At 47.1% G+C, this 288358-nt stretch overlaps 1 protein-coding gene across 4 annotated transcripts; it reads right to left on the reverse strand.

The window, feature by feature from the left end:
- Positions 1 to 9752: 9752 nt before the first annotated feature.
- Positions 9753 to 181670, reverse strand: RALGAPB (Ral GTPase activating protein non-catalytic subunit beta). Of its 4 annotated transcripts, none has more exons than XM_073555376.1 (30): positions 181485 to 181670; positions 161848 to 162059; positions 161389 to 161591; positions 128156 to 128319; positions 126494 to 126680; positions 122139 to 122270; positions 121457 to 121638; positions 109034 to 109182; positions 75543 to 75759; positions 56221 to 56422; positions 53557 to 53724; positions 51945 to 52059; positions 51697 to 51841; positions 51190 to 51254; positions 50617 to 50743; positions 47569 to 47702; positions 45693 to 45875; positions 42956 to 43110; positions 42528 to 42715; positions 42282 to 42388; positions 33374 to 33526; positions 32406 to 32615; positions 32136 to 32294; positions 31856 to 32018; positions 30973 to 31095; positions 30729 to 30859; positions 15644 to 15752; positions 15289 to 15355; positions 15057 to 15205; positions 9753 to 12971 (listed from the first exon to the last, which is right to left on the reverse strand). In XM_073555376.1, the coding sequence occupies exons 2-30, from the start codon at positions 162031 to 162033 to the stop codon at positions 12778 to 12780; spliced, it is 4467 nt and encodes a 1488-aa protein (XP_073411477.1). In that variant the 5' UTR covers positions 162034 to 162059; positions 181485 to 181670; the 3' UTR covers positions 9753 to 12777. The 4 variants fall into 4 exon arrangements, with proteins under 4 accessions (XP_073411477.1, XP_073411478.1, XP_073411475.1 ...); XM_073555377.1 differs by having other exon boundaries at positions 30729 to 30862; positions 47569 to 47690; positions 181485 to 181669; XM_073555374.1 differs by having other exon boundaries at positions 30729 to 30862; positions 181485 to 181669.
- Between the last annotated feature and the right edge of the window lie 106688 nt (positions 181671 to 288358).

The raw sequence follows: 288358 nt of genomic DNA on the forward strand, positions 1-288358 counted from the left end.
GTCGGAGGATCCTGATATGATATAAGGGAGCCTGTAGGGATAGAAGGAGCCTTCTTATAGCTAGCTCCACCATCAGTTCCTTCAGGCTAAATGAGTTAACTGCTCTCCTCTCTAATTTCCCTTAACCATGTTCTCACCCAGATGAGCCCCCCCAACATTAGGGCTAGCATTTGTAGTGACTACTTGAGATATCCACTGTGATGACTGACTGGGTCATCTTGGCCCATCCGAGAATATGTTCCACCTCGCGCATTTCCACCCTGCTGCGGGTGGCCCCCCTGAAGGTTGATAAAAGCAACAGCCTTGGCGTTGTCCGACTGTATTTGGATGGAACGACCCACCAGGAGGTGATGGAACCACCGCAGGGTCAACCAAATCGCCCAGATTTCCAGGACGTTGATCGGAAGCGACTCCTGAGGCAACCAGCACCCCTGGGCAGTGAGATGACAAAAGAGACTCTCACCCGAGAAGACTGGCGGTGGTGATCGCCAGCCATTGAACAGAGGGGAAGACCGTAACGTCCACCAACTGAGCACCCGCTTGACCTGCGGAGACAAGTGGCATAGATGGTCAAGTGAGAACGGGTTCCTGTCCCAGGCCAATAGAAGCGCAAGCTGCAGAGGACAGAGGTGGAGCTGGGCAAAGGGAACAACTTCCATCGCTGCCACTATCTTGCCTAGGACCCCCATGCCAAATTGGATAGAGTGAGGAAATGGGTACAAAGTACCCGAGCTCCCTGTTGAAGGGCTATGACCTTGTTTCGAGGGAGAATCACCAACCCTCGGGAGGTGTCCAGGATATCTGCTGAGCCGGGACTGGGGAAGATTTAAGTTTATCAGCCAGCCCAGGTGAGAAAGTGTATCCAAGGTAATAGAGACGCACAGGCTTGGAAAGATGGCTCCTTATCAGGAGATCATCTAGGTATGGCAGAACGACCACGCCCTGATAGTGCAGAATGGACATGACAGCCGCCATAACCTTTGTGAACACTCTGTGAGCGGTGGCGAGGCCGAAGGGCAAAGCCATAAACAGGAAATGTTCCTCTTGGATGGCGAAGCGCAGGAACCTTTGGTGAGGTGGAAAAAATCGGGATATGAAGATAAACATCCCGGATGTCTTGGATGCTATGAACTCCCCTTCTCCATCGATGTGATGACAGAGCGGAGGGATTCCAAACTTGTTTAGGAACTTCAGATCTAGGATGGACCGTACCGTTCCATCCTTCTTCGGAACCACAAATAAGTTCGAGTAGAAACCTTTGAACCTCTCGTTTTCTGGGACCGGAATGACCCTGTCTTGGTGTAACGGCTCGGACTGCGTGACTGTTTTGGGGGTGGCGAGAGGGGAAGAGCCGTCCCAGAGGACTGGAAGAAAACCATCTTGTATCCGAAAGACACCAGGTCTTTGACCCATTCGTCGTGGATGACAGAGCCAGATATGACGAAATAGGAGTAGACGACCGCCTACTCTGCTGGTGTCTACCGGATAATACTATGAGTCATTAGGCCGAGAATCTATTGGACCTAAGTACCTTAGGTCTAGATTGCTTGGGTCGGCACTTCCATGACTGGTTGGTCTTGAGGATCCCTGTCCCCACGAGGGGAACACCCCGATCTGGAAGAGGAGGTCGCATTGGACCAACCGGGATTGCTACGAAAGGGCCGGAAGTGCGTCTGTTGCTGACGATGAATAGGTCACCTAGTCTTCTGCTGGGGAAGGAATTTACTCTCTCCTCCTGTGGCATCCGAGATAAGGTGATCCAGCTTCTCTCCAAATAAACGACCGCTCTGGTAGGGCAGAGCCGTGAGGGACTTTTTGGACGCAGAGTCCGCACGCAATTCCCTGAGACACAGTGCTCGTCGAATGGTGATGGCGTTTGAGGATGCAAGCGCAGCACAGATAGCCAAGTCTAGGGATGCGTGCAACAAATATTCCCTGGCCAAGGAGATGACATTGGCCAGGTCTGCTGCTTCTGGTGGAAGGTCACTATCCTGAATGGTTCTGGTCCGAGTATCTGCCCAAGAGACCATAGCTTTAGCTACCCACGCCCTGGCAAAAGAGGGAGAGAGTGCCGAGCCTAAGGCTTCAAAAACCGAATGGGCAAGGATCTCTGACAGTCCGTGGGGTCTTTAATCGGGGACCCATCTGGTAAGGACAGGAGGGTTTTGGTGGCCAGGTAGGAGACAGGTGGATAAACTAGAGGGGTTTAGGCCCATTCCTTCCGCAGATCCGAGGAAAATGGGTATCTCGCCTCAATTGGCTTCTGACCTACAAAGCGTTTGTCCGGTCACTCTCCCTGCCGTCAAACTATGTCCTGGAACTTGGGATGGTTGGAGAAAACCCTATGAGGACACTTGGTCCTCTTGAAGGACACCGTGTGATCTGGGACTGAATTAGGGTCCTAGTCAACCATTAAAGTCTGAATGATGGCCTCAATGAGACTGTCCACCATCATCTGAGAATCCGGTGAGTCTAGATCAAGGGGCATCTCAGAATCGGACCACTGCAAGCCTTGGGCAAGGGGGAACGGGAGACGGAGCCCACAGGTGCCGAGGCGAGAGGTAGAGGAACCCTCCAAGACAGGCAGGTGAAGACCCTGATAGGTAGAGGAGGGATCTTGGAGGGACTCTATTGCTTTAGCTAGTGACGCCATGGAATGCGGCAGTGACGAAGCCCACTCGGGAGGACTAGGTACACTGGGTTCGGTAGGGGCGTAGGGCTCCTGAACGCATTCGTGATCATAGGCTTTACAGAGTGGCGTCCTCTGTCCCCATGGTAACGAAGTCTGGCAGGTGATACATGAGGTGAAAAACCAGGATTTTTGGGTTGCTTACCGTAAAATCTGTTTCTCGGAGCCTTCATTGGGGGACACAGAGACCATGGGTGTATGCTGCTGCCACTAGGAGGCTGACACTATGCACAAAAAAAGGTTAGCTCCTCCTCCGCACTGTACACCCCACCGACCGGCAGGGAATTCCTCAGTTAGTGAGAAAGCAGTAGGAGAAGTAACAGAATAGATTGAAAACAGAACACCTCAACTGTAACCAAATCAACCAAAGAACAGGAGTTGTAGAACATGGGAGGGTGCTGTGTCCCCCAATGAAGGCTCTGAGAAACAGATTTTACGGTAAGCAACCCAAAAATCCTGTTTTCTCGTTCGCCTTATTGGGGGACACAGAGACCATGGGACGTCCCAAAGCAGTCCCTGGGGTGGGAAACAAACTTCCATCAGGCCAGTGGACTCACCACCGCTGCCTGCAGAATCCTTCTACCTAGGCTGGCGTCCGCCGAAGCGTAGGTGTGGACCCTGTAGAATTTCACAAACGTGTGAACCGAAGACCAGGTTGCCGCTTTGCAAAGCTGCAGCGCGGAGGCTCTGTGACGTACCGCCCAGGAAGCACCCACTGCCCGGGTAGAGTGCGCTCTGATCCCCGGAGGGGCCACTCGATGCTTAACCCGGTAGGCCTCCAAAATTGCCAATCTGATCCAGCGAGCAATAGTAGCTTTGGAAGCCGGGTGACCTTTCCGCGCCCCATCTGGAATGATGAAAAGAGAGTCTGTCTTTCGCAAGGAAGACGTCCTAGACAGATAGACTCTCATCGCCCTGACCAGATCCAGCTTGTTCAGGGACCGCTCCCGAGGAGGAGTTGGACTCAGACAGAAGGACGGCAGAACAATATCCTCATTGAGGTGAAAGGAGGACACCACCTTCGGAAGAAAAGAGGGCGGAGGTCGCAGCACTACCTTGTCCTGGTGAAGTACCAGAAAAGGAGAGCGGCAAGAAAGAGCCGCCAATTCCGACACGCGCCGGATGGAGGTGATGGCCACCAGGAAAGGCTACCTTCCAGGAGAGAAGGGAAAGGGAGACTTCTCTGAGCGGTTCAAAGGGAGAACCTTGCAGAACCTCAAGAACCAGATTAAGATCCCATGGATCCACGGGCGCTCGATACGGAGGAGCCGTGTGAGCCACGCCCTGAAGAAAGGTTTTGACCTGAGGGCGGGAGGCCAAAGTCTTCTGAAATAAAATGGACAGCGCCGAAACTTGACCCTTCAAGGAACTGAGAGCAAGCCCCGCATCCAGCCCTGCTTGAAGAAACGCCAGAACGGAAGGGAGCAAAACGCACATAGGCGCGATGTTATTGGCCTCACACCAAGTGAAATAGGCCTTCCAAGTACGGTAGTAAATTTTGGAAGATGATGTCTTCCTGGCTCGGATCATGGTATGAATTACACGACCGGAGAATCCGGCTTGTTTCAAAACCTCGGTCTCGTTTCAAAACCTCGGCCGAGAATTGGGGTGGCAAATCGGACCTTGAGACAGCAGATCTGCCCTGTCTGGAAGCTTCCAGGGGGAGTCCACGAGAAGGTTGACAATGTCCGCGAACCAAGACCTTCTGGGCGATGAGAATGACTGGAATTCCTTTTGCTTTGATCTTCAACAGCTTGGGAAGAAGAGGCAGGGGAGGAAACAGGTAGGGGAGCTCGAACTGTGACCAAGGAATGCCCAGAGCGTCGGCGCCCACTGCGAGAGGATCTCGAGCTCTGGATACAAACTGTGGGACCTTCCTGTTGAGGCGAGAAGCTAGCAGATCTACGTCCGGGGTTCCCCAACGACTGCAGAGCTGAAGAAAGACCTCCGGATGTAAGGACCACTCTCCTGCCGCGAGACCCTCGCGGCTGAGAAAGTCGGCGGCCCAGATGTCTACGCCGGGAATCTGTACCGCGGAGATTGTCGGTACCGAAATCTCTGCCCACTGAAGGATCTTGGACACTTCTGCCAGGGCTGAGACACTCCGTGTCCCTCCTTGGCGGTTGACATATGCCACCGCTGTGGCATTGTCTGTCTGAATCCGGACTGGCAGGCCCCTGAGGAGCCTCTCCCAGTGGACGAGAGCCAGATGGATTGCTCGTATCTCTAGGACGTTGATCGGCAGGGCTGATTCCTGAGTCGACCAACGACCCTGAACAGTGTGATGGCGGAACACTGCACCCCAGCCGAGGAGGCTGGCATCCGTTGTTACAATCTGCCAGTGAATGGGAAGAAAAGACCGACCCAAGTGGATAAGAGGTGACGTCAACCACCAGTTGAGTGACCGCTTGACCCGGCATGAAAGACGTACAGGGCGATCCAGGGACAGAGCCGACCTGTTCCACCTCGACAGAATGGCGTGCTGGAGAGGTCTGGCGTGAAATTGGGCAAAGGGAACTGCCTCTATCGCCGCCACCATCTTTCCCAGGACCCTCACAGCTGTTCGGAGGGACGGAAATCGTGTGGTCTGCAGCGATCGTACATCCTGCTGCAGGGAAAGAATCTTCTCTCGTGGAAGAAAGACCCTTGACCGACGCGTGTCGAACAGTAGGCCCAGAAACACAAGACGTTGAGAAGGAATCAGACAAGACTTTTTCCTGTTGACGATCCACCCGAAATTGGAAAGGGTGTCTAGGACAATCGTCAAACTTAGGCGAGCCTGTTGAAAAGAGGAAGCTTTGATCAGAATATCGTCGAGGTACAGAAAAAGAACGAGACCTCTGATCCTCAACAAGGCCATCAGCGCAGCCATGATCTTCGTGAAGACTCTGGGTGCGGTGGCGAGACCGAAGGGCAGCGCGACGAACTGGTAATGTTCCAGGCGAATCGCAAACCGCAGGAACTTCTGATGTCCGGAGAATATGGGAACATGTAGATAGGCGTCTTGGATGTCTATTGAACACATGAATTCCTGCTCCTCCATGGAAGCGATTACCGAACGAACCGACTCCATCCGGAAGTGGCGAAGGCGTACTCTTGTTGAGAAGCTTGAGATCCAAGATGGGTCGGACCGCCCCGCCTTTTTTCGGCACCACAAAAAGGTTCGACTAAAATCCTGTGAACCGCTCCGAGACGGGAACGGGCACAATCACCCCGGAACTGAGGAGAGAGGTGATGCCCGTAAAGAACCCCGGAATCAAGGCTGGATCCTTTAGAGGACGGGATTCGAAGAAACGATTCGTGGAAGAGAAACAAACTATCTTGTATCCTGACGATACAACCTCCCTGACCCAAGCGTCCTCTACTGAGGCCAGCCAAACGTCCCTGAAGAGAAGTCGACCTCCCAATCGGAAGGGACCCTCTGGAGTCTGACGATAGTCATGCAGATGTAGACCGTCCAGACCTGGATCTGGATGGTCTGCCCTGGGAAGAGTGGGATCGCCAGGAAGGAGTGGGTCTGAAGGAAACTTTCTATCTTGGCGCGCCTGCGGTCTTTGTTGGTTGGATGGGTTCTCTGCCGTATTGAAACGGCGGAAAGCCCGAAACTGACGCATTAGTGGAGGTCTGCGAGGCTTAGACTGAGGGAGAAGGGAACTCGTGCCTCCGGTGGCGTCCTTAATAATCTGGTCCAATTGGGATCCAAAGAGGCGTACTCCCTGAAAAGGCAGATTAGTAAGAGACTTCTTAGAAGACAAGTCCGCCTGCCAGGCCTTGAGCCAAATTGTACGTCGGATTGCCACAACGTTGCTTGCCGCCTGAACCGCGCAGGATGCAGCATCCAAAGAAGCAGAAAGCAGATAATCCCCCGCATGGGAAATCTGATTGGCGAGATCAGCCAATCGCTCTGGTTGTGCTTTATCTAGGATGCCCTGACGAAGATCCTCTGCCCAAGTCGCTATGGCTTTTGCTGCCCAAGACGAAGCAAAGCTTGGACATACCGCCGCTGAAGCCGCTTCGAAGGCGGACTTAGCTAGGGATTCTATAATCCTATCATTAGAATCCTTTAGAGCCGCCACGCCTGAAAGCGGGAGAACCGTGTTATTATAAAGTCTGGACATGGGCGGGTCCACCGAGGGAGAAGCAGCCCAGTTGTCCGTGAGCTCTTTAGCAAACGGGTACAGTACGCCGAGACGCTTTCCTCTTTGAAAGCGTCTGGTCGGATCTTGTCTTTCCCTGGCAAAAATCTTTCCAAACTCAGAATGGATAGGAACTACCCTGGAGGGTGTTTCCGCCCGTCTGAACGAAACCTCCTGATCTGAGGATTTCGCAGGGGGGGTCAGCAATCTCGAAGGTCTGGTGAATCGCTGCAATGAGGTTCTGCACCGTAACCTTCATGTTCGCATCCTGGTCCGAATCCAGCTCTAAAATCCCCTCAGAAGACCTGTCCGAGAACGCTTCACCTGACTCGGGAGAGGAGGCCCGGGAAGGAGGCTGCTGAGACGGACTATGCGGTGAGATGGGACGAGGGGAGGATTCCGGCTGGAGATCCTGCCTGGGTCTTTTGCGTCTAACGCTGGCTGACTCAGACGGAATCTCTTGAGGCCTGCTGGACCCTGCAGAAGTGTCCAGGGGCAACTTATCCAGTGCAGCTACCAGGGACTGAGACACCCTGGTGAGGTCTGCCACTGATTGAGAAAGAGATGAAGCCCAGCCAGGAATGGGGGGTTCACTCTCACATGGGGCCATAGATGGCTCATGGGCGGCGTCAGGCTGAATTGGATTGCTACAGTACAGGCAGAGGGGAGTGGACTGACCTGAGGGAAGTTTGCGATTGCAAGAAGAGCACGCAAAGTACTTGACTAGAGTGCAGGGGGGAGCCGTAAAGCGGGCACGATCAGATTTAGAGTTAGACATAGTGATAACTGAGGTAGTGCCGGAAGGTTGGGGGACAGAAGGCAGAGGAGGGTGTCAGTCTGCAGATGCAGAGCTACTCACAGTCCGGTGTCCCCAGAGACAATGCTATCCGGCTTGTCTGCAGGTCAGAGCGAAATCTGGCTGACGGGCCCAGAGAGCGATATCCTGCTGACAGAACTGCGTCCGGCTGACAGGCTGGGAAGATGGCGAACGCCTGAGAGGAATGGGAGAACACGCGCTTCCAGGGGAAGAAGGGCGGCTTTAACTGCCTGGCTGAAGGAGGCACCGCCCGCTGGCCAAGAATAGGCTGGGGTGCAAGAAGGAGGCGGTGGGAGGCCCTGGGACGGGCGGGAGAGAAGCCCGCTTAGAAGAAAGGGGTGGGGGGCGTGGCCGCGACGCAGAAGGCCCGAAATGAAGCCGGGGCCTAAATTAATAGCGGCGGCCGCCTGTCAGCGCGGGGCGGCGCTGAGGTCCCGCAGCGCTGCTGCGGCAACCGCTCTGCAGAGCGCCGTTGCCATCTACTGGGCCCAGGACTGAAGGCGGGGGGGAAAACGCCGGGCAAGGCCCCTTCTGACGCCAGGGCCAGGAGTAATTGCGGCGGCCGCAGTGGCCGCTTTGAATAAGATTGGAGCCGCCGAGATGCCCATCTAGGGATGAGGAGGACGTGACTCAGCCCCCATACTTACCTCCGTCTGGCAATCAATAAAGGTACCTCAATATCCCACGCTGTCTGTCTTCTGTAGTGTCCGCGTCTCATCCAGACCGACAGGCTCTGGTGGGCGGGAGACGGGGAGCGAGGACCATCTGGATCGCTGGCACGCATCTGTGCTGAGCTCTTGGTCCCGCCGTAGAGACCTATGAGGATACGGGGCGGCAGTACACGCCGTACTCATAGTCTCTTTGTGGGAGTACAGCTGTGACTCTTCACACTGTATCCCTCCGGAACCTGAAAAGGAACGACGCACATCAAGGTAGATATGGGTCTAATGAAAGACCCGTGTCCACCTCCTACTGACACTAAGCTAAACTGAGGAATTCCCTGCCGGTCGGTGGGGTGTACACTGCGGAGGAGGAGCTAACCTTTTTTTGTGCATAGTGTCAGCCTCCTAGTGGCAGCAGCATACACCCATGGTCTCTGTGTCCCCCAATAAGGCGAACGAGAAACACTATGTTCCTTGTTAGCCTTCTTGGATGTCTTAGGGAGTGACATGATGTACCACCGTATGTCCCAGATTCTGCCGATATACTATAAGTGCAGTAGTTTGTAAGCCCCAGTGAATACTGCAGAGAAGGGCCAATGAGTATCTGCTCAAGGCTCAGAGATGAGAGCGGTTCCCCTGGTCCACTGTGCCCCTCTGAAGTGCTGACTGCCCCACCAGCATGTGTAAAAACCCGGCAAGGTGAAAAAAGATGGCCACCGGGAATTGCAGAGGGGGCGTGATATGCACCTGTTGTATAGGGTGAGAAGTCTTGCAGTGTGCGAGAAGCACCACTTTGTGGGCACAATTGGGCGGAGCTACCGCCAAGACATATGAAGTGGGCGGAGCTTTGGGATTGCAGCCGAGAAAAAACCCCAAGCTTGGGGCTAGATTTTTACAGCCGGCCGGAGCGGTACCCGGATGGAGAGGGTACGCCACGGGGAATAGCACTCAGAGCGCGTTTGTAGGAGCCCTCCGCATAGGTCTCTGACTAACGGTGTGCGTCCTGGCATGGAGCCGCCACATATGAATGATGAAGCACAGGACCCAGGCTGCCACTGCTTCTAGGTCAGCTGCTTCAGAGTAGATGGTGCAGGGAACCTCCATCCACACACTCCATGGTCAGAGAGGGACCGTCCACCTTCCTTCCATCGCCGCTGTTCATAAGGTTGAACTGGTTCGGCGGGAGTGCATACTGCAGAGGAGGAGCTAATCTTTTTGTATTTACTTAGTGGCAGCCTCCTAGTGGCAGCAGCATACAGCCATAGTCCTGTGTCACCCAATGAGGCAAAGGAGAAATATATTTTTTCTGTCTCATGTCGAATGTGTTCCTAGCCTTTTTAGAAGAATCGGTCATCTGTTTCATGCAGTAAAACATACATGGTCAATTGCTACCTACTGTTAGTCTAGATATTCCGGCATAAAATAAAACACACACTGACTTTGTTAAATAATAATAATTGCCTTTAAAATTTATTTGACTAAATGTGTTACATTCAATATCAGATGTGTATTCCTTTCAGAGAAAGGCGACTGGCATGAACAAAAATCATGTTTCGTGGCTCAACAGGAAAAAGGTTACTGGAAATCTGCTAAACAGAGTCATACCTTTCTATTTACAGCTCGGTGCCATCGCCCTATATACAGAATAAAATAACAGTAACTGGGAAGAAATCCACAGTGTCCATGACTTACAACTATCATAAAACTGTGCACGCACTTTGCATCGGCAAATGCAAGCCAAGTGACTACATGTGTTCCCAAATAAAGTTATATTTTATTTTAAAAAAACAAAACAAAAAAAAAAAAACAGTGAATACAAATATGAGCTTCAGAGTGCAAACGGGGAGCTGTCTAATCTGCTACATGGAAGCCAGATTAACAATTAGATCAGTGGAGTTCAGACATAGAAGAGGAATCTGTACAAGTCATACCATGACAGTACACCCCACACAAAGGCAAAAGTTCAAGTGGTAATACAGATCAAAAACAATATTTGCAAGATATAACAGAAATACATATATGTACACTTAAAAGATGCCCTAATTGTAGACTATCGGAGAGGAACCAGCCCCTCTGACATGCAAAGTTGCAATTCTACTTGGACTTTTCAAAGTCCTCGGTAAAGTGAAAATTATTTGGGTAACTGTCGGGATTAGTTACCACGTTACGGAGCTTGCACGTTACAGATGGCAGTGGAGAGGAGTTTATGGCATAGGAGATAGCGCAGTGCTGTGGGACGGATGATGACTCAGACTATAGTCACAATTCTTATTGCCATCAACAGGATCCCCAAAAAGTAGATTTCTTTACAGTGAAAATAACAAAAGTAAAATTCTCTTTTAGATACTCCATAATTTCTAAACTGTGAGTAAAGCTCCAGACATATTGGGGGAAAAAAAAAAAAAAAAATATATAATCCCTTCATATAATGCTGGGCATTGCTGATCTGTGGACGGTAGATATGCCACGGACTGAAAATGTTTCTCATGCAAGCAAAGCCATTTACTGGAACTCTGCTCCCACCCCAAAAAAAAAAAATCTGTGGTGATAATTTAATATATCTTTAGCCCCATTGTAGCCAACTACAGGCAGATTACAGAATACGGTCATATATATCATGGAGCTCAAACTATATGCTCCACCATACTACACATCACAAACTATGTACATTAAGAAGTACATATTCGATCTAACGAACTTGCTTTAAAAATCAAGTGTCATAATGCTGAATTGTAAAGAGCTGGGCTCTTATTAATATTAAGGAAAAGTTTTGAAGGGATTCTGTCACTAGGTTTTTGCTCGCCCATCTGAGAGCAGCATAATATGGAGAAAGAGACCCTGATTCAAATGATGCATCACTTACTTTACTGGGTGCAGCAGTTTTGATAAATGGTTTTATCTGTTGCAGATTCTAGCACTTCTATAAATGCTGAGCTGTTTAACCCCACCCACACCACTGATTGGCAGCTTTCTGCTTATGCAGTGTACACACAAAGCTGCCAATCAGTGGTTGGGACAGGGCTGAACTACTTGCCAGCAGTAGTCTTCTAGTGATAATCTGATGCTGATAAACAGTCATTTTATGAAAACTACACAAAAGAAACCTATTAAGTGATACATTGCTGGAATCAGGGTCTCTGCCGCTACAGTATGCTGCTCTCAGATTAGGTAGCAGAAAGCTGGTGACAGACACCCTTTAATGGGATTATGCAGACATTCTGACATTGATTTCAAACAACAACAGTGTCATCGGGTCTGGGCCACCAATTTATGTATGCAGTTTGCCTTGTGAAATTTCGACACAGATCAACTTTAAGTCTGTATTTATGTAAAGGATGTAGAGTGCGGTTTCAGAAAAATAGCTCTCCGACTGAGCGCCAAAACATACTAAGATGCATATAGGCCCACAGTTTAGTTTTTAATTTAGTTTCAGTGCTGTTAAGGGGTGAACATTTACCCACTACACAAATATAATTTTGGATCCCCATAGTAAAAACAGCTATGGCTCCAATATCACTGCTTCCATTGTCATTATCAGTCTGTCCGAAACACAGAAAAGTCTTCACAGAGGACAAATGCCTTCATGTGAGCAAATATAGTTTTAGTATAAAATCATGCTACCAAGGCTACATTATAGAGGACATTGCTATCCTTAACAAAAAGGAAGAAACAGGGGCTGTTTGGAATTATTATCAATGATTTAAATGGGAATCCAAAATATAAAACCATACAGATACAGCAAACTTGTGTTTGAACCTGTAGATCAGGCCATATTTGACATGGCCATCTTCTGTAGTTGCAGCCTAGCAAAATGAGCGAATGGCTAAACTGATGAAAACCTCAATGTAATGGTCATCTTTGCCCACATATTTCAATGGTTTTACAAGGGAATGAAATGAGTCAACAAATGTGAATACATTTGTTATTTTGGACTAAAGGAGACTTATTTGGGTGCCAACTGTCAGCGCACACCTCACACCTCAATGCTTTTGGTGGAGTAACATAAAACAAACCAGACAGGAGGATTAACGTTTGCATACATAATGAGGCTCTCTTCTGACCTCAACAAGTCTTCTTACTGAATGGCCACGTTACTAGCCCGCAAGTAATTTTACACAAGATGGTGGCCCTGTTTGTAGGATGTATAAATGTATATGGCTCATCCCTTCGCCTGCCTGCCCACAGCCTTCTCATGTCCTTCAGCTCACACCAGAGCCCGATTTCTGACATGCTGGCGATTACTTGCATTGAGGATTCATTTAATAAAATAAATCTACTACAGGCGGCCAGTGACAATCATTTGCCTGCATCGCCCTTGAATATAATCCTATGGATATCCCTCATGCCATGGATCCTCCTCACATACACATTCAGTGAACCAGCTCTTATTTTTTGGTTTCCAAACCCTGCCACGTTGGCCCTTTTACACACAGTCATTGGCCCCTAGGCCCCACAGAGTGGGTGAATTTTGGTTTAAGGAGTGCAGCTCTGCTGGCCAACTTCATGGAAGAGAGAGGTGTAGAACTCGGGCTCCAGCTGTCTGTTTCTGTACTTGTTCACTATTTCTGTGATTTTCTGCTTTCGTCGCACATGAGGTGTATTGTAGGAGTCACTTTCCAATCTTTTTCTCCTGCAGATGTTGATCACTGTTTGTCTTACTAAAAAGCCTAAAAAGATGGAGAAACAAAAAGAAAAAAAATACAAAAATAAAAGAAGAATGCTTATCAATGGCTAGAAATTATGAAACTCTTTTACTATTTGTCTCCTGCTCCTATGCAGTCACATGTGTCTCCATGGTAATAGATAAACCCTTTTTAGCTTAATCCTACACTCATACTCCTATCGCTTCCCTTTTCTCCAACATTAAGGTAGGACAGCAAGATGCGGAGTATAAATGCAAGTCAGTACAACTCGATCAGAATGCTACAATTTGTCGGTTACCATGGAGACACACAACTCTGCTTAGCAGCTGTGAACACAAAACATTAAGAAGTTTTTAATGAACACTATTTGCAAAAGTCACTAGCAAATTTTTTTTTAAACCTTTTTTAAAACTTTAGACTTTAAATAGGAGGTCAAAAAAAAGTCCAGAAAAAAAATTCTCTCTCCAAGATCCGATCTCAATATGAAGTAGGTGTAATAACATTAGCAAAATACCTCCAATCAGAAATGTAGGGTAGTTCTTCTGATTTTCTATGTGTCACTTACCTCATGTAAGGCATTACAGTAGCTTATTTTTCCATGGTTATGACCAATAAGTGCTGTCTAACCAACTGTCACTATGTGAGTGGTCTTAACCATGGATACATAAGCTACTGCACATGAGGTAGGCGACATAGGGAATCAGGAGAACCATGCTAAATTTCTTATTGGGGGTATTTGCTAATATTATTAATATTACACCTACTACATATTGGGATAGGATGTTGGAGATGGGAATACCCCTTTAACCCCTTGACGACATGCGCTGTACTAGTACGGCGCATGTCATGTCCCTCCCTTTGGCGTGGGCTCCGGTGTTGAGCCCTCATCTTTCCCGGCACATGACAGCTATTTTGAACAGCTGACATGTGCCCTAACAGCTGTGGGTGAAATCGCAATCCACCGCGGCTGTTAACCCGATAAACGCCGCTGTCAATCGGTGACATCGGCACTTACTGTGATTGCGCCGGAAGTGCTTCAGTAATCCCGCCCATTGGTGACCCCGTCATATGATCGCGGGTCACCGATGGGTCAGCATGACAACTAGGTCTCCAGCAGACCTCTATGGTTGTCATTGCCGGATTGCTTTGAGTGCTGCCCGATTGTTGGCGCCCATAGCAAGTGAGCCTTTCTGCTACATTCAGGTGACCTGATCATCACCTGTGTGTAGCAGAGGAGATCAGAAAATTGCAGCTTCTAGTCTCCCATGGAGACTCTTGAAGCATGCAAAAAGTAAAAAAAAGTTTTTAAAAATATATATATAAAAAAATATATAAAAGTTCAAATCACCACCCTTTCAAAATAAAACAAAAAATAAAACACATTTGGCATTCAGAATTGCCCAATCCTACAAGCTATAAAAAATAATCTGATCAGTAAACGTGCGTAGCGAAAAAAAAAGTCAAAAAGCCAGAATTATGATTTTTTTTGGCTGTGCAACACTGCATGAAAATGCAATAACGGGCGATCAAAAGGTTGTATCCACACCAAAATGGTATTAAAAACGTCAGCTTGGCACACAAAAAAATAAGCCCTCACCCAACCTGAGATCATGAAAAACGGAGACGCTACAGGTCTCGGAAAATTACGCAAATTTTTTTTTTTTTTTAAACAAAATTTGAATTATTTTTCACCATTTAAATAAAAAACAACCTATACAAGTTTGGTATCTACGAACTCATAATGACATGGAGAATCATAACTAGCAGGTCAGTTTTAGCATTTGGTGAATATGGTAAAAAAAATAAATAAAACAGTTGTGGAATTGCACTTTTTTTGCAGTTTCACTGCACTTGGAATTTTTTCCCCCCATTTTCGAGTACACGACATAGAAAAACCAATGTTGTCGTTCCAAAGTATACCTCGTCCTGCAAAAAGCAAGCCACATGGCCATATTGACGAAAAAATAAAAAAGTTATGAATCTGGGAATAAAAGGAGCGAAAAACAGAAATGCAAAAACAAAAACGGGCTGCAGTGTGAAGGGGTTAATTCTACTTCACCATATTTCCTTTGCTGTGAATTTAGATAAAACCTCAGACCTTGCACTTACCGAGTGCTCTCCTGCTCACCACCATTCCATCCACCAAAGGGATCACCATATTGAATTTTCCAGAAGACCCATGTACTTTGACACGGAACAAGCCTGTATATAGGGGGTGAATGAATATTACAGGAACCTCCTTCTCGGGTGGGTTGTTCCTAAGGAAGGATGAAGAAATACATAAGACATTCAAAATGATTCTGACACAGAACACAAAGCTGACACTAGGTGAACGTCATACCTCATGTTCGTAGTAGTCTCGATACCAGTGCTGGTCTCTGCCGTTAGGTCTGACAATGGGAAGTTTTCTGGAAGGTACATAGGACACCATTTTTGTCATTTGGAAGTAGCTGATATTTTCTGTCGCTGTGACAAAGGCTTTTACAATAGGAAAGCAAGTGGAGTAATATCCCACTGAAGGTGGGAGGAAAATCAATTAATGTGATTAGACAATACTTAACGAAAGAAGGGCAAATCAAAAAGCCAAGATTGTTACAATCAGCTAAAAAGGAATGAGCAAAACTGATTAAAAAGGTGCAGAGAGGAATGTCACTTAAAAAAAAAAAGAAAAAAACACACTAAAAACAATACTATACCCAAGTCATCATACTGCTCCAGCCACACAACAGCCACCTTCGTCTCTGGCCCTAGAGGGGGAAGTGTTCGCCCGGGTGGAGCCTTCTTTGTCCTAGATGTGGGACTGAGCTAGAGAATAAAAAAAATCATCATCGGTTTACAAATCTGTTTCAAAAATCTATCTCCCCTAATATTAATACAGGTTGTCAGTGAAAAAAAAACCTAAGTACTTCACTGTATTCCCTAGTCCTCTTTCTCCAGCCCAAGCTAGCAGCAACCATCATGCTCAGATCAATACATTATTTTGAGGACTGCATACAGACTTATTAGTTCTGGAGTGTCCCTTAACATTGTAGTCTTGCACAAATTAGAAGTGTCACTGTCAAGCATGCCATATAAAACATTTTGATTAACTGTATTCTGGACAATCATCCAAGCATAGGGATTGTTTGTAGAAACCATGCCACTAGCAACAGAACAAACAAGAGGGATTTTTGGTACTCAACGTAAAAACTCTTGCTTGGAGCCTTCATTGGAGGACACAAGTAACCATGGAGTGTATGCTGCTGTCGCTAGAAGGCTGACACTTGGCAAAAAAAGAAAATATCTCCTCCCCAGCAGTATACACCCACCGAGTGGCACAAAGCACCTCAGTTAGTGCTGAAGCAGTAGAAGCAACCAAAACTCAACATATGTACCAACCCAAAAAAAAGGCACATAAGCCCAACAGAGGTACAAACAGAGAGGGTGCTGTGTTCCCCCTATGAAGCCCCAAGAAAGATTTTACGGTTAGTACCAAAAATCCCTCTTTCTTAATTGCTTCATTGGGGGACACAAGTAACCATGGGACGTCCCAAAGCAGTCCCAAGGGTGGGAACAGAAAAAATGCAAAGAAAAACAGACTTAGGTTGGCCAATGCGAAATCGCCACCTGTAGCACCTTCCTTCCCAGGCCTGCATCAGACGAGGCATGAGTATGAACCCTGTAAAACCTTGCAAAGGTGTGCAGAGATGACCAGTTCGTGGCCTTACAAATCTGTAAAGCCGAGGCCTGGTGACGAACTGCCCAGGAAGCCCCCACGGCCCAAGTGGAGTGAGCCTTCACCCCCGGAGGAGGCTGTTTGCCCTGAACGTGGTTTGCCTCCAATATTGCTGAACGAATCCAACGGGCAATAGTGGGCTTAGAAACTGGGAGCCACTTACATCGACCTTCAGAGATGACAAACAAGGCATCAGAATGGCGAAAGGAAGCAGTCAGGCTGATAGCTCTCCCCAGATCCAACTTGTGGTGGGACTTCTCCAGGGCATGGACCAGAGAGGCCTAGAGACGAAATGACAATGTCTTCATTAATGTGAAATGAAGATACCACCTTAAGCAGGAAGAAAGGAACAGGTCTGAGAACTACCTTGCCCTGATGTAGAATCAGGAACGTAGAATGGCAGGATAATGCCGCTAGCTCAAACTCTCCGGATGGACATAAAGGCAACTAAGAAGGCAACTTTCCAAGACAGGAGTTAAAACAGAATGTCTTGAATGGGCTCAAAAGGAGCATGCTGGAGTACGCCAAGCACAAGGTTAAGATCTCGTGGATATATAGGGGGACGATAAGGAGGTGCCAGGTGGGCGACTCCTTGAAGAAAAGTCTTTACCTGGGAATGAGACACCAGATTTCGTTGGAAAATATCTTGCCCCTAAAGAGTACTGAGTGATAGACCAGAGTCAAGACCCGCTTGAAGAAAACCAAAGATGGAGGAGGGGGCCTTGTGAGAGAAGATCTGGATGGTCTGGAAGCCTCCAGGGAGTGTCCATGAGCATGTTCACCAGCTCCGAGTACCAGGCCCGTCTTGGCCAGTCTGGAGCTATCAGGATTACGGGAATCCCTTCTGCGTTTATCTTTTTCACGTCTCTCAGAATCAAAGGGAGAGGCAGAAAAAGACAAGTCAGTTAAAATTGGGACCACGGTATTACTACAGCATTGCAACCAACGACTAGTGGATCCAGGGATCTGGCTACGTACTGAGAAACCTTGTGGCATATCTGGTTGAAAAATGGCAGGCCTGAGAGACTACTCGCCCAATGCGAGCCCGTGATGGCTTAAGATAAAAAAAAAATAAATAAATCGGTTGCCCAATTTTCTACCCCCGGAATGTGCACGGCTGATATGGCAGGAACAAGACATTCCGCCTATCGCAGAATCCTTGCTTCCTCTGCCACCACCTGTTTGCTGCAAATTCTGCCATTATGGTCTCTGTAGGCCACGGCAGTGACGTTGTCTGACTGTATGCGGACCGGCTGGCCTGGAGAGGAGCTGCTAGCAGCAAAAAAAATTTCCCTCATCTCCAGGAGATTGATGGGGAGAGTGAATACTTGGGCGCTCTAGTGACACTGCGCTGTGTGATGTAGAAAGACCGCTCCCCAAGCAAGGAGACTGGTGTCGGTGGTCATGACCTGCCCCAGGAGAGGAAGGAAGGACTTCCCTCGTAGGACCTGATGCTTATAACGTCCACCAGGTAAGGGACTGCCTCACCTTGAGAGGAAGAAGCACGGGTCGCTCCAGGGAGAAAGTCCTCTTGTCCCAAGTCGACAAGAGGGTCAGCTGGAGAGGACAGGTATGGAACTGGGAAAAAGGTACGGCTTCCGAGGCGGCAATCATCTTCCCCAAAACTCTCATGCAGGACCGCAGGGGAAGAGGAGCTTGTCGCTTTTGAGTGCGGATCCCCTGGCAGAGAGATGAAAAACCCTCCTTTGCAAGGAAAACACGGGCTTGGGCCGTATCAAACCTCATACCCAGAAACATCAGATGCTGAGCTGGAGTCAGGGAGGACTTCTCTCTGTTGACAATCCAGTTGAGACGGACCATAGTGTCCAGAGAGATCTGAAGACACTGGTCACATTCAAGACGGGATGGCCCCTTGATCAGAAGATCGTCCAAGTAAGAAAATATGAGAATCCCCTTGGAGCAAAAGATGGCAATGTCTGCTGCTATGACCTTCGTGAACACTCTGGGTGCAGAGGCCAGGCCGAAGGGCCAGGCTGTGAACTGATAGTCATCCTCCCGGATGGCAAACCGTAGGAATCTCTGATGCTGAACACAAACAGGAAAATATGAAGATAAGCATCCTGAATGTTTATACAACAAAGAAATTCTCCAGGTTCCATGGAGGCGATTACCGAACATAGGGACTCCATCCTGAAATGAAGGATCTGAACATGATGGTTCAATCGCTTGAGGCCCAAAGAAGTACAATGACTCCTGTGCGTAGTAGGGAATAGACGGCCTGAAGAACCCCTGGAGACGTGACTATCTCTCTGACCCAGGCATCGTCGACCTCCAACAACCATACTTCCCAGAAGAGAAGAAGCGGCCTCCCAACCCTGGAGAGAATCCCGGGTGGGGGTGACCAGTCACGCCGAGGAGAATCTGTTGGCACAGATGGCTTGGAAGAGAGACCCTTTGGTCGCCAGTGAGGGGCAGGTTTGAGAGACGGCTTCTTCCTTTCCTTTTTGGTAGAAAAGCAATCCTGTTAGGAGGGAATCCCTGAAGAAAAGGGCCGAAAGGAACGAAATTGAAGCTACCCTTTACTATTGAAAAAGACGTTTAGGCCTGGACTGGGGAAGAGAGATACGTAACAAAGGAAATTATTTGATCCAGTTTGGAGCCGAAATGTATAGAATCTTGGAAAGCAAGGCTAGTTAGGGGCTTTTTTGATGGTTGATCTGCATTCCAAGCTTTCAACCAGAGGATGCGGCACATAGCAACGATATTGCTGGTAACTCTGGCAGTACAGCCGGCCACATCCAAAGAAGCGGTCAAAAGATATTTGCCGGCATGGTCAATCTGGTCTGCCAAATCAGCCATTTTATCCGGGGGAGCCGCTGCTAGAATACCTTGTTAAAGCATTGTTGCCCAGGCAGACATGGACTTTGCCACCCAAGTGGAGGCAAAAACGGGACAGAGGGAGACGCCAGTTGCTTCAAAAGCTGACTTAGCCAAGGATTCTCTCTATCCGTGGAATCCTTAAGGGATGCACCATCCGGCAGAGACAAGACTGCCTTAGAAGACAGGCGAAAAACTGGCGGATCCACATTAGGGGATTCTTCCCATCTATCAAAGAGGTCTAGGCTAAAGGGATAAAGAATATCTAGCTGCTTCCTTCCTGGGAAGTCCTTTTCAGGGTGTTCCCAGTGCTTGAACATAATTGCTTCAAATTCCTTGTGATTAGAGAAATTCCGGGAGGGACGTTTTACCCGTTTGAAGGAGACGGAGTGCTCCTGGACAGGTGCCTTGTCCTCCTTTAGCTTCAGAGTTCCGGTAATTGCCAGGATAAGGCTATTGACCATATCCTGCAATTTTTGAGAACTGGTCCGTATCAGTCTCAGACTGGGGATCCACATCCGACCCAAAAGCTGCCACGGAGGAGGAGGCATGGGAAGAGGAGGGCAACCTAGAGGATACAGAGGGACACGGGGAACTGGAAAGAGCCCGCTTTTTTTATTTTGTTCCAAATCTGCCCCTGTGAAGGTCGCGGTCACGTGCGTGCGAATCACCGTGAGAGGCGTTTGGAGCACTGTTGGCAGTGAACAAATGTGGAAGTCGTTCCAGGATTTGGACCAGGGACTTTGAAATTTTCATCAGGTCGGGAACCGAGTGACATGGCAACAGCCCACTCCGGATGAGGGGAGTGCTCTCATCCTGGACGTTACGTTAGAGGGTTCTGTGGGGCAGACAAGGTGGAGGGACTGCAGGACAGGCAGAAAAGGCAAGGACTGGCCTGAAGACCACTTTCTTTTGCAAAGGGCAAATCACAGTGGGCTAAGAGGGGCATGAAGAAGCCTCTCTAGAGTTGAGCACAAGCTGAGCCTTGAGGATACTTCTGAGGAGGAGACAAGATAAAAAAGGAATAGAGCCTACCCGATGCCAGCAACGACCAGCAGAAAGAACTGTGGAAGCTGTGTCCCCCTTTGTGCAGAGCATCCGCAGGTCTGCAGAGAGCGCAGAATATAGCTGTGTCCCCCGTGTGCAGAGCACCAGCAGGTCTACAGAGCGGTGCAGGGGTAAGCAGAGTCTCCTTGGCTGGTTCCACAGCGCTGCAATCTGACGGCCGGCAAAAGAGAAAGCAAGCGTCCTATGGGCTGACACGCTGGGGCCTGAACAGCCAGGACAATCTGCCTACCGGCGAAAACTAAGTTTCCCCTCCAATTGGCTGACACGCCGAGGCATGAACAGCCAGGAAGGAGGCGCTCCGTGATAGGAGTGGAAAAAGCGTGCGATGCGTGGGAAGTGCCCAGCTCAGAAGAAGGAGAGGAGGAAGACACCTCCTCTTGGATAAAAGTGTGTGATTTAAACACATGCCGGTGACTGGCCAAAGGAAAACAGGGAAGGGATGCAGCAAACAAAGGGAGTGGGGGAGTGTCTGCAAGTGCTGAGCCCGACAATGAGAAACATGACCGCGCTGCCCTGTCCCCTTGACACCTGCTGCTGCGGACGGAGACCTACGGGGAGTAACAGTCCTTCTGCAGCGATGAGGATCGCATCAGGATTCCTCGAATGGGTGAGGGTCGCTGGGATCTGGGATCCTCCTTCCCGCACCGTCACCAGATGGTGCAGAAGATGGCGTCAACCCCTTACAAGGGGGGAGGGGAAAAGGCTAGGACCCGCAACTGGGAATCAAACTGAAGCACCCGTAAAGGTGACAGGGGACTAGGTCCTGCCTGCGGGCCTGAGAGTGGGCAATGTGGGTGACACCACACTGCTCTCTGTCGCATAAGCACAGTAAAAAGGTGAGAAATTACACCCCGTTACCCTAAGCAGAACCTGAAAGACAGAGAAAAGATTAATAAAACACACAAGATACCTAAAAAGGAGATTTGTGTGTACTCACCGTAAAATCTCTCTCTTAGCCTCTAATTTGGGGACACAGAACCATGGGTGTTATGCTGCTGTCCACTAGGAGGCGACACTAGGCATAATCTGAAAAGATTAACTATGGCTCCTCCTCTGCAGTATACACCCCTGGACGGCGTCAGCCTTCTCCAGTTTTGTGCAAAAGCATTAGGGGGAAGTTAACAGAAATAACATAACCATGCCTGTAATAAGGCCACCATGTTCGAGCTCAAAGAACAATATGAGAACTCAACCGTAACAACGGCCCGTAAGGGCAACAGGGTGGGAGCTGTGTCCCCCAATTAGAGGCTAAGAGAAAGAGATTTTACTGTGAGTACACAAAAATCTCCTTTACTCTGTCGCCTCACTGGGGAACACAGAACCATGGGACGTCCCAAAGCAGTCCCTGGGTGGGAAGCAATGGACGAATATTGTGCAGACAGGTCCCTAAACTTGGGGCACTGCCGCCTGCAGAACCAGTCTACCCAGGCTCGTATCCGCTGAGGACTGGGTATGAACTCTGTAGTGTTTCGTAAACGTGTGTAAGCTAGTCCAAGTGGCCGCCTTACACACCTGTTGTGCCGAAGCCTGGTGCCGAATGGCCCAGGAGGCCCCTACCGCACGCGTAGAGTGTGCTGTGATACCGGCCGGAAGAGGAGAATTGTTAAGGCGGTAAGCCTCTTGTATGGTGGACTTGATCCACCTGGCAAGGGTAGCTTTGGAAGCCGGCAGACCCTTGCGAACGCCTTCCGGAAGAAGGAAAAGGGAATCAGACATCCGGAAGGGTGCAGTCCTAGACACGTCTATACGCAATGCCCTGACGAGGTCAAGCGTATGCAGAGCCTTCTCCACTCTGTGAACCGGAACCGGGCAAAGGGATGGCAGTGAAATTTCCTCATTGAGGTGGAAGTTGGACGCAACCTTCGGAAGGAAGGATGGGACTGTACGGAGAACCACCTTGTCCTGGTGAAAGGCTAGGAAGGGCCGTCTGCAGGAGAGTGCTGACAATTCAGACACCCTGCGAAGCGAGGTGATTGCCACCAGAAAAACCACCTTCTGTGATAGAATGCGGAGTGGGACTTCCTTAAGGGGTTCGAAAGGTGGTGCCTGCAATGCTGTCAGGACCAGGTTGAGGTCCCACGTTTCCAGTGGACGTCTGTAGGGGGGAACCAATCGGGAAATCCCCTGGAGAAAGGTCCTTACTTGCGGCTTGTTAGCGATGAGCCTCTGAAAAAGCACTGAGAGCGCTGACACCTGGCTCTTAAGCGAGCCCAGGGATAGCCTGGCGTCCAGGCCCGATTGGAGAAAGCCAAGGACTTTTGGGAGGGTATAAGGGAGTGGAATCTGGCCACGAGATTCGCACCAGGTGAAGAAAGCTCTCCAGGTACGGTAATAAATCTTGGCGGAGGCTGGCTTCCGTGCCCTGATCATGGTTCTAATGACGTCCGTTGAGAGTCCTGCCTGGGTTAGAACTCAGGTCTCAAGGGCCACGCTGTCAAATTGAGAGCCCCTGAGTTCTGGTGGTAGAACGGGCCTCGTGACAGAAGATCGGGACGGTCGGGGAGACGCCAGGGGACGTCTGCTGTAAGTTGTATGACGTCGGCGTACCATGTACGTCTGGGCCAGTCTGGCGCGATCAGGATGGTTGGAACTCCCTCGTGTTTGATCTTCCTCACGACTCTGGATATCAGAGAGGTGGAAAGATGTACAGAAGCAGGAACTGGGTCCAGTCCTGAACCAGGGCATCTGCTCCGAGCGACCGCGGATCGCGTGTCCTGGCCATGAAGTTGGGAGACCTTGGCATTGAGATGGGATGCCATTAGGTCCACGTCCGGGGTCCCCCAGCGACGGCAGATCTGTCGAAAGATTTTGGGATGGAGAGACCACTCTCCCGAGTCCATTCCTTGTCTGCTTAGGAAGTCGGCTTCCCAGTTGTCCACACCCGGACTGTGGACCGCAGAGAGTACCGATCTCGTGTCTACCGCCCAATGGAGGATATGTGCCACTTCTCTCATTGCCTGGGTACTGCGGGTCCCGCCTTGGTGGTTCACATATGCCACTGCCGTGGCATTGTCTGACTGTACTCTGATATGAGAGGCTGCCAGTAAGTGACGAAAGGCTCTCAATGCCAGAAAGATGGCCTGAATTTCCAAGACGCTGATGGGCATGTTCGCTTCCACTGGTGACCACTTGCCCTGTGCCCTGTGATGTAGGTGCACCGCACCCCAACCTGTCAGGCTCGCGTCGGTGGTCAGGACCTTCCATTGGCCTGAGAAAGGATTTTCCCGTTGCCAGTGAGGTTGGCTTGAGCCACCAGTGCAGGGACCTCCTGGTTGCCGATGTTAGCTGGAACTCCCTGTCGAGGGAGAAAGGATTCCTGTCCCAGGACTTGAGGATGCCTAGTTGAAGTGGCCTGAGGTGAAACTGGGCAAATGGTACCGCCTCCATTGCTGCTGCCATCCTGCCAAGGACTCTCATGGCAAACCGGAGAGATTGGGGGGGATTGCGGAGGAGTATGCGGAGGAGTATGCAAACTCCTAGACGGAGAGCCAGTGCCTTGTCTCTGGGAAGGAGCACCAGACCCCTGGAGGTGTCGAATAGCATCCCCAGGAAGGTCAGAGACTGACTCTGGGTAGTCGATGACTTTTGTAAGTTGACTAACCAGCCCAGTGTCGATTGTGATTGAGACGCTGACCTCGCAGTCCTTGAAGATGGAAGCCTTGATGAGAAGGTCGTCCAGGTATGGAACGACTACTATGCCTCTGGAGTGTAGAACGTCCATGCTGGCAGCCATGACCTTGGTAAATGTTCTGGGAGCCGTGGCTAGTCCGAACGGGAGAGCCACGAACTGGTAGTGGTCCTGGTCGATTGCGAACCTGAGATATCTCTGATGGGCGGGAGCAATCGGTATATGCAGGCATGAGTCCTGTATGTCTATGGAGGCGAGATATTGTCCTTGCTCCATGGACGCAATGATGCACCGAAGGGACTCCATGTGAAAATGACGAACTCGTACATACTTGTTGAGTTGTTTTAGGTCTAGTATGGGCCGGACGCTGCCTCCTTTCTTGGGGACTACGAATAGATTGAAGTAGAACCCTCGGAAACGTTCGGACGCGGGAACCGGTACTACGACTCCTGCTTGAAGGAGAGAGGAAACCGCTTGGTGGAAAGCACGAGCCTTTTCTGGCGGTTTTGGTGGAACAGAGAGGAAGAGCCGGTTCGGTGGACTGGAAGTGAACTCTATCTTGTATCCGGAAGACACTATTTCCCTGACCCAACTGTCTTCTGTAATAGGCAGCCAGACTTGCTGAAAGAGTAGAAGTCGTCCGCCTACGGGTGGGGTGTCTTCCGGAGTTCGTGAGTCATGATGAGGAGAAATTCTGAGGTTTTCCTCCTTTGGGCTTCGCCTGGCCTGTTTTCGACTGCCAGTTCCTGTCTGGCCTCTGCGCTGCCCGTGGGTTGTCCCTGCGTGGAGACCGGTTACGATTTTGTGCTGGACGCGATGCGGACCAGCCCGAAGAATTCCGAAAGGATCGGAATCGTGTTTGGTTACGTCGTTTGAACGTGCGTTTAGGTTTTAGTTGAGGGAGAGAGGTACTCTTACCCTCACTGGCATTGGATATCATTGTGTCCAACTTTTCACCGAAAAGCCGTCCACTGAGGTACGGGAGATGCGTGAGGGTCTTTGAGGCCGCATCCGCTTTCCATTCTCGCAGCCAGAGGATACGCCGAATCGTGATGGCGTTTGATGCTATCCCCGCTACACCTCTTGCGGAATTCAGGGCTGCATGAAGCATGTAATCTGCTACCACTGCTATTTGAACAGCTTGGTCCGACAGCACAGGGCTTGGAGGCCAGTTTGCTATTTTTTGGCCCAAGCCAGAATGGTCTTGGCCGCCCATACTGAAGCGAACGCGGGAGCCAGGGAGGCCCGTGCCGCTTCGAAAACTGAACAAGTCATGCGTTCTACCTGCCGGTCTGCAGCGTCCCTGAGGGTTGAGCTATCTGGCAGTGATAGGAGGGTCTGTGCTGCTAGCCTAGAGACTGGGGGGTCCACTTCGGGTGGATCTGTCCACTCCTTGGTGTCCTTTTGTGGGAAGGGGTACCTAGCCTCCAAATATTTGCGATTGGTGAATTTCTTCTCAGGCTGCGAAAACTGCTTAGTAAGGATCGCCTGAAATTCCGGGTGGTTAGAGAAGACCTTAGGTGGTTTCAGAACACCTTCAAAGCAAATCTTGTGTTCTGGGGCTTCCGGGATTGGATCGGAAATGTCCAGCACCCGATAGATGGAAGAGATTATGTCCTCAACTAGCGGTGTATTGCTAGGGGGACAAGGGACCAGAGACAGCTCCGTTTCGTTGTCTGAGTCGGAGTCACAGATGCCTTCCGAATCCTGCATATCGCTGAGGCGTTCCCTGGTGGGCGAGCTGGGGCGAAGACCTTCTGTCGTCGGGGATCACAGTGGAGATCTGCGTTGTCTGTCTCTGGTAGGGGACGGTCTAGGTGACCTGGAACTACGGTGTCTGTCCCTAGAGGGGGATGACCGTGTGCTATGGGATGACGCAGAGGAACTCGACATGTGGGTGCGGTAACGTCTGGGAGAGCCAGAAACAGCCTGTCCCTGAGTGGAGCTGTCCCTTTGCTGGGTAATGCTCACAGCCGAGACATGACCCTGCAGAGCCTGGAGCAATGTGGAGGTTAGGTTATCTATGGACTGCATCATAGACTGCGACATCTGGGTAGCCCATTCCGGCGTGGTAGCAGCCGCTGAAGCATTGGTAGGAGCCTCTTGGGGTTCTGACCGAGTATTCTGGATACAGTCCCGACAGTGCGGGTACGTGCTGCCACTGGGGAGAGTGGTTTTGCAGGCTGTGCAGAATGCATAAAAGCAGTCCTGCCTGGTTCTCTTGGACCTTGAGCCCGGCATAGTGCACTGAGTGCGGAAGGGCTGGCTATGAGAGGGCCTTACAGGGGTGCCTATGCATGGAAAAACCTATAGGAGAGCCTTACAGGAAATCCGGATACACAGCCGAGTAAAAAACCCGAGCTGTGATCTTACTCCAGCAGCGTGCCCCTAGGTCCAGCGCCGAAGATCCACAGTCCTGTGCCCTCCGGAGACTGGCTGGCGTGGTGCTGCTGATGCCTGCAGCAGAAATGGTCTCAGAGAGGATGAGGAGGGAGAAGAAGGGGGCGGAGAGCTGAGAAAGAGCACGCAGAGATGTGTAAAAACGCGCCCTTTCTGTCTCGATCTGCCCCTTCTATGACACTGTAGAGTGTCATATTTGTCATCCGGGGGGCGGGCGGAGAGGAGGCAGTGACCTCAGCTAGGCCGAAGCAGCGGCCTAAATTAGTTACCGATGCCCAGAAAGGGCTCCAGCCCGGCGCGGAAGTCCGGGAGGGGGGGTCAGATCTGAACCGGACCCCCCCCCCCCGGATTGAAAGGCAGGATAGCAATGGGGCCACAATTGGAAGCGGGGCCCTGTGATGGGTCCCCCTGAGGCGCTATGGAGCTGGTGCTGCCGCAGAGACAGGGGCGCAGGGATCCCTGTCTGTATGTGCCATGCCTGCCCGCACTCCCCCCGGCCCCTACAGGAGCCCGCAGCTGGGCTGGGGTCCCTGGATACTGTGAGCTGCAGATTGCCGTGGTAGACCCTACTTGAGGCGTCTCAACCTTATTCCCCCAGAGGGGGATTAGGGAGGGTGCTGCTGTCACCATCAGGGGGCTTTCTCCTTGCCTCGACCTCAACCCAAGACCAAAAGGAATTGGGGAAGGAGGGGGGTCTCGACTTCGAACCAGCACCCGCAGGACTGGGGAAGGAGCGACATGGGGAACAACCATCTCAACTTCAACCGGGCACCCCATAATAGGGGGCCGAGGAAGGAGCCATGCCGGGAGTCTCACAGGAGACCCACTTTTCTTCATCTGTCATCCAGGAAGAAAAAAAAAAAAAAAAAACGGAGTGAAAAAGAGAAAAAATTCTTTAGGTGTGCCTCCTATGCGACACTAAGCAAAAACTGGAGGAGGCCGACGCCGTCCAGGGGTGTATACTGCAGAGGAGGAGCCATAGTTAATCTTTTCAGATTATGCATAGTGTCGCCTCCTAGTGGACAGCAGCATAACACCCATGGTTCTGTGTCCCCCAATGATGCGACAGAGTAAAGAAAAATGCGGATCTGGGATCCGATCCAGGTCCGCCTCCTACAGATACTAAGCTTAAACTGAGGTGCTTTGTGCCACTCGATGGGCGTATACTGTTGGGGAGGAGCCATTATCCTTTATTGCCGAGTGTCAGCTTCCTAGCAACAGCAGCATACACCCATGGTAAGCTGTGTCCCCCAATAAAGAAATCCAAACCCCCTTCCCAAAAACAGTATGCTTGCCACAGTGGCCAATAATAGGCTCAATTCAGCTGATTATGCCTTAAACTCTTATTTTTGACTAACCACAAATTTTCACTTGGACAGATGACATTTTGGGTTTAGTGAGGTTTATAATTTTCAAGTGATTGTTGTCAGATATGTAATTTTGGTTAATATTTAAAGGGAAGGTGCCATCCAAATTTTTTTTTTCAGCAATTGAAAAAATGTAAAGAATTAATGTTTACATTTTCTTTAAAAATATTATAATTTGTTTTTAATTTTGCAAAATATGGAAAATAATTTTAAAAAGTTTGGCATTTCCACTTGTTAACACTAGGGGGAGCAGCTACTGAAATTAGGCACAAAAACCTAGTGTACAACTAGCTCACATTACTGCCCTGCAGTAATTATGGGTGGAATCTGCTGACATGGGTGTGATGTTACTCCTCTCCTCCCCTTCTGGGTGTTTGCTAAGGGATAAGAGAGGATGACATCTAGGAACACAGTGAGCAGCCATTTTGATGGGGCCTACAAAGTTACTGACTGTCTTTGCATGCAAAGTCTGGATCAGAAGAGGTCATCAATCAGCAGAAATGTTTCCTGGATTTCTGAGGAGCAGACAAGAAGACGGTCCATCCATGTGTATAAAACACAGCGCTCTATGTACAATCCCTGGCACCGAACAGGGTGCCCCCCCATAGAGCAGCACACTGCTCTCCTGAAATACTCTGTGCTGCTGTCACCCTGCTCCTTCCACCATACATCAGGCCCCTGTCGCCTCGTTTTCACACATCGCCAGGACAGGATCTGAGGAGAGGAATGGGGTCTTCGGTCACTGAGGATGGCAGGCAGCAAGGATTCTGTGAGCAGGGTGACAGCAGCATAGAGTATTTCAGGAGAGCAGTGTGCTGGTCTATGGGGGGCACAGAGTGAGATATATGGGGGAGGAGCAGGGTGACAGCACCACAGAAATCCAGGAAATATTTCTGCTGATTGATGGCCTGTTCTGATCCAGACTTTGCACGCAAAGACCCCATTCCCCTCCTCAGATCCTGTCCTGTCGATGTGTGAAAGCGAGGCGACAGGCGCAGTCCGGGGTGACTCTGGGAAGCAGGATGGGGGAAATGGAGCCATACAGTAACGATAAAAATAAGACCCCTCTCTTCAGCTGCCTCACAAGCCCTCCCCTGACTGCACCTAACTATTACCCCTGACCCGTGTGCAGGTGCTCAGCCAGAACCACCCTAGAATGGGTCCCTTTTTCCCCTTTTAGCAGATAATACTGCCATAGTGTTCTCACATAATACCGCCATATACTTCACACATAATACCACCATATACTTCACACAATGCCGCCATATAGATCATACACAATACCACCATGTAGATCACACATAAAACCAGCAGGGTGACAGCAGCACAGAGTATTTCAGGAGAGCAGTATTACACGGGATAGGATTAGATACACGGCTCAGCAGTCAGTATCACACGGGATAGGATTAGATACATGGCTCAGCAGTCAGCATCACACAGGATAGGATTAGATACACGGCTCAGCTGTCAGTATCACACGGGATAGGATTAGATACACAGCTCAGCAGACAGTATCACACGGGATAGGATTAGATACACGGCTCAGCAGACTATCACAGGATAGGATTAGATACACGGCTATGCAGACAGTATCACACAGGATAGGATTAGATACACGGCTCAGCAGACAGTATCACACAGTATAGGATTAGATACATGGCTCAGCAGACTATCACACAGGATAGGATTAGATACACGGCTCAGCAGACAGTATCACACAAGAGAGGATTAGATACACAGCTCAGCAGTCAGCATCACACAGGATGGGATAAGATACACGGCTCAGCAGTCAGTATCACACAGGAGAGGATTAGATACACGGCTCAGCTGTCAGTATCACACGGGATAGGATTAGATACACAGCTCAGCAGACAGTATCACACGGGATAGGATTAGATACACGGGTCAGCAGACTATCACAGGATAGGTTTAGATACACGGCTCAGCAGACAGTATCACACAGGATAGGATTAGATACACGGCTCAGCAGACAGTATCACACAAGAGAGGATTAGATACACAGCTCAGCAGTCAGCATCACACAGGATAGGATTAGATACAGGCTCAGCACAGTATCACACAGGAGAGGATTACATGTCCAGCAGATGGTCAAGTGTTTTGAAACAGCATGGAACAGCTCCTCCTATCTTTTGCAAGAGCAGGGGCTGCAGCTGGTCGGGTGTTTTGGAAAGAGCAGCTCGGTCTCCAGCAGCTCGTCCTGATACCTCTCCTGCAGCTGGTATGTGCAGAGTGAACATCCAAGCCGTTATGCTGGAACAGTACAGCATCTATGGCTTGCAATAGAGTGTAGTTGGAGCTAAAAGGAAAGCACTGGGATCTAATAAAATGGCGCCTGGCCACACCTACAGCTGTGAAGTGAGCTGCCCACAGAGGCGTGCCCAGTTCACTCCTGATGCTGCTGCAATGAAAGAGATGGGGTCGGGAGCCGACTGTTATGTCTTATGCCCAGGGACTGCCGTAAATGAGTATGGAAAGTGTCGTTCAGCAGCCAGAAAGGTAAGATGGCAGCTCCCAGCGGCTGCATTAATACAGTAAAAAAACCAAACCATGCACACCACTGAGTCAAGCTTAGGGGACATTATCTTTTTATACTATTTTCTTTTTTACATTAAATTATGAAAAAACACGGCACCTTCCCTTTAAGTTAACTGTGCAAACTGCTTAGCAGGCATTCTCTAGGAGTTGATTTCATTGAATAGGTGAGTTTGTGATTCCTCCGACATTGATCTGAAATAAGATCTCACCCTTTGTGTAGAATTCAAACTTTCTGTATGGTTCGGAAACAGTTCCAATGTCAATGGTTGCTTAAATATTCCTGGCAGAAGATCCATGTTGGAGTCCCCTTCCTGATCAGGTACATTACTTTCTGAAGGGTCTGCTGTTAGACAAAGAGAAATGGTACATCAGACTAGTTAATACGTCACTGAGAAAAGTTGTGGGAAAGTTAATCTGTTGAATCATGACCAAATACAACAGATCAGAACTTACGCTGGGACTCCACCGCTGATGGTACAACAAAAGCGATTTCTGTCAGGGCATCGGCATAATAAAGGACCTTCTTCTCCCCATTAAATATGCTACCTCCAGTATCCTCAGCTATCGCAGTTTCCTCTAGAGGAAGAGAAGTGGAAATCATGCTTCATTCAGATGACCGAAACACACTTTTCAGTGGGGTCTTTATGTTGGTTCAAGACATAGCATTGTTTCTTGTTAGAGCAACAAAGAACCACCCAAAAATTATCTTTCATTCTCCAGACGGAATACAACCCAAGGTTTGAAGATGCTGGATTGTCCCTGCATGGTGATCTACGCCCTACTGATTCCTCATCAGACTAACTGAAGAACTCAACCTTCTCTATTAAGGGTCAGTAGCGTCAAGCAAGGGTCGATTTTATGCCACTGGTAGGGGCTGAGGGAACAAGCAGCTCTAACTGGTTGTGAGATCTACACATATTGTCCATGTGATTTTAGGAGTAGGATGTGCACTCAATGCTTATTACAATAATTTTTTTTTACTGTACTTAAAACATACAGCATATCTACAGTGGTAGGAGAATAATGGAGATTAACGCCAATTCCACTACTTTTGCATTGATGTCCTATCCTCAGGTTGTAGTGCGGCTCCCAGCACAGTCATATACTACCATTGCTAGCAATGGCCAGAAGTTCACGGATCAATCAACAAAAAAGTAGTGGCCAACCCCTTGAAGTGTGAATTGACACAATATCCAAACTAGATAAGTAGACATAATCTGCACATATGAATATGCATCTTATAAAGGGTTACTGACTTTAGTGGATAGAGGAAATTCATGGACAGTTGGACTATCAATACAATAAATCTGATGTCATTAAGTGATTACAAACATACCATGACCTTGATCATTTTCTCCTATGCAATTAATCGACCAGCTTGTGGACACATGTCCTGTCCAACCTGGATGAGTTCCAACATCAACAGGCCAGCCCAGGGAAAGTAGAAACTCCAAGAAGTGGGGCTGAACATTACTAGAAGACTCTATATTCTTCAAGATCTGCAAAATAAGTCACCAATGGTTAAAAATACAACAAAATCCTTCACAGTGCCAAGCAAGAACCAAGCTATTGTCCTATAGGACGGACTGCTAGAAGAAAAACCTTTATTCTCTTACCTCCTGAATTGTTTTTTGGCCAGCCTTCATGTAGAAAATAAAAACTGTATCAAAGGGACGACAAGGAAGCAAATCCAAGTATCCAATATCATCAAAGAAACCAGTGATGTGCGAATCAAGTGCAATAAGGTGAGGAGGTAGACGGCTATTTACTGTCTCCTGAAGAAGAACAAAGGTTACAATGTATTCATAATGACCTAGACAGGTCCGAATGTTAAGAGTAAATTCGAAAGGTCCTCATTTCAATATCAGAATTTTTTTCTCACTTACTTTCAGTGCTTCAAGTGAGAGGAACCCAAAATGTGACAGGAGCAGGCGAGCGGTCTGGAACTCCTGTGCTGGAGGGGGAGGCTTACACTCTGTTACAGAATCAGGGTAACTTTTCTTCTTGAATTCCTCTTCCTTCATATGATCCAGCCCAGTCTCATATGCAATCTGTTTGGCCATTCCAAGTTTCAGCTTCTCATGCCTCAGCTCCAACTTGGAAAATAAATCAGAATGCAAATCATTAACCAATTATTAATATTGTCCATCAATGCAAAATTAGAGTATCAAAAGCTCTGCCAATTCTGTGAAAAGGTTTTTTTTAATCTTGGTGAACCAGATCGCACTAAACTCCAGCCTCCTGCTTGTCGGAGGTGCACTATTGATTGAGCAAGAGTTCTGACCAGTGGTATCGTTAGGCCAATGGATACGCTCTTCCATGCTGCAATCAGGGGCAGATCTGTCCCTGCAGCATTGGTGGTGCGCAGGAGCAATGAAGCTGGTCCATTCCAGCCAGCTTCAGAGAAGCACTTAGAAACTCTATAGAAAAGAGCTTGTAAGCACTGTTCTCCTTGTCCATGATGTGGCCATTAATCTAATCTAGACATCGACGCCTAAACAATCTAATTAAAAATCAAATCGCAAAATTTAAGCTTTAACCATTTATCATGCAGGTACATGGATGTAGTCTTATAGAAGGGAGCTGCAGGAATGCAGTATGCCACCATATGATGCCCTAGTAGCACCTTATTGCAGGGTTATTTTGCTACAGAACAATTCTTTAACACATGCATATTTTTCCGTTAGATTTCCAAAGTAATTGGAAAGAAAAAATAAACTTAAAGCAGGTTGATACAACCCAGAGTCATAGTACAGGCATGTGCATGAGGCATACGGTAAGTAGTCTCCAATCTTGTTAAACAGAAAACATCTTAGAATAAAAAAAAAAAAAAAAAAAAAAAAAAGCTGCTTACCTCCTCAGTAACAATTTCATGCAGGTCGGGAATACTAAGATCTGCCTTAACAAAGGGGATCTTATCCACCTCTTCAGGAAATGGCCGATGCTTTACACTGTGCTTGATGCCAACATCATTCTTAGGTTCTGGCCTGGTTTCAGGGATGAACATCTGTAAACAGATTGCAGAGCTTATTAACTGGTTTCCAACATAGTCATTTACACTGGGTGCAGAATTATTAGGCAAATGAGTATTTTGATCACATCATCCTTTTTACATATGTTGTCCTACTCCAAGTTGTATAGGCTTGAAAGCCAACTGCCAATTATGTAAATCAGGTGATTTGCATCTCTGTAATGAGGAGGGGTGTGGTCTAATGACATCAACACCCTATATAAGGTGTGCTTAATTATTAGGCAACTTCCTTTCCTTTGGCAAAATGGGTCAGAAGAGAGATCTGACTAACTCTGAAAAGTCAAAAATTGTAAGATGTCTTGCAGAGGGGGATGCAGCAGTCTTGAAATTGCCAAACTTTTGAAGCGTGATCACCGAACAATTAAGCGTTTCATGACAAATAGCCAACAGAATCATAGAATCGTAGAGTTGGAAGGGACCTCCTGGGCCATCTGGTCCAACCCCCTGCTCAAAGCAGGATTCGCTAAATCATCCCAGTCAGATGTCTGTCCAGCCTCTGTTTGAAGACTTCCATTGAAGGAGAACTCACCACTTCTCGTGGCAGCTTGTTCCACTCATTGATCACTCTGTCAAAAAGTTTTTTCTAATATCTAATCTGTGTCTCCTCCCATTCAGTTTCATCCCATTGCTTCTAGTCTTTCCTTGTGCAAATGAGAATAAAGTTGATCCTTCTACAATGTGACAGCCCTTTAGATATTTGTAGACAGCTATTAAGTCTCCTCTCAGCCATCTCTTTTGCAAACTAAACATTCCCAAATCCTGCAACCTTTCCTCATAAGACAGGGTTTGCAGACCGGTCACCATTCTGGTCGCTCTTTTCTGAACTTGCTCCAGTTTGTTGATGTCTTTTTTAAAATGTGGTGCCCAAAACTGGACACAATATTCCAGATGAGGTCTGACCAAAGAGGAGTAGAGGGAAATAATGACTTCACGTGATCTAGACTGTTTGCTTCTGTTAATACATCCTAGAATTGCATTTGCCTTTTTTGCTGCTGCATCACACTGTTGACTCATTCAGTCTGTCATCTATTAGTATACCCAAGTCTTTTTCACATGTGCTGTTGCTTAGCCCTATTCCTCCCATTCTGTATATGCTTTTTTTCATTTTTATTGCCCAGATGTAGTACTTTGCATTTTTCCCTGGGTCGCAAGAAGCGTGTTGATAAAAAAAGGCTCAAAATAACTGCCCACGAATTGAGGAAAATCAAGCGTGAAGCTGCCAAGATGCCATTTGCAACCAGTTTTGCCATATTTCAGAGCTGCAACGTTACTGAAGTATAAAAAAAAGCTCAAGGTGTGCCATACTCAGGGACACGGCCAAGGTAAGGAAGGCTGGAAAACGACCACCTTTCAACAAGAAACATAAGATAAAACGTCAAGACTGGGCCAAGAAATATGTTAAGACTGATTTTTCTAAGGTTTTATGGACTGATGAAATGAGAGCGACTCTTGATTGGCCAGCTGGATGGGCCAAAGGCTGGATCAGTAAAGGGCAGAGAGCTCCACTCCGACTCAGACGCCAGCAAGGTGGAGGTGGGGTACTGGTATGGGCTGGTATCAAAGATGAACTTGTGGGACCTTTTCGGGTTGAGGATGGAGTGAAGCTCAACTCCCAGACCTACTGCCAGTTTCTGGAAGACACCTTCTTCAAGCAGTGGTACAGGAAGAAGTCGGTATCGTTCAAGAAAAACATGATTTTCATGCAGGACAATGCTCCATCGCATGCATCCAAATAGTCCACAGCGTGGCTGGCCAATAAAGGTCTAAAAGAAGAAAAACATGGATTTTTGTGAGTACTCACCGTAAAATCCTTTTCTCCGAGACGCTCATTGGGGGACACAGAGACTGTGGGGTGTGTGCTTCTGCCGCCTGGAGGCCGACACTAAGTGTACAAAAAAAGAGTTAGCTCCTCCTCCGCCGCATACACCCTCGCCCCTAGGCCGGGCGTAACTCAGTTTAGTGCATAAGCAGTAGGAGAACGCGCCTTAAACTCAGGCAAGAAACTATATGTCTGAAAAAGGGGCCACCCTAAACCTTGTACAAGGAATTTGTAAAACTCAAAATAAGTAAATGCCAACTGGCTGATAGGGTGGGTGCTGTGTCCCCCAATGAGCGTCTCGGAGAAAAGGATTTTACGGTGAGTACTCACAAAAATCCATGTTTCTCCTTCGTCTCATTGGGGGACACAGAGACTGTGGGACGTCCTAAAGCAGTCCTCTGGGCGGGATCTTAGCTCACCCAATCCATGCTAATTTGCGCCCCTGACTAGAGGTGCGCAACTGCTGCCTGGAGAATCTTTCTTCCCAGGCTTGCATCCGAGGATGCCTGGGTATGTACGTTATAATGTTTGACAAACGTATGTAAACTGGACCAGGTAGCTGCTTTGCATACCTGCTCCGCTGAAGCCTGGTGTCGTAGTGCCCATGAGGCACCCACTGCCCGTGCCGAGTGAGCCTTGATCCCTGCCGGAACCGGCGTGCCACTGATTTGATAAGCTTCTTGGACCGTCAGGCGAACCCATCTGGCCAAAGTCGCTCTGGACGCAGCGAGCCCCTTCCGCCGTCCCTCTGGAACCACGAATAGAGAATCTGTCTGGCGGAATGGCGCCGTCCTTGTCACATACCTCCTAAGAGCTCTTACCAGATCCAGGGTGTGCAAAGCCTTCTCTACCCTGTGCACCGGTGCCGGGCAAAATGAAGGTAAGACGATGTCCTCGTTGATATGAAATGCAGACACAACCTTCGGCAAGAAGGGGGGAGCTGGCCTTAAAACTACCTTATCCTTATAAAAGGTTAGGAACGGTGGTTTACAAGATAAGGCCGCCAATTCCGAAACCCGCCTAATAGACGTTATGGCTACTAGAAAAACGACCTTTCTGGACAGGTAAGGCAAGGATACCTCTTGCAATGGTTCGAAAGGGGCCTCCTGAAGGGCTCTGAGCACCAAGTTCAGGTCCCATGATTCCGTCGGCGCCTTATAGGGGGGTACTAAATGTGCGACCCCTTGCATAAACGTCCTAACCTGCCAGACGGAAGCGACTTTTCGTTGGAAAAGTACCGACAGGGCCGAGATTTGCGTTCTGAGGGAACTCGGGGCCAACCCTGCGTCCAGCCCTGCCTGTAGAAAAGCCAGTACGTTGGGGATCGAAAAAACCAGAGGAGCCACTTCACGATCCCTACACCAACGGAAGAAAACTTCCCAAGTTCGATGATACACCCTCGCCGAGGAAGGCTTTCGGGCACTCACCATCGTGGCCGCCACATCGCGTCTGAATCCTGCCTGTGTTAACAGCCAAGATTCAATGGCCACGCCGTCAAACACAGGGCCCCTAAGTTCGGATGGCAGATCGGCCCCTGGGACAGTAAGTCCGGCCGATCTGGAAGACGCCAGGGTACGTCCACCACTAGTTGGACCAGATCTGCGTACCAGGCCCGCCGGGGCCAGTCCGGGGCCAGCAGAATTGCTGGAACCTTCTCTCTCCTTATTTTCCTGATAACTCTTGGAAGCAGCGGCAGCGGGGGGAACAAGTACGGGAGACGAAACTGGCTCCACGGGAGCACCAGCGCGTCTGCTGCGATTGCCTGCGGATCGAGGGATCGAGCAACGAACCTTAGTACTTTGGCATTCTCTCTGGATGCCATAAGGTCCACGTCTGGTGTCCCCCACCGTTGGCAGATCTGCTGAAAGACCTCGGGGTGCAGGGACCATTCCCCTGCCGCGACCCCCTGTCGGCTGAGAAAATCTGCCGCCCAGTTTTCGACTCCTGGGATGTGCACCGCTGAAATTACCACGCGGTTCTTCTCCGCCCAACGTAGTACCAGTCCGACCTCGCGCATGGCTGCCTGGCTGCGCGTGCCCCCTTGATGGTTGACATATGCTACTGCTGTAGCATTGTCCGTCTGGACGCGCACCGGCTGGTGTCTCAGGAAACACTGAAAATGTTGTAGGGCCAATCGTATTGCCCGTATCTCCAGAATGTTGATCGGGAGAACTATCTCCTGAACGGACCACCGCCCCTGGGCTATGTGACTCTGGAAAACTGCTCCCCAACCTTGCAGGCTTGCATCGGTCGTCACCACCAACCATTGTTCCGGGGGAAAGGGTTTCCCCTGGACCAGAGACGAGTCGCGAGTCCACCACCGGAGAGAACTCCGTACCAGCGGAGACAACTTGCACCGATGACTGAGAGACAGCAGCCTCCGGTCCCATGCTGTCAAGAGCGCATGCTGAAGCGGACGGAGATGGAACTGGGCAAACGGGATTGCTTCTATCGCCGCCACCATTCTGCCCAAAACACTCATGCCATACCGGATGGACCTGGAGCCCGGCTGTAGAAGGTTCCGTATCCCTTGCTTGATTTTTTGCGCCTTGTCCTGAGGGAGGATCACCAGCCCCCGGGAGGTGTCGAAAATCATGCCTAGGAACACAATTTTTTTGGGCTGGAACCAAGGACGACTTGCTCCAATTGATCAGCCAGCCCAGACGGGCCAGGGTATCCAGAGTAATCCTGACATTGTCCTGGCACTCCTGAAACGACGGCCCCTTTACCAAAAGGTCGTCCAGGTAAGGTAACACCGCTATGCCCCGTGCATGCAGGATGGCCATAACCACCGCCATTATCTTTGTAAAGACTCTGGGGGCAGTGGCCAGACCGAAGGGCAGAGCCACGAATTGGAAGTGACGTCCTCCGATCGCAAATCGCAGGAACCTCTGGTGTGGGGGGAATATCGGAATATGCAGATATGCATCCTGCACATCGATTGAGGCCAGGAATTCCCCTGGATCCATGGCTGCAATGACCGAGCGGAGGGATTCCATCCGGAATCGCCTGACCCTGATGAATCTGTTTAGGATCTTTAGATCCAGAACCGGCCTCACAGTCCCGTCTTTTTTGGGGACCGAAAAAAGATTGGAGTAAAACCCCTGCGACTCTTCGCTCTGCGGCACTGGGGCGATGACCCCTTTGAGCTGTAGCGACGCTACAGCCTGTAACAAACTCTTCGCCTGCGAATCTGTTATGGAAAGTCGCGAACGGAAGAATCGCTGAGGTGGCCGTCCGACAAACTCTATCTTGTACCCGGACGATACAAGTTCTGCCACCCAAGAGTCGCGTGTCACTGCGACCCAAACGTGGCTGAACCTTAGTAGGCGTCCGCCCACTCTGTCGTCCGGGTGATCTCTATGTTTCTGGACTAGCTCCTCAAACTCCGGATGCGTGGCAAATCTTCTATGTGGTCGCCTGGATTTCTTAAAAGAGACCTTGTGACCTGAGGCTGTGGGCAAATCGTCCTCGATCTCTAAAGTCTGGTTGACTGCCTCAATGAGACTGTCCACCGAATCCTGGAACCCCAGACTCTCTAGATTCCAGGCCTCTTCCTCCTCTCCTTCATCCTGATCGCTCCCAGAGCTTAGTGACGGGGAACGGGATGCCCTAATACCCGCCGCCGAAACCCCGGAGGGTCCGGCCGACGGGGAACGAACCCTCTTGATATGAGCTTGCCTGGTACTGGAGCGACCTCTAATGGTTGGAGGGTCCTGAGACGAGGACGAGCTCTCTTCCGCTGGCAGACCCCCCTCCCTGTTCCTGCCCGGGCCCTGAAGGGATTCAATTGCCCTTGTAAGGGACAGCATAGACTGCGATAAGGACACCGCCCATTCCGGGGGGTCCTGACCCCTGGGTTCAGAAACAGTGGGGGCTCCTGGGCGCGCTCCGACTCACAGGCTTCACAATATTTACCCGCCTGTGCCTTTGGCAGCCTGACCCCACAGGACACGCAAACCGCGTAAAGGAAAGAGTGAGCTTTCCCTTTGGCAGACATACTTGCACAGGCTGAAGGCAGAGTAGAAGGAGGAGGAGGGTAACCTCTTCCTTGACAAGCAGCGTGGTTCTCCACACGGAGTTACACTCACCCACCGGCTCCTGTCCGCAGTACCCCTGCGTGGATGCGAGGTGTTAGGGCGGAAGTCTCTGGGATCTGTGCGCCCGCCGTTTCTCTGACCTCCTGCCCTATATCGCACGTCTCCGCATTCGCCGCCGCCACCGCCGCGTCAGCGGGCGGGACTTCCGGCTACCACCGGAAGTCAGCGGGCGGGACTTCCGGCTACCACCGGAAGTCGGCGCGCGGCCTCGCGCGATACTCGCGGCTCCTCTTGCAGCGGGGCCGCGGCCCGCTCCGATACACGCGGCGTGCGGAGCCCGGGTGCAACGCCCTGGCTACCGCTACTCACCAGCGCCAATTTGCGGTGCGCTCCCGGAGCAGACCCATATATTAAATAGGTGAGCAGGACCATTCGCCGTGCAGGGTGGGGGGGGGGGGGGGGTCTGGCTCTGTCGGTTTTACTCGCGGCCTCTTCCCCTGTACCGGAACCCCCGCTCCTGGGCGCTCTTACCTGCGCCTCCGATTCAACCCCCTGGACTCACAACCAAGGGGTGGACGGGGCCTCCATACACTGCTGCTGTAGGAGAGGAACAACGTGGAGGCTGACCACTGGTTCTGCTCACACGCGCCTGATGAAGTTTGTGGGGAAACCGAGTCCTCTAATCAGGACGCGTTGCCCCTCTTTCGTTAAAAAATAGATGTCTGGAAAAAAGTCCCAGATGTGTCCCTCGGTGCGGGAGAGGACACGTGGAGGGTTACTCACACGTGGTCGCCCGTTGGTGATTTGGGGAGATCGGATCCTCTCTATAGGATCCGTCGCCCCTATCTTATCTTCATAGAAAAGAAGGAAGGGAAAAGAAAAAAAAAAAAAAAAAAAAGAAAATCTAGTCTGGAACTCCAGACTGCGTGTGCCTCCATCAGACACTAAGCAAAAACTGAGTTACGCCCGGCCTAGGAGCGAGGGTGTATGCGGCGGAGGAGGAGCTAACTCTTTTTTTGTACACTTAGTGTCGGCCTCCAGGCGGCAGAAGCACACACCCCACAGTCTCTGTGTCCCCCAATGAGACGAAGGAGAAAAATAATGGCATGGCCCCCTTGTTCACCTGATCTGAACCCCATAGAGAACCTGTGGTCCCTCATAAAATGTGAGATCTACAGGGAGGGAAAACAGTACACCTCTCCGAACAGTGCCTGGGAGGCTGTGGTGGCTGCTGCACGCAATGTTGATCGTAAACAGATCAAGCAACTGACAGAATCTATGGATGGAAGGCTTTTTAGTGTCATCGTAAAGAAAGGTGGCTATATTGGTCACTGATTTTTTTTGTTTTGTCTTTGAATGTCAGAAATGTTTATTTCTAAATTTTGTGTTGTTCTATTGGTTTACCTGGTGAAAACAAGTGAGATGGGTACATATTTGATTTTTATTAAGTTGCCTAATAATTCTGCACAGTAATAGTTACCTGCACAAACAGATATCCTCCTAAGATAGCCAAATCTACAAAAAAAACAAACCCACTCCAACTTCCAAAAATATTAAGCTTTGATATTTATGAGGCTTTTGGATTGATTGAGAACATAGTTGCTATTCAATAATAAAAAGAATCCTCTCAAATACAACTTGCCTAATAATTCTGCACACGGTGTACTGGTATAGATTGCTGACCCCTTTTATACTGTAGGGGTAAAACCAGCAATCACAACATGTAAAAGGTCAACTAATTCTATCCTTAAAGGGAATCTGTCGCCCCATTTTTGCCCTATCAGATGTCGGCACCGCCATCAGGGTTTATCTACAGCATTCTGACCTTAACCGGGGCCTGTGCACTGCAGTATTTTACTCTGCCCTTAACAGGGCAAAGAAAGTACGCCTGCGCAGGCGCCACTGCAAGAGGAGGACTGCATCGTATGAAGATGGGAGGCACCGGACCGTGACACCCACCGAACCCGCCCCTAACTTGTTTTTCTTATCTTTCAGGTTACATTGGGGGCTTATCTACAGCATTACAGAATGCTGTAGATAAGCCCCTGATGGCGGTGCCAGCAGCTCATAGGGCTAAAAATAGGTGACAGATTCCCTTTAAATTGTCAATGTCAATTCAATAAACTAAATAAAAAATAACCATTGTGATAGCTCTTAGAGAAATTAGCATTTAAAACCACTTATGAAGCCCATCTCCCCCAGCCTCCTGGACTCATCACAAATAAAGCCAAAATCCATCTTGGTCAGGGCAAAATGGACTGTAAGCTCATCAGGGATTAGGTTGCAGCTGCCTATTGAAGTCTATGTAGAGGAGGAAGATTCTGCGGCTTTCCAGTAAGGGTGTGCAGGGCATGAGAGACATCATAGCTGTTAGTCTCCACCCAGGGCCAACTGAAAATGCAGAATGGAAAATTGGCAACAGCAATATAGTAACCCTAATAATGTTATTAGCACATATCTAGTTAACCTGAAAAAAAAACCCTAGTTTGCTTTTGGCCCATACTCATCCAGATGTGTCACAGTTGGAATCTGACAACTATCGCATGTCTCATTATGGATTGCTATTATTAGAGCACCACACAGACCCCAAACTATACAAACAGGCAAAGTCATCCTCTGGTATTAACCAAGGACCTCTATGTGTTCTAGAACTGGGAACCATGTGCATCAAATTCTAACGTAAAGTCCAGCTGTATGCAATGGTTATGATTAACATAAATGAAACAATCAATGAATAAAGATGTCCACATATGGGTCACCATGTATTGCATTCCAATCATAATACAACACCCCAATGCAAAATATGAGCTTTATGCATAAAATGTGGTTAAAAAAAAATGAGGTCAGGTAAACGCAGTTTGCAAATACTCACTCTCTGATTGGCTCTTGCTGTTCGCGGTAAGTGGCAGAGTTGCATGGCCCAAGCATGGCGACCAGACATGCCTCTGATTAGTACAGTGATGGACGGACTCGGATTGCCTAAATAGAAGCTCAAGGTTAATAATTCTGCTAAGATTGGAGATGTTTGCTGTCTATAATAACGTAGAGTGTAAGCAATGTAATGCGAGAGTCTGGTACAGACCATCACACTGAAATAACACCAACAAATATGGCTTACTCTGCTCGTTCCCAAGCGGCTGCTCCAGCATGGCCAGTATGACGCTGTTATCCAGCACAAAGTAACGGAAACTGTACTTGCTGACAGTAGGTAGTCGGGAGTAAGTGATCAGCGTGGTCTCATTCACGAGACTGCATGGAGATGCAGGGCCACTAGGAGGTGGGAATGCTCCAAGAAGCTGCATAATACTTGACAAAATAAAAAACAGAAGTCCATGTAAGCATTTATCTAACAGTATAAACCAGTCTGTGACACCAACGTGTCTACAACAAGTGAGAAAACCACATTCATTCATGTCGATTAGCTTGATTCTGCCAAATAAGCAAATATTCCAATATCATGACGTAATACATGGGGATACGTCTGCCATAGTATATGACAGTTTAAAGAGACATTTTGACCTTCTCTACAAGAATTGAGCTCAGTACCAGGTCAATGTGGCTTCAGCCGCATCTTTTACTCTCATGGAGGCTGGGTTGTGCTCTTTGTCCCCTTTGAATCGCACTTCTTGCAGCTCAGGGTTTTTCGACTTGCTGCCAGATATCCCCAGCTCTACTATCTCCAGCACCTCTTTTAGGCAGTCCTAAGAACAATAAAAGTTTAGTTTTATAAAACATCACAAAAAAGGTCCACCATCACAGAAGTGAGCAAATCAAAGATGTACGAGAACCTCCCGACAGAGGAAATAGTAAGCAATCTATCTACAGCACAATAGTTTATGCACACACAGTTATGAGAAAAACTAACTCGCGTACACCCTACGCGAATTCTATGGTTTTACGCAAGTGGTCTTAAAATTAGGCACATACAACCTCAGATGAACAATACATGCCAAATTCATTATTAACCAAAAATTGTGAAGCAGTGTGAGAAAAATTAAATAAACCCCATGAATCAATAGCTTGCAGATCCACTTTGACTTTATCAGTCTCACAATGTTCGGGAGGTATTATAGTTCACTTTTCTTTGCAGTGTTGCTTAAAGGAGTATTCCCATCTCCAAGATCCTATCCCAATATAGAGTATGTGTAATAATAACAGTAGCAAATACCTCTATTTAGAAATGTAGTATAGTTTTTCTGATTCACCATGACTATTTCCTCATGTGCAGGCATTGCAGGACCTTAGGTATCCATGGTTACGACCACTGATATAGTGCTAGTTGCTAGTGGTTGTAACTATGGATACCCAAGGTCCTGCAAAGGCTACACATGAGGATAGACATGGTGAATCAGAAAAACTATACATTTCTAATTGGAATTATCTGCTAATATTATAATTACACCTAATACATATTGGGATTGGATCTTGGAGATGAGAATATCCCTTTAAATTCATTAGGGCCTGATGACTTTCTAATTTTAAGACCTTCTACGAACTAGATATTTTAAAAATGATGTCCCGATATATAAAACCATAGAGTTCAAATGGTGTAAGTAGTTTTTCTCATGACTGTATACATGTGATTACTTTGTTTCTCCGTTCATACTCCATCCACACACACACATTATACACCATTTGAAAGGTAAACTTGCCCTCCTTCAGCAAGAAAATAGCCAAAGAAACCACACATCCACGATTTGATCACAAAATACAGTTTAAACATTAATTTTCATAAACCTGCATTAAGGAAAAATGATCTGCAGGTGGCACCACAGTCCCCCAAAGCACACTACCACAAAGCTGCTTACAGATATCACAAACAAATCCAAACATTTGCCTTGGGGGCTTTCCTGCTTGCCCAGCCTATTTCAGCCAAATTGGAGGATTGCACACTTCACTACAGGTGAGTCACATATGGAAACACATTTGTAAACGTGCACTGCCTATTGAATTGCACACTTGCTCTGTTCATACTCCACCCACACACACAAATGATACACTATTTGAAAGGGTATAAATTACCTGCAGGTGGCAGCACACTACCCAAAAGCACACAAAACTGCTTACAGACATTCACAAACAAATCCAAAACATTTGCTTTGGGGTTTTTCATACTTGCCCAGCCGATTTCAGGCACATTGGAGAATTGCACACTTCACTGTAGGTGAGTCACATATGCAAACACATTTGTAAACATGAACTGCTTTTTCGCTGATTACCTCGCCCCACACACACAAATGATACACCATTTGAAAGGTAAACTTGCCCCCTTCAGCAAGAAAAGAGTCAAGCAAACCACACATTCACGATTTTATCATTAAATACAGTTTAAACATTAATTTTCATAAACCTGCAGAAAGAAACAATGACCTGCACGAGGCACCTCAACCGGAAGACTTTTTTTGGCCTCTACTTATCAAACCAATTTATTGTCTTACCAATCTATTTATATAAATACCTGTCTGTGTTCATCATCTCATGAAATACATTTACATTTGACGAGCTTGCTTTTTCTGAAATTGCCTGTGCCCCGACGACCAATGTGTGAAAATTTCGCACGGGCCAAACTAGTTTTTTTTAAAAGTAGAAGTACACTGTTTGCTAATAAGCAGCTTAGTTCATTATTGCAGAATAAATGCACAGCAAGATAATTTTGAATAAGCATGGTTAAATAGTCTTGTTTTGTGATTATCTTCCTGAGTGTAAACAGGCTGCCGATCACCCGATGAACGAGCCAAATGTTCATTCATTAGGTGAAATGATCTTTTATGCAGAGCAAAATATCAGTTCTTGGTGGTGTGTCATCCTGTGTAAACAGGACTCGTGCTGGCGAGAACTATGGCAGCTTATGTACACCGAGTGATCCAGTATAGATGCTTAATGCACATCCCCTACTTTGATCTGCCTGTGTAAACAGGCATTCTAGCTACTGCTGATCAGTAAAAGATACCGGCGGTCATATCATACCGTTGGTCGGTCTGTGTAAATGCATCCTTAGTAATAGACAGAAGTGCACATTAGATAGAGATAAAAAATAGAAACAATAAAACCTAAATAAGAGGTAGTGTGGGATGGGGGAGAACTATATACAGGACTTGACTGTACAGTAGTCGGCAGTACTGGATTGTGGTTTATCCAAGATTAGAAAGAAGGGTTGTTTTAATGGAACACAGTTGCAATACCAAACAACCCAAGGATAAGAGGTGTGCAAATCCAAATTAATAGTCTCAGAAAACTGCTTTAATGAAAAGTAGAAGATCCGTGCTAGAATCGGTCAGGTCACCTTTTCATTTAACATATCGGGATGCTCAGTGAGCCAGACACACAGGCACTGAAATGCCGCAACGATCATAGAGTGCAGGTCTCTGGAGTGATGTGGAGCTGGACGGGAGCACTGGTACACGATGTATGTACACACCGAGCTCACCGCTCTCTTCCGGTCAGCAGAATCAATGCTGACCTTTACCTGGGGAAAGAGAAAAGGATTAGCATGTACAACTTACCTAATGGCACTAATAGTAGACAAAGGTTCTAGGAGATCTGCATTTTAATGGCATCAGATTGGTGGCCCTAGCCACATACAACTCACAGGTCATGGAGTGGATGTCCATCACATACAAACCACTTTGCAGATTTTTATTAGTATGGAAATCTATATATTGCTGTTGTGCCATTAGTTTGAGAACAGCCAGGTAGGGATGGGGATCTGGTTCTTCAACCATGGGCCTCATGTACAAAACTAATGCTGGTGATAACCAATTACATGGGGCTGAGATAATGTGCTAGGAGCAAAGCCTCGAGGTATTCCCTTGTTAGGTTGGATACATAAGGCTCAGTAACTATCCCTGCATGTCCCAACCCATCTGGAATATATACCACTGACTCCTTTTCAATTTATTCCTACCTTCCCAGGAGGAACAACAGAGGAACTAAATAGGGCAGAGTTTAAAGAAGAGTGTCTCCTATAATTTTATGTTTTGGGAATACAAGTAATTACCAAAACATATGTCTGGAAAACTGTGATCTTCTTCAAGTCTCTAGGTTACACCAAAAGTTCACACATCAGTAAGCAGATCGGTACAGTAGTGTAATTATGTAAAATACATCCCATTTCCTATAAGTGGCTATGGCAGACCAATTATGTTCTCAAATGATCAAAAGTATAACTAAAATACAATAATGGATTGCTTAGGATGACAAGTGTCCCTCTGTTCACTAAAAGCTATTATAGTAAGGTCTGTGATACATGGACTGGCTATGGGTCTCCTGCCTCATAGGCATACATGAGGTTGCAGAGCCTGGCTCAGGAGACTTGTGGAAACTCTGTGCAAGACGATAAGAGAATGGACTGGTATGAGGAAATGTACGAGTAACCAGCTGTGCTGCGTACACCCAGGAGGGCATTTCAGAACTCGCCCTTTGTCAGGGAGTTGATGAAGAACGAATTTCGAAATGCGCGTCGGGGTGTGCTCCACACTTGCACAGCTGATCACTCAGGTAATCTACATTTCCTCTCTGTAATGCCTTATGTACACACTCTATTACCTGCATTTCATTTACATCTTCAAACCACATGTTTCGTGTGACAAATACATGTGGACTGCACAAACAAAATTGTGTGTTTCATCTGTTTTTTCTTTTTTTTTTTTAATATCCCATCTTGTGCTATTCAGTTCCACATTGATTGATGTATATCTTGGCGTATATCCTTTTTTATCTTGCCCCATATATATTTTTTGTGACTGTTCCAGCATGTATATGGATCCACATTGGTGGTGTATACTATTGACTCCACAGTTTTTGACAATATTGCTGGACTTCTTATCTGCACTACTTTGGCAACCTGTCATGCCATTATTAATCCAGTGTACCATATACTGCTGCTAACATACCTTTTGGACCTTGAAGCTTCCTTTACAATGTATTCCTGTGTATTTATTATTAATTGTAAGTGCAGTTACTATTGTATGTAAGTGTGGGCTCTCTCTGTAGTTATGCCACCATTCACCAAGTTTGTTCTAATAAAGGTGTTTTATCTTCTCTATTTTTGCCTTGGAATATTCTTTGACCACATATTTGTTTTTTCTCTCTCTTGGTTTCGCCACACATCACACTCGCCTAGATTATACTGTACACAAGAAGAAAATGTAGCTACTGACCTTGGCGAGACCAGACAGTAGCTCCAGGGCCGCTAATGAGATGCTCATGTCTGGCCTCCACTGCGAGTTGAGTCTCTGAGTCACCAAGTGGATGCTGCGCATGAGCAGACCGGCAGCTGTATCTGTATGAAGAGCTAGGATGTAACCGCAGAACCAATGCAAAGCAGGGGAGGGAAAACAACCGCTCATTAGTAACGGGAAGCGGACAGCCCAGGAGCAGGGCACAGCCACAGGGCACAAAGACATGTAAAACTGGCCTCCATTAATAGCTCCACTCCCTTATGATCATTACGTGGCACACATACAGGTGTTAATAAGATTCAGTCCACAATCAATGGACATGTTAATTCACAGCAGATTCACAAGTACGATCTCTACATGCCACTTGTATATGTGGGTCTTTTACCAAAACTGAAAGGTCTGCACTCAAGTGAGTGAGACTGATGACAATTCCCAGCACAATAGCCAGGCTGGCTTATATTCTCCCTATAGCAGCTCGCTTCCAGTCATCGGGCCGATGCAGGGGGCTATTGCAGTCACCACTCACTACACAGTGAGCATTCCCTCTGCACGGTAACAAACTGCCTACGCTGCACACACTGAACACAAATGCTGCACACATACGCTGCAGAGCGGGCTGTCAGTCAAGATGCAGGGGAGTGATTACCGTGCAATCACTGTATAGACGAGTAGAGTTGAACGAATTTGTTCAGGTCCCTGCTTATTTGGCAATCTATAAGGGTTTACCGAATAAGCTACAGCGGGAACTCGGATACCTGGAGGGCGCCGGCTGATTAGCTGATCGGCACCGCAGCTGCATGAATCACAGTACATGCATGGAGAGCCCAACACACAGGCTCTCCATGCATGTGCTGTGACACAGCCGCGACACATGCAGCTGCGGCGCCGATCAGACGGCGCACTCCATGTATTCGGGTCCCCACTGTATCTTATTCGGTAAGCACTATAGCTTGCCGAATAAGCAGGGACCTGAACAAATTCGCTCAACTCTAAGGGTAGGTTTCCACTGTCCGGATTACATCAGGATTTGCACAGCCGCAGCGTCCAATCGTTACAGCAATAGTGGAGGGCATTTTATGAAATCACGTCTCCACTATGCGTGCAGGGCCGCATCCGGCGGCCCTGCGTCTCCGGACATGTGGTGCATCTTTCCAGACTGCAACATGTCTCTTTATCTTGCGATGTTTCCGCTTCGTCCAAAGCGCTGCCAGTGCGCAGCGTGGACACACACCCTAATAGAGAGCAGTTTTTGTAACCACTCCCATAACTGGAAGAGAAAGGCTGCAGGGAGAACAAAATGTTATCTTCTCCCTTACTTCACTCTCAGTAAGGCAGCCAAGCATGATTTAAAAGACAATTACCAGTAGTGCTCCCTTTAACCACTTTCCTTTCTACTAAGCCTATTAATAAGCTAATTTATGTGCAAATACATATATAGTTGACATCCTTCATGCTAATGTAATAGCAATATAATCATCAGCATCAACCTTTAAACTGCTGTGAATTAACATCGGCACATTCAATGACAGATATCCATGCAGCATAAATTTTGATAACATATAGGAAAAGTATGGATTACACAGTGTTGTACATTGTCGGCCCGTGATGGTTAGTGGTGGATTTTAATCTAAGTATTGTGCAGATTTGAGTGTAATGAAGAGAGAATTAAATGATTTACAATTAAGATAGCGGGCTGGATGGGTACCTGGATATCCTATGGTAAAAACAGCAAAGAGAGCCAAGGTTATTTACTCCTTTCAGAGTTACACCAATGTAATTAATGACTGATAATCGTCGTGTAAAGCAATTATATAGGAAGGATCAGGCCTCCTGAGACGGGGGAACTTCAAACTGAGGCATCTAGAAGGTGCAAACGAGGCCTAATCCAAGTACACCAGATCTGCCCAGAGGGACGAGTCATGGTAAATTAGCACATAGTCCAGGATTTGTTACACTCTCCTCCCACCCAAAACGGCATAGCTCGTGCATGAGGATGAATGTCTATTTCAGCTATGTGGACAAAAAAAATACATACAGACTTATAATTCTGATTTTGTTTCTTCTTCAAGCTAATGTTGGGAAACCCATTTATGCCGTCCAAACATATTGGGTTAATGTCAGCATCATCCATTATTGAATAAGTTGGCAGGCCTCCCTAGTGTCCTTCAATGAAAAGCATCAAGAAAAACAAGGGTCAGACATGTTGGATTTTAACATGCCTGATCCTACTCAAGTGTCTTTCCAGTGAAAGAAAATCAGGACATCAGGGATATTGTGTGACAGCCATCATAGATGATAAAGACGAATTCTCTCAAGCTGCACCTCAGTCATGTAGATGGCTGCAGAATGCAGCAGCTAAAACTTTGGGGGAGTGGGCAAGGATCCCACATACTCATTTGGCAGGTATATATATGGCTATCCTCTCGATGCTTGTGTTGTTGTTCACAATATTATGCATTAAATTACAAAAGAAGCCACCCCCCCCACCCGTGGACAAAAAAGGAAATTATTTTCCTAGACATTTACGCTGGAGCCAAGGATTCATTTATAGACAGGACATCAAACAAAGCATACTCAGTACATGACAATACATACATGACAATTCTTGTAAATAAATGCATAAGATCATGCAAAAATTCAAATTTCCCACAATGCTGTGTGATCTTATGTGTATCAGGCAACTATAATAATAAATGTAAGAAAAGGGGAGACATGGCACTTAATTGGGGGGGGCTATATGAGATCATAAAAACATGGCTTTCTTCCACAAACAGCACCACATGCACCAGTCCATAAGCTCCAATGAATGATTACCCCACACAACCCATGCACAGGAGTTCGTAGAAGCAAGCAGCCATGTTTTTACTATCCTGTGCAGCCCTTTAAGCCCTTTTCTTGCTATAAAGAGCAACCTCATTTTTTCAATAAAGAAAAAAAAGTTCCAAAATGCAAGTCATGTGATTTATCATCTATTGAAGCTGTGCAGCTGTACTGAATGACTAAGGATAAAAAAAAGTCTGTTCTTACCATAGTCCCGCAGCAGTGCGTGGGCAGGCCTATCACTGTCCGGGGTAGTGGGCTCAGTGCTGCCTCCGCTGGCTGAGCTGATGCCGCTGTTTGTTCGGCTATGACTTTTCATCACGTTATTCTCAATCTGCGTCACACAGTTGCATACAGTTATTCATAACTGCACACAATTAAATGAATATGTCTATACGTAATTACACGCGGAATACAATTGTATAGGAGCTTGGATCTGATCCCATAGTAGCATAACCCATAGGAACGCCAGATACCTCATACTCTTAACACATTCTGGTTGTTTCTATCAAACTGTCCCAAATATCTACAAAAGGAAGTTTGGTTTTGTGCTCCACTGGGGAGAGGGACAGATGGGAGTAATGTGAGTGATGATGTGTACAGTACTATGGACTATGCGGGTGCTATACAAGCATTAGGAAATAAATAAGATGCAATCTAGTTTTGTTCATACATTAAGAACAGCAGAAGAGGATTGGGGACCATAAAATCACACCTACATGTGTAGCCTGTAGCACAATGTATCTACAAAGTGCCATGATATGGCCAAAGCAACCTTACCGTCTCCACCTGGTTTCCTGTAGCTTCCAGAAAGGCAGAGTCTTGGACAATGTTCAGCATCGCACCTAAAAAGTGAAAGATATGGGACTGAGGCCAAACGCCACACCTAATCTTTCTGACAAATGTGCTCGACAAGTGGCCAAAGTATCAAAATATGTTCCCACATTGCAAAATCACTGTAAAACGCAGCATTTTGCTGCAAAGTGCTTCGGCCTGGATTTCAGAACATCAAGGTGAGAGCACAGAGCTTTTGCAGCAATTCTGCGACATGGCAAATTTGCACTTTCAAAGCATCACTTGCTGGTTGCCTAATGAAAGGGTTTTGTACTGCCCAAGTTGAAGCTCAGAAGTAAAGGAAAAAGGTGCAACATGGGGGGGAGGGGGGGGAGAATAATTTAGAGAGTGCAACGAGTATGTTTTTAATAGAAAGATGTGTGGGATACAATGAAAAAGAGAGCGAGAAAGACCTTTTAAATAAAATCTGTGTCTTGACCTAACATACTCTACCTAGGATCATCTGAGTGTTGTTGGGATCAGTCTCGGTCTGTAAGGCCCCAATCAGGATATTAACAAGCCTCAGTTTCAGTGACAGGAAGGTAACCGGTTTGTCACTGCCAGTGTCATCATTGCTGAACTTTCCTTCCAACAAGACCTGCAGAAGGAAGACAAGTCGTTAAAGTAACAGGAGGAGGAGACACCAGAATAAAGCAGGAAAAAAGCCAGCACTGAGGTCTGCATTGCTGCATGTACGTTACCTCCGACTTCACAATCCCAAAATGGTGTGGCAATGGCAGTAGTGACAGCAGTATGTGGATGCTGGACCGTCTAAGCTCGGTGGGATTTACATAGCTCTTGAACTTTGACAGCTCCCTACAATAAAAAGCAAACAGTCAGAAAGCATGCAACAGAGAAATGTCCGACAACTGCCTGATTTGACCACTACGGGGGGAGTAGCTTGTATTGTCTGTACTACAAATCAGACCTTCATAAGATACACAGTCCTGTGGGATCTGCTGGACATAATCATCTGCTTGATAATGAACTCATCAATAGAGCGGTGGCTGCCCCAGCCCTGTGCATTATAATTAGGAGAATAGTTAAAACTATTCAGAATCCTTGGTGGATACACACAGTTGATCCATCACTTGTCATTGGATGCTTTATTAAGGAAAAACTCTGGCTGAAAACTCCGTGGTTAATGAAAAAAATCTCCAGAAACCTTTATGTGATTTGACAGTTTTTATGGAGGCGGCGTTTACCGCTTCAACTGATTCTCTAGTAAAATTTGGTGCATTTTTTGGAGCAGAAATGAAGAACTGACATGCTGACATTTCCATGCACTATTTCCCATTGAACTAAATAGGAAGCTTATTCTAAAAGTATATGAAGTGGTGTTTCATTTGGGTTTTGGAGTAGAAACTGCTCTACAAGCTACATGAAAAAACTGTTTGATCATATCAGGGACTTAATGTGCTTTTTTTGATAAACCTTTATCACCTATCCACAGGATATGCGATAATTTGCTGAATGATGGGGTCTGACCACAAGGACATGCAGAGGCCCCTAGAACGGGGGCCTTGAAACTCTGAAGCCTTGACATACATGGGGCAGGGGAGAGTAAGCTCGGCCTCCACTCCATTCACTGTGGAGTGCTGTCCTGGGCTTCTTCCAGGAATCCCATTGACAAGAATAGAGCAGGATGTCGAGCATCCGTGCAAGACAGGGGTGCAGAGTCCCAAAAAGAGGCCAACGGGAGAAAATGCAATAAAATAAGCATTATCTATCTGTTTAAACCACCTCGGCTTCAATGCTGCTGCTGCCCAGTGCTTTTTACTTGGCTGCATCAATGACAACTTGCTGATTCACCGCTGCAGCCAGTCACTGGCCTCAACCGTGTGACTACTGTGGCTAGCGATCAACTGTAGGGTTCAGCTGGGTAAAGGGGACCACATTGTCGCACAAGTAAATTCAGGCTGGCAGGGAGCACAGTGCTGTAGCACTGGAGTGGAGGTGGCTTAAACAGGTGAGTAATGTTTCTTAATTTTTTTTTTTTGCATTCCTCTTAATGATAGTTTTTCTGAATCATGGACCTTCAATGGTCAAGAAGAAAGGACTCCGCGTGAAGAGGCTGCTGGCAGTTTGTCCTTGGAGATGTATTCACCTTCCCTTTTCCCTAAGCAATCTGCAGGCTGAAAACATTTTGGGCAAGTACTGCAGAAGTTTCCATATTTTTTTGCAGCCATTACAAGTAGATAACAGACAAGTTGCCCAGTATTGCACGTCACATAATGGAACCTGGACACACTGACATGCATAATGTGGGGGACATTATCAGCACCTTCTTGATTTCAGGTGAAGAATACAAACCTGTCTGGTAAAATAATTTCCAAGGCAGAAATAAAATATGGAACCACCACATTTATCCCTTTCAGGTCGCAGCAGAACAGGGGAGGAGAGTTCAGGATTATGCTGGCCAGAACGGGATGGCAGATAAATTCTCCAATCTGAAGACCTTGGACGAGCACCATGTAAAACCTAAGAGACAAGAAAAAAATCATCAAGAAGATGAAAACCTGGGGTCGGGAACCCAAGTCTTCCCATTCCGTAGCGGGAATCGCAAATCGGGCCTGTAATGTCTTAGGGTTTACAGCGACAAACAACGGAAATGAAAAAAATCTGCAGTAAATGCCAGAAGCTCTACTGAATACCAATACCTTTCCTTCAAACATTGTCATTTCTTAGGCCTGTTTCACATTTCCGTTTCTTGATGGAAGGCCAAAATCCGCCAGAGCTGTTAAAAACGGATCCGCTGCCGTTGTGGGCGAAACGGTCATCACTGGATCCGTGTTGTGTCCGGAAGAGAGAGCTAGCGAGAGAGAGAGAGCGAGAGAGCTAGCGAGAGAGAGAGAGCGAGAGAGCTAGCGAGAGAGAGAGAGCGAGAGAGCTAGCGAGAGAGAGAGAGCGAGAGAGCTAGCGAGAGAGAGAGAGCGAGAGAGCTAGCGAGAGAGAGAGAGCGAGAGAGCTAGCGAGAGAGAGAGCGAGAGAGAGCGAGAGCGAGAGAGAGCGAGAGCGAGAGAGAGCGAGAGAGATAGAGAGCGAGAGAGATAGAGAGCGAGAGAGATAGAGAGCGAGAGAGATAGAGAGCGAGAGCGAGAGAGAGCGAGAGAGATAGAGAGCGAGAGCGAGAGAGAGCGAGAGCGAGAGAGATAGAGAGCGAGAGAGATAGAGAGCGAGAGAGAGCGAGAGCGAGAGAGAGCGAGAGCGAGAGAGAGCGAGAGCGAGAGAGAGCGAGAGCGAGAGAGAGCGAGAGCGAGAGAGAGCGAGAGCGAGAGAGAGCGAGAGCGAGAGAGAGCGAGAGCGAGAGAGAGCGAGAGAGAGCGAGAGAGAGCGAGAGCGAGAGAGAGCGAGAGCGAGAGAGAGCGAGAGCGAGAGAGAGCGAGAGCGAGAGCGAGCGAGAGCGAGAGCGAGAGAGAGCGAGAGAGATAGAGAGCGAGAGAGATAGAGAGCGAGAGAGATAGAGAGCGAGAGAGATAGAGAGCGAGAGAGATAGAGAGCGAGAGAGATAGAGAGCGAGAGAGATAGAGAGCGAGAGAGATAGAGAGCGAGAGAGATAGAGAGCGAGAGAGATAGAGAGCGAGAGAGATAGAGAGCGAGAGAGATAGAGAGCGAGAGAGATAGAGAGCGAGAGAGATAGAGAGCGAGAGAGATAGAGAGCGAGAGAGATAGAGAGCGAGAGAGATAGAGAGCGAGAGAGATAGAGAGCGAGAGAGATAGAGAGCGAGAGAGATAGAGAGCGAGAGAGATAGAGAGCGAGAGAGATAGAGAGCGAGAGAGAGATAGATAGAAAGCAAGAGAGAGCGAGAGAGCGAGATAGAGAGAGAGCGAGAGAGAGAGAGCGGGAGAGAGAGAGATAGATAGAAAGAGAGAGAGAAAGAGAGAGATAGAGAGAGATAGATGGGGAGAGAGATAGAGAGAGAGAGCGATAGAGAGAAAGAAAGAGACAGAGATAGAAAGATAGAGAGAAAGAGATAGAGAGATTTTTTTTCGCCGCTTCCAGAATGGTATTTAGGGTTAATATGCTCGGGAGGGGAAATCTGCCGGGCATGCACACTATAAAATAACGGACCGTCGCTGCAAAAAAAACGTTGCATCGTCCGTCTCTTCTGCCCGGGAGACGCTAAAATTTTCACGGATCCGTCAAAAAACGGATCTGATGGACGAACATTAGTCAAAATCAGCGGGTAATGCAAGTCTATGGGGGGAAAAACGGATCCGCCAAAAAATGGGCGGATCCGTTTTTCTAAAATTGGCGGATTTTGACTGACGTCAAAAAACTGAAGTGTGAAACAGGTCTTAGTCATTCCTCCTGGATGCGGTAACAGGATGTCACCACTAGCCTTGCCAATAGGACACGTACCCACACACTGACTGGCACCGCTATTCACAAGGAAACAGCAACACTCAATTTCCAATTCAGTCTTACATTTCCAGGAGGTATAACAGAGGAATGGAATAATTCAAAATATAAGACACTTCAGAATATTTTTTATAGAGCATTTTCTAGAACTTACAAGAGTTTACTCTTTAAGAAAAAAAAAAAAAATCTGCTCCCTTCATGTATGACACTGGCTGGCCTGTACTGTACGTATAGTACAAGGTAACCAAACAATCACCAAAATCAGGGGCTTCGGTTTCTATGGGTGTTCCCACTAGCCCAACTTTTTGATTATGCACAGAACTCCCTCTGAGTAAGAGAACTGGGGTCTCGTGTCCTCCATTTGGATAGAGCAGGGGACAAGCCATTTTTTTGGCACTGGTGGAGATTGAGTGCTGTACTTGACTATCCTCATCAGTCCCGAAGGCTTTGAACGGCGGTGCTCCTCACTTATGCAAGATAGTTGGTATGTTTTCATTCTGGTTACTTCCAATTAAAAGCCCAAACATTGACAGATTATTCCCCCGATGATTCAATCAGCCACCTTCCACTATTGCTTAGGGGAGAGGGGCGACAGTCCGTGGTACACACATTACCTGGAAAGATAGGCCGATAAGATCTCCTCCCCAGTCTTCTTGCTGCAGAAGATCCTACATAAAGTGCCGCACGCTTCTGCCCGTCCTGCCTCGTAATTTTCAGGGAATTCATTTGCATCAAACACTGTGCTCGACGCCATAGTGTCTGTGGACAACTGGGAACCTTTGCGGCGTAACTCCACAGTGGCCTGGGTAGCTATTGCTGCAGAGAACGAGGAGAGAGGGTTTGAGGAACTGTTACCATATACAATTCACGCTCAGGCTCATGGGAAATAAGGACACAAAGATTTAACAGAACGACACAAAGCCGCTAGGAAAGCACTATGCTCCTGACTAATATAAGCCAACAGACCCACCATATATAGCCACATACATATCGCATCTGCCCAAACAGCAAGACCGGGGATCCAAGTATACAGCATGTAACCCACGTGGCCCATTGTCTACATAGACAAACACTCCTGGCCAAAGTGATGACGACCCTAGCTCCACCAGAACCACTGGACCTTAGTCTGCAAGGCTTGGATGTAGTATGCAATCTGACCATGTCTCTCCACAACAGAATAAGTTAAAAAGTGACTCATTTGTGGCCTGGCCCCGTACAATGCAGGACATGATCAGAGCCACCACCTCTACGACCATGGGGAAGACTGCTAACAATCAGTGGTGCTGGTAAAATCACGCTGCCCGTCTATTAATGGATTTTCGGAAACTTTAAGGCAAATCTGACCTCATATACGTCACAAGAAAGCCCCCAGATACATGATGCTTTTTTATGTTGATTGCGAGTCCTATGTCCATAAACTACATATTTCAGACTTTAACCCCTTCACCCACAAGGGTGGTTTGCATGATAATGACCGGGCCAATTTTTACAATTCTGACAACTGTCCCTTTATGAGGTAATAACTCTGGAACGCTTCCATGGATCCCGGTGATTCTGACATTGTTTTCTTGTGTCATATTGTACTTCATGTTAGTGGTAAAATTTCATTGATATAACTTGCGTTTATTTGTGAAAAAAACAGAAATTTGGAGAAAATTTTGAAAATTTCACAATTTTCCAACTTTGAATTTTTATGCCCTTAAATCACAGAGATATGGCACACAAAAAACTTAATAAATAACATTTTCCACATGTTTACTTTACATCAGCACAATTTGGGAACCAAAATTTTTTTTTTTTTTTTAGGAAGATATAAGGGTAAAAAGTTGACCAGCGATTTCTCATTTTTACAACACCATTTTATTTTTAGGGACCACATCACATTTGAAGTCACTTTGAGGGGTCTATGATAGAATGGTATTACTTTTGGGTATTTTCTAAAAACTGCACCCCTCAAGGTGCTCAAAACCACATTCAAGAAGTTTATTAACCCTTCAGGTGCTTCACAGGAATTTTTTGAATGCTTAAAAAAATGAACATTTAACTTTTTTTCACAAAAAAATTACTTCAGGTCCAATTTTTTTTTTATTTTACCAGTGTAACAGGAGAAATTGGACTGCAAAAGTTATTGTGCAATTTGTCCTGAGTACACTGATGCCTGATATGTGGGGGAACCACTGTTTCGGCACATGGCAGAGCTCAGAAGGGAAGAAGCGCAGTTTGACTTTTTGGCTGGAATTCAGATCGGACGCCATATCACATTTGGAGAGCCCCTGATATGCCTAAACACTGGAAACCCCCCACAAGTGACCCCCATTTTGGAAACTAGACCCCCCAAGGAACTTCTCTAGATGTGTGATGATAACTTTGAACCCCCAAGGGCTTCACAGAAGTTTATAACCTACAGCCATAAAATTGAAAAATCATATACTTCCATTTTTCCATTAGGGTTAGGGCTGAGATTAGGGTTGGGGGTGTGTTGGGGTTAGGGTTGGAGTTAGAATTGGTGGGTTTCCACTGTTAAGGCACATCAGGGCTCTCCAAAGGCAACATGACACCCGCAGACTATTCCATCAAAGTCTGCATTCCAAAACGTCACTACTTCCCTTCCGAGCCCCGACGTGTGCCCATACAGTAGTTTTCTCCCACATATGGGGTATCAGGGTACTCAGGACAAATTGGACAACAACTTTTGGGGACCAATTTCTCCTCATACCCTTGGGAAAATAAAAAATTGGGGGCTAAAAGATCATGTTTGTGGAAAAAATATGATTTTTTTTTATTTTCACGCACGGTCTTTATAAACTTCTGTGAAGCACTTGGGGGTTCAAAGTGCTCACCACATATCTAGGTAAGTTCCTTGGGGGGTATAGTTTCCAAAATGGTGTCATTTGAGGGGGGTTTCCACTATTTAGGCACATTAGGGGCTTTCCAAACGCGGCATGGCATCTGACCTAAATTCCAGCAAAAAAAGTCAAATGTTGCTGCTTCCCTTCTGAGCTCTGCCATGCGCCCAAATAGTTGTTTACCCCCACATGTGGGGTATCGGCGTACTCAGGACAAATTGCACAATAACTTTTGGGGTCCTGTTACCCTTGGGGAAAATAAACATTGGGGGTGAAAAGATCATTTTTGTGGGAAAAAAAAAACACTTTTTAATTTTATTATTTTTCCCTAATTAAGGGGGTGATGAAGGGGGGTTTGATTTACTATTTATGGCGGGTTTTTCTGTTTGGCAGCTGTCACACACTAAATGACGCTTTTTATTGTAAAATAGTTTTTGCATCACCACTTTTTGAGAGCTATAATTTTTCCATATTTTGACCAACTGAGTCATGTGAGGTCTTATTTTTTGCGGGACGAGTTGACGTTTTTATTGGTTTCATTTTCAGGCACGTGACTTTTTTGATCGCTTTTTATTCTGATTTTTGGGACGCAGAATGAACAAAAACCAGCATTTCATGAATTTCTTTTGGGGGATGCGTTTACACCATTCCGCGTGCAGTAAAATTGATAAAGCGGTTTTATTCTTCGGGTCAGTACGATTACAGCGATACCTCATTTATGTCTTGTCTATGTCTTGTTTATGTCTTATGTCTTGTCTATGTTTTGGCGCTTTTATGCAATAAAAACAATTTTATATAAAAATAATTAATTATTTTTGCATTGCTTTATTCTGCGAGCTATAACTTATTTTTTCTCTGATGATGCTGTGTGGCGGCTCATTTTTTGCGGGACAAGATGACGTTTTCAGTGGTACCGTGTTTATTTATATCCATCTTTTTGATTGCGCGTTATTGCACTTTTTGTTCGGCGTTATGATAAAGCATTGTTTTTTGCTTTTTTTTTATTTTTTAATGAGTTCACTAAAGGGGTTAACTAGTGGGACAGTTTTATAGGGCAGGTCGTTACAGACGTGGAGATACTAAATATGTGTACTTTTATTTATTGATTTTTTTTTCTAAATTTAGTGATTTTTTATAAATTATTTTTATACTTTTTTTTTTACTTTATTTTATTGTCCCAGGAGGGGACATTACTGTAATGTGTCAGATTACTGATATGACAGATTGGACAGCACTGTCAGATAAGCGATCTGACAGGCGCTGCACAGGCTTCCTCGTGCCTGCTCTCAGCAGGCACTGAGGAAGCCGCCTCCCTGCAGGCCCCCGTGGCCATATTGGAGAACCTCCGAGCAGCGCAGCACATCGCGCTGCTCAGGGGGGGTCTCAGGGAAGCACGGAGGGAGCCCCCTCACTGCCGATGCTTCCCTAATCCCCCGGTACACTGCGATCATGTTTGATCGCAGTATGCCAGGGGTTAACGTGCCGGGGGCGGTGCGTGACCGCTCCTGACACATAGTGCCGGGTGTCAGCTGTGATAATCAGCTGACACCCGGCTGCGATCAGCCGCTAATCGCGATGACGTAATATCCCAACCCTGGTCATAGGGGCCCGGGTACCGTGGACGGGATAGTACGTCAGATGTCAGAAAGGGGTTCAAGGCAGAAAGAAACATTTTGCATGCAGTGGAAGCAAGGCATGGAGTAGCGACCTATGTACATGGCATCAGTTATGAAGCAGGGGAACAGCACAAACCAAAATATCCTGGGACCGACCTCAAGGAACCTATGACGTGATCTGGCAAGCAATACAGTGTCAGAGTGGGAAAACTGCAAAGTTGCATATCTGGGCCCTTTAAAGGGAATCTGTGAGCAGGTTTTTGCTACGTAATCTGAGGACATCATGATGTAGGGTTTAAGCACTGAATACACAGATGTGTCACTTATCAGGCTGTATCATTGCCAGGACTAGGTCTCTCACACCTATTAGACCGACCACGTACCCTTCTGTGATAAGCAGCTCACTGTTGTAGACTCACTCACAATTTTACCTAAGAACACAGACATGAAGAAACACCGTATCCAATGATCTTCCAACTTCTCTCACCTCTCCAGGAGCAATTTGTTGAGGAACAATGCTTATACAGGATGATGGAGCACCATGTCACAAGGCAAAAGTGACAACTAAGTGGCTCAGAGAACAAAATATTGAAATTTTGGGTCCATTGCTGGGAAACTCCCAAAATCTCAATCCCATTGAGAAGGTGGGCTCAATCCTCAAAAAGCTGGTGGAGAAACAAAACCATCTAAATTGTGATAAATATCGAGCACTAGTAAGACAAGAATGGGCTGCCATCAGTCAGTATTTTGCCCAGAAGCTGATATCTGGCTGTCATAGAGAATTGCAGAAGTCTTCAAAAATAAGGTCAACACTATAAATATTAAGGCTTTGCATTTATTTTTTATTAGTTTAAAAACTTATAAAAAGCTTATAACGGTACTTCACTGACTGTAGAAACATCTGTTTAAAAGATCTAAAGACACTGAAGCAGCAAAGTTTGTGAAATCTAAAATTTGCATCGGTTTCAAAACTTTTGGCCATGACTATACACAAAAACGGCACACTCACCATAGTTATCTTCATAGGGTCAGTTTTGCCAAGATTAAATATTGCAGAAAATAGGTTTAAGTCAAAGAAACCGTACTGGAATCCTCCTACACAATATATGACTATAAATGTCAGAAAAAGACCTCCAAATTTGTACTGACCGTTCACAGGGGATTTCTTGAAGGTCAGTATATACGGTAATTAAGGGTTATGAACAATATCACTCAAAGGGCATTAAATCTGGCGTAATTATTTGAAATCCGGATTAAAAACGGGTAAATGTTGATACATTAATATATTGAAGTGCGTGAACCATACGGCGGAGACTTGGGCTTATTAAGATGGCTTCTAATGTCAATCTTCAACATGGTTATAGGACAGCAGAATCTATTGCTGAGGGAACTACCACTAAAACGACCGGTCTTCTCTAAAGGTTATTCCGGTAAGAAGTTATTACCTATCCAGTCAGACTGCAGACACCCCCACTGATTGTCAGAATAGAGTACTTTTATTACTTCTAAATGGAACAGCAATGCACTTGGCTATCTCTGGCAGACCAGTAAAAGTAGCATGCGCACTGCCGCTCCATTCAATAGGGCTGACTCACACTGGCGTATAATACGGTTGAGTGCTATCTGATGTTTTATCGGACAGAAGTCGGCCCAATGTTATACAATGGGGTAGTGCAGATCTAGGATTTTTTTTTTCTCATGCCGATTTAGAGCAAGAAAACAATCGCAGCATGCTGTGAGTGCATCTGATGTCATCCGAGAGGAGTACAATTTACACTCACAGACTATGGGGAAGATGGAGAAATTAAGTTCTCCATCTTCGCCACTCCTGTGCTGCAATTCCCTCATGCAAGAGAATTGTATCACATTCGGCTCACACTGACAGCGTTTGAGCTGAGCCTCACATGAGAGAATATATGGCAGTGTGAGCAAACCCTAAGGGACAGGAATGCAAAGTTCTGGTGATCAACAGAGGAAGTGATTAATTCTAGATCCGTGGGGGTCTAACTATCAAAAACTACATTGATTTAGCGGTTGCTCCCTACTAAAACTGCACTTGGGGTATTCGCTCTGGTCAAGATGTGCAAATATAACAGAAAAACTTCAGATAAACAGATATTATTGGGTTATCACGACGTAATGTTATAGACTTTTACTAAGATATGCCAAGATTAAGACTAATTTCTACACAGAAAACAACCCCCTATACAGATCTAACATGATCTATTTCCAATCTCTGTGAGAAACTCCACACAGGAAGCATCTGATAGGGACATTCTGCTATTATTTAGGACATGAGTCCAAAACGCGTTTGCCATGAACTTTCAAATATATTTTTTTGTGCTGGTGGTTTTCTTTCTCCTTCTGATAATGACCATATTCTATATAATACAATTTTGGATGTTTATGGAAGGCCCTAACGTTTAATATTTTTCTCTCACCACTGTCTGCCCAAATTAATACAGTCATCATGATCCTGACAGCTGGAGATTTGGCTTTTGAGACGCCAGGTGGACTACCGCCAGTTCCAAATTCATTGAGGGGGTCTTAAGAAAAGTTACTCTCACTACAATATCCATTTGCCCAAATGGCATTCTGAACAGGATTGTCCTAAAAGGAAATTTATGAAATTTTAATTAAAGGGTTTTCCTAAAATCAAAAAAGTTATCCTTAATTTGTAGAATAAGAAAAATCATGCCTATTGCTGGTGGTCAATCACCTTCAGGATTCTGCAGAAACCTGGTTGAAAGTAACAGAGGTGCAAAGGACTAACATAGGCTACATTAGCCCCTTCATGATTGGGGCTTTTTTCAGTTTTGCGTTTTCATTGTTTTGCTCCCCTTGCAAAAAAAAGCGCAATCTCACACTTGTTTTTTGTTTGGCTTTTTTCCTAGGTTCACTAAATGCTAAAACTGACCTGACATTATGATTTTCCAGGTCATTATGAGTTCACAGACACCAAATATGTCTAGGTTCTTTTTTATTTAAGTGGTGAAAAAAAATTCCAAACTTTGCTAAAAAAAAAAAAAGAAAAATAATTGCGCCATCTTCCGAGACCCGTAGCGTCTCTATAATTCATGATCTTGGGTTGGGTGTGGGCTTATTTTGTGCACACCGAGCTGACATTTTTAATAACACCATTTTGGTGCAGATATGCTTTTTTGATCGCTCGTTATTGCATTTTAATGCAATGTAGCAGCGACCAAAAAAACGCAATTCTGGCGTTTTGAATTTTTTTCTTGTTACGCTGTCTAGCGATCGGGTTAATCCATTTTTTATTGATAAATCGGGCGAGTCTGAACACGGCGATACCTAATATGTGTATGTGTGATCTTTTTATTTCTTCATTTAGAATGGGGCGAAGGGGGGGGGGATTTAAACTTTTATATTTTTTTAATATTTTTAAACACTTTTTTAACTTTTGCCATGCTTTAATAGTCTCCAAGACTAGAAGCTGGCACAACTCGATCAGAGGTGATGAGCAGATTGCCTCTATGTAGCAGAATTACTGACTTGTTATGAGCGCCGACCACCGGCACTGACAACTATAGAGGTCTCCATGAGACCTCAGGTTGTCATGCTGACGCACCGGTGACCCGCAATCACATGACGCGGGTCACCGGTGAGCGCATTTCTGGCCGGAAGCGCCATTTAAGGCTAGGTTCACATTGCGCCAGGGGCATCCGTTTAACGCATCCGTTAAAAGGATGCTCTAAAGCAGATGTAATTTTTTACATGATTTTTGCCCATAGCGCTAACTTATGCGCTAACGCATGGTAGCAGTTTGTTACCAAGCGCTACCATGCGTTAGCCATACAGGTCTATGCACAGCGAACGCGTCCATTCGCTGAGCGCTAGACCCGACGCACCCGAAAACGTGGTAGACCGCGTTCGAGGGTGCATTATAAAGTAACGCATTATCGCCAACGCATGCAGATTTTGGCATGCGTTAGGATGCGTTACTCTAATTGCGGCCAATGGGTGTGTTAGCGCATCGGTTACATAGCGTTAGTGCCGCTATGTAACGGATGCGCTCAACGCATGGCCCCTAACGCAAAGTGAACCACTCCTAAATGCCGCTGTCAGAGTTTGACAGCGGCATTTTACCAGTTAATAGTCGTGGGTGGATCACAATTCCACCTGTGACTATTGGGGGTGGATCACGATTCCACCCGAGACTATTGCGGGCACATGCCAGCTGTTCAAAACAGCTGACATGTCCCAGAAAAGATGTAGGCTCACCGCTGGAGCCCACATCAAAGCGGGGAATACCGACATCGGTGTAACAGTACGTCCAATGTCGGTAATGGGTTATCTACGGAAATGCCCCAAAGTAGAAAAGTGTACTCTGCTTTCTCCGAAAGTCCCACAGACAATGAATGGAGTAGAAGTGGAGCAAGGGCACCACTCCATTTTGTCTGATCTCTGTCAGACACCTGGCAATCAAAAAGTTATCCCCTATCCTTCCCGAGACGTGTGATTTTGGGAAAAAAAATAACAAAAGGCAGTAATGGAAGAGGTTTACTTTATGAGAGGATTGTTCAAGAGAGCAGAAGAAACACAATCACTGTTAAGATGACTTAGTATACAAAGCTGAAATCAGGCAGAGATTTTTCTGAACATTCCCCTATAAATACAGCAGGTCATGCAGGTTATAAATTATCAGAGGACATGCTTCCTGGGACCATGGAGAAAATCTTTATGCATTTTTTTTCCCATGAGCCTCTGCGGCTTTAGATGCAAGTTACACCAACAAACTACGCTGAAAATATCTAATGAAAAAGAGAAAAAAAAAAATCTACATGCACAAATATCAAAAAACAGTACATTCAGAAAGAATAAACCAAAGGAATGCAAAATGAAAACCTCGGTTAGTGCAAAATCCTCGACTTAATTGAGATGAACGAAATGGGAAAGATTGAAAAACAGGTTCCTCTGTAGTAACAATCGTTCCCATTCAGGCTGACAGGACGGAGGGAATGACATTTCTCCCCACAGTGCAACATAGAAGATGAGGAAAACCAAAAGGAAGGGTACAGAAGGAGAAATGAAAAGCAACAAGACCACAAGTATGTTAGGAAGAGACGGAGGGAAGGCGAGCCGTTAGGAGGAAACTGAAGAGAAGTCAGATGATTGCAATTGAGGAGAAGCTACAGATTCCTACTTACAAGATTTATAAGAAAGGAGAATTTGGATAAAAGATGCTGCAAGATAACAGAAATAAAATGGAAAGAAATCAAAGGACAGAAGTAGTTACAAGAAAGTACTTTAAAATATGGCAAAAAGTTCAATTGAAAAAAATTGATATTTTTTTGTCTAAAAAGAAAAACAAAAAGGGGAAATAGGAAAATCAGATGAGAGGATTGTGTAACAGTGAGGTGTGAGTCTGGAAAACATTGTGTACAACAATGGGGAAATAATTACGGAACGGATGATGGTGTGTCACTTATAGGGTAGAACCGATCCAATGAAATGAATCTCACCTGGCCCAGCCATATCCACACACTAAGGTCTCCCCTCCTGCACCCCCCGTTATATCGGTTATCTGCCCACCTACAGTCTAACACCTCGGGAGTGGCATTTATAAACTTATGTGGTTTGTAGAAATAAAGAGGTGCGCTGTTTTTCCCCCTTTACATAAATATGCTTATACTGTGGATTATGATACAGAGTAGTGATGGGAGGGAGTCTGCAGCTCGGAGAGGTGCCGTTGGCAAGAAGATGGGCCCAGAGAAAGTCTTAAAAGTGTAGGTACCTATTTAAAGTTGCTACAATTTCAGCATAGGCAAAGTTATAGTAGACCATTCTGGCAGCCTGCAACCACCACTAAAGGGCTTATGTTATGCCATTTTATTATAGAGTTACAGTGAATCCTTCAGCAGGTTTTTGCTATGCAATCTGACAGTAGCATGATGTAGAGACAGAGATCCTGATTTCAACGAAGTGTCGCTTAGTTTACTGAGTGCAGCAAGAGTGAACGCTCAGATATTGAGTTCTGTATAACCCCCCCCCCCCCCCCCCAATGCCACAGATGGGCAATTTTCTGGGTACAATATATAGCAATTAGTGATGAGCAAACGAGCTGGGATAACAGGATTTGTGGCTGCTTACCGTAAAATCTGTTTCTCGGAGCCTTCATTGGGGGATACAGGAGCTATGGGTGTATGCTGCTGTCACTAGGAGGCTGACACTATGCACAAAAAAGGTTGTCTCCTCCTTTGCAGTATACACCCCACCAACTGGCACTAGGTTAATCAGTTAGTGAGAAAGCAGTAGGAGAAGCAACAAGATAAAGAGAAAAACAACTCAAACAATAGAACACAGAAAAAAGAGCTGATAAACATGGGAAGGTAGGTATGGACCTTATAGAATTTGGCGAACGTGTGGATGGAAGACCAGGTTGCCGCTTTGCAAAGTTGTAGGGCGGATGCCCAATGGTGTACTGCCCAGGAGGCGCCCACCGCCTGGGTCGAGTGAGCCTTAATTCCAGGGGGAGGCACTCTGTTCTTAACCCGGCAAGCCTCCAAAATTGCAGTTCTGATCCAGTGTGCAATCGTAGCCTTAGAGGCCGGCAGGCCTCTTCTCACAGAATCTGGAATGACGAAAAGAGAGTCCGTTTTCCTAAAGGGGGCGTTCCTAGCCAAATAGACCCTTACCGCCCTGACCAGGTCTAGTCTGTTCAGTGAACGATCCAGATGATGAGTCGGAGCAGTACAAAAGGAGTGGAGGACAATATCCTCATTTAGGTGAAAGTCTGACACCACCTTGGGAAGAAAGGAAGGCGGAGGCTGCAAAACCACCTTGTCCTGGTGAAGAACCAAGAAAGGAGGGCGACAGGAAAGAGCCGTCAACTCGGAGACACGCCAAATGGAAGTGATGGCCGCAAGAAACGCCACTTTTCAAGACAAAGGACAGGGAAACCTCTTGGAGAACACCTCACGGCCTCCAGAACTAGATTGAGATCCCAGGGGTCCACAGGTGTCCAGTACGGAGGAGCCGCATGCGCTACCCCTTGAAGAAAAGTTCTGACCTGAGAACGGGAGAATAAATTCTTCTGGAAAAGAATCGAAAGTGCCAACACCTGGCTCTTTAGCGAACTAAGAGCAAGATCAGCGTCAATTCCCTCCAGGAGAAACGCCAAAATGGAAGGGAAAGAAAAGGACATAGGCGGGATGTGATTAGACTCGCACCAGCTGAAATAGGCTTTCCAGGTCCGATAATAGACCCTGGAAGACGACTGCTTTCTAGCCTGGATCATGGTGTGAATAACCCGATCTCAAAATCCAGACGCTCTCAGCACCACGGTTTCAACAGCCACGCCGTTAAATTGAGCGACCGAGAATTCTGGTGGCAGATCAATCCTTGGGACAGAAGATCCGGTCTGTCTGGGAACCTTCAGGGGGCATCCGTGAGAAGATTGACGATCTTTGCGAACCACGACCTTCTGGGCCAATCCGGTGCAATCAGAATGACCGGCACCCCTTCCACCTTGATCCTCTCCAGCAGCCTGGAAAGAAGGGAAAGGGGAGGAAACAGATAGGGAAGAACAAACTGCGAAAAGAGAATGGCCAGAGCGAATCGTGGAACCTTCCTATTCAGCCGGTACGCCATGAGATCCACGTCCGGAGTTCCCCATCGAAGGCAAATCTGATGGAAGACTTCCTGATGCAGGGACCACTCTCCCGACGTAAGACCCTCGCGGCTGAGAAAGTCGGCGGCCCAGTTGTCCACGCCGGGGATATGCACTGTGGATATCGACAGAACCGTTGCCTCGGCCTAGTGGAGAATCTTTGATACCTCGGCCATCGCCAAGGGGTTCTGAGTCATGGCATTGTCCATCTGAATTCAGATTGGCAGACCCCTGAGAAGCCTTTCCCAGTGACAAAGGGACAGAAGAATGGCCATTATCTTGAGGATGTTGATCGTCAGAGAGGATTCCTCTGTCAACCAACGTCCCTGGTCAGATGGCGAAAGACCGCACCCCAGCTGAGAAAGCTGTCGTCTGTCGTCACCACCTGCCAATGAACGGGAAGGAAGGACCGGTCCTGGAAGATGAGAGGCGATGACAGTCACCAATTGAGAGACCGTTTGACTCGGGAAGAGCCGAATCAGACGATCCAGAGAGAGAACCGACCTGTCCCACTGTGAAAGGATGGCCTGCTGAAGTGGTCTTGAACGAAACTGCGCAAATGGGATCGCTTCTGATGCTGCCACCATTGTTCCCAGGACCTTCATGGCTGAGCGGAAGGAAGGAAGTCGAGGGCCTTGAAGAGCGCGATCTCCCTGCTGGAGGATTGCTCTCTTCTCTTCGGGAAGAAAAACCCTTGTCTGACGGGTGTTGAACAGCATGCCTAGAAAAAAAATCAGGCGCTGAGTCGGAACAAGGCAAAACTTTGACCTGTTGACTAGCCAAACGAAATGGGACAGCCAGACTTTCCTGGGCCTGAGAAAAAGACAAAGCCTTGATGAGGATATCGTCAAGGTACGGGATGAGCACTAGGTCTCTGATCCTCAAAATGGCCATCAACGCTATCATTTTTGTGAAAACCCTGGGAGCGGTTGCGAGCCCGAACGGCAGAGTGACAAATTGAAAATAGTCCTGCTGTACCGCAAAACGCAGGAATCTTTGATGCCCTGAGAAAATAAGGACATGGAGATAGGCGTCTTCGAGATCTATGGAGCACAAGAATTCCTGCGCCTTCATGGAAGCAATTACTGAACGACAGGACTCCATCCTGAAATATCACAGGCGGACCCTTTTGTTCAGTAACTTTAGATCCAGGATGGGTCAAACCGCAGCGTCTTTCTTTTGCACCACAAACAGGTTTGAATAGAAACCTGTGAAACGTTCCCGGCCTGAGACGGGATCGATGACCCCTCAACTGAGAAGGGAGGCAATGAATGCAAAGAAACCCGGAACCAGAGAAGCATCTCTTGGTGGACGGGATTCGAAGAATCGATCTCGGGGCCGCGAAACAAAATCTATTTTGTATTTTGAGAAAACAGCCTTCCCGACCCATGCGTCCTCCACCAAGGCGAGCAAAACGTCTCTGAAGAAAACGGAGACGACCGCCCAGCCTGAGAGATACACTGGGATCTCAAGATGAGTCATGCCGAGGAAGATCTGCCAGGTCTAGGCCTGGTGGATCTACCTTGGGCATTAAGGGAACGCTAGAAAGGGGTGGGTTAAAAGGAAGCCTTTTTCCTATCCTGGTGAGCCTGCGGCCTCTGCTGGTGGGAAAAACCTCTGTCGCCGCAATGCGGTGAAAGGACCGTAACTGGCGCTTCAGAGGAAGTCAGCAAAGTTTGGACTGGGGAAGGAGGGAACTTGTGCCCCCGGTGGCCTCCTTAATAATTTGGACCAACCTGGAGCCAAACAGTCGGGAACCCTGGAAAGGCAGGCTGGTAAGGGACTTCTTTGATGATAAGGACGCCTGCCAGGCCATAAGCCAAATAGTCCGTCGGCTGGACGCCTGATCTGGATCTCTTGCAAACTATGTTCGAGGACCCAGACGGTGAGTCCTGTGACACACTAGCAACTGAGGAAGCCAGAAGGGGAAACCTGTCAAGCACGGACACCAGGGTCTGTGACACCTTGGTGAGGTCTGCCACGGACTGTGACAGAGAGGAAGCCCATACTGGGATAGGTGCCTCACGCTCACCTGGGGCAGAAGGGGACTCATGGATGATGTGCACAGTGGGGTTGCGGCAGTCCTGACATAGGGAAGAGGACTGACCTGAAGCAAGCTTGCATTTACATGAAGCGCATAGAAAGTGTCTGACAAGAGCAGAGGAAGAAGAGGAGGAGGCGGGAACACTCTCCTTTGGGATTAGATATGATGAGCAGACCCACTACCTGATGCCAGAAGACGGGGACAGGATGAAATGCAGAGGAGACTGTCAGGCAGAGTAGAGCTACTCACAGTAAGTCCAGTTGTCCTGTAGTCTGCTTCCAATCTGTACGGCTGCTGTGCACTGAGAAGATTCAGGTCCCACAGGGAAAGAGTCACCATCCGGATCCACAAGACGGAAAACGGCGACCGCAAGAGGATGCCAGGGTTCAGGAGGATAAAAGCACGCACTGCAAGGGGGGGTGGGCGAACGCTGAAAAGCCTGCTCTGAGAGGGGGTGGAGCCAAACGACGGGTCCTAGAGGAGAAAGATGGAGCCGGCTCTGAGCTGAGTGAAGCCGAGGAGGGAGGGGCTAGCCGCAGGCTGGAAAAGGAAATGAGCACGCAACGGGTGGGAGAAAAGCCCACCTAAAGTGCTGGGAAGAGGGCGGAGCCAACGCCGAGACTAGGCCCGAGAGAAGACGGACCTAGATTAAAGCCTGTGACCGTCGGAGCATGGGGGAGTGGTGCGGAGGTCCTAAAAACAGCCCGGTGCCCCAAGCCCCATATTGATCCTAGAAGGACCATTACACAAAAGCCCTAAAAATAAAAGGGATTGGGAAATTGCTCATTTTCTCTTTCTTCCCTTAATTTTCATATCTTCTTCTTTACTTGGAGCTTCTCCTCGTCGCCTCTGGAAGGAACCTGGGGAAGAGAGACCAGGTAGAGGCAAAGGCCAGGCATAAAGTAGAAGCGGCCGCTTCAAAGCCTGTCCAGTTAGCGGTGAGTTCAGGAGAGAAGGGATATAGGATGCCGAGGCGCTTCCCACTTGAAAGTGTCTGGTTGGGCTCTCCCTTTCCCTGGCAAGTACCTTCTCAAATACTCCATGTGGAGCAAAATGCACACTGAGGTAGATATGGGTCTAATGAAAGACCCGTGTCCACCTCCTACTGACACCAAGCTAAAATTGATTAACCTAGTGCAAGTCGGTGGGGTGTACACTGTAGAGGAGGAGCCAACTTTTTTTTTTTGTATAGTGTCAGCCCATGGTTTCTGTGTCCCCCAATGAAGCAATAAGAGAAAAGGTGTTATCCGGGAATGCTCGGGTGCTAACCAAGTGTCTTCCGAGTGCTCGAATAATATGTTCGAGTCCCTGCGGCTGCATGTCTCGCAGCTGTTCTACAGCCACGACACATACAGGGATTGCCTAACAAACAGGAAATATGGATTTTTGTGGTACTCTCCGTAAAATCCTTTTCTCCGAGATGCTCATTGAGGGACACAGAACTGTGGGTGTATGCTACTGCCGCCAGGAGATTGACACTAAGTGAACAAAAAAGATTAGCTCCTCCTCCACAGTATACACCCTCACGCTGGCTGAAGGCGAAACCAGTTCGATGCAAAAAGCAGGAGAACAAAAAACAAAATCAACCTTAACACAGGTACAACATGTCCAGAAAATTCGCCTATCAAAAAATAAAAACAAAAAGAGCCATCTGGCTAACAGGGTGGGCGATGTGTCCCCCAATAAGCGTCTTGGAGAAAAGGATTTTACAGTCAGTACCACAAAAATCCATATTTCTCCTTCGCCTCATTGGGGGACACAGGGCTGTGGGATGACCTAAAGCAGCCCCCTGGGTGGGAAACTAACTGAACGGTATAAGCGACAAGCACCTACTGTCTATAGGTGCGCTACCACTGCCTGGAGAATCCTTCTGCCCAGACTTGCATTTGCTGAAGCCTGAGTATGGCTATTGTAGTGTTTGGAGAATGTGTGTAGACTGGACCAGGTTGCCGCCTTGCAAACCTATTCCGCTGATGCCTGGTGCCGAAGTGCCCAAGAGGCGCCCACTACCCGAATGGAGTGTATCTGATCCCTTTTGGGACAGATGGGCCTCTGATGTGGTAAGGGTATGTGCACACGTGCGGATTCTGCCGCGGATTTTGGCTGGTGAGATCGCATCCTCCCCAACGGGTTTGGTTCTGTATGAGATCTGATGATCTCTGTCCTGATTGGGTCAACCTGAACTGGCGGGGTTGGCCACCGCGACCCACCCGGGGTTGCGAAAGGACCGAAAACCTGCCTGAAGCTGGTGACGGAATGGCTGCTTCTCCCTCAGCAAAGGGTTAAAGTTGCTTTTCCCCCTGTGGTGTCGGAGATCAGCTCATCTCGCTTCTCACCGAATAATCTGCCACTCTGATAGGGCAAAAAAGTTAGGGATTTCTTGGAAGTGGAGTCTGCTCGCCATGTCCTCAACCACAGGGCTCTCCTGATAGAAATTACATTTACGGCAGCCAGTGCTGCGCAATTAGCTGCATCCAAGGATGCGTTGATCAAATAGTCTCATGCCAGGGCGATCCGATTTGTGATTTCAGCTACCTCTGATGGCAGGTCCATGCCCTGCAGGGCTCTATTTAATGATTCTGACCAGGAAATCATGGCCTTGGCTACCCAAGTTGCCGCGAAGGAGGGAGAGAGGGCTGATCCTGAGGCCTCAAATACCAGGTGAACCAGGCTCTCTATGAGACGGTCAGTGGGATCCTTAATAAAAGAACCGTTAGGTAGGGATAACAGAGTTTTAGATGCCAAACGCAACACAGGTGGATCTACCGTAGGGGATTCAGCCAACTTTTTACGGAGCTCAGAAGCAAACGGATATCTTGCATCCAGTGCCTTCTGTCCTGAGAAACGCTTGTCTGGCCGTTCCCTGTGTCATTGCAGGATGTCCTCAAACTCCGGGTGAGTGCAAAAGACTATGAGGTCGCTTGGCCCGTTTGGATGCCACCTTGTGACCGGAGGTCAAGGTAGATTCGTCGTCAATTCCCATGGTTTGGTTGATGGCCTCACTGAGACTGTCAACTGCTTCCTGGTAATCAGGTGCATCTAAATCGAGGGGTCCATCGGAATCCGAGTTATGTTCGCTGTCACCCACTGGTGAAGGGGAGCGACAGATGGAGCTCATGGATGCCGAGGCACCAGACGGGCCGGGCGACGCGCTGTGGGTTAGTTTTCCTCGTGTCTGCCTAGCGTGAGAGCGGCCCCTGCAGGCCGGAGGCTCCTGTGAGGTGGAGTAACCCTCCAAGACAGACGAGCCACTGTCCCTGCCCCTATCTGGGGCCTGAAGGGACTCCATTGCTCTCGTTAGTGATGCCATAGACTGCAACAGACAGAGCCCATTCCGGGGACTCGGTACACTGGGCTTGGTCGCAGGGGAGCGCTCCTGGGCACATTCGGAATCACAGGCTTCACATAACTGATTGCTCTGTGCCTGCGGAAAAGCGGACTAACAGGCGGTACATGAAGCATATAGTACCGTATGAGGCCTGGTCCTTCTAGACATGCTGGACCTGCTGACTGATATGGCCTACGGCAGCGAGTGTAAGAGTAGCTTTTAGTGCAGCTGCCGAAAAAGAACGGTGTTGCAAAGCCGGGGGCAACTCCGGGTGAGTGTGGGGGGGGGTAGCACTTACCCCAGTCCTGTGCCCGTGAGGTGCAGCAGAAGGGGTCTGAGCTGTTCCTAACTTCAAAATCTGCGCCTCGGCGAGTGGGCGGACCCGCCGGAAGTGGACGTGTCAGGGGGCGGGACTTCCGCCCGTGGCTTAGAGCGAACAGAAGCCGGGGAGTTAAGTTCCGGCGTCGGCCGGACGATGCAGGGGCAGCGCTGTGCTGCACGCGCCGGGGAGCAGCCGTTGGCGCTAATCTTGCGGCGGAAGCTGCGTCGCGCAGTGAGGACGACAGGCCCTCATACCAACTGGAGCCCTCTCAGCCCGCTCTCATTCCGTGCCCTCTGTACTGACCGCATGGAGCGCTTCAGCTACCAGCCTCACCAGGTGTGTGTGTGGGCTGTATAAAGAACGGTGCAGGCACCTTAGCTCCATCTTCCCTATGGGGGATGAGGAGAGGGACTATCCGCCTCCTTCCATCACCGCAGACCTCGCATTGGTGATGCAGTGAGGGCCACGGACTGTCATATGCCTCTGTACAGCCTAGGGTTTCTGTACCTTAGAGTGGTCAGGGCTGAGTCTGGCATCGTGTCCCACGTTGCAGGAGAGGATACGTGGAGGAGACACTCCACGTGCTTGCCTGTTGTTGGTTTGGGGAGATCGGACCCTTTCAATAGGGTCTGTCGCCCCAGTCTCATCTACATGGTATAAAAAAAAAAAAAATAAAATAAAAAAAAAAAAAAAAAAAAAAGGTAAAACTGTCTGGGAAACACCAGACATGTGAGCCTCCTAAGGACACTGAGCATGAACTGGTTTCGCCTTCAGCCAGCGTGAGGGTGAATACTGCAGAGGAGGAGCTAACCTTTTTTTTTGTTCACTTAGTGTCAGCCTCCTGGCGGCAGTAGCATACACCCAAAATGAGGTGAAGGAGAAATCCCTGCATGTGTTGCGAGACATGCAGGCACGGGGACTCAAACATATTATTTGAGCATGCGAAGAAAGTCCGATAACACCTTATCCGAGCACGTTCGCTCATCACTAATAGTGATAAAAAAACTGCTCATCAGTGATGGTGGCATGGTTGGACTAGAAGACACAAGGCCAGTTGTCCTGTAGTGATCATTTCCTGCTGATACAGAACTAATTTTATTGAAACAGCATAACATAGCCCAGTAAGCACCATCACTGGGATCAGGGTCTCTGCACCTTCATCAAGCTGCTCTAGCATAAACGTGCTGACAGATTCCCTTTAAATAAATAAAATTAAGCAGTATGCTCCCTCCAGTGGCCACAGCTGTCAGCCAAAAATATAGAGAAGGTGTACAAAGATTAACAATTATGCAGTATGTATTAGATAGGAGATAATTTACCGATTTGTGGATCTAGCTGCTGGGATCTCCATCAATCCTGAGAATGGGACTCTGCACATCCCCATCTGAATGAAGTGGGGTGGGTCTACCATTCACACCTCTGCTCCATCCACCGTCTTTGGGATACTGCTTAGCTACATCCTTATAAGTCTCACAGACAATAATAGTAGAGCTGCTCATGCTCCACCTTATGCTCCCCCATTCATACAGGGCTGCGCAGAGCCGCTTTTTCAGGATCGGTAGAGGTCCTAGTGGTCAGACCCTACACTACGACACGTAAGAACATCGTAAGTATAACATTTTTGGCAGGGGATTTAGGGCACTATATCAGTTGAAAAAAAAAAAAACACTCTGCCTGGCACAACAATACATTGAAAAATGAATCAGCCCTGATGGTTGACTTTTAAACTTTACTTTAAATATGCCCTATTTTCACCAGGGTTCTGCTCATCATAAAAACAAACCCCCACCACCCCTACCCCTAGAAAACACATGCTTATTCTGTAATTAGGAGTACCCCACTTTGTTTCTCTTAAAAATTTCATTGTCGGCTGCCTTTGCTCCCATAGTGAGGCCGCATCATTGAGCTCTGAGAACAGACGTTGTGCGAGGCCTTGTGAGACATAAACCTTCCCTTTAAGTTGTGGTGCATGGATATAGCAGAGAAAGGTTAAATAGGATTCATTTCATTTCTGCAAGTAAGATGAATAAATTCACTGATGCATCTTCAACCCACCCATCCCACACCTGCCCATCGAGTTTAATCTTGCAGGTAGGAATAATGGAAATTCTCAGGTGATATTAAGTGGTGAGAACGGTTGGCGCACTTACCCGTCATACTGCTGTCACGGTTAACTCCGTTCTGCAGTTTGCAGTGGACAAGGGCGGCATCAAACAGCCATGACCCAAACAGATTCAAGATGCTGTTGACTTTGGGTCTGGTGGGGGCTGGTAATGGACGAGGCTCGGCGTTCGTTTGGTTTGGACTGGACAGCGGGGAGGTGGAAGACGACTGCTGCTGAACTTTTGTGCTGTGTGTTGTGTTCACCTGAAGCAGAAACAAGGAAAAGTTGTTAAATTCTACGGTCAAATATCGTCTCCACAAAGATTGACACACATCACCTAATATACATGCAATCCTTATGTCATCGCTGTGGGAGTCGGAGTCAGTGTTGCTAAAAGTGCAACAACTCTGGCTAAATTATTTAAGCACCACTCCAGCCGTTTTTATTTCACTACCAGAGCGGTAGCACTAACCTAACTTCCCTCCCCGTAGGTTTATACTCACCAGCCACCGTCTTCTTCGGTTATTGGCACCACTCTGGTCATCTTCTGCTGTTTGTGACCAAACAGATCGCTCCAGTGTTTTCTGGGTGATCCGGAAGTCACTACGCAATGCAAGTCTGAGAGCCAGAGTGAGGCCCATACACTTACACCAAGAACTTGTGACTGTTACCTGTGACTGCCGGTCAGTTAGAAGTTGCGGTCACAAAAAGTTCGATTGGGACTCCAGTGGCGCAGGGAGGAGCAGAAGACAGGGGCTGCTGGTAAGTGTAATACTATTAAGGGCTTGGAACATGGATTCATACCACTCCAGCTGTGAAATAAAAAAAAACACTGGAGAGGTGGTTTAACATTGCATGAGCATTTTTTAGATGCATGGCCGTCGAATGTTTGGCTAATTGAGTCAACAGTCCTTCTTTCAGGGGTGTTGGGGTCAAGATGAACCCATGACTTATCACTTTTTCACAGATGACACCGGAGAGATCACACGGCTGCTACCAGTTGTCAAGAAAACGCAACTCCTCTGCCTCCAATCGCCAGGACAATTAAGGAATTGGCTGATGTGTAGTGGTCGAGGATGCTTCCACTGCTAGGCCAGTTATTGGAGAACTGGGAGCGTAGGGTCCTCCACGCTAGAAGCAGTCACCCAAAGCATATTCTTAAATCAATACTAGAGGGTGCTTGTACACGTTTAAAAAGGAATTTTTGCCGAGAGGACGACATGATTTCTGAGTTTGAGATGCCGCAGAAAAATTGAAAAAACGCAGCTATCCTATATGGGGCATTAAAGAGAGCGCGGGATATAGTAAGCAACAATGACAGAGATGATTTACTTTATCCAAAAAATAATTAACATCTGAATAGAGCAAGTAGAAAAAATAAACTATACATTTGTTTGAGGTATAGTCCACAATTTAATGAAATAAGGAAAACTATTTTTAAATGCTTGACTATTTTAAATGATGAAATATTGGCTGGTATTTTAGATTCTGGTGACAATGTGGTAGCTAGGCGTGCCCCTATTTAAGGAAATACTATTTCACCGGGTATTTTTAACTCTAAAATGAGCAAAAACAATTGGTTGCAATGTAAAGGTTTTTTCAGGTGCGGTAATACGAAATGTGCAATGTGTAAATATGTGCAAACGGGTAAGATTTTTAATAATCAGGATGGCACCCAAACGCATAATATTAATAATTTCAAAAATTGCAATTCAAAAAAATATTGTTTACAAAATTGAATGAACTGAATGCAATTTAATGTACATAGGGTGCACCACTAGGAAATTAAAAACGTGTTTCTCCGAACATGTCAGAGACATAATTTACAATAATATTAGTAACCGCAAAATTTCCATGGACTCTAAGCATTTTATTTTACAGCATAATAAAAATATTTCCTCATTTAGGAAATCCTAAACGGGGAGGTGATATTAGGAGATGCCTCCTTACTCGGGAGGCGTTTTGGATTTATAGTCTGGAAACATGGATTTTTCTGAGTACTCACCGTAAAATCCTTTTCTCCGAGACGCTCATTGGGGGACACAGGTACTGTGGGTGTATGCTACTGCCGTCTGGAGGCTGACACTAAGTACACAAAAAAAAGTTAGCTCCTCCTCCGCCGCATACACCCTCGCCCCGATTGCGGGCGGAAACCAGTTTAGTGCAACAGCAGTAGGAGAACACAAAACAAATTAGCCTTAACGCAGAATACATATGTCTGAAAAAGGACCACCCTACCTTTTAAAAAAGGAATTCTACTAATTAAATAAACAAGAGCCAACTGGCTGTCAGGGTGGGTGCTGTGTCCCCCAATGAGCGTCTCGGAGAAAAGGATTTTACGGTGAGTACTCACAAAAATCCATGTTTCTCCTTCGTCTCATTGGGGGACACAGGTACTGTGGGACGTCCTAAAGCAGTCCCTAGGTGGGAAGTCAACTCACCGATCCAAGCCGCATGCCCCCCTGTTTAAAGGTGCGCCACTGCCGCTTGGAGAATTTTTCTACCCAGGCTCGCATCTGACGAAGCCAGAGTATGCACATTGTAATGCTTAGAAAAAGTGTGCAGGCTGGACCAGGTTGCTGCTTTGCATACCTGCTCTGCCGAAGCCTGGTGCCGAAGCGCCCAAGAGGCACCCACTGCCCGAGTAGAGTGCGCCCCTATCCCTGTAGGAATCGGTGTGCCTCTAATACGGTAAGCCTCTTGAATAGTTAGACGAATCCATCTGGCTATGGTCGACCTCGAGGCTGCGAGCCCCTTCCTGCACGCTTCGGGGATCACAAACAGCGAGTCTGTCTGGCGAAAAGGTGCTGTCCTTGACACGTACCTCCTGAGTGCTCTCACTAGGTCCAACATGTGGAGTGCCCTTTCCACCCTATGTACTGACGCTGGACACAATGAAGGCAGAACAATGTCCTCATTAATGTGGAAAGAGGACACGACCTTCAGCAGAAAGGGGGGAGCTGGTCTAAGGACTACCTTATCCTTGTAAAAAGTCAGAAATGGTGCTTTACAAGATAGGGCTGCCAATTCCGAAACCAGCCTAATGGAAGTTATGGCTACCAAGAATACGACCTTCCTGGAAAGATATGATAATGAAACTTCTTGTAACGGCTCAAAAGGAGCTTCCTGCAGGACATCCAGGACCAGGTTAAGATCCCAGGAGTCTATGGGCGCTCTATAGGGAGGCACCAAATGGGAGAACCCTTGGGTGAACGTCTTGACCTGCATATTAGTAGCGATCCTTTGCTGGAACAGGACAGACAAGGCCGATATCTGTCTCTTAAGGGAGCTCGGGGCCAATCCTGCGTTTAGGCCTGACTGAAGAAAAGCCAGGATTTTGGGAACCGAAAAAGACAGTGGAGCAACCCCGTGCTCTCGACATCAATGAAAGAAAACCTTCCAAGTGTGATGGTAAATTCTCGCCGAGGAAGGCTTCCGGGCGCTAACCATTGTAGCAACCACTTCACACCCAAACCCCGCCTGGGTCAGAACCCAAAATTCAACGGCCATGCCGTCAAACACAGGGCCCCTGAGTTCGGGTGGCAGATCGGCCCCTGAGACAGTAAGTCTGGCCGTTCCGGCAGACGCCAAGGCACATCTGCGAGGAGCTGCACCAGATCTGCGTACCATGCCCGACGGGGCCAGTCTGGGGCCAGCAGAATTGCCGGAACCCCCTCTGCCTTGATTTTTCTGATGACCCTCTGAAGCAGTGGCAGCGGGGGAAACAGGTATGGGAGCCGAAACTGGCTCCACGGTAGGACCAACGCATCCACTGCGATTGCTCGTGGGTCTTGGGACCGGGCGACAAACACGGCCACTTTTGCGTTTTCCCTGGAGGCCATCAGATCCACGTCCGGAGTCCCCCACCGTTGGCATATCTGCTGGAAGACCTCAGGGTGCGGGGACCATTCCCCGGCCGCGACACCCTGCCGGCTTAGAAAATCTGCTGTCCGATTTTCCACGCCTGGTATGTGGACTGCTGAGATTACAGAGTGGTTCCCCTTGGCCCAGCGTAATACATGCTCTATCTCGCGCATGGCTGCCCTGCCTCCCTGGTGATTTACGTATGCCACCGCCGTGGCGTTGTCCGATTGAATCCGGACCGGACGCCCTGCTAGAAAGTGCTGGAAATGCTGCAGTGCCAGCAGCACCGCTCGAATCTCTAACAAGTTGATCGGGAGGCGCGCCTTCTGATGCGACCATTGCCCCTGAGCCGTGTGATGGCGAAAAACTGCTCCCCAACCGAGAAGACTCGCATCGGTTGTGATCACCAACCACTGATCTGGGGGGAAAAGGGCTTCCCCTGAAGAAGAGAGGAGTCGCGCGTCCACCACCGAAGTGACCGTCTGACTCGAGGGGACAACCTGCACTGATGATCGAGCGTGAATCGACTCTTGTCCCAAGGTGTCAAGAGAGCGTGCTGCAGGGGACGAAGATGAAATTGGGCAAACGGAATCGCTTCCATTGCCGCCACCATCCTCCCTAGGACCCTCATCCCGAATCGAATGGTGTGAGGGCTTGGTCGTTGAAGATTCCGAACTCCATGACGGAGAGCTCGAGCCTTGTCCCGAGGGAGAATTACCAACCCTCGGGAGGTGTCGAAAATCATCCCTAGAAATGAGATCCTCTGAGCTGGGACAAGGGATGACTTCTTCCCGTTGACCAACCATCCTAGGCGAGACAGGGTATCCAGCGTGTTGCTGACATTCTCTTCACATGCCCGAAAAGATGGACCCTTCACTAAGAGGTCGTCTAAGTACGGTAAAACCACTATGCCCCGAGAATGTAGAATGGCCATGACGACCACCATTACCTTCGTGAACACTCTGGGGGCAGTGGCCAACCCGAAGGGCAGAGCCACAAATTGGAAATGCCGACCATTGATTGCAAAACGTAGGAACCTTTGATGCGGGGGAAAAATAGGGTCGTGCAGGTAAGCATCCTGGACATTGATCGAGGCCAAGTATTCTCCCTGCTCCATGGACGATACGGCTGAACGGAGAGATTCCATTCGAAAGTGCCTGATTCTGATGAACCTGTTCAGGAGCTTTAAGTCCAGAACCGGCCTTACTGTCCCGTCCTTCTTGGGGACCGCGAACAGGTTGGAATAAAAACCTTGCGTTTTCTCGCACTCTGGTACAGGGGCAACGACCCCGTTGCGCTGCAGCACCTTGATGGCCCCTAGCAATGCCTCTGCCCGGGATTCTGCTTTAGGCAGCCGGGAGAGAAAAAAAATCGTCTTGGAGGATCTCTGACAAATTCTATTTTGTACCCCGACGACACTAGTTCCGCCACCCATTCGTCGCGTGCCACTGTGACCCAAACGTGGCAGAACCTGAGTAGACGTCCGCCCACTCTGCACTCTTCGGGTACCGAATGCCCCGAGTCATTTCGCTGAGGGCCTCTGTGATCTGGCTCCCCTTGACCTGGGCGGGCGGCCTCGCATCCTACCCAGCGGGTTGGCCCTATTCGTGACCTGACGCTCCCTGTCCTGGTTGTAGCGAGCTGAGGCGGACAAATTGGGCGCTGCCATCCACCCAGGGCTGCAAAATGCTCGAAAGCGCGCCTGAGGCTGACGAAAAGGCAGTTTAATCTTCTGTTGTGGGAGAAAGCTGCTTTTTCCCCCTGTAGCATCTGAGATGAGCTTGTCTAATTTTTCCCCAAATAGGCGGCTACCCTGATAAGGCAGGGAAGTCAAGGATTTCTTGGAAATCAAATCAGCCCGCCATAGCCTTAACCACAAGGCTCTCCTAATGTCGATTGCATTCGCCGCCGCTAGTGCTGCGCAATTCGCCGCCTCCAAGGATGCATTGATTAAATAGTCACCTGCCATCGCGACCTGACCTGCTATCTCAGACACTTCCGTCGGCAGGTCTCTATCCTGTAGGACCTTATTTAAAGAATCTGACCATGACATCATGGCGTTGGCTACCCATGTTGCCGCAAATGAAGGAGAGAGTGCTGATCCTGATGCCTCATACACCGAGCGGGCTAAACTTTCTATGAGCCGGTCCGTGGGGTCTTTAATAGAAGAACCACTAGGCACCGACAACAAAGATCTCGAGGCCAGACATGACACTGGGGAATCCACAACCGGAGATTCCGCCCATTTCTTACAGAGCTCTGGTGCAAACGGATATCTTGTTTCTAGCGTTTTTTGGCCCGAAAAACGCTTGTCTGGACGTTCCCTGTGTCGCTGCACTATGTCCTCGAACTCTGGATGAGTGCTAAATACCCTATGCGGTCTCCTGGCCTTCTTAAAAGGATACCTTATGACCTGCAGTTAGAGAGATGTCCTCCTCAATACCCAAAGTCTGATTGTCCGCTTCAATGAGACTGTCTACAGTCTCCCGACACCCCGGGGTATCCAGATCCAAGGATTCCTCCCCGTCATAACCTGAACTCTGCTCGCTCCCGGAAAATGGTGATGGTGAGCGAGACGCCGCACTCACTGATGCCGAAGCACTGGAGGGGCCCGGAGACGCAGTGTGGGCTCTCTTCATATGCGTCTGCCTAGAGAGTGTGCGGCCCCTGCAGGCCGGAGGCTCTTGTGAGGTGGATGACCCCTCCCCAACAGGCGAGCCGTCGTCTCTACCCCTATCCGGGGCCTGAAGGGTCTCAATCGCCTTCGTAAGCGAAACCATGGACCGAGAAAGTGATAACGCCCATTCCGGGGGATCCAGACCCCTGGGCTCCGTCACAGGGGAGGGCTCCTGGGCGCGTTCTGAATCACAGGCTTCACATAATTTAATAGTCTGCACTCGTGGGAACATCCCCCCACAGGAAACGCATGCGGCATAAAGGAACGTGTGCGTTTTTCCTTTCCCAGACATATTGCTGCTTAGGCCAACACCCATGAGAGTTCGAGGGGAAGGAGGAGGGTAACCCTTAAATGCACCTAGCGTAGCTCCGGGACGGGGGTCGCACTTACCCTGCTCCTGTGTGTCCCCCCGCGCTCCTGGTCTGCCTCCGATGTGCTCCTTCACCTCTGGGTAGGCTGCGAGTGCCTCCTCTGATCGCAGCCTACCCTGCTCTGAACCCGCTCTGAAGCCGGGGCCTCAATTTTATCCGGCGCCGGATGACGTCGCAGCGGGACTTCCACCCACGGCCTAGGCCGAAGCCGTGGGCTAAATTAGACCTGTCCGCCCACTCGAGCGCAGGCGCCCCCGCTGGCCCGGCGATCTGGATCCCCCACACTGCTCCCCTCCGCTGGCGGTGTCGGCCCTCGGGTGAGCCTCCCAGACCCAGCCGCGCACAGGCACCCGGAGGGAGGAGGGGAGACGAGGAGGTGAGGAGAAGAGGAGGAACACAGGGACCCTGAGAGAGAGACGGGGGGAGGGTGGGGGAATGCCCACTATCCTGAGGAGCTGCATGGCCGTTGCAATCGCAGCTGCCCTGATTAATATTGGCCTCTATAGGGGGGACCACCTTACAAAAAAACGCTGCCCAGATCCCTCCCCAGCTCCATACCTACATCATGGCATGCACTCGGTAGCGGCACCTGGGGTATTTGATTTTAGGACGGTGCAGGCACCCTAGCTCCGTCTGCCCTGCATGGGCGAGGAGAGGGACCGTCCGCCGCCATGCAGCACCGCCGTCCAGCATTGGTGGAGCAGTGGGGGCCGCACAGACTAGTCTTGTGCCTCTGTGCAAGCCCATGGTTTCAATACCTAGGGGTGGACAGGGCTAAGTCTGGCATAATGTCCCACGGTGCGGGAAAGGACACGTGGAGGGACACTCGCACACGCTTGCCCGTTGATGGTTTGGGGAAATCGGATCCTTTCAATAGGATGCGTTGCCCGTCTCATTTTCGAAAAATAAAGAAAAATAGATGTCCGGGGAAAAGTCCCAGAGATGTCCCTCTGTGCGGGAAAGGATACGCGGAGGCGATACTCAACGCGTGCTCGCCTGTTGATGGTTTGGGGAGATCGGACCCTTTCAATAGGATCCATCGCCCGTCTCCTCTTCATAGCAAGAAAACAAAAAACAAAAAAAAATAGTCTGGAGAGATCCAGACTGCGTGTGCCTCCATAGGACACTAAACAAAAAACTGGTTTCCGCCCGCAATCGGGGCGAGGGTGTATGCGGAGGAGGAGGACCTAACTTTTTTCTTGTATACTTAGTGTCAGCCTCCAGACGGCAGTAGCATACACCCACAGTACCTGTGTCCCCCAATGAGACGAAGGAGAAACATTATATCCATCGGGAAACGAAATCATGTTCCATTACTGACCATTATATATGTTTTTAATGCTTTTCTAATTTATTTTATTTTTTTTTAATTGTAATCAGTATAGTCTGTGCAATGTTGTATTCTAAGGGTTAAAGGACCTGAATATTTGAATCATGTGATTTGGCCCTAAGATCCTATTGGTTAGTTTGGACTATATAATTATGTATGGAATAGGATTTAGTCAGCTGTGATAAAGATCCTAGTGATCGAAACGCATCGCTGCATTCCTGTAAGCTTCATGTGCACTGTCACTGCTGAGGAGTAGCCATTTGTCAATTATTTTTAATGGATTTGTACTAAAGAATTTTTTCAAGTTTTAAGCAGCTGAGATGCCTCCCTTTTTTTCCTTTCTTGGATTATATACATCAGTCCAGACGGAATCCTGGGTACCTTCAGGCTGTCAGTGAGCTGGCTTGGGCGTATAAGCCCACTTTTTTTTTTATGTATATTCCACTACTAGGCCAGCTATTGGAGAACAGTGAGAGTATGGTCTATACACCTCCAATTCTAACGAATGGAATATATACAAATATGAGAACAAAGCAATACAATATATACAATTACAGAACATGAAAAGTAATAACTATAGAGATACTAAACCTTGTCATGGAAATAGCACAGAGCACAAAAACACTCCGACTGGGAAAACGAAGAGAGCCAAAGCAAACCATGTCTTCCAAGGACTGACAAATTGACCTAGACCCAACTACTGCTTTTTTATTAGCTCAATGTTACACCCACACACCTCCCTTCGAGGTCACGTGGGGATGGATTGTGGGATTTGCTGGGTCTGTTAAAATTGTATGACATCCAAAACTTATAGGATATCTTTGCCCCTGATGGTTCCAGGCAGTAGATGTTGACATCATATTTCTTATGATTTTACAGTTTCATAGAGATCAAACACCGCCTGTGAGGGATCTCACAGGGGAAAGGGGGCGTAGACTTCACTCAACTCAGGCGAGGGGAGAGAAGAACTCACAGGGATTGGCTTTCTGGCGCCACCACTTGCTCTAGGTCAATCAGGGAACTGCACAGAGGGCAAATAGTCACCGGAAAGGCTTCCCTTATAGGTACGAGTTAGTGAGGCGCTCCCAGCGAGGGGGGATATACATCACCAGTCCAAGCAAGGGATATACATTTAAACCTCCCGGCCGTCACTGCCAGAGTTCCTCACTAAAACAATACAATATTCTGCCACCAGTTCCTTGTTGGACATAAGCCCTGTCCGACAACAGGCTTATATCGGGTCAGAAACCAACCCGGGTAGCGTACAATTGACCAACCAAGCGTGCGGACCTGGGGATTTGTGCATCGAGATAAGGGTAGCCCAAGATTAATTTTTTATTTAATCGCCAAAAAGGCGCACTAGAAATATACAAGTATATATTTACAAGAACAATGTACAGGTGTATACAGTTACAAGTGTAGTACAAGGATAGGGAACAGGTTGCAATTACTGTTTTATGTAGCATGTGACCACAGGGAAGCGCTGATGGATCACAGGTCCAAATCTTAGTTTCAGGCTTTCTTGGCTGCGTCAGCTAACGTATGCTCCGGCCATTAGAAAACTAAGTCCAAAATGAAGGTCTGCCTTATATCTCCCAGGCTGTTCCCTCCAACACTCGGCTGCCTCCCCTGGGCTAGGCTGCCTCCCCCATGTTGGAGAATATGATTTTCTGCCCAGAATCGTGGCTGGCCCATAACTTTCCGCCCGAAGCTCTGAATGGGTCGGTGGTGCCGCCAATCAGTTCGGCTGGATTTTATCTGCGCATAGAGACTAAATATGCCTACCGTATGTACTCCCTGTTAGCTATGCTTTATAACTCCATAATGCAGGGTTCTGAAGGTGGCTAAATAATATGGGCACGTGGGGAAAGGAATGCCAATTTTCGATAATGTGCTTGGCTAAGCTCGGAGATATTGCATTCTATTATAGGTCATTTTCCAGATTCAATACCTCAGAGCCTGCTGTGACTTGTTGTACGACGGTGTCTTCATGTCCTTCAGTTAGTTTGCCTGTAGCTGCAGGAGCTCACACCTTGGTGCTAATTGGTGGGGACCAAGCTTCAAAGAAAATATTCCTCGGCTCTTAATTAAAGATAAACATTGCATTGCTTTTAATGGCCTGAGGGGATGCCATGGTGGGGGCACATCCCAGAAGAGACATCTCGTTCGTCCCTCACACCGCCTGATTTGCATTATGCATCAGACCGCTATTTTATTGAAGGGGTTCTAGTGGCCCCATGATGATGAGAGTAAATGCGTTCTGTTTGTCCCTTTGGTGTGACGCTGAAATTCTATATCCCATAAATATCGGATCAATATAAAACCCAAATATTCATATCTGGATAATGAAGAGACTAAGTCTGGACCACTCTCAGAAAAATCCTTTGAACAGAGGATGCTTCTTCCTTGGAACAAAGGCAGCCTCTGCACTACTCCTCCCCTGTGTAAACAGATCTCACAGCTTACTGTGCTTTCCCCAGCAGAAATCGTGTTTTAATCACCTGTCCAAGGCAGGAGGTCTCTGCTTCAAACGTTTAATTAGTTTCTCTCTCCCTAGAATTAATCTCACTTCAAAAGGAAGGCTGGAGTGTCAGATCTTCTTAGGTATACGTAATTTTTACTTTTCCCCATATGTTCAATGTAAAGTGGGGCGGGGGGCATGTCCATTCCCCGGAAATGTTTTAGGGATCTTAATTTCCCTCTATGACGCATACAAAATCTTTAACACCGGGCAAAGGACAAGTTACCAGTCTGGGAATATACTTTGACAAAAATTGCTCATGGAGAATCAACTATCGGATGCAAGATTACAATGGTCTGTCATAAAGCATCTGAAAATGATCACTCTGCTACATTTCACCTGACAAATTATCCTTTAGGATGAAATCATCCATTTTGGTCAACTTTATTATGGTGTACATATGTTTAATGAGTTGGCCATCAACTATCAATCATACATTGCAGTACCCTTTTGAATGAAGTTACTGCACATATAAGTAATTTATGAGATGTACTGACCAACTTCATACTTCTATTTAGTGTATTCACAGTTAGTACTACACCCTGATACCTCTCAGATCATACAATGGGAAGTTGCACATGTCAGGGCTGGGATTACAAACGACTTCAATATACCGTATTTTTTGGACTTTAAGACGCACCTAGGTTTTAAAGGAGGAAATTAGGAAAAAAAAACTGAAGCAAAAAATGTGGTCAATTCTGTACTTAACCCCTTAATGACCGTCAATACGTCTTTTAACTGACCTGAGATATAAGAGACTAGCATCCCCATACAAGTAACAATCCAGCAGCTGTCGGTTGTACACTATAGCTTACAACTTGCTGCATCAGTCACGATCAGTGTTGTCACCGTCCATATCTGTTTAACCCCTTAGATGCTGCTGCCAATACTGACTACTTCATATAAATGTTTAAAAGAGTGGGCCTTCTCCCTCTTTATCCCTATTGGCACACTGAGATCATGATTGTGTGGTCCTGATGTTGCCATGGAAATTAAATAGCTTCCTTAGAGTCTGCTGGCTATAGTAACATGTTCAAAAGTCAGTGACAATTAGGTGGTGAAAAGATGGATTTTTGGTTCTTACCGTAAAATCTCTTTCTTGGAGCCTTCATTGGGGGACACAGAATACCATGGGTGTATGCTGCTGCTGCTAGGAGGCTGACACTATGCAAAACAAGAACATTAGCTCCTCCCCGGCAGTATACACCCTCCGACAGGCACTAGGCACCTCAGTTGGTGAAAAAGCAGCAGGAGAAGCAACGGAAACTCTCTAAACATATGTACCAACCCAACAGGGGACTCAAAGACCCAACACGGTACAAAGTAAACAGGGAGGGTGCTGTGTCCCCCAATGAAGGCTCCAAGAAAGAGATTTTACGGTAAGAACCAAAAATCCATCTTTCTTTATCGCCTTATTGGGGGACACAGAATACCATGGGACGTTCCAAAGCAGTCCCAAGGGCGGGAACAGCAATAAGGAACGAAAGAACAGGAAAGGCTTAGGTCGGCCGGTGCACCACCGCCGCCTGCAGAACCTTCCTACCAACAACTGCATCAGACGAGGCCTGGGTATGAACCCTGTAGAACCTCGCAAATGTGTGCAAGGACGACCAGGTCGCGGCCCTGCAAAGTTGCAGAGCCGAAGCCTGGTGTCGAACGGCCCACGAAGCTGCCACAGCCCGGGTGGAGTGAGCTCTCACTCCCGGAGGGGGCCGTTTTTCCTGAAGTCGGTATGCTTCCTGAATGGTAGAACGAATCCAGCGAGCAATCGTGGATTTGGATGCCGGAAGCCCTTTCCTGTGACCTTCAGAGATGACCAGCAATGAATCGGATTGACGAAGTGAAGCGGTCCTAGCGAGGTAGACATGCAAGGCTCTAACAACATCCAGCTTGTGGAGTGACCTCTCAAGAGGGTGAGAAGGAGCCGGACAAAACGATGGAAGAACGATATCCTCGTTGATGTGAAAGGAGGAAACCACCTTTGGCAGGAAGGAAGGAACGGGCCTGAGGACGACTTTATCCTGATGGAGCACCAGATAAGGAGAACGGCATGACAAGGCCGCTAACTCAGAAACTCTTCTGATGGATGTAATGGCGATCAAAAAGGTCACCTTCCATGACAAAAGTGACAAAGGAATGTCCTGGATGGGCTCAAACGGCGCCTTTTGGAGAGCGCCAAGAACGAGATTGAGATCCCACGGTTCTATTGGTGAATGATGAGGAGGAGCCACATGAGCGACTCCTTGGAGGAACGTCTTAACCTGCGGTAAGGAAGCGAGCTCTCTTTGAAAGAGGATAGACAAGGCAGAAACCTGGCCTTTCAGGGTACTGAGAGACAGACCCGAATCTAAGCCAGACTGGAGAAAACCCAGTATGGACGGGATGGAAAAAGCCATTGGAAAAACTTTTTTATCGTCGCACCAACTGAAAAAAGCCTTCCAACACCTGTGGTAAATGCGGGAAAAGGCTGGTTTTCTGGCTTTGATCATCGTCTGATTCACCTGGCTGGAAAAACCTGATTCTCTTAGAATTGCGGCCTCAACGGCCATGCAGTTAAATTCAGAGACCGAGAATTCTCGTGGTAAAGGGGGCCTTGCGAGAGAAGATCCGGACGGACTGGAAGTCTCCAGGGAACGTCCGCGAGCATGTTCACCAGTTCCGCATACCAAGGCCGTCTCGGCCAGTCTGGAGCCACAAGAATTACTGGAACGCCTTTCGATTTTATCTTCTTGACCACTCTTGGGATCAAGGCAAGAGGTGGAAAAAGATAAGGGAGTTGGAACTGGGACCACGGAATTACTAGGGCATCGCAAGCGACGGCTAGAGTATCCTTGGACCAGGCTACGAAGCGCGGAACTTTGTGGTTCATCCGAGATGCCATGAGGTCGACGTCCGGAGAACCCCAGCGCTTGCATATCTGATCGAAGACTGAGTGATGGAGAGACCATTCGCCTGACGCTAGGCCTTGACGACTCAGAAAGTCGGCTGCCCAGTTTTCCACCCCTGGAATGTGCACGGCGGAGATTGCTGGGACGAAACGTTCCGCCCAGCGCAGAATCCTGGCCACTTCTGACATGACTTGGTGGCTGCGTGTGCCGCCCTGATGGTTTATATACGCCACAGCCGTGGCGTTGTCCGACTGAATGCGGATCGGCTTGCCGACGAGAAGGGGTTGCCAGCGAAGAAGGGCCAGAAAGATTGCTCTGATCTCGAGCAGATTGATAGGAAGAAGAGCTTCCTGAGGGTTCCAGTGTCCTTGAGCCGTCCTCTGATGAAAAACCGCTCCCCAACCCAGGAGGCTGGCATCGGTGGTGATGACTTGCCACCGAAGCGGGAGGAAGGACCTCCCTTGGAGGACTGATGTAGACATCGTCCACCAAGTGAGGGACTGCCTCACTTTGAGGGGGAGAAGGATTGGTCGGTCTAAGGACCTCGTCGTCTTGTCCCAGGCTGAAAGGAGGGACAGCTGAAGAGGACGAAGGTGGAACTGTGCAAAGGGCACTGCTTCCAAGGAAGCTACCATCTTCCCCAGAATTTTCATGCAGAATCGAAGGGGAATGGGCGTTGGCCGTTTGAGGGCTCGAATCCCTTTGAACAGAGCCGCAAATTTCTCCCTCGGAAGAAACACCCGGGCCAGGTTCGTGTCGAACTCCATGCCTAAAAAGGTCAGACGCTGAGTGGGGCTGAGGACGGACTTTTCTTTGTTGACTAACCATCCGAGACGGTCGAGAGTATCCAGAGTTATCTGAAGACTTAGGAGACAGTCTTGACGGGACGAGCCCTTGATTAAGAGATCGTCCAGATAAGGAATGATGAGAATCCCTCTGGCTCGAAGGATGGCCATGACCGTCGCCATCACTTTCGTGAAAACACGGGGAGCGGAGGCTAGGCCGAAAGGGAGAGCCGTGAACTGGTAATGATCGTCCTGAATCGCAAACCTGAGATATTTCTGATGTTGCAAGCAAACAGGGATGTGAAGATAGGCATCCCGTATGTCCACAGAGCAGAGGAATTCTCCGGGTTCCATTGAGGCTATCACCGATCGAAGAGACTCCATCTTGAAGTGAAGAATCTTCACGTGGCGATTGAGCAATTTGAGGTCCAGGATTGGCCGCAGGGAACCGTCTTTCTTCGGGACTACGAAGAGATTTGAGTAGAACCGTGAAAACCGTTCGTCTGAGGGAACGGGAACAATCACTCCGGCGGAAAGAAGGGAGGAGACGGCCTGAAAGAATCCTGGAATGTGGGACCGTTGTCTTGGAGGACGAGACAGGAAAAACCGCCTGTCTGGCGGGGAAGAAAATTCGATCTTGTAACCGGATGCGATGATTTCCCTGACCCAAGCGTCGTCGACAACCGACAGCCAAGCGTCCACGAAAAAGGAAAGTCTGCCTCCCACCCTGGAAAAATTTCCAGGTAGGGGTGCCCCGTCACTAGAAGGCAAACCTACCGGAACGGCCACCTGAGGACCTGGAGTATTGTCCTCTAGATCTCCAGCGGGGAGCGGGCTTGTAAGAAGGTGGTTTCTGCTCTCGCTCCCTAGAAGCGGAAGGACGCTCTTGCTGGACAGAGCTCTCTGTGGACGAGAATGGAGGAAAGGGCCTAAAGGGCCGAAAACCCTTTCTATTAAAGAAGCGTCTTGGTCGAGACTGGGGAAGAGAAGTACTTTTACCCCCAGTGGCATCGGAAATTATTTGATCCAGTTTGGCCCCAAAGAGCCTAGAACCATGGAAGGGCAGATTGGTGAGTGACTTTTTTGAGGTGGTATCCGCATTCCATGACTTTAGCCAAAGAACTCGGCGTACGGCTACTATATTGCTGTTAGCCCTAGCTACACAACCGGCCGCATCTAAGGAGGCGGCTAAAAGGTATTTACCCGCGTGATTAATTTGATCTGCCAGATCTGCCAGCTCGTCCTGGGGAGCTGCTGCTAAGATGCCCCTGCGAAGAATTTTTGCCCAAGCCGAAATGACTTTAGCTACCCAGGAGGAGGCGAAAATAGGGCAGAGGGAGGCACCGGAGGCCTCAAAGATAGACTTCGCCAAGGATTCTAATTGCCTGTCCGTCGGATCCTTAACCCCTTACCTACAATTGACGTAATATTCCGTCCATGTGACCATGGACCTAATTACCATGGACGGAATATTACGTGATCGCGATCAGCGGCGCCCACGTGGTGAGCGCCGCTGATCGCGGCCGAGTGTCAGCTAATTATCATAGCTGACACCCGGCACAATGTGTCAGGGGCGGTCACGGACCGCCCCCGACACGTTAACCCCTTGCACACCGCAATCAAACACGATCGCGGTGTACCGGGGGTTAAAGGGAAGCATCGGCAGGGAGGGGGCTCCCTCCGTGCTTCCCTGAGCCCCCCACGGCAGCGCAATGTGCAGCGCTGCTGCGGGGGACTCCTTTCCTGCAGGTCCCCGGATCCAATATGGCGACGGGGACCTCCGGGGGCCTGCAGGAAGCTGGCTTCCTCAGTGCCTGCAAAGCGCAGGCATGAGGAAGCCTGTGCAGTGCCTGTGACAGATCGCTGATCTGTCACAGTGATCTGTGATGTGACAGATCAGCGATCTGTCACAGGACAGTGATGTCCCCCATGGGACATTGTAATAAAGTAAAAAAAAAAAAAAAAAAAAAAAAAAAGTGTAAAAATAATTAAAAAAAAAAAAAAAAAAAAAAAAAAATCGCCAAATAAATTAAAAAAAAAAAAAAATAAAAAAAAAATATTCCCCAATAAATTCATTTTTTGGAAATAAAAAAAACAAAAAACAATAAAAGTACACATATTTGGTATCGCCGCGTCCGTAACGACCCGCCCTATAAAACTGTCCCAATAGTTAACCCCTTAAGCGAACCCCTTAAAAAATAAAAATAAAAAACGAAGCAAAAAATAATGATTTATTATCATACCGCCGAACAAAAAGTGCAATAACGCGCGATCAAAAAGACGCATATAAATATCCATGGTACCGCTGAAAACGTCATCTTGTCCCGCAAAAAATGAGCCACCATACAGCATCATCAGCGAAAAAATAAAAAAGTTATAGCTCGCAGAATAAAGTGATGCAAAAATAATTATTTTTTATATAAAATTGTTTTCATTGCATAAAAGCGCCAAAACATAAAAAAACGACCTAAATGAGGTATCGCTGTAACCGTACTGACCCGAAGAATAAAACCGCCTTATAAATTTTACCGCACCCGGAACGGCGTAAACGCACCACCCAAAAGAAATTCATGAAACGCTGTTTTTTGTAAATTCTGCGTCCCAAAAAACGAAATAAAAAGCGATCAAAAAATGTCACATGCCCGAACATGATACCAATAAAAGCGTCAACTCGTCCCGCAAAAAATAAGACCTCACATGACTCGGTGGGTCAAAATATGGAAAAATTATAGCTCTCAATATGTGGTGATGCAAAAACTATTTTTACAATAAAAAGCGTCTTTTAGCGTGCGACAGCTGTCAAACATAAAAACCGCCATAAATAGTAAATCAAACCCCCCGTTATCACCCCCTTAGTTAGGGAAAAATAATAAAATTAAAAAAATGTATTTATTTCCATTTTCCCATTAGGGTTAGGGCTAGGGCTAGAATTGGGGGTTTCCACTATTTGCGCACATCAGGTGCTCTCCAAACGCAACATGGCATCTGATCTCAATTCCAGCCAATTCTGCGTTGAAAAAGTCAAATGGTGCTCCTTCCCTTCCAAGCCCTGCCATGCACCCAAACAGTGTTTTACCCCCTCATATGGGGTATCAGCCTAATCAGGACAATTTGCAAAACAACTTTTGGGGTCCTATTTCTCCTGTTGCCCTTAGGAAAATAAAAATTTTGGGGCAAAAATATCATTTTTGTGGAAAAATGTATTTTTGGTTATTTTCACGCCTGGGCGTTATAAACTTCTGTGAAGCACTTGGGGGTTCAAAGTTCTCACCACACATCTAGATAAGTTCCTTGGGGGGTCTAGTTTCCAAAATGGGGTCATTTGTGGGGGGTTTCCACTGTTTTGGTACATCAGGGGCTTTCCAAACGCGACATGGTGTCTGATCTCAATTCCAACCAAAAAAGTCAAATGGCGCTGCTTGCCTTCCGAGCTCTGCCATGTGCCCAAATAGTCATTTACACCCACATATGGGGTATCAGCGTACTCAGGACAAATTGCACAATAACTTTTAGCGTCCTGTTACCCTTGGGAAAATAAAAATTGGGGGTGAAAAGATCATTTTGTGGAAAAAATATGATTTTTTAATTGTACCGCTGTGCATTATAAACTTCTGTGAAGCCCTTGTGGGTTCAAAGTTCTCACCACATATCTAGATAAGTTCCTTAGGGGGTCTAGTTTCAAAAATGGGGTCACTTGTGGGGGGTTTCCACTGTTTAGGTACATCAGGGGCTCTCCAAACGCGACATGGCGTCCGATCAGAATTCCAGCCAATTTTGCATTGAAAAAGTCAAACGGCGCTCCTTCCCTTCTGAGCTCTGCCATGCGCCGAAACAGTGGTTCCCCCCCACATATCAGGTATCAGCGTGCTCAGGACAAATTGCACAATAATTTTTGCAGTCCAATTTCTCCTGTTACACTTGGTAAAATAAAAAAAATTGAACCTGAAATAATTTTTTTTGTGAAAAAAAGTTAAATGTTAATTTTTTTTAAATATTCAAAAAATTCCTGTGACGCACCTGAAGGGTTAATAAACTCCTTGAATGTGGTTTTAAGCACCTTAAGGGGTGCAGTTTTTAGAATGGTGTCACTTTTGGGTATTTTCTATCATATAGACCCCTCAAAGTGGCTTCAAATGTGATGTGGTCCGTAAAAATAAAATGGTGTTGCAAAAATGAGAGATCGCTGGTCAACTTTTAACCCTTATATCTTGCTAACAAATAAAAATTTTGGTTCCAAAATTGTGCTGATGTAAAGTAAACATGTGGCAAATGTTACTTATTAACTTTTTTGTGTGCCATATCTCTGTGATTTAAGGGCATAAAAATTCAAAGTTGGAAAATTGCGGAATTTTCAAAATTTTCGCCAAATTTCCGTTTTTCTCATAAATAAACGCAAGTTATATGAATGAAATTTTACCACTAACATGAAGTACAATATGTCACGAGAAAACAATGTCAGAATCACCGGGATCCACGGAAGCGTTTCAGAGTTATGACCTCATAAAGGGACAGTGGTCAGAATTGTAAAAATTGGCCCGGTAGTTAACGTGCAAACCACCCTTGGTAGTGAAGGGGTTAAGCGATGCACCGTCTGGAAGAGACAGAACTGTCTTAGAGGCTATGCGAGAAACGGGAGGGTCCACTTCAGGGGCTTTGGTCCATTTAGAAAGCAAATCAGCCTCAAATGGGTACAGAACATCGAAATACCTGCGGCCCGAAAAGCGTTGCTCAGGGTGCTCCCAATATTTGGCTAGAGTAGTATCAAACTTGTAGTGGTTTGGAAAAGTTTTAGGCAGAGGTTTTGAACGTTTAAATGGGACAGAACATTCCTGAGGAAGGGGCTTGTCCTGCTTAATCTCCAGGGTTTCGAAAATAGCTGAAAGAAGACTATCGACCATACTTCGTGTTTTAGACATGTCATCTGCTTCTGAACTAGATCCTGATTGTGGATCGTCGTCTGACCCAAGGTCGTCCACTGAAGGAGACGGACACCTGGGTGAAGCAGACGGGCCTAGCGAACTGGAAGACGAGCCCGATAGGAGACGCTTCCTGGACATCCTATTCGGCCTGTCCCTCTGAAGGTCGCGGTCAGGAGAGGACGACTCACCCTGAGAGGCGGTCGGAGCAGCGGTGGCTGAAGATAGCTGAGGCAAACGTTCTAGGACCTGGACCAGGGACTGAGAGAATTTGGTCAGATCGGATACCGACTGAGACATAGCTACGGCCCATTCTGGGAGAGGAGAAGTGCCCCCATCACGGGGATCTGTGTGCTCCTGAGAGGCCGACATAGCTGAAGGACTGCAGGACGGGCAGAAAGGAGATGGCTGACCCGAAGCCCACTTCCTTTTACAACGCGCACAGGCGTAATGAGTAGCGGTGGGCCTGAAACAGAGCTCCCCTGCAGGGTTGGGCATAAGGAAAAAACTGCGCTGAATGTCCGCGGAAATTGGGGAAAGAACTGCGGAGGAGGGCTAATATCTCTGCATAGAGCAGAGCCTACCTAGTTCCGGCGAGCAGCAGAAACGCTGAAGTGTCCCCCAAGCAGCGCAGAAAGGCAGGACCGAAGAGACAGGAAATGCCTGATGAGGTGAGCGGAGCTTAGCGGCTGAGCTGCAATTGGAGCTGAGATGAAGGAAGGGGATGAGGAGCCCTGTGATGGGCTAAAAAAGGCGCGAGGACAGCGCGCTCAGAAAGAGGAGGAGGCGCCCTGAGAGCGGGAGCAAAGTGAAAGTGAAAGTAAAAACCAGCGCCGCAGCCCCGTGATTAAATCGCCCAGGAGGATAAAGTCCCTGTAATGGAGGTACTGACGCGCAGGAGAGCTGTGGAAAACCATGGCCACCTATGAAAACAGGGAGAGAAAAAACCCTGTATTCAGCCCTGTAATATGAGTGGAGAGGCGCGCGGCTGTGAGAGCGGCGCCCGACAGGCAGGGAGAGGGGCGGGAAATTCAAATCCTGGTGATGTCCAGTGACCCACCAATGTGCCTCTTGGGGATGCTGCGGCTGGAGGGATCGTTCAGGCACCTACCAGAAGTCCCTGAAGAGGATGACCACAGGGGCCTTTCACTAGGGTAGTGGCCGCTGTCCTCTCTACCCGCTTTCTGTAGAAGACGGCATTAACCTCTTGATGACGAGGGGAATCTTGCGATCGCCGTCTTCCTCTCAGCCCTGTCCCGGGAGAGGGGTGAGGAGGGGGATTTTGGCAAGGACCAGCCACCTGTCCGCATCCCATAGCACCCGGAGGTGATATGGGACAAAGTCCTGCCAGCGCACTGAGAGTTGCGATGTGGGATCACCACACTGCTCGCTCAGCCGCCTGATATGGGAAAGCAGAGTGAATTTTCACCCTGTTTCCCGACTTGAATTTGCAAAATAAAAGACAAGAGAATTAAAAAGTTCACACTAGAACACCTAAGGAAAGAAAAGGTTAATTGCGGATCTGGGAAGATCCCGGTCCGCCTCCTACAGACACTAAGTACAAACTGAGGTGCCTAGTGCCTGTCGGAGGGTGTATACTGCCGGGGAGGAGCTAATGTTCTTGTTTTGCATAGTGTCAGCCTCCTAGCAGCAGCAGCATACACCCATGGTATTCTGTGTCCCCCAATAAGGCGATAAAGAAATCAACTTTTTCATTCCTATCACACCACTTTGTATTAATTCCTGAAAAGCACCTTAAGGGTTAATAAACTGTCTGAAAGCAGTTTTCAGTATGTCACGAGGTGTTGTTTTTAAAATGGTATAACTTTGGGGGCGTTTCCCAATATATAGGACCCCTAAAGTCACTTCAAACCTGGATAGGTCCCTAAAAAAATAATTTTGTAAATTTCCTTGACAAAATGAAAAATTGCTGCTACTTCCTGCCATCCGACGTACTATCCCGTCCACGGTACCCGGGCCCGTATGACCGGGGACGGGATAGTACGTCGGCGCGATCAGCGGCGCCCACGTGATGAGCGCCGCTGATCGCGGCCGGATGTCAGCTGATTATCACAGCTGACACCCGGCACAATGTGTCAGGGGCGGTCACGGACCGCCCCCGACACGTTAACCCCTTGCACACCACGATCAAACACGATCGCGGTGTACCGGGGATTAAAGGGAAGCATCGGCAGGGAGGGGGCTCCCTCCGTGCTTCCCTGAGCCCCCCACGGCAGCGCAATGTGCAGCGCTGCTGCGGGGGACTCCCTTCCTCCAGGCCCCCGAATCCAAGATGGCGACGGGGGCCTGCGGAAGCTGGCTTCCTCAGTGCCTGCAAAGCGCAGGCATGAGGAAGCCTTCTGCAGTGCCTGTGTCAGATCGCTGATCTGTCACAGTGATCTGTGATGTGACAGATCAGCGATCTGTCACAGGACAGTGATGTCCCACCTGGGACTATTTAATAAAGTAAAAAAAAAAATAAAAAAAAGTGTAAAAATAATTTAAAAAAAAAAAATCGCCAAATAAATTAGAAAAAAAAAATATTCCCCCAATAAATCCATTTTTTGGAAATAATAAAAAAAAACAAAACAATAAAAGTACACATATTAGGTATCGCCGCGTCCGTAACGACCCGCCCTATAAAACTGTCCCATTAGTTAACCCCTTTAGCGAACCCCTTAAAAAATAAAAATAAAAAACGAAGCAAAAAATAATGATTTATTATCATACCGCCAAACAAAAAGTGTAATAACGCGCGATCAAAAAGACGCATATAAATAGCCAAGGTACCGCTGAAAACGTCATCTTGTCCCGCAAAAAACGAGCCGCCACACAGCATAATCAGCGAAAAAATAAAAAAGTTATAGCTCGCTGAATAAAGCGATGCAAAAATAATTATTTTTTATATAAAGTAGTTTTCATTGCATAAAACCGACAAAAATATAAAAAACGACCTAAATGAGGTATCGCTGTAACCGTACTGACCCGAAGAATAAAACCGCTTTATCAATTTTACCGCACGCGGAACGGTGTAAACGCACCCCCCCAAAAGAAATTCATGAAACGCTGGTTTTTGTTCATTCTGCGTCCCAAAAATCGGAATAAAAAGCGATCAAAAAATTTCACGTGCCCGAAAATGGTACCAATAAAAACGTCAACTTGTCCCGCAAAAAATAAGACCTCACATGACTCGGTGGGTCAAAATACGGAAAAATTATAGCTCTCAATATGTGGTGATGCAAAAACTATTTTTTACAATAAAAAGCGTCTTTTAGCGTGCGACAGCCGCCAAACATAAAAACCGCCATAAATAGTAAATCAAACCCCCCGTTATCACCCCCTTAGTTAGGGAAAAATAATAAAATTAAAAAAATTATTTATTTCCATTTTTCCATTAGGGCTAGGGTTAGGGCTATGGGTGTGTTGGGGTAGGGTTAGGGTAGGGTTAGGGCTAGGGTTCGGGTTAGGGCTAGGGTTCGGGTTAGGGCTAGGGTTCGGGTTAGGGCTAGGGTTCGGGTTAGGGCTAGGGTTCGGGTTGGAGTTAGAATTGGGGGTTTCCACTGTTTGGGCACATCAGGGGCTCTCCAAATGCAACATGGCGTCTGATCTCAATTCCAGCCAATTCTGAGTTGAAAAAGTCAAATGGTGCTCCTTCCCTTCCAAGCTCTGCTATGCGCCCAAACAGTGTTTTACCCCCACATGTAGGGTATCAGCCTACTCAGGACAAAATGCAAAACAATTTTTGGGGTCCAATTTCTCCTGTTACCCTTAGGAAAATAAAAAATTGGGGGCAAAAATATCATTTTTGTGGAAAAAAATGATTTTTTTATTTTCACGTCCGAGTGTTATAAACTTCTGTGAAGCACTTGGGGGTTCAAAGTGCTCACCACACATCTAGATAAGTTCCGTGGGGGGTCTAGTGTCCAAAATGGGGTCACTTGTGGGGAGTTTCAATAGTTTAGGTACATCAGGGGCTCTCCAAACGCACATGACACCCGCAGACCATTCCATCAAAGTCTGCATTCCAAAACGTCACTACTTCCCTTCCGAGCCCCGACGTGTGTCCATACAGTAGTTTTCTCCCACATATGGGGTATCAGCATACTCAGGACAAATTGGACAACAACTTTTGGGGTCCAATTTCTCCTGGTACCCTTGGGAAAATAAAAAAATGGTGATTAAAAGATCATGTTTGTGGAAAAAATACGAATTTTTTATTTTCACGCCCGGGTGTTATAAACTTCTGTGAAGCACTGGGGGGGTCAAAGTGCTCACCACACATCTAGATAAGTTCCTTAGGGGGTCTAGTTTCCAAAATGGTGTCATTTGTGGGGGGGTTCCACTGTTTTGGTACATCAGGAGTTTTCCAAACGCGACATGGTGTCCGATCTCAATTCCAGCCCAAAACGTCAAATGGCGCTGCTTCCCTTCCGAGCTCTGCCATGCGCCCAAATAGTGGTTTACCCCCACATGTGGGGTATCAGCGTACTCAGGACAAATTGCACAATAACTTTTAGGGTCCTGTTACCCTTGGAAAAATAAGAATTGAGGGTGAAAAGATCATTTTTGTGGAAAAAATATGATTTTTTAATTGTATGGCTTTATGTTATAAACTTCTGTGAAGCCCATGGGGGTTCAAAGTTCTCACCACACATCTAGATAAGTTCCTTAGGGGGTCTAGTTTCCAAAATGGTGTCATTTGTGGGGGGTTTCCACTGTTTTGGTACATCAGGGGTTTTCCAAACGCGACATCGTGTCCGATCTCAATTCCAGCCAAAAACGTCAAATGGCGCTGCTTCCCTTCCGAGCTCTGCCATGCGCCCAAATAGTGGTTTACCCCCACATGTGGGGTATCAGCGTACTCAGGACAAATTGCACAATAACTTTTAGGGTCCTGTTACCCTTGGGAAAATAAAAATTGGGGTGAAAAGATCATTTTTGTGGAAAAATATGATTTTTTTAAATGTACCGCTGTACGTTATAAACTTCTGTAAAGCCCTTGTGGGTTCAAAGTTCTCACCACATATCTATATAAGTTCCTTGGGGGGTCTAGTTTCCAAAATGGGGTCACTTGTAGGGGGTTTCCACTGTTTAGGTACATCAGGGACTCTCCAAACGTGACATGGCGTCCAATCTGAATTCCAGCCAATTTTGCATTGAAAAAGTCAAACGGCGCTCCTTCCATTCTGAGCTCTGCCATGCGCCGAAACAGTCGTTCCCCCCACATATCAGGTAGCTGCGTACTCAGGACAAATTGCACAATAACTTTTGCAGTTCAATTTCTCCTGTTACCCTTGGTAAAATAAAAAAAATTGAACCTGAAGTATTTTTTTTATGAAAAAAAGTTAGATGTTCATTTTTTTTTAAATATTCAAAAAAATTCCTGTGACGCACCTAAAGGGTTAATAAACTTCTTGAATGTGGTTTTGAGCACCTTAAGGGGTGCAGTTTTTAGAATGGTGTCACTTTTGGGTATTTTCTATCATATAGACCCCTCAAAGTGGCTTCAAATGTGATGTGGTCCTAAAAATAAAATGGTGTTGTAAAAATGAGAAATCGCTGGTCAACTTTTAACTCTTATAACTTCCTAACAAAAAAAAATTTTGGTTCCAAAATTGTGTTGATGTAAAGTAAACTTGTGGGAAATGTTGGTTATCAAGTTTTTTGTGTGCCGTATCTCTGTGATTTAAGGGCATAAAAATTCAAAGTTGGAAAATCGCGAAATTTTCAAAATTTTCGCCAAATTTCCGTTTTTCTCACAAATAAACGCAAGTTATTTGAATGAAATTTTACCACTAACATGAAGTACAATATGTCACGAGGAAACAATGTCAGAATCACCGGGATCCATGGAAGCGTTCCAGAGTTATGACCTCATAAAGGTACAGTGGTCAGAATTGTAAAAATTGGCCCGGTCATGAACGTGCAAACCACCCTTGGGGGTGAAGGGGTTAAACCTCCTAAAATGCTAACAAAATGAAGTACAATTTTACAAATGGTGCTGATGTAGAGCAGACATGTGGGATTATTTATTAATTTTTTGCTATGGTATGACTATCTGAATTAAAGGGATAATCAAAGTTTGAAAATTGCTATTTTTTTTTACATTTGTCAAATTTCTGCATATCAACCTAAATTTACCATTATCATAAAGTATAATGTGTCATGAAAAAACAATCTCAAAATCACTGGAATTTGTTGAAGCGCCCAAGAGTTATTACCACATAAAGTGACACTGGTCAAATTTTTAAAATTTGGCTCTGTCACTAAGGGGTTAATATCCACAATCATGGTAAATATGGTCCCCCTCATCCTTATCCTGGCCGAAATGATGGCCTCCATCCCTATATGCTGGTATGCCTGGCCCCATCCCGGTCCTGGTATGCCTGGCCCCATCCCGGTCCTGGTATGCCTGGCCCCATCCCGGTCCTGGTATGCCTGGCCCCATCCCGGTCCTGGTATGCCTGGCCCCATCCCGGTCCTGGTATGCCTGGCCCCATCCCAGTCCTGGTATGCCTGGCCCCATCCCAGTCCTGGTATGCCTGGCCCCATCCCAGTCCTGGTATGCCTGGCCCCATCCCAGTCCTGGTATGCCTGGCCCCATCCCAGTCCTGGTATGCCTGGCCCCATCCCAGTCCTGGTATGCCTGGCCCCATCCCAGTCCTGGTATGCCTGGCCCCATCCCAGTCCTGGTATGCCTGGCCCCATCCCAGTCCTGGTATGCCTGGCCCCATCCCAGTCCTGGTATGCCTGGCCCCATCCCAGTCCTGGTATGCCTGGCCCCATCCCAGTCCTGGTATGCCTGGCCCCATCCCAGTCCTGGTATGCCTGGCCCCATCCCAGTCCTGGTATGCCTGGCCCCATCCCAGTCCTGGTATGCCTGGCCCCATCCCAGTCCTGGTATGCCTGGCCCCATCCCAGTCCTGGTATGCCTGGCCCCATCCCAGTCCTGGTATGCCTGGCCCCATCCCAGTCCTGGTATGCCTGGCCCCATCCCAGTCCTGGTATGCCTGGCCCCATCCCAGTCCTGGTATGCCTGGCCCCATCCCAGTCCTGGTATGCCTGGCCCCATCCCAGTCCTGGTATGCCTGGCCCCATCCCAGTCCTGGTATGCCTGGCCCCATCCCAGTCCTGGTATGCCTGGCCCCATCCCAGTCCTGGTATGCCTGGCCCCATCCCAGTCCTGGTATGCCTGGCCCCATCCCAGTCCTGGTATGCCTGGCCCCATCCCAGTCCTGGTATGCCTGGCCCCATCCCAGTCCTGGTATGCCTGGCCCCATCCCAGTCCTGGTATGCCTGGCCCCATCCCAGTCCTGGTATGCCTGGCCCCATCCCAGTCCTGGTATGCCTGGCCCCATCCCAGTCCTGGTATGCCTGGCCCCATCCCAGTCCTGGTATGCCTGGCCCCATCCCAGTCCTGGTATGCCTGGCCCCATCCCAGTCCTGGTATGCCTGGCCCCATCCCAGTCCTGGTATGCCTGGCCCCATCCCAGTCCTGGTATGCCTGGCCCCATCCCAGTCCTGGTATGCCTGGCCCCATCCCAGTCCTGGTATGCCTGGCCCCATCCCAGTCCTGGTATGCCTGGCCCCATCCCAGTCCTGGTATGCCTGGCCCCATCCCAGTCCTGGTATGCCTGGCCCCATCCCAGTCCTGGTATGCCTGGCCCCATCCCAGTCCTGGTATGCCTGGCCCCATCCCAGTCCTGGTATGCCTGGCCCCATCCCAGTCCTGGTATGCCTGGCCCCATCCCAGTCCTGGTATGCCTGGCCCCATCCCAGTCCTGGTATGCCTGGCCCCATCCCAGTCCTGGTATGCCTGGCCCCATCCCAGTCCTGGTATGCCTGGCCCCATCCCAGTCCTGGTATGCCTGGCCCCATCCCAGTCCTGGTATGCCTGGCCCCATCCCAGTCCTGGTATGCCTGGCCCCATCCCAGTCCTGGTATGCCTGGCCCCATCCCAGTCCTGGTATGCCTGGCCCCATCCCAGTCCTGGTATGCCTGGCCCCATCCCAGTCCTGGTATGCCTGGCCCCATCCCAGTCCTGGTATGCCTGGCCCCATCCCAGTCCTGGTATGCCTGGCCCCATCCCAGTCCTGGTATGCCTGGCCCCATCCCAGTCCTGGTATGCCTGGCCCCATCCCAGTCCTGGTATGCCTGGCCCCATCCCAGTCCTGGTATGCCTGGCCCCATCCCAGTCCTGGTATGCCTGGCCCCATCCCAGTCCTGGTATGCCTGGCCCCATCCCAGTCCTGGTATGCCTGGCCCCATCCCAGTCCTGGTATGCCTGGCCCCATCCCAGTCCTGGTATGCCTGGCCCCATCCCAGTCCTGGTATGCCTGGCCCCATCCCAGTCCTGGTATGCCTGGCCCCATCCCAGTCCTGGTATGCCTGGCCCCATCCCAGTCCTGGTATGCCTGGCCCCATCCCAGTCCTGGTATGCCTGGCCCCATCCCAGTCCTGGTATGCCTGGCCCCATCCCAGTCCTGGTATGCCTGGCCCCATCCCAGTCCTGGTATGCCTGGCCCCATCCCAGTCCTGGTATGCCTGGCCCCATCCCAGTCCTGGTATGCCTGGCCCCATCCCAGTCCTGGTATGCCTGGCCCCATCCCAGTCCTGGTATGCCTGGCCCCATCCCAGTCCTGGTATGCCTGGCCCCATCCCAGTCCTGGTATGCCTGGCCCCATCCCAGTCCTGGTATGCCTGGCCCCATCCCAGTCCTGGTATGCCTGGCCCCATCCCAGTCCTGGTATGCCTGGCCCCATCCCAGTCCTGGTATGCCTGGCCCCATCCCAGTCCTGGTATGCCTGGCCCCATCCCAGTCCTGGTATGCCTGGCCCCATCCCAGTCCTGGTATGCCTGGCCCCATCCCAGTCCTGGTATGCCTGGCCCCATCCCAGTCCTGGTATGCCTGGCCCCATCCCAGTCCTGGTATGCCTGGCCCCATCCCAGTCCTGGTATGCCTGGCCCCATCCCAGTCCTGGTATGCCTGGCCCCATCCCAGTCCTGGTATGCCTGGCCCCATCCCAGTCCTGGTATGCCTGGCCCCATCCCAGTCCTGGTATGCCTGGCCCCATCCCAGTCCTGGTATGCCTGGCCCCATCCCAGTCCTGGTATGCCTGGCCCCATCCCAGTCCTGGTATGCCTGGCCCCATCCCAGTCCTGGTATGCCTGGCCCCATCCCAGTCCTGGTATGCCTGGCCCCATCCCAGTCCTGGTATGCCTGGCCCCATCCCAGTCCTGGTATGCCTGGCCCCATCCCAGTCCTGGTATGCCTGGCCCCATCACAGTCCTGGTATGCCTGGCCCCATCACAGTCCTGGTATGCCTGGCCCCATCACAGTCCTGGTATGCCTGGCCCCATCACAGTCCTGGTATGCCTGGCCCCATCACAGTCCTGGTATGCCTGGCCCCATCACAGTCCTGGTATGCCTGGCCCCATCACAGTCCTGGTATGCCTGGCCCCATCACAGTCCTGGTATGCCTGGCCCCATCACAGTCCTGGTATGCCTGGCCCCATCACAGTCCTGGTATGCCTGGCCCCATCACAGTCCTGGTATGCCTGGCCCCATCACAGTCCTGGTATGCCTGGCCCCATCACAGTCCTGGTATGCCTGGCCCCATCACAGTCCTGGTATGCCTGGCCCCATCACAGTCCTGGTATGCCTGGCCCCATCACAGTCCTGGTATGCCTGGCCCCATCACAGTCCTGGTATGCCTGGCCCCATCACAGTCCTGGTATGCCTGGCCCCATCACAGTCCTGGTATGCCTGGCCCCATCACAGTCCTGGTATGCCTGGCCCCATCACAGTCCTGGTATGCCTGGCCCCATCACAGTCCTGGTATGCCTGGCCCCATCACAGTCCTGGTATGCCTGGCCCCATCACAGTCCTGGTATGCCTGGCCCCATCACAGTCCTGGTATGCCTGGCCCCATCACAGTCCTGGTATGCCTGGCCCCATCACAGTCCTGGTATGCCTGGCCCCATCACAGTCCTGGTATGCCTGGCCCCATCACAGTCCTGGTATGCCTGGCCCCATCACAGTCCTGGTATGCCTGGCCCCATCACAGTCCTGGTATGCCTGGCCCCATCACAGTCCTGGTATGCCTGGCCCCATCACAGTCCTGGTATGCCTGGCCCCATCACAGTCCTGGTATGCCTGGCCCCATCACAGTCCTGGTATGCCTGGCCCCATCACAGTCCTGGTATGCCTGGCCCCATCACAGTCCTGGTATGCCTGGCCCCATCACAGTCCTGGTATGCCTGGCCCCATCACAGTCCTGGTATGCCTGGCCCCATCACAGTCCTGGTATGCCTGGCCCCATCACAGTCCTGGTATGCCTGGCCCCATCACAGTCCTGGTATGCCTGGCCCCATCACAGTCCTGGTATGCCTGGCCCCATCACAGTCCTGGTATGCCTGGCCCCATCACAGTCCTGGTATGCCTGGCCCCATCACAGTCCTGGTATGCCTGGCCCCATCACAGTCCTGGTATGACTGGCCCCATCACAGTCCTGGTATGACTGGCCCCATCACAGTCCTGGTATGACTGGCCCCATCACAGTCCTGGTATGACTGGCCCCATCACAGTCCTGGTATGACTGGCCCCATCACAGTCCTGGTATGACTGGCCCCATCACAGTCCTGGTATGACTGGCCCCATCACAGTCCTGGTATGACTGGCCCCATCACAGTCCTGGTATGACTGGCCCCATCACAGTCCTGGTATGACTGGCCCCATCACAGTCCTGGTATGACTGGCCCCATCACAGTCCTGGTATGACTGGCCCCATCACAGTCCTGGTATGACTGGCCCCATCACAGTCCTGGTATGACTGGCCCCATCACAGTCCTGGTATGACTGGCCCCATCACAGTCCTGGTATGACTGGCCCCATCACAGTCCTGGTATGACTGGCCCCATCACAGTCCTGGTATGACTGGCCCCATCACAGTCCTGGTATGACTGGCCCCATCACAGTCCTGGTATGACTGGCCCCATCACAGTCCTGGTATGACTGGCCCCATCACAGTCCTGGTATGACTGGCCCCATCACAGTCCTGGTATGACTGGCCCCATCACAGTCCTGGTATGACTGGCCCCATCACAGTCCTGGTATGACTGGCCCCATCACAGTCCTGGTATGACTGGCCCCATCACAGTCCTGGTATGACTGGCCCCATCACAGTCCTGGTATGACTGGCCCCATCACAGTCCTGGTATGACTGGCCCCATCACAGTCCTGGTATGACTGGCCCCATCACAGTCCTGGTATGACTGGCCCCATCACAGTCCTGGTATGACTGGCCCCATCACAGTCCTGGTATGACTGGCCCCATCACAGTCCTGGTATGACTGGCCCCATCACAGTCCTGGTATGACTGGCCCCATCACAGTCCTGGTATGACTGGCCCCATCACAGTCCTGGTATGACTGGCCCCATCACAGTCCTGGTATGACTGGCCCCATCACAGTCCTGGTATGACTGGCCCCATCACAGTCCTGGTATGACTGGCCCCATCACAGTCCTGGTATGACTGGCCCCATCACAGTCCTGGTATGACTGGCCCCATCACAGTCCTGGTATGACTGGCCCCATCACAGTCCTGGTATGACTGGCCCCATCACAGTCCTGGTATGACTGGCCCCATCACAGTCCTGGTATGACTGGCCCCATCACAGTCCTGGTATGACTGGCCCCATCACAGTCCTGGTATGACTGGCCCCATCACAGTCCTGGTATGACTGGCCCCATCACAGTCCTGGTATGACTGGCCCCATCACAGTCCTGGTATGACTGGCCCCATCACAGTCCTGGTATGACTGGCCCCATCACAGTCCTGGTATGACTGGCCCCATCACAGTCCTGGTATGACTGGCCCCATCACAGTCCTGGTATGACTGGCCCCATCACAGTCCTGGTATGACTGGCCCCATCACAGTCCTGGTATGACTGGCCCCATCACAGTCCTGGTATGACTGGCCCCATCACAGTCCTGGTATGACTGGCCCCATCACAGTCCTGGTATGACTGGCCCCATCACAGTCCTGGTATGACTGGCCCCATCACAGTCCTGGTATGACTGGCCCCATCACAGTCCTGGTATGACTGGCCCCATCACAGTCCTGGTATGACTGGCCCCATCACAGTCCTGGTATGACTGGCCCCATCACAGTCCTGGTATGACTGGCCCCATCACAGTCCTGGTATGACTGGCCCCATCACAGTCCTGGTATGACTGGCCCCATCACAGTCCTGGTATGACTGGCCCCATCACAGTCCTGGTATGACTGGCCCCATCACAGTCCTGGTATGACTGGCCCCATCACAGTCCTGGTATGACTGGCCCCATCACAGTCCTGGTATGACTGGCCCCATCACAGTCCTGGTATGACTGGCCCCATCACAGTCCTGGTATGACTGGCCCCATCACAGTCCTGGTATGACTGGCCCCATCACAGTCCTGGTATGACTGGCCCCATCACAGTCCTGGTATGACTGGCCCCATCACAGTCCTGGTATGACTGGCCCCATCACAGTCCTGGTATGACTGGCCCCATCACAGTCCTGGTATGACTGGCCCCATCACAGTCCTGGTATGACTGGCCCCATCACAGTCCTGGTATGACTGGCCCCATCACAGTCCTGGTATGACTGGCCCCATCACAGTCCTGGTATGACTGGCCCCATCACAGTCCTGGTATGACTGGCCCCATCACAGTCCTGGTATGACTGGCCCCATCACAGTCCTGGTATGACTGGCCCCATCACAGTCCTGGTATGACTGGCCCCATCACAGTCCTGGTATGACTGGCCCCATCACAGTCCTGGTATGACTGGCCCCATCACAGTCCTGGTATGACTGGCCCCATCACAGTCCTGGTATGACTGGCCCCATCACAGTCCTGGTATGACTGGCCCCATCACAGTCCTGGTATGACTGGCCCCATCACAGTCTTGGCATGAAAGGCCCCCATCCTTATTCTGGTAGGATTGGACCCATTCCAGTCCTGGTATGCATGGTCCCATCCTTATTCTGGTAGGATTGGCCCCATCAGAAAACATAAAAGAAAAAAAAAAATAAAAAAAAAAAAATCAAACCATTACACTTACCTTCCTCTGATCCCTCGCAGTGTCCTGCTCCATTAAAAAAAATCTAACCATTATACTTGCCTTCCTCCGCTCCCTTGCAGTTTCCTGCTCCATTGCCAGCAGCTGCTTAATGCCTGTAAGCAGCGCATGGCAGGGACGTCATGCGTTGCACACAAGTAGAGCACAGCTGCCAGAATAACAACCGGGACTGTTCATCGCAGAGAGTAGTGAGTATTCATTGCTCTTCAGTAGCGCAGTGTCAGCCGCAACCTTCCTGCTGCTACCGGCGGTCACGTGTGCAGCTACTTAAGAGAAATGAATATTCAGAATAATCATTTCTCTTAAGTATCGGCACACGTGAACGCCGGCGGCAGCAGGAAGCCAGTGGCTGACACTGCGCGCTACTGAAGAGCAATGAATACTCACTGCTCTCTGCGATGAACAGTCCCAGTGAGTATTCCGACAGCTGTCCTCTGCTTCTGAGCAACGCATGAAGTCCCTGCCATGCCCTGCTTACAGGCATTAGCAGCTGCTGGCAATGGAGCAGGAAACTGCAAGGGAGCGGAGGAAGGCAAGTATAATGGTTAGATTTTTTTTAAATCTATTCTGATGGGGTCAAGCCTACCAGTATAAGAAAGGTACCAAATCATACCAGGAACGGGATGGGGCCAATCAATACCAGGATGCCAAAAATAAAATGAATATGCATTGCCCTCCTCCCATTTTGGGAGGAAAAAGTGCGTCTTATAGTTTGAAAAATACGGTACGTGAAGTAGAAACATCATAAATACAACCATTAGTTGAAGAAACAGGGACCAGGATGACACATAGATAACATTACTAATGATGAGTGCAAAGTTCGCTACTTGAGTACGCACCAAGTATCATGGGTGAGTGAGATATTCGCGTCCCTGCAGAATTGCCTGACAAACACGGACAATACCCTCGCTTAGTGGCTAACAGCCATGAATTATGCAGCCTTGGGAACGCGAACATCTCACTCAAGCATCCGCGATACTCGGTGCATATGAGAGTACCCCCTGGGCAAACTTGAGTAACGAGCACTTCCCCTCGTCACTAAATATTAACACTTACAGAGCTGGCTTTGATGGTGGTTTTGTTCACTGTGACCGTGCGGTGCCTCCGGTTGTGTGGAGGGGTTGTGTTGCTTGCTGTTGTCTGAGGCATGCTGAGCCTGTTGACAGGAGTTGGTGGAGCGCTGTCAGCCCTGGGTCGAGAAATGCCTGGGAGAGAAAAAAGTCACTACTGGAAAATCTCAATTATACATGTGGATGTGCCAAAAGTGGCCAGTTTTTGCTCCTAGTTTATTCTCGCTGCTTTTTATGGTTTTTACTATACTAAAGACATGCTACCAGAAAAATCACACCCACTATGTAGAGACTGTAAAAGTGAGCACTAAATAAAAATGTCCAAATGTCTGGAAACACATGAATGATTAAAAATAATAATTAAAATACATATTCAGAGGAGCATTATGATATGTGTGGGTGCGACTTCTCAGACCCCCACTGATGAGAAGAGCTTCACTCTACAGTGGCACTTTGAGCCACCTATCATCCAAAGCTGCCCCATTCAAGTGAACAGAGCCATGTTGTACTTCATGCTCAATGAGTGGCCAGAAGAATCAGGAAATACCAAGATCCATGGGATTCATGGCGGTAGGACAGATCACTAGGATCAACCATTACTTATCATTATGGGAATACTTGTTCAACGCTCGGGTTCCATATTGTTAGCAAAACATATTACCTGAATCACCGGCATCAAAAGAAAACCTCCTACTTAAATCATGTTCCTACAACATTTAAAAGCCAAGTAAAATGTTGAGTAGCTGTACCTGGGTAATGTAATGCACACTTTCTATTACATCAGGCCCCACACACAATTAGTGAGTGTTAAGATGTAGCTTTCAGTTATGGGAAAGCAGTGTATTCTGGGTGCTCAGACAATAGAGTTCATGGGGTATATTTACAATTACTGGTAGTGGTGTCACAAAGATCGGGTTTACCACACCTAGAAAATCACAAGTATCACAAGCAGCTGTTAAAGGGAATCTTTCAGCAGGTTTTTGCTACCCCATTTGAGAGCAGTATGATGTAGGGGCAGAGAGTCTGATTCTAGCGATGTGTCACTTACTTTACTGGGGTCTGTAGTTTAAATAAAATTACAGTTCCATCTGCTGTAGTTTCAGCAGTTGGCTAAATGCTCAACTCGGCATAACCCGCCAACACCAATGGTTGGCTTCTTCCTGTGCATAGGCAGTAAAACTGTCAATGTTGGGGCGGGGTTATATAGCGCTCATAAATATGGAGGACTACATGACAGCAGGTTTAACTAGTCCTCTAATGATAAAATCACCTGTTTATCAACAAGAGATAAAAACTGCAGTAAGCAGCCTAGTAAGTGACATCGCTAGAATCAGGGTCTCGTCTCTACACTATACTAAGTAACATATTCCTTTCTAGATGACATTCCAAAAAGCACTTTTTTGAGCTGATGTGGTTTTCCTACTTTTACCAGATCTGTCAACAGAATGGATAACAGATTTTTTGTATGCTATGAAATAGATCTTCAGTCTGATGAGACTGGTGTACTGTCTGTGCAAAATCATGTCAAAATGGCTGCACACTTCTTTATGAAAGTTTATTTCAATTCATGCATACCTCATCTGATTGATAGCGCCTCAGTGACCCTTCTCCCTGCTGCTGAGATATCACTACAGTACAATATGCAGCTGGATGTCAGGCTCGGTGGAGGCTGAATACACTTGGACTCATGAGCTCTCCCTCTATAGCTGGACGCATCACATACTCATCTTAACATCAGGACCAGGGCTGTGGAGTCGGAGTTGGGATAAAATTGACCATCTGACTCCTAAAACATAATAAATTGGGTGCAGCAGTACAACGCAGGATGTGCTGGAAATGTTTTCATAAGAGTTTAGGAATGTTATGAAATGTCCTATAAATGTCTGTTCTGTTCGTGATCTAAGGATCTGGGCTTTTAGTGGAGATGAATCTGTGCTGCACTTTATGCACATGCTCAGTAGTGACCAGTGCTGTGGGGTCGGAGTTATGAAACGTCCTATATATGTTTGTTCTGTTCCCGGTCTAAGGATCTGGGCTTTTAGCTGAGATGAATCTGTGCTGCACTTTATGCACATGCTCAGTAGTGACCAGTGCTGTGGGGTCAGAGTTATGAATTGTCCTATAAATGTTTGTTCTGTTCCCGGTCTAAGGATCTGGGCTTTTAGCTGAGATGCATCTGTGCTGCACTTTATGCACATGCTCAGTAGTGACCAGTGCTGTGGGGTCGGAGTTATGAAACGTCCTATAAATGTGTTTTCTGTTCCTGATCTAAGGATCTGGGCTTTTAGCTGAGATGAATCTGTGCTGCACTTTATACACATGCTGAGTACTGACCAGTGCTGTGGGGTCGGAGTTATGAAATGTCCTATAAATGTCTGTTCCTGATCTAAGGATCTGGGCTTTTAGCCGAGACGAATCTGTGCTGCACTTTATACACAAGCTCAGTAGTGACCAGTGGTGTGGGATCAAAGATTTGAAATGTTCTATAAATGTCTGTTCCTGATCTAAGGATCTGGGCTTTTAGCTGAGATAACTCTGTGCTGCACTTTATGCACATGCTCAGTAGTGACCAGTACTGTGGGGTTGGAGTTATGAAATGTCCTATAAATGTCTGCTCTGTTCCTGATCTAAGGATCTGGGCTTTTAGCTGAGCTAAATCTGTGCTGCACTTTATGTACATGCTCAGTAGTGGCCAGAGCTGTGGGATCAAAGTTATGAAATGTCCTATAAATGTCTGTTCTGTTCCTGATCTAAGAATCTGGGCTTTTAGCTGAGATGAATCTGTGCTGCACTTTATGCACATGGCTCAGTAGTGACCAGTGCTGTGGGATCAAAGATTTGAAATGTTCTATAAATGTCTGTTCCTGATCTAAGGATCGGGGCTTTTAGCTGAGATGACTCTGTGCTGCACTTTATGCACATGCTCAGTAGTGACCAGTACTGTGGGGTTGGAGTTATGAAATGTCCTATAAATGTCTGCTCTGTTCCTGATCTAAGGATCTGGGCTTTTAGCTGAGCTAAATCTGTGCTGCACTTTATGTACATGCTCAGTAGTGACCAGTGCTGTGGAGTCGGAGTTATGAAATGTCCTATAAATGTCTGCTCTGTTCCTGATCTAAGGATCTGGGCTTGTAGCTGAGCTAAATCTGTGCTGCACTTTATGTACATGCTCACTAGTGACCAGTGCTGTGGAGTCGGAGTTATGAAATGTCCTATAAATGTCTGCACTGTTCCTGATCTAAGGATCTGGGCTTTTAGCCGAGATGAATCTGTGCTGTACTTTATGTACAGGCTCAGTAGTGACCAGTGCTGTGGGGTCGGAGTTATGAAATGTCCTATAAAAGGAGATTTTTGTGTACTCACCGTAAAATCTCTTTCTCTTAGCCTTTAATTGGGGGACACAGAACCTTGGGTGTTATGCTGCTGTCCACTAGGAGGCGACACTATGCATAATCTGAAAAAGATTAACTTTGGCTCCTCCTCTGCAGTATACACCCCTGGACGGCGTCAGCCTTCTCCAGTTTTGTACCAAAGCATAAGGAGGAACGTAACCAAATAACATAACCATGCCTGTAAGAAGGCTACTATGTACGAGCTCAAGAACAATATGAGAACTCAACAGGAAACAACGGCCCGTAAGGGCAACAGGGTGGGAGCTGTGTCCCCCAATTAAAGGCTAAGAGAAAGAGATTTTACGGTGAGTACACAAAAATCTCCTTTACTCTGTCGCCTAATTGGGGGACACAGAACCTTGGGACGTCCCAAAGCAGTCCCTGGGTGGGAAGCAGTGGACGAATATTGTGCTGACAGTCCCCTAGACTTGGGGTACTGCCGCCTGCAGAACCAGTCTACCCAGGCTCGCATCCGCTGAGGACTGGGTATGAACACTGTAGTGTTTCGTAAACGTGTGTAGGCTAGTCCAAGTGGCCGCCTTGCACACTTGTTGTGCCGAAGCCTGATGTCGAATGGCCCAGGAGGCCCCTACTGCCCGTGTAGAGTGTGCCGTGATACCGGCCCGGAAGAGGGGAACTGTTAAGTCGGTAGGCCTCATGTATGGTGGACTTGATCCACCTGGCAAGGGTAGCCTTGGAAGCCGGCAACCCCTTGCGACTACCTTCCGTAAGAATGAAGAGGGAATCGGATTTCCGGAAAGGTGCAGTCCTGGACACGTAAATCCGCAATGCCCTGACTAGGTCAAGCGTATGCAGAGCCTTCTCCACTCTATGGACCGGAACCGGGCAAAGGGAAGGCAGTGAAATCTCTTCGTTAAGGTGAAAGTTGGACACAACCTTCGGAAGGAAGGATGGTACCGTACGGAGAACCACCTTGTCCTGGTGAAAGGCTAGGAAAGGTCGTCTGCAGGAAAGTGCTGACAATTCCGACACTCTGCGTAACGAGGTGATAGCCACTAGAAAAACCACTTTCTGAGACAGAATGGAGAGTGGAACTTCTCTAAGAGGTTCGAAGGGTGGAGCTTGCAATGCTGTCAGGACCGGATTGAGGTCCCACGTATCCAGCGAACGTTTGTAGGGAGGAACCAATCGGGAAACTCCCTGGATGAAAGTCCTTACTTGCGGTTTAATAGCAATGCGCTTTTGAAAAAGGACTGAAAGCGCCGACACCTGACTCTTAAGCGAACTTAAGGATAGCTTGGCATCTAGGCCCGATTGAAGAAAACCTAGTACCTTCGGGAGGTAATAAGGGAGTGGGACTTGTCCATGAGATTCGCACCAAGAAAAGAAGGCTCTCCAGGTACGATAATAGAGCTTGGCGGAGGCAGGCTTCCTTGCCCTGATCATAGTTGCAATGACTGCCGGTGAAAAACCTGCCTGGGTTAGAATCCAGGTTTCAAGGGCCATGCCGTCAAATTGAGGGCCCCTGAATTCTGGTGGAAGAACGGACCTTGAGACAGAAGGTCGTGGCGGTCGGGTAGAGGCCAGGGGGCGTCTGCCGTAAGTTGGACGATGTCGGCGTACCAAGTACGTCTGGGCCAGTCTGGCGCGATGAGGATGGTCGGAACTCCCTCTTGCTTGACCTTCCTCACGACTCTGGCTATTAGGGGGAGGGGTGGAAAGATGTACAGGAGTCGGAACTGGGACCAGTCCTGGACCAGGGCATCCGCTCCGAGCGACCGCGGGTCGTGTGTCCTGGCCATGAAATTGGGAACCTTGGCATTGAGATGGGATGCCATTAGGTCCACATCCGGGGTTCCCCATCGTTGACAGATCTGGTAAAAAATCTCGGGATGGAGAGACCACTCCCCCGAGTCCATTCCTTGCCTGCTGAGGTAGTCGGCTTCCCAGTTTTCTACACCCGGAATGTGTACCGCAGAAAGTACCGACCTTGTGTCTTCCGCCCAGCGGAGGATATGAGCCACTTCTCTCATCGCCTGGGCGCTGCGGGTCCCGCCTTGGTGATTCACGTATGCCACAGCCGTGGCATTGTCCGACTGTATCCGTATGTGCGAGGCTGCAAGCAAGTGATGAAAGGCTCTCAGTGCCAAGAGAATGGCCCTGATTTCCAGAACATTGATGGGCAATGTCACTTCCCTCGGTGACCACTTGCCCTGTGCCCTGTGATGTAGGTGTACCGCCCCCCAGCCTGTCAGGCTTGCATCGGTAGTCAGGATCTTCCATTGTCCTGAGAGGAATGGCTTCCCTCGTGTAAGCGAGGTTGGTTTGAGCCACCAATGCAGGGACCTCCTGGTTGATGACGTTAACCTGAACTCCCTGTCGAGGGAGAAGGGGTTCCTGTCCCAAGATCTGAGTATGGCTAGTTGAAGGACCCTGAGGTGAAACTGGGCAAATGGCACTGCCTCTATTGCTGCTGCCATCCGGCCGAGGACTCTCATGGCAAACCGGAGAGATCGAGGAGGACTGCGAAGGAGTGTGCGAACTCCCAGACGGACGGCCAATGTCTTGTCCTTGGGAAGGAGCACCAGGCCCCTGGCGGTGTCGAATACCATTCCCAGGAATGTTAGAGTCCGAGTTGGGATGGTCGACGATTTCTGTAGGTTGACTAGCCATCCCAGGCGACTCAGAGTGTCTAAAGTGATTGAGACACTGACCTCGCAGTCTTTGAAAGTGGGAGACTTGACGAGGAGGTCGTCCAGGTACGGGACGACTAGAATGCCACTTAAGTGCAGGACGTCCATGGTGGCCGCCATGACTTTGGTGAACGTTCTTGGAGCCGTGGCGAGTCCGAACGGAAGGGCGACAAACTGGTAGTGGTTTTGGTTGACCGCGAACCTGAGAAACCTTTGGTGGGCGGGAGCAATTGGTATGTGGAGATACGCATCCTGTATGTCTATGGAGGCGAGGAATTCTCCCTGCTCCATGGATGCAATGATGGACCGGAGGGACTCCATGCGGAAATGACGGACTCGTACGTAATTGTTGAGCTGTTTTAGGTCCAGTATGGGTCGGACGCCGCCTCCTTTCTTGGGGACTACAAACAAATTTGAGTAGAATCCTCGGAATCTCTCGTTCGCGGGAACCGGCACCACAACTCCTGATTGAAGGAGAGAGGAAACCGCTTGGTGGAAGACACAAGCCTTTTCTGGTGGTGTTGGAGGAACAGAAAGGAAGAACCGGTTCGGTGGAACGGAAGTGAACTCTATCTTGTATCCGGAAGACACTATTTCCCTGACCCACCTGTCTTCTGTAATAGGCAGCCAGACTTGCTGAAAGAGTAAAAGACGGCCGCCTACTGGTGGGGTGTCTTCCGGAGGTCTCGAGTCATGATGAAGTGAAATTCTGAGGTTTTCCTCCCTTGGGTTTCGCTTGGCCTGCTTTCGACTGCCAAGCCCTGTCCGGTCGCTGCTGCGTCCGTGGGTTGTCTCTGCGTGGAGAACGGTTGCGGTTTTGCACTGGGCGCGAAACGGACCAGCCCGAGGAATTCCGAAAGGATCGGAATTGCGTCTGGTTTCTTCGTTTAAACGTGCGTTTCGGTTTCAGTTGAGGGAGAGAGGTACTCTTACCCCCGGTGGCATTGGCTATCATGGTGTCCAACTTTTCGCCGAAAAGTCTACCAGTAGAATACGGAAGTCGCGTGAGGGACTTCTTTGAGGCCGCATCCGCTTTCCATTCTCGCAGCCAGAGGATGCGTCGGATCGTGATGGCGTTTGATGCTATTCCCGCTACACCTCTGGCGGAATCCAGGGCTGCATGAATCATGTAGTCTGCTACCACTGCCATCTGGACCGCTTCGTCCGAGAGTTCAGGATTTGAAGCCTGAAGACCCTCTGTAGTCTTTTGGCCCAAGCTAGGATGGCCTTGGCTGCCCAAACTGAAGCAAACGCAGGGCCCAGAGAGGCGCCTGCCGCTTCGAAAATAGAACGAGCCATGCGTTCTACTTGCCGGTCTGCTGCGTCCCTGAGGGTTGAGCTATCCGGCAGAGAGAGTAAAGTCTGCGCTGCTAGCCTAGAAACCGGAGGGTCCACTTCAGGTGGATCTGCCCATTGTTTGGTGTCTTCCTGTGGGAAGGGGTACTTCGCTTCCAGATATTTGCGATTAGCGAATTTTTTGTCAGGCTGCGCAAACTGTTTGGTAAGTATTTTCTGAAATTCATCGTGATTAGGGAAGACCTTCGGTGGTTTTTGAACACTTTCGAAGCAAATCCTATGTTTTGGGACTTCCGGGGGCGACTCTGGGATTTTTAGCACCCGATGAATAGAAGAAATTATGTCCTCAACTAGCGCTGTATTGCTAGGGGGAGAAGGTACCACGGACCTGACCGTTTCATTATCTGAGTCGGAGTCACAGATGCCCTCCGAATCCTGTGCCTCACTAAGGTGATCCCTGGAGGGCGACCTGGGGCGGGGGTCTTCTGTGGTGGGGGATCCCTGTGGTAAATTGCACTGTCTGTCTGTGGCAGGGGACTGCCCAGGAGATCTGGAATGACGCTGTCTCTCACTAGAGGGGGACGACCTTGTGCTATAGTGCGACTCAGGTGATCGAGACCTGTGAGTCCGCTTACGTCTGTGAGAGTCGGAAGCAGCATGTTCCTGAGACAAGCTGTCCGTTTGCTGTGTACCGTCCATAGCCGGGGCCCGACTCTGCAGAGCTTGCAGCAATGTAGCAGTTAGGTTGTCTATGGACTGTGACATAGACTGAGACATCTGAGTTGCCCATTCCGGCGTGGCATGTGACACTGAAGCGTCAGTAGGGACTCCCTGGGGTTCTGACCCAGAGTTCTGGATGCAGTCCCGGCAGTGCGGATACGTGCTGCCACTAGGGAGCGTGGCTTTGCAGGCTGTGCAGAATGCATAGAAACATTCCTGCCTGGTTCTCTTCCTTGAGCCCGGCATAGTGCACAGAGGCTAGCTATTAGGGATCGTACAGGGGTGGCTACGCAGAGGGAACCCACAGAAAGCCTTATAGGAAGTATAGATTCACAGCTGAGTAATGAGAACCCAGCTGTGAGCTTACCCCACCGGTGTGCCCCTTGGTCCAGCGCCGACAGATCCAAGTTCTGTGCCCCCCGGAGACCGCTGTGATGCTTCTCTCCTGGATCTCATCCAGAAAAAATGGCCACCGGGGCTCTGAGGAGAGGGAGGAGGGGGCGGAGAGCTGAAAAGGGCGCGCTGGGCTGTGTAAAAACGCGCCCTTTCTGCCTCAATCCGCCCCTTCTATGACACTCCAGTGTGTCATTTTGGTCATCCGGGGGGCGGGCCGGGGGGCGGGGAAAAGGCGGCGGCTTCAGCTAGGCCGAAGCCGCGGTCTAAATTTGAAGCCTGATGCCCAGGAGGGCTCCAGAGCGGCGCGGTAGTCCGGGGGGGGGGGCGGATTTGTACCAGACCCCCCCAGAACGGTCGACTGGATAGCGGTGGGGGTAGCAGGGGTAGCGGTTTTTGTATGGGGGGGCCCCTGAAGGGCTATGGAGCCGCTGCTGCTGCAGAGACAGGGACGCATCAAAAGTCCTGTTTCTGCTGTGCCATCCAGTCCGCACCCTCCCCCGGCCCCCACAGGATCCCTCAGCCGGCCTGGGGTCCCTGGAAGCTGCGGAATGCTGCCTGATCTCCGACCCTACCTGAGGCGTCTCAACCTAATACCCCCTGCGGGGGATTAGGGAGGGTGCGTCTGTCACCGTCAGGGGGTCTTCATCCTCGCCTCAACCTCAACCCAGACCCCTTAAAGGGGTTGGGGAAGGAGGGGGGTCTCGACCTCGAACCAGGACCCGAGGGACTGGGGAGGGAGCGACATGGGGAAAAAACCACCTCGACCTCAACCGGGTACCCCTAATAGGGGACCGAGGAGGGAGCCATGCCGGGAGTCTCGCTGGAGACCCACTTTTCTTCATCTGTATTTCCGTGAAAAAAAGGAAAAAAAACGGAAGAAAAAAGGTGTGCCTCCTTGCGACACTAAGCAAAAACTGGAGAAGGCTGACGCCGTCCAGGGGTGTATACTGCAGAGGAGGAGCCAAAGTTAATCTTTTTCAGATTATGCATAGTGTCGCCTCCTAGTGGACAGCAGCATAACACCCAAGGTTCTGTGTCCCCCAATTAGGCGACAGAGTAATGTCAGTTCTGTTCCTGATCTAAGGATCTGGGCTTTTAGCTGAGATGAATCTGTGCTGCACTTTATGCACATGCTCAGTAGTGACCAGTGCTGTGGGGTCGGAGTTATGAACTGTCCTATAAATTTCAGTTCTGTTCCTGATCTAAGGATCTGGGCTTTTAGCTGAGCTAAATCTGTGCTGCACTTTATGTACATGCTCAGTAGTGACCAGTGCTGTGGGGTTGAAGTTATGATATGTCCTATAAATGTCTGCACTGTTCCTGATCTAAGGATCTGGGCTTTTAGCCGAGATGAATCTGTTCTGTACTTTATGTACAGGCTCAGTAGTGACCAGTGCTGTGGGGTCGGAGTTATGAAATGTCCTATAAATGTCAGTTCTGTTCCTGATCTAAGGATCTGGGCTTTTAGCTGAGCTGAATCTGTGCTGCACTTTATGCACATGCTCAGTAGTGACCAGTGCTGTAGGGTCGGAGTTATGAAATGTCCTATAAATATCTGTACTGTTCCTGATCTAAGGATCTTGACTTTTAGCGTAGATGAATCTGTGCTGCACTTCATGCACATACTCAGTAGAGACCAGTGCTATGGGGTCGGAGTCAGGGAAATTGAGGGGTCGGAGTCAGGGAAATTGAGGAGTCAGAGTCAGTGATTTGGCTTACTGACTGCACAGCCCAGATCAGGACTTTACGGCAATTCTGACAATGATTTGCAAAGTATGGACACCAGTCTCACCAGGTCTGAACGATCAATTTCATAATGTATGCAATTTTTATTGTAAAATCTGGAGACAGACCCCTTTATAAAAATCTATGCGCCCTTAATAAGAAACCAATACCCTAAATTTGCATTGTTCAGTTCAGCATTGTGTGAGTGGGATTTATGAATAACAGTAATTTTACAAGTCACGAAGCATGACTTTCATCTTGTGAGGTCTAGTACTGTTTTAATTTACCCCCTTAAAGTGCAAGGATCAGTCCCATACCATCACGCATTAAAACATACCATATAATGGCATCAAGTGCTTTAAAAGAGGTTAACTATTTTTAAAATGTTTAAAAATAGGCCTTTGCTTGTTTTTTTGCGGGGTGGAGGGGATGCTCAATGACCCTCTTTAAAAAAAAAAAAAAAAAAAAAAAAAAAAAAAAATGAGCAGACAAGTCCTATAAGTTTATTATCGCTCTTGTTCTGTGTCCCCAATGTTGGTTTACTTAGAGAGCCCATAATGAGAACTAATTAGGAACTTTTTAAAATCAGCTGAGACCTCACAGATAGGCATTTAATCGGACATTTATTGATTAATAGAGATACAAATGTCACCATCACCAAAAGGCACCAGATCATTTAGACAAAATTTAGGGCTTGTGTAATCCCAAAAGTAAACATGCTACATGATTGGGGCCCTTTGTGAAAACTGGAATTGGGCTTTTCGAAAAAGTAGCAGTACACCGTAGCCTACAAATGATCATTGTTTGTGTCAAGTCCTTATAGGATCATAGCAAAAAAATAAATCTCAGTGGCCAACAAAGCCATAGCCAGTGAGAGAAGCTCAGAGAAAAGCTACTCAAGTCAGAATTATGTTCAAACTTTGATCTACTTAAAAGGTGTTGTACAAAAATTAGAAAAACATGGCTGCGTTCATTGAAAACCAGCACTACGCCTGTCTATTGGCGGTACGTGTTCTTGCAACTCCATCCCATTCGCAACAAGGCGCGGCGCTGCACTGTCAAACACATCCCATGGACGGGTGTAGGGCTGTTTTTGGAAGAAAACCACCATTTTTATCTACACCTGCTCAAACCTTTTAGAATGAATGCCCCACGCTGCAGTATTTGTTGCAGAGATTTCTGCAACGGGAAATTTGCTCCATTCATTTGAGTGTTGTCGTTTCAGATGAATGGACAATGTACGAAGCATCACATATATAAAAGAAGATCACAAAGACCGAATCACAGAGTAAGAATAGTTTAGCGCGGGAGTCAGTGGTGGTTAATAATACCCTAATGCCCATCTAACTAAGGTCATCCAGAGTAGATATACCACCACTGTATGATATATGTGAGTCCATTCTCAATCTTGATCTGTACCCCAATCTAAGTTTTGGGCTTTTTTTTTTTTTTTTAAGGACTCCAGAAGGGTTTCTTTCAAGTGAAATGGAGAAAAGAAATGAGAGAGCTTAAAAAAGGTGGTAAACATGAAAGAACACAACCTACCCCATATTGTTATTATGAAAAAATGATGTGTGGGGTAATCGAGAAATCCCTGAAGCATCCCTTCATGCAAGCAACAGTCTAATTCTGCAAGGTCCAACCCGACAAGGCAGAATTGATACTTCATAATGCCGAGGTAGGACCTGATGCCATTCCTACTTGTCCTGACACAAACAATGCGACTTGTAGGGCTCAGGCAGTGTTCTGTCATGTGGCGATTAGTATTTCTAGCTCAAATCAGTAGTTATTAACCACCAATACCAGATTTTTTGGAACAAACTAAACACATGTAATTCATGAGGTTTGGATACCATATTTTGATAATCTTTCCAACCCAATGTTCTTAAAGACAGCAACTCCTGAAGAAGAAACATATGAGTTTACCACCATTATATACAAAGCATTTCCTAATTAAAAAACAACAATGGTTCGAACAGCCAATGGACCAGCGGATCATAATGTGGCTACGGAAATGAAATGTATTTTGTAGAGCTTATTGAGCGGTACCTGTTAGCGTGGTGTGTCCACGGTCAAAGGCAATGAAAAAACCAAGCAACTAAAGTCACACACTAGGTATTGTTTTAGAGGCGGCTAAAACGAATATTTTATGGCAAACACAATTGGCAACATACACTAAGGTTTCATGTATAAATGACTGAAATGCATTGGCGATATAAGCATTACCTAGAAAAGCATCCACTAGACAGCTGACCCCACGCATGGCCCGGAAGAAGATCTGTGGAAGCTGTTTGAGGCATAAGTACTGGTTGAGTTCCTGGTTGGACACCCCACTCACATTTAGAAACTGTTCCTGAAACTTTGGAGTTGTGCCGATAATACTTGGGTTACTTAGGTCCACAGGGTTACTAGAGACAAAAGAAGAGAAGTTAGAATATTACAAAATCAGAGGGTTTCCATGTTTTCATTTTAAATTATGTACTGGGCGTACAGCTTGTTTATGGGGTCAGTAGTAGTGATGAGATAAGGTGTTATTCCGAGAATGCTCGTGTGCTAACCTAGTGACTTTGGCGTGCTCGAATATGTTATAGTCCCCATGCCTACATGTCTCGCGGCTGTCCGACAGCCGCAACACGTGCGGTGAAAGTAGAACAAACAGCCAATTCTCGTCTGTGCTGCGATTGTCAAACAGCCGTGAGACATGCAGCCGCAGAGACTCAAACATGCCAATATCACTCGGTTAGCACACGAGCATGAATGGATATCACCTTAGCTGGGTAGGTTCGCTCTTCTCTAGTCAGTAGACCTCCCCCCGATTCTGACACCTATGAAAGGTTATTGACCTCTCATAATGAGATCTGTCTGCACAGGTATCAGGAAATAGTCACAGAATAAACTGATGGCGCACCTCAGCATGTGGAGAAAGCGGAACCAGGTTTGCGTCACACATTCATTAGCCATTTCTGTGGAGATTAAGCTGGCATCTTCCTCTGGAACTTTGAATGGGGGGAATGAAGGCCCATATGTGAACCGTAACAATCTGGAGGAAACCATGAAAATAATACACTGAATAAAACACATGCAAGTCTCCACGTTGCATTCACCTTCATTACAGCATTGATGCACTTGTTTGGAGAAATAAGAGTAATTTATAGCTAAAAAGGATGCACTGTACTTGTCGCCACAATACAGCAGCCTTTTGGCTCTGCTTGCCTTTGATACAAAATATTAAAGAACTTGCTGACAGATTTCAGTTCCCTCCTCTTGCATTTGGATTGAGAGTTAATGGTCTACAAGAGAGCTGAGTGGTTGCAGGGGACAGAAACAGTCTGTAAGCTGCCTGCTCAGCCAGTAGCTGGACCATGGTTACCTAAGCTACTGCAGTGCTTGCACATTAGGCAAGAAAAAAAGTGCATCAGAAGAACTATAGTACATTTTTAATTGGAGGTAATTGCTAATACTACTACACCTACCACATATTAGGATTTGATTTTGGACATGGAAATACCTCTTTAAGGATTTAAACTTAAAGGGGTTTTTCCAAAAACAACATTAACCCCTTTCCTACACTAAACATACTATTCCGTCTAACGGAATCAAAAACGGAATAACGCGCAATCAAAAAGACTGATATGAACAACCATAGTACCACTGAAAACGTCATCTTGTCCCGCAAAAAACTAGCCGCCACACAACGTCATCAGCGAAAAAATAAAAAAAGTTATAGCTCGCAGAATAAAGCGATGCAAAAATAATTATTTTTTATATAAAATTGTTTTCATTGCATAAAAGCGCCAAAACATAAAAAAACGACCTAAATGAGGTATCGCTGTAACTGTACTGACCCGAAGAATAAAACCGCCTTATCAATTTTACCGCACGCGGAATGGTGTAAACGCACCCCCCAAAAGAAATTCTTGAAATGCTGGTTTTTGTTCATTCTGCGTCCCAAAAATCGGAATAAAAAGCGATAAAAAAATGTCACGTGCCCGAAAATGGTACCAATAAAAACGTCAACTCGTCCCACAAAAAATACGACCTCACATGACTCGGTGGGTCAAAATATGGAAAAATTATAGCTCTCAAAATGTGGTGATGCAAAAACTATTTTTACAATAAAAAGCGTCTTTTAGCATGCGACAGCTGCCAAACATAAAAACCGCCATAAATAGTAAATCAAACCCCCCGTTATCACCCCCTTAGTTAGGGAAAAATAATAAAATTAAAAAAAAATTATGATTTTTTAATTGTACGGCTGTACGTTATAAACTTCTGTGAAGCCTTTGGGGGTTTTCAAAGTGCTCACCACATATCTAGATAATTTCCTGGGGGGGGGGGGTCTAGTTTCCAAAATGGGGTCACTTGTGGGGGGGTCTCCACTGTTTAGGTACATCAGGAGCTCTCCAAACTTGACATGGCGTCCGATCTGAATTCCAGCCAATTTTGCAGTGAAAAAGTCAAACGGCGCTCCTTCCCTTCCGAGCTCTGCCATGTGCCCAAACAGTGGTTCCCCCCCCACATATCAGGTATCGGTGTACTTAGGACAAATTGCACAATAACTTTTCCAGTCTAATTTCTCCTGTTACCCTTGGTAAAATAAAAAAATTGAACCTGAAGTAATTTTTTCTGTGGAAAAAAAAAAGTTAAATTTTTTTTTTTTTTTTAAATATTCAAAAAATTTCTGTGAAGCACTTGAAGGGTTAATAAACTTTTTGAATCTGGTTTTGAGCACCTTGAAGGGTGCAGTTTTTAGAAAGGTGTCACTTTTGGGTATTTTCTATCATATAGACCCCTCAAAGCGACTTCAAATGTGATGTAGTTAAAAATAAAATGGTGTTGTAAAAATGAGAAATCGCTTATCAACTTTTAACTTCCTAACAAAAAAAAAATTTTGGTTCCCAAATTGTGCTGATGTAAAGTAAACATGTGGGAAATGTTACTTATTAAGTTTTTTGTGTGCCGTATCTCTGTGATTTAAGAGCATAAAAATTCAAAGTTGGAAAATTGCGAAATTTTCAAAATTTTCGCCAAATTTCCGTTTTTTTCACAAATAAACACAAGATATATGAATGAAGTTTTACCACTAACATGAAGTACAATATGTCACGAGATAATGTCAGAATCACCGGGATCCATGGAAGCGTTCCAGAGTTATTACCTCAAAGTTACAGTGGTCAGAATTGTAAAAACTGGCCCGGGCATTAACATGCAAACCACCCTTTGGTGTAAAGGGGTTAAGTTTGTTTTAATCAATACATCTTGGAATAGTAATAAGTTCCACAATTGGATGTGCTTAAATAAAATGTTCCTGTGCTGAGATAATCTGATAAATGTGCCCCTGCTGTGTAATGGCTGTGTCTGACCGTACAGGGATATGGTCTGATCATACCACAGCTCCTGGGCAGGAGAAAGAGTAAGGGTACCGTTACACCTAGCGATGCACCAGCGATTCTGATTAGCGATATGACGCGGTCAGGATCGCTGGTGCATCGCTAGGTGGTCGCTAGTGAGCTGCCACACAGGCAGATCTCACCAGCGACATCGCTGGGGACGGGGATCGCTACTTACCTGTCAGACGCGGCGATCCTGCGTCCTCCCGCCCGGCTCCATGCGTCGCTCGTCGGCGCCACAGGAAGCCCAGCAGGAAGTGGCCGACGAGGAATGGTCCAGGAGCTTCTCGCGCGATCAGCGATAACCAGCGGGGGAGCCGGTCAGAGGTAAGTATCACATGTAACAATATCGCTGCAACGTCACAAAATCGGTGACTTTACAGCGATACTGCTAGCGATATCGCAGTGTGTAACGGGGGCTTAAACAGATAGAACGGCGTGGGATAAAAGCAGATACTTTCTGCCGGTTTTTGTAAACAATGTTTTCTCCCAAAGAAAGAATTATTTGTGATCCCATGTTGTACTGTCTGTATACGCACTTTTGCGTCCTCCCCTGCTCAGTAGACGTAGTATTGATCAGAACATGTTCCTGCACAGTCAGACATCCAATTGTGCAAGTTAATATTACTCCAAGATGTATTGATTAAAATGAACTTTGATCGTGGGACATCTCCGTTAATTAGGATTTAAACATGGAAACTTAAATTTGGGTGACAAGAGTGAGAAAATTAACAGTCCTTGGATGTAATACGTTTCACGCATCTTGATGATGATCCATCACAAAACACTAGTAAGATGCTCTCCTTAACCATACCTGGGCAAGGGGCGCCCCCCGGGCCGCATCTGGCCTGCCCACTGCCTGTGACCGGCCCGCGGAGGGGTCCGGTACTTCTCCGGTTCCTGCTTTCCTCATGAATCATTCATGAGGAAAGCAGAAAGCAGAGGAGTCCCGGCAGATGCGGCGGTGAGCGGAGCGGACCCCGACCTCCTGACAGCGGCACAGAAACATTGCCTCCAACGCACCGCCCACACACCAGACCTGCAGCGCTGACTGGTCGAGGCTGGAGGGGGGCGTGGTCTGAGAGAAGGCTGCGTAGATGCCGTTGGTGGCGTCTGCTTGCAGCAGTATACATCACACCACGCCTCCAACTCTGTGCTAAAACGTGCGGGCGTGGAGGCGTGGTGTGATATATACTGCTGCAAGCAGACCAGTGACACTGTGGTGCAACGTAAGGCTAGCATCAACTACTTTAGACTGGGTCTGAACTGGGTGTTTGGGTCTGGACTGGGTGTTTACGTCATGGCAGGGTCTGGGACTCTGGGTAGAGTGGTCAGCGCCTAATAAAGCCCCGGTGAGCAGCACAGGAGTAGTACACAGATACCACTTGCTTCTTCCCCTGCAGCAGCCACGTTCTTCTGAAACTTGGGCAGAGACTCCCATTGGAAGAATTAGGCAAGGTTAGCTGTTATAGCCCTTAAATATGTCGGCTAAAAAAAGAAAGATTGATGCAGAATGCAGAGTTTTTAACAAGGAATGGACTTCTAAATATTTATTTGCTGAAGCCAAAGGTAAAGCTGTGTGCTGAGTTTGTGGAGAGCACATAGCTGTGTTTAAAGATTACAATTTGAGTCACCATTACGAGACTATTTTCATTGTACTGTAAATCTTTGCATTGTTTAACATACTGTTTGTTTAGGAAAGGATAGCATATGTATACTATATATTATATACATACATAGTATTGAGTACAACTGAGTTAATTATATTAGTCCAGCCCTCTGACACCATCCCAATTTCTAATGCAGCCCCATGGCAAAATTAATTGCCCACCCCTGTCCTTAACAGTCTTCCAAATTTATCACAAATCCTCACCTAGATGTTAGGGCACAGATTGCTTTACTCCATTGTTCTACCACAGCTGGATGGTGTCTCCAGTTGGCCACCATTTCTTTGGCTGTCTTCCAGTAGGGTGGTGTTGGGAAGCAGCGAGTACAAGCTAAGAGCCAGACTTCAAACAGAACGCCAATTAACTTGTCTGCCAAATTTTCTGCAATGCCTCCTAGAAAAGAACGAACAGTTTTGAGGAGAAGAAGAAGAAGAAAAAAAAAAACAAACAAAAAAGAAACCTTTATCTATATTAGTTGATATAACATTTTTTAGGTAACAAACTGCTTAAAAATGAGCTGTCACAGAGAAAAGTGGTCATTTCTTGCTGGACGTTCTTATGTGATGTATGAATGTTCAGACATTGTAACAGACAATCTGGTGGAGGTGTAATTATAAAAAAAGAAAAAAGGGATGCTGTCAGTTCATGCCGGGAACGCAGTTATAGCTGTCACTCACTATGTACTGAGCAGTGAATGAAGCTGTGACTTAAGGCCCAAGGCTGATGGAGGAATAAAGTTAATTTCCCCCCAGTAGCAGGGCTCTCAGTGCATCGGCAGGTTCAGAACACTATTGACCTGCAGATTAACCCCATATCTGCTGGTTAATAGCATTTACTACATGGAGAGTTCCCTTTAACCCCTTACTGCCATCAGACGGCATAGTACATCCGATGGCTCCGGCAGTGAGCCAACTTCAAAGCCGGGACATGTCAGCTGTTTTGAACAATAGCCACGGGCAGAATCGCGATTTTTTTTCCCGTTTTCTGTTACACGACATGGTAAAACCAATGATATTCAAAAGTACAACTCGTCCCGCAAAAAGTAAGACCTCACACGGCCATAATGACGGAAAAATAAAAAGGTTATGGCTCTGGAAAGAAGGGGAACGAAAAACGCAAAACCGAAAAAAGCTCCGGTCATTAAGGGGTTAATCAGGTCAAAAGTGACCTGATTTTGCTTTTTCTTTATGCTGCTCTGCTGAGTATGCCATTTTTAGTTTATTTTAATACATCAAATGGACATTTCATATGGGCTTTATTTAGTGCCAATTTTCATGGCTTTTTCCAAAGGAAAGTGGCCCACAGGCTAATAATGATCAGCCTAAAGCCACACCCCCAGAGAATCCCATGATCCACGCCCCAGAGAATCCCGCATTCCACGCCCTCTTGTAAAGGTGATAAAAACTGGCACCAAATAAGGCTCATATCTCATATCAACTTAATAAGGCAACTAACAAACAGGCAAGCCCTGCATGTGCTACGGCTGTCTAACAGAGGCGAGACAGGCAGCCGCGGTAAATCTACCATCACTAGAACAGCGCCAGCAAGGGAGGGGAGTATACATGGTTTTATTTTATTGGGGCCAAATATGAGGAATGAGAAAATGTTGGTCAAGTAGTGGACAAGCTCTTTAAGCCTTTTAGTTTTAATAAATATGGCCATTTCGACAGCACTGCTCATATACATGAAAGAAATTTGGCTGACAATTTTGCCCATTTCCGACAAATATGTAAATTTGTGCAAATGTAAGGCAATTCTCCATATTTTTAGAAATATAGATAGCACTAAAACAGCTCAATAAAACCCATACAAGTGAATGCAGCCTCCAATTACTCCTTGGTAAGTAACAAGATGACGCCATGTCTAACCTGAGACAGTTGGAGCCGCAAGAAGTGTGTCATTGATTTGTAGAAGAAAAAGCAGGAGAACCTCCCAGGTTTCCCGGGCCATGTTGGTAGAGTCTCGTGCCAGCTTCTGGACAGAGCGCAAGACCTGCAGGCACAGCCGAATCTGGCTAAGTAACTGTTCCTGCCTGCAAGTAAACCAAAAGAAAGAGGGAAAAAAAAAAAAAAAAAAAAAAAAAAAACTTAGCAGTCTTAAAACAAATGTACAGATCTCAATTTTCCAGCAGATATTTCCCAGAGACACAACACAGGAGTTCACAGAAATCATTATTTATATACACTGTACAGTGAGGAAACCACAAACATATGGTAGCCACTTCAGGAGGTTGAACCGTCTCCCTTGCCCTTCCTATTCATGTGGGATGGACCAGTTCTGGTGATGATGGTGGTGCGGTGTCCACGCCGGGGCAGACAAAGACGGAGTGGGGTCAGACTTGCCACACCGCTACTCATGCCTTGGCGGTAGTCATTTTCCCTTGATGAGAAGAGACTGAAGGAGTAGGAGCAAAACCGTGGTCGCTAGAATAAGGACTATACTTTAGAAACGTATGGTCACATTTACTACGGAGGAGTGGAGGGTCACTGACTTCACTGGCTGCCATGTACCACCCTTTGATGGATGGAACTGTAACAAGACCACATTCTCCATTTCACCTTCAACATTAATAATACGGCTGATCGGTAGCACAGATCTAAACTGCCACAGAATCTTGTCCCATCACAGAAAACGTTGACTCCCATACGAAAGCCGAGAAGTCCAACAATCAGCCTCTGTAGTGGCAAGAAGTAGTCATCAGTGGTTTATTTCCCCTGCAGGGGAAACTAAGTATTACATGCACTGTATCATAAACGTCCATGAAATACATGCTGGGCCCAGTGCATTTTTTTTAATGGATCCATTTCTGAAGAGGATTCTGAGTGGATCTCCCTCCATGATCTACTTATGTCCAAAAAGGGTATATTGGAAGAGTTGAGCCAAGCCCTATTTAATAAATGTACGCCACTGCAATATATTGGCTGCTGAAGACTCTAGCACACAACCTGGACAGCATGTTTTATAGTTTGGAGACCTGTATGCTTTCCTCCCATGTTCGCAAACATACTTTATATAAAATGTATGGAATATCATGTAAACGAGGATCTTTAGTTGGGCTCACGCAGCAGCTACAGATGTAGGATTTCAAGGGCATTTAACAAGCCCTCTGGGTCTAAACTATTTACATTCGTCAGGATAATGTACAGGATGCCAGGAACGGTGCACAGTAATCCTATTCCAAACTTATTCCTGTACCAAGCAGCTACAAAGACTCAGGTTTTCCACTCATCTCTCAAGACAAAACGTCCAAGCCGCTTACAAACAGCAATATTCCACAAATTGATGAAATGCAGAAAGCCCCCTCCCCAGTAAGCCCATATTTGGCTACATTTAGGTATGGGCATCATAATTCTCCTGTATACACAGATTCTGCAACCCTGCGCTTGTGATAACGTACCGAGGAGCGACAGAAACATTAACGTATACAGAAGAGGGCAAACAATCTGCAGAAGTAAAGCAATTCACAGCTCAGAAAGATCTCTGCATATAGCACCTACCATAACACGGGCAGCTGATTGAGAACCTCTTTCAAAGCAGATTTTCCTGCCTTTTTCATGGTAGCAAAGTTCATCTTTGCTTCCACCACACAAGCATTAACAAGGCAAGGTGTTAGGCCACCAGTGTTAAGGGTCTCGTTTCACATAACGACACACCAGCGATCCCGACAACGATACGACCTGGTAGAGATCGCTGGTGCGTCACTAAATGGTCGCTAGTAAGATGTCAAACAGGCAGATCTCTTCAACGACGCACCAGTGATCCCGACAACGATACGACCTGGTAAGGATCGTTGGTGCGTTGTCACACAGCAGCTATTCTGAACGATTCCAGCCTGCGTCCCTGAGTTCTGTGTCGACAGTCGGCGTCAAACACAGCGATACATGCTGGCCAGCGGGACGCCGACGATGAAAAAATGGCCCAGGACATTCAAGCACGACCAGCGATATCCAGTGGGGGGGCTGGTCGCCGCTGTGTGTCACAAGTAGCGAGATCGCAGTTGCGTCACAAAATCGGTGACGCATTAGCGATCTCACTATGTGAGACGGGGCCTTAAGACATATGTGTAACCATAAAATATTTTTTGAAAAAAAAAAAGATTAAGGGAAATTGATCAATTTACTTGGTGGAAAAAGATTTTTGTGCCTAAAAAATAGTGACTATTCTGAACAAAAAAGTTAATGAGTCCATAAAAAATACAGAATTACAAAGTTAACAGCAGGGGGAGTTGAGTTGGTCAGTAATAGTTTACCTAAGACATTCACAGTGCATTTTGTAGGGTGAACAATGTTTACTTTCGCACATTGGTCATGGCCATTGAGTTGAGCAGGTGTTGTTCACTTTCACACATTAGCCAGACATGGAGATGCTCAGGTTTTGTTTACTTAAACTTATCACTAAGGCTGGTTTCACACTTACATGCGTTCGCATGTGGATGTGTACGCATGCGTTGTTTCGCTGTGTGCGGTGAACATATGCTGCATTTTTAGAGGCGTCAAAAATCCGTCCAATATGCGCAGGCATGCGCATGACTGCGTCAAAAACGCATTACTGTCTATGGGAACACATTGGAATGCAAGGAAATGCGTACGCATGCATGCTTCAGACTGAACAATCCTCCAATTGACTGTCACTTCCCCAACCACTCCTAGCCCATCATCATAGCCCAACACCCCTCAGGTCCACAATGTAACTCCCTCCCGCAGACCCCAAAAGTAAATCCCATCATTTTTCTTTATTTGTTAAATTTCAAATTGTTTTTATTTTTGTTATTAAAAATTCTTTTGTTTCTCCCTGCGTTTTCTTTATCTCTTCATTTAAGTAGGCAGCAAATTTATCCCTCATTTGGGCAACTTCCACTGTAGTCCTCAGAGGGTAATCTTGGTAATCCTGCAATGTGATATTAACAGGTTCATCAAGTTCTAAGTTGCGTCGCTCTTTTGCCAGGATGTAATTGTGCATAACACACTTTCACAACCTCATTGTCTCAATTTTAAGATTGATAGCTGTAGTCAAAATGCGCCATTTAGATACCAGCAATCCAAAGGCACACTCCACAGTTCTTCGTGCCCTTGTCAGTCGGTAGTTGTAAATCCTTTTGGTGTGATTCAAGTCCCGACTTGAGTATGGTTTCATGAGGTTGCCATACATTTCAAATGCCTCCTCCCCAACCACAACAAATGCCATTGGGGGTCCTTCAGTGTTCGGAAGAGGTCGTGGCTGTGGAAAATTGAAATCATTACCATACAAACGTTGGCCCATGACTGAGTTTTTGAAAGTCTGGGAGTCATTTCCTTGTCCAAATAAGCCAACGCACACGGCGACAAATCGACACTCAGCATCTATAATCGCCATTAGAACAATCGAAAAGTATTTTCGTAACAAATACTCGGATCCACTTCCAGCTGGATTGATAATCCGAATGTGCTTACCGTTCACAGGCCTCAAACATTTTGAAAAATTGCAAATGTCCAGAAATTTTGCAGCATTTTCCAGCCAGAGTTCAGTTGTGGGTTGGGAGAGGAATTCTTGACGCAGAACGTCACAAAGCACGGCAGGTGTCTTCAACAATCCCAGAAAGCATGGACACTCCAATCTGGAACTGAAAATGTAGAGATAAGGTCTCTCCGGTAGCCAGGAATATGAACAGAAAATGGGGAAAAAAATAAGCACGGTATTTTTCAGATAAGACGCAATTTTGTTCCCCAAATTTGGGGGAAAGTGGGGCGTGCGTCTTATAATGCTTATCTGTGTGCTGCTGTGCTATAGAGTGGGGGGTGGGGCGGCTCTGGTGTGGTGTCATGGGGCTGGGGTGGGCTGGCTGCGGGCTGCAGAGACAGTGGGAGGTCCTGTGCTCCCGCTCATTAGGCTAATGTAATATTCACTGCAACCGCTGTCCATCACCTCGGTGCTGAAGTAGCGCCGAGTTGGTAGACAGGGGAGCGGTGCACATTTCATGTGCCTGCACTCTCCCCCCACGCCACTATAGTCACCTACCGATGACTGCTCCTGCTCACAGCTCCCCCCGTGGCTTTCCTGTGTCTGCTGAGATCCTCCTCCTGCAGGGCGCGCAGCAGCAACTGCTCATTCAGGCAGTTCATTTTCAGGACCTTCCATGATGTGACCAATAGGACCTGCGGTCACGTGACTCCCAGTGTGCACTGCGAGTCACGTGACCGCAGGTCCTATTGGTCACATCATGGAAGGTCCTGTAGCTACAATGAGCTGCCTGAATGAGCAGGAAGATCTGAGCAGACACAGGAAAGTCACGGGGGGAGCTGGGAGCAGGGGCCATCATCAGAAGGTGAGTTAACTGTTTATTATTTTATCATGTGCTTGCCAGCAGGGGGGAAATATAGGGACGGGGGCCATGTGTGCCAGCAGGGGGGAATATAGGGATGGGGGGGGGGACGGACAATGTGTGCCAGCAAGGGGGAATATAGGGACAATGTGTGCCAGCAGGGGGAATATAGGGACGGGGGGGGGCCGTGTGAATGCCAGCAGGGGGGAATATAGGGACGGGTGTCCGTGTGCATGCCAGCAGGGGGGAATATAGGGACGCGGGGGCGATGTGCGTACCAGCAGGGGGGCATATAGAGAGGGGGGCCATGTGAGTGCCAGCAGGGGGGCATATAGTGACCAGGGGGGCCATATCCAGGATGGGTTGGGGGGCTATGTGCCAGCACAAGGGGGCAATGTGCCAGGATGGGGGTTATATAGATACCAGGATGAGGGACATATACAGTATATGATTTGAAAGACGGATACTGGCATTATAAAACACACCTCCATTTAACAAAAAAATTTTTTCTTTTACTTCACCAAATTTGGGGGTGCGTCTTATAAAGCGAAAAATACGGTACATGGCTTTTCAAACAATAATACTAACGACGTGTTCTCCACAGGAATTACTCGACGTAGTTGTGTCCTGCCTGGAGATGGATCCTCGGACACGTTGCAGCAGGGCATCGAAGCTCTGTTCCAACATCCTCGTGTAGTCAAACAACTTTTGTGGGTTTTTACGCAGCTCAGTGTACAATGAGTGGTAGGCTCCACGGCTCTCTCGGACTTCTAAGATGGAGGGTTGCCAATAGCGACGACGACATCCCGTCTTTCTCTTCTCCCCAAGCCACAGCAAAGGCAAAAGCCAATTTCAGTGAAATCAAGATTAATCATGAAGCTCTCCACGCTAACATCCATCTTGCAGCTGGACACAGCAGCAAACGACGAGGATTTAATCAGTGTAAATATATATACAGGGGTTGGACAAAATAATGGAAACACCTGGAAACATCAACAAAAGTTATTTTAATATGGTGTAGGTCCACCTTTTGCGGCGATTACAGCCTCAATTCTCCGAGGTATGGATTCATACAAGGTGTGAATTTTTTCCAAAGGAATTTTAGCCCATTCTTCAGTTAAAACACCCTCCAGTTCTTTGAGCGACGATGGCGGCGGAAATCGACGTCTAACTTGAATCTCTAAAATCGACCATAAATGCTCAATAATGTTGAGGTCTGGGGATTGTGGGGGCCAGATGAGATGCTCATCTTCATTAGAATGTTCCTCGTGCCATGCTTTAACGATTCTAGCTGTATGAATTGGTGCATTATCATCCTGAAAGATGGCGTTCCCCTCCGGGAACAGTGCTTGAACCATAGGATGCACTTGGTCACCCAAAATGCCTAAATAATCTTGGCTGTTAATTCTTCCATGAAGGGATATCATTGGCCCGGCGGATCTCCACGAAATAGCACCCCAGATCATCACAGAACCTCCGCCATGTTTTACGGTTGGGAGAAGGCAGGCTGGATGGAATGCTTCTTTCAGCTGTCTCCAATCGTATACTCGGCCGGAGGTCGGAAATAGGGTAAACGATGATTCGTCTGAGAATATCACGTTTCCACTGCTCGAGGGACCAATTCTTCTACACCACTCTAAACGCTTGGAAACATTTGTCATTGAGAGCAGCGGTTTTCGAATTGCAGCTCTTCTGTGGAATCTAGATTTGTGCAGCTCCCGACGAACAGTTTTCGTGGAAACTGGGTTCTGTAGGTGTTCATTGAGCTCAGCAGTGATTTTCTGAGCCGTGGTCTTGCGATCCTCTCTCACAATTCGCTTTAGAGTCCGACTGTCTCTCTCAGTCAACTTCGACTTTCGGCCGGACCTGTGCTTTGCTGCGGACGTTTTTCCTTCTCTTTCAAAAGTAGTCATTACTTTGGAGACAGTACCTCTTGACACGCCAAGCATTCGGGCACTTTGTTACACTAGCGCCTGCCATACGAGCACCAACAATTTGGCCTCTTTGAAAATCCGAGAGGTCTGCCATTGGCATCAGGTTCTCATCAATGCTCTTACAATTCTGCAAAACAAACAGTTAATTTACATACACATAACACAAATGATCAACTACAAAACATTACCATATGTCACAGTTTGCATGTTTATAACATGTTCGAAGATTATGATGCCAAAACTTTAGGCGCTTCCATTATATTGTCCAACCCATATCTATACTTACTAAATGGGAAACTGCTGGGGAAATCAGACATGGAAAAAGACTTAAGCAACTTAGTCAATAAGAAGCTAAATTGGAGTGCCCAGTGTCAGGCAGCTGCCACCAAAGCAAATAGGGCCATGGGATGCATTAGGAGAGGTCTGGGGACACGAGATGAAAACATAATTCTCCCTCTGCACAAATCACTCGTCAGACCACACTTGGAGTATTGTGTGCAATTTTGGACGCCGGTGCTCAAGAAAGACATTACTGAACTTGAAAGGGTTTAAAGGCGGGCTACTAAAATGATAAATGGAGTTGGTTCACTACAATACCCAGAAAGGTTATCAAAATTAGGTCTATTTACTCTAGAAAAGAGAAGACTTAAAGGGAGACTTAATATATATGTACAAGTATATCAGAGGGCAATACAGAGATCTCTCCAATGAACTGTTTGTACCAAGGACTGTGACAAGAACAAGGGGGCATTCTCTTCGTTTGGAGGAAAGACAATTTCTGCACCAGCATAGTAGAGGGTTCTTCACGGTAAGAGCAGTGAGGCTCTGGAATTCTCTTCCTGTGGAAGTGGTGATGGCCAACTCACTGAATGAATTTAAGAAAGGAATGGATGCTTTTCTTGTGAGTAACAGTATAGTATATATACGAATAACAGAATATTATAGGTAGATGGTTGACCCAGCTTAGGGGAAGGGATTTTTTTCCCTATGGAGAAAATTGGCTTCTACTCTGTGGGTTTTTTTGCCTTCCCCAGGATCAACAATGCAGAACAGCTGCACTAAAAATAGGCTGAACTAGATGGACATAAGGTCTTCCTTCAGCCTTTAAAACTATGTTACTATATATATATATATATATATATATATATATATATATATATATATATATATACACACACCATGAGACACACCCATAGGGTGTCTGGCGTCAAGGAAATTACTGGAAAGGCATTGGAAATATCGAACGCATGTGCAGAAACAACGCAAACTCATGCAAAAACGCATGAACACGCAGCATTTATTTTCCGTTATGCCTAAGATGATGCAAATAAAAACGCTGCGTAAACATGCGTTATGCACATGCGGATGATACGCTGCACTCAAATGCTAATGTGAACCTAGTCTAATTTAATCTGTACTAATCCTACCTGTCATTCTCAGGAGAGGACAGCAAGCTATTATGGTTGAGAAAAAAAATAAAAAAAATAAGTGGGTTTCACATTCTGCTGTACATGCTTTTTTTTTTTCACTAAAAAGGCAGCAAAAACTGAACTTTTTTGCAACTACTCATTGCTTTCTATAGGTGAAAAAAATGCAGAAAGTAGTGACATGCTGCAGCAATTCAGTAAGGAAAAACAACTGTGCATGAGATTTCTGAAATTTCAACTTTTGCTGGCACTGTAAGGCTTTGTGCAAATGTATGCAGAAAATTTCTGCATGAAAACCGGACTCCTTCCCAGAAAAATCGTGTTTTTGTCCGTGCGTTTTCTCCATGCGTTTATGCGTTTTTTCCCGGAGCGGTCCCAGCCTCATAGAAAATAGCTAGAAATGCGGAATTTTCCGCGAAATTAATGAGCATGCTGCGTTTTTTTTCCGCAATGCGTTTTTCGCGGGAAAAAAATCATCAATATGCACAAAAAGTGCGGAATTCATTAAAATGAATGGGATGCTTCTTTTAAGCGTTTTATTTGTTAAAACTGTGAAAAAAATGCGAAAAAAAAAAAAACCGCTTACGTGTGCACATACCCTAAAAAAGCAGCTTTTAATTTGCATTAAAAAATGCAGCAAAAATGCAACATATGAACATAGCCTAAGGCCACATTCAGTATTTTACCTCAGTATATGTAAGCAAAAACTCCTGGGTGATAAATACACAAGTGTTGATGTTTATATTACACTTTTCCTCTGACTGTTCTACTCCTCATTTTGGATTATAAATAGTGATTTAACCCCTTAGTGACAAAGCCAATTTGGTAATTAAAGAGAATCTGCCACCTGTTTTTTCGTACATAAGCTGCAGCCACCGCCATCAGGGGCTTATCTACAGCATTACAGAATGCTGTAGATAAGCCCTAGATGCAACCTGAAAAGGAAGAAAAAGTTATATTTTATACTCACCCGGGGGCGGTCCGGGTCTGGAGGGTGTCGCGGTCCGGTGCCTCCCATCTTCTAGCGACGACGTCCTCTTCTTTGCTTACCGTCAAGGCTCCAGAGCAGGCGCACTGCTCTGCCCTGCTCAGAGCAGAGCAGAGTACTGCAGTGCGCAGGCGCTGGACCTCGTCCGGCAACTGCGCACTGCAGTACTCTGCCCTCAACAGGGCAGAGCAGTGCGCCTGCGCCACGACGGGAAGCAAAGAAGAGGACGTCATCGCTAGAAGATGGAGGCGCCGGACCGCCCCGTCCCCGGGTGAGTATAATATAACTCGTTTTTTCTTCCCTTTTAGGTTACATCTAGGGCTTATCTACAGCATTCCCCAATCCTAACCCCAGCCATAACCCTAGCACCAACCCTAACCCTATCTATAACCCCAACGATAAGCCTAACCCACCCCTAACCCTAGCTATAACCCCAACCCTGTTAGAGTTAATCTGTAAGTTTATGGCGTTGTGACGTTGCCTAGTTACTGTACTGAAAGTGCAGCACCCAGGAGAAAATGAACTGTATTCTTTCCAGGAGCAACCGGTTTTCGCTCATAGAGGTGTGCCAGCATGGCTACATTCAGTCATCACACACAGCACAGAGAGCCACAGCTGTAAGTAAGCCCAGGCTCTGACCGACTGGCAGCTCATGTAGCAGTGCCTCTATGTTGAGCCGGCTGTCAAAGTGCCAGGTCGTGCTTACAGCTGCCGCTGACCGTATAGTTATTGATGACAGTAGCCGCCCTGGCACACCTGAATGACTGAAAGCTGGCAGCTCCTGGGAGAAGTTCATTTTCTCCCAGGAGCCGAACTTTCAGTAGAGCCAACAGGCACCTTCCTAAAAGCTATTAACCTGCATATTACCCCCATAACCGCAGGTTAATATAGTTACCCGACCTGACAGGTTCCCGTTATGAAAGATGTGACCTCTGAATGTGCAACTTCCATGTAGAAATGTAGTTATAAAAGAATCATACTTAACACCAAAAGTTTTTTGTTGCCATGTTTAAGTTTTAATGTAGATACTAAAAACTGGTGTAGAACTACTTACAAACAATGAGAAATTTGCGTGAGGCATTTATAAGAGTGAAGTGTCACAACAGAAATGTTGGTGCAAATGCAATGGTAAAAGCTCCCCACTAGATCTGATGGAACAAAGGTGCACCGAGCACACTAGTTAGTATAAATCATGAAAGGGGTTGTCAGGTCTTCTGAAAAAACTTTGTGACTGCTGAATCCTTACAGCTTGTGCACCATAAGCCGTTAGGCTTTTCTGGTGTTGCCGGCCACCTGATCACAAGTATATACTTTGCATACTTCTGGCTGCATTCCGACTAGACATGCTCAGCTTTGCTCAATTCACTTGCATTGAAGCAAGCACAAGTACATCTAGTTGGAATGTGGTCAGCAGTATGCAAAGTGGAGTAAAATAGTGTGACTGCAGACTTTGTCAAAAGACAAGAAAACCCCTCTAAAGCTTCAGTTTCTGCAGAGTGAGGCAGCGATTAGACCTCTAAAATGAGGTTTTTATTATTTTTTTCCGTGGCTATGTCCCCTACAAGGATATGTGCCTAGCTTATACTGTCAATTTGGGCTGACTGAGTCCCTTTAAGGTTTGAAAAAACAAATGTTCCACATTTCCCTTTTTATGCCACATAAATCACTACCAGAATAAGGCCAGTTTGGTCGGATGGTGAGACAAGCCACCAATCATTTTTAGGAGCATCTGAGTAATCTCTCTTGGAAAGTAGTGACTGCAATAAGATTATTAGTATTGAATATGGGGAGCATCTGATATGTGACCCAATAAATCATCTAGTATGACTCAACCTCTTACATAACGGCTTAATTTACTGTGTTCCCACACACATCAAATACCAATCATTCTATGCTTTGGGAGAGCTACGTATATGGTGGGCCCATAAAGGCTGTGATATCCAAATGAGACGTCCATATAACACAAACTACAAGGGTTGGCACTTTTGTTGACAAACAAAATATACAATAAAAAAACAAACAAAAAAAAAGCACAGTATTTTTAACCAAAACATCCTCCTCTCCTGTATCGAAAATATCCATGCCCTCCTGCAGGAGGGCATCTCAATACAAGACCAAGCACAATAAAGCTGCAGCTACACAGACATGCTGACCAATCAGACTGATCTTATAGATGGTGAAAGTGGAAGTTTATCAGCCTTTTCTTCATTTTTATGATCTTCCTACGGAAACCTTTGATATATTTCTTATGATGGTGTTTTCTTTATTTTTTTTTTAGATTTTATTTGTATGCTACAATCATAAAGACTGATGTATCAAATCAGATCAATTTAAATGTTTCTTTGGACAAAATAGAACACACCTTTAACCCCTTTATGACATCTGACGTACTATCCCGTCCACGGTACCCGGGCTCCTATGACCGGGGACGGGATAGTACGTCATCGCGATCAGCGGCTCCCCCGGGGGACAGCGCCTCTGATGGCGGCTGGGTGTCAGCTGATCATCACAGCTGACACCCGGCACCTATGTGTCAGGGGCGGTCACAGACCGCCCCCGGCACATTAGCCCCGGCACACTGCAATCAAACATGTTCATTCTGCGTCCCAAAAATCGGAATAAAAAGCGATCAAAAAATGTCATGTGCCCAAAAATGGTACCAATAAAAACGTCAACTCGTCCCGCAAAAAATAAGACCTCACATGACTCGGTGGGTCAAAATACGGAAAAATTAGAGCTCTGAAAATGTGGTGATGCAAAAACTATTTTTACAATAAAAAGCGTCTTTTACCGTATGACAGCTGCCAAACATAAAAACCCGCCAAAAATAGTAAATCAAATCCCCCTGTATCACCCCCTTAGTTAGGGAAAGATAATAAAATTAAAAAAAAAAGTATTTATTTCCATTTTCCCATTAGGGTTAGGGCTGAAGTTAGAATTGGGGGGGGGTTTCCACTGTTTGGGAACATCAGGTGCTCTCCAAACGCAACATGGCGTCTGATCTCAATTCCAGCCAATTCTGCGTTGAAAAAGTCAAACGGTGCTCCTTCCCTTTCAAGATCTGCCATGCGCCCAAACAGTGGTTTACCCCCACATATGGGGTATCAGCCTGCTCAGAACAAATTATTAAACTTTTGGGGTCCAATTTCTCCTGTTACCCTTGGGAAAATAAAAAATTGGGGACTAAAAGATCATGTTTGTGGGAAAAATATGATTTTTTTATTTTCACGCCCGGGCGTTATAAACTTCTGTGAAGTACTGGGGGGTTCAAAGTGCTCACCACACATCTAGATAAGTTCTTTGGGGGGTCTAGTTTCCAAAATGGTGTCATTTGTGGGGGGTTTCCACTGTTTTGGCACATCAGGGGCTTTTCAAACGCGACATGGCGTCCGATCTCAATTCCAGCCAAAAACGTCAAATGGCGCTGCTTCCCTTCCGAGCTCTGCCATGTGCCCAAATAGTGGTTTACCCCCACATGTGGGGTATCAGCGTAATCAGGAGAAATTGCACAATAACTTTTGGGGTCCTGTTACCCTTGGGAAAATAAAAATTGGGGGTGAAAAGATCATTTTTGCGGGAAAAATATGATTTTTTAATTGTACGGCTGTACGTTATAAACTTCTGTGAAGCCCTTGGGGGTTCAAGGTGCTCACCACATATCTAGATAAGTTCCTTGGGGAGGGTCTAGTTTCCAAAATGGGGTCACTTATGGGGGGTTTCCACTGTTTAGGCACATCAGGAGCTCTCCAAATGTGACATGGCGTCCGATCTGAATTCCAGCCAATTTTGCAGTGAAAAAGTCAAAAGGCGCTGCTTCCCTTCCGACCTCTGCCATGCGCCCAAATAGTAGTTTACCCCCACATGTGGGGTATCAGCGTACTCAGGACAAATTGCACAATAACTTTTGTAGTCCAATTTCTCCTGTTACCTTTGATAAAATAAAAAATTGGACCTGAAGTAATTTTTTGTGAAAAAAGTTAAATGTGAAACACCTGAAGGGTTAATAAACTTCTTGAATCTGGTTTTGAGTACCTTGAGGGGTGTAGTTTTTAGAATGGTTTAACTTTTGGGTATTTTCTATCATACAGACCCCTCAAAGTGACTTCAAATGTGATGTGGTCCCTAAAAATAAAATTGTGTTGTAAAAATGAGAAATTGCTGGTCAAATTTTAACCGTTATAACTTCCTAACAAAAGAAAATTTTGGTTCCCAAATTGTGCTGATGTAACGTAAACATGTGGGAAATGTTACTTATTAAGTTTTTTGTGTGCCATATCTCTGATTTAAGGGCATAAAAATTCAGAGTTGGAAAATTGCGAAATTGTCAATTTCTTCCAAATTTCCGTTTTTTTTCTCACAAATAAACGCAAATTATATGAATAAAATTTTACCACTACCATGAAGTACAATATGTGATGAGAAAACAATGTCAGAATCACAGGGATCTATGGAAGCGTTTCAGAGTTATTACCTCATAAAGGGACAGTGGTCAGAATTGTAAAAATTGGCCCGGTCATGAACATGCAAACCACCCTTGGAGGTAAAGGGGTTAAAGGGAATCAGTTAGTATGATCAACTCTGCTAAGCAGTCTTCATGGGCATGAAGGTTATAGAAAGATGAATACAATGATACCTTGATCTATGCAATTCGACATCTTATTCTGGGGAAAACCATGCATTTCTTTTATATAAGTGAGCTGTTAAGGTCTATGGGCTAGAAACTGATCTGCATGGGAACCTGCCTACAGAGCTTATTATACATAGAAGAGAGTTACCAGTGTGAGACACTGGAGTGGTGCTATCAATTGCCACGTCACTGCACCTAATATACTCACCACATGCTGTCTTCAGCTCTTACTGGCGTCACTCCGATCCCTCGGCGCCATCTTGTGGCAGCAACTTATGACGGACCAGACGTCAGAGATAATTGTCACAAGCTACCAGAGTAAGTGTATGAGAGCCTTGTTCTTGCTCTCACGACTTACATTAGGCTGTGCATCAAATACCGGGCACACTCAGGGATTTTTGGTGCAAAAAAATCATATTAATACATACAGTAGCCACTAGTTACAAACGTTTCGGTCGTAATAGACCTTCATCTCTTGCGGTGGATACTGTGACATAGGATACCCGGCATATACCTATTTTGGCATACCTGATTGCAGGTCACTTACCACCTATGCTCCGGGCTACACTCTTTACCTGATCTTTGGCTACTATTTGTGATTTACTCACACTAGCATCTATAAATAAACCCTAGTCCACTGACGGTATATTACGACCGAAACGTTTGTAACTAGTGGCTACTGTATGTATTAAAATTCTGATTTTTTTTGCACCAAAAATCCTTGAGTGTGCCAGGTATTTAATACTTGTCTGGGAATCTACTGTGTGGCACCTCCCTGTTTGGCTGTGCTAACATTTATTCCTTTACATTAGGCTGTGACTTCTGGATTGTTCCAGAAAACATTGGAGAAATCCAGCAGGACACAAAATGCTGGAGACCAACCAGAGCAGTGCCAACAAAAGATAAAGACAGCGGCTGGTGAGTATAACACTAGGTGTCGGAAACTTACGTTAGTAGGACCACTCCAGCGCTGAAATAAAAAAAAAACAAAAAAAAACACTGGAGTGGTGCTTTAACTCGCAAAGAACAGTAGAACTTAACTTTATCTCAAACACATTTGCTGCAGCTATCACAGCTCTGCTGTACTCTGTGTGAGCTGGAAGCTAAGAAGAACCTGCAGATGTGTCAGGTATAATCACACACAGCTCTGCAGAGAGATCAGAAGAGCAGAGAGCGGCCATTACACATGGCACAGGTAACTGATCCTTCATGTAAAACAAGCTGTGGAGGCAGATTCTCAAGCAGATCAGCGTCCAACCCATAGTTTGCAAAGCTCGTTTACATATAAGAAAAACGTGGAATTCTCTAGAATAAGACATCTGATCGCAGATATGAGTGTCAATTTAATTAGGCTCCCATGACCAACATTTCGATATGTGTTAGAAAGGAAATATGGCACTCCAGGTAAAGATTAGGTGCCCAGATAGATCCGTAATATTAAAGTAGTAAGAAAAAGCAGGCACTCAAGTGAATATGGTGAAAAAACATGAGACTTACACAGCATCTATAAGGGCAACTGCAATGAATCATAAGTGACAATATGGTCAATTGAGATCTTTATCAAACATACATGTTTATCAGGTCCACAGGGTGTGGGAGAAGATACAGAGAAGGCAGAGCTGTGTGTATGGGCAACAGCTGTCTCTGGGGCATGGAGTGCTTCAGAATGCTGGATTTTTCTTATGGAGTTCAGAGGAGTAAATCAGTGTATACAAGCATTACCAGATTTGCAGGAGGAATTCCAAGGGAGGCACGGGGTAAGAATAGATTCATTTAGCTACGCGTTTCAGGACCTTCTTTCGCAATTAAAAATATACAATTCCTACAAATTGAATACCCTTATATAGTGACAGCATCCACTGGAAGGAGTTTTTTGGGGGTTCATTAACTCTCAGCTGTCTCACCTGATCCACAGTGGAACACACCCTAGAGCAATGAAAAGCCTCCCAAATGATGAGGTTCAACAAAGAATATTGTACAAATCACCATTAAGGCTTTAACTGTATAACATATGTCTTGATTACTTTGTGTTAACGCATTCATTCAAACCCTCAGATTTGAGAGACGCCAATTTAAAAAACCAATAGGAATCTCTATTGATTAGTTTCTGCATTCTATTTGGGCTGTCAATGGAGATCTGTTCAATAATGGCGAGTTCCAGGTCCCCAAGTTCTCTAGTATACTCCATCAAATAATGTCTTGATAAGGTAAATAATGTCACAGTTTTTCTGATGATGTCAGTTTCTGCTCATGCGGTTATGTACTTCTGTGGAGTGCGGCCCACATAATTTGCAACTGCACTCCAGTCAATATATTATGAAGTCTGAGTTGCAATTAAGGGATTGTTTGATACAGAATGTTCCTTCTGTGGATCTGAAGAAAATTGGTTTATAACCAAAACCATTTTGTAGCACAAACAATTTCTGGATTAACACAGGTGGAATCCTGAGTTATTGCTAGGGATTGATTAATTGCATGGATGAGAGTCTTGTGGTTTCAATAGCCGTTATATAATTTTTTAGATTCATATTCCTCTTGACTATGATGTTGGGTTGAGATGTAATATTCCCTGATAATTTTGGATCATTTGTAAGTAACAGCCAATATTTGGACCGGACTTCTCTTATGATTTTGTGTGATTGGTTATAGGTAGTTATTAAACTGTCTTATTTTCCTCTCTTATTCAGGTTCCTTATTATTGGTGGGTCTGTCTGGAACAGTAAAGGCCCCGTCTCACATAACGAGATTGTTAGCGAGATCGCTGTGGTGTCACCGATTTTGTGACGCAACAGCGATCTCGCTACGTGTGACACATAGTGGCGACCGGGCCCCTGCTGCGATGTCGCTGATCGTGCTAGAATGTCCTGGGCCATTTTTTGATCGTTGGCGTCCCGCTGGTCAGCAGGCATCGCTGTGTTTGACGCCAACGAGCGACCTCGTTGGCGACTCAGAATAGCTGCTGTGTGACAAGGTCCCAACAATCGCCGAGGTCGTTATATGGATCGTCGGATCATTGCTACGTCTTTGAAGAGATCTGCCTATTTGACAGCTTACTAGCGACCATTTAGCGACGCACCCGCGATCCTAACCAGGTCGTATCGTTGGTGCGTCGCTTAGCGTAACGGCACCCTAACTCTTCCCAGGCAGTCCCTTTGTTCTAATCAGGAAGTTAGTTTACTAGGATATTGTTTAAACCTGTTATGGAGGATATTTGCTTCTTTTAGGAACTCTGAATTTGTAGAGCAGTTCTTCCTTATCCTTCGACAGTATATTGGCCAAAGGGATGATAGCAGCCCATTTCGGATGGTGTTAAATTTTGAATTCAAGGTAACTGGAGGTTTGGATAGTGTCCCAATCCCCCTTTATAAATGTTCAGGTACAGAAACTCAATACTGGAGTTCTCTTCTTGTGTATATCAGTGTTGTCCCTGGTTTGCACAACTTCAGACGAGTACCCGAGCCGCAGGGACTTGGTCTGATTGATCCACACGAGGTGCGCTCCCTTTTCTTTTACAGATTTGCCATACATGCCCATATAGACTGCTTAGGAAGATTGATCCTACTGACAGATTCCCTTTAAAACACTATTCTGGTTACTGTGATTAACCCCTTAACCTCCTGAAGGTGGTTGGCACATTAATGATCAGGCCAATTTTTACAATTCTGACCACTGTCACTTTATCAGGTAATAACTCTGGAATGCTTCAATGGAGCTCACTGATTCGGAGACTGTTTTTCGTGACATATTGTACAATTTGGCAACAATTTTGAAGATTTCGCAATTTTCCAACTTTGAATTTTCATGCCCTTAAATCAGAGATCGGTCACACAAAATAGTTAATAGGTAACATTTCTCATGTCTACTTTACATCAGCACAATTTTGGAACCAAAATTATTTTTGGGTAGGAAGGTATTAGGATTAAAAGTTAACCAGCGATTTCTCATTTTTACAACAAAATTTACAAAAAATAAGTAAATTGAAAGATCAAATTTTACCCACAAATATGTTTTTAGCACAAAATATTGCCTTTTCATAAGGGTAACAGGAAAAATTGCACCATATAGGTAGTTGTGCAATCTCTCCTGAGTACGTCGATACCCAATATGTGGGAGAAAACTGCAGTTTGGGTGCACGGCAGGACTCGGAAGGGAAGGAGCGCCGTTTGGCTTTCTGAAGGTAAAATTTCCTAGAATCATTAGCGGACGTCAGATCCCATTTGGAGAGCCCCAGTTGTGCCAAAACAGTGGAAAACCCCCAGAAGTGACCCCAATTTGGAAACTAGACCCCTTAAGGAATGTATTTAGATGTGTAGTGAGCACCTTCAACCGCCAGGTGCTCCACAGAAGTTTATAAAGTTGAGCCGTGAAAACAGAATCACAATTTGTCATCAAAAATGTTATTTTGGCCCCAAATTTTGCATTTTAATAAGGGTAACAGGAGAAATTGCGCAAACTTTTTTCCTGAGTACACCGATACCCCAAATGTATGTAAATAATACTTTTGATGCACAGTCCAAAGCTCTGAAGGGAAAAGGAACCATATTGGAGTTTGGACTGGTTTAAGGATGCCATGTCACATTGGCAGAGCCCCTGAGGTGCCAGAACAACAGAAACCCTCTATATGTGAACTCATTTTACAAACTATACTCACCAATAAATTCATCTAGGGATGCAGTGATCCACTGAGCGGTGAAGAACGAATCACATTTTTACCACTAAATTGTTCAACCTCAAGTTTTTAATTTTTGTAAGGGCTAATAGGAATTTTTTTTTTTTTTTTTACAAGAAACTAAGGTCCATTTTTTCCTGAGTGCGCCAATACCCTACATATAAATCGGGAAATATTTTTCAGGCACAGTGCAAAGCTCAGAAGGCAAGGATAGCCAGATTTTACCGTTATGGTTTGCAGGTGCCATGAATCACTGGGAGAGCCCATGACGTGCCAGAACAGCAGAACCCCCCATAAGGGTCATTCCATGGTAACTTATGTTACATTCACAAGCCAAAAACAGAGTTAATGGCTGCAGACTGTTCTTTGAAGGCAGGCACAAAACTGAGTGAATGTATATTGTACATTACACTATTCTCAATAGATTTCAACACAGTTTGATTTTTCAACAATACGAATTAAATACAAAATATAGTGTTATTACTTGGTAACTTACGTTACACAAAAAGGAAAGGCAATTGTCCATATCATGAGACTGCCAAATTTTCTGTTCTGGTGAACAGGGAAGAAGCACTATTTTTATTGTATTAAAACACCATAGTCCAAGTAACTTTAACAAATTTATTTTAACCTCTCAAGTTAAATGCAACAGTTTTTATCATAAGAAAAGTAGATAACTTGCGTTACAAAACAAAGAATGTGTTCAACTTTGTCAGTGTTCATATTTGAGAAGACAAACTGACTTTATTTAGACAAAGGATAGGCTGTATGTGAATTCATTGGTGTGAACTACATATGCAGAATAAAATTTAGTATAAAAATGTAATCAATCAATATTCATACTTCAGTTGTTAACATTTTTGCAGAGTGGAAATTTTGATTACAAAATATGACCGTTGATCAATTACATAATGTAGACTAAATTTTAATCTAGGCCTGCATGTGGTCCAGTCCAATGAATTCAGACACAGCTAAAGAAGAACTTCAACACGGATGGACATTTGTGCTCACTGCTCATTTAACTTCCTGGCTAATCAAAAAATTCCCAAATGTCCCTAGAACCCATTTTCAGGGGAGGATCAACCTTTCTTAAAATTTGACAGACATCATAATACATTTCATCATCTTTAGATGGGTATTTCCAGGTATTTTTATTCTTGCCATAGAGTTCCATGGTTTTCACTTTCATCTCATTGCAACTTTGTATTCAATATCAGGGTACTTGCAGTTATTAGCATTGTAATAGGCCATGTTTTTAGTGGTTCTAAAGCCAATAAATTTGCCTGCAAAATACCCTATGGCATGAAATTTGGAAATTCCTTCAACAGGCTTTGCATTGCTTACCAACTGCTTTAAATCCAGAGCCAAATTTCTGTACTCAATCTCAGTGTAGCTTATGTGTACGACCTCTACATTCTTCAGTTTGTTTGCAGCTTTGACAAACTGAGTTGCATTTTGGACAATTTCCTTCCTGGTCATGATGGATTCTCATACACTCCTTTTCACAACAGCTCCTATTCCATCTACAGGATCTTTGCCATGAGACATTGCTAGGTAATTCCAAATTATGTTCACTTTATATTTCTCATTAAACCGTTGAATAGCAGCAACAATAAATTTGTTTTTGAATTGCGATGAAGGTCCATTGAAAAGCTGATGGTAACTTACGTTACAATAAGTTTACTTGATACAGAAACTATGAAACTTTTAGCAGCAACATGAAACTTAGTGAATAGTTAATACGTTATGCAATATAAGAACTCTGCAAGTTACAACTTCATTTATGCTTAGTTCTCAATCCTACAAAAACTTTTTATCTTTTTGGTAACTTACGTTACTGAGAATAATCTTACAGAACCAAAGATATTATAGTATTTTAGTTTCCTAACAGTTCTTTTATATTTACTGAACTTAAATTTTGCATGTTGCTAGTTAATAGTAATCCACTTACCAATATAGCCTGTTACTGAATGATTCCAGTAAGAACAGTAGGTGTTCACATTCAAAACTCTGTCATCTTGGAAATATATGGAAATTGAAACAGTGTTGCCACCTTATGCCATGTGTAATGAAGCACCAACTTTCAAAAAATTAACTATTTCCAAAATATTTGAAAATTTTGAAAAATATTCCTTCTCAGCATGGACCCAGGGCTGTGGAGTCGGTAAGCCACAGTTGCGACTCCGACTCCTGGATTTTATCAGGCTCCGACTCCTTCATAAATGGCCAATTCATAACAAATTTACTGTTGTAAAATATTAAACATCGTGCTTATTCAGTTTCTCACCATCATATAAGTAATCAGACCACTTAGAGCAAAAACTACATTTATTAGAATACAATTAGAATATAGCAAATAACTTTTATAAACTTTTCTAAACTAAGTAAATATGCAATAAACACTTTTATGCAGTTAATAAGAAGAAATCTATAAATTTGTCCTCAGAAAAACTATTGCCTCTGTCAGATCCTCCTTCATGGATGCCCTCAAATCTGATCTAATTATTTTGAGAGCAGAGAACAACCTCTCTACACTAACTTGTGTTGGTGGCAAAGCAGTAACCACTCGGGCAACATCTCTGACAATGTCAGGATACAGAGGAATCGCTTGTTGCACTGTTATTTTTGATGAACGGTCAAATTTCTCAATTTCTTTTAGTGCACATGAAAAATTCTGCTGAAATGTACTGGCTGTGTTCCTTGATGGGGATGACTCTTCTTCTATGCGGGAACGCTTTGCACGGTCCTTGTGATCCAAATATTTTTCGAAATTAAATTCTTCATCAGTTGATGATGAGGGTGAAGATGTGGCAGGACGACCAAATTCTTCTTGTTCCGCCTGACTGTTCTGCAACCCTTTCATCCTTACTGCTATTTCAAACAGCGCTTCTTTTCCTTTACTTAGCTGTTGATCATCTAGAAGAATCCGATGCATTGGGTCTACATAAACAGCTGCCAAAAGAATGTTATTTTGTAATAGTAGCTCCTCTCTCCGTTTCATTGATGTAGCAATGCCACTTGCAATTAACCCTCCTCTTTGGGACAGGCGAAACATCAGGTTCTTCCACTCCTTTAAGAAAATACCTGGAGTTAAGTCCTCTGCTTGTAATTTTTTAGTCACTGTAAATGGGTGCTCTAGCAATTTTTCCAGCTCAGTCACCTGATTCCACTGACTTTCATTTAGCGTCAGTTGAGGGTTAGCCATGTCTACAAGAAAGGTTTTCAGTTCAACCAAGCGCTGAATCATCAATCATCAAGTACTGCCCCATCGTGTGGCTTGATCAATAATTGCCCCTTTTCCAGCACGTCTCTTCAAAATTGAGTCAACTTTAGGGGTTCTGGCAACAGTAGCCAATTTTCTCACCTTGCCAATCAGTGCAGCAGCATGTCCTTCTTGCAGACTGTCTCTTATAGCCAGCTGTAGCGTATGCACAACACAGCGCATGTGATGAATGAAAGAACATATTGACACAGTTTCAACAAGATCATCTAAACTATCATGTTGCTGTTCATCTGAAGCAACTTCAGTTTGCTCCTCAGTTACAATACTGTGTTCCTCTATTTCAAACATTTCTGTGTCTGTGGACCCAGAATGTTCTTCTAGCTGCTGGTCACCATCATTACTCTCATTCATTAGCTTAACCCCTTCACGACCAATGACGCCACATAGGCGTCATGAAACCTGGTTCAAATCTGACCAGTGACGCCTATGTGGCGTCATGACTTCAAAGCCCCCCTGCGGGTCGGGTGACCGGGGTCACTGAAAGGTCACCCGACCCGCAGATACAGGGGGCTTTGTAATTCACCACAGGGGGCGTGGCTTCGCCCCCACGTGGCTACGATCGCTCTGATTGGCTGTTAAAAGTGAAACAGCCAATCAGAGCGATAGTAATATTTCATCAATGAAAATTGATGAAATATTACAATCCAGCCATGTCCGACGCTGCTATAGCATCGGACATGGCTGGAGACACCGATCCCACCCCCCCCCCCCCCACCGGCGATTGCCCCCCCCGCAACTGAATGACAGCGGCGACCTGCCGCCGCTGTCATCATCTGCCCCCCTCCCATTCCGTCTGCTCCCCGCCAGCCTCCGATCCCCCCTCACCCCCCCCGGTACCTCCTGAGTCCCCCCGTCCCTCCCGGTGTCCCTCGGGTCTGGATGATGGGCGCCGCCATCTTTGAAAATGGCGGGCGCATGCGCAGTGCGCCCGCCCGAATCTGCCGGCTGCAGATTCCATTCTTTCATTTTGATCAATCTCACAGTGATCAAAATGAAAGAAAAAGTAAATAAACCCCCCGATTATCACCCCCATAGGTAGGCAGAACTAATAAAATAAAGAAAATATTTTTATTTTTATTTTTCCATTAGGGTTGAAAAGAGGGTTAGGGTTGAAAAGAGGGTTAGGGTTAGGGTTAAAAAGAGGGTCAGGGTTAAAAAGAGGGTCAGGGTTGGAAAGAGGGTCAGGGTTGGAAAGAGGGTCAGGGTTGGAAAGAGGGTCAGGGTTGGAAAGAGGGTCAGGGTTGGAAAGAGGGTCAGGGTTGGAAAGAGGGTCAGGGTTGGAAAGAGGGTCAGGGTTGGAAAGAGGGTCAGGGTTGGAAAGAGGGTCAGGGTTGGAAAGAGGGTCAGGGTTGGAAAGAGGGTCAGGGTTGGAAAGAGGGTCAGGGTTGGAAAGAGGGTCAGGGTTGGAAAGAGGGTCAGGGTTGGAAAGAGGGTCAGGGTTGGAAAGAGGGTCAGGGTTGGAAAGAGGGTCAGGGTTGGAAAGAGGGTCAGGGTTGGAAAGAGGGTCAGGGTTGGAAAGAGGGTCAGGGTTGGAAAGAGGGTCAGGGTTGGAAAGAGGGTCAGGGTTGGAAAGAGGGTCAGGGTTGGAAAGAGGGTCAGGGTTGGAAAGAGGGTCAGGGTTGGAAAGAGGGTCAGGGTTGGAAAGAGGGTCAGGGTTGGAAAGAGGGTCAGGGTTGGAAAGAGGGTCAGGGTTGGAAAGAGTGTCAGGTTTGGAAAGAGGGTCAGGGTTGGAAAGAGGGTCAGGGTTGGAAAGAGGGTCAGGGTTGGAAAGAGGGTCAGGGTTGGAAAGAGGGTCAGGGTTGGAAAGAGGGTCAGGGTTGGAAAGAGGGTCAGGGTTGGAAAGAGGGTCAGGGTTGGAAAGAGGGTCAGGGTTGGAAAGAGGGTCAGGGTTGGAAAGAGGGTCAGGGTTGGAAAGAGGGTCAGGGTTGGAAAGAGGGTCAGGGTTGGAAAGAGGGTCAGGGTTGGAAAGAGGGTCAGGGTTGGAAAGAGGGTCAGGGTTGGAAAGAGGGTCAGGGTTGGAAAGAGGGTCAGGGTTGGAAAGAGGGTCAGGGTTGGAAAGAGGGTCAGGGTTGGAAAGAGGGTCAGGGTTGGAAAGAGGGTCAGGGTTGGAAAGAGGGTCAGGGTTGGAAAGAGGGTCAGGGTTGGAAAGAGGGTCAGGGTTGGAAAGAGGGTCAGGGTTGGAAAGAGGGTCAGGGTTGGAAAGAGGGTCAGGGTTGGAAAGAGGGTCAGGGTTGGAAAGAGGGTCAGGGTTGGAAAGAGGGTCAGGGTTGGAATTAGGGTTAGGCTTGTGGTTAGGGTTATGGTTAGGGTTGGAATTAGGGTTAGGGATGTGTTGGGGTTAGGGGTGTGTTGGGGTTAGGGCTGGAGTTAGAATTGAGGGGTTTCCACTGTTTAGGCACATCAGGGGGTCACCAAACGCGACATGGTGCAACCATTGATTCCAGCCAATTTTGCGTTCAAAAAGTTAAACGGTGCTTCCTCCCTTCCAAGCCCCGACGTGTGCCCAAACAGTGGTTTACCCCAACATATGGGGTATCAGCGTACTCAGGAAAAATTGCACAACAACTTTGGGGGTCTAATTTCTCCTGGTACCCTTGGGAAAATAAAAAATTGGGGGCTAAAAAAATATTTTTGTGGAAATTTTTTTTTTTTTTTTAATTTTCACGTCTCTGCGTTATAAACTTCTGTGAAGCACTTGGGGGTCCAAAGTGCTCACCAGGCATCTAGATAAGTTACTTGGGAGGTCTAGTTTCCAAAATGGGGTCACTTGTGGGGGGTTTCTATTGTTTAGGCACATCAGGGGCTCTGCAAACGAAATGACGACCGCAGACCATTCCATCAAAGTCTGCATTTCAAAACGCCACTACTTCCATTCCGAGCCCTTACGTGTGCCCAAACAATAGTTCCTCCCCATATATGGGGCACCAGCGTACTCAGGACAAACTGTACAACAACTTTTGGGGTCCAATTTATCCTGCTACCCTTGTGAAAAAAAAAATTGCTGGCTAAAAATCATTTTTTTTGAGGAAAAAAAAATATTTTTTATTTTCACGTCTCTGCGTTATAAACTTCTGTGAAGCACTTGGGGGTTCAAGGTGCTCACCACACATCTAGATAAGTTCCTTAGGGGGTCTAGTTTCCAAAATGGGGTCACTTGTGGGGGGGTTCCACAGTTTAGGTACATCAGGGGTTCTGCAAATGTAACATGATGCCCGCAGACCATTCCATCAAAGTCAGCATTTCATAATGTCACTACTTCCCTTCCGAGCCCCGACGTGTACCCAAACAGTGGTCCCCACCCACATATGAGGTATCAGCGTACTCAGGACAAACTGGACAACAACTTTTGGGGCCAATTTATCCTGCTACCCCTGTGAAAAAAAATTGCTGGCTAAAAATCATTTTTTTTTTGTGGAAAAAAAAATATTTTTTATTTTCACGGCTCTGCGTTATAAACTTCTGTGAAGCGCTTGGGGGTTCAAGGTGCTCACCACACATCTAGATAAGTTCCTTGGGGGGTCTAGTCTCCAAAATGGGGTTACTTGTGGGGGGGTTCCACAGTTTAGGTACATCAGGGGCTCTGCAAATGTAACATGACACCCGCAGACCATTCCATCAAAGTCAGCATTTCAAAATGTCACTACTTCCCTTCCGAGCCCCGACGGGTGCCCAAACAGTGGTTCCCCCCCACATGTGGGGTACCAGCGTACTCAGGACAAACTGGACAACAAATTTTGGGGTCTAATTTATCCTGGTACCCTTGTGAAAATAAAAAATTGCGCACTAAAAAATAATTTTTTGAGGGAAAAAAATTTTTTTTATTTTCACGGCTCTGCGTCAAACTTTTGTGAAGCACTTGAGGGTTCAAGGTGCTCACTACACATCTAGATAAGTTCCTTAGGGGGTCTAGTTTCCAAAATGGGGTCATTTGTGGGGGAGCTCCAATGTTTAGGCACACAGGGGCTCTCCAAACACAACATGGTGTCTGCTAACGATTGGAAGTAATTTGCATTTCAAAAAGTCAAATGGCGCTCCTTCCCTTCTGAGCCCTGCCGTGTGCCCAAACAGTGGTTCCCCCCATATATGGGGTATCAGCGTACTCAGGACAAACTGGACAACAAGATTTGTGGTCCAATTTCTCTTGTTAGCCTTGTGAAAATTAAAAACAGTGTGCTAAAAATCATTTTTGAGGAAAAAAAATTATTTTTTATTTTCACTGCTCTGTGTTATAAACTTTGGTGAAGCACTTGGGGGTTCAAAGTGCTCCCTACATGTCTAGATAAGTTCCTTAGGGGGTCTAGTTTCCAAAATGGGGTCACTTGTGGGGGAGCTCCAATGTTTAGGTGCACAGGGGCTCTCCAAATGCGACATGGTGTCCGATAACGATTGGAGCTAATTTTCCATTCAAAAAGTCAAATGGTGCTCCTTGCCTTCCGGGCCATGCCGTGCACCCAAACAGTGGTTTATGACCACATATGAGGTATCTGTGCACTCAGGAGAAATTGCTCAACAAATTTTAGGATCCATTTTATCCTGTTGCCCATGTGAAAATGAAAAAACTGAGGCTAAAAGAAAATTTTTGTGAAAAAAAAGTATTTTTTTTTTTTTTACAGATCAATTTGTGAAGTACCTGGGGGTTCAAAGTGATCACTATGCATCTAGATAAGTTCCATGGGGGGTCTAGTTTCCAAAATGGGGTCACTTGTGGAGGAGCTCCAATGTTTATGCACACAGGGGCTCTCCAAACACGACATGGCAACCGCTAAATATTCCAGCATATTTTCCATTCAAAAAGTCAAATGGTGCTCCTTGCCTTCCGGGCCATGCCGTGCACCCAAACAGTGGTTTATGACCACATACAGTATGAGGTATCGTTGTACTCAGGAGAAATTGCCCAACAAATTTTAGGATCCATTTTATCCTGTTTCCCATGTGAAAATGAAAAAATTGATGCAAAAAGAAAATTTTTGTTGGAAAAATTAAAATGTCCATTTTTTCTTTCCACATTGCTTTAGTTCCTGTGAAACACCTGAAGGGTTAATAATCTTCTTGAATGTAGTTTTGAGTAGCTTGAGGGGTGCAGTTTTTAGAATGGTGTAACTTTTGGGTATTTTCTGCCATATAGACCCCTCAAAGTGACTTCAAATGTGAGGTGGTCCCTAAAAAAAAATGGTTTTGTAAATTTTATTGTAAAAATGAGAAATCGCTGGTCAACTTTTAACCCTTATAACTTCCTAACAAAAAAATATTTTGTTTCCAAAATTGTGCTGATGTAAAGTAGACATATGGGAAATGTTATTTATTAACTATAACTCTCTGGTTTAACAGAATAAAAATTCAAAATTTGAAAATTGCAAAATTTTCTAAATTTTCACCAAATTTCTGATTTTTTGACAAATAAACGCAAAAATTATCAACCTAAATTTACCACTAACATGAAGCCCAATATGTCACAAAAAAACAATCTCAGAATCGCTAGGATCCGTTGAAGCGTTCCTGAGTTATTACCTCATAAAGGGACACTGGTCAGAATTGCAAAAAATGGACTGGTCATTAAGGTCAAAATAGGCTTGGTCATGAAGGGGTTAATAGTACTTATCATATTTGAAGCATTGTCAGTTACGACAGAAAGAACTTGCTCTTTTTTAAGTTCATAGTCTTGCAGAACCTTTTCCACCAAGACCTGGAGAAACTCACTGGTGTGATGAGCTTTGGTGTCTTTTACTGCCAATGTCTTGGTAACTATTTCATTTTTGTCACAGACAAATCGGACATTGATGGCAAAATAGTTCACTCTGTGATGTGTGCAGGCATCCATTTTAAGAAACAGAAAGCGTCCCTTGAGAGTTTTTTTAAGTTCTTCCTTTTGTTTAAAAGCATCTTCGATTACTAATTTTCTAATACTCTCTCTCTCCAGAGAAACACCAAGCTTGCGGGCCATTTCCCCATTCAGACACATAAAAGCTGGTCGTGAAAATAATGAAATAGGCACACTATCCTTTACAACAAGCTCTATGATCTGTTTTTTAAATGTATCTACTGTCATTGTCACAGTAACTTTGTCACTGACAAAATATCTTGCTACTGATGGCTGCAAAGTTCTCTGCTCCTTTGTTTGGCTGGAAGAGCTGGGCACTGGTTCATTGGTTTGGATGCAGTCTTTCTCATCCACTGCTTTCAGTACTTCTGGATGAAAGCGCTGTAAATGTCTCTTTAGATTAGAAGCTCTGGTAGGAGCATTTTTATCTTTGTCTGAATATGCACTCATCTTGGCTTCACAGCATTTGTTTTCGTCTGGATCATTTGTCATACACTGACAGACATAATGTTTTCTATCTTGAGTGATGGTGAAATGTTCAAATACAGTTGATTTAATGTGATGCTTCTTTGACATTCTCAGGTTTTTAATTCTGCATTCACATTCCAAATGACAATTGTTTTTCCTAAAAACAATTGTACAAAATTGTCAGGTCATACAACTGATAGTGGTCAGTAATACTGTTATTATTCCTCATGTACTCACAGTTAACTGATGCAAAGTTTGTTGAAAGGATAATACTTCTTACAGTCTTCCTCTTCTGAGTAGCAGGCAGCTGTGAGATGCTTGGAAGACGCACACCTAGTATGATCTAGTCTAGAGGAGGAGCTTTACTACAAAGAATTTGCAACACATTTTCACTTTCAGTTTCATACATTGTAAGTAGGGGGGTTGGGGCAGCATGAGGTTAACCAAGTATAAGATTAGATAAGGGCAGTGGAGAACAGTGACACACAAGAAGTAAGAAATGTCTATCTCCAGCAGAACTGCTTATCACTGTTGTTCATAGTTTGATAGAACATATATATATTTGAGTAACATTTATAAAATTCATATGAAAGTTCAATTATGAAATATTAATACATTTTTTTTTTAAAGCTGGAGTCCGAGTCGGTACATTTCTACCGACTCCAACCAAAACTAACTCCGACTCCACGACTCCGACTCCACAGCCCTGCATGGACCTGCCCATAAGTGACCCAATTTTATAAACTACACATCTCAATGAATTCATCTAGGGGTGCAGTGATCATATTGACACCATGGGTGTGTCACAGAATTTTATACCATTGGGCAGTGAAAACAGAATAACTACATTTTTACCACCAAAATTTTGTTTTAGCCAAAGATTTTACATTTTCACACAAGAGCCCCTAACTGCTAGAAGAGCAGAATCCCCACTATAACCCTTGGGGAATATATCTACAGGTGTAGTGACAATGTTGACTACATGGGTATTTTCCAAAAACAAGTAGTAATGAATGTTGCAGAGTCAAAATTGCAAACTGCCGCCTCAATCACCAGTACTTTATGCCCAACTCATGCTTCTGGAGGCATGCACCCGTAAGTTAGGTGGGCTCTCATCGCTTCAGAAATGCCAAACGTGGACACAATATGTGGCTCAGGTACATCGTGGGGCTCAGAAGGGAGGGGGCATTAGTATTTTAGAGCGAAGAATTTGCTGAATTTCTTTTGGCGGGTGGGGAGTCATTTTGCTTTTCCAGAGCCTTTGTACTACCAGTAACATGGAAGCCTTTGCTTTTTTGTGGATTGAGCTGAAGCTTTTATTGGGAACATTTTACAAAACGTTTGGGATCACATTATCCAGTGCTCTACACTGAGCACTTACTTTGGAGTTTCCATCTAAATCTCTGAGTGATGAGATTCAGCTGAAACCAATAAGGGACCGATTCACTATAATGAGGCAGCAGAGTTACTCTGGACTCCGTCTGGCCTTTCTTAAGCATTGTCCATTTCAGAAGGGCATAAAACTGTGGCCGACGGCACTTTTATGCAATCTTAAAAAGGACACCGCAGGATCACAGGGCAGATGGCATCCACAGTGCCTCCATCTGCCTTATTATAGAATCTTCCATCGACGGTTCTGCCTGAATCACATATTTTAGAAATTTACACGGAAACCCCGCGCTCAGCATGGGATAAATGTGCGCCAAGCCTTACTGCGATTTCAAATCAACAGCATGTGAAGAATTGTTTTTATTTATTTTTTTACGCAGTTCCTCATGTGATTAGGCGACTATTTTTTGGGTCGCTGTAATTACAGCAATTTATTTTAGGTTTTTCTGTTTGGCAGCAGTCACACTAAGGCTAGTTTCACACTAGCGTTTGGAGACGCAGCATACACACGCCATTAAGCTCCGTCCCCTGCCGCGCCTCCTCCGGTCAGCTCTGCCTATGGGCGCATGACGCTGCATGCGACCTGCGTACCCTATCTTTAGCATTGTGTACGCAGGCCGTGCACAGGTATGCTTTTGTTGGTGCATGCATCCTTTTGCAACACGAGGCGTTTGCGCTGGTTGGCGCACCGTCAAAAGGGCGCATGCGCCGGCAAAAGCATACCTGGGCACGGCCTGCATACTCAATGCTAAAGATAGGGTACACAGGTCGCATGCAGCGTCTTGCACCCATAGGCGGAGCTGACCAGAAGAGGCGGAGCTTCATGGTGAGGCTGGCTGCGCCTCCAAACGCTAGTGTAAAACTAGCCTAAAAGACACTTTATTGCAAAATATAGTTTTTGCATCACCATATTGAGAGCTATAATTTTTCCATATTTTGGTCCCAAGTCATTTGAGGGCTTGTTTTTTGAGGGACTAATTGACGTCGTTATTGGTGCGATTTTGGGGCGTTCAATTGCAGCATTTAGGCGGTTAAAGTGTCAGGAACGGTGGCTAACCGCTCCTAGCACTTCGTGTAGGATGTCAGCTGTCAGTTAGCTGTCACCCGACGACGATCGCCTGCACACAGCCAATCTGCGCGGATGATCGCGATTACGTAATGATCTGTCCCTGGTCAGATAGACCCAGGGCACAGTGTTGTATTATTACAACATTTGTCAGAAAGGGGTTGTCCACATCATATTACTAACCTACCCACAGTATAGGTCAGTGATCCCCAACCTTCCTGACCATGAGAGCCCCCATTCAGCTCAGAGAGGGTCGCGAGCCACATCCAGGTACTGCCGCCCTCACATCAGTAGCAACAAAGCCCCCATTATGGGTGCAATGATAACCAAAGCTTTTCCACAGAAATTATCCCAAAGCAAAAGACCAAGATCCAAGGGTTCCCACAATACCCAATTCAGTTTTCTCCCAACAAAGTTACATCCAGCTTCAAGCATCTCCTCTTATAGGTAGGATCATCCTGTCTCCAGCCTACCACACTCACATTATCTATAAACCCCTAAGACGAGTGTATGTGCATCCAGATCTACTCTTCTGTGCAGGGCTACTCACAAAATTCACCTTTTTGAGATGTAGTCTTCACACTTGTTTCCTAGAACTGGAGCTAATGCACCAAGCTGGCAGATAGCCGCAAGCCACAATACATGGGACTGCAAGTCACATGTGGCTCCCGAGCTACAGGTTGGGGACCCCTGGTACAGGTCATCGATATCAGATCGGTGGGGGTTTAACACTTGGCACCTCTCACCAATCAGCTGTTATCAGCTTCTGTTGTAGCCGATGTAAACAATAAATGGAGCAAAACAGCACAGCTCTATAGTTGTGGCCAAATGTTTTGGTTGTCACAAAATTTGCTGCTTTAGTGTTTAGTCAGATGCTTCTACGATTTAGAAAGTACAATTATGAGCATTTCATATGTTTGTTTTTTTTTAAAGATTTTATTAAAAACACTTATTTTTAATTTCTATTGCAGAGATATTAGCTTGTACATTTTATAGACTTGAAAGGGAGCATTAGAAGATTATTCGCTGGAGGCGTTTACCTTTTGCTCTGTTTGACATTGTCCAATCATAAGCAGGAGAAATCAAGCTGGGGAAAAAAAGGAAATGCTCCTCCCCCACTCCCAGGAATTTGGAAGAGAAGCTTCCTGTGCAGTGTGACCTGGAAAGACTCCTGTCTAACTAGGTCAATACAGATTTAACTGCTGGAATTAACTATGCAGGGGAACAGAGCAGACTTGTGCGTCATTAAAACCACTGCTCTGCATCTATCCCTGACATTGGAGAATAATGCTCTGGAACCTGGAAATGATGCATAGCAGTGCATGTGGGGAGTCCTGATCGCATGCTACAGCTCTCATCTCACAGCACCATCATGCTGTGAGATCAGAGCTGTAGTGCTTGCCACATGCACCGGTACTTAGGATAGATGCAGACCAATATATTATATATGCAAAAAAAAGTTTGATTCAGAGCTTCATTTAACAAGCAAATGTGGTGAAAGGTCATCTTTCAACTTTTAATGACAAATTCATCAAGTTTATACAGAGGCTCGATATTTACAGTGTTGACCCTTATTTTTCGACACTTCTACAATTCGCTATGGCTGTTGGATATCAGCTTTTGAGAGAAATCCTAACTGATGACAATTATTTTTTGCCTAATCAGTGCTTGGAGTTTATTACAATTTGCATTTTTGGTGATTAAGCTTATTTTCATGACAAAGAATGACTATCATTCGTTGCAATTCATCGGATGAATCTTCAGTTAGTGTAAAAGAAAATTGCCACAATAAAAGCCGAATAAAAACATTTTTTTTTTGTAAAAACCCCAAAATAGGCCACTCTGAAAACTTCTGGCCACGACTGTATAGTGTTTATTGGCCACTTCTGGGTTCTGCAGGTCAGCTTCTGTTCATTTGAATAGAAGGATTACACATGGGGGGGTCTGTGGAAAATGTGTTAAGTTGCTGTAATACTGCTTTAAAATGCATGCTAATGTTGGGAAAAGGGGTAAAAAAGTGTGATAACTGGATTACATAATACCCAAAAGATAAATATATTAAATCAGGGAGCGATCATAATGCAGATCAATAGAGAAAAAGAAGTAGAACAGACTGACCTGCAACATACGCAACAGTGTTTTCTTTGTATTTTTTTGTGCATTAGAAGATAAACCTAAAACCTAATTTGCTTTTGTAAAATGGAAATGTACTAGTCCTAGAACAGACAGGAATTCCTGCCTGCGGGAGCAGACGTCTAAGAATGTACTGCATCCTTCATGGCGTCATCACAAGCCTCTCCAATCCAAATTAGCTGGGAAGTTAACTACAGATGGGTTTAGACTGTTCATTCCCTATCGTCTTAATCTTTTTGGCAGACTATATATATTTGTATAATGAGAAAAGAAAAAATATATACGGTATCAAGACTACGAGCCTCCTTACCTTCTTGTGCCAATATACATGTATACATTTATCATTGACCACATCAGTTTCTTGTGGACCCTTTGTGTATGTGTATATCTATAATAGGTTTAGGGGTTGCAATCGCACCAGAGCCCTGGAGCCTAAGAAGACCACACGGTCCTTTTGCCCCATTTTAGAAGGCCAGTACTATTATAGACTCGTGATAATTGGGGGCCCTGTTGGAGATTTTGAATTGGGGCCCAATAGCTTCGTGTTACGTCACTAGTTTTGAGTGAGATCTGATTTCAACAGAGCCTCATGAATTAAATGGTCACTTTTGATTCACGAAAAAATGAGCAGAACAAAACATGCTATGAGGTTAAAGGAATTAGCCACAACTGAATGGTCTGAGGGTGCCACTTTTCTGCTCTGAGCACTGTGTCCTCCATTATCAGTATAATGACAATATAATGTGATTACTGCAACCTTCACATTTCAATACAAGTGGAAGAAACACAGTTTGTCCATTCAGACGTAGTGAAAACCACGGCGAGTGAATACGTGACATTGTCTATGTCAGTAGATCGGCGTTGAACAGAGAGCTGTGAACAGAGTAATCTGAAATGGCACATCGACTGGCAAAATTACTATAATTTTTATTTGAAAAAAAATAAAACGCAAAGGGCTAGAGATTAATAGAAATGGATTGGATAAATAAAAATGTTCTCACCTTGGTACAAAGACATTCTGCAGGTGCTTGAGAATGATCTGAATGTACTTGTTTGGTTCCCGGATAACAGGCTGGGGAATGGTATCTTTAGGAGTAACCAAGGCCATGATCCAGTCGGTGTACACGTCCACGCAGTATTTCACAGTGTCGCCCTCTAGTGGTAACGTGAGGCCATAACAGATCACCTCCATGGTCCATTTCACCTGGAATGTAGAATGAATGATGACATACCGGTATATCATTTACAGATCCATAGGAATACCTTTTGTCTGAAACCCCAGAATGTCTGATAACGATCCAACATTAGTATTTCTGCCTGGGATATTCCCAAATTACATAATTAAGATTAATCACTGCTTTTCTGTAATGCCTTTTACCTACCTGAAAACATAAGTCCTTCTTCCCACACATACACCACCACTGTCCCAGCACACAGCCTGTATGAGGCGCTGTTCTTACCTGTTTATCAGTTTTCAGTATGCTTTCAGTTCCAGTAGTGGAGGGGACATTAAGTGCCTGTCCCAGCGGACGGACCACAGCGTTTGCCACATCTCGGCCAACATTTTCAGGATAGCTGTGCAATACACTTGTGTGACCCTGATCATTCTTTATAACAAGGTGCAGCGTCCGCCACTCCGAGTACATGATGAATGCGTCTCAGGTCCCACCGCCTGCGAGAGGTGAAAAGTAACGTTACATCAAGCCAAAGTGCAAGTTCAAGAACCCAAATCAACAAAAGTATAACACTTACATATTTATGGAAAATAGAAAAAGCACTTTAGGTAGCAAATATACCATCTGTGAAAACAGGCTGACCATAGGCACACACACAAACCTCCATGTGAATGAACCCAGGTCAGAAACATCCAACAGGAGGCTGAAGCCACCGCAAAAATCCAAAGTGGTGCGGCTTGAGCTGCAATGTGTCGGCACAATGCTTAGCCCCATTCCAGGTTAATCCATGTGTAGTCAGTCACCCACACAGACACACGTCACTCATTGGTGCAGCTTTCAAATCCACAACAAGACGCAAGGCCATGTGAAGAGCAATAAGGATTTCCCAGTTAAAAAACAAGAAGTGGGTGATTTTCACTGGTGATAAAGAAGAAAAAAACAAACTGGGAAGAACAGTGTGAGCAGAAACCACGACTGTTGTGAATTCGCTTTCTGGCCTACCTCTGGCTACTAGTGAAGGTAGTGAAGCTGGTTATATTGACAGAGGGGTTGCGAGTTCTCTTTCCGGGCTCCCTCTGGTGGTTACTGGAGGTAATGGAGCTGATCTAAATAACAGAGGCCTGCCACCTGATAATGAGGAGGACGATTGGAGATCTGGAGTCTCTGACTGGATTTAAGACAGCCGACTCCCTCTATCCCTGCTGGTGATTTCTTCCTGCCTCCTGTGGTCTTGGTTTCCAGCTCAGTTCCTGCATGCTCAGCTAAGTGGTTTTTTTTGCTATTGTTCACATTTGATCTAGTTTTGTCCATTTCAGTTTTGTGTGGTCAGCCAGCTCCGGCTGGAGCTGTGCTAAATTTCCATCCATATGTTACTGCTTGTGCCAGTTTGTTTTTGTCCCTTATTAGATTTGCCTCTTTTTGCTCTGCTTTCAGAATATACCAGAGTACTGATATAGTGGGCGAAGTCGAGTGACTTCAGTATTTTTCTATCAGACATGTTGGACATTTTTTGCAGGGTTTTTTTGCGTGATTGCACACAGTGTCTTTCCTGTCTAGTTAGTGTGGGCCCCATCGTTTCCTCAGTCTATTTTCCTACCTGCGTTTGTGTTTTCATCTTGTCTCACCGACAATATATGTTTGGGGGCTATCTATTCCTTTGGGGCAGTTTAGATTTCCCCTTTCTTGCTTTAGGTTTATTTAGTTCTCCGGCCATGTCGAGGCGTCTAGAATCATCGTAGGTACGCTCCACGGCTACTGCTAGTTGTGTGGATAGGATCAGGGGTCTGCAACTTAGCTACCAACCTCTCTGGTTTTCTGAGGCTTAGCTTGGTCTTACTCTCCTCCTCGGTGACCCAATCATAACACACGATGCTGTGATGGATCTGTACAAAAATACTTGGCACTCAAAAATGACTTCTTCACCAGCAAGCTAGACAAATACAAGAAATTAAAACTAATAAACTTTATTCTAAATAGATAAAAAAAAAAAAAAGGACTTAGTCCATTTTAAAAAATGCACATGTACAAAAACACAAACATAAAACCGCTGAATGCGGTAAGACCAAACTTCAGAAACTTTCCGGTTTACTCTTAGTGTCGTAGTCCAAATAGTACATAGGCACTTCTTCAGAGTATCCGCTTAGTATAAATTTGTTTGGAACAAGCACTCTCTTATAGTGCCATAAATTGTCTATATTAAATCCATTGCCTTTGAATCGATGTGTTACTACTGTGTTACATCTATCATTCACACTCACAATGATTTTTGACAATTTTTACAACAACAGCCTATATTATACACAGTGGCATGGCACACAATATGAGCTTCTTCAACTAAGAAGAGCGTCACATGGAGGAACCCATTACTGAAAAATATCTGGGTGAGATCTCTCCATGATATACGTTATTTTTTCTAAAAGAAGTCTGTGGAGGTGGTGAACTGCATAACTAGAGCAATGTATAGGTTCACACCTTAGTTGAAGAAGCTCAGATTGTGTGCCATGCCACTGTGTATAATATAGGCTGTTGTTGTAAAAATTGTCAAAAATCATTGTGAGTGTGAATGATAGATGTAACACAGTAGTAACACCGATTCAAAAGCAATGGATTTAATATAGACAATTTATGGCACTATAAGAGAGTGCTTGTTCCAAACAAATTTATACTAAGCGGATACTCTGAAGAAGTGCCTATGTACTATTTGGACTACGACACTAAGAGTAAACCGGAAAGTTTCTGAAGTTTGGTCTTACCGCATTCAGCGGTTTTATGTTTGTGTTTTTGTACATGTGCATTTTTTAAAATGAACTAAGTCCTTTTTTTTTTTTAATCTATTTAGAATAAAGTTTATTAGTTTTAATTTCTTGTATTTGTCTAGCTTGCTGGTGAAGATATTATTTCTAGCTAGTAGATCACTTGCTGAAAACCACTCAAAAATGAAGCAGTATATTCTTTATTTAGCATCCAGACAAAAATAGACTCATATCGTATGAACGTTTTCGGTCCAACAACGGACCTTCATCAGAAAGGTTTTTTGGTTTCTTTTGGTAGAAAACTGCAGTCTATGCTGCTGGTATTATATAGAGGCTGGAACACGAGTCTATCTGGTTGGAATTAGATAAATATGACTGGATAAAGCAGGGCTACAGGAATGGGTTAACAGCGCTAGGAGTGCAGGCTCTGCAAACAGATACAGCGCTTAGTGCCTGCAGGAGAAATCCAGGGTGCCGCCGATAGACTGCCGCAGATAGACTCGTGTTCCAGCCTCTATATAATACCAGCAGCATAGACTTTGCTACCACCTAAGGATATCTATTACCTTATCGGTATCTTTTGCAGTTTTCTACCAAAATGAAACCAAAAAACCTTTCTGATGAAGGTCCGTTGTTGGAACGAAAACGTTCATACGATATGAGTCTATTTTTGTCTGGATGCTAAATAAAGAATATACTGCTTCTTCATTTTTGAGTGCCAAGTATTTTTGTACATATTTACGGGTTGGAAACCTTACTTGAGCACCAACAACCTTCCTTTTTTTCTCTGGAGTGCCGTGTTTTTTTGTCTGCTGTGATGGATCTGTTGCGGTCCGGCGCCTCACATCTTCTAACGGTGACGTCCTCTTCATTGCTGCCTGTCGTGGATCCTGCACAGGCGCACTGCTCTGCTCTGTTGAGAGCAGGGCAGAATACTGCAGTGCGCAGGCGCCGGACCTCTCCCGGTTGAGGGCAGAGCAGTGTGCCTGCGCAGGAGCCACGACAGGCAACAAATAAGAGAGCGTCACCGTTAGAAGATGGGAGGCACCAGACCGGACTGCGACACCCATCGGACCAAAACCGGACCCAGACCGCCCCTGGGTGAGAGTAATCTAACTCATTCTTATCTTTCAGGTTACATCTGGGGCTTATCTACAGCATTACAGAATGCTGTAGATAAGCCCCTGATGGTGGTGCCGGCTACTGATACTCGAGAAATGGGGTTACAGATTCCCTTTAATCTGTAGGATCATAGTGTTCTAAAGCTGGGCAACTACTGCAACAACATCTTGGCTACCGAGAGGAAATTAAAAAGGGACTGTCAGCACAGACTAATCGTTCAAAGGTGCATCATGGCGAAGCCAATCAGTTACATACACCTTCCCAGCTGCTTATTTTCCATCTGTCTCCACCCTGCTGTGGCTCTATGAATCCAGAGCAGTCACAGAAGATGGTGTAGATTGAGGGAAAACAAGCAGGTGGGAACGTGTATTTAAACGATTGGCCGCTGTGAAGCACCGAGCGACGGTACTCGGTTTGAACAGTCATCTTGTACTCACTAAGTCCCATTAAAAGGATTCCTCCTGTTAGGCCGGGATCACACATGCGAGAAACTCAGATGAGTCTCGCATCTTAATACCCAGCACTACCGCCGGCACTCCCGAGCGCCGGCGGCAGTGCTGGGTATTAAGATGCAAGACTCGTCCGAGTTTCTCGCATGTGTGATCCCGGCCTTAAAGGGGAGCTGTCAGCAGGATTGTGCACAGTAACCTACAAACAGTGTCAGGTCGGCGCCTTTATACAGAGTAAAATGATACCTTGGTTGATGAAATCCATCTTGTTGTTGTGTTAATCAGCGATCGGATAGCTGCTACTGTGCAGGCGGTGCCATCTTTCTAGAGAAAAAATAATAATTGCCTGCTCTAAGATGGCGCTGCGTGCGCAATAGCAGGATCACCGAATGCTGCTACTGCGCCGGTGCCATTATGAGACACTTTTCCTTTCATGAATTTATGTATACCATCAAATAAAAGAATTACCTGTATATACTTTAGTATAAGCCGACTCGCGTATAAGCCGAGGCACCTAATTAAAACAAAAAAAAAAAAACTGGGAAAAAACTTATTGACTCGAGTATAAGCCTATGGTGGGATATGCAGCAGATGCTCCATACAAAATATGCCCCATATAATGCTCCATAAAGTTCATGATGGGCCCCATAAGATGCTTCATATACCGTATAATGCTGCAAAAAAAAAAAAAAAAAAAAAAAAAACCACACTCACCTCGTCGCTGCCCCTCAGCGTCGCCGGCTCTCTGCAGTGACTGTTCAGGCGGAGGGCGCACACTAATCACATCATCGTGCCCTCTGACCTGAACGTCACAGTCAGAGGATCCGGAAGACACAGCGCGGCGGTGGAACGGGGACAGGTGAATATTGCAAGTACCGGGGGCCTGAGCAAGCGGTGGCACAAGCACCTGGCCCCCATAGCACGCCGGTGTCCCGCTTGCTCAGGACCCCAGCACTTGCCCCAGTGTTAACGCCGACTGCCAGCAGCCACCGGAACACTCAGAGGCTGTAGGGGAGTGTGCAGATGAGCGGGAGAGACCAGGGAACACCTGCACTGCAGCGGATGCCAAGTAAGTGGGAGCGTGACTCGTGTATAAGCCGACTGGGGGGTCTTTTTCAGAAAAAATAAGTGCTGAAAATCTCGGCTTATAAACGAGTATATACAGTAGCTGCACATTACCCATATCAGGCGGCAGTGCTGCCGCCGTTACCTGTCTGCCGCAGGTGACTTTTTTTCTCAATATATATAATATTCATTATGTAAACTAGGTGGCACGTCAGTGAGGGATCATTGACCTGTCAGAAGCCATACAGATGAAAATGTAATCAGAGCACCACATGAAGCTCCCCTCCAGGCCGCCCTGGGGCACGAGCATATAATTAACTACAAACTGAAAATAAAGATTAAAGAACAACCACAAGATGGATTTCATCACCCAGGTATCATTTTGATCAGTATAACGGCGCCGACCTGACAGTGTCTGTAGGTTACTGTGCACAATCCTGCTGACAGGTTCCCTTTAACAAACTATATACAGCCCACTGGCGCTTGACACACTCCTGAGTTTCTGGTAGCTAAGTTTAGGTGACAGTAACCACCTCCTGTCAAATTTGACAGGAGGTTCCCTTTAACTTCCGGTTTTCAATCATAGAGGAGTAGCTTTAGTCAGTGCTCAACATAGAGAGACCAACGGCTATAACCACACCACAGTACTGACAGCAGGCTATATACTGATGCAATGCCGAGCCGGCTGACAGTCATTGATGGGGTGTGGTTACAGCTGCTCACTATGTACTGATATAGAACATACTAAACAAATCAATTGATATACAGTACAGACCAAAAGTTTGGACACACCTCATTCAAAGAGTTTTCAACTGAAAATATGTCTTATATTCTAGGTTTTTCAAAGTAGCCACCTTTTACTTTGATTACTGATTTGCACACTCTTGGCAATCTCTTGATGAGCTTCATGTTTTCAGGATTTCCCTTGTATTGTACAGGTGATGCAATTATCACCTGGGCAATACTAAGGAAATCCTGAAAACATGACCTGTTGGTGGGCCTTGAGGACTGGAGTTGGGGAACCATGTGTTAGACGATGGAGGTAGAGATATGATAGTCTGATGCACTCCAATGCACTGACAAGAAAATATAGGTGCCAGTAGGAAAACTAGCGCTGAAGTAGAGGTAGGCACTACCAAGATTATGCAACAGTACCTAGTGCATATACATGGAGTAAGGGAACAGCATCTACAGTTGTGATCAAAAGTTTACAAACCCCGTAAGAATGTTTGCTTCCCTGGCCTTGAAAATAGATAACATCAAAACTTTTTCTCCACTCATGGTTAGTGGTTGGGTTAAGCCATTTATTGTCAAACTACTGTGTTTTCTCTTTTTAAATCATAATGACAACCCAAAACATCCAAAAGACCCTGATCAAAAGTTCACATACCTTAGTGATTTTGGTCTGATAACATGCACAGAAGTTGACACAAATGGGTTTGACTGGCTACTAAAGGTAACATCCTCACCTGTGACCTGTTTGCTTGTAATCTGTGTGTGTATAAAAGCTGAGCGAGTTTCTGGGATCCAGACAGACCCTTGCATCTTTCATCCAGCCACTGACGTTTCTGGATTGAGAGTCATGGGGTAAGCAAAAGAATTGTCAACGGATCTATGGGAAAAGGTAGATGTATAAAACAGAAAAGGGATACAAAAAGGTATCCAAGGAATTGATAATGCCAGTCAGCATCGTTCAAACTGTGATCAACAAATGGAAAGTTAGGGGCTCTTAAAGTCCCTCTCTGCGCGAGGTACCACAGCTTGTGGTACTGTCAGCAAAAATCAGAGATTCCTCCCAAAAACACTAATTCGGCAGATGCTCAGAAGAAGTGACAGCAGATCCCAATGTAGAGACCACCTGCTGGTGGTCAAGTATAAGAGGGATGTCTTTTTCTTGACCATCATACATGGTGATGGCAGCACCCTCAGCACTGTACAAGGTACCTCTGTACAGGTCTGCAAACCGGACTGTGTACTGGGGTACAACTAAAAAAAAACATGGGTGAGGGCGTTGATCTCTCTGATCAAGTCCTCCAGCCATACAGTGCTTTGAGAAAGGCCAAGGTGTGGTACAAGAAGCTGGCCGTGCACATCGTACAGATGGTGATGTGCAGGCCAGACCACTACATCGCACCTTCAGTTCCAGGAGGTAGAGATCATGGCCTTAATCTGTGAAGATCAGGAAGGAGAATTCCCAAATACTTCCGGAACTGAAGGTGCTTGTATCGTACCAGGTCATCATTTCCCGGGGAAGTCCCTCAAATGGAAAAAAGGTAAGTCGCAAAAGAGGTGCCGAGTGTGTTACAGAAGGGGAATACGCAATTACACCATTTATCAATGGGACACCTGCCCCAATAAACCAGGTCTGTGTGTGAAAGAATGCTTCAGACCGTCTTACACATCCATGCACTACTAAGAGTGGAAGCGCCGCCAGCATTTCAAACAGAACAGCACAGATACTACAAGAAACTGAGGACAATACAGCAACGTAATGAATAAGGCCTGGACAGGTCGAAAAGTTTACGGTTGAATATAGTCGCTCAGTAACATTAACAATTTTGTCCTGTGATTGATTTGTCTTTTTCTGTTTTTCACTCACTTGAATGTTTTTCTTGCTTCACCCAAATACTAGAGAGTGCGTTGAATTTTAATTAGACGGATTAGGGGTCAACTGGCCCGTTATACCAGCACCTAGCTACCGGACAGAGTGCAGGCCAATACTCCTTTCAAGTTTTCAAATTAAAGTAAATTTTGAATTTCATTTGGAAATCAAGGTCCCAGAGTCTGGAGGAAGAGTGGAGAGGCACACAATCCAAGCTGCTTGAGGTCTAGTGTGAAGTTTGCACAATCAGTGATGGTTTGGGGAGACATGTTATCTGCTGGTGTAGGTCCACTGTGTTTTATCAAGACCAAAGTCAGCACAGTCATCTACCAGGACATTTTAAAACACTTCAGACTTCACTCTGCCGACAAGCTTTTTGGAGCTGGAAATTTCATTCTCCAGCAGGACTTGGCACCTGTCCACACTGCCAAATGTACCAATACCTGGCTAAAAACAACAGCATCACTGTGCTTGATTGGCAAACAAACTCGCTTGACCTTAACAGAGAATCTATGGGGTATTGTCAAGAGGAAGATGACACACCAGACCCAACAATGCAGACGAGCTGAAGGCTGCTATCAAAGCAACCTGGGCTTCCATGACACTTCAGCAGTGCCTCAGGCTGATTGCCTCCATGCCACACTGCACTGATGCAGTAATTGATGCAAAAGGAGCCCCGACCGAGTATTGAGTGCATTTACTGAACATACATTTCAGTAAGCCAACATTTTGGATTTTATAATCATTTTTCAAGCTGGTGTTATAAAGTATTCTGATTTACTGAGATAATGACGTTTTGGTTTCCATTGGCTGTAAGCCATAAACATTAACAGAAATAAACACTTGAAATAGATCACTGTTTGTAATGACTCTGTATAATGAGTTTCACTTTTTGTATTGAAGAACTGAAATAAACTTTTTGATGATATTCTAATTTAGAGACAAGCACTTGTAAAACCAATGGTAAGTAAATGGATGGAGAAACAAGGTGGTCAGTGCACTCCCAGACGTGCATTTTGGAGCGTGTCACTTTCACTTAAGTCCCATACTCTCTTTCACCTCAAGTTTGGTGTTCACTATGTACTGAGCAGTGACAGGAGCCGAGCCTCTAGGACTGAAAGTCGGAGGCTGCCAGGAGCAAGTAGGAATTAGTCCTACCGGTAATGGTATTTCCAGGAGTCCATCATGACAGCACCACCAGGAGGTTGTCCTTCTTATCCTTGATAGGGACAGGAACAAAGAGGTTAAATAGCCCCCCGCTAACACCCTTCAGTGATTTTCTTAGTACCACACCAGGACGGATGCAACGCGATTTTATTGAACTTCCTTCTACACATGTTACATCACATATCAGACTGGAAATTCAAGGGATAGTATATAAGGGGTGCTGTCACGATGGACTCCTGGAAATACCATAACTGTTAGGACTAATTCCTACTTTCCAGGACGTCACACCTGACAGCATCACTGGGAGAATTACCAAATTACTCCAACTAGGGTGGATTACAGCCTGAAGGACTTTCCTCCCAAAGGCCGTTTGATGATTTGCCATAACATCTAATTTGTAATGTATACAAAGGTATTAAATTTAGACCAGTTTGTGGCCCTGCAGATTTGGTCCATGGATGTTCCCCGCCCATGAGGCAGAAATGGCTCTCAGAGCTTTCCCCGCTGACACATATGCTGTGCCAATAGTTGATTTTAACCATCTGGCCAGGGTAGCTTTCGACGCCTTCTTCCCTTTGTTTTTGCCTGCCATTTGGACAAAGTGGTTAGAGTCCACTCTCCAGTTTTCTGTGAGTTTTAAATATTGAAGAACGGTTCTTTTAACGTCCAAGAGGTGGAGAGAGCGTAACTTTATCGTTGCTGTAATTCTGGCAGAAAGTAGGCAATACTATTTCCTGATTCCTGTGGAAAACGGGAACCACTTTGGGAAGAAGGCCAGATTTAATTTTAAGACTAAACAGTCATCCTGTATTTTTAAATATGGGTGTTGTCATGTAAATATGGGTGTTGTCATGATCCAGCGTGGATCTGACAGATTAAATGGATAAGTGAACTTTTTTCCCTTTGGCTAGGTGCCAAAGTGATGTGATTGCCCCCAGTGGCCATTAGAATTATTACACGTGGTGTCGTTCATTCTAAGTTGCCCCGGTGGTGGTGAGTGGTAGTGCACTTTAGTTTCTTTGGTTTAGTGCACGTAATTATAATTAAGGTGTGAGGCTCTGTAAAAGAGAACCAGGTGTGTTCAACCACTGTTGGTGATATTGTGTTCGTCATTTGGGAAGCAAGCCTAGGTGAGGAAGGAGCTGAACATGAGTCCTGTGCAGCCCAGCCAGAGGGGACGAGTGGCAGCTATGTGGTGTGCAAGAAGGGCTGGCATGGCGTGGTGGAGTCACAGTTTATGGTGTCGGCAGGAAGTGCTTGCATGGCTTAGTGGAGTGACGACTATGGAGAGAGTTGCAGTCAGCATGCGGGACTTGGTTGCTGAGAGCTGGACTCAAGGATGCTTGACTTTTTGGGCAGGAGCTGAACTCATCTTTGGGACTCTGTTACTGGACAGCTGCAACTGGTGGTGGACTCTGCTCCAAGGCTGCACTAAGGTGAAGGATCCAGTTATGGTGATGGATCCGGGTGGAGGAGAAGATGCACACAGGTGGTGGGCTCTGTTGCTAGAAGCGTACGCAACAGAGCAAAGCTAAGTGGTGTTTCCCCTGTATTGTCATTTTCCTTCATGTGTGTTTAGTGCAGTGGTGGGATTAGTTTCTGCACCGACCAATTCCCTAGTGAGGGTTTAGGGTCAGGGCGAGTTAGGGTTTTTAGGTTCCGGTGCGTTGCCCGGTGCGGAACCGGCATAGGGAACGTTAGGAGTGCAGGGACACTGGCTCAGGGGAGTACAGGAGGTCTCCACTTCCCTATTCCCTATTGCAGGGCCCACCATTGTTAATGTTACCCAGGTTCTCCTTTATTATTTAAATTCGCCTTACTGGAGGCGGGGTTTCCAGACTACCTTATGTATAACGTGTAATACCTAAATTCGCCTGTTGGAGGCGGCGTATCCAGCTGCACGTCTTATTATTTAAATTCGCCCCACTGGAGGCGGTGTATCCAGGGTCACGTGTGTCATGGGTTCGCCTTGCGGTACTCGCTGCGTCCAGACACACATGACCGCGACAGGTGTTCTATGGATAGGGTCTGGATCTCCCCTATGCGTCTCACAGTAGTTATTGCTACGAGAAAAAGAGCCTTGAACGTTACTGACTTTAAGAGGGCCTGCTCTAGTGGCTCATATGGATCCTTGCGTAGTTCATTTAGGACTAAGCTGAGATCCCAGGGTGGTATTGAGCTACGGATTGTGGGTCTCATACGCTGTGTGGCTTTTATGAACCTCACCGAGGGATGATTGGCTAGTGGATAATCGAAATATGAACCTAAGGCTGAAACCTGTACTTTTAGCGTACTAGGCCTCAGTCCCTTGTCAAAGCCAGCTGGGAGGAAGTCGAGAATGTGGGGGATATTTGGACCTTAGGTGATAGATACTTGTACTGTACATTGAGAACCAGATTTTCCGATATATGGCTAAGGTTACTGGTTTCCTACTCTTTTGCATAGTAGATATAAAAAGAGCTCTCCAAACTAGCGATTTTAGGATCTCCGCCTCAGGATCCAGGCTGATAGCTGTAGCACTTCTGGTCTCTGATGTACTAGAGGTCTCTGGGTTAGTAGGTCCGGTCTCGCTGGTAGTAGAATTGGATCTTCCAGAGTCATCCATCTTAGTAAGGAGAACCAGCTCCTTTTGGACCAGTAAGGGCCAATCAAGACTACTGATGTTGCGCTTTCTTGGATCTTCCTTAAGACTCTTGGTATAAGAGCAAGTGGTGGGAAGGCGTGAGACCCATGTTCCAGTTCTGTGCCAAAGCGTCTACCCCTGCTGGGTTGTCTCCTGGATTTAGAGAAAAAAAAAATTTCTTGTTTTTGAGTTCCTTCTTGAGGCAAATAAGTCAATCTCTGGTGTCCCCCAGTGTCGGGATAACTGTATGAAGACTTCTTCGTTTAGTGACCATTCTGAAGAGTGGACTCTCTCTCTGCTTAGAAAGTCCACCACCTGGTTCTTTGATCCTTTCAGGTGAACAGTCATAACCGATTTTATCGTCTGCTCTGCCCAAAAGATTATGTGAGATAGGTCCTGCAGGTGACGGTGTCTGTGCCCCCCTTGATGTTTAAGGAAGGCAACTGTAGTTGAATTGTTTGAGAAGATCCTGACATTCTGACCCCTCAGTTTTTTCTGGCATGTCTTTAGTGCCTCCAAGACTGCCCTGAGCTCTTTAATTTGAAGACCGGTTGCGTACTGATGGGACCCATGTTCCTTGGAGGTAACGTCCTTCCATGTGAGCCCCCCCAACCTCTGAGACTTGCGTCGGTAGTGATATTTATACACTAACGCTTTCCAAGGTCTTCCTTTCCAGAAGTTTGGTGTGTCTGTCCTCCAGGACAGAGACTACTTAACTTCTTTGGAGACTCCCATGTTTCTGTCTAGTGATGACTGTTTGCCTTCCCAAGCTGCCAAGACTTCTCGTTGCAAGATCCTTGAATGGAACTGGCTCCACTGAACACTGCAAATGCACGAAGTCATGAGACCTAGGACTCTTATGGCCTTCCTTATGGAGACATACTTCCGTCTTTGGACCTCCTGTATGACCGTCTGCTGTTTGTGCAGGGGAAGGAAGGAGCATTCTTGTTCCGAGTTCAGGATGACTCTGAGAAACACTCGCTCTTTCTGGTTTGAGACTTGATTTCTTCCAGTTTATTAACCATCCTCACCTTTGTAGGATTGACACGGTAGTTAGAAGGTCCCTCTCCATTTGTTGTGGAGAGTCTGCCACCAGCAGCAAGTCGTCCAAGTATGGAATGAGAATATTCCTTTCCCTTAGGTATGCCATGACTTCCGCCATAAGTTTTGTGAAAACTTGGGGGGGGTCTGGAGGCAAGTCCGAATGGCAACTAGAGGAACTGGCAGTGTTGTCCCTTTCCGTGGTCTTTTATTGCGAACCTGAGGATTTTCTGGTGTGATGCATGGATGGGTACGTGGTAGTAGGCACTCTTTAAATCTAAAGTGCTCATCACTGATTTCTCCTTTATTAATGGTATGACTGCTTTTAGGGATTCCATTTTCTCTCTTGTAGGTCACCCACCAATTTAGTGGCTTCAGGTTTATTATAGTTCGATATTCTCCTTCTGTTTTTTTTTTATTTATTGGAGAATAGGGTTGAATAGTGACCCTGAAGTCTTTGAGCATGGGGTACCCGGGTTATGGCCCCTACCTCCATTAGCTCTTGTATGTCTTTCTAAAGCCTTTGGTGTGTCACCTGAGACTGGGTTTGGGTTACATAGTATCTCCTGGGATAAAATTGGTAAATTTGATCTTGTACCCCTCTGTGATCCTATTCAGAACCCACAGGTTTTGGGTAATGTTCCGCCAATTCTTTTGGAGGTAAAGGAGTCTCCCTCCTACCTTTCTGGCGTCATTGTCTGCTGGGTCTTGTCCTCTGATTTTGAGGGAACTTTTCCCTTTTCCCCCTTTTGGGTAGCTCCACCTGCCGGACTTCCCTTTTCCTCTATAGTCCTGCCTGGGATGGGAGTGGGTCCTCCGAAAGGATGGCACTCTTTTAGGCCTTTCCTCCGGAAAGCCCTTTTTGTCGGAAGCTTTCTCGAGCAATTCATAAAATATGGGCCCCAATACATGAAGACCTGAGACGGGTATGGAGCACAATTTGTTCTTTGACTGGGTATCTCCTGTCCAGGACCTCAACCACAGCACTCGTCTTGCTGCGTTAAGACGGGGCATTATTCCTTGCTGCGAAGAGGACTAACTCCGCTGAGGCGTCCGCCATGAAGTCGGTTGCCATTTTCAGAAGAGGTAATGATTTTAGAATCTCTTCTCTGAGGTTTTTGTCCCTAATCTGATCCTCTAGCTCGCCCACCCATAAGCTTATGGATCTGGCTACCGCGGTGGCTGCTATGTTAGCCTTCATAATGGCTACCGACGATTCCCAGGCTCTCTTGAGGTCTTCTGATCTCTTATCCATTGTATTCTTAAGGCCAGATGAATCCTCAAAGGGAATAGCTGTCTTCTTTGATACCCTGGCCACGGGTATGTCGATCTTTGGGATTGCTTCCCTTACCTTGGTCTCTTCTGGATCAAAGGGAAGGCGGTATTTGAAGTCTCTTGGGACTATCAGCTTTTTTCCCCGCTTCTTCCCACTCTTCCAATATCATTGCCGTTGCTTTTAGCCCGCCGAACATCTCATCCTGGGTTATTCGTGGCTCCGTCGAATCTTCTACATTCATTGTGTTCCTGACTGCCTATTGGAGCGACAAGCATGTTAGTGTTGTCAGATGAAAAAAGGTATCTCTTCCTTTCTTCCGGAAAAACTGCCGAGGAACATTTTCCGGAATCTGGATCGGAGTAGTCCGACACCTCTCCTTCTTCCGAACTTTGTTCCAGCTCCCATCTAGTCCTCTTAGGATGCGGTGACAGTGGTGGTACAAGTGCTGCGACTGTAGTCTGTACCTCTTCTCAGATTATTGACTTTATATTGTCTAAAAAAGAGGATTGCTCCTGTTTGAGGAGTCCCGTTATGCAGTCTTCACAGTTTCTTTGTGTATGCCGGTGGGAATCTGGCTGAGCATAGCGGGCATTTACTAGGCTTCCTGTTATGAATGAGTCACCGGAGAAGGAAAAAACAAAAATGCAAGCTAAGTCCAGAAAACCGGAGAGGTTGGTAGCTAGCGGATTGCAGACCCCTGATCCTATTCACAACAACAGTAGCCGTGGAGCGTTCCTACGGTGGTCCTAGACGCCTCTTCACAGCCGGAGAATTAAATAAGCCTAAAGAAAGGGGAAATCTAAACTGCCCCAAAGCAGACCCCAAAGCAATAGACAGCCCCCAACATGTATTGTCAGTGAAAACAGATGAAAACACAAACACAGACAGAAAGACAGGCAGAGCAAACGATGGGGCCCAACTAACTAGATAGGAAAGGACAGAAAAGATGCTGGCTGCAATCCGCAAAAACCCTACCAAAAATGTCCCAAACGTCTGATAGGAAAAACGGCCCTGAAGTCAATAGACTTCAAAATCCCTATATCAGCACTCCGATATATTCTGAAGACAGAGCAAAAGAGATTTAACCGATCAGGGACAAAAATGGAAATTCAGCAGAGCCCCAGCCGGGGCTGGCAGGACACAAAACTAAGCAAATCAGACAAAATCTCATGGAAAAATAACAGAGCAAAACTTAGCTTTAGAAGACAGGAACTGAACTGGAGGCCAGAGCTCAGAGCAAAGAAATCACCAGCAACCCTACAGGGCGTCGGCTGCCTTATATCAACTCAGAGATTCCGGATGTCCAATCGCAATCCACCTGTTCAGGTGACAGGTTTCTCCCATCCAAATCAGTTTCACCACCTCCTTTCACCAGCAGAGGGAGTTCATCGGACATCAAAGGTGAACGAGAAAATGAGCTCACAACAGCTTCCGCTTGGTAGCCATGGGGGATTGCCTAGGTGCTTCCTTGGCCTGCAAAACATGTATAGGAAAGAGGCTCTTGTCTGTCTGCGTATGGAGACCTGCAAGTGACCCTACTACCCCTTTACTGGCTCTAAGGATTGGACGTCTGGATGGCTAACACTTTCCATCTTTACTGAGTCAAGTGTGCTGTCAGTGTGAGTCTTTTAAATAGTCTGCTTTTCCCGGCTTCAAGATATCTGATTCGTCCTCCTTCCGAGCCCAGCTGCTGTTGATCACGACTTGGCTGGCCATACTGCGCATGCTCCTCCTGGAACGCGCACCCGATCCATCTAGCTCAGCCCCCATCTGAAGCCCCGCCTCTCCCGATGCCCCCCCGAAGCATGAGGCACCGGAATCCAATCGACGCCGGCCTCTTTGAATTCCCTCTCACTGAAGGCCACATCTCCCTGGGCGCCACCATGTTTGCCTCTCTGGCCCCGCCCCTGAAAGTAGTCACCGGCGCGCCGCCTGATGACGCGGCACGCCAGACGTTCAGGACATGAAGCACCAGCTGCCTCGCAGCCAGAAGAGCAGCTGCTGCGCAGAGCCCCCTGGGTTCGGGAGCATCCAGCTCGACTGCGCGCTGAGGGACCTCTCGCTGTTTCAGCGCTTGTTGCGGGGTGGGCACCAGCTCAGGACTCCGCTGCTCAGAGCCCTCTGGAGAGGGATACAGCCTTTCCTGGGAGCTCTTGCTCAACCGGGTCCCAACGCCCCAAAGGCTGCCGGCCTAACAGGTACTTCCGTGCATCTCTGCGTCTGTCCCTGATGGGGACAGGAAAAACACTGAAGGGTGTTAGCGGGGAGCGGCTATTTAACCTCTTCTGTGTTCCTGTCCCTATCAAGGATAAGAAGGACAACCTCCTGGTGGTGCTGTCAGGACGGATGTCGTGGAAAACTTAATTTTCTCTCAGTATTTTCACATCCCCACCCCCTTACTAAGATTGACAGATCTGGCATCACAGCCAGAGAAAAGCGGGAGATAGATGCACTTGACTGTCACCACAGAATGACTGTTCAAACTAAGTCCTGCCACTAAGTGCTTCACGGCGCGGCCAATCCTTTATATACACATCTTCCCACCTGTTTGTTTCCCTTCAATCTCCACCCCCTCTTTTTTGATTAGCCCTATGAAACCAGAGTTGTCAGAGAAGTGAGGAGATACAGTGGCAATTACTGTTATTGTAAACAGTTAAGCAATATGAAAGGATTTCTAAAAGACATAGGAAAATGTGAAGATGCAAAAGTTTAGGCACCCTTGCAGATTTGTGTGCTCATAAATTTTGACCAAGGTTTCAGCGCTTAATTAGCCTGTCAGGGTTATGGCTTGTACACTACCATTTTTAGGAAAGGCCAGGTGATGCAAATTTTCCAGCTTTATAAGAAAACAGCCTCTTCTAACCATGTATAAAAAAAAAAAAAACTGCTGCCATGGGTTCTTCTAAGCAGCTGAAAATGGTGGAGGCCCACAAGGCAGAAGACTATAAGATAGCAAAGCGTTTTCAGGTTGCCCTTTCCTCAGTTCGAAATGTAATTAAGAAATGGCAGTTAACAGCAACAATGGAGGTCAAGATAAGGTCTGGAAGACCAAGTAAAATTTCAGTGAAAGTTGCTCGTAGGATTGCTAGAGAGGCAAATCAGAAACCCACGCTTGACTGCAAAAGACCTTCAGAAATAATTAGCAGACTCTGGAGTTGTGGTGCATTGTTCTACTATTCAGAGACACTTGCACAAATATGGCCTTCAAGAGTCATCATAAGAAACTTCTGCGCCTTAACCATAAAATTCAGCATCAGAAGTATGCAAAAGAATAACTAAACAAGCCTGATGCAGGTCATTTACTTATGTTTTTATCTTGGGTTTTGATTTCTGAATGAGCCATAAAGTGACACTGGCAGAGTTCTATTTACTGGGGAGTCATGACAGGATGAAAAAAATCAAAATGAAAGTGCCAATTTATCTCTATAAAAGGGTTTATGAGAAGAACCACATTTCCAGATGTCTAGTGCTGGACTTACATCGTCTTTGTAATGTGCACTTAGCATGTACCAAGGAAAGCCTGCTATCTGCATGCTTAACAGGGGTTCATGTAGCCAAGTGGAGGTCAGATCAGTGAATTTTGTCTTGGTCAGGCTAGTGTACATCAGTAAACCACACAGAAATTTTATTGTATAGTGTAGCGCAATACTTTTTTTTGTTGTTTGATAATAAAACTTTAAATTTGTATTTTAACTTTTCTCTGTGAGAACGGCGAGAGCCGGGTGCGGAGGGCGGCCCCCCGCGAGGAAAGAGAGCCGGGCTCCTGTAGGCAGTGCCAACAATACTGGTAATTTGGACAGCTATCCTTGCCAGCTAAGCACTGATTACTTGTTGCCGTCCAGCTGCCTGAGTAGCAGCTCACTGGCTGTTATTCAGACACAGCAGACTTACTAGAAGCAGCAGTCCCAGTCCAGGACTTTTAGGCTTTATATAAAATGTTATTTACATATTCTAATAAACATTTCAGCGCCATGATCACTGTTTGCTGTCAGTGAAGATAAACACTTGTTTACTCCCAGAGTAAACAAATCTAGCACAGATGTATTCCGGCTCATAGACCACCTGTGTGCCCAGTACCCAACAGCCCGAAGCACGGGCGTATCAGCCACAGACCTGGCTGTCACTGGTGGGTGCCATCATCTGTGGTATGGTCCACAATAACCAGTCACACATCCCCACCCGGGAGCCTCCGATTCACCACTACTAATGTCACAGCCGAGCCCCACTCAGGGTCACGGGGTGGGCACCCCCTCCCCCCCACTCAGGAGCACAGGATGGGCACCCCTCTCCCTCTCTCAGGGTCACAGGGTGGGCACCCCCCTCAGGAGCACAGGGTGGGCACCTCTCAGGGTCACAGGGTGGGAACCCCTCTCCCTCTCTCAGGGTGGGCACCCCCCCCCTCAGGAGCACAGGGTGGGCACCCCCCCCCTCAGGAGCACAGGGTGGGCACCCCCCCCCCTCAGGAGCACAGGGTGGGCACCCCCCCCCTCAGGAGCACAGGGTGGGCACCCCCCCCCCTCAGGAGCACAGGGTGGGCACCCCCCCCCCCCTCAGGAGCACAGGGTGGGCACCCCCCCCCCTCAGGAGCACAGGGTGGGCACCCCCCCCCCTCAGGAGCACAGGGTGGGCACCTCTCAGGGTCACAGGGTGGGAACCCCTCTCCCTCTCTCAGGAGCACAGGGTGGGCACCCCCCCCCCTCAGGAGCACAGGGTGGGCACCCCCCCCCTCAGGAGCACAGGGTGGGCACCCCCCCCCCTCAGGAGCACAGGGTGGGCACCCCCCCCCTCAGGAGCACAGGGTGGGCACCCCTCAGGAGCACAGGGTGGGCACCTCTCAGGGTCACAGGGTGGGCACCCCTCTCCCTCTCTCAGGGTGGGCACCCCCCTCTCAGGAGCACAGGGTGGGCACCCCCCCCCTCAGGAGCACAGGGTGGGAACCCCCCTCAGGAGCACAGGGTGGGAACCCCTCTCCCTCTCTCAGGGTGGGCACCCCCCCCCCTCAGGAGCACAGGGTGGGCACCCCCCCCCCCTCAGGAGCACAGGGTGGGCACCCCCCCCCCCTCAGGAGCACAGGGTGGGCACCCCCCCCCCCTCAGGAGCACAGGGTGGGCACCCCCCCCCTCAGGAGCACAGGGTGGGCACCCCCCCCCTCAGGAGCACAGGGTGGGCACCCCCCCCCTCAGGAGCACAGGGTGGGCACCCCCCCCCCTCAGGAGCACAGGGTGGGCACCCCCCCCCCTCAGGAGCACAGGGTGGGCACCCCCCCCCCTCAGGAGCACAGGGTGGGCACCCCCCCCCCCCAGGAGCACAGGGTGGGCACCCCCCCCCCCTCAGGAGCACAGGGTGGGCACCCCCCCCCCCTCAGGAGCACAGGGTGGGCACCCCCCCCTCAGGAGCACAGGGTGGGCACCCCCCCCTCAGGAGCACAGGGTGGGCACCCCCCTCTCAGGGGCACAGGGTGGGCACCCCCCTCTCAGGGGCACAGGGTGGGCACCCCCCTCTCAGGGGCACAGGGTGGGCACCCCCCTCTCAGGGGCACAGGGTGGGCACCCCCCTCTCAGGGGCACAGGGTGGGCACCTTCCATGCTGTGGGGGGCACCCATGTCTCATCTCTGAGGAAGGCTCAGGCTGTCCGGCCAGGAGGGACTAACGAGCCACAACAGAAGCGAAGTGTCTCATGGAGAGTAGCACCCACCAGGGCAAGGTCCTCAGCACCAGGACGAGCCATGGTAACAGCACACTGCTACCGATACCAGGGTACCGTACTCTCTGCCCAGCAGGTACAGTACATGCCCAGCCCGCCGGGAGCCGCCTCCTACCGTACCCAGTGCTTCTCACAGCTTCAGTATGGCATGAGTGGCGCTTTCCGTCCCCGTAGAGCAGCCACAGTCCCAGCCGGGTCACCGCTTCCGCAACCCGCAGGGCGGATCATCTACAACCGCCGCAAGATGGCCGGCTGGCCGCTCCGGTCACGTGACGCAAGACACTCTCAGCGGCCATTGGCTACCAGTTGATGTTCGCTGTCGCTCTGCCAATAGAATGCCTTGTTCCATTGACGTTTACCCCGGAAGAGGGCGGAGCTTCAGTTGTCTATGGCGAGGCGTGGAACGCATTTTGTTGACAGTGACAGGGCTAGGGAAGCTGCGCATGCTCATTGTGCTGACAGTTCTTAGCAACGGGTGCAGCAGGATCTCAAAGTCATTAGTTTGTGCGAATGCTGCTGCTGGGAGGCCGGGTCATCATAGGTCAAAGGTTACACTGAGGGGCCCAGGTTAGAGCAGATCTGCCTATAGCAGTTGCCCCAGGACAGATTATGTTCTCATGATTTGCTGTAGTCAGGTTATTGTTATGGTAATATATGTCAAATGGTTTTCTGCCTGATGAGCTGCTCTTCTTGGTGTCATTTTGGACTGATACGTCATTTGGATCCCTTTTTATTTTATTTTTTGGGGAGGTGAGGAGACGGAGCGATGTTCTGGCTTTGAACTTATGGCTTGATCATTTATCTTTTGATAGCTCAGACTAATACAGATGTATGCACGTACACACACAGCGGGTGAAAACACCTTTCTTTCTTCGTGTGTGTCATTTCTCATTATTGCACATAATTTATGGACATCTATGGTTTGACTTCTTTGCCTGGGTGGATCGGATGGGTTGTTACCGACATTTGGTGAGAATTTCACGTCAATAGCACATTTAGCCAACGCCTGCTGCTGTTAATAACAGTGAGAGCAAGACCTGCTAATGGGTTTATTCATCAGCCGGTGCCTGTGCTGTAAATATATCATTTAAAAAAAGGCATGGGTTCACCTGTATTTTTGATAACCAGCCAGGCAAAACAGACAGCTGGGGGCTGCAACCCTCAGCTTCAGCAAGGCTGGTTATCAAGAATATAGGGGTCCCCACGCCATATTTTTTATTCAAATAAATAAATTCAAAAAACGTTGTGGGGTCCCCCCTATTTTTGATAACCAACCTTGTTAAAGCAGACAGCTGGGGCTGGTATTCTCAGGCTGGCAAGAGGCCATTGATATTGGCCCCCCCAGCCTAAAATAGCAGCTCCCAGCTGCCCAGAAAAGGCGCATCTATTAGATGCACCAACTCTAGCGCTTTGCCCGGCTCTTCCCACTTGCCCTGTAGCGGTGGCAATGACAGGCAGGTGAGGGATCTTGTTGTTTTTGCCGCAGGTGCGCTGTCTGGGTGTTATGTTTGACACCAATCTCTCCTTCACATCCCATAGATTATGCCCCCATAAGATGCTCCATAGATTATGCCCCCATAAAATGCCTCATAGAATATGCCCCCAAATGCTGCTCCATAGAATATGCCCCCATATGCTGCCCCATAGACTATGTAGATTATGCCCCCTTATGCTGCTCCATGGAATTTGCCCCCATATGCTGCTCCATGGAATATGCCCCCATATGCTGCCCCATAGACTATGCCCCCATATGCTGCCCCATAGACTATGCCCCCATATTCTGCCCCATAGACTATGCCCCCATATGCTGCCCCATAGAATATGCCCCCATATGCTGCCCCATAGATTATGCCCCCATACGCTGCTCCATGGAATATGCCCCCATATGCTGCTCCATAGATTATGCCCCCATATGCTGCCCCCATAATTATGCCCCATATGCTGCTCCATAGATTATGCCCCCATATGCTGCCCCCATAATAATGCCCCCATATGCTGCTCCATAGATTATGCCCCCAAATGCTGCTCTATAGAATATGCCCCCATATGCTGCTCCATAGATTATGCCCCCATATGCTGCTCCATAGATTATGCCCCCTTATGCTGCCCCCATAATTATGCCCCATATGCTGCTCCATAGATTATGCCCCCATATGCTGCTCCATAGATTATGCCCCCATATGCTGCTCCATAGAATATGCCCCCATATGCTGCCCCATAGATTATGCCCCCATATGCTGCTCCATAGAAGCTGCCCCATATATTATGCCCCCATATGCTGCTGCGAGAAAAATACCATACTCACCTCTCCTGCTCAGGACCCGGCACCTGTAATATTCACCTGTCCGGGGTCCATCGCTGCTCACCACTGTCTGCGCGTCCTCTGTCAGTGACTGTTCAGCCAGCAGAGGGCGCGGCGCGCACTAACCACGTCACTGCGCCCCCTGCTGGCTAAACATCACGGACACAGGAAGCAGCAGACGGTGGTGAGCAGCGTGGGAGCGAGGACAGGTGAATATCACTATACTCACCCGTCCTGGAACGTCTCTGCAGCCCCCTCTCTTCTCCACTGTCTCCTTTCCTGCCTTCAGCAGTCACGTGATACTGCTCATTACCACGCATGAATATGCGCATATTCATGAGTTTATTGAGCAGTACCACGTGACCGCTGAAGGCAGGAAGGGAGACAGTGGAGAAGCGAGGGGGCTGCAGAGAGTGCCAGCACGGGTGAGTATGATCTGTGACACCCCCCGCTCCCCCTCCCCCACTGACCCCCAGGTATATGACTCGTGTATAAGCCGAGAGGGGGACTTTCAGCCCAAAAAAATGAGCTGAAAATCTCGGCTTATACACAAGTATATACGGTACTTTGGGGTTTCCATATAAATCTCTGACATGATTCAGATGAAACCCCCGAGGGATCCATTCACTATTATAATGCAGCAGAGTCCTTCTTTTCAGAACTGCACAACACTGCGGCCGACGGCACTTTTATGTAATCCTAAAAAGATGGATACCGCCGGATCACAGGTCAGACTGCATCCACAGTGCCTCTATCTGCCTCGTTATAGGGAATCTTCCGCCATTCCATCTTTCCATCTGAATCACGTATTTCATAGATTTACATGGAAACCCCAGTGCAAGCGCTTAGCGCAGAGTGCAGGATAAATGTGCACCGATGTTTACTTTGATCTTTGGGAGGCAGATTGAAAAAATCAATAGCATGTGAAGAATTGTTTTTATTTATTTTTACACAGTTCCTCCTGCGATATAAGTGATTAGGCGACTTTATTCTTTGGGTCGGTACAATTAGAGATGCCAGATTTATATAGGATTTTTATGTTTGGCAGCTGTCACACACTAAAAGACACTTTTTATTGCAAAAAATAGTTTTTACATCACCATTTTTTGAGAGCTATAATTTTTTCATATTTTGGCCCACAGAGTCATGTGAAGGCTTGTTTTTTCCAGGACGACTTGACGTTTTTATTGATACCATTTTCGGGCACATGATATTTTTTGATCGATTACTATTCCGATTTTTGGGAGACAGAATGAACAAAAACCAGCAACTCAGGAATTGCTTTTTGTTTTTTTTTTATATCATTCTGCGTGTGACGTCAGCACTGACATCAGAAAGGTAAAGTGAGTTCATTGGCTGTGAACTTGCAGGACCTGTCTGATGGCACCGCGAGCAGTAAAGCTTTCTCACGCTCGCGGTGCCCTCAGATGGGGAATAGTAGTTCACATGGAGACACTGAGCACATGCTGCTCAGTGTCTCTGCTGGATAACAGGCTGTATGGTTGCATCATGCAACCATACAGCCTGCCATCTAGATGTAGCAGAACTAGACCTGTCGTTGGACAAATAGATTATCATCATTTCTGTGGAAAGGTGAGGAATACTGTTGTTTTTATCAACTCTCTTGCAGATGACAATGATGCAGGGGAATGGATGCGGTCGTAAGTATGATTTAATTAAGAGTTATTAAAGTAGTCTGTGTCATTTTTTCAATTAAATTATTTTTTTTCTGTGTGTGTGTGTTTTTATACGATATGACTATGAGGTTAGTAATGGGAGCATCTTATTGACACCTCTCCATTACTAACCTCAGGGCTTGATATTACCTGACAGTACAAAGGTGACATCAACCCCCCAACCATCACACCACTTGCCACTGCTACAGTGCAAGTGGGAAGAGCGAGGCTAAGTGCCAGAATTAGCACATCTTAGAGATACGCCTTTTCTGGGGCAGCTAAGAGCTGATGTTTTTAGCCTGGGGGGCCAGAATCCATGTCCCTTTCTAGGCTATTAATATCAGCCAGCAGCTGTCTACATAGCCTTTGCTGATTATTAATTACTAGATGGTGGCCCGATTCTATCGCATCGGGTATTCTAGAGTCTCTGTTAAAATAAAAAATAGTGATATACTCACCTCCCGATGGCCCCCGGACTCTGTCCCTCCTCTCACCACGCTCCCAGCATCTTCCGGTCCCAGTAATGCTTAGCACGAAACACCGCTGATGACGTTGCGCTCTCGCGTCTAGTGTATTACACTCATGTTACACCCGGAGCTGCTGTCACTGTTCTGCTGTTACCTAATGTAATGTACTCCAGTTACAGCCAGAGATGCAGTCACTGTTCTGCTGTTACCTAATGTATTGTACTCCAGTTACAAACAGAGCTGCAGTCACTGTTCTGCTTTTACCTAATGTATTGAAGCCCAGTTACACCCAGAGCTGCAGTCACCGTTCTGCTCTTACCTAATGTATTATACTTCTGTTACAGCCAGAGCTGCAGTCACTGTTCAGATCTTACCAAATGTATTGTACTCGTTACACCCAGAGCTGCAGTCACTGTTCTTCTGTTATTGTTAGGAGTCGGATTTCTGCGTTTACTCATCAGGGATCCAGATCATCACATTCTGCACTCTCCTATTTTTCCACTGCAGAGGAGATTGCAGAGGAGATTGCCTTGCAGCAAATCTCTCCTGAGGCAAAGTCCTTCTGTCCTCTTACTGGGCATGCTCATGGGACGATCTCCCATTGGAGATCGGGAGTCATGTGCTCAGGTCCCACTCCAGTTCTCATTCGTCCATCTCAGAGATCTGGAAGCATGCAGAAGGTCCCGGCTACTATAAAAGGCGCGCATGGCTGTTCCACCATGTGCTAGTATAGACTATACTTGCTATGTGTGAATGGTGACGGATGTATGATTCTGGTGACTGACTCATTTGAAACCCCTTCCCTCTGATATTACGCATGGTGATAGGGAATTAGTATAGCAGTCAGCGCCAGTCAGTGGCAAGCCTTAAGCCACTGTGTTCACCGCACAGCTACGCTAGCGTCCGACATTGCACTTGCTATCTGGCTTTGTCGTCGAGCGGCAGTGTCCTACACCGCGCTGCACTTGCAGCCCTTCTTGGCGTTCACAGCAGCGACGCCGCACACACAGTAGGTCTAGAGGGACGCAGCTCCTCTGTCTTAGGTCCTGCTCCTGTGACCAGATACCGCGTGTGCATTTGTCTGAAGTCTGTGTCACTAACAGGTTCCGTGTTTTGTATGCTTTTGTTGCGGCACCTCTGTGTGTGAACAGAGCCCGCTCTGCGTACTCTGGGTGAAGTTGAACCCATGTGCATCATACCGCCATATTGCTCCTCTGTCATCACTCAGCAGCGGTTGTTACACCTACTGCACGGTGGACCCCGAGCGGCGAACGCACTTTATTGTTTATTTTTATTTAGTGCGTTCCGCCGTTCCTAACAGTTATCTAATGTATTGTACTCCAGCTACTCCCAGAGCTGCAGTCACTGTTCTGCTGTTACCTAATGTATTCCTGTTACACCCAGAGCTGCAGTCACTGTTCTGCTGTTACCTAATGTAGTGTACTCCAGTTACACCCAGATCTGCAGTCACTATTCTGCTGTTATCTAATGTATTGTACTCCAGTTACTACCAGAGCTGCAGTCACTGTTGTGCTGTTACCTAATGTAGTGTACTCCAGTTACACCCAGATCTGCAGTCACTGTTCTGCTGTTACCTAATGTATTGAACTCCAATTACACCCAGAGCTGCAGTCACCGTTCTGCTCTTACCTAATGTATTATACTCCTGTTACAGCCAGAGCTGCAGTCACCGTTCTGCTCTTACCTAATGTATTATACTCCTGTTACAGCCAGAGCTGCAGTCACTGTTCAGATCTTACCTATGTATTGTACTAAAGTTACACCCAGAGCTGCAGTCACTGTTCAGATCTTACCTAATGTATTGTACTCCAGTTACACCCAGAGCTGCATTCACTTTTCTGCTGTCACCTAATGTATTGTATGCAAGTTACACCCAGAGCTGCAGTCACTGTTCTACTGTTACCTAATTACCTAATGTATTGTACTTCAGAATATGTACAGGACTGTGCCTGTGTAATGAGCAACGCAGCAGTGATGCCTTTTACGGCTGTAATGTGCCTGTACAATAAGCAATATGGCCGTGTTGCCACGACGACTAAGCAACTGTCGCTGATTGGTTGCTGCCTAACTGCCACGACCAATCAGCGAGGTGGGATTTCCATTACAGACAGACAGACAGAATTAGACAATTATATAGTAGATAGGGTTGCCCTACACAATTTTTTTTCTAGGGTCCTCCATTTGAATAGCCAGTAAAGGCTAAGTATACATTGGTGAGCTGATATTAACCCCTTCCCGACCTTTGACGCCACATAGGCGTCATGAAAAGTCGTGCCAATACGACCCATGACGCCTATGTGGCGTCATGAATTAATTGTCCTCCTGCGGGTCGGGTGACCGGGGTCACGGAAAGGTCACCCGACCCGCACACACAGGACACTTGATAGTTAACCCCAGGGGGCGTGGCTTAGCCCCCACGTGCCTACGATCGCTCTGATTGGCTGTTAAAAGTGAATCAGAGCGATTGTAATATTCACCAATGAAATTTGGTGAAATATTACAATCCAGCCATGGCCGATGGTGAAATAGCATCGGACATGGCTTGAGACACTGAACCGACCCCCCCCCTCCACCGACTCACAGCACCGATTGGCCGCCACCACCAAATGGCGGCGCCGATCGGCAGCCGCTGTCATAATCTGCTCCCTCACCTTCCCTCCGGTCCCACCACCCTCCGATCACCCCCTCTCACCCTGCACGGTGCCTCCGAAGTCCCTCTGGCCGTCCCCGCGTCCAGCCGTCCCGGATTGTGGGCGCCGCCATCTTGGAAAATGGCAGGCACATGTGCAGTGTGCCATTTATTTTGATCACTTTCACAGTGATCAAAATAAAAAAAAAGTAAATCACCGCCCCCCCTTATCACCCCCATAGGTAGGGACAAATAATAAAATTAAAATTTTTTTTTATTTTTCCATTAGGGTTAGGGCTTGGGTTAGAATTAGAGTTAGGGTTGGAATTAGGGTTAGGGCTAGGGTTAGAATTAGGGTTGGAATTAGGGTTAGGGTTGGAATTAGGGTTGGGGTTGGAATTAGGGTTGGGGTTGGAATTAGGGCCGGAATTAGGGTTAGGGCTGGAATTAGGGTTGGGATTAGGGTTAGGGTTGTAATTAGGATTAGGGTTAGGTGTGGGTTGGGGTTGGGATTACGGTTAGGCTTGTGGTTAGGGTTAGAGTTGGGATCAGGGTTAGGGGTGTGTTGAGGTTAGGGTTGTGGTTAGGGTTGGGATTAGGGTTAGGGGTGTGTTGGGGTTAGGGTTGGAGATAGGGTTTTCACTGTTTAGGCACATCACGGGGTCTCCAAACACGACTTGGCGCCACCATTTATTTCAGCCAATTTTGCGTTCAAAAAGTTAAACAGTGCTCCCTCCATTTCGAGCCCCGACGTGTACCCAAACAGTGGTTTACCCCCACATATGGGGTATCAGCGTACTCAGGAAAAATTGCACAACAACTTTTGGGGTTCAATTTACCCTGTTACCCTTGTGAAAATAAAAAAGTGGACTAAAAATCATTTTTTGAGGAAAAAAAATATTTTTTATTTTCACGGCTCTGCTTTATAAACTTCTGTGAAGCACTTGAGGGTTCAAAGTGCTCACCACACATCTAGATTAGTTCCTTGGGTGGTCTAGTTTCCAAAATGGGGTCACTTGTGGGGGATTTCCACTGTTTAGGTACATCAGGGGCTCTGCAAACGTAACATGACACCGCAGACCATTCCATCAAGTCGGCATTTCAAAACGTCACTACTTCCCTTCCGAGCCCCAACATGTGCCCAAACGGTGGTCCCCCCCACATATATGGGGTACCAGCGTACTCAGGACAAACTGGACAACAACTTTTGGGGTCCAATTTATCCTGTTACACTTGGGAAAATAAAAAATAGAGGGCTAAAAAATAATTTTTGAGGGAAAAAAAATAATTTTTTATTTTCATGGCTCTGCGTTATAAACTTCTGTGAAGCACTTGGGGGATCAGAGTGCTCACTACACATCTAGATAAGTTCCTTAGGGGTTCTAGTTTCCAAAATGGGGTCACTTGTGAGGGGTTTCTACTGTTTAGGCACATCAGGGGCTCTGCAAACGCAACATGACACACGCAGAACATTCCATCAAAGTCTGCATTCCAAAACGGCGCTCCGTCACTTCTGAGCTCTCCCATGCTCCCAAAACAGTGGTTACCTCCCACATATGGGGTATCGGTGTACTCAGGACAAATTGCACAACAACTTTTGTGGTTCAATTTCTCCTGTTAGCCTTGTGAAAATAAAAAATAGCGGGCTAAAAAATCATTTTTGCGCAAAAAAAATGATTTTTTTATTTTCACTGCTCTGCATTATAAACTTCTGTGAAGCACTTGGGGGTTCAAAGTGCTCACCACACATCTAGATAAGTTCCTTCGGGGGTCTAGTTTCCAAAATGGGGTCACTTGTGGAGGAGTTCCAATGTTTAGGCACACAAGGGCTCTCCAAACGCGACATGGTATCCACTAATGATTGGAGCTAATTTTCCAATCAAAAAGTCAAATGGCGCTCCTTCCCTTCCGGGCCCTGCCGTGTGCCCAAACAGTGGTTTATGACCACATGTGAGGTATTGGTGTGCTCAGGAGAAATTGCCCAACACATTTTAGGATCCATTTTATCCTATTGCCCATGTGAAAATGAAAAAAACTGAGGCTAAAAAATTTTTGTGAAAAAAGTACTTTATTTTTTTTGACGGATCAATTTGTGAAGCACCTTTGGGTTCAAAGTGCTCACTATGCATCTAGATAAGTTCCCTGGAGGGTCTAGTTTCCAAAATGGGGTCATTTGTGGGGGAGCTCCAATTTTTAAGCGAACAGTGGCTCTCCAAACGCGACATGGCAACCGCTAAATATTCAAGCATATTTTCCATTCAAATGGCGCTCCTCCCTTCTGAGCCCTGCCGTGCGCCCAAACAGTGGTTTATGACCACATATGATGTATCGGTGTACTCAGGAGAAATTGCCCAACAAAAATCCTGTTACCCATGTGAAAATGAAAAAATTGATGCTAATTTTAAATTTATATTGGAAAAATTAAAATGGCCATTTTTTCCTTCCACGTTGCTTTAGTTCCTGTGAAGCACCTGAAGGGTTAATAATCGTCTTGAAAGTAGTTTTGAGCAGCTTGAGGGGTGCGGTTTTTAGAATGGTGTCACTTTTCGGTATTTTCTGCCATATAGAGCCCTGAAAGTGACTTCAAATGTGAGGTGGTCCCTAAAAAAAATGGTTTTGTAAATTTTGTTGTAAAAATGAGAAATTGCTGGTCAACTTTTAACCCTTATTAAAAGAAGACCGGAGAAGATGGAAGTATGCAGAGACGGCTGGTGATGAAAAAACTCATCATGGGGTCTGGACAAGAAGAAAAGGAGAACGACTGCAGAGACGACGTCATCTATAAGGTACCTGGATGCAAATGTTATTTGTGACACTGACTAATTCTCAAGTTTTTATTTATGTTAGGAACATTAAAGGGGTTGTCCAGGTTTGTGCTGAGTCTGCAGACATTCTATGTGACTGCAGACTTCTGAATTCTCACAGTGCTCACTGAACGCTGCTAGGATTCTCTTGTGCCGGTAATTTACATACATGCGGTCACATGCTGACTAGACATGTGTGGCCTCACTCAATGAAAATGAACAGAGTGAGGCCGGGCACGTCTAGTCGGAATGTGACCTGAAGTATACAAATCACATACTTGTGCTAACATGATTGTACATCGGCAAGGGAGAATCCTAAAAGTGTGCAGGGCATTCGTTCTGAGAATTCAGAAGCCTGCAATGTCAGGATTCAGCTCTGCAGGTTCCAGTACTCATCACACGGACACTTCACTCGTATGCGATTTTCATAGTTATGGTCTTGTGACAACGAGCTTCTCTTCCTGCTTCTCTCATTTTTTGTACTGAACATTGAGAGCATTAGGGAGAGCAGCTTGTGGGTACATGGCTAAGTGTGCAAGTCGCATATGTATCTTGGCCGGGGGGGTGGGCGCCGAACCAAATTCTTGCCACGGGTGCCAGAAAGCCTAGATATGCCTCTGGCGTCGGGTAATGGGGTTTTCTTCCAGGATGTGCACCTGCTTATGACCCCTTCTTATTATGGAGCCCCTTACTCTTGGCCCATCATTATAAAAAGCATTGAGCACTTTATATGATTGTTTTTTCAGGACAAAAGCAGCATAAATTACCTGATCCTTCTAATTTATATGTATTTCTATGTCAGTAATATGTTATATCAAGTATATGGTAAATAAAATTGTATTTTATAGTATTGGACGTGTACGCCACCTTTTTTTCTGATGTTGTACATGCAATACAGCACGAGTTTGACAGCAATACCTGGCAGGGATTCCGGCGGTGCTAGATGGCATTTTTTCTATTTTTCTTACTAAGTTTAATATACAGTACACTACTCAAAAAAAGGGAACACTTAAACAACAGAATATAACTCCAAGTAAAACAAACTTCTGTGAAATCAAACTGTCCACTTAGCAAGAAAAACTGATTGACAATCAATTTCACATGCTGTTGTGCAAATGGAATAGACAACAGATGGAAATTATTAGCAATTATCTGGTTCTGCAGGTGGGGACCACAGACCACTTCTCAGTACCAATGCTTTCTGGCTAATGTTTTGGTCACTTTTGAATGTTGGATGTGCTTTCACACTCGTAGTAGCATGAGACGGACTCTACAACCCACACAAGTGGCTCAGGTAGTGCAGCTCATCCAGGATGGCAGATCAATGTGTGCTGTGGCACGAAGGTTTGCTGTCAGCGTAGTGTCCAGAGGCTGGAGGCGCTATCAGTAGACAGGCCAGTACACCAGGAGACGTGGAGGGGGCTGTAGGAAGGCAACATCCCAGCAGCAGGACCGCTACCTCAGCCTTTGTGCAAGGAGAAACAGGAGGAGCACTGGCAGAGCCCTGCAATATGACCTCCATCAGGCCACAAATGTGCATGTGTCTGCAAAAACGGTTAGAAACCGACTCCATGAGGATGGTCTGAGTGCCCGACGTCCACAGATGGGGGTTGTGCTCACAGCCCAACACCGTGCAGGACGCTTGGCATTTGCCACAGAACACCAGGATTGGCAAATTCGCCACTGGTGCCCTGTGCTCTTCACAGATGAAAGCAGGTTCACACTGAGCACATGTGACAGAGTCTGGAGACACCGTGGAGAGCGATCTGCTGCCTGCAACATCCTTCAGCATGACCGTTTTGGCAGTCGGTCAGTAATGGTGTGGGGTGGCATTTCGTTGGAGGGCCGCACAGCCCTCCATGTGCTCACCAGAGGTAGCCTGTCTACCATTAAGTACGGAGATGAGATTCTCAGATCCCTTGCGACACCATATGCTGGTGCGGTTGGCCTTGGGTTCCTCCTAATGCAGGACAATGCCAGACCTCATGTGGCTGGAGTGTGTCAGCAGTTCCTGCAAGATGAAGGCATTGAACCTATGGACTGGCCCGCTCGTTCCCTAGACCTGAATCCGATTGCGCACATCTAGGACATCATGTCTCGCTCCATCCACCAACGTCACATTGCACCACAGACTGTCCAAGAGTTGGCGTATTCTTTAGTCCAGGTTTGGGAGGAGATCCCACAGGAGACCATCCGCCGCCTCATCAGGAGCATGCCCAAGCATTGTAGAGAGGTCATACAGGCACGTGGAGGCCACACACAATACTGAGCATCATTTTGTCATGTTTTAAGGACATTACATTCCACTTTAATTTTGTGTGACTCCAAATCCAGGCCTCCATTGGTTAATAAATTTGATTTTCATTGTTGATTTTTGTATGATTTTGTTGTCAGCACATTCAACTTTGTACAGAACAAAGTATTCAATGAGAATATTTCATTCATTCAGATCTAGGATGTGTTATTTGAGTGTTCCCTTTATTTTTTGAGCAGTGTATATACAGGGGTTGGACAAAATAATGGAAACGCCTAACGGTTTGGCATCATAATCTTCGAACATGTTATAAACATGCAAACCGTGACATATGGTAATGTTTTGTAGTTGATTATTTGTGTTATGTGATATGTGTATGTAAATTAACTGTTTGTTTTGCAGAATTGTAAGAACATTGATGAGAACCTGATACCAATGGCAGACCTCACAGATTTTCAAAGAGGCCAAATTGTTGGTGCTCGTATGGCAGGCGCTAGTGTAACAGAAAATACCCGAATGCTTGGCGTGTCAAGAGGTACTGTCTCCAAAGTAATGGCTGCGTTTGAAAGAGAAGGAAAAACGTCCGCAGCAAAGCACAGGTCCGGCTGAAAGTCGAAGTTGACTGAGAGAGACCGTCGGACTCCAAAGCGAATTGTGAGAGAGGATCGCAAGACCACGGCTCCGAAAATCACTGCTGAGCTCAATGAACACCTACAGAACCCAGTTTCCACGAAAACTGTTCGTCGAGCTGTACAAATCTGGATTCCACGGAAGAGCTGCAATTAGAAAACCGCTGCTCTCAATGATAAATGTTTCCAAGCATTTAGAGTGGTGTAGAAACCTCCAGAATTGGTCCCTTGAGCAGTGGAAACGTGATATTCTTAGACGAATCATCGTTTACCCTATTTCCGACCTCCGGCCGAGTGTATGATTGGAGACAGCCGAAAGAAGCATTCCATCCAGACTGCCTTCTCCCAACCGTAAAACATGGCAGAGGTTCTGTGATGATCTGGGGTGCTATTTCATGGAGATCCGCCGGGCCAATGATATCCCTTCGTTGAAGAATTAACAGCCGAGATTATTTAGGCATTTTGGGCGACCAAGTGCATCCATAAGGTTCAAGCACTGTTCCCGGAGGGAAACGCCATCTTTCAGGATGATAATGCACCAATTCATACAGCTAGAATCGTTAAAGCATGGCATGAGGAACATTGTAATGAAGTTGAGCATCTCATCTGGCCCCCACAATCCCCAGACCTCAAAATTATTGCGCATTTATGGTCGATATTAGAGATTCAAGTTAGACGTCGATTTCCGCCGCCATCGTCGCACAAAGAACTGGAGGGTGTTTTAACTGAAGAATGGGCCACAATTCCTTTGGAAACAATTCACACCTTGTATGAATCCATACCTCGGAGAATTGAGGCTGTAATCGCCGCAAAAGGTGGACCTACACCATATTAAACTAACTTTTGTTGATGTTTCCATTATTTTGTTCAACCCCTGTGTATATATATATATATATAGCCACACACACATACATGTACTGTATATATATATTACACAGTCTCCTTTATTATGTATATTACCGTCCCTTAATATACATTGCCCTCTCTTGTTATGTACTGTACCGTCCCTTACATATTGGATTATATAGAGCCCTGTTTTTTATTACATACTGTCCTGTCTTGTTGGCTGTATAATGCAATGATGGCTGATGGAGCGTGGGAAAGCTTCTTTTCTAATGGACGAGCTGATGGACTGGTTACCGGCTCCTCCATCAGCTGTCATTTTATATCTAAGAAGAGAGGGCACTGTGAATAACAAATTTAACAAGAATGCACTCTGTAAGAGACAGCACTGTACATAACAGCAGAGGAAGCTATATAATAAGGGACGGCACCATATATAACTAGAGAGGATGGAACGTAATAAGGGACGGTGTTATACATACAGTAATAAAAGCGGAAACTATGTAAATAAGGATGGAGTTATACATAATAAGTGAGTACACTATATACTAAGGGACTAATCATCTAATTCTGTCTGTCTGTCGCTCTGTAACGGAAATCCTGCGTCGCTGATTGGTCGCGCCCAGCCGGCCGCGACCAATCAGCGTCAGGCGCATTCCGCCCGCGAATTGGCACGGAATTCAAATGACACACGCCACCCCTACCGTCGGGAGATGTGGCGATAGCCGCTGATCTCCCGACGGTTGCCGCGGGTCATCTCCTGCCGCACGGAGGTCAGCGACGACGCAGCCGGGAGATGACCGGCGCTAGCCTGATTGGTCGCGGCCGGGCGCGACCAATCAGCGACAGGTGCAGTCCGCCCGCGAATTGCCGTGGGATTTGAACCACGCTTTTCTGATAGGTCGCACCCGACTCACAGCGCGACGTAGTTCCTCATCTTTACTGAACAAGTTCTGTCAGTCACAGTTTGATGTAGTTCAGTCAAGTTTACTGAACAAGTTCTGTCAGTCACAGTGCCACATAGTTCGGTCACGTTTATATTTTACCTGGAAAATCCTGTGTATTCATTGCATTATTCTTAAATCTTCATAAATAAACTACATACATATTCTAGAATACCCAATGCGATAGAATCGGGCCACCATCTAGTACATAATAAGTACAGACACTATATACTAAGGGACTGCTCCCCCTCTTCCTAAGTCCATTATAAGTCCCCTTCCTCCCTTCCCAATCCCCCACACCCCTCATTGTCCTCCTCCCCCTGCATCCCATTATAGTCCTCTCCCCCACCCCATGATTGCACTCTTCATCACCTCCATCATTGCTTTCTCCCCCACTACCCCATCATTGCCCATTCCACCACCTCCATCATTTCCTCCTCCCCACCATCCCCATCATTGCCTTTTCCACCACCATCATTGTCCTTTCCACCACCACCATCCTTGCCCATTCCACCACCTCCATGATTTACTCCCCCCCACCACCCCCATTGTTGCACTTTCCACCACTTCCATCATTGCCTTCTCCCCCACCACCATCATTGCCCATTCCACCCCCTCCATCATTCCCCCCCCACCATCCCCATCCTTGCTCATTCCACCACCTCTATCATTTCTTTCTCCCCCACCATCCCCATTACACCATTTCCATTATTTCCTCCTCCCCCCACCACCCCCATCATTGCCTTCTCCCCATCACCTCCACCTCCATCATTGCCCTTTTCCCCACCTATACACACACAGACAAACACAACACCATTTACCTCTCTGCACATTCCCCTGCAGCGCTACGCACTCATGCACACACACATAACCACTCATCTCTACACACACACACACACACACAACACACGTACATACAAAAACACACACACACACACACACAGCACCGCTCACCTCTCCGCACCTCTCACCTCTCCGCACGCTCTCCCATCGCCAGCAGCTTCCACTGGCCACTGAATGATGACGATATCCAGCGGTGCTGCTTTCTGTGTGAGAGAGACAGGAAGTGCATGCAGGAAGCAGGACAGATCACTGCAGCTCTGCTCCACTGCCATTTCCTCTTGTAGGCAGCGGAGCTGCATGGATCTCTCCCTGCCCGCTGCACATGAGGGCAATCTGGCCAGGGGCCCCCTGGAGCTTCAGGGACGGATAGACATGCCAGATTGCCCTCATTATTAGCTATCTTGCAGGACCCCCCCACCTCCGGGCTCTGGTGCAGCCACACAGGTTGCACAAGCGGTATGTCTGCCCATGGGCGGCACGATCACCGCATTCTCACGCTGAGCGCCGCAGTGATCGGGTGCGGGTGTCAGCTGTATGTGACAGTTGACACCCCTCAGCAATGCCCACGATTGGTGCTCGTGGGCATTTAACCTCTCTGATGCCGCTATCAGTACTGACAGCGGCATAGAGAAGCATCGCGCAGGGAGGGGGCTCCCTGCATGCTCCCACCGGAACAATGCAATGTAATCACGTTGTTTCGGTGGTCTCCATGGAGACCCCCTGCTCCAAGATGGCCGCAGGGTCTTTCAGTGAGGTGGCCTGTCAGATTGCTGATCTGACATTGTGCTGTGCAAAGTGTCAGATCAGTGATCTGACTTTATATAGTAATGTCCCATCTGGGACAATGTAATAAAGTAAAAATAAATTATAATGTGTAAACATATATAAAAAAAATATTTTACCAATAAATAAATGTATTTATGTAAATAATAAAAAAAATAAAAGTACACATATTTGGAATGGCTGCGTCCGCAACGACCCGACATATAAAACTGTCCCTCTAGTTAACCCCTTCAGTGAACACCGTAAAAAAAAAAAATAAAAAGCGAGGCAAAAAACAAAGCTTTATCATCATACCGCCGAACAAAAAGTGGAATAACATAAAAAAGATGGATATAAATAAATGTGGTACCACTGAAAATGTCATCTTCTCCCGGTAAAAAAAAGCCGCCATATAGCTCCATCACCGGAAATACAAGAAAGTTATCGCTCTCAGAATAAAGCGATGCAAAAATAATTATTTTTTCTATAAAGTAATTTTTATTGTATAAAAGCGCCAAAACAAACAAAAAAAAGATATAAATGAGGTATCGCTGTCATCGTACTGACCAGAAGAATAAAACTGCTTTATCAATTTTACCACATGTGGAACGGTAGAAACGCCCCCCCCCAAAAGAAATTCATGAATTGCTGTTTTTTGTTCATTCTGACTCTCTAAAATCAGAATAAAAAGCGATCAAAAATTGTCGTGCCCGAAAATGGTACCAAAAAAAATGTCAACTCGTCCAGCAAAAAACGATACCTCACATGACTCTGTGGGCCAAATTATGGAAAAATTATAGCTCTCAAAATGTGGTGATGCAAAAACTATTTTTTGCAATAAAAAAGCGTCTTTTAGTGTGTGACAGCTGCCAAACATAAAAATCAGCTATAAAACCCCACTATAAATAGTAAATCAAATCCCCCTTTATCACCCTCTTAGTTAGAGAAAAATAATAAAATAAAAAAATGTATTTATTTCCATTTTCCCATTAGGGTTATAGTTAGGATTGTGATTAGGGTTAGGGCTGGGTCTAAAGTTAGGGTTGGGGCTAAAGTTAGGGTTAGAGTTGGGTCTAAAGTTAGGTTTAGGGTTGGGATTAGGGTTAGGGGTGTGTTAGGGTTATGGCTATGGATGGGATTAGGGTTAGGGGTGTGTTGGGGTTAGGGTTGGAGTTAGAATTGGGGGGTTGCCACTGTTTAGGCACATCAGGGGCTCTCTAAACGCGACATGCGTCTGATCTCATTACTAGCCAATTCTGCGATGAAAAAGTCAAACTGTGCTCCTTCCTTTCTGAGCTCTGCCATGCGCCCAAACAGTGGTTTACCCCAACACATGGGGTATCAGCATACTCAGGACAAATTGCACAACAACTTCTGGGGTCCAATTTGTCCTGTTACCCTTGAGAAAATAAAAAATTGGCGGCAAAAATATCATTTTTGTGAAAAAAATAAGATTTTTAGATTTTACGGCTCTACATTATAAACTTCTGTGAAGCACTTGGGGGTTGAAAGTGCTCACCACACATATAGATAAGTTCCTTAGGGGGTCTACTTTCCAAAATGGTGTCACTTGCGGGGGTTTCCACTGTTTAGGCACATCAGGGGCTCTCCAAACATGACATGGCGTCCAATCTCAATTCCAACCAATTTTGCATTGAAAAGTCAAACAGCGCTCCTTCTCTTCTGAGCTCTGCCATGCTCCCTAACAGTGGTTTACCTTCATATATGAGTATCAGTGTACTCAGGACAAATTGTGCAACAACTTTTGGGGTCCAATTTCTCCTGTTACCCTTGGTAAAATAAAACAAATTGGATCTGAAGTAAATTTTTCATGAAAAAAAGTTAAATGTTCATTTTTTTTAAACATTCCAAAAATTCCTGTGAAGCACCTGAAGGGTTAATAAACTTTTTGAATGTGGTTTTGAGCACCTTCAGGGGTGCAGTTTTTAGAATGGTGTCACTTTTGTCTATTTTCTATCATATAGACCCCTCAAAGTGACTTCAAATGTGATGTGGTCGCCAAAAATAAAATGGTGTTGTAGAAATGAGAAATCGCTGGTCTCAACTTTTAACTTATAGCTTAATAACAAAAAAAAAAAATTGGTTCCAAAATTGTGCTGATGTAAAGTAAACATGTGAGAAAAGTTATTTATTAACTATTTTGTGCATTATGACTCTCTGATTTAAGGACATAAAAATTAAAACTTGGAAAATTGCAAAATTTTCAAAATTTCTGCCAAATTTCCGTTTTTTATCACAAATAAACGCAAGTCATATCGAAGACATTTTCCTGCTATCAAAAAGTACAATATGTCGCGAAAAAAACGTTCTCAGAATCACCTAGATCCGTTGAAGCGTTCCAGAGTTGTTATCTCATAAAGGGACAGTGGTCAGAATTGTAAAAATTGGCTGGGTCACAAAGGTGAACACAGGCTGGGTTGTGAAAGGGTTAATGACAACTTAATAACAGTCAACTCTTTTATCATTATTGAGCGCAATTGGAATGTTATGTTTTCATATCAATGTTATTAAAACCTAATAAAAATATTTAGCGTGAAAAAAAAATAGTAAAGTATAATGAAGACTGTAACATCACAACACAGGCTGGTAGGACTAGCCAACCATTATATATATATATATATATATATATATATATATATATACACATATATACATACAGGGGTGGATTAAGGGTGGCCAGGGCCCGGGGCAGTTCAGACTCTGTGGGCCCCCCTCGTCACGTGACGGGGGTCACGAATCGTAGAGCCACACTCTACATAGAGAATAATGGGGCCTCCAGCACCGACCTCCACCCGCAGAGCCGCACTCCACATAGAGAATAATGGAGCCTCCAGCACTGACCTCCACCCGCAGAGCCGCACTCCACATAGAGAATAATGGAGCCTCCAGCACCGACCTCCACCCGCAGAGCCGCACTCCACATAGAGAATAATGGAGCCTCCAGCACCGACCTCCACCCGCAGAGCCACACTCCACATAGAGAATAATGGAGCCTCCAGCACCGACCTCCACCCGCAGAGCCCCACTCCACATAGAGAATAATGGAGCCTCCAGCACCGACCTCCACCCGCAGAGCCGCACTCCACATAGAGAATAATGGAGCCTCCAGCACCGACCTCCACCCGCAGAGCCACACTCCACATAGAGAATAATGGAGCCTCCAGCACCGACCTCCACCCGCAGAGCCGCACTCCACATAGAGAATAATGGAGCCTCCAGCACCGACCTCCACCCGCAGAGCCACACTCCACATAGAGAATAATGGAGCCTCCAGCACCGACCTCCACCCGCAGAGCCCCACTCCACATAGAGAATAATGGAGCCTCCAGCACCGACCTCCACCCACAGAGCCGCACTCCACATAGAGAATAATGGAGCCTCCAGCACCGACCTCCACCCGCAGAGCCGCACTCCACATAGAGAATAATAGGGCCTCCAGCACCGACCTCCACCCGCAGAGCCGCACTCCACATAGATAATAATGGGGCCTCCAGCACCGACCTCCACCCGCAGAGCCGCACTCCACATAGAGAATAATGGAGCCTCCAGCACCGACCTCCACCTGCAGAGCCACACTCCACATAGAGAATAATGGAGCCTCCAGCACCAACCTCCACCTGCAGAGCCACACTCCACATAGAGAATGGAGCCTCCAGCACCGACCTCCACCCGCAGAGCCACACTCCACATAGAAAATAATGGAGCCTCCAGCACCGACCTCCACCCGCAGAGCCGCACTCCACATAGAGAATAATGGAGCCTCCAGCACCGACCTCCACCCGCAGAGCCCCACTCCACATAGAGAATAATGGAGCCTCCAGCACCGACCTCCACCCGCACTCCACATAGAGAATAATGGAGCCTCCAGCACCGACCTCCACCCGCAGAGCCGCACTCCACATAGAGAATAATGGGGCCTCCAGCACCGACCTCCACCCGCACTCCACATAGAGAATAATGGAGCCTCCAGCACCGACCTCCACCCGCAGAGCCGCACTCCACATAGAGAATAATGGGGCCTCCAGCACCGACCTCCATCCGCAGAGCCGCACTCCACATAGAGAATAATGGAGCCTCCAGCACCGACCTCCACCTGCAGAGCCGCACTCCACATAGAGAATAATGGAGCCTCCAGCACCGACCTCCACCCGCAGAGCCGCACTCCACATAGAGAATAATGGGGCCTCCAGCACCGACCTCCACCCGCAGAGCCGCACTCCACATAGAGAATAATGGAGCCTCCAGCACCGACCTCCATCCGCAGAGCCGCACTCGACATAGAGAATAATGGAGCCTCCGGCACCTACCTCCACCCGCAGAGCCGCACTCCACATAGAGTATAATGGGGCCTCCAGCACCGACCTCCACCCGCAGAGCCGCACTCCAGATAGAGAATAATGGAGCCTCCGGCACCGACCTCCACCCGCAGAGCCGCACTCGACATAGAGTATAATGGGGCCTCCAGCACCTACCTCCACCCGCAGAGCCGCACTCCACATAGAGAATAATGGAGCCTCCAGCACCGACCTCCACCCGCAGAGCCCCACTCCACATAGAGAATAATGGAGCCTCCAGCACCGACCTCCACCCGCACTCCACATAGAGAATAATGGAGCCTCCAGCACCGACCTCCACCCGCCGAGCCGCACTCCACATAGAGAATGGGGCCTCCAGCACCGACCTCCACCCGCAGAGCCCCACTCCACATAGAGAATAATGGAGCCTCCAGCACCGACCTCCATCCGCAGAGCCGCACTCGACATAGAGAATAATGGAGCCTCCGGCACCTACCTCCACCCGCAGAGCCGCACTCCAGATAGAGAATAATGGAGCCTCCGGCACCGACCTCCACCCGCAGAGCCGCACTCGACATAGAGTATAATGGGGCCTCCAGCACCTACCTCCACCCGCAGAGCCGCACTCCACATAGAGAATAATGGAGCCTCCAGCACCGACCTCCACCTGCAGAGCCGCACTCCACATAGAGAATAATGGAGCCTCCAGCACCTACCTCCACCCGCAGAGCCGCACTCCACATAGAGAATAATGGGGCCTCCAGCACCGACCTCCACCCGCACTCCACATAGAGAATAATGGGGCCTCCAGCACTGACCTCCACCCGCAGAGCCCCACTCCACATAGAGAATAATGGAGCCTCCAGCACCGACCTCCACCTGCAGAGCCACACTCCACATAGAGAATAATGGAGCCTCCGGCACCGACCTCCACCCGCAGAGCCGCACTCCACATAGAGAATAATGGGGCCTCCAGCACCGACCTCCATCCGCAGAGCCGCACTCCACATAGAGAATAATGGGGCCTCCAGCACCGACCTCCACCCGCACTCCACATAGAGAATAATGGAGCCTCCAGCACCGACCTCCACCCGCAGAGCCGCACTCCACATAGAGAATAATGGAGCCTCCAGCACCGACCTCCACCCGCACTCCACATAGAGAATAATGGGGCCTCCAGCACCGACCTCCACCCGCACTCCACATAGAGAATAATGGAGCCTCCAGCACCGACCTCCACCCGCAGAGCCGCACTCCACATAGAGAATAATGGGGCCTCCAGCACCGACCTCCATCCGCAGAGCCGCACTCCACATAGAGAATAATGGAGCCTCCAGCACCGACCTCCACCTGCAGAGCCGCACTCCACATAGAGAATAATGGAGCCTCCAGCACCGACCTCCACCCGCAGAGCCGCACTCCACATAGAGAATAATGGAGCCTCCAGCACCGACCTCCACCCGCAGAGCCGCACTCCACATAGAGAATAATGGAGCCTCCGGCACCGACCTCCACCCGCAGAGCCGCACTCCACATAGAGAATAATGGAGCCTCCAGCACTGACCTCCACCCGCAGAGCCGCACTCCACATAGAGAATAATGGAGCCTCCAGCACTGACCTCCACCCGCAGAGCCGCACTCCACATAGAGAATAATGGAGCCTCCAGCACCGACCTCCACCCGCAGAGCCGCACTCCACATAGAGAATAATGGAGCCTCCAGCACCGACCTCCACCCGCAGAGCCGCACTCCACATAGAGAATAATGGGGCCTCCAGCACCGACCTCCACCCGCAGAGCCGCACTCCACATAGAGAATAATGGAGCCTCCAGCACTGACCTCCACCTGCAGAGCCGCACTACACATAGAGAATAATGGAGCCTCCAGCACCGACCTCCACCCGCAGAGCCACACTCCACATAGAGAATAATGGAGCCTCTAGCACTGACCTCCACCCGCAGAGTCGCACTCCACATAGAGAATAATGGAGCCTCCAGCACCGACCTCCACCCGCAGAGCCGCACTCCACATAGAGAATAATGGGGCCTCCAGCACCGACCTCCACCCGCACTCCACATAGAGAATAATGGGGCCCCCAGCACTGACCTCCACCCGCAGAGCCGCACTCCACATACATGGCTGCTCTCAGTGCTCTGTGCTGTGCGCACAGGACCTGTGATGAGGTCACAGGAGGGGAGGAGACAGGGGTCACATGATCGGGGGCCCTGACACCTTACCTCCTGTGATCTCATCACAAGCCTTTGCACGCTACCAGCAGCTTCAGCGTTCACGCTACTTGTAGATGCTGCTGGTAGCAGAGCACATAATGCCGCCCCCACGGTCACTCACTTTTAGGTGGGGAGAAGATGGAGTGCCATTGCAGCAGCCAGCAGGAATGTGGTGGGGGCCCCCTTAGAAGCTCTTGTGGTGGGGGCCCCGAGGCTGAAGCCCCGCCTGCCCTGCCTATAATCCGGCCCTGCGCGGTGGCGGATTATAATGGGGCAATTTACTGGCCTGGGCTGTGGGCCCCTTAACCCCACTGGGCCCGGGGCAACTGCCCAAATTGACCTCATAATCCGCCACTGTATATATATATATATATATATAGCGGCTTCCTGACTCTCCTCCACCTGATCCTTTTGTTCTTAAAAGGAATCTGTCACCAGGTTTTTCCTACTCCGTCTGAGAGCAGCATGATGTAGGTGCAGAAACCCTGATTCTAGCGGTGTGTCATTTACTTTACTGGCTTCTGCAATTTTGTTTTATCTGCTGAAGATTTAGAACAAACCAAGAACAATCTAGCAGTTCTCTGAATGCTGAGCTCTGTATAACCCCGCCCTCACCACTGATTGGCAGCTTTCTGTGTACACTGTTTATAGGCAGAAGGCTTCTAATCAGTGGTGGGGGAGGGAATATGCAGAGCTCATGAATATGGAGGTCTACCTGGCAGCAGGTTTACTAGTCCTCTAGTGATAATCTTCTGCTGATAAAACAGTGATTATATCAAGCCTAAAAAGCAGCCCAGTAAATGATATTTCGCTGGAATCAGATTTTTTGCTCCTACATCAAGTTGCCAAAAATGGTAACAGATTCCCTTTAAAAGAGATAAGTCAACATTAAATACCAATGAATGCTCAAAAGAGCCAAGAGTGTATGTATATGGGGCCACCGGGAAGCATAGTTGTTGGCAGACAGCTATCTTATATGCATGGGCACCTTCGCTACCCTTTTGCACAAGCAACCAGCAGGTATTTCTTTTAAGTCTATCAGTCTCTGAAATCAAGGTTTTCGCTCTCCTCATTTTTTTTTTTTTTAAAGTTGTCCAATGTTTAGATAGTTTCTCACATTTACTGCCCATTTCAAATCCACTTGCAGCATCTCAGTGGGATTTACGTCCAGTCTTTGATCTGACTTTACAAAGGCAACCTATCTGCAGGTTTATGCTGCTGCAACCACAGGCAACATATAATTCTACCAGCCTCGCAAATTACAAGGAACCTTGTTTAAGTTGATGGACTGTTTCTTTTCAGAGGAAAGACAGAAATAAAGCAGGGCTTAGAAATAAGGGTCCTCTGCGGGGTTCTGCTCTGGCTTCTATATGTCCGACTGTACGGGGAGAAATTTGTCAGTGAGGCTTAGGGCTCATTCACACCTTAGTTCTTCTCCTACAAGCACTATCTGTGTTTTTTACTGCTAACACTGGTGCCTATGATCAGTGTCGGACTGTGGTGCCAAGGGCCCTCCAGTAACATTGACTTTGTGGGCCCACTTTTCACCTGCACACAAATATTACACTACCCTCTTTCACAAATTTACCTCTCGCTCTATATAATAATAAGCTGGGTAGTTTGGTTACTGAATGATGAGATGCTGCTTTTTTTGTACAGAGTGAATTATACCAAGTACTGCCCATACAGTGGGATGGGAGCCCAGATCTATACAGAGGCCCACCGGAGGATTCCCGTTACCCTATGGGCCAGTCTGAGCCTGACTACGATAGTCTATGGGGCTGTTCACATGTCCATTTTTTCCTTCAGAATGAGTGGTCTGTGCTAAATCGGGGAGACATGTCTGATATTGATCCGAGTGTTGGATGAAAAGTGGCAACGCAGGTCTATGGGTCCATAGAAAAATCGGGCAGCACTCAGATGTCATCCGTGGTCTGATTTTTTCCTACTGATTGATAGCAGAAGGTGGAGAAACTTTATTTTCTTTTTTTCTCATCAGTGAAACAAACTAATTAAACTCTGACGAACCCGTGCTGACAGTCTGATCATAAACCAATGCTAATAATAATTTTTATACAGCACTAACATATTCCGCATTGCATTACAGTTTGCACACATCCCCGATGGGGCTCACAATCTAAATTCCCTATCAGTATGTCTTTGGAATGTGGGAGGAAACTGGAGTACCCGGAGGAAACCCATGCAAACACGGGGAGAACATACAAACTCCTTGTAGGTGTTGTCCTTGGTGGGATTCAAACCCAGGACTGAGCCACTGTGCTGCCCTGATGCACTGCACTGATGAAACTTGGTCCGTTTTAGCCGTACGTGAAAAACGCTGACGTCTTAATGACATCTTAGTCTGATGGAGATGAGACTGGCGGGGGATTACTACTAAGACAACCCCTTCTTAAATGCAACAGGGTCCCATGTAAAATAAAACAGCATGTGCTCACTTTCCAGACTGGCACTGTTCTAGACGTGTTGGTGCTGATGGGCTACGGAGCTCACACTTCCCTTGGATGAAACAGTTCCGTATGAAGGAAGTGTGAGCGCTGCAGCCTGTCTCTTCTGCTGCAGCGCAATAACAATGTCACATAGGATCAGCAGGCACAGCGTCGTCATTGTTGGAGGTGAATGTAAGTTTTTTAATGTTTTTATTATTTTTATTTCATGATACCGTAGTTGGTGCGGCCTTTCAAAAACTTTCCATTGTCCGACTTTTCACTTTAATCACTATACTAAAATATTGTTATTAGTAGTAATAGTAACTGTATGGAATTCATCTGTACGCAGTGCTAACACTAGAGGGCAGACTTGTTAAACATTTCCCCTCTAAACAAGGAATAAGCCAAAATGCTAAGAAGCTGCCTTACAGAAAGAAGTGCAGACAACATTTCTACATGCACTGTGCTGATCCGAAAGGAGAGATGGAAGAAGATTTCTTATTAAGTCTATGTCTACACTGCACGGAGAAAAGTATCATGATTATAATGATTAAATTCAGGTTTTTGATTCAGTCCCATTGTCTTAGATGTATAAAGTCAAGGCCCTCACCATGCAGTCTGCCATTACGAATATTTGTGAAAGAATCTGTGACACCAGCATGCCCCTGGAATAGGAGGTCACTGCCGTAATAAATCAATTCATGACATTTCATATCCCCTAAATATTCCACCAACAACTGGGAGTGATATGATTGAAAAGTGGAAAGAACCACCGAAATTTGGCCACAAAGTGATCACAATAATGAGAAGGGGCGGTTGACAATACTCACTGGTATCGGCCATTATTCACAAGATCCAAAGAGAAACAAGGCCTATATTAACCCCTTCCTACAGCGGCCAATTTCCATCTTTGGGCTTCCATTTTCTCCTCTTCTTGCCAGAGCCATAACTCTTTTATCTTTCTGTCCACATTGACATGTGAGGTCACGTTTTTTTTTGAGGGACGACTTGTACTTTTGAATGACACCATTCCTTTTTATCGCACCGTGTACTGGAAAATGAGAAAAAAAATTCAAAATGTGGTGAAATTGTGAACCCCCCCCCCCCCCCCCCCGCAATTCTGACATTGTTGTTTGGGAACTGTTTTTACTGTGTACATTTTCTGGAAAAATTGACCTTTCAATAATATTCTGCTTATCAGTGCGATTTCGGCGATACCAAACTTGTTTGAGAATTTTTTTTTTTTTGGGGGGGGGTTGTCACCATTTTCCGACACCATTAACGTTTTCATTTTTCAGTCGATGGAGCTGTGATATAGTTTATTTTTTGCATCATGAGACATCATTTTTATGGATACCATTTCGGCATAGATATTAGATTTTGATAGCTTGTTACAGCTTTGTTTGTGGTATTACAACACAAATATTGAAAAAGCACATAAAAATATTCACTTTGGCTTGAGACATATTGACATCAGTCTTTCCATCAGTATTAGGAAAAGTAAAGGAAATGGGTTACCCCAATATTAGTACCTACATATGAATCCTGAGGTGTTCACTAAACCACTCACATATAATAATAATAATAATAATCTTTATTTTTATATAGCGCTAACATATTCCGCAGCGCTTTACATTTTGCACACATCATCATCACTGTCCCCGATGGGGCTCACAATCTAAATTCTCTATTACTATGTCTTTAAAACATAAAATAAATTGTATTAAACATGATTAACAAGTGCACCTCACAAATAAACAGTGCTCTAGTTCATCAATGTTGTGCTCTGTACAATGCAGTGCACTCAATTTCAGGCTGCATCCCCGTCCATTGGTCCAGGATCAGCTGCACACACATCAGGAGACACCCGATTCATTATAACAAATTCAACCTTACTGAACAGTTCAGATACTTTAACATGTAGTTTTGGGCATAGCATCCTCTGGTTACAGTTTCACGTGTACAGTACTTTTCAAGCCTCTGTTTACGTTCACAATCCGTACACTTCATCCTTCTGTCAGCCCCAGGGATTTACTGCCCTGCTACACAGCACTCCTGGCTTCCTCTGTATGGAAGGGAATAAGACACACTTCCCAGTGCCCCGAACACTACAGGAAAGTCCACAGAAATTTGGTACAACCTGATGATGCTGCCAGAATGCTATATACTCCACGTGCTTCCAGCCCACTGCCACTTGAGCCTGAACTTCACATGAACCTTACACAAAATCAGACTGACTAAACCAGGATATTATTCCCCTTTTTGCTTGACCTGTCAACCTCCTATGCTGGGCTGGTCCCAAACATTTAACTGTATCTTAACCTTTTGCTATTACTGTACATTAATAGGCCCACCAATGCCTATCTGCCTTAATGTCCATATCTATCACTAACTAAACACTAAACAATGTTCTATACTGTCCCTTCCCTTGAGCTGAGTGTACCAAGTTGCCATAGGTATTATCAGTACAGTACCCACACAGCAGAATCACTACCTATAATACTCTATGCATTTTACATTACATGTTAGGCATTTCACATTATACATGCACTAAAACCCAAGTTAATATTCACACTGCAATTCTTGTCTTCACAGGAATGTATATCGCTGTCCCTGGCACACCCTTACATAATTCCCCTCTTTAAATATGGTCGTCCTCGACTATAACGGAATCTATAGGACAACAATTTACAAACACACAAAATACACTTTCACTTTAAATGCATATAAACTTTAACGCTCCCTCTGTCCAGGGACAAAAGGTGATTTTTTTGTTGATCATCCTTGACCTTGGGCTCACTTGGTTGGGACCCTGGAACATAGAGTCCAAGACCTTTAATAACATCAGTCCTTTGGTCCTAACAACAGTAGCTGCACCCCAGTACATGAGCACAGTCCTTTTCCTCTTCAACCCGGCAGGCACATTGGGTCGTTGACTTACTTGCTGCTGCTGTTGATGCTGCAGTTGCTGCTGTTGTAGGACCTGGACCAGGTGCTTGATTACTCCTCCATGCTGTCTGTCCTCATCTCCTTACATATGGCCACCTTTACCCAGGACATGCATTTTGTCCACAGCCGCTATGTGTTCCTGGAATGTTGCCCACATTCGGAACACCATCTGTGGTAGATCGGCTCACTCAGATGTACACGGAGGTAGACACAGGAACACTTTCTCTTTAAGTCCTTCACTGGTTTATTATACATGCAGCATAAACCATGGTGAAATAAAAATAAACACGGCCCTTTGGGCAAAAACAGGTAAGCAAGAAAAAATGGTAACACAAAGCACAATCCTTGTGGTAGCAGGGATCTGCCCGCTCAGGGATATCAAAATACATGGTTCAGGTTAACATAGACATAAACACCTCTCTGGAGATAGCCTCTCCACACACACTGAACCCTGAATGCCTGAGAAGGTTGAATATTTAAATCCCAGACCACACCCTGGGATGGACAACCTCCCACCCGCTGTATGGTTGTCCACTAAAACCCAGCCCTTAAAATGACTGATTAACCCCTTTCAACACATAGTGTGCTGGAGCAAACTTCTGGGTTTCAAATCACTGAAGCTAATAGCCTCAGTGAAACCTATCTCCACTCCAGAACTTTGCCTGTGACTTTGACACACCTGGTTTTCACTTAATCAGATTATACAGGGCTGGCTAGGCAGGGAATTTGCTCATACGTAGAATGTAAGTCCGCAAGGACAGGGTCCTCTCCCCTCTGTACCAGTCTGTCATTGTAAATTAGTTTACTGTTAACAATATTTATAAATTTGTATGTAATCCCCCTTCTCATGTACAGCACCATGGAATTAATGGCGCTATATAAATAAATAATAATAATAATAATAATAATAATAATAATACATGGGTGAATGCTGCTGGGTTGAAGGGCATAGGGGACCTGACAGTTTCCCTATAAATTTCTGGATTGTATCTCACAAACCAAGAAACACAATTTCTGTGACACACAACTCTTGGATTCAGGATTTTTGTTTTCTAGCAAAATTTAGGTAGAGGGGTGTTGTGAGTTCATTTTCCCCTTCACTACTGAGGCCCGAGGAACTCCCTCTTCTGGTGAAGAAAGGTAGTGAGCCTGATTGTCAAACACCTGGGGCTGATGATGATGATTGGCTGAGTGGAGTTAATGACTGGATATAAGGCTGCCGACGCCCTTCTGGCCTGCGGGTTATTTCTCTGTGGACTTCTAGGAAACCAGTCTGATTCCTGCTCATCTAAAGCTAAGGCATAAAGTGAGACTAGGGACTTTTTTTTTTTTTAAGTGGCGGAGGAATACAGTGCGGAAGGATACCTACCTTCCGTCATTGGATTCCTGCAGCCCGTAGAGAACGGCAGCATCAGCTGATGCTGCGGTTCTCTACCCAAGATCGTCGTGGGACACACTCGTGGACTGCTTCGGATCGTGGGTGAGTATTTTTGTGGTTTGTTATGTTAATATTTATTCCGGAAAAAGACAATGGCTTCGGGGAACAATGTGACAAGTATTGGTAAGTATGTTACTCTATGCTATATGTACTGTATGTCTATGTATGTATTGTATGAATGTATTGTATGTAGTATGTATGTAGTATATATGTGGTATGTATGTAGCATGTAGTATGTATGTAGTATGTATGTAGCATGCAGTATGTATGTAGCATGCATGTAGTATATATGTAGTATGTATGTAGCATGTAGTATGTATGTAGCATGTAGTATGTATGTAGCATGCATGTAGTATATATGTAGTATGTAGCATGTAGTATGTATGTAGCATGCATGTAGTATATATGTAGTATGTAGCATGTAGTATGTATGTAGCATGCATGTAGTATGTATGTAGCATGCATGTAGTATATATGTAGTATGTAGCATGTAGTATGTATGTAGCATGCATGTAGTATATATGTAGTATGTAGCATGTAGTATGTATGTAGCATGCATGTAGTATGTATGTAGCATGCATGTAGTATATATGTAGTATGTAGCATGTAGTATGTATGTAGCATGCATGTAGTATGTATGTAGCATGCATGTAGTATATATGTAGTATGTAGCATGTAGTATGTATGTAGCATGCATGTAGTATATATGTAGTATGTAGCATGTAGTATGTATGTAGCATGCATGTAGTATATATGTAGTATGTAGCATGTAGTATGTATGTAGCATGCATGTAGTATGTATGTAGCATGTAGTATGTATGTGGTATGTATGTAGCATGCATGTAGTATGTATGTAGTATGTATGTAGTATATATGTGGTATGTATGTAGCATGTGGTATGTATGTAGCATGTAGTATGTATGTAGCATGCAGTATGTATGTAGCATGCATGTAGTATATATGTAGTATGTATGTAGTATATATGTAGTATGTATGTTGCATGTAGTATTTATGTAGTATGAATGTAGCATGTATGTAGTATGTAGTATGAATGTAGCATGTATGTAGTATGCATGTTGTATGTATGTAGCATGTAATTTTTTTTTTTTTACATTTAACACATTAGCCGGATGATGGGACTACTACTGTCCCATCATTGGCTAATGTGTCAATCACTGTCATGGTAGCAGGCATCGCCCGATGGGACTTGTAGTCCCATCGGACGATGCCTGCACAGCCCCCCGGAGCCTGCACAGCCCCCCGGCAGGCCGGCACAGCCCCCCGGCAGGCCGGCACAGACCACCGGAGCCTGCACAGACCCCCTGGCAGGCCGGCACAGCCCCCCGGCAGGCCGGCACAGCCCACCGGAGCCTGCACAGCCCCCCGGCAGGCCGGCACAGCCCCCCGGCAGGCCGGCACAGACCACCGGAGCCTGCACAGACCCCCTGGCAGGCCGGCACAGCCCCCCGAAAGGCCCGTACAGACCCCAGAGAGGCTGTACAAGGGCAGGAAAGGGTTTTTCTTATTCCGATACCGGAAGTCCCATAGACTTGAATGGGACTTCCGGTATCGGAATCGGCGATACCGATACTTTTTTTAAAGATCGGCCGATACCATCCGATACGATACTTTGAAGTATCGGACGGTATCGCTCAACTCTAATTGGTATGCGGGTGTCATGTGCGTTTGGAGAGCCCCTGATGTACCTAAACTATTGAAACTCCCCACAAGTGACCCCATTTTGGAAACTAGACCCCCCACGGAGCTTATCTAGATGTGTGGAGAGCACTTTGAACCCCCAAGTGCTTCACAGAAGTTTATAACGCCTGGGCGTGAAAATAAAAAAAACATTGTTTTCCGCAAAATTATATTTTTGCCCCCAATTTTTTATTTTCCTAAGGGTAACAGGAGAAATTGGACCCCAAAAGTTGTTTTGTAATTTGTCCTGAGTAGGCTGATACCCTACATGTGGGGGTAAAACACTGTTTGGGCACATGGCAGAGCTTGGAAGGGAAGGAGCACCATTTGACTTTTTCAACGCAGAATTGGCTGGAATTGAGATCAGACGCCATGTTGCCTTTGGAGAGCACCTGATGTGCCCAAACAGTGGAAACCCCCAATTATAACTCCAACCCTAACCTCAACACACCCCTAACCCTAATCTGAGCCCTAGCCCTAACCCTAGCCCTAACCCTAACCCTAGCCCTAACCCTAGCCCTAACCCTAACCCTAGCCCTAACCCTAGCCCTAACCCTAGCCCTAACCCTAACCCTAACCCTACCCTAACCCTAACCCTAGCGGGAAAATGGAAATAAATACATTTTCTTTTAGTTTTATTATTTTTCCCTAACTAAGGGGGTGATAATGGGGGGTTTGATTTACGATTTATGGCGGTTTTTATGTTTGGCGGCTGTCGCACGCTAAAAGACGCTTTTTATTGTAAAAATAGTTTTTGCATCACCACATATTGTGAGCTATAATTTTTCCGTATTTTGACCCACCGAGTCATGTGAGGTCTTATTTTTTGCGGGACGAGTTGACATTTTTATTGGTACCATTTTCGGGCACGTGACATTTTTTGATCGCCTTTTATTCCGATTTTTGGGACGCAGAATGAACAAAAACCAGCGTTTCATGAATTTCTTTTGGGTGGTGCGTTTACACCGTTCCGCGTGCGGTAAAATTGATAACGCGTTTTTATTCTTCGGGTCAGTACGGTTACAGCGATACCTCATTTAGGTCTTTTTTTATGTTTTGTCGGTTTTTTGCAATGAAAACAATTTTATATAAAAAATAATTATTTTTGTATCGCTTTATTCTGCGAGCTATAACTTTTTTATTTTTTTGCGGATGATGCTGTGTTGTGGCTCGTTTTTTGCAGGACAAGATGACGTTTTCAGCGGTACCATGCATATTTAATGCGTCTTTTTGATCGCGCGTTATTGCACTTTTTGTTCGGTGGTGTGATAATAAATCATTATTTTTTGCTTCGTTTTTTATTTTTATTTTTTAAGGGGTTCGCTAAAGGGGTTAACTAATGGAACAGTTTTATAGGGCAGGTCATTACGGACGCAGCGATACCAAATATGTGAAATTTTATTGTTTTTGTTTTTTTTTATTTTGAAAAAATGGATTTATTGGGGAATATTTTTTTTTTTTTTACTAATTTATTTAGCGATTTTTTTTTAAATTATTTTTAACACTTTTTTTTTTTTTTTTACTTTATTACCTTGTCCCAGGTGGGACATCACTGTCCTGTGACAGATCGCTGATCTGTCACATCACAGATCACTGTGACAGATCAGCGATCTGTCACAGGCACTGCTGCAGACTTCCTCATGCCTGCGCTTTGCAGGCAGTGAGGAAGTCAGCTCCCTGCAGGCCCCCGTCGCCATCTTGGATCCGGGGGCCTGTAGGGAAAGAGCCCCCCGCAGCAGCGCTGCACATTGCGCTGCCGTGGGGGGCTCAGGGAAGCAAGGAGGGAGCCCCCTCCCTGCCGATGCTTCCCTTTAACCCCTGGTACACCGCGATCGCGTTTGATCGCGGTGTGCAAGGGGTTAACGTGTCGGGGGCGGTCCGTGACCGCCCCTGACACATTGTGCCGGGTGTCAGCTATGATAATTAGCTGACACTCGGCCGCGATCAGCGGCGCTCACCACGTGGGCGCCGCTGATCGCGATGATGTAATATTCCGTCCATGGTAATTAGGTCCATGGTCACATGGACGGAATATTACATCAATTGTAGGTAAGGGGCTAAGCTAGCGTGGGCCCCATCTTTGCTCAGTCTATCTTTCTGTCTGTGTTAGTATTTTCATCTTGCTTCACCGTCATTATATGTGGGGGGCTGCCTTTTGCTTTGGGGTCTGCTCTGGGGCAGTTTAGATTTCCCTTTCTGTCTTTAGGCTATGTAGTCCTCCGGCTGTGATCGAGGGGCCTAGGGCATCGTAGGAGCCCCCCACGGCTACTGCTAGTTGTGTTGATAGGTTCAGGGGTCTGCAATCCGATAGCTGCCAACTTCTCTGGTTTTCTGGACTTAGCTAGCATTTCTATTTTTGCCTCCTACGGTGACTCAATCATAACAGAGGGGTATTAAACTGCCCTCCTTCTTTGTAGTATGTGAATAATATAAAAATTGGTATTATTTAGGTCGCGTTACTGCAGGATGATATCTCAGATCTGTTAGCTCACAGTCACATTGACTAGGCAGTTTCAGCACCTCCCTATTACTTAAATCTTTGGATTAATATTCCCAGGCTGAGACCACCACTTTCATTTTCAATGTTCTTTAGCATTGCGGTAGCATAACACGATCAGATAAGGCTTTTTTCTATCCCTATGTGCAGCGAGCTGTGTGCTCTGACCTTCTATCCCTTACCTTAAAGTGGCATTGCTTGGCCGGCCCTCATGTGATTGCTGCAAGGTACTACGGCGAAGCCCGCGTGGCCATACATGATGTCATCAGCTTGCTCTCTGGCTGCAGCGGTCTTGAGAAGTCTGTAAAATAGCGCTCAACATTTTTTGTGATCCTGAACTTGAGTGAATCAGTGAATTACAGGAAATTCTACTCAACGTCAATGTGCATAAGATTTGCTTATCTCTAATAGTGACATATCCAATCCAGACTCCTGTAGAGAGGCCTAATGCTCAACAAAAAAGGAGCACTCTGTGGTGCTATAGCATGCAAACATGAAATATATGAATTACTGCTCTAGAAAATTAGAAAAATTGAGAATACTTAGCGCATAAATTGGCCAATTCATGTATACCTAGCAGACAAGATAAGGTGATTTTCGCTGCTGAGCACTTGCCTAATGTGAATCCTCTCATGGGCCAAAGCCAACATTTATATGGGAAGGTAGGATACTGCAATAATTAAAAATGCCTGAGGCTGAGTGATGGAGTGCTCCGTCAAAGAGCCTATGTATACAAATATCAAAAGACTGACCAGCACATCCAAGCAGAAAACAGGTGTGAACAGGTGCTTACTAAGAGTAGCCATCTCTATATATAACCAACAAATAAAGTAGCAGGATCTTACATTCCCATGTAAATGTAGGCTTTAGTCCAATAAAGGATTCATATAGGCAGGTTCCCAGGAACAAGAATCGCCTTACTGGGGCTGCCGGGTACACATGAATTGGCCAATTTATGTGCTAAGTATTCTCAGTTTTTCAAATTTTCTAGAGCAGTAATGCAATTCAAATTTAATTTAATTTATGCTTGCATGATATAGCGGCTACAGAGTGCAACTTTATTTGTTGGTTATATATGGACATAGCTACGCTTAGTAAGCACCTGCTAGGATGTGCCGGTCAGTCTTTTTATATTTGAGAGGTCTAATGATGACAGCTTCATTATTTTACTCTAATAGTATATAACCTGAGAGCTTACTTGAAATTGTATATGAGGAAAAGATAACCGCTAAAACTGTAGTATGCACTTGTGAAATATATATTGTAGGCTCTGGTTACTGAGAATTATGCATTCATGCATATTACTTTTCTGAAATGTTTCTTCATAATTACGTTGACATATCATATTAGAAAATGGTGATTGGTTTTGTTCTCATTGCATGAAAATGAATGAACCATCAGTCTTGTATGGTTTATGTTTGGAATAAAAGCAATTTAGCACAGCTCGAGCATTGTTCCTGCTTTCCCCCAGTCATCACTTGATGGCACTGTTACCTTGCATTACAATGTCAGCCCAACGTCACATTGTCAAATAATTTCAGCAGCATTTCCAAAAGAAAGAGGAAAAAAATGAAAACAGAATCATTTCTACATATTGTTCATTTGCTGAACTTGTAATTTCACTTTCCAAGGCCATTTATCATAAAACTGCCTGTTTTCCCGTTCCATTGCTCAAGGCTGCATGTTATATTTCACTCTGCTCTGCTGAGAACCAAAGAACTAGAGTTGATTCTGTGGAAACAACTCTCAGTGTATTACCAGAGTACATTTTATTAAAGTTGCTTCTCTCGACTTGAAATTGAAGAGTGTGCCATTCCAAAGTAATTTATTACCAGACGCTGGAACAACAATCTCTCTCTTTGAAGCAGAGCTATTGAGATGGTGAAGTTAACCAAAGTATTTGGAAACTGATTTATACATTCCTCAAAGTGCATTAAAAAGTAGCTGTTCTGAACAAAAGTAGAGCCAATTGATGTTAAACACAGAAGGAAGGCTTTCTAGAGACAGCATTCTAGAAGTTCGGAGTTATTTTTTCATAATGTTAAATTTTACTTGAAAACATTATTTCCTCTTGATGGTGCAGTGCAGAGGTGTAGCTATTTGAGGTTCAAATGTAGCAGTTACTCACTAGCCCTGGTTCTTGTGTGCCACATAGGAGGAGGCTCATTTGCATTCGACCCATCGTCTTTACGTTACATGGGGAGGAATGCCACTTTGTGTTGGAAAATATACAGTAAAAGGTGATTCTACAACATCACAAGCCTTTCGACACAGGGGGTAACTTTAGTGGGTAGAGGGTTTGTGTTGGAATAATGCATATTTATCTGTATGTATTGCAACAACTACTACTGTACTGTTTTATATATTGTGCATATTGTGAGATTGTTAACAAAGTTCAGCAAAAAAACCAAAAACAGACAGGATGCCCCCTCCTTCTCTTCCCTTCTTGTTGTTGTAATGCTCCCATGCTGCAAGCCACAGCAGATACCAGACTGATCACATTTCATGCGGTATAAGCTGTTCAACCTGGATATGAATAAATCTACATTCTGTGTTGCTGACTCTGGATGTTACGCTGATTAATCCGCTGCTAACAGGATATGGGCCCAGAGTCCTAGAGTCCCAGATCCCCAGAGCACAGAGAAAAGAAAGGAAGACAGCAAAGATGGCCACCAGCAGCAGCAACTCCATGAAGTTCCAAGTACCAGTACCAAGTCTCACTAACCAGAATTATCAATCCTGGAAATTCAAAGTGAAAATGCTGCTGATAAAAGAAAGGCACAATAACTGCATTCATGTATGGCATAGGCGCCTAGCACACAGAGACCCAGACGCAATAAGGAAGTTAGTTCAAAAGCAACTAGTTGAGGACATTACAATTGATCTATGTAACCAGATAATGAAATGTACTAGCTGCATCAAAGGGAAAATGTCTAGAAAATATTTTCCTAAGAGAAGTACTACAAGAACAGAACAGACACTAGATTTAATACATACAGATGTCTGTGGTCCAATGAGCACTCAGACTCTTGGGAAGAAGAGATATTTTCTCACATTTATTGATGATCATTCAAGATATACAGTTGTCCATCTGCTTCACAGCAAGAAAGAAGTTCCAGAGAAACTTGAAGTATATCTAGCTGAGGTATATAATAAATTTGGGAGAATGCCAAAGATTCTATGTGCAGATAATGGGACTGAATACACAAGTAATGAGACACAGAGCATTTTAAAGAAAAATGGAATCCTATTTCAGACCACTGTACCAAACAATCCTGAGCAAAATGGTGTTGCGGAAAGAAGGAACCGAATACTCTGTGAAAGTGGAAGAAGTATGTTGTTTTATGCAAATCTGCCCACAGCATATTGGGGTGAAGCAATCATGACAGCTTGCTATCTTCAGAACAGGCTACCAGGTAAAGCTACAGAGAAAACTCCGTTTGAGCAATGGAACAGCAGAAAGCCAAAACTACATCATATAAGAATATTCGGAAGTAAAGCACTTGTACATGTTCCCAAAGAAAGGCGAACTAAGTGGGAATCTCACGCTAAGGAAGGGATCCTGGTAGGCTACAGTGAAACCCAGAAAGGTTATAGGATTCTACACCCAGAAACAAACAAGGTCACAATAAGTAGAGATAGAATCATAGAATCATAGAATCATAGAATCGTAGAGTTGGAAGGGACCTCCTGGGCCATCTGGTCCAACCCCCTGCTCAAAGCAGGATTCGCTAAATCATCCCAGTTAGATGTCTGTCCAGCCTCAGTTTGAAGACTTCCATTGAAGGAGAACTCACCACTTCTCGTGGCAGCCTGTTCCACTCATTGATCACTCTAACTGTCAAAAAGTTTTTTCTAATATCTAATCTGTGTCTCCTCCCATTCAGCTTCATCCCATTGCTTCTAGTCTTTCCTTGTGCAAATGAGAATAAAGTTGATCCTTCTACAATGTGACAGCCCTTTAGATATTTGTAGACAGCTATTAAGTCTCCTCTCAGTCTTCTCTTTTGCAAACTAAACATTCCCAAATCCTGCAACCTTTCCTCATAAGACAGGGTTTGCAGACCGGTCACCATTCTGGTCGCTCTTTTCTGAACTTGCTCCAGTTTGTTGATGTCTTTTTTAAAATGTGGTGCCCAAAATTGGACACAATATTCCAGATGAGGTCTGACCAAAGAGGAGTAGAGGGAAATAATGACTTCACGTGATCTAGACTGTATGCTTCTGTTAATACATCCTAGAATTGCATTTGCCTTTTTTGCTGCTGCATCACACTGTTGACTCATATTCAGTCTGTGATCTATTAGTATACCCAAGTCTTTTTCACATGTGCTGTCACTTAGCCCTATTCCTCCCATTCTATATATGCTTTTTTCATTTTTATTGCCCAGATGTAGTACTTTGCATTTCTCCCTGTTAAAAACCATTCTGTTAGTTGCTGCCCACTTCTCCAGTTTATTTAAATCTTTTTGAATCCTCTCTCTCTCTTCTCTAGTATTAGCTATCCCTCCTAGCTTTGTGTCATCAGCAAATTTAATCAGTTTACCCTCAATTCCTTCATCTAAATCGTTGATAAAGATGTTGAACAATACAGGGCCCAGGACAGAGCCCTGTGGTACCCCACTTGAGACATTCTTCCAACTGGATGTGCAGCCATTTACGACCACTCTTTGGGTCCGATCACTAAGCCAGTTATGAATCCACCTAACAGTTGCCTTGTCCATTCCATACTTAGTCATTTTTTCAATAAGGATTGTATGAGAGACTTTGTCAAATGCTTTGCTGAAGTCAAGATATACTATATCTACAGCATTTCCTTGATCCACCCAATCAGTAATACCATCATAGAAGGAAATTAAATTAGTCTGACATGACTTATTAGTTACAAACCCATGCTGACTCTGTTTAATCACTTCATTCTTATCCAGGTATTGACATACATGTTGTTTAATAATTTGTTCAAAGATCTTTCCTGGTATAGAAGTCAGACTCACCGGCCTATAGTTGCCTGGGTCCACCTTCTTCCCCTTTTTGAAGATAGGAACAACATTTGCTCTTCTCCAGTCTTCTGGCACTTCTCCTGTTCTCCAAGAATTTTCAAAGATTATGGAGAGGGGTTCAAAAATTTCTTCTGCTATCTCCTTCAGTACTCTGGGGTGTAATTCATCTGGACCTGGAGACTTGAATACATTTAGATTAGCTAAGTGTTTCCTCACTATCTTTCTGTTTATAGATATCCTGGATTCTTCTATTCCCTTAATAGGACAGTGAAGAACAGTTGATGTTACATTTCCTTTCTGAGAGAAAACAGATGCAAAATAGGAATTTAAAAGTTCAGCCTTCTCAACATCCTGTCTTACCATTTCATCATTTTCATCCTGTAAAAATCCTATAGCATCTTTGACTTTTCTTTTACTTTTGACATATCCCCAAAATCCTTTATTATTGCTTTTGACATCTCTTGCAAGCCTCAATTCATTTTCAGCTTTAGCTAATCTGATTTGTGCCTTGCAGGTTCTGCAGACAGCATTATATTCTTCTTTAGATATGCCTCCTTCTTTCCATTTTATAAACATTTTTTGCTTCCTTTTTAGCATGTGCTTAAGTTCTGTGTTCATCCATCCTGGTTTCCTTAAATGCTTCCTATTCTTCCCTCTTTTCGGAATTGTTAACAACTGTGCTTTGAGAATTTCATTTTTCAAGATTTCCCATCCTTCCTGGACATTTTTGTCTTTAAGGATATCCAGCCATTGGATCCCTCCAATTCTCTTTCTGAATCCCTTAAAATCTGCCTTTCTGAAATCTAACCTTGACGTCTGAGTCTTCACAGGTCTTCCGCCTCTAGTTATCCAAAATTCTAAAATAGCATGGTCGCTACCTCCTAGGGTCCCAGCCACTTTTACCTCCTCAACCATTTCCTCCCTGTTTATAAGGATTAGATCCAAGGTAGCAGTTCCCCTTGTTTTCTCCTTTACCTTTTGGAAGATAAAGTTGTCAGCAAGAGAGGATAAGAATTTCCTTGACCTGTTAGTTTTGCCTGAGAGAGATTCCCAACAAATGTCTGGATAGTTGAAATCTCCCATGACAACTATGTCATATTTTTTGGAGAACTTGGCCATTTGATGCATAAAGAGTTCATCCATATCTTCAGCTTGCACAGGCGGCCTGTAGTAAATGCCTACAATGGTGTCCTTTCCATTGTTCTGTCCTTGTATTCTTACCCAAACAGTTTCCACAGAACTCCCAGTCTCTGAAGCTTCAATCTCTGTGGAGATATACGCATTTCTAACATACAATGCGACACCCCCTCCTCGTTTATCAAGTCTGTTTCTTGCAAATAAGTTGTATCCTTCTAGTCTTGTATTCCAATCATGTGTATTGTCCCACCAAGTTTCAGTGATTCCAATGACATCATATTTCTTTTCCTGTGTTAGTAGTTCCAATTCTCCTTGTTTGTTGCCCATGCTTTGTGCATTAGTATAGAAACATTTTAGTTGGTGATTGGTTTCTCTTTCTCCAATATTTTTTTTAATTAGATTCTTTCGTCTTTGTTCTTCCTTTCCACTTCTAATAGCAGAGTTCTCAGTAGCATTTGTCAGGTGTATGGCTTTTTCTGGTCTTTTGCTTCCCTTCCCATGTTGTTCTAGTTTAAAGCTCTCCTTACAAGTGTAGCAAGGCGACTTCCAAATACCTGCTTTCCAGTCTTCGTAAGGTGCACCCCATCTCTAGCAAGTAGTCCATCGTATAAGTAGTTCACTCCGTGATCCAGAAATCCAAATCGTTGCTGACGGCACCATCGACGTAGCCAGTTGTTCACCTGCAGAATCTTATTCCACCTCCTTGTTCCATGGCCATCCACTGGGAGGATGGAAGAGAAGACCACCTGCACTCCCAGTTCTTTCACTTTCTTGCCTAAGTCTTCAAAGTCTCTGCAGATGGTTTCCAGGTCGTTTCTTGCGGTGTCATTTGTCCCCACATGTAGTAGCAGGAATGGGTAGTCATCTGTAGGTCTGAAGAGTCCTGATATCCTGTCAGACACATCTTTAATTTTTGCACCTGGAAGACAGCACATTTCTCTTGAAGTTATATCCGGTCTGCAGATAGCGGCCTCTGTTCCTCTCAACAGGGAATCCCCCATGACCACCACTCTCCGTTTCTTCTTCACAACATTTTTCTTTCTCCATCCAGGAGGACTCTGAAGGCGTACAAGGTTGCTGTTTGTTGGCAAAGTCTTATCCTGATGTATTTCTTCATCGTTTTCCTGCGTGAGAGCCTGGTACTGGTTTCTGAGCAGTATGGGTGCTGACTGCCTCCTGATCCTCCTGCTTCTCTGGGTCACATGTCTCCATTCCTCTGTTTCTTCAGGTGCACTTCGAATTTCTTCTCTTTCTGTAACATGAAGAGATAATTCTGCTCTGTCCAAGAACTCTTCACCTTCCTTAATGATCTTCAACGTAGCTAACCTCTCTTCGAGATTTTGCAACTTTTCCTCCAACAGGGTCACAAGCTTGCATTTGTGGCATGTGAAGTTTGGCTTTTCCACTGGTAAATCTGTGAACATGTAGCAAGAAATGCAGCTCACCAAATGGCTCCTGGCCTCTTCCATCTTGAGATTTCTTAAAAAGATGAAAGATGAGCCTCTTCCCCTGGTTTCTCCGATTTCCTCTTTTCAGCTGCAACGGCCAAAACCCAGTGATCGTTGAGCTCGCGGAGACTCTTCACTTATCCCAGATGTAGTGATTGATGAGAACTTTGTGTCCCCCAAGTTTTGTGACATCACGCCAGTAGTCCAGCTGAAGTCACAATTACAAGACAATAACAAGGAGGATGTAGAGGTCTGGCTGGATTCTTCAACCACTGAAGGAACAACAGAAAAATCAGGTGAATCTGAAATCAGGAGATCTTCAAGATCAAACAGAGGCGTACCAGCTAAACGTCTATCCTACATAGTCAAGACACTACCTGAATCAGAGCCGCAGTCATGGGATGAAATGCAAGAACTACCTGTCCATGAAAGAACAAAGTGGATCAATGCTGCTAATGAGGAAATCAAATCGCTTCATCAACTTCAAACTTGGAAACTCATCAAGCTGCCACAGGGCAAAAAGGCAATCAAGTGCAAGTAGGTCTTCAAAACCAAATATGACTCTGAAGGTAAAGTCCACAGATTTAAAGCAAGGTTGGTGGCAAAAGGATATTCTCAAAAGTATGGCGAAGATTACGATGCTACGTTTGCTCCAGTCGCTAAACAGACCATGTTCAGAGCTTTGTTAGCTGTAGCTGCTGTACAAAAGATGAATGTCAGACATTTGGATATAAAAACTGCCTTTTTAAATGGTGACATTGAGGAGGACTTATACATGACTCAACCTGAAGGTTATGTAAAAGGGGGTGAAGAGAATCTTGTTTGCAAACTACAAAAATCCCTTTATGGTCTTAAGCAATCAGCAAGAGCATGGAATACCAAGATGAATAAGGTCTTGTTAGAAGAAGGTTTTAAAAGAGGTCAAGCGGATTCATGCTTATACACAAAATGTACAGATGGAAAGTGGATGTATATTCTCTTATATGTGGACGATGTGATTGTAGTTCATCAGGAAGATGCAGAAATTGGAAAAATGGCTGCAATTCTGAACCAGCATTTTGAAACGAAAGACCTTGGAAATGTGACATTATGACAAAGCCATTGCCACGAGCCAGGTTCCAAGAATTGAGGACCACACTGGGACTGAGAGGATAAGTAGTTGTTGAGTGGGGATGTTGGAATAATGCATATTGATCTGTATGTATTGCAACAACTACTACTGTACTGTTTTACATATTGTGCATATTGTGAGATTGTTAACAAAGTTCAGCAAAAAAAACAAAAAACAGACAGGATGCCCCCTCCTTCTCTTCCCTTCTTGTTGGTGTAATGCTCCCATGCTGCAAGCCACAGCAGATACCAGACTGATCACATTTCATGCTGTAAGCTGTTCAACCTGGATATGAATAAATCTACATTCTGTGTTGCTGACTCTGGATGTTACGCTGATTAATCCACTGCTAACAGTTTGCAGCTAGAGAAGACCCAATTGATCTACAAAGATTTGAGTTTAAGTCTAATTTTCTGAAATACCAAATTCATCGTTTCATGTGAATTTGAACAGTTTTAAATTCGATTTGTGGTTTGAAAAGAGAAAAAAATTGCCCTGCACCATTTCCCATACTATTGAAGCACCAGAGAGGGGGCTAACCTCATTTTGCATGGTCGCACAGCCTTCTCCATAATGCCCTGCATCTATGACATTTTACCGATTATTGTACTTTGTACAGTGGGGTTCAGTAGTGGAGCACAGTTTGTATGGCAGAGTGGTTTTCCATCTCCAGAGTCACTGATTACATCTCTCTCTCCTGTACTGTACAGTGTAAGCTCTCGTAGTCAGCAGGGTCCTCTCTCTTTGTCTCCTGTACGGTGTACATTCTTACAATCAGAGGGGCCTTCTCTCTCTCGCCTGTAAATTGTAAGCTCTTATAGACCGCCGGATTCTCTCTCTTCTCCCCACGTGTATTTTTTGAGCAATTACAAGCTTTCCAATATCAATCAATCAATCAAATTTATTATCGCCAAGTACATATTACATATATACAAGGAATTCTTTGTGGCAAAGAGGCAACATAATATATAACAACAGATACAACAAGACAGATACAGTATATAGTCTACACATGACGATTTAATTGTTGAACAGAGAGTGGATAGAAGCTGTTCATATGGCGGTTGGTGCTGCATTTGGGGACTCTGAAGCGACGTCCTGAAGGGAGTAGTTGGAATGAGGAGTGTCCCGGGTGAGAGGGATCGGATGAAATTTTCAATGCGTGGGATCAAATACTCTTATCATAAAGATCCTGGATTTTAGGCAGGGGGGAACCTATAATTCTCTCTGCTGTTCTGAAAGTCCTTTGTAAGCGGAGTTTGTCATGCGCAGTGGCTCCCCCATACCAGACTATCAGAGAGGAACAAATCACAGATCTGATGACAGCATTAAAAAAAAGGATCAGCAGATTCTTAGACAAACCATAACTTTTCAGCTGATGCAGGAAGAACATCCTCTGTTGTGCTTTTCTTATTACAGCATCCACGTTTTTCCCCCCATTTAAGATCATGAGAGATGATAACACCAAGGAATTTGGTCTCTGTGACCCTAAGATCAAGATTTGCGCAGATTTATTCAATGTAAATCAAATTTTAGGGAAAAATTCCGCAAAGTTGACGAATCTGAATTTCAAAAGATCCACTCATCTCATTTTGTATTAGATTGAACTTTTTACAGCAATACTACATTTGTTTTTTTATTTTTTTGAATCCTTTATTTTTGAAGTATGAAAAGGAGGATGATTTAGTTATTTATTTTTTTAAATATTTTTTAAAACTTTTTTCTTTTCACTTTACTTTTTAATAGAGTAAAAATCATAATCTACAATGCATAAAACAGCCAGCATTTACCATTTGAGAAGCCGATCCAGCTCCTGAGTGCATTGTGCATATAACCTCTTTTATCACATTTTCAAATGGACAAAATAAACAAATACAGAATCCAAGACAAGACTTCCTCCAAGTACAGACTCTGAACAGGTCACACGTAAATTCAGACACTAAAAAGTGTTAGACTGAGATATATAGAGTGCACTAGAGGACATAATTCTGATGGCTCACCTTCAATCTATATACTGTAACAACAATGCTGTAATGGGGTTTCCGCGACAGAGAGGAGCCAGAAGACCACCGCGTCTGATTGCTCCTACTCCTGCACTGAAAAGAAGCACTTCACCTTCTTTTTAAACGGTGTAAATTTCTTTTGGCAGTACAGGGGTTAATCGACCATGTTGGGAGCTCTAGGGTCTGGGCTCTCAGCTGAGCACAGTTAGACACTCCTATCCCCTATATAATCTGCGTCCTGATTGACACACATCTTCAGAACTAGCTTATGCTGCATGGCTGGGAGGATTGTTGTTTGGTGGTTATATGTGTTAGGAGTCAGGTTCCTGTGTCTGCTCTGCAGGAATCCAGACCCTTACATTCTGTGGTCTCTTGCTCTTTATCTACCGCAGAGGTGATTACCTTGCAGCAAATCTCTCCAGGGGCTAATTCTCTCTGTCCTCCTACTGAGCATGCTCATGAGACGGTTTCCCATAGGAGATCGCGAGTCATGTGCTCAGGTCCTGCTCCAGATCTCATTGGTCCATCTCGGAGATCTGAAAGCTTCCGGAAGGTCCCGGCTGCTATAAAAAGCACGCATGGCCGTTCCGCCATGCCCTAGTACAGACTTTTCAAGCTAATGTGTGAATGGTGACGGATGTATGACTCTGGTGACTGACTCATTTGAAACCCCTTCCTTCTGATATTACGCATGTGGATAGGGAATTAGTGCAGCAGTCAGTGCCCGTCAGTGGCAAGCCTTAGGCCACTGTGCTCACCACACCTCTACTCTAGCGTCCGACATTGCGCCTGCTTCCTAGCTTTGTCGACTAGCGGCCATGCCCTACGCCGCGCTGCAGTTGCAGCCCTCCTTGGCGTCCGGAGTAGCGACGCCGCACACACGATAGGTCTAGACGGACGCAGCTCCTCTGCCTTGGGTCCTGCTCCTGTGACCAGATACCGTGTGTGCATTTCCCCGTGGTCTGTGACACTAACAGGCTCAGCGTTTTCGTATGTTTATGTTGCGGCGCCTCTGTGTGAACACTTTGCGCACTTCGGGTGAAGTCTAACCCATGCGCATTATACCGCCATATTGCTCGTCTGTCATTACCTAGCAGCGGTGGACCCAGAGCGGTGAACGCACTTTATTATTTATTTTTATTTAGTGCGTTCCGCCGTTCCTAACAATATGAGAAGGCATTTGGTGGGTTTCTCAGTGACTGTTGCTTGGGTTCGTAAGTGTGATAATTCCCTTTTCTTCTTCTACTTTGGTTTTTCCCCATGCTCCACTCCCCAGAGCATTGCTTTGCTATATGTGAGTAAATATTTGTATGCCTGGTATTTTCAGTTGCCCCTATTCGTGTTGCCTTTTTTGGTTGGTGTACTGCAATGCACCTCTGCTTCCCTCTTCCCTGGGTGTGGGAAGGGAGCAGATGGAGGGCGGATTCAGTAGATATGGCAAGGTGCATGGCCTTTCACCTTCAGAAGTAACCTGGGGAACAGGGTGAGCTAGGGTGCCCCCTTGCGTTAAGGCCCCGTCACACATGACGATTTACCAGCGATCCCGACAACGATATCAACATGTCAGGATCGCTGGTAAGTCGCTATGTGATCGCTGGTGAGCTGTCAAACAGACAGCTTCACCAGCGATTAGCACAGCGATGCCGAGTGCGCTGTGTTCTGTTAGTTACCAGCGCGCTGATGCAGGCAGCTGGTAACTAATGTACACATCGGGTATCCAAGAGACGTGCGTCCCTTGGATACCCGATGTGTACGTTAGTTACCAGGTACCTGCATCAGCGCGCTTGGTAACTAATGTACACATCGGGTATCCAAGGGACGCACGTCCCTTGGATACCCGATGTGTACATTACTTACCAACTGATTGCTGGGCTCCCGCCGGTCACACGCAGTGATGCATGCTGGCCAGCGGGAGCCCAGCGACCAAAGAAATGTCCTGGGCTTTCCTGCAGCGATCAGCGATACCGGCAGGGGGCCGGTCGCTGATCGCTGTCACACACAGCGATCTCGCTGGTGAGATCGCTGTTGTGTCACAAAACTTGCGACTCAGCAGCGATCTCGCTAGCGAGATCGCTATGTGTGACTGGGCCTTTAGGGACAGGGAAGGAGCCCCTGGTCCCAGGTCACCCAACATCCGAGTTGTGACAAATGAACATTCAATTTTAGGTGGAAAGTTATCATGGGAGGATTTTTTAAGATCAGTTTTGCATTTTGCTATGTTGCCATTATTTCCACTAAATTTATCAAAGTTTCACAAAATGTTTCATAAATTTAATGTATCTTTAAAGGGAATTACATAGGAAGCTTGATATCTGCTATCTGATGTCTTATTCCAGGGAAATCCACATTTTTATTCATATAAAAAATGAGCTATTAAGATCTTTGGTCCAAACCAAAGAGGGCATTACCACAGAGAGACTTGTAGGTCAGAAGAGCAGACTGTTAGTCATTACATGTCTCACACTGGTGATGCTCCCTGTCATACCACAATCTAATTAGCATCATCATACCTTTTTTTTCACTATATGGAACAGTGGTAGTTAAAGTGTTAATCTCATAATAGCAATTTTGTTTCTTTTCTTACAAACACTCAGTATTTGCATGACTATTGTCAGCATATAGTACAAACCCAATGTGAGGATATGGTCACTTACTAAAGACTATAGGACGAATGGACGTAGAGCGGAGTTCACAACTTTACGAGATAGACTTTTTCCAGCACGGATCACTGGTTGCGTTGATGTTGTTGTGTTTTATTAGATATTTTCTTGCTGTGTTTTATTAGTGATTTGCTTGCTCTTCAGTTCATCCTCAGGAATCAATGTTTACATTCAGTGACAGTAAGCAGAGAAAGAGGAGCAGGCTGGATCTTATGTAAACCTAAAGGGCCTGTCACACTAAGAGATATCGCTAGCAATATCGCTATAACTAGTGACGTTATAGCGATATTGCTAGCGATATCTCTGTGTGTGATACTTACCTACGACCGGCTCCCCCGCTGGTTATCGCTGATCGCGCCAGAACGTTCAGGACTGTTTCTCGTCGTCAGCTTCCTGCGGTGCTTCCTGCTGTGACGACGAGCGACGCGTGGAGCCGGGCGGGAGGACGCAGGATCGCCTGGTGTGACAGGTAAGTAGCGACCCCCATCCCCAGCGATGTCGCTAGTGAGATCTGCCTGTGTGGCAGCTCACTAGCGACCACTCATATCGCTGGTCGGGATCGCTGGTACATCGCTAAGTGTGACAGTACCTTAAGGCCAGACAATAGATTGCTAAAGGAAAATGTAAAGCAATCATCCTATCAATCCATGGTTTTACCAACTTAGACCCATTGTGTGGATGGAGATAGTAGACCCAAGGGAGCCATCACCACAGGGGGTCTCGCATGGAATATGCTTTGTTCTGTGAGCTAAAGAAAAATGTTAAAGGAGAGGGAGAAAAAGACACATGGGTTGAATCAGGCAGTGGTTGGAGTGACTTTGATGTGAGAGGAACCAAGCTGGGATGGATGGACTTTGGAGTTTTGGAAATTGATTATTGGCTGGAGTGGTATCCATGAGCTATGATCATGATATACATTGTTTGGAGGAACATAGGCTATGACTGCACAAGGATCTTATGAGTAAGACTCTGTCGAGTCGAAACGCGTAAATGTCTGTTTTCACCATGGTTTTTTAACCTGCATCCTGCTTTTGGATTTTTGATGAAGCTTTCTCAATAAAGATTCTATTTTCAAGTAAGAAGATGTGCTGGAATATTTGGATCCTTGTATTTATGTCAGCTTGTGACATTTCCTAGCACCTTCAGCAAAGAACTGCCTCCAAAGTGACAAATAAAAAAGGTGAGCTGAATATATTTGTTTTTGGGCTATGACTGCACACTATACCGGCTGGAGATACCAAAAGCTGTGGGCCAACCAAAAGTTGTGAGACAGTGGATATTGCCTGGTACAGAGCCAGTGAAACTGCTGATCTCAGATTGGGAACTTGTGGAATGAGGACATTGTATGTTGGCCATTAACATGGATTTGTTGTACAACCATGGATGTATGGAATAAAAATAGTTGCATCGCTAACCTGCCTAGGTCATTTTTATAACCCACAAGTGGTGGCAGCTGGTGGGATCACCTATCTCTGGACAACATACCAGGGAAAGTTACTGGGTGGTGACTTGGCAGAAGAGATGGCAGACTCCATCTACAAGAGGCTCAGGAAGGAGGAGCTGAGAGTCCTTTGCTCTGAGAGAGAGCTAGAGTGGTTGCCGGAGGACAACCCTAATACAATGCTTGGACGACTGGGACCGTGAACAACCACATGAGGAAGGAACAAAGCTTAGGGCCGACATACAGATGGCAGAGGATCGACTGACTGAGCTGAGGCAGATGCTGGATGCGATAGGACAGCGGGCCACAGAAATAGAGCGGGCTGCAGTGTTAAGCAAATATCTGGGTGTGCATGTAACAGTACCCCCACCAGCCTCCCTGCATAGAGGACATTGGATTACAGGAGAGATGGGCCCCCATCTTTAAGGTACCGGGATATACCACAGTTCACTGAGGACACCTCAGATATTGAGAATCTCTGTGAGCTACATGAGATGTCAGTCAGTGAATGGCCCAGATTTTTGAGCGTTGGCCTGACTGGAAAAGCAAGAGAAGGTTTTTTCTAACTTGTCTTCTGGGAATCAGAGATGTTACTCTACCATTTGCAGTGCATTACAAGAGAGGTATGCCGTCATGCCTGAAACCTACCGCAGGAAGTTTCAGGAGTCTGACAAGCCCTGTGCACACATGCATCGAGAGTTTGCTAACACACTACAAACGGCATGCACTCAGTGGATAGAAGGACTGGGGGCTCGGGAAGCAGAACATATCTTGAATATATTCATGCTTGAGCAATTTTTGTACAAGCTCCCAGGTGACTTAAAAGAATGGGTGGCAGACAGAAAATTACTCAGCCTGAATGAGGCTGCAAGATTGGTGGATGATTGGTCTGCTAATTGACCTGGGCTACGTGAAGGTACAGCCCCAGCGAGTCGCGAACAGGACCTTACATGAAGGCCAGCGAGACCCATGGACTGATAAGAAGATTAATGGAGGGGATTTTGGACTTCACAAAGAGGAGGAGGTTTCCCAAGCCCCCCAGTGCGGCCTACGTTGGGATGAGGAGGGTTAAGCTGCCATAACTGTGGATGCATGGGACACTTTGCAGGGAATGCCGGCAACATTCTAGCCCACATCATCCATGCCCCCAACCGTTGAACACTGTGCTACATTTGGGCTCGAATGCTGAAGGAGAGAGGATCCCAGTTACCCGACTGGAAGAAGAAGAGGCATATGTGGTACAAGGACAAGTGTCCCAGACTATATGGGACACCTCAGTGATCATGAAACAGCATCTGCAGCTCTGGGTAGAGGGTGTGAAGGCTTCAGGGCTCCATGACTCAGGAGCCTTTGTTACATTGATCAAAGAACATTTAGTACCAGACCAGTGTATTGTTCCCAGCAGTCGAATGTTAGTCAACGTAGCTATAGGAACATCTCTGAACAATCGGAAGGCCCGACTACATTTAGACTGGGGTCACAATCATGGAATGGTGGATGCAGGAGTAGTGCGGCACCTACCAGTATATGTGTTGCTGGGAAACAACCTAGGAGCAGGGTTGGTGTGCCACTGGGCCAATGTCGTAACCCAAAACAAAGGATCGGTTCAAGCTGCATTAACCGAGAGGGAACAGAGGAATCTCAACATGCTGACTACGCCGCTGTAAGTGAGTAATTCACAAAATTCAATGACTGTTACCATGAAGGAATGTGACCTGGGGAAGGTAAATGACATCAGGGAGGGGCCCCAAGGACTTCGGGACACTGGGTCTACCATCACCCTGGTCAGCCCAAAAACTGTCCCCCAACAACATTATTTAACAAGCCATCAAGTGACCATCCCTATAGTTGGTGTCAGCACTCTGGGGTTGTACGCAATGGATACAAGTTTGGTTCTCATCGGGTACGTGTGGAGTTTCCCAGGTCCAACCGTCGATCAGGTGGAGGATATGGAGGACACCACTGGAGAAACAGACCCCTGTACCAGCTAACTAAATACAGAGTCCTTGTCTCAGGGCTTTCCCCATCGGGGAGCTGGCAGGATCTGAAAGATCATATGATACAACCTGGGGATGTCTACTATGCTGATGCACACCAGGGTGGAAGGGGGACTGTGGAGTTTATTCGCAAGGACGACATGGAATATGCCTTGAGGAAACTGGATGATACAAAATTTCGTTCTCATTAGTGATGAGCGAGCACTAAAATGCTTGGGTGCTCGTTGCTTGGGTCAAGTAAATTAGAATGCTCAGGTCTTTGACCCGAGCAATGAGCCCAATGTAAGTCTATGGGAAAACCGAGCATTTTTGCCACGACCCCCCCGGGGGTCCTTTTAGGGTCTAAAAACATCTAAAATTGATGGAAGCAGTGCTCAAATGACATGTGAACATCATGGGGATCGCCCCTGGAAGCATTTCTGACTCCAAGGTCACAGTTGTGAACAATGTTGTCAGAGTCTTACGCCACTTTTACAGGCACACACTAAAACATAAAAAACTAAACCAAAATGGATTTTCCTGCGAAATGTGTTAAGGAACATCCTTTCCTGGGTAATGATTTGCATTTAAGGCAAAAGAAATACCCCCCCAAAAAAAGTACCTCCACCCCTTGGGCTCTGTTCACAGGTAGCGTTTTTGCTGCGTTTTTCAACTGTAGTGTTGCTTTCAACCAATACAAATGCATTCACTGGGCCATGTGGAGTGTGATACATCATCAGACACATCCTGTTTCATTTATGAAGGAGGAACTCTGAAAGTCACAAAGTCTATTTTTATAGGGGCATCAGGCGGCATTAATATTCTTAAAGGGCCATCAGCCGGCTATGCTTTGCTGTTCCCATTATTAAAAAGTGGGTCTCCTATACTGTTGTTGCCTATGCAGTGAGTGGCTTGGCTGTCAAGAATTAGGACGCACCCCAATACCCATTTGACGAGATGTAAAGGAGGGCCTCATGAAAAAATGTTCCCATTATAAGAAAATGGGTCTCCCATAGTGTTTGCCAATGCATTTAATGCAAGGCCTGCCTTGCCCCAAAGTTACACGCACCCCAATAACACTTGTATCAGACATCCTGGATGGCCACATGAAACCAAAGTTGCCATTTTTTTTGTTTGGTACTGCCATACTGTTAGCCTATGCATTGAATGCAAGGCCTGCCCTACCCCAAAATTACACGCAACTCAATAACACTTGTATCAGACGTCCTGGATGGCCACATGAAACCAACGTTCCCATTATTCTTTTTTTTTCTAACATACAGTTTACCTCTGCATTGAATGCAAGGCCTGCCCTGCCCCAAAGTTACACGCACCCCAATAACCCTTTGAACCGATGTACTAGATGGCCACATGTAACCAAAGTTCCCATTATTATGATTTTTGTACTCCAATAAAGTTTGCCCATAAAGTGAATGCAAGGCCTGCCCTGCACCAAAGTTACACGGATCCCAATCACAATTGGAACAGACATCCTGGATGGCCATATGAAACCAAAGTTGCCATTTTTTTCATTTGGTACTGCCATACTGTTAGCCTATGCATTGAAAGCAAGGCCTGCCCTGCCACAAAGTTACCCGCACACCAATAACACTTGTAACAGACGTCCTGGATGACCACATGAAACAAAAGTTCCCATTTTTATGAATTTTGTACTCCCATAAAGTTTGCCCATGATGTGAATGCAAGGCCGGCCCCAAATTTGCACAAACCCCTATCCCCCTTTGAAGAAATGTGGAGGAGGGCCTCATAAAAATTTTTTACCATTTAAAAGGAGCGGGTCTCCTATGCATACACTTTAGTATTGACTGACAAACCTTTCCCCCTGGGGGGTACACATCAATATAGTGTGTAAACTTTTTTTTTTTACGGGCATCATAAATACCCTTGGAAACAATAACGTGGTTTCCCACACAGTTGCTGCTGGTAAGGTGCAGGTTTTTAGCATAAATATGGCGGGCGAGATGTTGGATGAAGTGATCAGGAAAAGAGGCATGGTGACGGTAGGAAAGGGAACGTACAGGATTAATAACAGGGGAGCTATGGGAGGTATGAGATCCAGGATCCAGCCTTCAATGATTAGTTGTTTACCCACCACCAATTACCAGAATGCATTTGATGCCCATCAGAAGATAGATGTAACAGATGCGCATCTGAAGCTCGGCATAAAAGATGCCAGTGAGAAATAGGTTTCCAAAGACGCACGTGTCCATATAAAGGGTAAAGTGCAAGATGCTCATGAGATGCTTAATTTTAGAAAGCAGCAGATCAGTGTTGGAGGAAAACCAAACAAACTGATGTATGCTCGTAAAAAACTAAGGTTAAAGAGGAGTGCACCGGCCGCAACTATCAGCACACCCGTTCCACAAGATTCTTCATCTTTACCCATACATATTGCCGAAAATATCCAAATTTCACAGCCGAAAACTATTTGTTCTGGTGTAGTGAACACTGATAAAGAAATGCCAATAAACGTAGTTAATCACGACCCTGGGAAACAACAGATTTCCTCTTCACAAGATATGGACGATGATGGTATTGATGGCGACTTAGAAGTTTCCCACACCCCACCAAGAAGATGAATATCACAGCTGCCATCAATGTGCAAAAAAGGCCGTGAATGTCTGAAAATTCGTTTTCTCTTGGGCAAACTTTACCTCTTACTAAAGTGGTGCAGAATGATGCATACACAGCTCCCATGTCTACTCAGCACGAGACTTTGACACCTTTCTTGCACACAACGTGTCTGACCAACCATGTCTCTATCCAACGTGTCACGGACACTTGTCACAAAGGAGGCCAGTTCATCAGTAGGGCCCACTCCAAAAGAGTCTGTCTTTAGCCCTTTAGAAGGCAAAAAAATGACCATTAATAATTTGCATCCAAGAGTCACAGAGGAAGATATCGGGATTAAGCTTTTCTGAACGAAAAACAAAAAACCCTTGTTTGGGAGAGAAGAACAGGCAAAGCGTGGCACCCTAAGTGCGTAAACACAATATATAATAGTCTTTGATGGGTGCACAAGTTCATGCACCCACCTGATGGAGGACTAATATGGCTTTAGAATGTGTATCCTCAAAAGATTTTCCTGGGATAATTTTCAATGGACAGGGCTTGCAGCTTGCATCAGATGTATCCAAGTGAAAGAGCCAGACACAGGCTCACACAAGACAAGTAAATCAAAATGAACACATCCAGCCAATGAACAGCAGCGCTTCTCAGAACTCACATCCAAGGAAGATATTTTGAATTTTTTCTGTGTATGCGGTGCCTTGAAGCACACATGCTTGTTGAGTTCTGGAGTTGCCGAGGTTGTGTTTGTAAAAAAATTAGATGCACTTGGTGCCTACAAAAAAATACAACAACAGATACCTAGATGGACAACTAATGAAATGCAATCTTCCTTTGAATGGTAGTGTGATAACATCAGACTAGCCCATACTTCTAAGATTAAGTGACACCCCATCAAAGAAGGAAGGTGAATCTAGAAGAAACACAACCTCCTTCTCCTCCAGTGTTGCTTAAAATCCTCCAGCTGAAGTTGATCCTGATACTATCTTAAAAGCACTCTTTAAATCCTCAGGGTCATCAGCAATCATCCAACCACCTGCATTTAAGATTAAGCTATGATGACACCGACCCAAATTGGAGACTGTAATAAGAGAGATTCACAATTCATGTACGGGCCCAGAGACTCCTTTAAAAAAAAATATTCATTTTTCTTGTTGGTTTTTGTTTAGCGCTGATAATCACCAACAAGTAGTTGATGTTTGAAGGAGTCTGGCATCAGACATTGGACAATTTAGCCTGTTCCCAGCATGGTAGTACAGTTCACCTTCGTTATGGGGCAGTTGCGTTATTGCATCAAGGATTTCCATTTTCCCCTTGCTCTAGCATTGTGATACAGCATGATTATGGTTTTACTGTTATGTTAACCCCTTAGCGACAGAGCCAGTTTGCAGCTTAATGACCAGGCCAATTTTTACAATTCTGACCACTGTCCCTTTATGAGGTTATAATTTTGGAAGGCTTTAATGGATCCCGCTGATTCTAAGACTGTTTTTTCGTGACATATTGTACTTCATGTTAGTGGTAAAATTTCTTCGATAAGTCTTGTGTTTATTTATGAAAAAAATGGAAATATGGCGAAAATTTTGAAAATTTTGCAATTTTAAAACTTTAAATTTTTATGCCCTAAAATCAGAGAGATGTGTCACACAAATTTCTTAATAAATAACATTTCCCACATGTCTACTTTACATCAGCACAATTTTGGAAGCAAAATTTTTTTTTGTTAGGAAGTTATAAGGGTTAAAAGTTGACCAGCGATTTCTCATTTTTACAACAAAATTTACAAAACCATTTTTTTTAGGGACCACATCATATTTAAAGTCATTTTGAGGGGTGTACATGACAGAAAATACGCAAAAGTGGCACCATTCTAAACACTAGATTCCCGGCGGGCGCACTGCGCATGCGCCCGCCATTTTCAAGATGGCGGCGCCCATTGGAGGATGCCGGCGGGACGTGGGACCACCGGGAGGGGACGGAGGGCCACGGAGAGGTACCGGGGGGGATCAGGGACCCTATTTCTCTCTCCTCTGATGTGCGATCACATCAGAGGAGAGAGAAATTAAATGTAAAATCGCGGCTTTTTTTTTTTTTGCGGTCGCCGTTATAGGGTTAATAACGGCGATCGCAAAAGCGGGGGTCGGTAAAAACCGACCGATTCATGTTCTCTGGGGTCTCGGCTACCCCTGGCAGCCGAGACCCCGGAGAAAATCCGACACTGGGGGGCGCTATTCACTTAAATCACAGCGCCGTGAATTAACGGCGCTGTGGTTTTAGTACCCTTAATTACCGCCGTTAAAAGGCGTATCGGCGGTCGTTAAGGGGTTAAAAGATAATCTTTGTTGTTTTGTAATTTTAATATCAGGATACCTACAAATGTATATCAAGACCTTCATATTCCAGTAAATGGGATTATTAAGTGTCCACCGACTGTGTTCTAGACAAATAAATGTTTTATGCCTAAGGGTACCGTTACACTTGTCGGGATCACTGGTGCATCGCTAACGATATGGATCGCTGGTGCATCGCTAAGTGGTCGCTAGTGAGCTGCCACACAGGCAGATCTCACCAGCGACATCGCTGGGGTCGGGGATCGCTACTTACCTGTCAGACGCGGCGATCCTGACGTTCTCCCGCCCGCGTCCACGCGTCGCTTGTCGGCGCCACAGGAAGCCCAGCAGGAAGCGCCCGATGAGAAATGGTACAGCGATAATCAGCGGGGGAGCCGGTCGGAGGTAAGTATCACATGTAGCGATATCGCTAGCAACATCGCTGCTGCGTCACAAAATCAGTGACGTTACAGCGATATTGCTAGCGATATTGCTATGTGTAACGGGCCCCTAATTAATGTATTAATGTTTCACACTGTAAAAATGTCATCCAGAAATGTCGTAGGCAATACTTTTTGCCCTGCGGCTGAAGCATGTTGTGATATCTGTGATCTGAAGACAGAAAATGCTGAAGGGAAATAGATCTTGCTAATAGTGATATAAATACTGAGATGTGTGCAGAGCAATGCTGGGAGGACACAGATTTTGGTTTTCTATCAACTTCATCTGCATTTAAAAATGTTAATTCAATGATGGTAATTAAAAAAAAATTACTCTATTGTTGGCAGGGCGCAGTGCCATATCATGACTTTCTAATTGCTCTTCCTGTACAATCCTATAATTCTTTTAAAATTGATATTTATTTGGACTCCTCATAGGGGGGGGGGGACACAAGAGGAATTCTGGCAGGACACAAATTGTGGTTTCTATCAACTTCATCTGCATTTAAAAATGTTTATTTAATGCTGGTAATTAAAAATAATACTGTATTGTTGGCAGGGCGCAGTGCCATACCATGACTTTTCTAATTGCTCTTCCTGTACAACCCTATAATTTTTTTAAATTGATATTTATTTGGACTCCTCATTGGGAAGGGGGGGGAGATACAAGAAACAATAGGTGAACTCTGCTGAGACCACAAACACCGCTTTGCAAGCAATAACGTGGCTGTTGCATCCCAGAACACGTTCACCCTAGTGATCTAGTGGTGGTGTCTGAAGAGACGTGGAACATGTGTGGTATCCCTGAAAATGGCCATTTCTATGGGATACCTGATATATAGTGTGTTTCCATATAAATGGTGTGAATTTTTATGTTGACTGGGCATTTTAAATACATTGTGAGACCTGCCGACAGGCAGCACAAAAAAGAGTTCATCTTCTCCTCCCAGGCTTGATCAGGTGACCCAGCTCTGTTTTATTATTCAGAACATTTCAGGCCTCCATAGAATTGTTTTTGTTTTGTCTTAGCCTACTTATTCACACCATTTTGTTGGCACAAAAAAAGCAAGATATTTAAAAGTGGGCTATCTCCGTCAGACGCCTCATCTATCTGTGGGCTAAAAATTGGGGCATTTGAGGCCTCCATTCAACTGTTTGTCCTGTGTCTTACCCTAGTTATTGACACCAGTTTTCTGAAAAAAAAATATGTTACCTACAGGCCAGATATTTTAAACTGTGGTTTTCCCAGACACGGATCACGTATAAGTTCGCTCTAAAATCAGCCATTTGTAGTGAACTTGGAAAATATTGTAGTCAATTTAAAATGGGCAAGGCCCGTGGCAAGGGACGGGGAAGTGGACATGATGGTGATGGTGCACGCAGAGGCCGAGGCCATGGGCAAGCTGAAATTGGGCCACAATAAACAATCACACCTTCTTGCTCAACCTTCCTGTGCCAATTACTAGGGCACCGCAGCAGCACACCACTATGGAACCCAGAGCAGTGTCTAAAGGTTGTTGGTTGGATAGCGGATAATGCTTCCATTCAGCTTGCCACCATCACCACCAGCAACCTGTCTTCCACATGGTCAAGTCTGAGTTGCCGTGAACGCATATTCCTTACCCTGATCCTCCTTGCTCCCACCATGCCGAATGCACAGCGACAAATGATCCCACACTTGGACACTCTGAAGAGCTGTTCACTTTTCCATTTATAGATTCAGGCCTTTCGCCCGGTCCACTTGAAGCGGGGCAAGATGAGATCGCATGTAACGATGCCCAAATATTTGAGCAGCCACGGTAACACAAAGGTTACGGTTGAAACGTGTCACAAGAGGTGGACGATGATGAGACACAATTGCCAGGAAGTCAGGTGAAGAACCAGGGTGCGGAAGTGGAAGATGAGGTGGTGGATGATATAGTAACTGACCCAACCTGGCAGGAGGACATCCAGAGTGAGGACAGCAGCACATGGGGAGGAAGGCGTAGCACCCCAACAGGCAGAAAGAAACAGTGTGGTTGCCGCAGACAGAAGGCGGACAACCGTTCCTCGTAACACCAACATGACGGTTGGCAGTACAACTGTTAGGTCTTCCCGAGTCTGGTTGTTTTTTAAAGACTCTGCCAATAACCCCAAACAGGTCATTTGCACCACCTGCCATGCCTGCATCAGCAGGGGTAGCAAAATTACCAGCCTGACCACCACTGGCATGATCAGGCACATGGCAGCAAAGCACCCGACTTTGTGGGCTGAACACCAGGCTCCAGGAACAGTGTCTGGAGGTGACACCACTGCTTCTTCCACTGTTATGCGTGCAAGCCAATCCCCTGTCCACGGTGCATGCGAAGATGCCTCCTGCACCTGTCGTTGCCCACACTCAACTAGCAGCATTATCAAGCACGTCCATGTCCTTGTCCCAGCTCAGCCTTCAGTTGTCCATACTCCAGTCATTGGAACGCAATCATAAATATTCAGCCAATGCCCTACAGGCCACAGTACTAAATTCACACATTTCTCGTCAGCTTGCACTCGAAATGTTGCCTTTTAGGCTCATGGAGACGGAAGCTTTCCGCCACCTGATGTCAGACATATGTGCCATCCTCCAAACTTTGAGGACTCCACCAAGATGGTGAGCGGCGATGACGCCATAATTTTCCTGCTTTTCTGTGTTCTAATAATAATAATAATAATCGTTATTTATATAGCGCCAACATATTCCGCATATAAAACGACCCTGCTCATGAGAGCTTACAATCTACAATGAAGTGGGGGAGATACAAAGTACAGGTGTGTATTTGCAATGCTGAATTTACAATGATGCCCCAGCCATCTTGAGGGAGTGAGGGATAGATAGAGATAGTGAATGGGCTACACTATGAGCTTTGTGAGTGAGAACAAGTATTTTGAATTGGATCCTATAATGAATTGGCAGCCAGTGTAATGACTGGTAAAGAGTCGACGCATGCGAGTACCGATTAGACAGATTGACGACCCTGGCTATTGCACTAAGGATGGCCTAGAGAGGGGAAAGTCGAGTGAGGTGGGAGCTCAAATAATAGAGTGATAAACGCCCTCTGCTCACAATCAAAGAGGATGCATTGCTGGCGGAGCATGATGAGACAGAGCAAGAAACCATGCAGGGTAATTACACACAGCCCAGCCTCATCTCATCCCAATGTCGATTGGGTGACGATGAGGAAGAGGAGGAGGAGGAAGAACAGAAGCTAGTTTCATGCGCTATAGACGGTACTACAAGCACAACTGTCATACCATCTGTTCAGCATGCATGGCCTGAGGACATGGAGGAGGAGGAAGAAGACAGCATGGTCAGTCTTCCTCTTCATGATGACACGGAAGTCTTGCCTGTTAGCAGTCTGGCACGTATGGCTGAGTTTATGATATGCTGCCTTTCCCGTGACCCTCATTTTCTCAAAATTTTGCGTGATAGATAATACTGATTAGTGACATTTCTAGACCCATGCTACAGGTGAGCAAGACACATCTCCAATCCAGTAGAGGCAGTGGAACACTGGCAAAGTTCTGGGAGAGTTTTCTCAGACCCTCCCATTGCCCTGTCCCTGAGGCGTGGGGTACTCTCACAAGGAGTGCAAAGTTTTGGGAGATGCTGAGGGAGTACCTTGCTGACCATACCAATGTTCTCAGTGATTCCTCTGTGCCTTATAATTATTGGGTATCCAAGCTGGACACATGGCACGAACTGGCTCTCTCTCCTGCACATGTGCGCTGTACTCATGGTCTTGGAGTGCAACGTGCCTTGCTCTCTGGCAGTCACTGGGCACTGTTAGCGGCGGGAACAGTCCTTCACGGCGCAAGTGCTCTAAGGACGGATCACGCTGCTCAGCCTCCTACGCGCTACTTGTCCCTGCCAAAACTCTCTGCTGCCATGCGTGCTTTTTCTTAATGTCACCCCCTGCCTCTAGGTCACCGGGTCTGCCTGCTGCAGTCCTTTGCAGCGCTGGCGTTTTGGGTGTGTAGTGCGCTGCCCCCATTGCTGCTGATAGCGGGGGATTCACTCCTGCTTCGTGCGCTTTTTCCCTCAGCTTCCGTCCGGGTTCCCTGTCTAAACACGCCCCCTCTTCCTCGGTCATGGGGCCTGTATGGTCCCCTATTCCTTCCCCCGGGAAACAGGGAACGCAGCCTTGACAGTCCCGGACCTGGCGAAGCACAGGTACCCGCAGCCTAGTCTTCCTTCTTACATATCTGTCCAATCAGTTCTTTAATGCAAGCATCATAGAAGGCATGTGATCCAATTTTCAAGTGCAAATTGTACATTACATCTATAACAGTTTCACGGTGAAGGACTTTGTGGCTCACATCAATGCACAACATGATACTAGTCGCATACTTCAAAATTTCGGTGGTAATTTCTTGCCAAACAGATGGGTTGTGTGTTCTGACTTCTGTAACATCATTTGGGTGATAATAATTCATATCTATTTGCTTCACATTCATCATCTTCAGAAGCCTTTGGAATATAATGTTGTAAAAGTGAAAGTAAGTTGGTGAAGTTGGTGGTAACTCATTTGTGAAAGTAATTGTAATCTTTACTATTTCTTCATTGCGTGTGCGGCTAACCACCTTATTGATCTTATTTAGTTTCTTTGGCAAGAAAAGAACAGTTCCATCAAAACCATGTGCTTTTCCTATTAATTCATCATGCTGGTAAAGTAGAGGTGAGATTAGGGATCTAGATAATTTCTGTGGACTGTAGTCAACATGGCACTGTGACAAGACCCACTGGGGTCTAGCTATTAATGTGACATAGCTTGTGCACAGCTGAATAGAGTTGCCAGAAAAAAACAGGTTTTGGTTCTATGACATGTTGGATGGATTGTCTAGCGGAAACACCCATATCATGGGAGTCATATCTATGACCACCACGCTCTCCAATTGACACATCTTGAAATCCAGCCGAAATGTCAAAATCTCTAGCTTCTCTTGTAGCAACTGCATGGGCTCCTTTTTGACGTCATCGTCCAGCAAGTTCAGTATTACAGTACTAGATGATGGCTTGTCAGATTCCGGCCCAGGAACACCAGACTTGGGTGGTTGTGAGTCCTAGCCCCATGCTCTTCCTTGTGCTCTTGCTCTGGATCTTTCAATCATGAATTACTCCAGGGAGCTAGTCTGCCGTATGTGGAGTCGGGAAGGAATTTTTTTCCACAATGTGAAGCTTACTGTATGCCACATGGGTTTTTTTTTGCCTTCCTCTGGATCAACATGTTAGGGCAAGTTACGATAGGATATGGGTTGAACTAGATGGACTTAAAGTCTTCCTTCAACCTTAATAACTATGTTACTATGTTACTATGTAATCTAGAAGCTTTCGCCTTCGTAATCCGCTGACAGAGTACAACACCGACCAAGCGTTCACCCTCTGCTCCTCATACCTTCTAACTGCCTCTAGGCAGAAGATGATGATGGTGGGAGTAGTTGGTGCATTTGATCCCCAGTGATAAAGCAGAATTTGAAACAGAAGTCTTTTTATTGAAGGTAATGGGGCAAATTATTATTTACAAACTGCAGTAAACTGAGGTATGGGATTACACTCATGGTTGATGATTGCTGTGTACCTGCAGACAGGCAGATCTTAGTAACCTCTGGTTTTATTAAGTTTGAATATCTCTTCTTCAGCACTGTGGTCTGTTTCTTCCCTGAGGTAATTCTCCCTCCTAGAGGTGCAATGGTAGTCTTCCTCATATGAAAATTATTAACTCTCCTTGTCGTGCCAGTCCACTTTTTAAGCAAAGCTGGAAGGAAGCAAGTAGGTAATTCCTTCACCTACAAAATGGCGTCCTCTTACAAAGATGTCCGACCACCAACTGCCACTTCAAATTTTTTTTTTAGTTCTTTTCAAATAATTTTATTGGTTTTTAGTAATTAAACAGGGTAAGGGAAGGAAGGTAGGAAGGGAGGAAAGGGAATGGGAAGTAAAAAACTTGTACAGGTACGGAAAAAATGTAAAACTAGAGAACCCACAAATAGGCATTAAATAGCACATAGCGAATAACAACATAAAAGGAAAAGAAAATCACCAATCCTTAATATGGGGTAACATTCTTGGAAGGAGACACAACATCCCGGTACTACAGCGGCCATGCTTAGGCCTCAAAATATAATACCTCTTAATAGGTCTATTTGATATGGAATTTGTTGTTCCAAGTCTTCCATTTTTTTATATATTTGTGGATGTGATTATTGTTAATCGCAAATCTGCGTTCTAAATCGCTATGTTGGCCTATCTTATCAAGTATGTCCGAAAACTTAGGAACCTCGACTTTCTTCCACCATTGTGCTAACATGGTCTTAGTCACTAAGAGGATGTGCATAATAATGTATCTTACCGAATCATCAAATTGTTCCATGTCTAATGAAAGAAGTGCTCTTTCAGGCGTAATTATGAAGTCATTAGCAATGAGGTTAATGTGCTGTGTGACCTGGAACCAGAGGTTTTTGATTTTTGAACAACCCCAAAATATATGGTAGAGGTTCCCTTGATGTCCACAGCCTCTCCAGCACAAGGAAGATAGTTCTGTGTTAAAATGTGATAACCTTGTCGGGGTATAGTACCACCTATTTAACAGTTTAAAAAAACCCTCGTGAAGACAAAGTGATATGTTGGAATTGTAAGTGTTTTTGAAGGCATCGTTCCAATTCTCGAGATGGATATCAGCACCTAAATCAGACTCCCATCTCTTCATATGTATGCTTTTGTGGCTCGCTAGGTCCTTGATGACAGATCTATTGTGACAACTCCTGGAGTGGATCCTCTGGGTCGTGGCACCAACCCTCCCAGGGCGAGCTGACCTAGCGAAGACCACCCCCTATACAGGGAGTGTCAGGGGCAAGCCCCAGGGGGTGAGGTACCACGACTGCTGGTGAGTCGCCCTCGCTTCACCCAGAGCTGTGGGATACTCGGTACCGGGCCGGTGTCAGGGGGATGGTGTGTCACAGCAGCGTTGACCCGGTCCGTGGCCCTGGGCCCCAATATCAATGGCGGTGGTGTTTGTTTGTAATATAAAGTTCGTGACGCCACCCGTGGTATTTGGCAAGTGTGGTGTTAGCCAACGCTGCGTGCAGATCCTCTGGGGCTGATGGTGTGTCGCAGCTTAGATGGTGTAGCTCCCCACAGGTGAAGCTGTAACCCCAGAGCAGTGTATAAGTTATGGGCACAGGGATGTAGCAGTGCCGACAGGTTAGGAAGCAGACACAACACAGCGGGGTGCAATTTCAGTACCTTTACTTGGTAACTGCAGTCCAGGGTCCTGATCACAGATGGTGTTGGAGCAGGCTAGCCTGGAAGCAACTCAGGGATTCTCTCTCTCAGATGGGCTGTGCAGTCTCCCTAATAGCGCTGTGTGTGTGAAGCACTCCAGTCCTTAGTTACTCTGAAGTTCCTCCTGTCAAATGTTCCTAGACTTCCACTTGCACGGCAGACAGCTGTAGCCTCTCTCTCTGGGACTCCTCTCACTCTCCGAATCCCTGGCTCTCTATTCAGTTGCTGTTGTGCCTCAAGTCTTCTAAGGGAGCAGGGCATCTACAGCCTCCTACTCCTCGGATATCTGTGCAGGGCCGTGAGTACCCGTACCACCATGGAGACCCGACTCCAGTTCTGTGCGCTCTCAAGCTGAGGGAGCTCGCCTGGTGCAGCTCAACCTCCAGCTTCGTATTCCCCGTCTGCACACTTCACCCTCCGCAGACTAACTGAACCTTCTTCCTCCTGGCCCTCAGGGATCACTCCTCCCCTCAATCCTTGGTCAGAGCTCCCCCTGCTGGTCAGGAGGGGAACTGTGTTGTATGCATGGATTGACTGTGAGAGAGAGCCATCATTGCCTCCAAGCCTGGCATTACCCTCCCCTGGAGGAAGCAAAGCCAGTGTGGCGACCGTACTCCTGGGGCGCCACATTCCCCCCTAGTGAAAGTCAGCACTCCTGGGCTGAACAAAAGAAAAGCATGAAAAACAACATATAAACATTTGAACAATAATATTTGTACAAGATTTGAAAAAGGAAAAATGTACAAAAAAACAAGTGTTTCCAAAAATGGTCCTATGATGATAAGTTCAGCATCAATGTCCATGGTCCATTCCTGGGCAAATGGTAAATTATTTATAAGTAAAGTTTTTGACCACACACAAGTCCTGTGGTTCAGTGTCCATAAAAATCAAAGGGAACTCTTACAGGTTACCTGTAGGCACAAAAGCTTGAAAACAGTTACATATTTACATTTCAACAGTTTCATCATTCACATTTACTTTAGATGCGGAACCTAACTGGTAGTACACCCTGTGTAGTACGAGTGGATCTATGTAACACTGGTGCTGTAGTGTGTGAGGTACTGGGTAGACTACTAGGGATTCTACATGGCACAGGGATATGTGTTTGTCTTGTGACTCTTGGACTCCCCAGGGGTACAACAGGTTCACCACTGTCAGGGCGAGGGTTCTCTGGCTCCACTGCTGGTGTGGCTTCTGCTACCTCATTCTCCTGATCTTCTCGAGTCACGTCCTCCTGTGCTTCCACTTGAGGGAATAACAACACTGGTACCACTATTGCATCATTAATTCAAGTCCAATTCGCAGGGAACTCTCCAAGTACTGTGCTGACCTTCTCTTCTGCCTCTATCGGTTGGAGGTTATCGGATTCTTTTTTTCTCTCTTTTAACTGGTCAGGGCACAACTTCAAATGGTCCCTGGATACGGCTGCTAAGGTCTCTCCTCCATCTTTACTAACAAGGCATACTTTAGCATTATCAAAGTTTGAGGGCAGAATGGTGTAAGGCTCCTCTTCCCATTGATCATCCAGCTTATGCAGTCTTCTTTTTCTCTTGAGAACTTGTTCTCCTGGCGAAAAAGGAACAGCAGGTGCATTTTGGTTATAAAGTCTCTCCTGCTTCTGCCTTGCCTGAGCCAGACTCTTCACCACACACTCCTGTACCCTTCTGTACTGCTGCTGCCTCTCCTTGTCCCAGTCAGCTTCTGGTGACGTTACTTCAGGCATCAGGAGGACTCCCATGTCCAAGTCAATAGGCAGCTTACCAGGCCTTGCTCTCATCAGGTATGCTGGAGTACAGTTGGTAGAGTTCACTGGAATATGGTTGTAGAGGTCTACCAGATCTGGCAACTTCTCCTCCAAGGGCAGCGTCTTCAGCAGGTCCATCACTACCTGGTTCATCTTCTCGCACATGCCATTGGTCTGTGGGTGATAAGGTGTTGTCCGGATCTTCTTACAACCATACAAGTTGCAGAACTCATGGAACACTTCTGCTTCGAAAGCTGGACCTTGATCTGTGAGTACTCTTTCAGGATACCCATGTGGCCTACAGAAGTGTTGTTGGAAAGCTCTGGCTGCTGTCCTGGCAGTGAGATCTTTGATGGGTACAACTACCAGGAATCTTGAGTAGTGGTCCACAATAGTGAGAGCATAGCTGTAGCCCGACCGGCTTGGAACCAGCTTCACATGGTCCAGGGCTACCAACTCGAGGGGCTGTTTGGTGATGATTGGTTGCAGGGGAGCTCTCTGGCTGTCTCGATCCTTTCTGCGCAGGCTACATCGTCCACACTCCCGGCACCACCTCTTAATGGCTTTCCTCGTACCAGCCCAGTAGAACCTCTCTCGGAGCAATGCTTCCAACTTCTTCCATCCGAAGTGTCCAGCTCCTTGGTGGTATGCTTCCAGGACCATTGATGTTTCTCTCTTTGGGACTATTACCTGCCAGATCAGCTCATGTGTGCGGGCATTGATACTCCTCCGACACAGCTTCCCTTCGTAGATAAACAGCCGGCCTCTCTCCTTCCACAGCTGCTGGGTTTCTTCAGGAGCATCCGACTCCGGACGTGAGTCAGCTCGTATCAACAGCTCTTTCACCAGGCAGACTGCTGGGTCACTATTTTGCGTTTCTGCCCAGTCATGATGGGGCAAAGGATTCAGGGTGACCTCCTTCAAGGCTGACCGTCTGTCTCTCACTCCTTGAGCACGTTGGGCCACCAGTGGCCTGTGGAAGGGAGGCAGTTCTGTCACGGCCCCCGGTCCTACGATAACGGCCCCCGATCCCCCTGTCACGCTCTCAGCCCAGTGCCCCCGTGCACGCAGCTATACTTACCTCGCCCGGCAGCCGCGCTCCCTCCAGCAGCCTCGCTCCCTCCAGCCCCGGCGTCGGCGTCTCTCTTCCTCCGGCCCACGGCTGGTGACGTCACCGCGGGTCTCGCGCATGCGCTGTAGGCCGCGGCCGGCTCTCCACAGCTGAGCTGGTCTCCGGCGGTGCCCTGCCCCGATTGCACCGCTGGACCAATGAGGGCACAGCGGCAGCCATATCAGGCCACCCTCCCCTAGTGGAGGCGCCTGACCGTGGTTGTTTCTTACAGTACCTCAGGCCCTGTGTTCTCGCCTGGAATCAGGCTCCCTGCATAATCTCTGTGTTTGCTTCCAGCCCTTCTCCAAGTCCTGTGTCCGTACCTGCTCCAGTCCTGTGTCCGTGCCTGCTCAAGTCCTGTGTCCGTACCTGCTCCAAGTCCTGTGTCCGTACCTGCTCCAGTCCTGTGTCCGTACCTGCTCCAAGTCCTGTGTCCGTACCTGCTCCAAGTCCTGTGTACGTACCTGCTCCAGTCCTGTGTCCGTACCTGCTCCAAGTCCTGTGTCCGTACCTGCTCCAAGTCCTGTGTCCGTACCTGCTCCAGTCCTGTGTCCGTGCCTGCTCAAGTCCTGTGTCCGTACCTGCTCCAAGTCCTGTGTCCGTACCTGCTCCAGCTCTGCCTACCCGAGTCCGTACCTGCCGTCAGTCTCAAGCCCTGCCTGCACGGGCCTCAACCGGCCGTCCTGTTCTATTTTAGGCTACCGGTGTCTGTTCCAGTCATCCTTACACAGTCCTTCTTCCCATCTTCAGCCCTGTGATCCATTCCGAGCCGCCCCTCTTGGTTCCGGCTGCCGTGGCATTCGAGTCTCTGGTCTTGCGCCAAACGGTCCCTGTATAGGGGTCGGTCACACCTGGTTGCTCGTCCGGGGCCCCTCGGTGCCACGGTCCAGAGGGTCCACTCCAGGGAAATTCTGCCTTGCCGTGTGCGGTGCTAACATTACGGTCAGGCCATGGATCCCGCCGGTGTTTCCGCTCCCGGTCAAAAGGAGCTCCACTTTTTACGGGAGAACCAGGGGCGCATCATGTCGGTCATGAAGGCCATGGAGTCCCGCCTGTCCGCTCTTCAGGCGGCCGATCCGGGGAATGCCGCTCAGCTGGCCGACCTCCAGCAGGAGTTGAGCCAGCAGCGGGATGCTCAGTCCCATATTTTGTCTTATATGGCCTCGGTAGATAGCCGTCTAGGAGATCTCCAGTCCGCCGCCGCGGCCTCAGCCGCCATCCCCAGTCCCGCTCCGTTTCCCTCTCCTCGCCTTGCCAAACCACCCCGATACGGTGGGGACCCCAAACAGTGTAGAGGGTTCCTAAACCAGTGTGGCTTGCATTTTGAGCTTCAACCTCATCAGTATCCCTCCGATAGGGCCAAGGTGGCCTTTATCATGTCCCATCTGGAGGGAGAGGCCTTATCTTGGTTAAATCCGCTCTGGGAGAGGGACGATCCTATAGTCTCTAACATCCCGGTTTTCTTGGACACCTTTCGTAAGGTGTTCGATGAGCCCGGACGGGTAGCCTCGCTTACTGAATCACTTTTCAACCTTCACCAGGGCACCCTGACAGTTGGTCAATACGCCATTCGGTTCTGCACCATGTCCTCCGAATTGGGTTGGAATAACGCGGCATTGGTCGGGGCCTTTTGGTGTGGGTTGTCGAGCAGAATTAAGGATGAGTTGGCGGGGCGGGATACTCCCACCACCCTCGAGGACCTCATCTCCCTGGCCACTCGAATAGACCTCCGGTTCCAGGAGCGCGCCCGAGAAATGGCGAGGGATAGGAGGCCCATTAGGCCTGCCCCGATCGCTAACCGGTCCTTTAATCCACGCCCGCCTGGTCCTGTACATACTCCGCCCCCTGAGCCCATGCAGGTGGATCGGGTCCGGATGGCTGAGAGACGTCAGAGGGAGAGACGGGAGCAAGGTCTTTGTCTTTATTGTGGAGGGGCATCCCACTTCATCCGCTCTTGTCCTGAGAGACCGGGAAACTCTTCCACCTAGGCCAGGTAAGAGAGGCCTTCCTAGGTGATTATGATTCCTCTCAGGCCCTCACACTTTCTGTTCTTCTACTTTCAGGGGAGAGGTGTGGGTCCGAGGTGGCCTATGTGGATTCGGGCTCAGCAATCAACTTCATCCGGCGTGAAGTTGTGGACAAATATCGTATTCCTGTGGTCACCCTGAAGAACCCCCGGATTATCGCTTCCGTTGATGGCCGACCGCTATTGGAATCCATCACCGCGGTCACAGAAGAGGTAATCTTGCAAGTTGGCGCCCTCCACCGTGAAAAAGTAGCCTTCTACGTGTTGCCCGACTTGTCTCATGCCATTCTACTTGGTCTCCCATGGTTACGGACACACCAGCCGGTACTCAACTGGTCGACCGGGGAGGTCTTGCGCTGTGGAGACCCGTGTCATGGTCGCTGTCTGAACCCCATTCATCCAGTGGTTCCCGTCCGCCCACCTCAGGATCTCTCTGGGCTTCCTTCAGCCTATTGGGCTTATGCAGACGTTTTCGACAAGAAGGAGTCGGAGGTCCTCCCACCGCATCGGTCCTTCGACTGCCCGATTGAGCTAATCCCAGGTTCTACTCCTCCCAGGGGCAGGATCCACCCGCTGTCCCCTGCAGAATCCGCAGCCATGTCCGAATACGTCACGGAGAACCTCGCCAAGGGATTCATTCGGAAGTCTTCATCTCCTGCCGGCGCCGGGTTCTTCTTTGTTAAAAAGAAAGACGGTTCGCTGCGCCCATGTATCGATTATAGAGGATTGAACAACATCTCTATCAAAAACCGGTACCAACTCCCTCTTATCCCGGAGTTGTTTGACCGTCTCAGAGGGGCACGCATCTTCTCCAAATTGGACCTCAGGGGGGCATACAACCTCATCCGCATCCGTGCCGGCGATGAATGGAAGACCGCCTTTAACACCCGTGACGGGCATTATGAGTACTTAGTGATGCCATTCAGTCTGTGCAATGCCCCGGCGGTGTTCCAGGAGTTCGTCAATTAAATCTTCCGGGATCTCCTGTACTCCTGTGTCGTAGTATACCTGGATGACATCCTGGTCTTCTCCCCAGATCTTCCATCCCACAGGACTGTCCGCCTTGTTCTTCGGCGTCTTCGAGAGAATCGTCTATATGCCAAGATGGAGAAGTGCCTGTTCGAGCAGACCTCACTGCCTTTTCTGGGCTACATCATTTCCGATGCCGGGCTACAGATGGATCCCGAGAAACTGTCCGCCATTCTCAAGTGGCCTCGCCCCGTTGGCTTAAGAGCCATTCAACGTTTCTTGGGGTTCGCCAACTACTATCGGCAGTTCATTCCGCACTTTTCCTCACTCTCCAGGCCGATCTCGGCCCTTACCCGAAAGGGGATCTCTGCTAACTCTTGGACACCCGAAGCCGAAGAGGCTTCCAGTCGATAAAACAAGCTTTTTCCACGGCTCCCGTATTGATCCGTCCTGAGAGCAGCAAGCCTTTCGTGCTGGAGGTGGACGCTTCCTCGACTGGCGCCGGGGCTGTCTTATCCCAGAGGACCGGTTCGGGCCGCCTACGCCCTTGTGGGTTCTTCTCCAGAGCCTTCTCGCCTGCTGAGTGTAACTATTCGATTGGCGACCGTGAGCTTTTGGCCATCAAATTGGCATTGGAGGAGTGGCGTCACCTTCTGGAAGGAGCAGTTCACCCATTTGTTGTTTATTCTGACCACAAAAATCTAGCCTACCTCCAGACCGCCCAGAGACTCAATCCTCGACAGGCTAGATGGTCCCTGTTTTTTGCTCGCTTTGATTTCGAGCTGCACTTCCGCCCTGGAGACAAGAACGCTAAAGCCGATGCTCTATCCAGAGTCTTTCAACCAACTGAATCTGGGGAGGAACCTTCCCATGTTATCGAGCCTACGAGGATAATCACAGTGGCTCCGTTGTCTCTGCTTTCTCCACCTCCGGGCAAGACTCTCGTACCAGAGGACGTCAAGAGGAGAGTTCTTCTGTGGGGGCATTCCTCCAAACTGGCTGGTCATGCCGGAATTGGGAAGACCCTGGCTCTCATAACGCGGTATTATTGGTGGCCCACTCTTCGTCAAGATGTGGCAGACTTCGTCGCCTCCTGTTCCTCCTGTGCTAGGAATAAGACACCCCGTCGTCCTCCATTTGGCCTGCTGCTTCCCTTGCCGGTACCGAAGTCGCCTTGGGAGAATATCGCCATGGACTTTATCACGGATCTGCCCCGCTCGTCTGGCTGTACGGTGAATCTTGTGGTAGTGGACCGCTTTTCTAAAATGGCGCATTTCATTCCGTTAAGCGGCCTTCCTTCCGCACCCGGATTAGCCAAGATCTTCGTCCATCAGATTTTCAGACTACATGGTCTACCTGAACGAATTGTCTCTGATCGTGGAGTACAGTATACGGCTAAATTTTGGAGAGCGCTTTGCAAACTTCTGGATATTTCCTTGGATTTTTCATCTGCCTATCATCCACAGACCAATGGGCAAGCGGAACGAACTAACCAGACCCTGACTGCATACCTTCGGCATTTTTCCAACGGCCACCAGGATAATTGGGTTGATCTGCTTCCTTGGGCGGAATTCGCCTACAACAACCATGCCGGCGAACCCTCCACTAAATCGTCCTTTTTTGTGGTATTCGGCAAACATCCTAACATACCTCTTCCTGTCGCCCCAACCTCCGAAGTACCGGCAGCCAACTCCTTGTTCCAGGAATTCTCTGAAATCTGGTCTGAGACCAACTCCGCTCTCAGAAGGGCCAGTGAGCGAATGAAGAACCACGCAGACAAGAGGAGGCTGGATCCTCCACCGTTTCACATTGGGGATAAGGTCTGGCTTTCATCCAAGTACATCCGACTAAAACTACCCTCTTACAAGCTGGGCCCCCGGTACATAGGTCCTTTTGAGATCCTGGATCGAGTCAACGAAGTCGCCTACAAGTTGAGGTTGCCTGCTTCGCTCCGTATCCCGAACACCTTCCACGTCTCTCTCCTGAAACCTGTGGTCCTGCATCAATTCCATCCTTCACCTACTCCAGCCCCTCAGCCGGTGGGCTCGGATGACACTTTCGAGGTAAGGGATATTCTCGCCATGAGGAGAGTTAGAGGGAGGACCTTTTTCCTTGTTGACTGGGAGGGGATTGGTCCTGAGGAGAGATCCTGGGAGCCCCGGGAGAACATCAACGCCCCCCACATTCTCAGGAAATTTTTTGCCAACCGCAGCAGGGGGCGGCTTAAGGGGGAGGGTACTGTCACGGCCCCCGATCCCCCTGTCACGCTCCCAGCCCAGCGCCCCCGTGCGCGCAGCTATACTTACCTCGCCCGGCAGCCGCGCTCCCTCCAGCAGCCTCGCTCCCTCCAGCCCCGGCGTCGGCGTCTCTCTTCCTCCGGCCCGCGGCTGGTGATGTCACCGCGGGTCTCGCGCATGCGCTGTAGGCCGCGGCCGGCTCTCCACAGTTGAGCTGGTCTCCGGCGGTGCCCTGCCCCGATTGCACCGCTGGACCAATGTGGGCACAGCGGCAGCCATATCAGGCCGCCCTCCCCTAGTGGAGGCGCCTGACCTTGGTTGTTTCTTACAGTACCTCAGGCCCTGTGTTCTCGCCTGGAATCAGGCTCCCTGCCTAATCTCTGTGTTTGCTTCCAGTCCTGCTCCAAGTCCTGTGTCCGTACCTGCTCCAGTCCTGTGTCCGTGCCTGCTCAAGTCCTGTGTCCGTACCTGCTCCAAGTCCTGTGTCCGTACCTGCTCCAGTCCTGTGTCCGTGCCTGCTCCAAGTCCTGTGTCCGTACCTGCTCCAGTCCTGTGTCCGTACCTGCTCCAGTCCTGTGTCCGTGCCTGCTCCAGTCCTGTGTCCGTGCCTGCGCAAGTCCTGTGTCCGTACCTGCTCCAAGTCCTGTGTCCGTACCTGCTCCAAGTCCTGTGTCCGTACCTGCTCCAGCTCTGCCTACCCGAGTCCGTACCTGCCGTCAGTCTCAAGCCCTGCCTGCACGGGCCTCAACCGGCTGTCCTGTTCTATTTTAGGTTACCGTTGTCTGTTCCAGTCGTCCTTACGCAGTCCTTCTTACCATCTTCAGCCCTGTGATCCATTCCGTGCCGCCCCTCTTGGTTCCGGCTGCCGTGGCATTCGAGTCTCTGGTCTTGCGCCAAACGGTCCCTGTATAGGGGTCGGTCACACCTGGTTGCTCGTCCGGGGCCCCTAGGTGCCACGGTCCAGAGGGTCCACTCCAGGGAAATTCCGCCTTGCCGTGTGCGGTGCTAACAAGTTCGATCTCCTCCAGAGCCTCAGGGTCTTCTCCTGCATCTGGTAGGTTCAGCATCCTGGACAGCGCATCAGCTTTGGCATTCTTGTGCCCCGCTCGGTACTTGATAGTGAACTCGTAATTGGACAGCCGAGCCATCCATCGCTGCTCCAGGGCACCTAGCTTTGCAGTATCCAAGTGGGTCAATGGATTGTTATCCGTGAAGATTGTAAACTTGGCAGAGGCTAGGTAGTGCTTGAATCTTTCGGTGACAGCCCAGACTATAGCAAGGAACTCCAACTTGAAAAAACTGTAGTTATCAGGGTTCCTTTCGGTGGGACGCAACTTCCTGCTGGCGTAGGAGATCACTCTTTCTCTTCCATTCTGTACCTGAGACAGTAACGCTCCTAGTCCCACATTGCTGGCATCTGTGTACAGCACAAAGGGTTTCTCATAGTCTGGGTAGGCCAACACTTCTTCACCGGCGAGAGCCATTTTCAGTCGGGTGAAGGACCTCTCCAACTCTTCAGTCCATTCAATGGTGGAATTCTTCTGCTTGTTCTTTTTGGACTGCCCCACCAAAAGGTTTTGCATAGGGGTAGCTATTTCAGTAAAGCCCTTGATGAATCTTCGGTAGTAGCCTACCAGTCCAAGGAATTGGGTACCTCATGGAGGTTGCTGGGCTTCGGCCAGTCCCGGATGACTGTGATCTTGTCCGGATCTGGTGCCACACCTTCTGCACTGACCACATGACCGAGGTATTGTACCTTGGGCTTCAGGAGGTGGCATTTGGAGGACTTCACCTTCAAGCCAAAATTGGACAAAGCTTCAAACACTTCCGCCAAGTGTTCCAGATGCTCTTCATAGGTCTTGGAGAAAACGATGACATCATCCAGTTACAGTAGGACCGTTTCAAAGTTCATGTGTCCCAGGCAGCACTCCATCAGCCGTTGAAATGTCCCTGGAGCAGTGCAGAGCCCGAATGGCATATAATTGAACTCACAGAGACCCTTTGGAGTGGTAAATGCAGTTTTCTCTTTATCTGCCTCTGCCATGGGAACCAGCCAATACCCACTGGTGAGATCCAAGGTGGAAAAGTAATTAGCAGTTTTAAGTGCAGCTAAGGATTCCTCAATCCTAGGTAAAGGGTAGGCATCTTTATGTGTAATGCTATTAATCTTTCTGTAATCAACACACATTCTCATGGTACCATCCTTTTTCTTTACAAACACAATGGGAGCTGCCCATGGGCTACAACTATCCCTAATGACCCCAGCTTCATTCATCTCTTTCAACATACTCTTAGCACATTGGTACTGTGTTGGGGGTATAGGTCTGTACCTCTCTTTTATGGGTGGATGGTCTCCAGTGGAGATATGATGTTGGACCCCTTTTGCCTGCCCAAAATCTAGTGGGTGTTTGCAGAATACCCGCTCATACTCTTGTGTCACTCTGTAAACCCCATTTCTCTGGTATGAAGGTGTAGAGTCAGTTCCCACCTGCAGTTGCTGGCACCACTCTTCTGGCTGTTTCACAGAACCATTGTCCTCCACCTGATCAGATGAGACCAAAGGCTCTGCTGCCAGCAAAGAGTTGTTGTTAACGGTGAGCAGCTTAGCAACTGTGGCGTACCGAGGTATTGTGGCTTCCTCTTCCCCGCAATTCAGAAGACGTACAGGTACTCTCCCTTTTTTTTACATCAACCACCCCTCTAGCTGTCAGGACAGTGGGCCTCCTTTCGGAGTATACTGGTTCCACCAATGCCTGGTAATCTCTCCTTCTAAGACGTATGGCTGCCCGACACCATACCAACATTTCACATCTGGGGGGTACTGCAATGCGGAAGGCATCACTCACTCTGACGCTGCCAATCTCGCCACAAGCGAGTTCCACTTGTTGCCTTTGCATCAGGGCTCGGATCTCCTTCTGCAGGACTCTTTGTTCTCCGGAACCAGCAGTTTCAGCCACCTGCTGCAACAAGACAATAACCTTGGACAGACAGTTTTCAATTACATAGGTACCAAGAGTCATCATAGGGTTAAATTCACGTCTATCAATATCAACAATTATCAGACCTTGAGACTTTAATTCCACCCTCCCCACTTTGACAGTAATCTCCTTACATCCAATCTGCGGTAAGGTCTGACCATTACTAGCAACTACTGTCAGTTCATCAGTGGGACCACGGGTGAGTTCAGAATCAGCCCAATACCTCATGTAAAGAGTATAGGGCATGGTGGTCACCTGGGAGTCAGTGTCCAGCAAAGCGTTCATGGGGATACCATCAATCACCACAGGAAGGATTGGTCTCCCTCCCACATACTTGGCTCTCCAGTTCCTTGGGCCTGGGGATCCTACTCCTGGGGGTTGGCCCTCTGCCCCAGGGGTTGCTCATTTAAAGGACAGTACCTGGCCAGATGACCTGCCTTGTGACAGCGACGACAGATGGGACGTCCGCCCTGGTCATAGCGATTGTTGGTCCTTCCTCGAAGTGGTGGGGCTCTCCTTCTCCGGAGCCACAGGACATCCTCTGGACTGGAAGCCAGCTGGATCATGTCTTTGGAGGACATCTGTAGGGACTGCACAGTTTTAGTGAGTGCAGCCATTCCTTTAGTCAACTCCTGGACCTGTAGACGCAGCTCCTCAGTGGGGTCCTTGTCCAAAGTCTGTGCATCAGCCTCCACAGGGATGGAAGGAAAAGACGTCGCTTCCTGATGATAGGTGATCGCCGGGCGTCTAGGGGGTGCTGGACGGCTGTCAGTGGATTCCTGCAGTACCCGGATAGCCCTGTCCTTGAATTCAGCAAAGTTCAGATCAGGGTTTTGCAGGGCTATTATACGCAACTGTCCTCGGTGGGTACTGGACAAGAGGCCTTCAATGAACTGCTCCTTCAACAGTTTATCTTCTTCCTTTACGCTGTCGGGATCCACCTGTTTAACTGCTCGCAGCGCCTCCTGAAGGTTGAGAGCATAGTCCCTGATACTGTCCTGTGCCCTATGCTTGCAGCCAAAGAACCTCATCTTGATCTCTGCGGCAGTGCGGGTGTCAAAAGTGCTCTTCAGCTTGTCCAGAACCTTTGCAACAGTCTCTTTATCCGTGTCCTGCCAGGCTTTCACTTCTCTCAGCGCTGCACCCGTGAGCTGTCCAATCAGGATATTTACTTTCTGGCTTTCAGACAGGGGGTAAACTTTAAACCAAATGCACAGTCTTTCTTTAAACTCACTCAGGGTGTGTGATTCACCCGCGTACTGCGGTAGCCAGGCCGCTCCTGGTATGTAGGGCATGGATAGCGGCATTATGGGGACCGCTGCGGCAGGCGCTCCTGCTTGCGGTGCTGCGGGATTGGCGGCGGCATCCGCCACTGCGTTGCCGCCCGGCGCGGACATTCTCTCTCCCCCTAGTTAACGTTAGCTAGGGCTGGGGGTTGCGGGAGCTCACCGGCGGCCGCTTCATAGGCCCGACGCTCCGGGCTGTAGGCCTCAGCTCCTCCTCCTCTCGTGCGCTCTTCTCTCTTCCCGCGCGGCACTTCACTGCTTCTCGCTCTGTGGCAGGTGGCGCCCACGAAGGCCCGCATCTTTCTTCCCGCTCGCCCCAAGCAGCGCGGCAATGGCGGCAACTGGCGCCAAATCTAACACAGTTCACAATCACAGTCTATGGCACACAGGACCCGGGGATACCGGGCTCCTTAATCCTGTTCGTGACCCCAAAATTGAGTCGCCCTCACTTCACCCAGAGCTGTGGGATACTCGGTACCGGGCCGATGTCAGGGGGATGGTGTGTCACAGCAGCGTTGACCCGGTCCGTGGCCCTGGGCCCCAATATCAATGGTTGTGGTGTTTGTTTGTAATATAAAGTTCGTGACGCCACCCATGGTATTTGGCAAGTGTGGTGTTAGCCAACGCTGCGTGCAGATCCTCTGGGGCTGATGGTGTGTCACAGCTTAGATGGTGTAGCTCCCCACAGGTGAAGCTGTAACCCCAGGGCAGTGTATAAGTAATGGGCACAGGGATGTAGCAGTGCCGACAGGTTAGGAAGCAGACACAACACAGCGGGGTGCAATTTCAGTACCTTTACTTGGTAACTGCAGTCCAGGGTCCTGATCACAGATGATGTTGGAGCAGGCTAGCCTGGAAGCAACTCAGGGATTCTCTCTCTCAGATGGGCTGTGCAGTCTCCCTAATAGCGCTGTGTGTGTGAACACTCCAGTCCTTAGTTACTCTGAAGTTCCTCCTGTCAAATGTTCCTAGACTTCCACTTGCACGGCAGACAGCTGTAGCCTCTCTCTCTGGGACTCCTCTCACTCTCCGAATCCCCGGCTCTCTATTCAGTTGCTGTTGTGCCTCAAGACTTCTAAGGGAGCAGGGCATCTACAGCCTCCTACTCCTCGGTTATCTGTGGAAGGGCCGTGAGTACCCGTACCACCGTGGAGACCCGACTCCAGTTCTGTGCGCTCTCAAGCTGAGGGAGCTCGCCTGGTGCAGCTCAACCTCCAGCTTCGTATTCCCCGTCTCCACACTTCACCCTCCGCAGACTAACTGAACCTTCTTCCTCCTGGCCCTCAGGGATCACTCCTTCCCTCAATCCTGGGTCAGAGCTCCCCCTGCTGGTCAGGAGGGGAACTGTGTTGTATGCATGGATTGACTGTGAGAGAGACCCATCATTGCCTCCAAGCCTGGTATTACCCTCCCCTGGAGGAAGCAAAGCCAGTGTGGCGACCGTACTCCTGGGGGCGCCACACTGGCACCAGGCGGCCAGCTCACAGGAGACACGAGTGAGTGTGTCTGCAGGAACGTGTAAAGCATGGGCACGGGAACACGTGGTATACAGCGTCCGGGTGTGAGCAAAGCAGGATGCGTGCAAAGGAGCACGGCAGAGCACTGAGTCAGGCCGCAGGTGTGCCAGGAGGTGTAACAGAGTACAAGAGCAGGGTGTGTGCCAGAGGGCACAACTGAGTATAAGACAGAGTACAGGATTGGAACGTGTGCCAGGAAGCACAACTGAGTAAGAGACAGAGTACAGGATCAGAGCATGTGCCAGGAGGCACAACTGAGTATAAGACAAGGCACAGGGTCCAAGTGTGTGCCAGGAGGCACAACTGAGCATAAGACAGAGCACAGGATTAGAGTGTGTGCTAGGAGGCACAACTGAGTACAAGACAGAGCACAGGATCAGAGTATGTGCAGGAGGCACAGCTGAGTGTAAGACAGAGCACAGGATCAGAGTATATGCTAGGAGGCACAACTGAGTATGAGACAGAGCACAGGATCAGAGTATGTGCCAGGAGGCACAACCGAGTACAAGGCAGAGTGCAGGTTCAGAGCGTGTGCCAAGAGGCACAATAGAGTGCAAGGCAGAGGACCCGAATACAGCGCACAGCCAGGCAGGGACACGGCAGACCAAGCCAGGAAGTACAACAATAATCAGGCACCTCCCCTAGGAAGAGGTAGCCTGATATAGCACATGATCGCTAGGGCTTCCAGGTCAAGTCCTCCAGTACCATAGAGAGGACGGACCTGGAGGCCGAACTGAGAGGAGCGCGCAAGCACACACATAACGTGGGGAAGACAGGAGCCTAGGTACGAGAGGTGTGCGTGCGCACCCGGCGGGACCCCCGGAGCGACCGCGGCTCCGGAAGAGATGACGTCAGGACCAAGGTCCCGCCCCCAGGTGAGCGCGGCGTGACATCTATACAAATTATGCAGACTCCAGAGGTTTTTATTTTTAAGGTTGCACAATAGTGAAGATAGCATTTCATAATTTAAAGTCTTCCTTTTTATGATTTTCCAAATTCTGTCTTTCAACATGGTGTAAAAGACCAGCTCAGATGACGGTAGATTATATTTAGCCTTGATCTCACTGAATTTCAAGAACTCTACTCCACTAAAAGCATCCCCCACCTTTTTGATTCCAGATTTCCCCCATACCTCCGGTATCGGGAGATCGTCCATCAGTGCCAATGAAGATAGGGGTAGTTTTAAGATTTGCTCTGTTTTTTTTATATTTTTAGTCGGCTTAATGAGTTCCCTCCAGGCTGAGATTATCGACCGAAATATAGGATGCGATGAGTTCGCACTGTGCTTTTGCAGAAGGAAGTAAAAGAAAAGCTTTCGCGTGGAACCTCTATCACTAGCATCTCTCTCCAAGCCATACCAAGCTGGATGTGTCATGTTTTCCATAAACCAGTGCCAGCTCTGTTTAATAAGTGAGACCTGATAATAAGCGTATATGTTGGGCAGTCCTGCACCCCATGTTTTTTATTTTTATAAAGTAAGTCTGCAGATATTCTTGCTTTCTTACCTTTCCAAATAAATAGTCGGATGAGCTCTTGAATTTTATCAATGGTTTGGCGCGGAAAGCTAACTGGCAAGGTCCTAAATACAGTATGTATAAAATTTTGGGAAGGATAAAGGCTTTGACTGCCAGTATCTTCCCAAAAATGGAAGTCTCTAGCTGAGCCAAAAAGGATAGATTGCCTGTAATAGTCTTTATAATGCTGTCTAAATTGGCCCTAACTGTGGCTTGGATTGATCCTGCTATTATAATCCCTAGATAGACAATCTATTTCTCCTCCGAAATGAATTGGGCTTGAGTCTTTATTTCGATAATTCGGATCGTTTCATGTTTAGAGTTATAAATTTGGACTTGTGTGGGTTTATCTTAAATTATGATGCTCTAGAGAATTTTTCTAGTTCATCTGAAAGGGCTTTAATGGAATTTGTGGGATCAAGTAGTGTGAGGAATAGATCATCTGCGAATAACCCAATTTTAAAATTTCGTGATGGCAGTTCAAAGCCTTTAATATCATTGTTTAATCTAATTTTTTCGGCTAGGGGCTCTATGGCAAGCACAAATAGAAGGGGAGACAGGGGGAACCCCTGTCTTGTGCCATTAGTAATGTCGAACGAGTCGGAAAGGAAGTTGTTTGCATAGATCCTGGCACTAGGACCCGAGTATAGGGCGAAGACTGTTGATAGAAACTTCTTGTCAAAGCCAAATCTAGCGAGAGTTCCTTTTAAATAAAGCCAGTTTAGTCTATCAAACGCCTTCTCAGTGTCCAGTGCCAGAAAAGCAGTTTGGGTTCTTGAGTTGATAGCTAAATTTATCAGGTTCAACACCCTTCTTGTCCCGTCTGAGGCCTGGCGGCCCTCTGTGAACCCTATTTGATCATCCACCAACAGACGTGGAAGGATGTTTCTTAGTCAGTTTGCGATGATCTTTGAGTAGATTTTAATATCGCTGTTTATGAGCGAGATTGGCCTATAGTTCTGTATCCTCTCGGGGTCTCCCCCCTCCTTTGGAATCATGACAATTGTTGCCTCTAACATCTCCTTTGGGAAGGAGCCCTGATAGGATGCCAGATCAAAGACGGAAGCTAACTGTGGAGGCAGAATTTTTGAAAAGGATTTATAGTATTCCCCAGAAAAGCCATCCGGCCCTGGTGATTTTTGGGACTGCAGTTTCTTGATAACGTCAACTATTTCACTCTCATAATTCAAGTCCAGCTCATCAACTATTGGTAAATCGATACTCTGTAGAAAAGAATCCACAAAATTTGAGTTAACCACCGGTGTTTGGGTGTCATCTTTCAGGTTGTTAAGATTTTTAAAGAAATCTGCAAACGAGTTGACAATGTCCCTATGGTGAATTTTGGGGTCACCCGAGGGAGATACAATCTTAATTATCCTTTTTTTGATTCTTTCTCTTTTTAATTTCCTCATCATAAACTTGGTAGGCTTGTTGAAAGATGCATACGATTTATACCTAGATGCTTTGATGACTGCATCGCATTCCTGGTATATTTCAGATCTCAGACTCTGTCTTAGTCTCAAAATCTCAGCCTGGATGGTTTGGGAAGGAACTTTCAAGTTGGTTTGTTTTTTTTCCAGATCATTAATTTGGGCCTGTAGGTTTGTAATTTTTTCCCTATTTCTCTTCTTATGTTTAGAGAGGATCTGCATAAGGCATCCCCTCAGGACCGCCTTATGGGCGTTCCAGACCGTGAACTGATCTACTTCACCAGATACATTTTCCTTGAAGTAGTTTAAGAGAATGTTTTCTATCTCTTGCTTGTACTCTGGTATATATAACAAGGCTGGGTTAAGTTTCCAGCGGAATGGCTTGTCAGAGGGAGGACCCACGAGGAACTCAGCGAGAACCGGGGCATGATCCGAGATGGTCTTTTGCATGAACCGTTAGCCTTAATTTTGGGGAAAGTAAATATATTAGTAAGTAGTAGATCGATTCTAGATGCTGTCTTATGTACATCTGAAAAGTGAGAATACTCACGAGACGATGTGTTCAAGCAACGAAAAGCATCATAAAGCTCCTTTTGAATTAACCAGTTTTTTAAAGCTGGAACCTTATGGCGAACTAATGAGGATGAATCAATGCTACTATCTGGGACAATATTAAAATCACCTAGTAAGATAAGATCACCTGTTTTGACTGTCTATTTTTTTGATTAGCTTGTTCAATAATCAAATGTGTCCCTTGTTAGGTGCGTATACATTCACTATTGTGCATGGCCTTTCATGGAGTAAGCATATGAGTATATGAAACCTGCCCAACGAGTCTGCTATCTCTTTGATGAGCTGAAAAGGAACGGTGCCACCTACCAGTGTAATGACCCCAGCCTTTTTCTTTGTGGACACTGACTTGTACATGTGTGGAAATTTCTTGCGCTGGAAAAATGGGTATCGATCGGAGGCCAGTTTAACCTCCTGGAGGCATACCAATTCAGCACGGGTTCGGTTGATCTCTTTCCATACCGCATACCTCTTATTCGGACTGTTGAGCCCCCATTGTGTGATAAGATTTTCATCGTTAGAGTGCAATATCAAAACAGAAAAATGGAAACAAGCAAAACAGTGAAATACAGAAAAAAAAATTAGGAACTTGAGAGTAGAGATAAACGACTTTGCGTTTTTTAGGGTCGAGTCGGGATTCATGAAACCCGACTTTCGCAAAAGTCAGGTCGAACTAAATTGGCCGACTATAGTGAAAAGTTGGAGGCCGACTGAAAAACCCAATGCAAGTCAATGGGGAAGCAAAGTCGACAGGGAGTGGAGGACTGTAAACACACAGTGCCCATTTCAATGCCAAAAACATCAATTCTTATTACTGAAGCTTGTCAACCTTAATTTACTTCATAATAATAGTTAGGCATTGAAAACTGGGGGTTATTTGGCTAAAGTTGTGGGGGTGTAGGGCTGGCTCCAGGTTTTCGTGTGCCCTGGGCCAAAGAGTGTCAGTGCGCCCCTTTAACACACCACAACTCATGATGCTCCGACAGGGCACAGAAATATAGGTATAGTACACTGACAAATACTTCACTGCTTACATGACATGACTGATCTATTTTAAATTGTACAATAGCTCAAAAAAAGGACAGTATATTACTCCATACAATATTATGGCCACCACATTGTCCGCCATACAGAATAATGAGCCCCATTTATTTCTCCATATAGACTAATTGGTCACATATAATGTTCCATACAGTATATGATGAGCTCCACATAATGCTACAGTATATGAAGGTCCCCATGGACGATGCTCCAGTGTGTTATGGGCCCAAATAATGCTCCATATATAATGGGCCCTATTTGTAATGCTCCAGTGTATACAGTAATGTGCCCCATAGATGCTGCTCCAGTGTCTGATCTGCCCCATTTAGAATGCTCTAGTATATGATGGGTCCCATGGATGATGCTCCAGTGTCTTATGGGCCCAAATAATGCTCCATATATAATGGGCCCCATTTGTAATGCTCCAGTGTATAATGTGCCCCATAGATGCTGCTCCAGTGTCTGATCTGCCCCATTTAGAATGCTCCAGTATATGATGGGCCCCATGGATGATGCTCCAGTGTCTTATGGGCCCAAATAATGCTCCATATATAATGGGCTCCATTTCTAATGCTCCAGTGTATAATGGGCCCTGTAAATGCTGCTCCAGTGTCTGATGTCCCCCACCTGGAATGCTCCAGTATTTGATGGGCCTCATGGATGATAGTCCAGTGTATGATGAGCCCTAATAATGCTCAATATATAATGGGCTCCATTTCTAATGCTCCAGTGTATAATGAGCCCCGTAAATGCTGCTCCAGTGTCTGATGTCCCCATTTGGAATGCTCCAGTATATGATGGGCCCCATTTTTAATTAACCCAGGCATGGTATGTGAAAAGAGCTCCATGGAGTAATCTGAAGTGTGTGCTGCCGCATCCTTCACTTTTGGTGTGGGTGAAGGACACAAGGAAAGGGGTTGCTACTGACCAGAAGCCTGCACTGACGACTTAGTGCTTGCATTTTTTTAAACTTCAGAAGAGGAGGCGATAGAGCTGGAGGCTGTTTCAGCAATGTAAGCCAAAAACAGTTCCTGATGCTCCGGCTTTAAAAGCAGTCTACCTACTCCAAGAAAAGGGAGTCTTCCAGGCCTTCCAGAGCTACACCATGACGCAGGCTCAACACCTCCTGCCTTAGCTGCTACTGTGTTTTTGGCACTACCAGCAGATGCACCACCACCACCATCAGTACCAGGTGGCCCCCCATGCCCACGTCCGCATCCTCTTCCACCATACTTAGTCATGTTTTGGAAAATGGACCCAAAATAGCAGCAGATATATGGTACTGTATCAGAAGCGTGCAGCTCTATACAGTCTAGGGATAACAGAAAAATATCCGTATATATTTCATGAGTCAAACACAGACGCTCACAGGCTCAGTATGGAGTACACAATAAAATAAAAAGTTGATAAAGGGTACATTATCACCAGATACAAAGCATATATAGTATAGTGTAAACATTAGGAATCGCCGTATATATTTCAGGAGGCAGACACAAATGCTCTCAGGCCCATTATGGATAACACAAGAATATGAAAAGCTGTAAATGGGTAATGTAACACAAGCGTACAGCTGTATACAGTGTTGGGGTAATCTTAAATCTCCAAATATATTTCCGGAGTAACAGACAGACATTCACAGGCTCATTATGGATTTCCCAGAATCTAAATAGCAAAAAAGGTTACTGTATCAGAAGCGTACAGCTGGATACAGTGTTGGCCAAATTTGAAATCTCAGTATATATTTCCGGAGTCACCCTAAGACGCTCACTCAGTCTGGGTTTGACCATAATAAAAAATGTTGTAAAAAAGGTACTGGATAACCAGATACAAGCTGCATCGAGTATAGGGTAAAAATTGGTATCTCCGATTCACCGTGTATATATAGAAGGCGTAAACCACACACGCTCACTCCCAATGGATGATACCGTAATAACAAATTTTTAACTAAGGTACTGTATCAGCACATACCAGGTGTATCCAGTCTAGGGGTAATTGTAAATTTCCGTCTATACTTCCAGAGTCAGGCACAGACACTCACAGGCTCACTATGTATTACACCAGAATTTAAAAAGTAGAAAAAGGGAAAAGTATTCGAAGCGTACAACAGTATACAGTGTTGTGGTACTTTTAAATCTTCGTTCATATTTCAATCTCAGTAAGCCAGTCCAGACTCTCCGCTACTGGAAACTACATGGATACAAGTACAGACGGAAAGTTGAGTGTTAGCAGAAATTTGCTAATTACTCATCGTGGGAAAACCTCCTGGTAGATGTTGCAGAGGCGATGCAGACCCTCAATTACTGTGTCTGTGGAGACAGCGAAAACGGTTCTTTGTGAAGAAAGGATTGCTTTATCGCAGTAGTGTGGATCACATCACCGTTACTCGTCTCCATCAAATTTTGATCACAGGGAGAGATGTACCCATGGTCCTCACTGCCTATCATGATGTGTCTGGTCATTTTGGAGTGTAAAAGACAGAAGCCACAGGCCGTAGGCGATTCTATTGGATTGGCATGAGAGGAGACATTGAAAAATGCTGGCAGGAATGTCACACGTCTGTGACTATCACAACTGTGAAAGGTGATCATAAAGCACCACTGCATCCGCTTGTAAGTTGACGTCCATTACAAATGGTAGCCATTGATCATCTGAAGGTAGAGGCCAGCAGGACAGGCCATAGCTACACCTTAACCATCATCGATCAATACACCAAATTTCTAGTGGCCGTCCCTGTGAAGGATTTAGCTGCCGAGACTAAACAGCGGTGGAGCAGAGAGAGGTAAGTATTGCAACTTGCCAGTGCTGTGGCCATGACCAAGCGGGAGGGCACACTCGTGGTCGACGGCACTGGCACAGGGCCCCTCATAGTACGTTGGTGTGTCTGACGGCGAGTGGGCCCCCCCCACCGTCAGAGACACTGTATTGTACTATGAGGGCCCTGTGCCAGTGCTGTCAGCCATCAGTGGGCCCATCCACTTGTTCAGAGCAACGGCACTTGCCCGGGTGCACCAGGTGTTGACCCCAGCCCTTGGGGGGGTGGGCAGCCCAGTTAGGGAGGTTTAAAAAATGTCATAAGTTGATGTGTAGGCTGGACATTCAGCTGCTGCAAATGGCGGAATTGGGCAAGTCCGAGGAAGAGGAGGACAAAAGCGAGGCAGTTTTCTGGCAAACTATGTGTCATCAGGGGAAGGTGGGACAAAATCCTTTGAAACCCATGCATGGTTCATTTTAATGAAGGTTAGATCATCATCATTTTGGGTCGACAGACAGGTCCTTTTTTCTGTCAGGATTGATCCAGCAGCACTGAAGACTCTTTCAGATAACACACTAGCAGCAGGGCAAGCGAGCTCCTGTAAGGCATAGTGTGTCAATTCAGGCCAGGTGTCCAGTTTAGAGGCCCAATAGTTAAAGGGGAATGACCTGTGAGGGAGAACATCGATATGGGAGAAGTAGTTTGTAACCATAGTTGATAACTGCTGTCTCCTGTCACTTTTAATCGATGCAGTATTAGCAGTTGTGTGAGCGGTACTTGAGAAATCATTCCACAACATGGTCATTAAACCCCTGTCTCCAACGCCACTTCAGCTGTGCGCACCATGAACACCTCTTCCATTGTGCCCACTACGGCTCGTGGGAAAACCAGCACCGCTGCTGTGTGCTGGGAAAGCCTCAAATAAACGGTTTACCAGAGTTGCTTGTTTGTTAGCCAATATTATCTTGAGGTTCTCCTGTGGCATGATGTTGTGTAATTTGCCTTTGTAGCATGGATCGAGGATGCTGGCCAGCCAGTTGTCATCATCCGTCATCATTTTAGCAATGCGGGGGTCCCTTTTTAGGATCCGCAAGGCATAATCACACATGTGGGACAATGTTCCTGGTGTCAATAATGCACTGCCACTGCTGGGTGAAGGAGCACTTTCTGGAAAGTCCACATCCCTGCAGTCACGCACAAACACTGTACCTGACCTTGGAACGCCAACATTTTCTCTTGCCCCCTGTGACGGACTCAGCTCCTGCTGAGCCCATTTTTTGAGTGGACCCTCTGGGTCATGGCACCCACCCACCAAGGGCGAGCTTACCTTGTGAGAATCCACCCCCTATACAGGGAGTGTCAGGGGCAAGACCAAGGGGGTGAGCCACCACGACTGCTGGGACCAGACGGCCGGCTCAGGGGACACTAGACGAGTGTCTGACGACAAGGACGAGCAGGAAGCAAGACGAGACAAGACGTAGGTGCAAGGTAACTTCATTAGAATAACTCAGGATCACATACAGTGTAAACAAGCAAAACGTGCAAGGTGCGCGCGTGGGCACGCCAAGGTCCATAGCATGGTACATGCCAGGTGGCACGCCTAGGTACGGGTAACGGCACGATGGCATTGGACTCCAGACTGCTGGCAACGATCGACATCATCAAGGCATCAGGCTGCGGACATCAGCTCCGGACGTCAGGCCGCAGTCATCCAGCTCATGATCTCTGGCAGCGATAGGCAGGTTCCGGGCATCCGGCAGGCAAACCAGGTTCCAGGCAAGGAAGCACGACAGATATCCGGGCATGGTGCGTGATAGCGAACACGCCGAGGTCCAAGGCTAGGTGCATGTGTAGGGGACACGCCAGGGTTCAAGGCTAGGTGCGTGTGTAGGGGACACGCCAGGGTTCAAGGCTAGGTGCGTGTGTAGGGGACACGCCAGGGTTCAAGACTAGGTGCGTGTGTAGGGGACACGCCAGGGTTCACAAAACGAGACAGGGTGCGTGTGTGGAGACACGCCAAGGCACGAGACAGAGTGCGAGTGTAGACACACGCCAAGGCACTAGACAGAGTGCATGTGTAGAGACACGCCAAGGCACTAGACAGAGTGCATGTGTAGAGACACGCCAAGGCACGAGACAGAGTGCGTGTGTAGAGACACGCCAAGGCACAAGGTACGAGACAGAGTCCTGAGCGTGCCAAGGGCACGCCAGGGTCAGGCGAGGCAGAGTCCTGCGCATTCAGAGAGGCACGCCAGAGACAGGCGAGGCAGAGTCCTGCGCGTGCAGAGAGGCACGCCAGAGACAGGCGAGGCAGAGTCCTGCGCATGCAGAGAGGCACGCCAGAGACAAAGACACGGAACAGAAGCAGACAAGGACTACAAGGCAAAGCAGAGCAGGGACAGAACATGGCACGAAGGACAACACAAGACATGGCACAAGACAAGAGACGGAATACGAGCACGGAGCGTGTGCAGAGATGCACGAGAGAGCAGAGTGCAAGGGCACAGAATAGAGGGAGCGCCCCACAGACCAAGCAGCCATGCAGGGACACCACACAATACTCAGGCCCAGACCATAGGAAGGGGCGGCCTGATATAGGGCATAGCACCTCCTCCTCCAGGTCAGGACCAGGGCACCACTTCCGGGTTCAGATCCACAGGATAACAGAGCACTGTCACATGATCAGAGTTCCAGACATGACGAGACGACTGCAGATCCAGTGCTGAAACCTAGACAGGTCACATGATCAGAGTTCTAGACATGGCGAGATGATTGCTGAACCAGACAGTGCAGGATCCTAGGAAAGGTCACATGATCAACGTTTCAGACATGACGAGATGATTGCAGAACCAGACAGTGCAGGATCCAGGCAGGAACACATGAGCAGGAATCCTAGACATGACGAGAAGATCACAGAAGGCAGAGCAGAAACGCAGGCATCCTGCAGCTCAGACATGAGGTGAGTGTGCACACTGCTCTAGTGAACATGCAGGACAGCAGACAAGATATGCACATGCACATCGCTCCAGGAGTTCTTGAGACAAAACAGACATGGCAGACATGACAAACATGGCGGACATGACACCCCCTGAGAAGCATCCTGTTACGTGTTACAGAACCACTCAGCACTCAGAATATGTTGTGCAGTTATATGTATGTATAATAGGTTCCATGTGAGATGCATGTCCCTAATGCATCAGTTCACAGGCTTCGCCCCTGGGCAGAGGGGACACAATATTCTCCTTTTGTCCGCCCTCCCCCCACCTTTGTAATTCCCACAGTAAACATCGGCAGGCTCCGGCCACCTGCGGCTTTTGTAATGTATGTCTGGCCTGCCGCTTTTCTATTGGCCGGCCCTCTGTATCTGTGTGATATATTCTGTGTCCTGTGAGTAAAGTGTTGTCAGACTGGAAATACATGGAGAAGCAGTGATCTTTTATATGCGCCCATGTAACCAAGGAATTCCAGCCAGCGTCATTCATTCAGACTCAGAGCGGACCTCCAAAAACACGGGGTGGTACTGAAAGAGGTACCCCAGCTTGGTAGACCCCGTTACACTGATGGCAGACAGCGGGATTTGATACCCCTTCTACAGGAGGAAAGGAATGAATGGAAAATAACTACCAGAAGTTAAAGAGGACTACATTAAAAGATCTGGTGGAAGCCCGAGGGTTGATCGCCAGCAACAAAACAAAAGCGGATTTGATAGCAGCCATCATGGAACACAACAGTGCAGCGCCCCCCAATGTGAATGTGGAGGAGACCGAATTCCAGAGGGAGGTAAAGAACAGACTGGCGTTCTATGGCCTAAACCCTGCAGTAGAGATCATACGAGAGGTGATGGCTGATGTGCGTACTCATCTGAAGGAAAATATGGCCGAGCAGACCAGGATAGAGCTAGCCAAGATGGAGATGGCAGAGCGGACCAAAGTGGAGCTGGCCAAGATGGAGATGGCAGAGCGGAGAGAGGAGAGTCAGCGAGCAGGGGGAGCTCTGGCCTTCGACCAGGTACTTTCAACAGTAAGCCACAAAAAGATACAGTATAATGCCTTCCGACAGTTGGGGGAGGCAGAGGAAGACATTGATGGCTTTCTGCAGGACTTTGAGCGGCAGTGTGCCCTTCATCAAGTGAAGCCGGAGGAACGGGTTCAGATTCTGGCCAGCAAGCTGACAGGCCGGGCAGCGGACGCCTATGGCACGGTACCTGATGAGGACTGTATGGACTATGAGCGGATCAAAGAAGTGATCTTGGCCCGGTATGCGCTGACACCAGAGGCATACCGCCAAAAGTTCCGCGGACTTATAAAACGCGTAACCGATACCCACGCTGAATGGGCCTGTAAATTACGGCAGTCACTGCTACAGTGGGTACAAGGGAGCCAAGCAACCACTAAGGAGGACGTCCTCCAGCTCTTCTTGTAAGAACGATTCTTTAATGGACTAACCCCCGAGACACAGGAATGGCTTCGGGACAGGCGGCCAATGACTCTTGAGGAAGCTGCTCGTCTGGCCGATGAACATCATGATGCCAGGAGGCCGCAGTTGTCTGGATCAAAGATGGTCACTAGGGGCCCGCCATGGACCTGGAGGGCCCCAAACCACCGAAGATTGTAGGGGGACCAGCTAGAAACCCGGCCTACCACAGTCCCCCTGGGGCGCGATGCCACACCTGCCGTCAGCTGGGCCACCTGCAAAGACAATGTCCCAACCGGACTCAGCATACCCAGTGGCCAAAGGCGGGAACAGCTACCTTCAGCCGGGCTGCTGTACACTGCTACCAAGGCGAAGCTGACCCGGCATTGGGGGCTACGACTAACCAAGGGGTGGAAGAGATGGAGGAAGTGCTGCATGAAGTAAACCCCCTGCAGGCAGCCCGGGCAGATAATCGACAACAGCATCGACAAGTCGTGTGGGTTAATGGGAAACGTATGCAGGGACTAAGAGATTCTGGAGCAACTTTGACCCTTGTGAAGCCTCATCTCGTCCGGGACCAAGAGAAGACGGGCCGGACAGTGGCAGTCCGTGTAGCAGGGGGAGCCATACATCGCCTGCCCACTGCCAGGATTCACCTGAATTGGGGAGTCGGGGATGGCCTTGTTGAGGTCGGCTTGATGGAGGATTTGCCTGCAGACGTCTTGCTGGGAAATGACTTGGGGCCCATGTTGTCTGCATTCTCGGTGGCCCCTCTAGCTGAGACATATCCTGTGACCACCCGGAGACAAGCTCCAGCTGCGGAGGCGGAATCACACTCGGAGGAGGCCCAGGTAAGACATCCCAGCCCTACACGTATTCCCATAGCCAGACACATTTCTTGGGCCACCCCAGATGAATTTAAGAGGGAGTTACTTGAGGATCCTTCATTAGAGGGATATCGTGGGAAGGCACAGGAGGGGAGAGGGGTACTGGAAGGGGAACAGTTCGTATGGAAGCAGGGACTCCTCTACCGGATCACAGAGCAGCACCACACAGGGACGAGCCCCACTATAAAACGACAGCTGGTAGTTCCCAAGAAGTATAGGTAGGAGCTACTGCGAATCTCTCATGACATACCCTTAGCCGGGCACTTTGGCGTCAGTCGCACCAGGCATCGTCTGACACAAAACTTCTTTTGGCCGGGGGTAACCTATGATGTTCATCAGTACTGCCAGACCTGTGACAGTTGCCAGCGCATTGGCAAGAGGGGGGATCGATGCAAGGCCAAATTACGCCCCCTCCCCATTGTGGAGGAACCATTTAGCCGAGTAGCGGTCGATCTGATAGGGCCATTAGCCAAACCCAGTCCGTCAGGGAAAAAGTATACCGTATTTTTCGCTTTATAAGACGCTCCGGATTATAAGACGCACCCCAAATTTTGAGGAGAAAAATAGGAAAAAAACTTTATTTTTAATAAAATGGTGGTGCATCTTATAATCCATGCGTCTTATTGCTTTCCAGGGGTGGTGATGGAGGAGGCCGGAGTGGAACATTGCTGCTGGGATGAGGGGGTGTTTTGATGTGCAGCGTGCCGCTGCCGGTGTCTGTTACTGCCGCCGCCCTCTGTCCCCTGATGCTTGCCACCACCTCCACGCTCTGTCCCCCGGTGCCTGCTTGCCACCACCGCCGCACTCTGTCCCCCAGTGCTTGCCACCACCGCCACGCTGTCCCCCGATGCCTGCTTGCCACCACCGCCGCGCTCTCCCCCGGTTCTTACCGCCACCACCGCGCTCTGTCCCCCGGTTCTTACCGCCACGCTCCTATCCCCAGGTGTTTGCCGCCATCGCCGCGCTCTGTCCCGTTCTGAGGGTACTTGCCGCGGCACTCTGTGCCCCACCGCCGCCGCCGCGCTCTGTCTCGTTCAGCGTGGGGGGTCTCTGTCGCTCCATGCCTGCTTTCTTCCTGGAAAATGGCCGCCGCGCATGCGCAGACGGACATCTCGGCACTGAAATCTCGGGAGATGAGATTTCAGCGCTGAAATCTCATCTCCCGAGATTTTAGTGCCGAGATGTCCGTCTGCGCATGCGCGGCGGCCATTTTCCAGGAAGAAAGCAGGCATGGAGCGACAGAGACCCCCCACGCTGAACGGGACAGAGCGCGGCGGCGGCGGTGGGGCGGAAGAAACCACCGGGGGACAGGAGCGCGGCGGTGGCGGACAGCGCAGCGGCAGCATCAGGGCACAGAGTGCCGCGGCAAGTACCCTCAGTGGCAGCGCAAATGTATATCCTCTTTGTAAGACGCACCCCCTTTTTCCCCTCAATTTTGGGGGAAAAAAAGTGCGTCTTACAAAGCGGAAAATACAGTATATTGACAGTGGTAGATTATGCCACACGGTATCCAGAGGCGGTTGCGTTACATAACATACTGGCAGAGACGGTGGCGGCCGCCCTGCTCCAGGTGTTCTCACGGGTTGGATTTGCCCGGGAGATTATCTTGGACCAGGGTACCCAGTTTACAGCAGAGGTGACCAACCAACTGTGGAAGCTGTGCGGCGTAAAGTCCATTAGAAGCACCCCATACCACTCACAAACCTATGGGTTGTGTGAACGCTTTAACGCGACATTAAAACAGCTCATTGGGACTTTTACCTGGACATACAGGGACTGGGAGAATTTCTTGCCACACCTCCTGTTTGCCTATCGGGAGGTGCCCCAAGAATCCACGGGGTTCTCCCCGTTCGAGCTGTATACGGGAGACGGGTAATGGGACCCCTAGACTTAGTGCTGGAACACTGGGAAGGGGAGGGCCTCATAGAAGGGGTACCTATTGTACCCTATGTGCTGGAATTCCGGGACCGCCTACCGGAGCTGACTCAGGCTATACGTGAGAACATGCAGGCGACCCAGCGGCGCCAGCGCATATGGTACGATCGGAGGGCCAGAGAGCGCACTTTGGAAATAGGACAGAAGGTCCTGGTGTTAGAGCCCACTAAGCAGAATAAGTTTCAAGTTGCATGGCAGGGGCCCTACCAGGTAGTGAGGAAAATAGCCGACACAACCTATAATGTCGCCGATTGTGACGACCCCAGGGTTATCCGCATGTTCCACGTGAATATGCTGAAGCCCTACCGGGAGTGCCCTGAAGAGGTAGTGGCCATCTGTGCACCTGAAGCAGAGGATTTAGCCGGACTTCCCTTGCCGGATGTCTTAGGGGAAAGGACTCGGTCTAAAACATGGGACCAGGTACACTTGGGTGAAGACCTAGGCCCCCGGAAGAGACAGCAGGCGGAGGAGTTGTTGAGGCAGCGACAGAGGATGTTTTCGGGGAGACCAGGGTACACTCGCCTGGCACAACACAAGGTTGAGACCCAGGATCAGACCCCCCTGTGACAAAACCCCTTCCGCGTCCCTGAGTCTGTACGAGAGGGGATGCGACAAGAGATACAAGAGATGCTGCGTTTAGGGGTCATTGAAGAGTCAGATAGTCCCTGGGCATCCCCCGTAGTGTTAGTGCCCAAGAAGGATGGGACTACACGGTTTTGTGTAGACTATCGTAGGCTCAATGAGAAAACAGTGACGGATGCATACCTCATGCCACGTGTGGATGAGTTGTTAGACCGGCTGGCGGGGGCAAAGTATTTGACCACCATCGATCTATGCAAAGGCTACTGGCAGATTCCCCTTAGTCCTGACGCTATTCCCAAGTCGGCATTTGTCACCCCGTTCGGCTTATTCCAGTTTCGAGTTATGTCATTCGGGATGAAGAATGCCCCGGCGACCTTCCAAAGGCTGGCTGACCGGCTTCTGGATGGTCTCCAGGACTATGCTTGTGCCTACCTGGACGACATCGCCATTTACAGTGCGACATGGGAAGAGCATCTAAATCACCTAGAGACAGTATTGGACAGGATCCACCAGGCCGGAATCACCCTGAAGCCAAACAAGTGTCACGTGGGCAAAGCAGAGGTTCAGTATTTAGGGCATTGGGTGGGAAGTGGGAAACAGTGACCAGAACCAGCCAAGATTGAGGCCATAACCAAGTGGCCCATCCCACGCACTAAAACCCAGGTCAAGGCGTTTCTAGGGACAGCGGGGTATTACAGGAAATTCGTTCCCAATTACATCAGCGTAGCCAAGCCCCTCAATGATCTGACCCGTAAGAACCAACCCCACCAGGTAACCTGGATCTCAGAGTGTGAGGAAGCCTTCTGCCAACTAAAGGATGCCCTCACCAATACCCCTGTATTGGCCGCACCCGATCCAACTAAACGTTTCCTTGTTCACACAGACGCTTCTATGTTTGGATTGGGGGCATTACTGAGCCAAGTCGGGCCGGACGGCCAAGAACACCCGGTAGCTTACCCGAGTCGGAAACTACTGCCCCGTGAAGTAAGCTATGCGGCCATCGAGAAGGAGTGCCTGGCGGTAGTATGGGCACTCAAGAAGTTGCAACCATATTTGTATGGATGACAGTTTTCCCTCCTGACGGACCATAATCCCCTAGTCTGGCTTAATCGGGTCTCCGGAGACAACGCCAGATTGCTGCGGTGGAGTTTAGCCCTACAACCTCTGGACTTCACCATCCACCACAGACCTGGCAAACAAAATGGTAACGCCGATGGACTAAGTCGACAAATGGAAATGGAACCAACCCCATAAACTTCGGTCATCCCCAAACCGATCCGTTGAGGATCAGACTGTGTATGCCGATCGCGTCGCTGAAAAGGGGAGCCGTGTTACGTGTTACAGAACCACTCAGCACCCAGAATATGAGCACCCAGAATATGTTGTGCAGTTATATGTATGTATAATAGGTTCCATGTGAGATGCATGTCCCTAATGCATCAGTTCACAGGCTGCGCCCCTGGGCAGAGGGGACATGTTATTCTCCTTTTGTCCGCCCTCCCCCCACCTTTGTAATTCCCACAGTAAACATCGGCAGGCTCCGGCCATCTGCGGCTTTTGTAATGTATGTCTGGCCTGCCGCTTTTCTATTGGCCGGCCCTCTTTATCTGTGTGATATATTCTGTGTCCTGTGAGCAAAGTGTTGTCAGACTGGAAATACATGGAGAAGCAGTGATCTTTTATATGCGCCCATGTAACCAAGGAATTCCAGCCAGTGTCATTCATTCAGACTCCAGCCAACGCAGAGCGGACCTCCGAAAACACGGGGTGATACTGAAAGAGATACCCCAGCTTGGTAGACCCCGTTACGCATCCTCCTGCCCAAAATAATCATCCCCCTCATCCTCCTCCTCTTCCTCATCTTCCTCCACCTCGTCCAGGACAGTTGCCAGACCAGACAATGGCTGACTGTCATCAAGGCTTCCCTCCTCCTCCTCTGCAGACGCCTGATCCTTACTCTGCATGAGCAGACGCATAAGTGGGATGCTCATGCTTATGATGGTGTCGTCTGCGCTTACCAGCCGTGTGCATTCCTTAAAACACGGAAGGACTTTACAGAGGTCTTTCAGCTTTCACCACTGCACACCCAACAATTCCATGTCTTCCCTCAAACTGCCTGCCTGTGTATCCTCCCACAAATGCATTACAGCCTGCCTCTGTTCACGCAGCCTCTCAACCATGTGCAGGGTGGAGTTCCACCTTGTTGCAATGTCTATGATTAGGCGGTGCTTTGGGGAGGTGGAGTAATCGCTGCAGCTTCTGCATGCGACTGGAGTGTACGGCCGAGCGACGGATGTGTGAGCACAGTCTTCGCACCTTATGGAGCAGTGATGATAACTCCGGATAATTATTAAGGAAGCACTGCACCACCAGGTTCAAAGTGTGAGCCAGGAAAGGTATGTGTGTGAGTTTTGCACGGGCTATGGCTGCCACAAAATTATGGCCGTTATCACTGACTACCTTAACTGCCTCAAGATGTAGACTGCCCAGTCATGACTCAGTTTGTCGCTGCAAGTAGTCGGCCAGTACCTCCGCGGTGTGTCTGTTGTCGCTCAAAGACATCATCTTTAGCACAGCCTGCTGACGCTTACCACTAGCTGTTCGATAGTGGGACACCTCGTGTGCAACACTGCCAGCTGCGGATGGAGTGCTCGTGCGACTGCGCTCTGTGGACGAGCTTTCGCTTATGGAGGAGGAGAGTCAAAAGCCTACAGCCAACTGTTTCCTATCCCATGGGCTAGGCAGCTGCCATAGTTTGAACAGGGTTCTTGCCCTGCACTCACAGGGTTAAGTGTTTGTGGCCTCTTTCTGGATCTGGGAGGGGTATTTATACTCACTCTTTACCAGGGTTCTCTGTCAGCTATACTGTTGTTCTGGTGTGTCTGACTCCTGGTGTGCATGTATTCTGTGTTGCTTGTTTGCTTCCCGTGTATGACCCATTCTGTTCCCTCACTCTGTACTCCGTCTCTCGTTTTAGTACTATTGTCTTTTCTGGTTCTGACCTCCTGGCTTGGCTATCGTTACTCTGTTACAGTTTGTCCCTATTGTACCGTCTATTGCCCGTTCTGGTTTTCTGATCTATTGCTACGTCCTGACTATCCATTCTGTCTAACCCTTTGATACTGTATTGCTATCTTGTGCTTTGACCCCGGCTTCATCTGGTTTCTGTCTCTGTCTATGCCCCTTGGTATCATTGTCCTGTAGTTACCTTTCTAGGAGTTTCCCTGCAGCTCCTAGCTCTGTGGAGCTTAGGCCACGCCCCCGGCAGTCACGTGCTTCAGGTCCTGATACTCTGAAGCAGGCATCGTCTTCGCTGCTACCCTGCTCCACAGGTATCTTTGAGCACTGTTTTTGTACTCAAGACACAGGCACTGGCTCAGTGAGCAAGTGCAGTGCGGGGTTCCTGACAGCAGCACTGTTCCACCGTCGCTGTCCCGTGGAGCCTGCATCCACCACATTAACCCAGTGTGCAGTGATGGACACGTAACAACCCTGGCCATGCCTACTGGACCATGCATCTGTTGTGAGGTGCACCTGTCATGATCCAGGCTGGATCATGTCAGATAAGAGCACTGGTAACCTTTTTTTTTTCCTCTCTCTAAGCTTTGTGCTTAGAGATAGTTTTGCCCCCGGTGGCCAGTATGGTCATTGCACTGGTGTTTTTAGAAATTGTTTTGCCCCCGGTGGAGGTTAGTGTAATTGCACGGGAATCACTAACAGGTGTGTTTACTCAATAAAGGTGTGTCAGTTGTGCTCACTCACGTTGGTGATATTGTTGGTCTTTTCCAACCATCCTGGGTGAAGGAAGGAGCTGAGAAGAGTCCAGGGCAGCTCAGTCAGAGTCCTGGAGTGGCAGCTATGGTGTCAGCGAGGAGTTCGTGTAAAGCATGGTGGAGTGGCAGCTATGGTGTCAGTGAAGAATTCTTGCAAAGCCTGGTGGAGTGGCAGCTGCACTCAGTTGCTAGACTCTGTTGCTGGAAGCTGCACTCAGGTGCTGGACTCCGTTGCTTGACAGTTGCACTCAGGTGCTGGACACTGTTGCTGGAAAGCTGCACTCAGGTGCTTGACTCCGTTGCTGGACAGTTGCAATCAGGTGCTGGACACTGTTGCTGGACAGCTGCACTCAGGTGCTGGACTCTGTTGCTCCAAGGCGGCACTCGGGTGCTGGAGGCTGTTGCTGTAAAGCTGCACCCAGATGTTGGACACGGTGGGAGGAAGATGCACTCAGGTGTTGGACTCTGTTGCCAAGAGCAAGTGCATCAGAGCAAAGCTAAGTGTTTCCCTGTTTGTCACTTTTCCTCATGTTGGTGTAAGTACAGCGGTGGGGCCAGCGCCTGCACCAACCAGCTCCCTAGTAAGGAATAGGTGTAGGGTGTGCTAGGGCGACAGGTATCCTGATCGGCGACAGGTTAGGAGCCTGTATAGGGAACGTTAGGAGTGTTAGGGACACTGACTCAGGGGAGTGCAGGAGGTCTCCACGTCCCCCGTTCCCTATCGCAGGGCCCACCATTGTAAATGTTTCCCTATCCCCTGTGTCTTGTTGTATTATTTACCGGCCTGCGGGCCGTGTCACACTGGACAATTACACATGCCGTGTCCTGTTGTATTAGTTACCGGCCTGCTGGCCGTGTCACACAGGACGGGGCACGTGACAGCACCTTTCCACTCACTGACTGTTTGAGTGCATGGACAATGCGGTCTTTCACATGCCGGTGGAGGGCAGGGATGGCTTTTCGAGAAAAGAAGTGCCGACTGGGTAGGTCATAGCGTGGGACAGCGTAGGCCATGAGCTCGCGGAAAGCTTCGCTTTCAACCAAACGGTAGGGCATCATCTCTAATGAGATTAGTTTGGCAATGTAGGCATTCAAACCAGTGTACGCGGATGAGAGGATGAGTACTTTCTTGTCCTACTCAGAATGTCTGGTAGGGCGAGCTGGACTGGAGAGCTGCATATGGGGAAAGTAGCGGTGGACCGGGCGGAGTGAGAGGGGGTTGGTGATGGTAATGGTGGTGATGGCCTAGATTCAGTGTTGTGTTGCAAAACCATTGTGGTTCCCTGAGTGCTTTGGCCTTGCGACGACACCTCCACATTTAGTGCTGGTGGTGTGCTTAACGGTGGCGGTGGTCTTACAGTGGGGGAAGCGATGAAGCATTGCTGGCTATCTTCAGTTGCAGCAGGTGCACATGTGGTACCTGAGGTTTTGTAGTCCGTCCACGCTAGCAAGTGCATGTTGATTAAATGTCTAAGCATGCAACTGGTATTCAAATTTCTAAGTTGTTTATTTCAGCTAAAGGTCCTTCCGCACTTCTTACAGGTAACCTTTGCCTCATCAGTAGGATTTTGGACAAAGAAGTGCCACACTGCACTTTTTCTACTATGCTATACATTTTCTGGCCTTGCATGCTGTGCTTAGTTGACCGTCTGGCCAAGCTGTCTTGCAACTCTTTTAGTTTTTGGTCCACGTTTTTGGACAGCTACGGGCCTGCCAGATAACCGCTGCTGCGATGTGAATGCCTGCTGCGGATCCTTCTCCTTATCTGAACTATTGCCAGCGCCACCCTCCTCCCCTAATGGATGCCAATCCGGGTCAAGAACTGGGTCATCCATCACCTCCTCTTCAAAGTCATCTGCACCTTCCTCTTTACCTTCATCTGTGTCACTGTGTAAGGTGGTATAGTATGCGGGAAGGGGCACCTGAGTTTCATCAGGGTCAGATTCTGGCTCAGTAGACTGCGAGGGTAATGTAGTGCTCTGGGCCAATGTACCAGCAGAATCATCTAGCAGTGGCTGTGCATCAGTGCACTCCAAGTCAGATTCATCTTGGACTGAGGAATTTAGGATTTGACTGGATAACCCAGGCATGGTATGTGAAAAGAGCTCCATAAAGTAATCTGAAGTGTGGGCTGCCCCATCCTTAACTTTTAGTGGGGGTGAAGGACACAAGGAAAGGTGTTTTTCCTGACCAGAACCCTGCACTGACGACTCCGTGCTTTCAGGTTTCGAACATTCAGAAGAGGAGGCAATAGAGCTGGTGGCTGTTTCGGCAATGTATGCCAAAACCTGTTCCTGATGCTCCGGCTTTAAAAGCGGTTTTCCTACTCCAAGAAAAGGGAACCTTACAGGCCTTCTTGGGCCAGACGATGATGCAGGCTCAACACCTCCTGCCTTAGCTGCTATTGTGCTTTTGCCAGAACCAGCCGGTGCACCACCACCATCCGTACCAGCTGCGCCCCCCTGCCCACGTCCGCGGACTCTTCCACCATACTTCCTCATGTTTGGGAAAATGTACCAAAAATACCAGCAGAGAGATGGTACTGTATGAGGAGCGTCCAGCTGTGTAAGGTGTATTAAAAAAATTAAATCTACGTATATATTTTGATAGTCACAGACGCGCTCCCAGTATGTAATTGACCGTAATCCAACAAGCAGATATACGGAACTGTATCAGAAGTGTACAACTGTATGCGTTTTTCGTGTAACTAACAATCTCCGTGTATGTATTTACGGAGTGTCACACACACACGCTGACTCTGTATAGATCTGTAATGCGAATCTGTAATGCGAACGGCAGATATACAATACTGTTGAGAATCGGACAGCTCTATACGGTGTCTGTATGGAAAATTGTCAATCTCCATCTATTTGTATATGGAGTGACACACGCTGTCTCTGTCTAGTTTTGACTAGAGTTGAGCGAAACGGGTCGGTCAATTTCAAAAATCGCCGACTTTCGCTAAAGTCGGGTTTCATGAAACGAAACCCGACCATAGCGTGAGGTTGGCCATGAGGTCGCCGATCAGAGCGCCAAAGTCGCGTTTCAAATGATGCTTCCACCGCCCTTTTTCAGCCAATGATGGAGGATATACACTGTGGGCAACGCGATGACATGGGCAGCGGTCACCACCATCTTAGAGAAGGGCATTCAAGAGATTGGCTGGCTTTGTGTGGTGTCACAGGGGCTATAAAAGGGCGTGACCGCCATTTTACTTCTGCCGATCTTAGAATAGGGAGAGCTGCTGCTGATTCTGTAGGGAGAGCGTTAGGTAGGGAAGAAGAACCAAAAAACTGCTTCTGCTGCTAGCGCTTTTCACTGTACAGTTAGTGTGCAGTGAAAGTGGAGGATTTTAGTTGTGTGCAGCAGCGCTGGTGGTGATTAGGCTGCCTTTTCAGGCTACCTGATAGCTGCATTGGTGTCTGCACACTGCTGTTCAAACTGCTTTTTTCAACACTCCAACTTTTATTATTTTGTTCTGCTCAGTTACTGAGCGTTCATTTTTTCACACACCGTATAGCGGTGTACGTACGCTCCTCACACACTACCATGTAGCGGCTGGTATCAGGGACAAAAACAAGCTTTCTGTGTGTTACTCTGGAAAAAAAAGCTGATTAGTTACTCCGTTTTTCCAGACCGACACCTTAGAGTGCTGTCCGCTTTTCAAACAGTTTAGTATATCTGCTGTTTCATTACGGTCCAAACTATACAGAGACAGTGTGTGTCACTCCGTCTAAACATAGCCTGAGAGTGACAATTTTCCATACAGACACGTCTAGCGGTGTACGCTCGTCACACACTACCGTGTACTGGCTGGTATCAGGGACAAATACAAGCTATCTGTGTGTTTTTCTGGAAAAAAAAACGAGGAGATATTCCATTTTTCAAGACCTACACCGTATTGAGCTGTCCAATTCTCAAACGGTATTGTTTATCTGCTGTTCACATTACAGTCACATCTATACAGAGGCAGCGTGCTTTATGATCACCTTTCACAGTTGTGATAGTCATGCCAGCATTTTTCAATGTCTCCTCTCATGCCAATCCAATAGAATTGCCTACGGCCTGTGGCTTGTCTTTTGCCCTCCAAAATGCCAAAACACATCATGATAAGCACTGAGGACGATGTCTACATCTCTCCCTGTGATCACAATTTGATGGAGACGAGTAACGGTGAGGTGATCCACGCTACTGCGATAAAGCTATCCTTTCTTCACAAAGAACCATTTTCGCTGTCTCCACAGACACAGTAAGTGAGGGTCTGCATCACCTCTGCAACATCTACCGTCATGTTTACCTGCGATGAGTAATTCCCATATTTCTGCAAACACTCTACTTTCTGTCTGTACTTTTAGTCATGTAGTTTGCAGTAGCGGAGAGTCTGGACTGGCTTACTCAGACTGAAATATATACGAAGATTTAAAAGTACCACAACACTGTATACTGGTGTGCGCCTCGAATACCTTTCCCTTTTTCTACTTTTTAAATTCTGGTGTAATACATACTGAGCCGGTGAGTATCAGTGTCTGACTCCGGAAGTGTGGACGGAAGTTTACAATTACCCTAGACTGGAAACACCTGGTATGTGCTGATGCAGTACCTTTGTTCAAAATTTTTTTATTAAGGTATCATCCATAATGAGTGAGCGTGTGTGGTTTCCGCCTTCTATATACCTTCTATATAGATGTTGAATCGGAGATACCAATTTTTACCCTATACTCGATCCAGCTTGAATCTTGTTATACAGTACCTATGGTAGACATTTAGTGTTACGGTCACATCCATACTGATTAAGCGTCTGAGAATGATTACGGGACTATGTAAACGGAGATTTTAATTGTACACTATAATATATATACTTGCTATCTTGTTATCCAGTACCTTTTTAACAACATTTTTTATTATGGTCAAAACCAGACTGAGTGAGCGTCTGAGGGTGACTCTGGAAATTTATACCGAGATTTCAAATGTGACCAACACTGTATAGAGCAGTACACTTCGGATACAGTAACCTTTTTGCTATTTAGATTCAGGTGTAATCCATAATGAGCCTGTGAACGTCTGTCACTCCGGAAATATATTTGGAGATTTAAGATTACCCCAACACTGTATACAGCTGTACGCTTGTGTTACATTACCCATTTACAGCTTTTCATATTCTTGTGTAATCCATACTGGGCCTGAGTGTGTTTGTGTCTGCCTCCCGAAATATATACGGAGATTCAGAATGTTTACACTATACTATATATACCTTGTATCTGGTGATACTGTACACTTTTTCAACTTTTTATTTTATTGTGTAATCCATACTGAGCCTGTGAGCGTCTGTGTATGACTCATGAAATATATACGGAGATGTACTATTATTCCCAGACTGTCTAGAGCTGTACGCTTCTGATACAGTACCATATATCTGCTGGTATTTTGGGTCCATTTTCCAAAACATGAGGAAGTATGGTGGAAGAGACCGTGGGTGTGGGGGGCCACCTGGTACTGATGGTGGTGGTGGTGCATCTGCTGGTAGGGCCAAAAGCACAATAGCAGCTAAGGCAGGAGGTGTTGAGCCTGCGTCATGGTCTACCTCTGGAAGGCCTGTAAGGCTACCTTTTCTGGGAGTAGGTAGACTGCTTTTAGAGCCGGAGCATCAGGAACTTTTTTGGCTTACATTGCTGAAACAGCCTCCAGCTTTATCGCCTACTCTTTAGTACAGGCTTCTGGTCAGGAGCAACACCCTTTCCTTGTGTCCTTCACCCACATCAAAAGTGAAGGATGCGGCAGCACACACTTCAGAAAACTCCATGGAGCTCTTTTCACATACCATGCCTTGGTTCATTAAAAATGGGGCCCATCATATACTGGAGCATTCCAAATGGGGGACATCAGACACTGGAGCTGCATTTATGGGCCCATTATACACTGGAGCATTAGAAATGGTGCACATTATATATGGAGCTGTCAGGAACACCGCACTGCACTTGCTCACTGAGCCAGGGCGCGTGTCCTGAGTACAAAGACTGTGCACAAAGATACCTGCGGAGCGAGCAGCAGTGGTGACAATGCATGCTCAGGGACCTGAATCACGTGACTGCTGGGGGCGTGGCCTAAGCTCCACAGAGCTAGGAGCTGCAGGGAAACTCCTAGAAGGGTAACTACAGGACCATGTTACCAAGGAGCATAGACAGAGACAGAAACCAGACCAAGCCGGGTCAAAGCACGAGATAGCAGGACAGTACCAAAGGGCTTAGACAGAAAGAATAGTCAGGACGTAGCAATAGATCAGAAAACCAGAAAAGGTATTAGACGGTACAATAGGGGTAAACTGTAATGGAGTAACGATAGCCAAGCCAGGAGGTCAGAACCAGAAAAGACAATGGTACCAAAAACGAGAGACGGAGTACAGAGATAAGGAACAAGCCGGGACATACACGGGAAGCAAACAAACAATGCAGAGTACACGCACACCAGGGGTCAGACACACCAGAATAGCAGTATAACTGACAGAGAATGCCAGTATGGAGTGAGCATAAATACCCCTCCCAGATCCAAAGAGAGGCCGGCAATGTTAACCCTGTCAGAACAGGACATTAACCATGTCCTAACCATGACAGGAGCATTATTTGGGCCCATAAGACACTGGAGCATCATCCATGAGGCCCATCATATACTGGAGCATTCCAAATGGGGAACATCTGTGTCATGCCCGCCATGTCTGTTATGCCGCATGAACCCTGGAGCAGTGTGCACGTGCACTGAACTATCATGCCCATTATGTCTTAAGCTGCAAGATCCTTGGAAGCAGTGTGCACACGCACCTTGTGAGTGTTGTGCTGCAAGACGCCTGGAGCAGTGTGCATGCGCGCTTCATCTCATGGCTGCCTGCCAGTGCGAATGTGTGTTTTACCTCATTGCTACATGCCGTTGCTGTGTGACCAGCTGTCTCTGCTCTGCCTGCAGCAATCCTCTATGTGGTCCTGCCCCTGATCATGTGACCTTTCCTATGTTCCAGCACTGTCTGATCCAGCTAACCTCTCAGTGTTTCTGGAGCCCCTGATCATGTGACCTTCTCTATGGTCCAGCCCAGTCTGATCTAGCAATGCTCTCTATGATCCTGGAGGATCTGAACCAGAAGTCCTTCCCTGGTCCTGACCCAGAAGTGCAGGTGCTATGGTGCTATATCAGACCGCCCCTTCCTATGGTCAGGGCCTGAGTATGGTGTTGCTTCCCTGCATGGCTGCTTGGTCTGCTCGGTTGCTCCCTGTATTCTGTGCCCCTGCACTCTGCCCTGTAGTGCTTCTCTGCACACGCTCTGTGCTTGTATTCTGCCTCTTGTCTCGTGCCAATTCTTGTGTTGTCTTTCGTGCCATGTTTGTCCTTGTTATTCTTAGACTTGTAGTCCTTCCTTTGTTCTCTGCCTTAGCCTGTTTTTCCATGTCTCGCCTTAGCTATTCTTTGACTTGCAGTCCTTCCTCTGTTCTCTGCCTTGCCTGTTTCGCCATGTCTGGCCTTTGCTATTCTGAGCCTTGTAGTACTTCCACGTTCTCTGTCTCTGCCTGGTTTCCTTACTCTGCCCTATGGTGCTCTCTAGCACATTTCATGTCTAGTCTCAAGGTTCTGCCTTGACACTAGACACTTCGGCCTACGCTCCGCTGATAGACTCTGTCCTATCGTGCTCACTAGCACATTTCATGGCTAGTCTCAAGGTTCTCCCTTGACCCGGCTCTGGGCTTCGGCCTACACTCCGCTGCTAGTCTTTTACTCTCTCTGACCCCACTCTGTGCTTCTGCCTACGTTCTGCTCCTTGTTCCGTACCTTGTCTAGCTTTGCATTCTTTCTTGCCTTGCCTTGTTTCTTCGTGTGCCCTTTGCATGCACCTGGCCTTTCTAGCCTCCTGTTTGTGCCTCAGCCGTGCCCGCCCTAGCTGTGCCCGCCTGCTTGTGCCTCATCCGTGCTCGTCGGCCAGTGACAGCTGTGTCGCCTGTTATGCCTCAGCCGGGTTTGCCTCAGTCTTGCCCGTCTGTCTGTGCCTCAGCCCGACCAGCTAGCCAGTGCCCCAGCCATGCTCTCTGTGCATCCTTGCACCCACCCTGTCTCTGCACTGTGCTTTGCGTGCTTCTCTAATAGCACGCGCAGGCCCTAGCCTGCTCCTTGGCATACCTCCTCGTGCTTCTGTAAAAGTATGCGCATGTCTCGCCATGTACCCTGTCGTGCCCCCTAGCACGCACAGGCCCTAGCCTATACCCTGTCATGCCCTCTTGCACGCACAGGCCTTAGTCTGATCCCTGGTGTGCCTCCTAGCACGCGTAGGCTCTTGCCTTAGCCTGAACCCTGGCAAGTCTCTTAGCACGCACGCTGACTTGAACCTGACCCTGGCGTGTCCCTCGGCACGCGCAGGACCTTGCCTTGTACCCTGACCCTGGCGCGACCCTTGGCACGCGCAGGACCTTGCCTGGTACCCTGACCCTGGCGTGTCCTTCGGCATGCGCAGGACCTTGCCTTGGACCTTGAACCCTGGCGTGTCCCTACACACGCACCATGTTTTGTACTTTGAACTTTAAACCCTGGCGTGTCCCCTACACACGCACCGTGTTTTGTACTTTGAACCTGGCGTGTCCCCTATACATGCACCTTGCCCTGGACCCTGGTGTGCCCCTAGCACGCACCCTGCCTGGAACCTTGCCTTAGACCTTGGCGTGTTCCCTAACACGCACCATGTCTGGAGATCTGTTGTGCCTCCTTGCCTGAACCCTGGTTTGCCTGCTGAATGCCCAGATCCTGCCGAATGCCCGGAACCTGCCGAACGCTGCCAGAGATTGTAAGCCTGATGACTGCGGCCTGATGTCCAGAGCTGATGTCCGCAGCCTGATGCCCTGATCCTGTCGATCGTTGCTAGTTGTCCGGAGTCCGATGCCATTGAGCCCTTGCCTGTACCCAGGCGTTCCACCTGGCACGTACCATGCCATGGACCTTGGCGTGCCCTCGCACGCACCTTGCTATGTTTTTCCTGTTATCACGTCTTGCAACTGATGTAACCTTGAGTTTGCCTTAATGAAGATACCTTTGAATTCACGTCCTGTCTTGTCTTGTTTCCTGCACGTCCTTTGTCGTCAGACACTTGTTCTTAGTGTCTACTTGAGCCGGCCGTCTGGTTCCAGCAGTCGTGGTGGTTCACCCCCTTGGTCTTGCCCCTGACACTCCCTGTATAGGGGGTGGTTCCTCACAAGGTCAGCTCGCCCTAGGTGGGTGGGTGCCACAACCCAGAGGGTCCACTCTAAAGAAAATGACTCAGCGTAAGCTGACTCCGTGTCAATCTGAGACTCGAGCATCATCCATGAGGCCCATCATATACTGGAGCATTCTAAATGGGGCAGATCTGACACTGGAGCAGCATCTATGGGGCCCATGATACACTGGAGCATTAGAAATGGGGCCCATTTAATATGGAGCATTATTAGGGCCCATAAGACACTGGAGCATCATCCATGAGTCCCATCGTATACGGGAGCATAACAAATGGGGGACATCAGACACTGGAGCTGCATTTACTGGACCCATTATACACTGGAGCATTAGAAATGGTGCACATTATATATGGAGCATTATTAGGGTCCATAAGACACTGAAGTATCATCCATGAGGCCCATCATATACTGGAGCATTCCAAATGAGGGACATCTGACACTGGAGCATCATCCATGAGGCCCATCATATACTGGAACATTCCAAATGGGGCAGATCAGATACTGGAGCAGCATCTATGGAGCACATGATACACTGGAGCATTAGAAATGGGGTCAATTATATATGGAGCATTTTTAGGGCCCATAAGACACTGGAGCATCATCCATGAGGCCCATCATATACTGGAGCATTCTAAATGGGGGACATCAGACACTGGAGCAGCATTTACGGGGCCCATTATACACTGGAGCATTAGAAATGGTGCACATTATATATGGAGCATTATTAGGGCCCATAAGACACTGGAGCATCATCCATGAGGCCCATCATATACTGGAGAATTCCAGATTGGGGACATCAGACACTGGAGCAGCATTTACGGGGCACATTATGCCCTGAAGCATTAGAAATGGAGTCCATTAAATGTGGAGCATTATTTGGGCCCATAACACACTGGAGCATCGTCCATGGGGACTATCATATACTGTAGCATTATGTAGAGCTCATCATATACTGTATGGAACATTATATGTGGCCAATTGTTCTATATGGAGAAATATATGGGGCTCATTATTCTGTATGGTGCACCATGTGGTGGCCATAATACTGTATGGAGTAATATACTGTCCTTTTTTGAGCTATTGTAGAATTTAAAATAGATATCATTCATGTCGTGTAAGCAGTGAAGTATTTGTCATTGTACTATACATATATTTCTGTGCCATATTGGAGCATCATGAGTTGTGGTATGTGTTAAAGGGGCGCTCTTTGGTCCAGGGCACATGAAAACCTGGAGCCAGGGCTACCCCCCCACAAATTTAGCCAAATAACCCCCAGTTTTCAGTGCGTAACTATTATTATGAAGTAAATTAAGGTTGACAAGCTTCAGTAATAAGAATTGATGTTTTTGGCATTGAAATGGACACTGTTGGTGTACTGTCCTCCACTCCCTGCCGACTTTGCTTTCCATTCACTTGCATTGGGTTTCGTGTTTCAGTCGGCCTCCGACTTTTCCCTATAGTCGGCCGATTTCGTTCGACCCGATTTTTGTGAAAGTCGGGTTTCATGAAACCCGACTCGACCCTAAAAAAGGAAAAGTCGCTCATCTCTAGTTTTGACCGTAATTAAACAGCAGATATACGAAACTGTTTGAAAAGCGGACAGCTCTCTAAGGTGTAGGTCTGGAAAAATGGAAAATCTCCTCGGCTTGTTTTTCCAGAGTCACACACAGATAGCTTCTATTTGTCCGTGATACCAGCTGGTACACGGTAGTGTGTGAGGATCGTACACTGCTACACGGTGTCTGTATGGAAATTTGTCAATCTCCGTCTATTTGTATATGGACTGACACATGCTGTCTCTGTCTATTTTT

Source organism: Dendrobates tinctorius, unplaced genomic scaffold, assembly GCF_039654945.1.
Source record: "Dendrobates tinctorius isolate UK_male_01 unplaced genomic scaffold, ASM3965494v1 ptg000223l, whole genome shotgun sequence".
Taxonomy (NCBI): Eukaryota; Metazoa; Chordata; class Amphibia; order Anura; family Dendrobatidae; genus Dendrobates; species Dendrobates tinctorius.

Coding starts and splice junctions, on each gene's coding strand:
- RALGAPB (XM_073555374.1), bottom strand. CDS start 162,033: ATGTACTCGGAGTGGCGGACGCTGCACCTTGTTATAAAGAATGATCAG. Junction 121,639..122,138: donor CGCTTTCTCCACATGCTGAG/GTGCGCCATCAG, acceptor TTTTGTCTCTAG/TAACCCTGTGGACCTAAGTA. Junction 31,096..31,855: donor AGAAAATGATCAAGGTCATG/GTATGTTTGTAA, acceptor CTCTTCCTCTAG/AGGAAACTGCGATAGCTGAG.